The sequence below is a fragment of the Pelophylax lessonae genome, assembly GCF_965119305.1.
Source record: "Pelophylax lessonae genome assembly, chromosome: 4".
Classification (NCBI taxonomy): domain Eukaryota; kingdom Metazoa; phylum Chordata; class Amphibia; order Anura; family Ranidae; genus Pelophylax; species Pelophylax lessonae.
The window spans coordinates 100738802-100997499 of NC_138771.1; the positions used below are offsets into that span (position 1 = coordinate 100738802).

The window sequence follows — 258698 nt, forward strand, 5'->3', positions numbered from 1 at the left end:
AGAAAGATGGACTGAGAATAGGTATCCTGGTGTAGATATCTCTAGCATGGATTACTATGGTCACCCTAATGTAGAAGCCTTTTTACTCTTATGATGAGTAATGATTACACCCAGATCTTGAACAACTGAGAGTAGACGTTAAGGCCTCAAATAACAGAATCTAAAACATTAGCCAATTTTGGGATCTAGGCAAAACTTATGCAAGTTCAACTTGGTGTTTAGAGAGAGTATACTTTTGTGATCAGAATCCATGAATTAAAAAACAAGTCAAAAATACAAAAACATAAAAATTGCAATGTTCACAGTACACTTAATACAAGTTGCTAAATTTGGTTGACCAATTCTATATCCTTTATTATAGAGTTCAGTATAGATGATGGATGAAATATATATATATATATATATACACAGAGAAAGCACTGCACTTTAGGAGAAGCAGCTAACACCTGAAACCGTAGTACAAGCTCTAGATCAGGGGTGTCAAACTAAATTTAATCGAGGGCCGCACCAGCAACAGGATTGCCTTCAAAAGGGTCGGTTGTATCTGTAAGACTAGATGTCCAGAGCATCCCCTACCCTTACATAACTTCTGATGGTGGGGAGGCTCCTGATCTCTTGAGTCCCCCACCTTCCCTTACATTACAGTGCACCACCCTTACCTTGTGTTGCTGCTGGGAAGAAGCTAGAGGCAGTGCTGGAAAGCAGAAAGCACAAGGCCTGGAGGAGGGCTGGAGCTCTCGCAGCTGCAGGAAAGGTGCGAGGGCCACATGAAATGGCCTAGAGGGCCGGAGCGGCCTATACTTAAGGCGCCGGGGATCCCTGGAGCGTGCCACTCATCTCCAGACCTTGGAGAGGAAGCACCTCCTGGAGGACGGCGGACTACCTTCTTTCCTTGATAGGACTCCCCCTGCTGGACACAAAAAGGTACTGCACACATTACTTTGGACTCCAACACAGCCCTGCACGATATAGGATTTGTTTCCCTTATCTGTTTGCTACAAATGGTGTGCTTTTCACAGAAAGACCATCTTGCAACAGAGCGACTATCCTGCAACCGGAAAGTGTCTTGTAGTCCCCAAAATAAATCCTTCCTGCAGCACCGCAAGGTAAACATCCACAATGACCTCACACCATTTTTGACACACGGATAATTTTTTCCTCTTTGTCATAATGGTGTATGTCCTTTTCAACAGAAAGACCACCTGGCAACCAAGAGGCCCATAGGTGTTCTTTCTAATTGAGAGACCACCTGACCACTTGTAGTCTATAACCAAAAACATCTGGACATATGTAGTTAATAAAAATACTTATATATTTCCAGGGACAGCCATTACAATTAAGGGCACTCACGATTGGAAAACAAGTATAACTTGGACCCTGTGAGTATAACCTTGAAACCTTTTTTGGCAACACACCTACACATATTATCGAAATGTCAATTCATCACTTTTGGTCTTTCAGAAAAAAACGTTACCGCCACCCCCTCCCCCCTTTCTTAGGGATCTTGTGGTTGCCTTGGAGAAAAGAGGGGCACCTCCGTACATACCGATCCAGTAACTGTACAAAAAAACTCAATGTAAGCTAATAATTCAGACTATACAAGTAAAATTGCTTTAAATTTTCGTTTGACACTAATAAAGACTAATATCTTTATAGATATGGTGAACATCCTTGAAAAAGACATAGCCACTTAGGCAGCCGAAACGCGTCGGAGGGAGACGCCTCCTGCAACATCCAACACCCATGGATGGCAGGACTTTGCGTCTCTAAAAAAGTCACCAATACTCACAAGTGTCACACTCCTTTTTCTTAGTGCACTATCACGGATGGGCCTCTTACCCATCCAGCACCTAACATTTCATGTTATGTACATGTTGTAAAAAATATTGTTTTATGATAAACGCAAAACGCATTTTGCTTTTGTTTCTCACTTTATTGCCTCAAAGTCCCACATACTGGTACAAGGAACCAAATCTATTACTTTATGAATCCACCAGATAATGTGTGAGGGATGGCTCCTTACCAGAACAACATTGCCACTTAATTATAGGTGGCTAAACGCTGAAAATGAGAGAGATGTCTTCCAATGCAGTAGAAATGGCCCGGCAAGAGCATAAGTCACACACTTCAAGGACAAATGGTCTTAACTCACGATAGATCCCAGTGTATATGAACATGTGAATGAAAAAGGGGAGACACTCCCATAGGGCATTACCAAACGTTTACTTTTAATGAATAAAAAAAGGAGATGCACTCACATTTTAAAATCGTATGTCAGCAGAATAGAACCAGCCGTGCAGCAGCAGTGTTCATGCAGAGCATTCCTCCTCAGATTGTGGGTCGCCCGGCGGTTAGACAGACTGGTGTAGTGTAATAGGAAACAGACGCCAATCTTCAATCTACCAGGGACCGATACGAAATCTTGCGCCGTCAGGATAACCACGCCCCTACATGTTTCGTGATACTTCACGTCCTCTGGGGGTTGGTCCTTTTACTCATCGCAGGGGTAGGATAGGAGAACTTCATCACAATTCTCTTCATCTAAAGTCAGAACTGTTCAGCTTAAAGTGGAACTTTAGCCAGAAGATTGAGTCCTGCTAGATCACTTCCGGTTGGCCCCTTTTACAGCTATAGCAATGTAAAACATTAAAAATATCTGCCTATACTGTTTAAAAGCCAGTTTTACCTTGCTCTGCACATGCTCAGTTGCTCTCTATTTTTTTGGCACTGCACTGAAAATGTTAGAGGCCGATTCACTGACCACCTAAAGATTTACTGCTGCTTAGGGAATGTGGGCATCAACAAAATTGCAGCCTTGGGCAAGCAGAAACAGAAACTACATCGAAGGCAATTTGCAGCACCTCATTTTGGTAGCATGATTAATAATGTGGAATGTATGTTCCCTAAAGAACATTATTTGTTAACAAGTTGTTATGCATCCTAAAGTTTCGCTTTAGCATGCATAGGACGATGTAAAGGTCAATAGAGAGGGTTGTAATTGGACATTGAATGTGGTAACATTTTAAATTGACTGATTTCAGGAGTTTTTCTGCTGCTGAGTATTTCAACATAAAGGATATGTTATAGTGCCCATGGCTTGCAGCCAACTGCTGAGTGTCAGGTGACTGAGAGAATTCAGTAAGAGTTTAGTAAGGGTTCTATTAAAATGGAAGTGCTCAGAGAAATACAAAGTTTGGGAATAATACATTATAACCAACTCAGAACAAGGGTATCTTTGGGAAATAGTTTGTAAGAGGACATGTAATATATTGAACTGGCAAGCCACTCATATGAGTTAGGGCCCTTTCACACGGGCACTCCGTATGTCCGCAAATCATCCTATTTTTATGATTTACGGACATAATGTAAGTCAATGGCATTGCGGATGTCAGCGGAATACCATCCGCTGACATCCGATTTTCTTCCTTTCAGTTCTGTTCCGTTTTTTGGAACAGAACAGAACCCTATTTTTCCTCCGTTCAAAAAACGTAAAGGAAGGAAAATCGGATGTCAGCGGTGTCATCCGCTGACATCCGCAATGCCCATAGACTTACATTATGTCCGTATATCATCCGCAAATGGATGGGATGATATGCGGACATACAGAGTGGATGACACAAATGTCATCTGCTCCGTGAAAAAAAAAAAAAGTGCCGGAGCGGATCGCAATGCGGTCCGCTCCGTGTGAAAGACCCCTTATGCAACAATAGGTATTGTGAGTGACTACATTTCCCACAATTAAATGTATAGGTCAATTAAGATGTCAAAGTAACAATAGAAACTGGTGAAAGTGTCAAGCCTCTCACTCTTTGTTAGCTTTCAGAGAGTTCTTTATTTTTTAAATATGAGGTAGAATTTGTCAGCCAAAAAAGAATGCATCCGAAGTTACGAATTATCCGAAGTAACAAATGCAGCATCTAAATGAATGGAATGAATAAGAATTCATCCAAAGTTACAAATTACCTGAAATAACGAATGCCACATCTAAATGAATGGAACGGAACAAATACAAATGCATCCAAAGTTACAGATTATCCAAAGTAACGAACCCCCATCATAACGAATGACCGATAAATTTAAAAAAAAAACCCAAATGAAACGAGAATGAAACAAAACAAATTTTTCAGTAGTGCACATGTCTACCAGGGATTGAAGGTGTGTTTCCTGCAGCAAGGCTATTTCAGCACGCAGACATTTAAGGTTTTGGAGAACTTTTATGCATTTTATGGGGTGAGCGAAGGCCTTTTACCTGCCATGTAACTACACGCATAATCTATATGAGAGAGGGGAGGCTATGTGTATGAAGGAATCAAGGAGGTAGGACGGGCTGTGAGATTGGTTAGAAAGTCTTCCGAATGAACTCCAGGCACTTATAATAAAAATAAATGTCAGCAGCTACAAAAAGTGTAGCTGCTGACTTTTGAAAAACAGCCACTCACCTGTCCCGCGGTCCAGCGGTGAGCTCACCGCAGCTGTCTTCTTCCTCCATCCTCCCTCAGCTATGCCAACATCTTAACTATGGGCACCCAGCTGTGACAGCTTGCGGCTTCACAGCCGGGCACCCACTGTGCATGTGAGAGTCATGCGGCTTATCCTGTATTGGTGGATGCAGTCTTCTGGGACATGTCAGTGTCCCAGAAAACTGCAGGGGAGAGGGAGGAAGAAGAACTTCCATTCCCAGCTCTGCGGTGCTGGGAACAGAAGTGGGAGCAAGTACCTGTCAAAATAGGGTACCCCCCGCTCCTCAAAATTGTGAAGAGGAGCAGGGAGCGAGTCCTTAAAGCAGAACTTCCCCTTTTGGGTGAAGTTCCGCTTTAGTGTGCCAGTGAATATTTGTTACGTTCTATTCCTTTAGATACGGCATTCGTTACTTCAGGCTCGGACTCTTCGTTCATTTGGACACTGGTGGTTGTATTTGTAATCAACAAATCCAACACAACAGTGCAAGCGGCCCACAACACCCTGTCTGGACTCTGGATTTTGCACATGTCTAATCCCCAGATTTTGCTTGCATGAAAAAGCTTTGGGTGGGCAGCATTGTCGGGTTTGACGCCATTGGTCGGAAGGCAGTCGTCCTTATCGTAATTCATAAACACCTCCCATGCCAGAATAAATCTTTAAATCGTGATGAACAGGGGCGTTTTGTCTCACTCCATCTTCTAGTAACTTCTCGAGAAATGAGGATAGCTAACATACATGCATCCATCTCCCCTACTAAAAAGTTGTATAGATGTTTACCTACACAATTACTGCGCCCGCTTTAATCCCACATCTGATCGGTGGTGATTTCAATGCGTTTATGCATTGCACCAAGAATGGATCACACCCTAAGCAAACTCTACCACAGTTAACCGATACCCAACCGACCTTATTTGCCTCCATAATTGACTCCCTCAACCTAACTGATGTCTGGTATGTCTCCTATACCTGATGGATAGGGAATTCACCCCCCCCCCCACTTACTGTAACAGATTCACAACTGGACTATGTCTGCTGCACAAGCACTGTTCTGCCTTTGGTACGAGAAGCCACAATCCATGAAATATCAATATCTGATCACAGTCCAGTCTCAGTCATGCTCGAGGACTCAGGTAACCAGGGCACACCCCATTTGTGGAGATTCCCCTATTTTTTTGCCAAGAATGAGGATCTCCGTTGCACTATAATCGAGGCATGGGAGGAATATAAAACTAATAATGCCTCATTTTAAAGAAGATCTTAATCTATCTTAATCCATTCTGGGAGGCTGGTAAAGACTTTCTCAGGGGCCGCATTATCATTAATGTGGCTTCCTTTAATCCCCTGGCGCTGGCCACACGCAAATATGTGGCCTCTCGGTGCCTGGTCCTTGGTGTCGAGGGGCCACATATTTGCGTGAATTGCTGTCCATACAGCTGTGCCAAGGGCCCGCACCAGACACAGTTACCGGCACCTAACCGAAAGCTCATGATGGCTACTTGTGATCGGGAGTTTTCAGGTCATGTGCTCTTAAGCCCCATCCCGCCTCCCGGCGTCATAAACCTCCTAAAGGGCTGGGAGGGACCAGTGTGAAGAGGTGAAAAAACATTCTATAGCAAGTTATAGGGAGGTGAGTACACGCCTCAGAGTTGCTTAACATACCCTTTTATCTCACAACACCCCTGAGCAGAGGACAAGATGGCATGGGGCCAAACGACAATTCGATCACTGGGCAGAGCAGCTAGAATTGATCAAATGTTCCTATCACAATCTACTCCTACAGAAATCTGGAAATAAGGCTGCTAAACTCCTATCAAGATTATGTAAAGGCCCCTATCAACCCACGTATATATTGCCTTCCTTCGAGACCACAGGGGGTCTATACACACTACACCTAAAGAAATAAATAAAATTATGAAGTGTTTCTATGCCATGGTCTATGTATATGATCCAATTGACCTACCGCGTGCCCAGATCTTTTTGGATAGATTCAGGCTCCCTACCATAGCGCCCTCCTAACTAGCGCTCCAAAATATGCCCATCTCCTCTGACGAAATAATGAAAGTTATACAACATTTACCAAACAATAAAGCCTCTGGCCCTGATGGATTCACTGGGGAATTCTTTAAATTGTTTAAAAACATTCTTTATCCAACCTTGGTAGACATGTATAATAGGACTTGGTCAGCCGGCACCTATTTGCCAACTGGCAACCAGGCGTACGTATATTAAACTATTAGCTAAAAAAGGATCCCAAAGAGCCTGGGCCCTATCAACCTATCGCTTTATTAAAGTGGTATTAAACCACTTTAAAAAAGAAGGGCTGACATCTTCTCCCGTCCTTTCTTCCAGGATCGCGGGCTCCAAGCTCTGTGAGCGGCCGGAGCTGCGATGACGTCACTCTTGTGCATGCGCGCAGGAGCCCTCAGTTTTGCCAAGAAGCTCTGAAGTTCTAGAACAGTATGCTGGACCTTCAGAATGCATGGGCAGCTGACGTCAGCGGCTGCATGCAGAGTAAATATCTCCTAAACCGTGCAGGTTTAGGAGATATTCATTTTACCTACACTTAAGCCTTATTATAGGCTTACCTGTAGGTAGAAATAACAAAGTGTGGTTTACAACCGCCTAAAACCTAGATGTGAAAATATGTTCTAAGATTGTGGCCATCCGCTTGGCTGATATTTTACCAACTTTGATTCAGGTTTTATCAAAGGCCGGACAGTCTTGATCAATATATGTCAGGTCCTCACAGTCCTGGAATGCTCCAAATCTCATCCTTTGCAGGATTATGCAATCATCACTCTAGACCCGGAGAAAGCTTTCGATAATGTCAGTCTGGGATGGCTCTCCCTTGTCCTAGATAAAATTAACTTTTCTGGTCCCTTCTTACATTTCATTCATAGTATGTATGTGTAACAATCCTAAAGGCTCACCTGAGTCAGAGGACAGCTGGCTGGAGGTAGGGGTGGAGCCCAGTGGCAAGGACCGCAGGCAGGTAGTAGGTGCAGGAAGTCTGGCAGAGGCGTGGTCAGACAATCCGGGTTGGCTACGGTGGTAGCAGTGCTGGATACCGGATGGACACCAGGTAGTACTCTGACGAGGACACGGGTTCACCTGAGGTGCGGAAACTAAGTGCTAGCTGGTTTTCACTAGAGCCCCTGATGGTGGGGATAGACTGCGCTGCAAGCTAACACCAGGTCGCGGTCCCCAGGATCACCCAGCCAGGCAGAGTGCAGGTTAGGTCCGGAGGCGGAGGAGCAGACAAGGGATAACCAGAGAGAAGTCAGACGAGCCAAAGGTCGGGGCGGGCAGCAGTAAGCATAGTCAGACAATCCGGATCGGCAACGGAGGTAGCAGTTCAGTAGGTAGGGATAAAGCAGAAGACTAGTCGGTAGTCAATTCCTGGTCAGCAGTGGACTTGTGGTAGTAGGCAAGAGCAGCAGGTGAGGAGAAGCTTGATCAAGGCTCAGGAGCTCAATAATCAGCAAGCTGGATTTAAAGGGGCTGGACTTATATAGGGAAGTACCAGGTATGGGGAATCAAGGGTGATAAGCAAGGCTTGGCAAAACTAAGGTTGAATAATAGGCTCCAGGGAGGAATGTCCAGAGAGGACAGTAGCCTAGTAAGCAGGGCTACCACTTGGGATGTGGCTGGTCACGGGTTTGAATCTCGACAGTATGCTTCTCCAGGGGCTAGAGTGGTAGTGGTGGGCCTGATCTCCAATGATATTAAATTATTTAAAGGAACTAGAGAAGGTTGTCCCTCATCACCCCTCTTGTTTAACTTAGTGAGGGAACCCTTCTCCAGATACTTGTCGAAGGTGGCTTCTTTGCATGTGGTCTCCCTTGGTAGGGTGAAGGTACGTACAGCTCTTTATGCTGACGATGTCCTCATTTTTACCTCAAATCTGTCCGTTGACATGGTCACCAAAAAACGGAAAATTTATATCAAATACTTACCGTAATTTTCCTTTCCTGATGGACTCCATGGCAGCATACGTATCGGGTTTGGCCCCGCCTCCAAACCTACCCATAGGACCTCACTCCCATAAATCTTTGCTCCTGTTCAGCACACGTGTTCTGTAACTATCCTCCACAGAAATCCGGGAGGGAACTCCTGCTGCCATGGAGTCCATCAGGAAAGGAAAATTACGGTAAGTATTTGATATAAATTTTCCGTTTTCCTGACAGACTCCATGGCAGCATACGTATCGGGAAATAACTCGCCGTACACACAGGGTGGGCAGGTGCTGAACAGAAAAGTTTAATGCATTTTGTCAAACAGACAGGACTTGCAAACCGAAATTCACAGAAGAAAGAGCCGCTGGCTCAACACAGTAATGGGATAAAAAAGTGTTAATAGAGGACCACGATGCTGCTCTGCAGATGACTTCAGGAGCCACATGTCTGGATACTGCCCAGGAGGTAGAGATGCTCCGCGTCGAATGAGCTGTAACTACTGCTGGAGGGGTCAAGCCCTTAGCCCTATAAGCCCACTGGATGGTCTGGATGATCCAAGAAGAAATGGATCTCGTCGAGGCTCTTGAACCTTTGTTTTTTCCATAGAAAGTAACAAAAAGATGTTCTGATTTTCTGAAAGAGGAAGTGGCATCTAAATATTTCTTAATACACTCTCCAACATCCAGCGGATGAACCGAAGATTCTTCCTCTTCCTGTCTAAAGGTTGGTAATACTGTTTCTATGTTTTCATGGAAGACAGAGGTCCTTTTTGGTCTCGCATCCAGCATGGGAATGAGCACCACTCTGTCAGGAAAAAAAGTTAAGAAAGGCTCTTGTGTCCCAAAGGACCCAATTTCCGACACTCTTTTTGCTGAGGTTATAGCTACCAGAAACACTGTTATCAGTGTAAGCTCTCTTATGGTCAAAGAATCAGATGTGTCTTGAATCTGACCCGCCAGGAAATCCAGAACTAGTGGCAGATCCCACTTGGGAAACCTGGGTTTTCTCTGAGGTCTGATTCTCACTGCCCCTTGGAAGAACTGACGAATTAGGGCATGAGTGGCCCAGGAGATCCCTGTAAAAGCGGAAATAGCCGAGACCTGGACTCTGAGCGAACTTACTGATAGAGGCAAGTCCAGTCCTGATTGGAGAAAACTCAACACATCCTGGATCTTAATTGAAGATTGAGGATCAGGCCTTGTAGTCAGCTGTGCAGAAAATTTTTCCCAGATTCTCTGATAAACCCTATTCGTTGAGCTTCTTCTAGCACTAAGCAATGTCAAGATTGCCGTATCTGGACAGCCTAAAGCCTGTAATCTCCTCCTTTCAACATCCAGACCCTGAGATGTAGACGGTCTGGGCACGGATGGAGTACAGACCCCTGGGACAACAGATCCGGTCTGAAGGGTAGCGGGATTGGGTCTCGGACACTGAGTAGCGTCAGAAGGGGAAACCATGGCCTGTTCGGCCAGAAGGGAATCACCGCCACTACCTCCACTGGCTCCGACCTGAGTCTCCGAAGAAACTGTAACACAATCGGAATCGGTGGGAAGGCGTATGCCCTGTGGAATCTCCACTGATCCGAGAGTGCATCTATCCCTGATGCTTGTGGATCTCTGAATCTTGAATAGTACCTCGGCAGTTTGTGATTGCAGGGGGAGGCGAAGAGGTCTACCTCTGGAGAGAGCCCCAATGTTAGGATCCAGTCGAACGTTTCCTTGTGAAGGGACCATTCGTTGTTGTCCAGATCCACTCTGGACAAGAAGTCTGCTTTGACATTCTGGACTCCTGGAACATAAACCGCTGAAAGATTCGAGAGATTTCTCTGTGCCCAGGACATAATCGGCTCCACTTCCCTCAATAGGGACCAGCTGCGTGTTCCCCCTTGTTTCCTGATGTATGCCACTGCTGAGGTGTTGTCCAGACGCAGCATGACAGGTTGGTCTTTTGTCAGGTGAGAAAAAGCCCGAAGAGCTTGGAATGCTGCTCGGAGCTCTAGTATGTTGGATACTAATCCTCGAGTGGAAAACTCCCACCTGCCCTGTGCCACCTCCGACAGACAGTGGGCACCCCAGCCTACGTTGCTGGCGTCCGAGGTAACCACTACCCACGGAGCTGGCTTCAGAGAGTGGCAGTTCAGCAGGTGGCCTCTGCATAACCACCAGGGGAGACTCGCTCTCATTGAAGGGGTTAAGAAGATGCGTTGATCCAGATGCCACGTATCCCATTGCTGAAGGAATCCCTTCTGGAAGGGTCTCATCCTCCACAGGGCCCACTTCACCATGGGGACTACAGCGACCATAGTCCCGATCACCTTCAGGCATTGACGTGCCTGAAGATGAGAGGATGAGAGGGCAAAGCGAATCCTGTCTCGAAGTGTCCCTATCTTTTCCTCTGGAAGAGAGATAGTCGCCTTCTCTGTGTCGAACAGAGCGCCCAAGTAGATCAGGGACTGAGTTGGAGTCAGGTGACTCTTCTCCTTGTTGAGTAACCAACCAAACTTCTGGAGAGTGGACACGACCTGCTCCAGATGAACTAATAGTTGGTCTCTGTCTTGGGACAACAGGAGGAGATCGTCCAAATAGTGGTGAAGACGGATACCTTCCAATCTCAGTAGGGCTACCACGGCCAATAAGATTTTTGAAAAGGTCCGTGGAGATGTTGAGAGCCCGAATGGGAGACAGATAAACTGAAGATGTAATCCTCCCACTTCGAACCGGAGAAACCTTTGAAAATCTTCGTCCACAGGGACATGAAAGTAGGCGTCTTTCAAGTCGATGGACACCATCCAATCTGCCGGCTGGACTGACTGCTGTATGGACAACAGGGTCTCCATTTTGAACCTTTCTTTTTTTATGAATTTGTTCAAGAAGGTCAAATCTATTACTGGTCTCCATGATCCGTTCTTCTTTTGGACCAGAAAGAGCGGAGAATATATTCCTTGGCCTCGCTCGGACTCTGGAACGGAGATGACAGCCCCTTGAGCCATGAGAGCTTTGACGTAAGAAAACAAAATCTGACGCCTTTCTTCTAGGGATGGAATGGCAGTAGGCAGAAACCTTGAGCCTGGCATCTCCTTGAAGACCCACTTGTGGCCTGAGGACACCGTCCTGACGGCCCAGGGGTCCTGAATCGAAGCCGCCCAGACATGTCGGAAGGAGCGTAGACGCGCACCCACCCGACATGTCTGAGCGGGCCCACCTTCAAAAGGACTTAGTGGGCTCACGGTCCCCCGAGGAGACATTCTTTGTCGTTTTCCTGGAAGACTGTCTGGATCTCCAGTTCCGGTTGAACTCCCGACCAGGTCTATAAGAACGAGCTTCCCTGGCCCGGTCAGGCACAAATTTTCTGGTAGGCTGTCCTTTCTTGACGTTGAACTGGCGCCGATCCTGGGGAAGAAACCCAGACTTACCGCCTGTAGCCCGGGTTATGGCCTCGTCAAGTTTATTCCCGAAAAGGGAGGACCCCTCAAAGGGAATACGGCACCAAACTTGCTTTGATGCCGGATCCGCAACCCAAGGGCGGAGCCAAAGAGCTCTCTTAGCTGTGACCGAGGACAGCATAACTCTTGCCAATAGACGGATCAGGTCTATGGAAGCCTCCCCAAGGAACGACGCGCCCAGCCTAAGCTCCTGGATTGGAGCGCTTCTGGCCACCTCCTCCGAAACCGATCTGACCGATTCGTCTACCACATCAGCCCAAGACTCCATGGCTTTGGATAGAGCGGCTAAAGCCAGGACTGGCTTACAGGCCATACCTGCTGTAAGGTAGATTCTTTTCAAATCAGAGTCCATCCTTCGGTCCAACGGGTCTTTAAATGAGACCGTATCCTCTAAGGGAAGGGTCACATGCTTGACCAGTCTCATCACTGCTGCGTCAACTAGGGGAGGAGACTCAAGATGTTTCACATCATCCTCTTTGAAGGGGTAAAGTTTAGCCATCTTGGATACTAAGGAATTCTTTCGTTCCACCTTTCTCCACTCCTCCAAGATGATTTCACCCAACTCTCCCAGGAAGGGAAAATTAACACGCTCCTTATTGAGCTGTTTGAAGTACTTCTTCTGCTTGGGAGGGGAAACAGCTGACTCTTCCCAATTTAAGGTCTCTCTGACCGCTTTAACCAGGGAAGGCACCAAGGTATATTCAAAACCCAAGCAGGGATCTTCATCTTCAGAGTCGCTACCCGACAAGAGCATCGACTGATGGCTTGTGTGGGCCGACTCGAAATCTTCCTGTACCTGTAGTGCTACAGGGGAAGGGCTTGGGGAAGCCGTTGCAGTGTCTTGAGAACGACTGACACCCAACTCTGCCAAAGAGTCCTTTACCACTCTCTTGACCAAGGCCTCAATGCGTTGATCGGAAGTATCCCTCTCTCCCGCAGCCTGGGAGAAACATCTATCACAGAAGAGCTTCTTCTCCGGGACACTAGCGCCACAGCCTCTGCAACCTGCTTTGTCAGGTCTCCGTGCGTGGCTGGCTGAAGTAGACGATTTTCGATGATGTGAGCCCGAACGGGACTTTCCTGTAGAGTGCCGGTGGCGAGAGCTCGAGCGCCTTTCACTTCTTTGAGAAGAGTGCCTAGTCTCTGAACGAGGAGGGCTGTGAACAAGAGAAAAAACAGAAAAAACAGACAGGAAGCTAGGAACACTTGAGTTCCTACCCCCACCCCCTATGACCCACAACCCCACCAGGAAGCCCCAAATACCTGTTAGGGGCGGGCTGAAAACCGGAGGGCAAAGTAGCTTCCATTCTGATGCTGACCTACAAGAATGAGCCGGACAGCAATGTCAGAAAACCAGCAAAAGAGGAGGGGGGGGGGGGCGCTCCCAAACTGGGGCCAGTACTCACCAAGAACCAGAGGTTAGCAGGTAGAGCGGCAGCGAACAGCAGGCGTCCAAAAACCGATCGGATGCGGAGTATATAACACCCAGTATCAGCAGTGTGTATAAACACAACACTGCTGACAGTTCTGGGGTTTAAATATGGCGCCTGGTGACGTCATCAGCGATCGCCACCGACGCCGACTCACTGCGCATGCGCCGAGCTCCTACTGCGCACGCGCGAGAGCCAAGCCTCGTTCTCGAGGCGCCGCACATGCGCAGTAGCGTACCGCACCGGCGGCCGGTCAGGAAGTGAACCGCTGACCGGCCCCGGACCACTAGCCACCAGGGAAGGCAGGAAAGACCAGGTAAGAGACAAATACAAAATCCAGGACAATACAAGCATATAAAATAGCTGCCATGGAGTGTACTCACGAACCGCAGACCACCAGGGATGGATGCACACCGGACTTATCTCTTCAAGGGTACCGGCCACCCGCAGCAGCTGGGCTTTTTGGCCAAGGCTGCTACATCTTCGCCCCTCCTCCATACCCCGCAGCAGCTGGGGCTTATTGGAGAGCTCCATACCCGACTGGTAGAGCCATCCATCACCCGGTATCCATCTTCAGGTAGGATATCAGGTAATCCTTTGGAGGACAAAAAAAGAACACGTGTGCTGAACAGGAGCAAAGATTTATGGGAGTGAGGTCCTATGGGTAGGTTTGGAGGCGGGGCCAAACCCGATACGTATGCTGCCATGGAGTCTGTCAGGAAAAGTATTTTTGATTAATTCTGCTTATGTTCTGGTCTTTGAATTAACTACGATAAAAGCAAGATTCTCTCCCTAGGGATGCTCTCCTCCCGCCCTTGATATCAAACATCTCCCTTTGCCATAGCGAAGAGCCATATCACATATTTAGGTATAAAGACAGGGAGACTGCCTGCCTCTATTTACTCTTTGAATTTTCCACCCCTGATTCAGAAGATAGTTTCAGAATTCAAGACCTCTATTTACCCATTTCACTCCTAGGGAGATGCTATTTAATCAAAATGATGAGTTTTGCCGCTTACCTTATCCACCTAAAACTATTCCCCTTTTATTAAAACATATTCATTGAATAGGGCCCTATCTATCCTCGTTCCTGTGGCAGTATAAAAAAAACCTCCCTTTCTATTCCTGGTGTACAAGGGATACCAGTTGTGGTTTTCAAATATTGTTTCATTCTCTGTATCCGCTATCTGCTATGTATCAGGAGCTGCAACCTTCTATCTGTTGAGGTGTCCTGTCTTTTGTAATTTGCAAATTTCAATAAAACTTATCAAAAAAAAAAAAAAGTTTCCCTGACACCAAGAGAAAAATAGTAACATAGAGGAATTCCTCACACAGCCTGTGATGTGTGCTGTGTGAAAAGGGGGTGTGTCCCTTCCATCCAATTAGCTCTCAGAACTCTCCTCACTTAACTCTGCAGTTTGTAATTTTAGCTCTCCACCCCCTGTGTTCTGACATCTCAGACAAGCTTTATAAATTCTGGTTTTTGATCTGAGATAAAAAGGACACGACTGCTGATTACCAGGTACAACGTATGTAGAAGGATTTGTTTAATCTCTGTGTATCACCTGAGGCCAGTCACTTCACTGGGTATATGTAATGGTTTACTTTAATGTAATCTACCATGTGTACCAAGTTTTTTTTTTTTTTTACAAGGTTGGGCTGTTATTAGGGGTAACATTAAGCATTAGAAAGTTGTATATTGAGGTGCATTCATTTTATTGCAGCATACACATCCAGCATATACATTTTTGAGAAGGACTTCTTCAGACTGGAAATGTATATTGAAGGGCTCGCTGCAATAAACATGCTGCTTCACTTTAAAATAACTTACATTTTTATTTATATTGAGTTGGAAGTCTTTTACTCACTTGATGTCCATGTATCAACATAGCATACAAAATAATATCTTCTTTGAATAAGCAGGACGAATTTCAAAATTTTGGAGCTGCCTTGTCCTTCCAACCAACATTCTAGACAGGCAGTTGAGGAACATGAGAACTAAAGCTCAGAGCTGCAAACTTTTTACATCAATCAAAAGAGCAGATTTTTCTGAACAAGTTGGGCCATACTGTATAACCTAAAAGAGAAAAATGGAGCTGCCATTCAGCCCCTGTTCACACTGAATGCGGCTTTGAAATCGCACTATTTTAGCGCGATTTCATAGCCGGTAGTCAGTGAAATTTTTTTGTGCAGCTTGCCGACATCTGCGTGATATCATGCACAGATGCCAATGCAAGTCACACATGAAATCGCCAAAAATAGTGCAGGAACCTTTTTAAATCAGTGCAAGTCTGAGTCAGACCGACTTGAACAGTTCCATAGGCACAAATAGGGTGCGACTTGTCATGCAATTTTGAACTGTCAAATTGCATAAAAAAAGTCGCATGGGTGTGAACGGGGCTCAATTTCTATTTTCCAAAACAGAATAAATAAATAATAACTAAATAGGCGTATTGGGACATTTACAATGTGTTGGCTATTAGGCAACTTTTTGAGCGTCTTGAGAAACAAAATACCTTCCCAGGTCATGTGATTTTTCCTACATGGCAGTTGTAGCCATTCCCTTCTGTTTCTGCAACAATGAATGCATTCAGCACTTCCAGGACGGTGCTATATATATCTTCCATGCGGCCCTTCCTCCAGCATGTTCTCAGGAAGTCGCATATTGGACCTAAAGGAAATATAAGTGTCACAGCTACAAGGTTAAAATGTAAATGCACTAACAGAAAGGTGTTTAGAATATGGGTCCAATAATTAAATTTTAGGATTTACACTGTATATGTACTTAATCTAATTTTATACACAATGCCACACTTCACAAGGCCTATAATATGCTGAGATTGTCGCTCTATCCTGTGTATTCCCTGAATGCTGCTCCGGTATGTTGTTGTTCCTGCTTGTTTTGATCTATACTTCCTGACACTTTCCACATAACAAATCCTTTATCAGCACTAGGCTTTCTATTCTCTAAGGCTTCCCAGCAGCATGCCTACTGAGCAAAGCACACCCAGCTCTGATCCTCTATGGACGGGGGAACCTTGTGATAAGGTCCATGCAATCAGCCTGCTCATGGTCACTAACCACACAAATGCGTCATTGGCTTAGGGAATCATCAGTGTATGCCAGGTTATCAGCTCATTTTTGTGTGAATCACTTTTAAGCAAATTACTTTTAGGAATTTTATTAATTTACATTGAATAAATACAGGTTGTAAAAAGACACAAATCCGTCCAGTTCAACCAATAGAAAAAAGAAATGTAATACCTCCATATACAGAAACCTATACCCACAGTTGATTCAGAGGAAGGCAAATGAACCCTATATAAAGCATAGCTCCCAACCGTCACTGATTTTGAGGAACTGTCCCTGATTTTGAGGAACTGTCCCTGATTTTGAGGAACTGTCCCTAATTTGGAACAAAGTCCCTCTGTCCCTCTTTCCTCCTCATTTGTCCCTCATTTTGGCCTGATCTATATAGTTGTATATAAAATTAACTATTTATCTATGAAAAAGTTTTTCTCAGTGCTAAACCTTTTATCCAATTTCTAAATTGCTGCACTTGTAAATTACAAAAGCCAACATAAAGGAATAATAGTGGTAAAAAAAACACTTGTTGTTTTAACCAATCTTTTTTTGTACAATTCTCCTATAACCACTTAAGCCCCGGAAGATTTTACCCCCTTCCTGACCAGGGGGTATTTTGTGATTCTGCACTGCGTGACTTTAACGGACAATTGCGCGGTCGTGCGACGCTGTACCTAAACGAATTTGACGTCCTTTTTTTCCCCACAAACAGAGCTTTATTTTGGTGGTATTTGATCACCTGTGCGATTTTTGATCATGCGCTATAAACAAAAAAAGAGCGTCAATTTTGCAAAAATAACAATATTTTTCACATTATTTTATATGAAATTCCCCCAAAAAAATGTAAAAATCAAAATATTTTTAAATTTTCGGCCAATTTGTTTTATGCTACATATGTTTGCAAAAAATTGCAAAAAGCGTATTTTGATTGGTTTGCGCAAAAGTTATCGCGTTTACTAACAAAGGGAAAGATTTTTGTCATTTTTGTTGTTTTTTTTTTTTACGCGTAATGGCGGCGATCTGCGATTTTTTTTGCCGGACTGCGACATTTGGGCGGACAGATCGGACCTTTGACTGACATTTTTGACACTTTTGGGGTTACCAGTGACATTTCTACAGTAATCAGTGCTATACATATGCACTGTTACTGTAAAATTACACTGGCAGTGAAGGGGTTAACTTTTTTGAGAGGGAGGGGCTGTATGTGTCCCTAGGGGCGTGATTCTAACTGTGATTGGCTGTGGCTTGGGCTGTAGAAACAATGATCAACGGTCCTACATAGTAGAACCGTGTGATCATTGTTTCTACACAGGGGAGAATGACAGGCGGCTTGTTTACACTAGCCGCCTGATTTTCTCCCTCTGCAGCGGTGATCGCAGAGTGACCGGCGGACATCGGGTCACACGCGCGGGGGGGTCTGTGACCACGCGGGAGCGCAACTCCGGGGGCACGCGCTCGCTCCCTAGACCCTCACAGGCTAGCGATGTAGATCTATGTCACTTTGCCTGTGAGGGGCTGACTGCCGACGTAAATCGTCGTTAGGCAGTCGGCAAGTGGTTAAGGGGATGTGGCAGGGTGCCCTATGCCTACATACTTTTGTGTCCCTCATTCCCATCTCAGAAAGTTGGGAGGTATGTATAATGCATGGTCCAATTTCCTCCAGCGGGGGATTTCCCAGAAGGCAATTGGATATTCCTTAAATCGACAATCTGTGGTGTTATTATCTGTAAATGTTAATATCCAGTTATATTTTGTGCATTTAGGAATGCTTCCAGCCCTTTTTTAAAATAAACCAATGAGCTGGCCAGAATTAGTTCCTTAAGTGTTACTAAACCCAGGAACCTGCATTCACAATATCTGATCACCCACAGTACACAGAACTTGGAAATGCAATTATTTCAGTAAATATAAACTGGTAAATACCTTTTCTCATCAGCAGTATGTAGCAATCTTGTGACTTCTATCAGTGTCTGGTTAAAGCTTGTAGGTGGAGTTTTCATTCTCCTCTGACTATTCTGTGAGGTTGCAGGACCCCTGACCCTCTGTATGGACAGTGCTGATTGGCCCTGTACTAATCATATGCAACCTCCAAAAAAAAGCAAAACACACCTAACTGAGCATGTGCAGAGTGATTGCTTACTTTATTTACTTAAATTGCTTACTTTGATTTCACTGCACACCGTGAGCTTTTCACAGTGTTCAGTATTAGGGGTGAGCCTGTGTTTGTCCAAACCAGGTTAGTGTTTAAACCCCAAAGTCAGTTGTCATTTCTGGGCCAATGTGTTTCGGGTGGGGGATTCCCTCTACATAATTTGAGGGGAGCATGCTCATGACATCATTGACTTAATTTAGCCACGTGACCATATTAGGTCAATGTCATTGACCTAATGTGGCCATGTTAGATCAATGGTGTCATGAGCATCCCAAATCCTTTGTTTACTTCACCTGTGGGCTCCTCCTTTTCATTTCAATGGGCTGTCCTATGTGCAACAAAAGCAACAAAGTAGCTCATGTACCTTTTTGGGCATTGAGCTTTGTGCGTTTTTTTAACAGCACATTTTGACGTGCGTTTTAAAGTGCGTGAAAACACGTGTCTGCTTGCCGCATTTCGGGTGTTATGATCAGTGCAGGGTGCTGCAAGCAAGACACGTGATTGCTGCGTGCATAGTGAACGTTGTCAAAAATGCACACTTTTGTGCACGTTCACAAAACTTTCAGAAGTGAATGTAGCCTTTAAAGCGGAGTTCTGGCCTCAAAATCGAAAAAATCGATTTTGGGCCATCCGCTTGCTGGTTGCAACCTCAAAAAGAAATGGATACTGCCGATTTTTTTTTGTTTACTTACCTTATTATAGAAGAAAATATACTCAACTTCCTTTCACTTCCTCCCTCTGCGGCCGCGGGCCACGCCGTCACTTACGGTTTGCGATGACTCCTGGGAGATGAACGTCATCGCTCCCAGGAATCAATGCACCTGCACCGGCCCCGCTCATCACTTCTGGTGCATGCGCGGCATTCACTGCTAAACAGCTTCTGGGCATGCCCAGAAGCTGTGCAGGGATGCTGCGCCTGCCCCGGAAGTGACGAGCGGGGCCGGTGCAGTGCATTGTGGGACTCCGACGTCACGGAAGAGGACACAAAGAGGGACGCTGCGGCTTCAGCTGCCCACACCTGGAATGGCAGCGCTGGAGAAGAACTTTTCAAGGTAAGTATTTCTTCTTACAGGTAAGTGCGACCCGGGACAGTTCAGAGGCTATCCATTATGGAATGTACTAGCCCTGACTGTCCCGGGGGTAGCTAAAATTGACCCCCGAGGCCGGAACTCCGCTTTAAATAAGTTGAAAAATTGCTGGATCGCAAGGTGAAAACAAAAGAAAAAGGAAAAAAAAAATAGGGCTAATGCAGACACCACATCTAAGAACTGGTAAGCCGCACTTTAATACATTTTTGGTTTTCCATTTAAAACTGCTTTAATATTTTTTTGTACCCATGTTAGTGTCTGCTGTTCCAATCAGCACATTCTGTTGCTGGGACCACCTCAAAGCCTGATTCAGGAATCTTGTCAATTTCCTCTTGATTATGCCAAGGGAAGAATTATCATGATCCATTATTATCTAGCTAACAACTATTTATTTTCTAGCTTTAAGGGATTAGTTTCAGTTCACATCAAGTCCTGGGGGTTTGCATGGCCAGCAATTTTATTAAGTGTTTTTTTTTATTTTGTGCAGTGTGGTGGACTCCATATTTTTATGTGAACCCCCAGCCACTTCCCTCTGCAGTTTTTTGTTGTTGCTGTTTTTTTGTTCTTTTATTTTACATTCATCCATAATGTTTTTTTTTTGTGCTAGAACAATTGTGTTGGCTTTTAGTGTTCCTTGTTTTATTTATTTATTGTTTTTTTTTTTTTTTTTTTTTTTTTTTTTTTGGGAGTTGTTGGTATATTTTATCTTATTTTCACTAGTATGGCTTTTTTATTTTTTTGGGGTGCATTTGTTGCTTACACAAGCACAACTCCCCTTGCAGGACCTCATTGTACACTTGTGTAGTAAAGTGTACTAAAGCACCACATATTTACACCCCCCAATCATTGCTGCCATTAAATATAGGCAATGCTGTTTATTAAAAAAGAAAAATGCATTCAGCTGTAAAGTGAAAGGCAGAAGTTGTGCATGAAGAGGTAGTAGTGGGTGGGTAGGCTCTGCAGGACAAAGTGCAAAGTGGTGGTCAGGCTGCACAATCTTCTCAGACTTCTATGAAACATTAGGGTTCCTCCAGAGGTTGCTGGGGTTTATTTTGAGCAATTAATAGTTTCTGCCTCTTAAATAGGTAACTGCTGACACCAATTACCTTTTAGAAATCTACTGACCGCCAATGTGAAGAAACACTACCATTTTTTTCTCTCTCTCTTCCTCTCCCCCCTACTTCTCCTTCTTCCCTCCTTCTTACATGGCTCTTCATGATCTTTTTCCTTATTTGCTATACACGTCTTCTCCAAAAAATCTCTCCCATTCCCTTAAGGCATACATATCATTGCTGCTTTTTGATGTCTTAAAAGCCAAAATTAAGCAGCGCTAGCATTGGTGACAATATTCATGTGAAACAAATAATAAATATTCAATTCATCAAAACATCTAAAGTACAAATGTAAAATTCTATAGGTGATCAAATTAAAGTGCTCAGGTGCTGAGGAGTAATAAAAAGTCCATCAGAAAACACTAAAAAGTGAATAAAAAGGAAAAACAGTCCTTATTCGTGATCCAAAGTAAGGTGCTCAGGTGCTGGAATATATATAAGGTGCTTCAAAGTGATAGGTGCCCCTCTCGGTTCCCCACTCACCAAATCGCCAAAATTTGGAAGCCTTGAAATTATATTGCACATTAGCCCTTTAATGCCAGGATCTTAAGGATAGTTCTCCATGAGTCTTTCGATATAGGTAGGTTTAAGGATCCGCTTCCGCATCAACCATTAAGATAAGAAAAGGCCATACATGGTGAAGTAAGTTTTAGACTGGTTTAATCGCTACATAAGCCAAAAACATACTTACAAACGAAAGAATATTAAAAGCTCATAACAAAGTAACTTGTGTGTACAGCTCTCGGCGTGCGTTCCACGAGCAGGAAGTTCCTGACCGGAAGTGATGTTCCGTCCTGTCCATAACCGGAAATACGTCAACGCGTTTCGCCGTCCTCCACGGCGTTTTCAAAGACATCACTTCCTGTTTACGGACTCTATTTATATCATTATCACATCAATCGTCATATCCGGATTTAATAATTAAACTCTAAATAATGTTCAAAATCTTTCAAATTGACTACTTGGATTTCTAGATTGACATTGTAATCCAATTTACAGGAAAGGTTTATTCTAAAATTAATTTGGTAATCATTTGACGGTTAATACGTCCGGGCATTACTTCCTGTTTACAATCAGTCAGAACTTTATTGCACACACCAAAGCACAAAAATAATTCATATCTCATTTCTATATATAACAAAATATAATTATAACGTTACCATCATGATAGCGGTGTGTGTACCACCAATAAAACAAAATCATATAAAATTAGATATAAAATTAATTAATTTAAAATAAATTAATTTAAAAGATAGATATTACGATCACAGGATATTAAATGGATACTTAATATAAATTAAATAATTAAGTTATTAATGAATTAATTATATATATATTGGTAAAAATTAATAAATAATTATTTATATGATGGGGATATCTTATAAAAAAGAGAGAATATTTTTGATGTCTGTTGGGGTGGCCGACCTCATGGGATGCCCTCCTCACTCCTGTATACCGGCCATGTGACAGATGCCGGTGGGGGTGTGGTTCTCCCTTGGGACCGGGTATTCTGCAGATACTTACTAATAAACTATGTATTATCCTTTATTGCATACTATTATGTCCACATGGTTCCTGCCTTCTGCTCCGATGTTTCCTTGATGTTCGGATGTATTTCAATTTATTGCTCTTGTTGATTGTGTATGCTTTCTTCCCCTTAATAAACATTGAATTTGTAAAAAGAAATACTACAATTTTCACTGTCTATATTTTTTTCTGACTTTTATTATCATTTGTTTAATTTCATTATTATTATTACTGAATATAAATTTGTCATATAAAACAGCCCTAGGTGTCAAATATGCAAAGTATGCCACTTTTATTAATTCTTATATATAAACTTACTGTCCACAATAATCTACCATGAGCATTTCCTGAAGGTTGCAAGATCCCTTTTGATAGCCAATGTACTTTTGATCCACTAAGCCATGAAAGGAGGAGCACCGGTAGTGGAGGCTGCCCCAGCACCACTTTTCAGAGTTTTTTTAAACTATAGCAGTCAGGCCTGACTGCAAGTAGCAATCACAGTCAGTGGCTGATGCAAATGCTCTCACAAGTGAGAAACCCATGGACTATTGGGTGTCCAGGCTAGGCCACTGGCTACAGCTTGCACAGTATGTGCAGGAGCTTCTTGCTTGCCCTGCAGGCAGTGTGCTGTTTGAGAGGGCCATCAGAGCAGCAGGAGGCCTTGCTTTAAAGAGGTGAATCCATCTGTCCCCCTAACAGTGCGGACTGGCTTACTTTCATTAAAATGAACCAATCTTGGATTGGCAATTGCTAAAAAAAAAACGCTTGCTGCTGATGCTACATACTAAACTTTAAAGTTTAATTTGGTCCAAAGTTACTGCACCTCTCCTGGCCTATTCTAACCCTGACACCCATAAATATTTGATGGCTATTCCCTAAGCAATCTGCTTAGATACTGTCCAGCCACTGTACAATATGTGTGGCTATTACCTCTTAGATAATTAATTGTAATTGCCATTTAAAAATAAAAAAAAAAACTGACTCATATCTCCCTTTTGTATTGAGGCATAACAAAGCTGATTACACACTGTCAAGCCACTGTTAAATATGTGTACTATTGTCTCTCAAATAATACTCTCATTTCTATTTCAAGATAAAACCTGCCTCATCTCTCCCTCATATACTGTCGCAAAACCAAGCTGCATGCATAATTTTCAGCCACAGTACAATGTTTTGTGGCTATTGTCTCTCAAAAAATGAACACTAATTTATATGTCAAGAAAAAACCCACCTTGTCTCTCCCTCCTATATTGTGGCCTAACCAAGCTGCTTAACTGCTGTCCAGCTATTGTATAATTTGTGTGTCTGTCAGATTACATGATCTAATTTATGTACAAGATAAAACTGGCTCATCTACACCTCTTAAACTGCAGCCTATACAAGTTGCTTACATACTGTCCAGCCACCATAAAATAGTTTTCACTACTGTCCTATAGCTAATGCACTCTAATTTCCATTTCAAGATAATGCCTTCCTATTCTCTGTCTCTTATATTGCTGCTTAACCAAGCTGTATACATAATGTCTAGCCGCTATACATTTTTGTGGCTATTGTCTCTCAGATAATATACTATAATTTGTATTGGAAGACAAAACCTTCATTGTGTTTTTTTGCACTCAGCTTTGACACTTTTAAACGTTTAAGAAAATGCAGAATGAAAGGAAAAGAGAGAATCACACAAACAATACTATTACACTGTTTTGCCTCTGGAAATTTTGAAAAAGTTGAGGGCTTTACCTTAATTTGTAGGGTGCAAACTTGTCTGTAGCTTTTAAATCTGTTGTGGTTTCTACATTCTCTGGTAGCTTTAGGCCTATTACTGTTTGATATAAAAATCAAGGGGTATTTTTATCAAAAGTTTCTTAAGAAATGACCAGAGTGAATATTTATCCAAATGATTCCCCCAATAATTTAAAAGGATTCGCCATTCATTTTATGCAAATATTCAATCTATTTAATATGAAGTTAGCTAAATGGAGAATCTAGCATAAGAGAATCTTGGCAAGTCAAATGTTGAAACTATAGAAGACATATTTCAGTTATTTTGTCATGTTTGACATCACCTGGTATTGAATCTATTTACCTTCTGTCCGATCCAACTTCCTATTTCCTGCCTCATTGCTGCTTTGAACTGGGAAAATTGGCAACAAAATGTGCTGGTGCTGCGGACGTTTTTTTTTTTTTTAGCTTCTCCTCCTCTGGCTGCAATTGATGTTTAAAAGCCAGATTATACAGCATGGCACAGAACAAGACTTGAGAAGGTTGAAGTGTTGATTTATGACAGATATTGTCTTCTGACTTACCCAGTTCTAGTGTTCCTTTGTTGTAGTGGAATGAATTGCTGTCATCTGCCATACTGTATGTACATAACAGACTCTGCTTATATACATAACATTTTAAAAGGTTAATATTCGAATCTAAGAACAGAATAGAAGTTGTCAAAAATACAATGTATCAACAATCCTAAATCAGAAGTCAAGCTTCATTCTCACTTTCTTAATTATTATTATTATACAGGATTTATATTATATATATTTTTATAATGGGTTTATTTCTTTAATTTATGAAGAACATGACGTCCTACAATGTTGGAATGGCTTTTCCTGGTGTCCTGTAAGCAAATATGGAACATTTTCCCTGCCCTTGGAAAGTCCCCAATAGCTAAACAAATTTTTCCTCTGAATGTATTGACATCCTGGATCTGATTCTTGGATACGTGCTCCCCTTCCAGCCAGACTTCAGCCTCTTGTCTTGAATGACGGCTCTGACGTCACTCTAATTCTCATCATGGGCAATGACTGTTTTATTATCCTTATTGTGCTCTGGTGCTTTAGGCTTTTATCCTAATTTTTTCTCAGTTAGTAGAAATAACAATCTTATATTTTACAGTTAACAGGGTATTTGGTTTTTATTGCATTCTATATGCCATTGACAGTCACATAATAGTAGCAGAGCTTATATGATGTGCTTATATATTTTTGTGTGTGTGTGTGTGTATGAGTATGTTTGACAGTTTAACCAATGGTCTCTGTGCAGAGTAGTTAATAAATATAAATAACTAGCAATTAGGTTCAAAGTCAGATCTGCAGTCAGATAACCCCTGTCTTCCTTTAACCCCTCCTTACCCCAATGGACAGTTTATAACGTCACCACAGCACATAGGCAGTCTGTGTTGGGCTCTAAATTTCTGCTGGGGAATACAACATCATTCATTTGTCCCCCAGAGCTCCAGACCCCTGTCCAGGTATTCAAGTATGATTGTATCAATCTTTAGTAGGTCATGTGGGGGATATACATACATCAAGTAATAATAATTACTAGGGGGTCATCATCCCACAAAATACAAATTAGTCACACTGAAAGGAGAAAAATAAAGGGAAATTCTGGATGACCGCCAGGTATGTACACCAAATGAAATATAGTATAAAACAAATGTTTATAAAAAAAATCTGAATAAAACCATTGCAGAGAATATAAAACATCTAAAACGATCTATTGCCACTTCTGTCCTAGTAAGTCTACACGTTTTGTGGGTGATTCACTTCTTCAGAACTGTATTTCAGGACAGACATTTGTTATCCAACAGTGTTCATCTATAATGAAAGTACAAATACTTTACAAAATACAAAACCACAAGTCAAAAGATATTGTGCACAATAGCATATGTTCACTTAGTCACACATGATAGATAAGGCTGTCCGCCAAAGAAAGAATAGAAAAAAAAAAAAAACACCACATTTACATACCCATATAAATGTACTTGAAAAAACAGACCGGATGGACCAACTAAGTCACCCCAGACTGTGGTGAGGCAATAGGGAACCCAACCTTCTTCCTTCGTCCCTTGAGTTTCCTATTGCCTCCCCACAGTCTGGGATGACTTAGTTGGTCCGTCCTGTCTGTCTAAGGCTCCTTGTTATGCCAATAAAGTCTAAAGCTGGCCATAGATGAATCATTTATTTATTCACAATTTGATTTTATTTACTGATAAAAAAATGGATTTCCCCATCTACACATTTGAAGTTAATGTGGGAATCCTCCCTGCTGCGCTTTATTCTGACAGCGGGACTTCTCTGCTAATTGAGCACAAGTTTTCCAACAGTCCCATTCGATAAAATGAGATCACTAGGTCGGCTCCTCATGAACTGGTGTGGCGGTGATCAGGGACACTGACTGGTGACAGTATGTAAATTGTTGGTTGTAAATTTTTTTTACCATATTAAATTCTATGCATTAAGGTAAAAAACCTTCAGTGCCTGGGATCCCCCAGCCCCCAGCCCCCCTTATACTTACCTGAGCCCATCGCAATCCAGCGCTGTGCAAAAAAAGGGAGCTATTTGCTTCTGCTGCTGTCAATCAAACTCTGTGATGAAGGAGCTGTGGGGGGGGGGCATGCCCAGCTGTCTTCTGTGTCTTTTGAGGCAGGTAGTGGGGCTCAAGACAGAGCCTACACGAGTGCCCCCATAGGAAACAGATTCCTATGGGGCACTGGAGTGCTGGTGGGGGACCTGGTAAGAGGAGGATAGGGGCTACCCTGGGCAAAACCATTGGACAAAGCAAGTACCGTAAGTATGACATGTTTGTTATTTTAGTAAAAATAAAGTGAAGCTTTACAAACACTTTAAGCACCCCTTGCTGCAATAATGTGAACAGGCACAATAGAGAATAATCTAATTTCCTGATTTGGCTATGGGACAGGAAGTGAAGGGTAATCTTCTTATTGGGAATTTGGGACACAGATTGCAAAAAACAGAATACTTACAGGAGTTATATCCTTGATCATCTTGACTGCACGGGTCTTCCTGGACAGCGCCGCATCCTGTCTTTTTAGTCCACTAGCTGCCACAAACACATATGTGTTAGATTATTGGATAGTTGGCTGCACTCAGCGGGCAGCATTGCCAGGAGACCGAGCATCTATATCCATATTTTGTATATAGTCACCTTGCAATATATGGGTCCATTGTGCAAAGGCGTATCTTAACCTGAGAGATCCCATACAGACTGGACCCCACACACTCAAGGGGGGAGCAAGGTTTTTAGTGGGATGGGGAGGATCATAAGGGAAGGGGTGGGTATTGGGCATTAGGAGTGGGATTCCCGGGGGTGCATGGAGGAGGAGGAGGGGGGTTTGGGGCAGCCGAGGCAGTGGGGGAGCACCCCAAGTGGGATTGGGGGGCCTATGCCACATTGTCTTCCTATATGTCCAATAATCCTAACTTTGAATTGGTAGCCTTAGTAGGTACTGTTTCCTTTGTGGTGTTTTGGTATGTAGATGTATTTGGAAGCATCTTCCTTTTGATTTTAGGTATAGTGAGAGTTTTTGTTTTTGTGAGAGTTTTTGTTAGGAGTTATAACCCTCCCTAAACTATCCAAAAAAAGTTTTGCCTTTAGTTCTACTTTGAAGTGCAACTATGGGCAAATAACAAACCACAGTCTTTTTGTTAGCATTGGCAGTTTTTGTATTGTCCTATAAAAAATAGTATTATTACCTGTTGTTCCTGCTAGTAGATTGGTAATGTTACCACTTCCTGAAAAAGGGTGACAACGCTTCTAGTTATGCCGGGTAAAAGCTCACCCTGCATAGAGAAAGGCTTTTATTGAACTTATTGCGTTGTCACCTTATTACAAGAAGTAAATGTAGCACTACCCTGTAGGGGTTGCATATGACAGGGTTCCCCACTGCTGCACAGCCAGGCACACAACAGCTTCAGCTTTCATCTGAACACAGTTTATAAGGGGGTATTAACTTGTATGTGGATAGGAATTATGGGATGCCCAACCTGATAGTGACATAACCAGGGACAACTTCCTCCCTATATACAGCTCCAATTGATCCTGTGTACAACTCCAATTGATTCCTGTGTAGTAGCTAACAGTTTCTGTTAGATCAGCAACAGCCCCTTACAGGCTAGGAACTCTCAGTCCCTTAGAAAGTGTTGTGAACTGCATCCTGGTGCCCCTTCAACTCCCTTGCAGACACTGGTCCCAGCTCCACCACTGCAAGAAATGCTAGACCACTTGGCTGCCTCTCCACCAGCCCACTGGATGCTTTTCTTCTCCAGTCTAGCTGACTGACTCTCTGGAGATCTCCTAGGGCAAGGTATGGAAAATATGAGCACACCACTATCTTACAGGGAGACCTGCTACATGTGGCAGTCTCTACCCTTGTAAGTCCCTGCACCGTTCTGTAGTACTCACACTGTCCTTCCTTACTCCCGCTGCCTCTCAGGAAAGCCTCCTTCCAACTTCTCCTGTGGTAGGATCCCTCCAGGCCAGCACCCCTCCCCCGCAGGGGTTCCCTCGAGGGCCACCTACAGTTCCCTCAGCACTGCATCTTCATCTTCTACCCGACACTCCTGCCAGCATAACTTATCAAATACTTAAGTGCTAGCCCAACCACCTTGCCAGGCAGGCTCACCGCCTGGGGATCGGTCAAGCACCTCTAAGTATGCAGATCAATCTTCCTGCCCCCCCCCCCTATTAGCATATAGAACAGTAATGGCGAACCCATGGCACGCATACCACAGCTGGCACACAGAGCGTTCTCTGTGGGCACGTGAGATATATTCTTCTGAGCAGCTCCAGGCACACAAAAGCTCCACACAATTCACTAAGAGGACAAAGCACCCTAGTTAAAGCATTTCCCCCACAGTGAGTAAGCACAACCTAGACATACAGTTAATCCTTTAATCACCCCTGATGTTAACCCCTCTCCTGCCAGTATCATTAGTACAGTGACAATGCATATGTTTTAGCACTGATCACTTTATTAGTGTCACTGGTTCCCAAAAAGTGTCAGTTAGTTGTCCGATTTGTCTGCCACAATATCGCAGTCCCCCTATAAGTCGCTGATCGCCGCCATGACTATTAAAAAAAAAAAATCCTATAGTTTGTTGACACTATAACTTGTGTGCAAACCGATCAATATATGCTTATTGGAATTTTTTTTTTTTTTTTACCAAAAATATGTAGCAGAATACAGATTGTCCTAAATTCATGAAGAAATTTGATTTTTAAAATTTTTTTTATTGGGTGTGTTTTATAGCAGAAAGTAAAAATGATTGTTTTTATTCTTCAAAATTGTCGATATTTTTTTGTTTATAGCACAAAAAATGAAAACCGCAGAGGTGATCAAATACCACCAAAAGAAATCTCTATTTGTTGGGAAAAGAGGACAAAATTCGTATTTGGGTACAGCGTTGCACGACCGTGCAATTGTCAGTTAGAGTAACGTAGTGGCATATTGCAAAAATATGCCTGGTCATGAAGGGGTGGGGGGTAACACCTTCCAGAGCTTAAGTGGTTAACTGAATTGTCAGCAATTATATGGCAGTGTTATCTTATGAAAAGCACTTCCATGTTAGTTTATGGTTGTTTTGTGTGTTATTCAGCTACCTGCTGTAGGTATTGCAATACAAAGGTCACCATAATACATGGGTAATCCTCATACTAGCAGCCAGTTTAGCTGGCTCAGTTGTGGGTGGAAATGTACACAGTGTTTTATCTTCAGTGCTACCACTCCTTGCTGCAAAATAAACCGCTAACAGGCAAAAAATTTACATCTAAAACAGCTCCAATGAGACACAGGAAGAGGTAGTATTAGTTACCTACAATTTGCCACAGGCAATTTAATACGAAGAGCAAATAATCAGATTTCTGTTCACTGTGGTTAGATGTGTTAATGCTAAAAGAGAGGTATGACAGGCATGAACAGGCAGCTGATTTATAACCAGTGTTGCCAACTGTCAGTATTTTTACTGGTAGCCAGTATAAAATGGGCACTTTCTCCTGCCAGTAAATAGTGATCGACCGATATTGTTTTTTTATTTTCGATACCGATGGTCATCGCATATCGTTATCGGCCGATATTGGCTGATATTTTTGTACATTAAAATTTTTTTTTATTTTTTTTTTGACAAGTACTCTTGTGGAGGGATCTGGGGGTCTAAAAGACCCCAAACCCCGCCTCTGCATTTAAAAGCATTCAAAACACTAAGTTTGGCTGTTTTGAATGCTGTAATTGTTTTGAATTTGGCGCTGAGTACCCGGAAGTGATGTCATGACATCACTTCCGGGTTTTTACATGGAGCCCCGATCAGAGCCAAATGCAGCTTTGATCGGGTCTTCTCTTCGGTGGCCATGCAGGCTGGTTTCCCGGGGTCTCCCGGGGAAAGCGGCGGGAGTGGGGAGATGTCCCCTCCCGCTCCTTGTAATGACAGCTGAGCGGCTTCTCAGCCACATCGGTTGTCATTACAAGACAGCCGACCGCCGGCTATGGATGCTGGTACCGGGGTGATGCCTCTAGCTGCAGGCATCAGTCTGGTACAAGCACTTTCCCGAAATATCGGCAATATCGGTAACCTCAGGGGCTGATTCCGATATAACAGGGAAAGTGCAGATCGGCCCTCGATATATCAGCTTTGCCGATAATCGGGCAATCCCTACCAGTAAATGCCAGTGACAGGGAAAGGACGTCAACGTTATGACATAACATGTAAAGCTGATGGACACGCTACCACTGACACTCTAACCTGGAGTGACACACACGCCGATTTCACCTGCTTCCTGGTTACCGGACTGTGACTGTGTTACAGGAGAGAGAACATCAGACACACGGTAGTGTATATAGCGAACAGTGTGCGGATTATATAGTTAGAAGTCGTTGATGGTTTTTATCTGGTATAATTTTAACCACTTGCCGACCGCCGCAAGTACATATACTGCGGCGGTCAGCCCCTCCTGGGCAAAGCTACGTATCGGTACGTCACTCGCCCGCAAACCAATAGGGGGCGAGCGCGCGCCGCCGGAGGCGCGCTCCCTCCCCTGCTCTTTCACTGGGATTCCCGTGCGAGTGACCGGCGGCTCCGATGTCCGCCGGTCACTTGCGATCTCCCGCTGGAGAGGGAGAAAGGCAGGTGGCTAATGTACACAAAGCCGCCTGTCATTCTCCCTGGTGTAACTGCAGAGATCATACAATCCTGCTATGTAGGATCGTATGTCTCTGTGGTTACATCAAAAGCCACGCCCCTTGACAGTTAGAAGCACGCCCCTAGGGACACACTTAACCCCTTGATCACTAATAAAGTTAACCCCTTCCCTGCCAGTGTCATTTTTACAGTAACAGTGCATATGTATAGCACTAATCACTGTAGTAATGTCACTGGTACACCCAAAAGTGTCAAAAATGTTAGTCAGGGGTCCGATCTGTCCGCCACAATGTCGCAGTCCCGCAAAAAAAATCGCAGATCCCCGCCATTACTAGTTAAAAAAAAAACAATAAAAATGACGTAAATCTTTCCCTTAGTTAATAAACGCAATAACTTTTGCGCAAACCAATCAAAATAGGCTTATTACGATTTTTTTACCAAAAATATGTAGAAGAAAACAAATTGGCCTAAAATGTTAAAAATTTTTGATTTTTAAATTTTTTTGGGGAATTTCATATAAAAAATGTGAAAAATATTGTTATTTTTTCAAAATTGACGCTCTTTTTTTGTTTATAGCGCAAAGAAAATAAAAATCGCACAGGTGATCAAATACCACCAAAAGAAAGCCCTGTTTGTGGGAAAAAAGGACGTCAATTGTCCGTTAAAGTAACGCAGTCCCGAATCGCAAAATAGGCCCTGGTCTTTGAGCAGCCAAATCCTCCGGGGCTTAAGTGGTTAATAAAAGTTGTGAACGAATTACACTATGTGGAGTCCCATGTCTTTGCCCTAAGCTCTGTAGGAGACGCTGATGCAAAGGATGCTGTTTGCAGAGGACCCTAAGTCCTGGAGTCTTCATTTATGCAGCTGCTGGCTTGTTGCAATAAGGCTCAAGTGAATTACCTATTTGGTAAGCCCCCACCTTCTCCACGAGGTGTCTTTTGGTGATAAGAGGTTCCCACCACTAATATTCTTCTGCATGCCTGGGAATGTATATGGACTGGTGTAAGCAGGGCCACTGATAAGCCAGTACAGCCAGCCCTCCTGTTGGGGGCCCGAGCTCTGTTACTTCAGAAGAGGGGCTCGGGCACGTGCAGGAGAGGAGAGCAGGCTGTACTGCTTTGTGACTTCTGTGGATCTAAGGCATAGCACAAGAAAAAGGACTGATTTGCTATTTGCACAGAGCACTGGAGCACTTGATTTATGGTTTATAATTATATGCACCTTATAAAGTGATTTTGTTTATACACATATGCACTTTAGATATTTAACAATTGAAGATCATTATTCACTACTGCTGATAAGTGGTATTTTTGCACTTTAGATATTGATATTGTTTAGACATATTATGCACTTGGTTTAATTATCTAAACACAATTTATTATTGCCGTAAGGTGATCAACACATAATAGGATTACGGCGCTGCTGTTTTTTTTGGTATTACAGGGAAAGGGTGCCAGTTACAAAATATGGCTGTGAGCCAGCTAGGATAATCTGAGTGTATATTCAGGCGGCTCGCGGGTCTGGTGGAGGCGGTGCCTGAGCATGTCCTGTGATGTCATGGTGTAAGGGAGCCGAGTGGAGCGGCTGGGGCCTCGTGTGCAGGTCTGCGGGATGGGAGCAAGGCAAAACAGACTGTTAGTGCTGTTTAGACTGGAATGAACTGAAAGGGCCACCTGGCGTGAAGAGAGACGTTCACTTTGACTCAGGAGGGGAGGTGTCGTGTCTATTAGGTGTCATCATATGTGCTGCTTCACACTGCTGTTAGTGTCCCTCCCTACCTATTCTAATTTCTTGTCCTCCTGAGTCCTGTCCCTGAACTACTTACTTATACTACTATATCTAAAATAAAATCTGATATATGTTTTTCGCCCTAATATCTACCTTAAATCACATTGCTATTTGCATATTGTACTTGTTTGTAGCCTAAATACTGAAATTTGCACCTAAAACCGTTATTTTGTAACTTTTGGAAATGCCAATAAAAACTTGGCTGTGCCAGTAAATGTTGGGTGTCATGTCAGTAAATTTCAGTCTGGTAGGTTGGCAACACTGTCTGTAACCCTTTATTGACTTACCATGCCTTGTACCCTGCTATGTCTATGTGTGAAGGCAGCTATCTTGATGAAGGCACAGAGCTTTGCTTACTCATTTCAGAGCTTCCAGCAAGGAGAACAGTGAGCATCACAGTAGTGAAATCACTACTGAATCTCACTCCAAATCAGCTGAGATCAGCAGTCAGAAGCAGAAGTGTATAAAGCTAGATATACACTGTATGAATTTTGACCCTTTCCAACTGAAATTTTCCTAGTGGGTGGCCCTGTCTGCCACCTCCTGCTCAACATTGTAACGCTCCTGCGTTTTACGTATGATGTGGATTTTCAGCTGCAGAAATATTCCACTTCAGTAGTCATGTAGAGAAACGCTGAGACACCATTCCCAACTCTCAATGACTCATCATGTGTGGATGATCTCAATTCAGCAAGTAAATACACACACTCAATAAGATGTTTCCTAGAGTGACTTATGTATATAGTAACACAGTGATGATAGGCTGAAGAGACAGGTTAGGTAGAGATGGTAGATGACAGACACTTGAAAGGAAATGTTCTTGAAAGTAAGATAGTAGCAGATGGGATGCAGATAGGTTTAGCAATCATGTATGGTAGCAGATGACAGAGTAGCAGGTGGACATACAAGAGAGATCAACCCAGTGCAAGAACAGGTGGTAGTAGGCTCAAGAGCTAGCAATCTTAGATAATGCAGATGTAGTAATAGTCCTTAGTATGCAGAGCTAGATAGTGTAAGCTTTAGTATAAAGGTTATAGAGGTTTCCCCTGTGGGGTACTTATCACTAATAGCAATGTAGCAGAGGAGAGGTTCGGCAAGAGCGGATGATCCGGTAGCGGGATACAGGGATCAGCGCAGCGTGGTTCCGACAGCGAGGTATGCTTGCAAGCATGAGAGCTTCAAGACAGGTTAGCATCAAGGCACAAAGCAGTTTGAACGAACACATGTGAGTGAGAGCCGGCGATCTAAATAGCCATCCAATCCGGCGCTCAGTGATGACAGCATCAGTCTTAAAGGTGTATGCGCACCTTACCAAAAGAGAATGGTGGGGCGCATACACTTATGAAAGAGTAATTAGGGTACCCAAAGGTACCAGAACATTACAGTACCCCCCCCTTAAGGCCGGCTCCTGAAGGCCTCTGGAGCTGGTTTGTCTGGGTACTTCGTATGAAAATTGCAGATTAATCTAGAGGCATGTATGTCAGAGGTGTTTAGCCAGGTGTCGTCTTGGGGCCCATAGTTCTTCCATCGAACCAAGTACTGAAGTCTTCCTCTGTGGATACGAAAATCCAGAATCTCTTTTATCTCATATAATATTCTTCTCCACCTTCAACTTGTACAGGAGGAGGAGGTGGGATAGTAGGCCTTATTCCTTGGTCAGGAACATGGGGCTTCAGTAGCGACACATGGAAAATGGGATGTATTTTGAGGTCTATTGGCAATGTAAGCTGTACTGCAGCTTTTCCAATAAGTTTCTTGATTGGGAAAGGTCCCAAGAACAGAGGTCCAAGCTTTTTGCTAGGGATTTTCAGTCTTAAATTTTTTGTTGAGAGCCAAACGAGGTCCCCGATAGCGTACTGAGGAGAAGGTCTTCTGCGAAGATCATAGTACTTCTTTTGTTGACTATGAGCGTGTGCAATGGTAGTATTAACCACTTTACCACCGGAGGATTTTCCTGCTAAAAGACCAGGGGTTATTTTGCGATTTTTTACTGCGTGACTTTAACGGACAATCGCGCGGTCGTGCGACGCTGTACCTAAACGAATTTCACGTCCTTTTTTTCCCACAAACAGAGCTTTCTTTTGGTGGTATTTGATCACCTGTGCGATTTTTTGATCACGCGCTATAAACAAAAAAAGAGCGTAATTTTTGCAAAAACAACAATATTTTTCACTTTTTTTTATATGAAATTCCCCCCAAAAAAAATGTAAAAATCAAAATTTTTTAAAATTTTCGGCCAATTTGTTTTACGCTACCTATGTTTGGTAAAAAAAATCGCAAAAAGCGTATTTTGATTGGTTTGCGCAAAAGTTATCGCGTTTACTAACAAAGGGAAAGATTTTTGTCATTTTTGGTGTTTTTTTTTTTAACGAGTAATGGCGGCGATCTGCGATTTTTTTTGCGGTACTGCGACATTGCGGCGGACAGATCGGACCCTTGACTGACATTTTTGACACTTTTGGGGGTACCAGTGACATTACTGCAGTAATCAGTGCTATATATATGCACTGTTACTGCAAAAATGACACTGGCAGGGAAGGGGTTAACAGTATTGGACAGGGAGGGGTTAAGTGTGTCCTAGGGGCGTGATTCTAACTGTGCAGGGACAGGTCTACTAGTGTAAAAACAAAGATCAACAGTTCTACATAGTAGAACTGTTTGATCTTCACTTTTACACAGGGAGAACTGACAGGTGGCTTGTTTACACAAGCCGCTCTGTCTTTCTCCCGCTGTAGCGGCGATCGTAGTGTGACCGGCGGACATCGGGTCCGCCAGTCACACTCCCGCACTCCTCCGTGAACGAGCCTCGGCGGGCGCGCGCCTCGGCGGGCGCGCGCCCGCCCGCTATTGGCTCTGGAAGGAGTGACAGGCGAGCGACGTAGACCTACGTCACTCTGTGCGCAGTCGGCAAGCGGTTAAGCAAACCCAGAGAGTCCTTTATTTGGGTAAGATAGTCTGAGGCTACTGGGTTATTTGAAGGAAGGATGCGTGGTGGAAGAATAGAGGGATGAAACCCATAGTTCAAGTAGAACGGACTCTGCTTGGTCGTACTGTGGGTTGCGTTGTTGTAGGCAAATTCTGCCAGAGGGAGAAGATCCACCCAATCATCCTGTTGGTAAGAAGTGTAACAACGTAAATATTGCTCGATGCATTGGTTGACTCTTTCAGTCTGTCCGTTGGTCTGCGGATGGTAAGGAGAAGTGAGCTTCCGCTCGATCCGTAGTATGTGACATAGTTCTTGCCAGAACTTGGAAATAAATTGTGATCCACGGTCAGACAGAAGAGTTTTTGGGATACCATGTAACTTAAAGACATGTTTCATCAGGAGTTCTGCCGTTTGTTTGGACGAAGGTAGTCTGCGAATAGCAATGAAATGTGCCATTTTTGTCAGATGGTCCACTGACACTAAGATGGTATTAAATCCTTTGGAAGGAGGCAATTCCACTATAAAGTCCAAGGACACAACTTCCCATGGAGTTTGGGGTATTGGTAGACTGCATAGTAGACCGGATGGTATCGTAGTGTCAATTTTGGACCTGGCACAGACATTGCATGAGGAGACGAATTTTTGTATAGATGTTTTCATGTCAGGCCACCAGAATTGCCTGGTAATCAGATTAAGAGTCTTTGTCATACCCATATGTCCTGCCATAGGCACATCATGCGATAATTCCAAGATCTTGGTGCGTATGGTAGGTGGTATGTAAAGTTTGTCGTTGTAGTAGAGGAAGCCTTCTGCATCAGTATTTAGTTGTGGTGGGGGTGAATCCAAACTTATACCATGCAAAACCTCTTCCTTCAAGGAACGGACAACTCCAATAATGCGTTTGTGAGGTATTATAGGAACGGAAGGGATTTCGAAGTAGTTTTCTTCAGTTAGTCGTGATAGTGCATCCGCCTTTTTGTTCTTATCTGCAGGTGTGTAGGTCACTAGGAAGTTAAACCTTAGAAAGAATAGTGACCATCGTACCTGTCGGTGAGAGAGAGTTTTGTTAGTCTGAAGATATTGGAGATTTTTATGGTCCGTGTATATAAGTATTGGTAATTGGGTGCCTTCGAGTAGATGTCGCCAATTCTCCAGAGCCAATTTTATAGCAAGCAGTTCCTTTTCACCCACGGGGTAATTTATCTCTGGACTGCTTAGGGATTTAGAAAAAAAGGCGACTGGATGAAGTGGTGAAGTGTGAGTTGGTCGTTGGGAGAGTATTGCTCCTACTGCCATGTTTGACGCATCTACTTCCAGAATGTATTGGAGGGATGGGTCTGGATGGCGTAATATGGGAGCAGAAGTAAACCTTGTCTTTAACAGGTGAAAAGCTTTATTTGCTTCCTCTGACCATTTGAATGGTTTTTTAATGCTAGTGAGCTGTGTGAGGGGTCTCACAATGGCAGAGAAGTTTCTGATGAACTTCCTGTAGAAATTCAAAAATCCAAGGAATCGCTGTAGCGCCTTGCGTGTGGTTGGTGTAGGCCAATCCTGAATGCAGGATATCTTACTCATGTCCATCTCGATTCCTGTTTTGGATATGATGTAGCCTAGAAACAGTACCTCTTCTTTATGAAACAAGCATTTTTTCAGTTTCACATAAAGGTTGTGTGCAAGCAATCTCGATAATACTAGTCTTACATGTCTTATGTGTTCAGACAGGGATCGTGAATATATAAGTATATCGTCCAGATATACCACAACACAGACACCTAGTAAGTCTCTGAAAATATCGTTTATAAATCGTTGAAAAACTGCAGGGGCGTTGCATAGCCCGAATGGCATTACAAGATATTCGAACAATCCGTATCTGGTTCTGAATGCAGTCTTCCACTCGTGTCCATCACGGATTCGAATGAGATTGTATGCTCCTTTCAGGTCCAATTTTGAAAAATAGGTAGCTCCACGCACCTGCTCAATGAGCTCAGGGATAAGCGGTAGAGGATAGCGATCTTTTATTGTAATAGCATTCAATTGCCTATAGTCGATGATAGGCCTGAGACTTGAGTCCTTATTGCGGACAAAAAAGAGTCCTGCTGCTGTGGAAGAAGTGGAAGGTCTAATAAAACCTTTCTTCAAATTCTCATCCAAATAGTCTTTGAGATGGGAAAGTTCATCCTGTGAAAGAGGATAAACATGACCGAACGGCAATTTGCTATTTGGGAGTAGATCAATGCTACAATCATAGTCTCGATGGGGAGGTAGTGCTTGAGCATTTTTTTCAAGAAAAACCTCAGAGAGATCCTGATAACATAGTGGTGCAATCTCATCTGTCACCACAGACAGGATCTTCCCGAAAGACGGGAGGTTACACGTACCCTCGCAATAGCAAGAGAGGAAGGCCAGGGTCCGTTCCTTCCAATCTATGGTTGGTTGATGTGTGTGCAACCAGGGAAGTCCCAACACAATGGGAAAGTGGGGTGAAGGTATTAGATCGAAGGTAGTGGTCTCCATATGAGACCCGTTAGTAGTGACTAGGAGTGCCTGTGTCTGATCAGTGATTGGACCAGAGGATAAAGGAACACCGTTAATAAGACTTACTGAGACAGGTTTAAGTTTAGAAATAATAGGAACTTTATTTAAAGCAGCAAAACGTATGTCAATATAATTTCCACAAGATCCTGTGTCAATCATGGCCTTAGTAGTAATCCTGTTCTGGTCCCACTGTAATGTTAAGCAAACAGAAAGGTAAGGGTTAGTGATTGAAGTTGTCAATCCCCCTAGGAGGACATGTGAACACTCACCCTTCTTTTTGTAGACTAGGGGACAGACGTTTATCTTGTGATCCGGGGATGCACAGTACAAGCAGAGATTACCAGATCGTCTTTTGGCTCTTTCCATAGTTGATAGAGGTGGGCGTATGGTTCCTACCTCCATAGGAACGGGGTCAACGGCCGAAATCCGAGAAGAACTGGATAATGGCATTCCCATTTTCTCAGCCTTTCTTTCTCGTAGTCTTCTATCTATGGTGATACTGAGTTGTATCAATGCATCCAGGGTTTTTGGCAGATCCGCTCGGGCGAGCTCGTCTTTAACGGCCTCTGATAGGCCAAGCCTAAATTGGGTTTTCAGAGATGCATCATTCCATTCTGAATCAAGGGTCCATCTCTTGAATTCTGCGACAAAGTCTTCTACAGGTCTCCCACCTTGTTTCAAGGATCTTAATTGAAGATCGGCAGTACTCTGCCTATTGGGATCATCATATAGGCTAGTGAGTTCTGCTAGGAACAAGGCATAGGAGTTGAGAAGCTGGTCGTTTTTCTCAAAAAGAGAGTCTGCCCAGGCCCGAGGATCGCCTGTTAGGTAAGAAATAATAGTACAAACCTTAATGTTATCAGTAAGGTAGGTACGGGGTTTTAGCAAGAAAAGTAACTCACATGCGTTTTTAAATTCGCGAAATTTTTTGCGATCGCCTGTAAATACCAAAGGAGGATTTATTTTGGGTTCAGGGGACTGAGCAGTGGTAAGTTGTGTCAGACTAATTACCTGCTGCGACAGAGCCTGATTGTCTTCTTTTAATTCAGCAAGTGCGTGTATTAACGCAGTTACTTGCTGTTTTAATTGTGTCATCTGAGTGGTTATTTCTGCTGAATCCATTTGGGGTTCGTTCAATCTGTAACGCTCCTGCGTTTTACGTATGATGTGGATTTTCAGCTGCAGAAATATTCCACTTCAGTAGTCATGTAGAGAAACGCTGAGACACCATTCCCAACTCTCAATGACTCATCATGTGTGGATGATCTCAATTCAGCAAGTAAATACACACACTCAATAAGATGTTTCCTAGAGTGACTTATGTATATAGTAACACAGTGATGATAGGCTGAAGAGACAGGTTGGGTAGAGATGGTAGATGACAGACACTTGAAAGGAAATGTTCTTGAAAGTAAGATAGTAGCAGATGGGATGCAGATAGGTTTAGCAATCATGTATGGTAGCAGATGACAGAGTAGCAGGTGGACATACAAGAGAGATCAACCCAGTGCAAGAACAGGTGGTAGTAGGCTCAAGAGCTAGCAATCTTAGATAATGCAGATGTAGTAATAGTCCTTAGTATGCAGAGCTAGATAGTGTAAGCTTTAGTATAAAGGTTATAGAGGTTTCCCCTGTGGGGTACTTATCACTAATAGCAATGTAGCAGAGGAGAGGTTCGGCAAGAGCGGATGATCCGGTAGCGGGATACAGGGATCAGCGCAGCGTGGTTCCGACAGCGAGGTATGCTTGCAAGCATGAGAGCTTCAAGACAGGTTAGCATCAAGGCACAAAGCAGTTTGAACGAACACATGTGAGTGAGAGCCGGCGATCTAAATAGCCATCCAGTCCGGCGCTCAGTGATGACAGCATCAGTCTTAAAGGTGTATGCGCACCTTACCAAAAGAGAATGGTGGGGCGCATACACTTATGAAAGAGTAATTAAGGTACCCAAAGGTACCAGAACATTACAAACATCTCTCAACTGAAACAGCAAAGGAGCCAAGTGGAAAATTGTCCCCCAAAATCAGATGCAGTCGTTGTTCGAGTATTTGTCAGCTAGTGGGGCCTGCTGTCAAAATACAATAAAACAACAAGAGAAGGGTGCACCGACCTTGTGCATTACCACTTAAAAGTTTATTGAAATCAAAGAAGGGTAGCGTACAATATACTCACAAACGTAGCATATGAACAAGCATATAGGAAATGGGCACCGCTCACTTCCAGGACACTTCTCTACTGCTGGATAGTGTGATGGCGTCCTCAAAACCTGATGTGGCTTACGCATTTCGAGGAAGGACCCTCTTCCTCAGAGCCAAAATCGCCACTGTGGAAGTCCTCCCTTGAAACACGTAAGCCACATCAGGTTTTGAGGACGCCATCACGCTATCCAGCAGTAGAGAAGTGTCCTGGAAGTGAGCGGTGCCCATTTCCTATATGCTTGTTCATATGCTACGTTTGTGAGTATATTGTACGCTACCCTTCTTTGATATTAATAAACTTTTAAGTGGTAATGCAAAAGGTTGGTGCGCCCTTCTCTTGTTCTTTTCTTGTAGTGCCTTTTGGATACCCTTGGTCCTGAGGGGGGGCAGCAAGATCACTTCATTTGTGTCATAAAACCGCCTAGAAGATTCACCTTCCCGCATACCACTCGAGCGCAGGAGAGATATTGTTGTCAAAATACAATAACCAGAGCGGGACATTCATTCATTCAGGCTGTATTGGGTTAATGTAGGAATCTGTTAGTGTATGGCCAGCATATGAGGTTGTAGGCATAGAAGTGCCTAGACACCCTCACAATCCAAGAAGTGCACTGCTGGTTTGAGGAGGAATTCAGCGGAAAAGGTAATTTTTTTTAGGTTGCAGCTTAGTGTCACTTACCTGATTGTGGAACCCAAGATGAAGAGGGTGGCCTCTTGCACAATTTCCCTCCAACCACCCCTGGTAGTAGGAACAGCGACTAGTGGAGGGGAACGTGTGCCAAAGAAGCTGGAGCAGTGAACTTGAGATTGGAAGCACAAGGATCTACTGGGTAAATGTATAACAGGCAAGGGAAATCCAAAGAGATGCAGCCGGGTCAGTAACAAGACCAGCAGTTTTTCAGGAATACAGGACAGAGGGATCAGAGCTGAAGACAATCCAGCAATGAAGCCAGGCAGACCTCAGGTTTAAATAGGCTACCAGGTGTCAGGATCTGTGGGTGCGCCTATGCATGCACAAGTGCCGTCACATGTGACCATGTTAAAGGGCCCAAGATTGGGCAGATGTTGGCTCCAAATTATGTAAGTCCTTGTCCTGCTTCTTTTTGGATAAGACAACCACTCTCCTGTTGTTGTTGGAACCCCCCACCATGTTGAGTCACACTCCTGGCCTACTCTCATCATCCTCAGCCTGAGGGCCTAATTTTTGGGAATAAAGGAACGTCCACACATAAAATGCATTTTCTGCACTTTACTGTAATTTTAAAAAGATTTCCATGACATCTGTCATTACTCTTTGACATACTATCAGAATTCTTCAGCATGGAACGCCACACACAGGAGTAGACATTCTGTAGTTGTCATTTTTGCGCAGAACAGAATCGCATATCTTTTAGCCCATCTTCCCTCCATACCTCCATTCTTCTTCTTGGGAGCGCCTCAGAGTTGGTACCACTTCCCCATGTATTCTAAGTCCACAGCATTTAGCTTCCATCACCAAGTAGGATCAAGGTGCCCTCATCAGTATACTGTAGTATATACTTAGTATATACCTTGTATAGCTCAGCTCAGCTGGGCATGCCTCCAGATGGTACACTCATTCTGGGGCTTCCACCATTACTCACATCAGAGGACTCTGTGCAGGCCTCTCGGCCCTTAAACATCTCGCTGCAGGACCCAAAGAAGATGGTCAGAGGAGACAGGGCAACTACAGCTATTCCTCCCATGTTATGTACCACCTAGCCTGGGACCTCAGCCCTGGCATAGGGCCCTTTATTTCAGTTTTGCTAGAGACTACATTTTAGCAGCTCTGGAGCATCTTGCTCCCATGACTACTGAACCATCCCAGAGCTGGCCTTTATATGGGCACTCACCACACTACTGACATCACTTTAGGAGGGACTTCTCTAAAAAGGAGCCATAACCTGCTTAAAAACATTACCCTTCCTTTACATATTGGCAACAGAGCCATCTAGTGGAAGGCGAGCTAACTGCACCTGCCAACACATGCTCATGGGCAAATGCACTCTTTTTCTTGCACATCTTGTTAAAGCGTAACTCCACTTTTGCTCAAGAAATCATTGTTTGTTCCTCTGTACCTCTGTGCTGAGTAGGTATAATGGGAGTAGTTTCATAATTATCTATCAGCTGTGGCGGTTGCAGGGCTCTAAGGAGGAAAGCTGCTGGGCCTGCATCCCTTTAGATGTGTTCCTATTGGGAGTATCTCACCAAAAATGACATTTTTGTTGCAGGGGATGCCAGAACTCTGACTTGTATCTTAGTGCAGACTTCTGGGAAAATTGGTGAGCCAATCACACAAGCAGGAAATTATGTTCGTGGGGTGTGGTCAGTACACATTCTGTGTACAGAACACCTCCAGGTAGCCATATTGCATTGCATTTTCAGAAAACTACAACAGCTGCAGATTGAAAAGTAAAGGTAATTTTTAATAACATTCAATCACAATATGATTTGTGTTGCAATTGTATATGCTATAGTGTTTTTTCTTTATTTGCTATTTTTTTCCCCATGAAACTGGAGTTACCCTTTATGCTCCTATACTCAGGTACCTGCACATTTTCACGAACATGAGCACTTGCTACACGGGAATAAGCATCTGCTGAATTAGGTTCCTGACACTTAGGCACAATTAACATTTCTACATGTTCCCTATAACGTAGCAGATCTTTCTGAGTTCTGTTCCACTCTAGACTGCAAGTATACTCTTAGAAGTCAGACTTCTGTAATGACTGGCAGAGGCAATGGTGGAACTACCAGGGTTTCATTCCGCCACTATGGGGGGGGGGGGGGCAGGATGGCAGGAAGAGGGCCCGCTGCAGAACATGGGCTCAGTTCCCACTGTTGTGACCTTTAAGTCGAGCAACTTGCTTGTGATTTCCCTGTGAATTGCTTGTGATTTCCTTGCCACTTCTGTGATTTATCATTGCAGTCGATGGTACTCAAATTGCACCAAAGTCCCAAAAAAGTAAAGAGCCCCACGATAGGAGTAAAGGGCCTTGGGATCAGTGGGAAGGGCCCCGTGCTCAGAGGGAAGAGCTCTGGGACCAATGGAAAGGGGACCCTTCATGGTTTCTTACACTGGGGCCCTGAAGGTTCTAGTTATGCTTCTGGGCAGAGACTTTTGTTGATAGCTTCTGAAGATGTAACTAATGGTTGTTATATCCTGGCAGATATTTTTTAACCATATAGTGGATTGTCTGATTCCTGGTACCACCTATATGCAGTGGTGTATTTAGGTTTTGTGCTGCCCTAGGCCTGACTAAATTTAAATATGACCCACCCCTTCCTTTAAAGGCCACACCCCTTCCTGTTTATGACCCACCCTGTCATCTGTAAACCACAGACCCCAACCACAGTCTATCAGTGCCCATCATGGGAGCCTCATCAGTTCCCATAAGTTCAGCCTCATCAGTGCAGCCTTATTAGTGCCACCTCATTACTGTCCATTAGTGCAGCATATCAGTGTGGCCCAATCAGTGGCCACAGTGCAGCCTATCTGTGCATCATATCAGGCATTCACATAGAACAAATGTGAATATAGTTTCTCAGCAAAAATAGCTCTGTGGTTTTTATTTTCCTTTTTTTTTTTTTTTTGTAATACCCCTCTTAGTCCAAATCAGCCTAATACATTTCAAATGCATATCAGGCCCTTGCAGAGAGACCACTGCTTCTACACACATAGCAAGGGTCCTTCTGTGTAGTTTCGCTGGCAGGGGCCAGGCTTTCCTGCTCAGGCTTTATAAAGAAAACATGCTGTTGGACTTTCTCTATCTTTTATTTTAATGCACCTAGAATGTATGAGGGTAATAAATTCAAAAGTTCAGTTAGACTTTAACAGCAGCTCAGCTTTAACTCAGCAAGGAAGGCTATATTGCTTAGAGATCAGAAAATACGGACTCCAGAAGTACCTCTGGGGGTATTGGAATTGAAATTGACACACAGGTTGTGGATCCCCATGCTGTAGTGTAGACAATGTTGCTCATGTGTCAACAACACAATTAATAATTGAGCGAGTCACTATTATGTCTTGTACGTAATTTGTCATGCATATGGTTTAGCTTGCAGTTGACCATAATTAATGCAAGCCGTCCTGAAACTCAATCATATAAAAATAAATATTTTGTGTTCTAATAGTTACGCCATGTCAGCAGTGACTGTACACATACACATCATTTCACGTAATCTAGGGGAATGTTCTTATGTGTTCGAGTTTGAGAAAATTTGAATTACTGAAAGTGTCTTTCCTATGCTCTGCATAAGGAGGCACAAAGAATGATTAACGTGAAACGATCATCATGGAAGTCAAATAAATAGTAATTCTAAGCAAAATTGTCAGATTGAACTACAAACTACTACAGGAAATATGAGGATTGTTGATCACCAGTCACCAAGAACAAGTATACAAATCAGAGGAAAGTCGATCTACTGATTGACTTCTGTCCAACCGCCCTGTCGATATTATTTCTCTTGATCAGCGCTGCAAGGCTATAGCCTACCATGCAGATCTGTATATTCTGATGGCGGGGAAGTCTCCCCTCTTGCAGAATACAAAGACACAGTGGGAAGGATTTCCCCATCCAAAGATGCAGAAGGAGGAATTCGATTAGTTTTTTTTTTTATCAACCCTCTGGTTGAACATGTAGCATCCTCCAAGATAGTTGCTAGGATTAGGTAAATTTAGTTCTGGCTCATTGTATCCAGTGGAGAGGCATTTCCTTGTTAGTGTCCATTCACACTGGTACGACTTGTCAGGCGACTTGGTCAGCCTGACAAGTCGTGCACCGTCGCTTCCATAGTGTAGTACGGGAACAGTTCTAATAGGAGCGACACAAGTCACTCCGACTTAGAAAAAGGGTCCTGTACTACTTTGGGGCGACCTGGAGGCGACTTGCATTGACTTCCATTATGTGAAGTCCATGCAAGTTGTGCCGAAGTCGCGCTGCACGCGACTTCACAGGCCGCCCCCTAAGTCGGTGCGACCTAATGTGAACAGAGCCTTAGACTAGTTTAGTTTTGGCTATTTGTAAACAGTGTGGCTGTGTCAATTGTTCTGGCCTGTTCTCTGTTTCAGTGAGTGCAGAATTGATTACTTCCCCCTGGCTGGTCCCAAAATGTTCTGGAAGTTAATGGGCAGGAAGTGTCCAATCAGCAGCTAAATATTCATACAGCCCTGGCCAATCTCTGAGGACTGGGAGGCAGCCCCCCTCGGCCATTCTTTCATGTGCCTTTGGGGTGTCGAGGCCTTAGGTAGGCCTCCTGGAGAGGATATTGGAAGGAGGCAACCAATTATCCAAGGACATTTGTGGGTGCAGACTGGTGAGGGAGATTCTGGAGACTGTGTGCTAGAGTCAGGGGGTTTAAAGGGGACATTGTGTCATGTGTCCTGAAGAACTCAGTCTATTAAATTCTTAGTGAACAGACTTTGCTCAGGCTGTCAAGAGAGGAAGACTAATCTCCTCAAGTTGCTACTACAAATCCCAGTCCACTCTTTACTTGTACAAGGGTTTGGGCCACAGTTCTACAAGAGAATGTTCAGCATTCCCAGATCTTTGCTAGGGGTTACTGGAGAATCCTACCATTGTCCACTACCTATCCAGGTTTTAATAAGGCATCAGAAAAAAACATGCCCCTAGACTGATTAATGAGCCTAAGAGTGATTGGAACTGTGTTTTTCTGAAAGGAAACTACTGGGGAAAGGGTTTGGGCAATCTACTTATTGGCTCCTATGGGGGTAGCATTACAAACTAAAGAGAAAAAGAATTGACTCAAGTATGGCCAGACTTAGAGAACCTGGGAAATATGGGTCACTATTGGAGCTGGGAGCCACTGAGGGAGGTTAGTGCTAGCTCAGAGAGGCCACAGCCTGGTGGTTGAAAACCACTTTCATCGGCCTAAGGCCCCTTTCACACAATCGGACCGATAAGGTCCGCCTGTGTGTTTTTCAGGAGGACCCAATAGGGCCACCCATTGACCTCTATGGGGAGTCTGATGTCAAGGGACATGTGTCCGCTGACACCCGTCTGGCATCAGATCCGACTAAACCCGCTGAAAACAGACGTATGGCGATAATACGTTTGTCATCTGTCCAGGGGGTCGGATCAGCTGTCTGTTTTCATCTGATCTTCCTATAGAGGAGAGAGGGGCTCTGACAGGTCCGTCTCTGCACAGTGAGTGGAGACGGACCTGTCATCTGCCTGCTCAGCAGGGATCGGAGTGGGGCGGATCGATCCCCGCTGAGAAAGCGGAGTCCGCCAAAATGGATCTGCCCCGTGTGAAAGGGGCCTAATGCACTAGATAAGTCTTCTTCACATGACTGTTTAGCTGTTTTTATAGTCAGATTTCATTCTGGCAAGCAAACAAGGCCTGCTGATTCATACTCCAGTACCCCACCATATTACTACACAGAGGCGCTGCAAACTAGTAAGCAATTTCCCAATTTACATACAGATATAAATCTATTTTTAGATATGGTAACATTAAAAAGATTATCATTTTCTAAATATATAGCTACTAACTTAATAAATAGGTGTGTTCTTTTACTACGTGAACCTAGAAACAATATACTGTATGTTCCAAGTATTTCCTATACTGATAATAAAATTAAATTCTTCTAAATCTAAACCCCATCATTTCACAACAGATTGTTTTTATGCCCATATAGTGTCACAATTATTATTATTCAGTTTTTCTGGTTGTTTTTATGCTCATATAATAACACGATAGAATACATTAAATCCTATCACCTATTGTCATAATTAAAGAATTGTGGAATGAATAGAATGACAGCTTTCTCTATTTTCCATCATGAATCATCCTTTTTTACATACAGTTGATAATTGTGCCAGGAATTCGGCTATGCAATTGCTCCTGGCATATAAAGGGTTTGGCCAATGTGTCAGCTGTATGAATGCTCCTCCTTGTATGAAAGGGAAGAGTTCAGTAACAGGAGCTGGCTGCACTATCAGCTGTCACTGTGTATTGTGTGTGTTTGCTCTTTAGTGCAGCATGCACGCTCAGGATCCCATGTCAATAACTTTAATAAGGGCGTGTATGTTTAAAGTGGCGGTGATGCTTCAAAAGCTCAATTTGTCACGATGAAATGTTGATCATTCCTATTAATATACATTAATCACCTGTAAAACATAAAATTAATAATGTAACGGCATTCAAATATTTTTGGAAGCACCGTCTACGTAATGTAATAAAAACACACCGTTTTTATAAACAATAATTCAAAGAATGTTAATGTTCTCTGTACAGTAAAATACAGTCAGTGCTTTAATAATAGTGTTCAATTCTGTTATGCTGGAATGTAAGGTACATGCAGTCTGCAATAATCTGGGTGCTGCGTGTAGTTTGTGATGCCTCAGGTCAGGTTGGGGATTTTAAGGGCAGGAGTAAGAGATATAAATGATAATAGGTAACATAAATAGTTTATTTAAACAATATAATATTTACAAAACTTCAGGGTGAATGGGTAAAGGCCCATTTGGGTGCTGGTGAATGAGAAAGATATAAAGAGTGTGTTTACACGTGAGAAATAAGTGACTTTGATTTTTAAGGACAATCCTGCTATGTTGTTCCTTGTGTCCAAAGACAGGGACTGGTTCAGAGAGGTGTCCGACCGGTGATCCAACGCGTTTCGGCCAATTGTGGCCTTTGTCAAGGATATATCACTGATTATGTTCAATATCCACATATGGAGCAAACCGAGGGGAGGAGAGGTGCCTGGAGTTCCTATGCTGCCGGATCGATGTAACACTTTTAACAACAAACACAACTATGGTTCCAACCTCTGTGGAAACGTTGACATTTATATGAACCACATCGGACCCCTGGACTAAAACACTAAGTCCAGAAACATACAGTTCCTGTAGCAGAAAGTGGATATTGAACATAATCGGTGATATATCCTTGACAAAGGCCACAATTGGCCGAAACGCGTCGGATCACCGGTCGGACACCTCTCTGAACCAGTCCCTGTCTTTTGACACAAGGAACAACAGAGCAGGATTGTCCTTAAAAATCAAAGTCACTTATTTCTCACGTGTAAACACACTCTTTATATCTTTCTCGTTCACCAGCACCCAAATGGGCCTTTACCCATTCACCCTGAAGTTTTGTAAATATTATATTGTTTAAATAAACTATTTATGTTACCTATTATCATTTATATCTTGTACTCCTGCCCTTAAAATCCCCAACCTGACCTGAGGCATCACAAACTACACACGACTCTTAGGGATGGTGGCAGAAACTACTATTACCTTCCAACATAAGATCCAACAACCTAACTCTTTCAAATAATCTGGGTGCTGCATCTGCCAAGTATCAACAGTTCCTGTAAAATAGGATAAACGGTGCAAAATTTAGGAAAATATATAAAAAGTCTTATTGCTATTTAGGGAATTTTATCTTATAGGTCAATTGCACCATCATCCTTAATGATGTGAATTACACAACAATGAAAATAAAGACTGGGGATTTTAAAGATGCCAAATAATATATAACATACACAAAGAAAAAGAGAAAGCATATATGTCTAACAATATTTCCCATAAACAAAATAGTATTTATGTCTAAATATTAATATATTTTTTTATATTGATGGGAAATACTGTTGAATTTGTAGTTTTATTTTATTTTTTTATGTTGATATATGTATTAACTATTTGACCTCTGGAAGATTTACCCCCCTTCATGACCAGGCCATTTTTTGCAATACTGCACTGCGTTACTTTAACTGACAATTGCGCGGTCGTGCAACACTGTACCCAAATAAAATATACGTCCTTTTTCCCACAAATAGAGCTTTTTGGTGGTATTTTATTACCTCTGCGTTTTTTTAATTTTTTCCGCTCTAAACAAAAAAAGACAAATGTTGGAAAAAAAAAAACAAAAAACTTTTTTTTTACTGTCTGCTATAACACATATCTAATAAAAAAAAATCGAATTCCTTCATCAATTTAGGCCAATATGTATTGTGCTAAATATTTTTGGTAAAAAGAAATCCCAATTGGCGACTTATAGTGGAACTGCGATATTGCGGCTGCCATTCTGACACTAACTGACACTTTTTGGGAACCAGTGACACTAATACAGTGATCAGTGCTAGAAATATGAACTGTCACTTTACTAATGACACTGGCAGGGGAGGGGTTACCATCAGGGGCAGTAAAAGGGTTAACTGTGTGCTTAGCCAGTGTTTTACTAAACTGTGGGAGGTGCTTTTACTAGATGAGAAAATGGATCCCAGTCCCTGCTTTGCAGGAACACAGGATCCATGCCTTCCCTCCTGTCAGAACAGCAATTTTCCTTGTTTGCATAGGCAGATTGCAGTTCTGTCTCTCTGGCTGATGATCGGCGGATGCTGGTGGACATTGAGTTAGCAGTACTCACCAATCGGCTCCTGCTGTGTGTAATCATAGCGGGAGCGAGCTGCTGACAGCGCGCAATCTTGACCCCTACCCGGAAGTGCAGGATCACATGTATATATATATACATGATCATGCGCACAGCTGCCACCCCTGTAGCAGTAAGCCCCCTTCACACAGGTGGACCGTTCAGATCCACCTGTCAGTTTTTTTTAGCAGATCTGAACGGTCCCCCCATGCATCTCTATGGGGCATCAGATGTCAGTGGAGACATGTCCGCTGACATCCGATCCGTCAAATCTGGACGGATGGAAACCCTATTTTCCATCCGTCCAGCACATCGGATCGGATGAGAACGGACAGACGGTCCATTCCCATCCGATTCCCCCATAGAGAGGCATGGGGTCCTGACAGCTGTGTCTCCGCACACAGCGTGGAGACACAGCTGTCATCCTCCTGCTCAGCGGGGGATCGGCGGATCGATCCCCCGCTGAGAAAAACGGAGTACGTCTGACGGACTCCGTGTGTGAAAGGGCCCTTAAACTGCTATAGGGCGGTCGCTAAGTGGGTAATTGACACCTTAAGGCTAGGTTAAGACATGTGGCCCATGCTGCTCCAATGAAATTAAGCAATATGCACTGGATAATTTTTAAGAGTCATTTGACAGGTGGTAAGGAGTTGATATATTTCCTCCTCAATTTCTGTTTAAATTCTGTAAATCACAAATACAAGAGACAGCTCCACTTAAAAGCCTCCAGCTTGTCTTTTTATTGGTTCTCCCCCCACTGTAGGTGCGGGCCCCTACAGGAGCCTGTTTTATACCAACAGCAAACTTAGGGGAACGTTCAACTATAAAAAGCTGCATCCACTGGTAAACACAGAAAGACTTTTAGCTACAGTCCCTGTATCTTGGTCACACTCTTAAACCCTACGATTAAGCCCAATCATGGTGAAACATGTCAGAGGGACATGGCCAGGATGCAGGGACTGTAGCTGCCTCTATGTGTTTACCAATGGATGTGGCTGATATTAGTGGAGTGTGCTTCTATATTTGCTGTTTGGATTGTCAATCCTGTAAATGTTGCACCACCACACCGCAACTGTGTGCACTGCATTGCATGTAGTTTAAGGACGATTGCAGTGTGGCCCCCATTCACCTAAATGGGTGACGTTTGGTGGTGGTAGTGTCTATGGAATGTGACAGGGCGGCACTAAAAATGCAACACAGCCATTTATTTTTAACACTCTCGGATTGAAAATGTAAATAAACTCTTAAAATTCCCAGTCTTCATTTTCCTGCTTTTAAATTTGCAAAACTTATCAGGCTTTACCAATATAGTAAGTTTTCTCATTTTTGTTCTGAGAACTTGTGCATAGGTGCGGTATAAGCAGGCTTGCCTATGTGCGGTATAAGCATCCTTACCTTTTTTCCCGCAGCAGATTGCATTTTGTGTGTAATGAACCCTCACCAAAAATGCAAGTGTTGCGTTTTCTTATGCATCTTTACATGAGTTTTTTGCGTTTTGCTTTTTTTTTTCTGCATAATAAACTGTTTATAGCTGGTTGTTAAGGAGCGGGCCAGAAAGAAAGCCGCTGCGTCCTTAACAACCAATGAGTTATCAGCTGTCAGCAGGGTTCCCCGCTGACAACTAGATGTGAAAACAAGAATTGCCAGAAATAAAAAAATTGGGGAAAAAAATGACTTGGGGGCCCCCCCCCCCAAAATCCATACCAGAACTCTATCCGAGCATGCAGCCTGGCAGGGTCAGGAAAGGGAGGGGATGAACGAGTGCTTCCCCCCTCCTGAACCATACCAGGCCACATGCCCTCAACATGGGGGGGGTGCCTTGGGGCAAGGGGGGCTCTGCCCCCCAAAGCACCTTGTCCCAATGTTGATGGGGTGAAGGGCCTATTCTTCACAACCCTGGCTGGTGGTTGTGGGGGTCTGCGGGTAGGGAGCTTATTGGAATCTGAAAGCCCACTTTAACAAGGGGGGGCCCTGGATCCCAGCCTCCCCCCCATGTGAATGAGTATGGGGTACATTGTACCCCTACCCATTGACCAAAAAAAGTAAAAACAAGTGAGTAAAGATACAACATAATGCGTAAGTGGCTGTGTGCTCCCCTGGTAGCACTGCTGCCCTAAGCCATGGCCTATTGGCTGTGTAGTGCAACCTTCAGTGTAAAGTAGATGTTCAACCTACTGGAATAACTTTTGTTGGCTTAATCGCTGTATATAAAACAACTATAATTGGTCAACAAAAAATTTTTGCTTTAATTTTTTTATCCCTGGTTCTCAGTCTGATTCCCTGCTGCCTCTTTGCAGCCACTTCAGGTCTACATGCACTATTGGCTGCATGCCATTTCTTAGGCTGGGTTTCCTGACGGTTACAACAGTGCACCATACCTGTGTATTAGGTGTTGAAATATCCACTTGTTGTCTCCATTATAAGCCTGTGGGACAGGGTGACAAGCAGTAGACAGAGCATTGTTTAAATGTTTTTCAAGTGTACAATTATCTAAGACAAGCAGAAGTGAGGAGAAAATATACATGTAACTGTCAGCATGGGCCATTGTTATTATAAGATTACATAGAGGCATATCATTCAGACATCAGTCTTGCAGTACCATAGAGACACCAGTAAACAATATGACGGTAATACCATTAAAGTGGTTGCAAACCCCATTTATGAAATTTGAACTAAGCACATATATCTGTAGTGTTTACTTGTCTCTCTCCAAAGCTCTAAGTGTTGTTTCTCTCTGGTGCTTCGTTCCTCTGTTATCAGCATGGGTCACTTCTGACAAGTTCTCCCACACATGAGATAAACACGGGTTGCAGGAAAAACATTTCTCGATTCCCCCATCCACAATGACAGTGCTGACAGGGGAATCCTTCCCGCAGAGCAGAGCTGGAACGAGGCCACCTAGAGCCCAGGACGAACTTGGTAAATTGTGCCCCCCCCCAAAAAAAAATAATGAATGAGCAGTATATGTCAACAAAAACACCCCTCCCCCCCCCCCTCAAAAAAAAAAATTGATCACTAATCTAAATGCTCACCACCTAAGCATACATTTCCCCTCCTCCCAGTTCAAATCTGCCCCCTGCTGAAATCCCCCCTCCCAGCACAAATCTTTGTCCCCCCCATCCCTGCCAGCTCAAATCCTCTCCCCATATGCTCCCAGCACAAATTCCCCCCTCCAAAAAAAAAACAATTTTCCCCTCCAAGCGGAAATCCTCTCCCCCACTCCAAGTCCCCTCCCCCAATCCCCCATTCTAGCACAACTCCCCCTACCAAATATACCCCACTAAAATAATATTTCCCCTCTATTGTTTCAATTTTATAGCACAAACCACCCAAATTCCCCCTCCTAACACAAATCCCCCCAAATCACCACTCCTAGCACACACCCCTTAATTTGCCCTCCTAGAACAATTCATACCCCCTGTCGCTCCCCCAAATTCCCCTTCTCAACATGAATCCCCCCCCCAATATCCTTGTGGTGCCCCCAACCTCACATGATACCACAGTGCTCAGGGCAGCCGTCCCTCCTGCCCACCCCTTGTCCCAGCCCTGCCGCAGAGCTATTGTGTTCTTCGGTCGGGAGAACACAGATTATTGCTAGGAGCTATAACAGCCACTTGCAATAATTGCATGTAAAATCCGACAGGATGGTTGTACCCAAGTGAATCGATCGATCAGCTTGGGTACATTCAGTCTGGTTTGAATCTTGGCCAGATCAGCAGGAGACTCAAACATCTATGGTTGGCTTTACAGTATCTTGTCATTATTTGAATTCATCATCCCATCATTTGTTCCCAGGAAACTGTGTGTGGTGATGACATCACTGCACTTGAAGTCCATTGATATTTCCTCCAGCTCTGTAAGGCCCCTTTCACATGGGCGGTGCGCCCGACTGACTCAGTTTTGCTCAGCGGGGATCGATCAGCCGATTCCTGCTGAGTAGGCGGATGACAGCTCTATCTCCACTTACTTTGCAGGTACAGAGCTCTCAGAGCCCCACTCTCCTTTATGGCAGATGGGATGAAAACGGACCACCTGTTTGTTTTCATTGGATCCCAACCGTTCCTCCAGACAGATGGAAAATATTGTTTCTATCCGTTCGGATTTCACGGACCACATCGGACTGGATAGCAGCGGGTGTCAGAGGAGATGTCTCTGCTGACATCTGCTGCTCCATAGGGCTGCATGGAGCATCCGATCAGATCCACCTGAAAAACTGACAGGCGGACTGGATCGCAAAGCCCTTGTGAAAGGGGCCTAATGCCTCGTACACACGTGCAGATCGTCGGCCGAACGATCGGCTGTCTTTTGTCCAGGGCTGTCGGTGTCTGTTGAAAAGCGCAAAAGACTGCACAAGAATTTTGTCCGCCGACTACAGCCGACTGCAGAAGTGATGTCATGTGATGGTTAATTTTCCCTGTGTTTTTTCTTTTCTGAGCATGCCCAGTCTTGCAAATCTGCTGTCTGTCGGCCGAATTCTGTATTGACTGGCGAACAATCGGCCTCTCTGGTGTTGGCATACAAAAATTTTAATGCTTGCACGACAGATTCTTTTCGGCCGAAAGTGCGCTGTCGGCTGTCGGAAGCATCATACTAACAAGCCTACAATCGGCCGATCGGTCGTCGGCCGAATCTTTTCGGCCGACAATCTGCACGTGTGTACGGGGCATTAGGCTGGATACTCACTATACAACTTTTGTTGTTAGATTTCCTTTAGATTTACCTTCAACAATGGAGTGCAGGGGCCTGCCTGATTGCATACAAATTGAAAGTGTTTAGGTTTGATCTCATATTAAATGGTTTTGGTAAATCTAAATGAAAAAATCTAAAGACAGTTGTATAGTGTGTATGGCCAATAACTGAAGGTCCAGGAGTTGGAGGAATCGTCTTCAGGAGCCAGAGTATTGCATCCACAATCCACTGATTGTGGTTGGACTGCTTTGCAGGCTCCAATGCAAACAAAAAGCTTAATTAATAAATGCAATTTTTTTTTTTTAATAAATCAATTTATTATTTTTTATTTCTTTATTTTTTAATTTATTATAATGTATTTGTTTTTTAATATTTACAATACATTTTTATTTATTATTTATTCATTTAATGTTTTGCATTTTTTTTCTTTGGCATTTATTACTTTTGTATGGTATTTATTTAGCTTTCTTGTGCAATTATTATTATTATTATTTTTTTTTTTGCAAATGTCTGACTTATCCACCATTAAACGTAAATGAAAATATACTAACTACTACTAATTAAACTTTAAAAACCCACATGCACAAACTTGCATTCCTGGTTTGCCACCGAGCTCCAACATGTGGAGAGTGACAGGTTAACCTGGGCCAGGTCTCTGCTGTCACATTGAAGAATGACAGACACCACCCTCCTAGCTGTGACGGGGAGGGAGGGAGTTTCCTGATGTGCTTTCATGCTTCTGTCCAGGTAAGCAGCACAAATATCTGCCATGAATGCTGCCTGACAAGTCTAGTAGGAAGCTACAGGTGAGATGAGCCAGAGAACAAGCTGCACCTGAGTGTTTCCTTGTGTTGGGTTAGTGCAGGTGATCAGTAGGGAGCTGTCATCAAGAGAGGAAATCAGAGGGGAGCTGTCATCCAGAGAGCAGAGTAAAGGGGAGCTGTCATCCAGAGAGCAGAGTAAAGGGGAGCTGTCATCCAGAGAGCAGAGTAAAGGGGAGCTGTCATCAAGAGAGGAAATCAGAGGGGAGCTGTCATCCAGAGAGCAGAGTAAAGGGGAGCTGTCATCCAGAGAGCAGAGCAGAGCAGAAGGGAGGGAGCTGTCATCCAGCCCTCCTGACACTTGTGGATAGAGGAGGATTACTCCACCAGGACATCTCCAGCTTCAGGAAAAGGGAGGAGAGATTTAACTGCACTTCCACTGTCAAATCTTTAGAGCTTAAACCCCTTCTTAGTCTGTCTCAGGGACATGTGTGCGAATGAGTAATCTTACTACATGGAGCAAGCCAACTGACTGAGTTCAACAAGAGGAGACTGGAGGAGCATTTATTTCTGTAATCCACAGACAGATCTCTGTTGAATGACAAGATGATGAGATACAAAACTGGGTCCACCGTCACAACAACATCAGAGCCAGGCGCTGCCCCGAAATCTGTGAGTACAAAGTCAACTTCCATAAAGTTTTTCACTATTTCTATTTTTAGTTCAGGAAATCACCTATCATTTCCCAGAGCTGCGACCGTTCCCGAGCCTTTGTATTATATTAGCAGGCTGCGCTTTGGCTGTTTTTATTTTAATTATATATGTGTGTATGTGTATATATACATACATACATACACACGTATGTGTGTATGTATGTATGTGTGTATATATATATATATATATATATATATATATATATATATATATATATATATATATATATATATATATATATATGTATATGTATATATATGTGTGTGTGTGTAATTTGTTTTATTAAGGATAAGAAGTTAAGTTGCATGAGTTACCTTCCAGTTAAAGTAACAAAACAAAGAATACAGCTGTATGTTCTATAGCTTTTTAACATGTACTGTAAACTTGTTGTGTCTAGTCCATAATGGGTTAAGAGAGATGTAGGTTAACCCTAAATATTCTGTTCATTATAAATTTTTTTTTTTTTTTAATCTATACATTTTTTTTTCGTCTGATTGGAAAAGACAAGAATTTTGGTTATGGTTTTATGCACTTTAAATCCTTAAGAACGATCATATTGAACCGGGTATCTTAATACGTAGTAAATTATTGATTAGTAATTTGTCATAAAAGCAGACTTCCTGTTTCTTCCTCAATGTTGGTCATTAGGGATGAGCTGAACATACCTGACTTCAATTCGGGGTGGGTTAAATATTACTAAAGTTTTATTGCAGAACCCTACTGAAGTTAAAGTGAGCCAAGTGTTTAAAAAAAAAAAAAAACGTAATGGTCCAATGCAGGCCATGGTGAAAGGAAAGAAAATTCCTTGATTCCCCCATTAACACAGTCAGCGCTATTGTGTTCTGCTGGCGGGGAGCACAGGAGCCTTCCTTGCCGGCAGCATACAATAATCACTGCTGGCAGCTATACCCGCCGGGCAGGGAACGGGGAAAAAAAACAAAACGGACAGGCTGGTTTTACCGAAGTCAATCAATGAATCAGTACAAACAGCCTGCCCATAGACGAATCTAAATTTGTCTGGTTCCTGCCAAACCAGCTGAATTTCAATCTGCCAGTCGCCAGCTTAAAGCGAAGCTCCAGGCTCCTTCAGAAAAAATATAATTGTCAGCAGCTACAAATACTGTAGCTGCTGACTTTTAATATTGGGATACTTACCAGTCCAGGAATAAAGCGGTGTCCTCACCTCAATCGGCTCTTGGGTGCTGCCGCTGCCATCTCAGCTAAGGGAAATGGGCAGTGAGGCCTTGCGGCTTCACAGCCATTTCTCTGCTGCACATACGCGAAGCACGCTGCGCTTTGTGAATGGCCCGGTGGTGGGGGAAGGAGGAGGGGGACTGAACTTCCAGCTGAGTACGCCATGGCGAAGTGGGAGCTGTACCTGCCAAAACCAGATACTCGCTCTCCCAACCCCCCCCCCCCCCAAAGGTGCCAATTGTGGCAGTGGAGGGGGGGAGGAGGTACAAGTGGAGCATGGGGGGTGGGTACTACCCTGGGAAACATGTATCAAAAGCACAAAAAAAATGTTAAAAAATTCTGTTTGGTGGAAAGCCATAATTTTACTACTTGGTTAATACTTAAAGGTCAGCTAACTGAAGCTGGGTGGGAACTGACTAACTGACACTGACATCACCACTGACACTAATACAGTGATCAGTAATAATACTATACACTGTCTCTGTACTAATGACACTGGCTGGGAAGGGGTTAACATCTTGGGGGAATTAAGGGGTTAAGTGTGTGCCTAACAAGTGTCAGTTCCGGTTCACATTAGTGCGATCACAGAGATTGCATGTAATTCAGAGCGCACTGCTCCTAAATTACATGCGATCTCTGTGCGGGGGAAATTTCAGCCATACACTTTGTATGGCTGAATTCGCACCACATCCGCACTAAACCTGCACATGACCCTTTTTTTATCCGCAGCAGAATCGGATCGCATGGTGGTTCACACTAGTGCGATCCGATTCTGTGCTAACTTGCAGATCGCACTGCGATATGCGATCTCAACTGGGGGTGCCGTTAACTTTTAATCGACACCCCCTGCATATCGCATATGGCAGTGTGAGCTGTCAGAGGTGCGGATGCGATGCGGGAACACGCTGCATATTCGCAACATTCCCGCATCGCAGAAGTGTGAACAGGGACTTAATGTGTGTATTATGTACTTCTTTCTTTTTTTACTAAAACTCTGTTTGTTCTTTCTCCCTGCAAAGAGATTGTTACCTCTGTACAGAGCCCTGTGTTGTTTGTCAACACAGGGCTCTGGGCTGTGATTGGACACAGCCAATCAGCACGTCTCAGCCTTGAATCATTGCTGACAGAATCCTGCTATGTCAAATTACAGCGGGAGTTGGCGGGAGGGGGGGGGGCAGGAAGTGACGCATAGGTACGCCGCTTTGCCTGTAGGAGCCGCCTGTCCACAGTACAATGCGGGAGGGCAGTTCTGAAGTGCTTAAATTGCCAGCAAATGACAGTTACCGGCAGCTTTGTTCTATTTGTAAATAAAGTGGCTGGAAATTCCTTTTATTTATACCAGCCCCATATTCTACTTGAGGGTCTGGCATGGCTTTTAGGGGGAACCCCATAAAAAAAAATCCAAGGAAACAAAGAGTAGTATTCCCCTCAAAATGCCATATTGATTGTAACATGGCAGGCCAGGAAAGAGTGCCCCCCCCCCACCCCCACCCTTCCTGAACCGCATCAGGCCACATACCCTCAACACTGAGGGGTTGGGTGGCATCTTGCAAGGGGGGACCCCCCGGCAAAGCACTATGTTGATGAGGACGTGGGGCCTCTTCCCTACAACCCTAGTCCAGTGGTTGTGGGGGTCTGCAGATGGGGGGGCTATTTAGAATCTGGGGCACCCAGATATCCCCCCCCCCATATGAATGAATACGGGTTAAGTATTTTAATTTTTAAAAAAATCTCCCATGTCAATAGGTGATGTCTCTTGTTGCTAAGAAAACCATTGACAGCAGAAGAAGGAAAGTGTTCTATATAGCAGTGGGAGAAGAACTCGCTACTATATACTGTATATACCGTCTAGACTTGTTTTTTGGCTGAACTGCGAGCTCAACCCTATTAGTGATATCTAGCAGTTTAAACAAAAAAAACATTTGGGTGGCATTATCCTAGAACCAAAGTCTCCACACTGCGGCCCACGGGCTGAATGTGGCCCTTTGCTTGCCTTTATCCAGCCCTCTGGGCACTTTTTCTCCCACTGACACCATCAATAGAGTAATATTCCTCCCACTGATACCAGAGATGGGGAACTCATTTTCCCACTAACACCAGTGATGGGGCGTTATTCCTCACACTGACATCAATGATGTCATTTCTTTACCCCCCACTGACCACCAAGCCTATGGCATTGTTTCCTCCCACTGATGCCAGGCCATTTTCTACTTCCATTGGCCACAGTCCGGCCCTCCTAAAGTTTGGAGGGCAGTAAACCGGCCCTTTATTTTGAAAGTTTGAAGACCCCCTGTCCTAGGAGATTGTCACTTAAGGGTGTAAACATTGCCTTGGTGCATTTTATTTGCATGCTATATACATTATAGGCCTGTACGTGACTTGTGGCTTCCATACCTTATGACAGGTACGTCATCTTAAAGGGAAACCATCATGATAAAATAATGATTGTCTTTCCTGACCTCTGTATTTAGGAATGCTCGATCCAGCCATGATGATGCTGCCTAAATAAAGACATAAGGAATACAGAGACTCATTTAGAGCTTGCATATATGTGACATTTACAAGACGTCTCACTCATCCTGTTGAATTTTTTATGTTAAATGCAACAGTATCAGGGTGGCTCTTTCTGCTACAGCAGGAGGAGTGTAAATGCAGGAAGATCTTGGTATTCAAAGCCATGAGAGATGCTCTATGGGCCCAGTAAAATCTTCTAAAACCTTCCATACCCCAATAATAAAAAAGTTAATTCTCATACAGCATAAGTATAGAAATGCAAACATTTTATTTATTCAGTCAAAATTCTAATTACTGTAATCTAAATAGACAAAATTCCAGAAATTGGGTAATTAAAGTGTTATATTAATTTTTTCTCCTCTCTTTCACTCCCCTTCACCCTCCCTGGCTCTCTCATTTTCTCTTTATTTGTCTCTCTCCTTTCTCTCTATGTATTTATTTATTTTTATTTTTTTATCTATCTATCTATCTATCTATCTATCTATCTATCTATCTATCTATCTATCTATCTATCTATCTATCTATCTATCTATCTATCTATCTATCTATCTATCTATCTATCTATCTATCTATCTATCTATCTATCTATCTATCTATCTATCTATCTATCTATCTATCTATCTATCTATCTATCTATCTATCTATCTATCTATCTATCTATCTATCTATCTATCTATCTATCTATCTATCTATCTATCTATCTATCTATCTATCTATCTATCTATCTATCTATCTATCTATCTATCTATCTATCTATCTATCTATCTATCTATCTATCTATCCAGGGATTGAGGACAGAGAGTCCCCAGTCCCTTTCTCTGACCCCTCAGCTGCACTGGACAGTGAATAAATCGGAAGTGCTCTGTGCTGAAGAGCTTCCTGTTCATTCACAAACTGAAGCATAGTAAACAGTTTATTATGCTCCAGTTATGTATGAACACAGTGAGTGATCAGTACCGATCACTCATTGTGTTCATTCAGAAAAGGAAGGGGCCGGTAAATAACACATTTATTGGCCCCTCCCCCTCTTTCCATCCTGAAACGGGGGGTGGGGGGGTGGTTGGCAAGGCAGCAAGGGGAATCTGTGTCACACATAGGCATTAGGATGTGCTTTATCTATCTTATCTATCTGTCTATCTACAGTATCTCAAAAAGTGAGTACACCCCTCACATGTTTGTTAAATATTTTATTATATCTTTTCATGTGACAGCATTGAAGAAATGACACTTTGCTACAATGTAAAGCAGTGAGTGTAAAGCTTGTATAACAGTGTAATTTTGCTGTCCCCTCAAAATAAGTCAACACACAGCCATTAATGTCTAAACCAATGGCAACAAAAGTGAGTACACCCCTACGTGAAAATGTCCAAATTTAGCCCAAAGTGTCAATATTTTGTGTGGCCACCATTATTTTCCAGCACTGCCTTAACCCTCTTGGGCATGGAGTTCACCAGAGCTTCGCAGGTTGCCACTGGAGTACTCTACCACTCCTCCATGATGACATCACAGAGCTGGTGGATGTTAGAGACCTTTGCGCTCCTCCACCTTCTGTTTGAGGATGCCCCACAGATGCTCAATAGGGTTTAGGTCTGGAGACATTCTTGGCCAGTCCATCACCTTTACCCTCAGTTTCTTCAGCAAGGTAGTGGTCCTCTTGGAGGTGTGTTTGGGGTCGTTATCATGTTGGAATACTGCTCTGCGGCCCGGTCTCTGAAGGGAGGGGATCATGCTCTGCTTCAGTATGTCACAGTACATGTTGGCATTCATGGTTCCCTCCCTAGTGCTGGCAGCACTCATGCAGCTCCATACCATGCAACTCCAGTCACCTTGCTTGACTGTAGGCAAGACACACTTGTCTTTGTACTCCTCACCCGGTTGCCGCCACACACGCTTGACACCATCTGAACCAAATAAGTTTATCTTGGCCTCATCAGACCACAGGACATGGTTCCAGTAATTTATGTCCTTAGTCTGCTTGTCTTCAGCAAACTGCTTGCGGGCTTTCTTGTACATAATCTTTAGAAGTGGCTTCTTTCTGGGACGACAGCCATGCAGAGCAATTTGATGCAGTGTGTGCGGCTGACCCCCCCACCCTTTCAACCTCTTCAGCAATGCTGCCAACACTTATACGTCTATTTCCCAAAGACAACTTCTGGATATGATGCTGAGCACATGCACTCAACTTCTTTGGTCGACCATGGCGAGGCCTGTTCTGAGTGAAACCTGTCCTGTTAAAATGCTGTATGGTCTTGTCCACCATGCTGCAGCTCAGTTTCAGGGTCTTGGCAATCTTCTTATAGCCTAGGCCATCTTTATGTAGAACAACAATTCTTTTTTCAGATCCTCAGCAAGTTCTTTGCCATGAGGTGCCATGTTGAACCTCCAGTGACCAGTGTGAGAGAGTGAGAGCGATAACACCAAATTTAACACACCTGTCCCCCATTCACACCTGAGACCTTGTAACACTAACTAGTCACATGACGCCGGGGGGGGGGGGGATGGCTAATTAGGCCCAATTTGGACATTTTCACTTAGGGGTGTACTTACTGTTGTTGCCAGCGGTTTAGACATTAATGGCTGTGTGAGTTATTTTGAGGTGACCGCAAATTGACACTGTTATACAAGCTGTACACTCACTACTTTACATTAAAGGCAAAATGTAATCTCTTCAGTGTTGTCACATGAAATGATATAATACAATATTTACAAAAATGTGAGGGGTGTACTCACTTTTGTGAGATACTGTATTTATCGTATTTATCGCATCTGTCCTATCTCCTCTGACCTTTTTTCTTTATCTCTCCCTCTCAGCCTCATTTCTCACTCTATAATAAATTATATGTAAATTAAACTAAAAAATAAAATTTAAATTACATAATTGCACTTAGTTAAATAGTATAGTCCCACTTATTACATTTTTCGGTTGGTAAACAATGCTAAATATTAAATAAATAATACTTTATTTCAAAGAAATCTTTGGGTACATTAATGTTGTTTTTAGAAACAAGTTGAACATCCTCTTCATCTTCATTTTGTCACATTTGCGGTCCTGCATTCCCACTTACATTAATGAACTAAACAGCTGCAGTCCCGTAGTACACTGAGTGTAAAGTGCAACCCCAAAGTGTCACTAATCAGATTCCCTGCAGCTGCAGCCAATCAGGAAGATCCAATACTGTCATGTGACAGTGTCAGAACTTTGCTGATTAGCTGCTGCTTCATTGTGTCTGGTTGCAGGTTGTGCTTATACATTACACTCAGTGAAGTGCGGGACTGCAGCTGTTTCAATCATACTACAGGGTCAGCAGCCACATTTGTTTCCTAGCCCAGACTGTCACTGAAGCCATAGCCTGGCAGGCGGGAGAACACGGCCTATCAGCAGGTCATGCCCAGGGGTTGAGAACCACTGCTCTATAGGAAACCAATAAGGTAATCAGCATCCACTTAGGCCCCTTTCACACATACGGGAACGTTTGTCCGTTTTTCATCCATTCGTTGACAGATAAAAAGCGGACATCAATGCGTTCTTATGAAAAAAGAAAATGGATGATCGTCCATTTACATCCGTCTTCATCCGCTTCCATCAACATCCGTTTTTTTAAATGGATGAAAACCCTATTTTTCCTCCATTAAAAAAAAGGATTGGATGAAAAACGGATGTAAACAGATAAACAGTCCGTTTTTGCATGCCCCGGGACTCAAGTGGTTAAGGACTTTAGCTGGTAGATGTAAAAAAGCTGATGACAAACGGATGAAAAACTGATGTAAACTTCATCTGTTTTTTCTTTGGAAAAAAGTGAGTGAACTGATCAAACGAATTGTCCCACATGTGTGAAAGGGGTCTTACAAATAACCTCAGTTTGGGGTGGACTGACCAGGAAATTGTACAACCATGGGTTTTATAAGGGTTTGGAACACATAGAACACTGCAATAAAAGGGCACCATGGGATTACAAGTGTGAGCTGTAGCTATATAAACATTGTTTGCTGTAAGGCTATTCCAGTTATAACCAACAGAAATGTTTACAAGTTCTGTGAAGACATATTCTGTTCTTCTTGGTGCTAACACAAGAAAGTACACCTTAAAATGTCCAACAAGTATGAGTGCAATGTATGATGTATTGGAGTTCTCCACTGCAACACCACGTCTTAATATAGCCATGTATATGTATTCCTAATGGAATGTTCATCTCAAGGAATACATCTGTTTAGATTATATTGCTATATGTGATTCCTACCAGTGCAGACCTTTCTTGCTAAATGTAAGCAAATAATTTGAAGCCTATTCAGAGACAGCTAAGGAACAGGAAGGAAGCCCTGTGTAACATACAGTATGTGTACCAGTAATTACCTGAACTCTGATGTCTCTCCATTTGGTGTACTGCTAAAGTAATCTTCTGTTTAAAGTCTTCTACATCTGCCATCCTAGTGGCATGCCCAAATTTTTACAGGATTCTTGTAAAACCAAAGATAAAGAAGATATCTCACTTCCAATTTTTATTAATGTATTCTGCTTCTATGTGTTGCCCAAGGCTAGTTGTGAGTTCGGACAGGGCATTCCTTTTCCCTCCACAGCTGTCCGATAATGCAACTGGCAGGGAGATAGCTGCTTGGATAAATGGCACTTTACTCCATCTCCAAGCACTTGCCCACTTTCCTGGAACCTATATACAATTTTGCCACTATGTTAGGCTTTGTTCACACTAGTGCAATTTCAGATGTTACTTAAGTCATACAGAATCGAATGGCAATGGAAAGAAATCCCATTGTTTTATTGGTACCCATTCACTTAATTGCAACTCAGCACAGCGTGGTTTTGGAAAAGATTCCTGTACTACTTTGGTGTGATTCCAGCGGGATTTTGGCCCCATAGAATATGCACACAACATCCAAGTTGCATTTAAATTGTGTCTAAGTTGCGCTACAAAAAAAGCACTGAAAATTGGATCAATATTGGATCACAGCAGTGTGAAACTAGACTTCTACAATTTCCAGTTTGTATTGTATACATTTATTATCTGTAATTATGATTTTCAATCTATAATGTACATTTTGCACCCATCACTTGAATTTATTTTTTAAAGAAGTGGCAGCTAAAGCTTTGAAATATTGATAAGGATGATCAAAATGAACTTTTTTCCTGATTCTTACTTTTTTATGTACAAAAAGTGTTAAGCTCACTGCAATTTGATATATCTCATACAGGGGATAAATATGCCAGGTTATTATGAGATGAGGTGGAAACTCCAGCCCAGGCAAAAGAGGTTCCATTCTGTTGGGACCTGAAAGATACATGTTAATTTTAAGATCTTGATTATGACTATATAATATATATATATATATATATATATATATATATATATATATATATATATATATATATATATATATATATATATATATATGCGCTGTCATCGTTTAGCCAGATTCACCATCCAGACCATTTGGCCAATAAAATATGATATCAAATCCTCACATTGGTGTCTTCTGGAAAGAAATGTGTTGCATATTATTGTAGCATGTGGCATTACATTACAATGCATCGCAGCATGGTCCCGTGATAGGCAGACTGACTTCATGGACATGTGCCATCACACGTGTTTTCAGCACATCGAAGAATGCACTGGGGAGTGAACCTTAAAAGCTGACCCCAGGAGTATTATATTTGGACAATACCAATCTTTGCTTGTCATTTTAAACCATATACGTAGGGCATGCAGTAGGGCTGAACGATAGTCGATGTGATATCGACTATCGTTCTGCGGACGTGGGCGATATTCATATCGCCGAAGACATGATATTTACCATTAGGCAGGGAGGCAGGGAGAAGTCAGGACTCGGGGGGGAGGATGACTCACAGTGCTGGCAGCCGTCCCACATGTTCAGCGGTGAGCAGCGCGCAGTGAGCAGCTGCACAGCTAACCAATCACGCGTGCCTGCACACCTAATTGGTTCCCTGTGCCGCTACTCACGTGATTGGTTCGCTGTGCCGCGCTCACCACTCGGTCAAGAGAACTAGCTCCAGGGCGGCAGAGGGAACGTGTGGGACAGATGTCATGTCGGGCTGTGTTCTTCTACCTCCTACCACAACTGTGAGTCCCGACTCTGCCTAATCCGTCTTCTGCATTCCACCCAGAGAAATATCGCAATATATATAGTTGAAAACGAAATATCGCAATGTTCTTTTTTCCCCAATATCATGCAGCCCTAGCATGCAGTCACAGGCTACCACAGACACAGTGCACAGTGTTTAAGTCAGGAACCAGTTTATGGAGGTTAGGGTTATTATGTGTATGATGGTGACTATGCTAGGTTCTAATGGGATCACAAATCTGTGCCCTAGGCATTAAACTGTGAGAGACAACCCCCTATAAAAAAAGGTCTAATATCTCTGCCATAGACCACCCTTCCACTAATCTATTTGTTAGGGGTAAGGGGAACAGCCAGTGGAAAGTCACCCTTACCCAGTTAGGCTATGACATACAATGTAAAGGCTTTTGTTTCTTTGGCCTTTAATCCGAGAACAGAGATACTACATAACATTGTAGCAAAAACTGCACTAAACTTGTAGCCGATGCTCTAAATACAAAGCCAGTAACACACATCCTGTTTTGAATGGAGGGAAAAAGATAATCAGGTGGGAAAATTATTTTCTACTTTTACTCCAGCTACAGAGAGCCTAGTTTATCATAATATTTTTTTTATAGGACCTGTTTGTGTTGTCTTAAAGCAACCAGTCGTATTCAACATTCTTCCTCATAAGGGTTGATTTACTAAAAGAGTAGAGCTTATACACAAGGGAATTTTCACTAAGCTCAGTAAATGTAATGAAACTATACTTTGCAACCAATGAGGTACAAGAAATGTGAAAAAAACAAAAAACAAGAATCTTGCTCGCACGTGATTGGATGATTGACATCAACACAGCTTCACCACATTTACTAAGCTAAGTGAAAAAATCACTTTGTAAAGTGAATTCTGCTCTTTTAGCAAATTAACATTGGCAATAACAGCATCAAAGCTCTATAACATACATCAGTGGAGGATGAGCAAGTTCACTACAAAGGTGCTAGAATAAACAATAGCCATGGTAGAAAGCAGGAGTTTACAAAACAACAATAAAAGCATTAATATGGAGAGAGAAGGGAGGATAGGGAGAAAATGGGAGTCCTGAGGGTATGCTCAAGCAGTTCAGAAGGATGGCAATTGGGAATCAAGACAATGTTTCATAAAATGATGGTTCCATAAGTGATGAGTCAAAGTCCGGAGGGGTAAAATGGGTGATACAAGGACACTATACTATGGTATATTTGCGTACCCTATCTTGTAGTGTGGCTTTGATTTTTGCCATGGATCACAGCTTGTGTGATCCTCTTTTTGGTCTCTATAAGGTAAAACCTAGTGGTCTTCCAGGCCTTGGACAAGGTTTGTTTGGCAGCAGTTGTTACTTGAGGATGCAACTTAAATTGTTTCAAAGTGAGTTGTTGGGGTTGCCTGTTAAGGAGAGCTACAGTAGGGTCAGGGATAAAAAGGCTTATCAAACATAATTGAAAGGATGTGGAGAAATTCCGACCAGAATTTACTAACCATAGGGCAGGACCACCATATATGATGGTTACCTGCATATTTGGAGCCCTGAAAGCAGACCAGTGAGTAAGTAGGTACACACTTATTGATCCTATCAGGAACTAAATACTATTGCATTAAGACCTTTTAAAGGTCATTTTCAGTGCCACTGAACTCTGAGAGCAAGATTTGGTTGTCATCCAGATGCCAGACCAATCATCTGGCTCAAAAGTGAGACAGTCAAGTCGTTTTTTCAGTTTCTGTTAATTCTTGGTAATGTTACTCATTGGATATGGTACTCCTTACCAATAGCCCATTTTCCACTTAACTTGCCAATGACAATATCAGAATGCACAAATGGCAAAAATAACAAATTATTCTAGGTTCCTAAATTTGGATATTAGCTGATGTACATTTAAGTAGATCTGGCTGATTTACATTTAGGTAGATCTCCCAGAGTTAAAAACGAAGACAAAATTATAATAGACTGGTAGATGGAGTTCTAAACAACTTTTCTATTAGAAACTATAGAAGAGTTATAATTACACCACCTATAATCTACAAGCAACGTCTTAAGTGTTATCAATAAACAAAACAAATTCCAAAGCTAAAAACCATTTGTAGAAACTAGCATACTAACTAGAATACATAATGCTGTTGAGACAAATGGTAGCACCTCTGTAAAGCCTAGTATACTCGCAACGATTATCGGCCGACCGGTCGTCCGTCTTTTGTCCAGAGTGGTGTTTTGTTGGTTGGAATGTGCCTAGACTGCACACAAATTTTCTCACCTGACAAAATGCTACTTCAGAAGTGATGTCATGTGTTGGATTGCTTTCTTTGTGTTCTTTCTTCTCTGAGCATGCCCAGTCTTGCTCATAAGATTTTTCCCTGTCGAAATCTGTACTGACTGCACGAAAATCGGCCGTGTTTTGGCGGCTGACAAAAATTTTAAGCCTGCACACGAGATTTTTTCGGCCGAAAAGTCGGAGTCGGTTGTCGGAAGCATCATACTAACAAGCCGAAAATCGGCAGATCGGTCGTCGGACGAAAATTCCCTGCCGATTTTCGATGCGTGTGTACGAGGCTTAAGACGGGAAGTATACAGCAACTTTCTAGTAGTGGGTATGATTGGAGGTACAAAGGGTCAGGGATTCAGAGGTCAATGAGAACATTAATGGTTTATGGAATTACTCTTTCAAACTCAAGGAAGTACAGAGGCTGATATGGAAGAAATTGTCTTAAATGCTCCTATATTTAAAGCTTATGAATCATTCAGATAAAATAAATTATAAGCACTGTAAAAGAAGATGAATACTGAGAGTATAGTAGACTTTGATACCTGTAATCGGTAATAAAAAAGCTTAGGACTGAGCACATGGGTGATTTTGATCAGCTGGCACTGAGCAGGGTATGCACCTGCTGTTAGTCATCTCCTTTTGCATTGTTTTGTAGATAAGGCGATTGGAAAGAAGTACTTCAGTTACTCAGTGGCATGAATTTAAAATTGCTAGGCCTATAGAATATCATGATTCCCCCTGTTTTCTTTACTCCTACCCTTATTTATTTTATCCATGTGGGTCTTAGTTGCTGCTATGCCTTATTCTTCTATTTCTCCTATAGACTCGTCCTTTCTTTCTCTTTCTTCTTCTCTATTCCAATAAACTATGGCCAGGTAAGGTGACACAGCAGGTCAACCTGCCACTACATTGGTAGATGAGTCAAGATAAATGGTTGCACACATATGATCTTTAGGCCCCTTTCACACAGGCGATCCGATCCGATCTGCCTGTCAGTTTTTCAGGCCGACCTGATCGCATGCTCCATGCAGCCCTATAGGGCAGCGGGTGTCAGCGGAGACATCTCTGCTGACACCTGCTGCTATCCGATTCCGATCCTGTCCATGAAATCCGAACGGATGGAAACCCTATTTTCCATCCGTCTGGAGGATCGGATTGGATGGGATCAGATGAGAACGGACAGGCGGTCCGTTCTCACCCGATCTCCCCATAGCGGACAGCAGGGATCTGGCAGCTCCTTCTCTGCACACAGAGCGGAGACGGAGCTGTCATCCGCCTGCTCAGCGGGGATCAGCAGATCAATCCCCCGCTGAGCAGAACAGACTCTGTCAGACGGTGCGCCCGTGTGATAGTGGTTTTGTATTAACACAGGATTTGAGGTACTAAAATCTGGTGCAGCTGTGCTTGGTAGCCAATCAGCTTCTAATTTCAGCTTGTTCAATTAAGCTTTGACTCCAAAAAAAAAAAACCTAGAAGCTGATTGGTTTCTTGGCAGAGCTGCACCAGATTTTGCACTTTCCAGTTTTAGTAAATCAACCCCACATTGAATATAACCAAGGATATATTTCATAAGTACGTGTATATCTGTTTTTTTTTACCTTTATTATTGACTATTTAACCATAACCATTCCAGATTTGCTGTCCAACAATGCCTTAAGCCCCGTACACACGATCAGATTATCGAACGATCTGTTGTCCGTTTTTTGTGGCACGCTAGTCTGATGTGGAAACTGAAGAGGTTATTTTCATACGAATTTTCCCGTACGACAGAATTCTACTTCAGAAGTGATGTCATGTGTTGGATTGCTTTGTATGTGTTCTTTCATCTCTGAGCATGCATAGTCTTGCTCTTAAGATTTTTTTCCGTCAAAAACTGTACTAATGAGATGAAAATCGGACGTTTTGTTGACAGACGATAAAAATTTTATAGCCTGCACATCAGGATTTTTTTCGGCCGAAAAGTCGGAGTCGGCTATCGAAAACCATACTAACAATCCGAAAATCGGCAGATCGGTCGTCGGACGAAATTTCCCTTCAGATTTTCTTATCGTGTGTACGGGCGTTTAGCCTCTTTGTTCTTTGTATGCTTTTGATTTTTTATTTTTTTTTTGTAGTTTGAAAAACACCTTTAATAAACATTGATTACATGTAAAATTGTGCATGTAGTTTAATTGTTAACATGTCTGGAACAAAAGACCCACTGTGATTCTGCTGCCAGGTACAGCTAGTGATTAACAGGATTACCAGAGTCCCACCACTTGTCATCTCTATTGATTGTCTTTACAGGCAGGGCGGGGGATCACCAGTCCTCCTGTAGGGGCCTAGACACATAGGGGGGGCCCCCAACAGCTCGGGGAATCTGTGCGGTCGGGCAGGGGGGGCACTCTCTGCAGCAGCTGAAAGCCAGTTTCTCCCCCTCCTGACAGCTTTCAGCTGCTGCGGGGAGAGATACAGACACAGGGCATTGTTCCTGTAATTGCCCCCCACACAGCGCTTCAGGCTTCCCTTTCCTGTAAAAAAAAATAACAAATTGTAAAAAAAAAAAAAAAAAAAAAAAAAAAAGAAAGATAATAATAATTTTAAATATTGTAATAAAATATTTTTAAAAAAATTGTAAAATAAAATAACTTTAGCCCTTTTTATGTTTTTTTTTTAATTAAATAATTTACACGTGTTCTCTGTTAGTTTTGTGTCTGCTAATAATATTGTACCCCGTGATTAATAACAGCAGCTCTGTTTAGAGGAGCTGCACATTTTTACAGTAGGAAAATGACTACTTGTGAAGACATTACTGATCATTTTTGCTCTACATTTGCACAAAGAAAACGGTTGATTTCTGTTTCCTGAGTTAGCTGAATGACCACATGCCAAACACAAGTGCTATGCTCTCTGACCTTTCAGTAAATTTATGTTGGCAAAAACCATTTGAGAATGAATGTGACTTTAACACCTGTTTTCAAGTAGTTCTGCATGCAGAGGTCTGGCAGAGGACTCCACTGAGAAGCAGAAGTTGGGTGTTAGCTCAGCATTGCCTATTGTGTTTTGTATTTTCATAGTATATTATCCTGGATTAGTTGCAGTTTAACGTGGATGATGAAATTGAAGTGTTAGGAGTGGGAAACATTGTAGCAGCATAGGTATTTTACATAGTGAGTTGTTTGTTGTGCACTACGCCAGTTATGCCTGAGGCAATGCATGATGAATGCAGACTTATAAGCTTGTACAAAGCAGGTATTTTAGAATTATTCAATATAAGTGACTTGTGTTTAACTTAGAATACAGAGAATTTACCTTTTTTTTGAAGTTCAGATATAATATCGTGGCAAACATTAGCTTAAGTTACTGTATATACAGTATGGTAGGCCACTATACACACCAAGGCCTTTCAACTTTCTGAGATGGGAAAGAGGAACACAATATAGTATAAAGTATGTGTAGGGAAAGGATACACCTCTGACAAGCCTCCTTTACACAGACCATGACAAAAATCGCCCTAGAAACTAGAAATCACTGTAGTAGATTCTACTACTTTGCTGTAGTGATTCTACTACTTTCTAGGCCCCATGCTGAGCAGCTTCCCTGTTGCATTCTAAACAGGAGATTGCTCGCTCAGCCGGAGCACCGTTGGAGGAACGCTCTGCACCTTCTCAGTGGATGCAAAGGGTTCCCTGATTTGTTAAAGCGGAGTTCCGGCCTCAAATACCATTTTTAACTAAAAATACCCCTATAATACTAATCCATCGCCCTTTACAGAACCGCTATTCTCATACTTACAAGGTGTACAGTATTGGATTTTAGTCAAAATCTTTGTTCTAAAAACGCTGTCTGGGCACAGCCATCTTGGATGTGGGCATCTGAAGCCACAGTGTAATCTGCTGTGTCCTTCTTCCTGATTCCAGGGAGTGTTCTGGGAGTTCTTCCTGATTCCAGCCTCCTGGGAGTGATGACAAACAGCTCCCAGGATGCAATGCAAAGGCGGAAGTGATGTCGGTGGCCACGGCCACAGAGGGGGGAGAAGGAGGAAGTACAATCAAAAATGCCCTGAAAATAAGGTAAGGGACCCCCAAAAAAAAATTGAAAATGCCCAATTGTTGATCAGCATAGCGAGCACTCCAGGAATCAATAAAGTTGCAAAATAGGCTGGAACTCCAATTTAAGGTGGAGATTGTGACATCTTCGCCCAACCTCTCCACCTCGTCCAACCAGGGAACACTTTGCATTCAATGAGAAAATGCACGGGAGTTCTCTAAATCAGTGTTTCTCAACTCTGGTCCTCAGGGCACACTAACAGGCCAGGTTTGCAAGAAAACGGAAGTACATCACAGGTGATATAATTTGCTGCTCAATGATTGCAGTATTCCAGTCTGCATCACCCCAAGGTAATACTTAAAATCTGGCCTGTTAGTGTGCCCTGAGGACTGGAGTTGAGAAACACTGCTCTAAATCAATGTTTCTCAACTCCAGTCCAAAAGTACCCTTAACAGGTCATGTTTTCAGGATTTCCCTCAGATGAAACGGCTGTGGTAATTACTAAGGCAGTGAAACTGATCAAATCACCTGTGCAAAATAATAGCCTGAAAACATGACCTGTTGGGGGTACTTGAGGACTGGAGTTGAGAAACTTTGCTCTAAATGGCCCACCTGTGTTCCCAATGCAGTAGGGCAGCCGCTAAGTATGAGACCTGGAAGCAGGTGGAGATCACTGGAGTAACAGTGCCTACTACAATGATTTCCAGCTTCCAGGGGCTTCAGCCAGGTATGGTATATTCATAGTTACATTGGTCTAAGCTAGACCAATGTAACTATATAAAAAATCTCTACCTGGAATTCTTCTTAATTATTAATAATTCATGTGTATGTAAAGCTGAAACTTTGTTTTTTTTTAGTTTATGCTGGAGTGGGGAAGAGTCGGATCTTCTGCCAAGTTTTTATTGCTTTCTGTGTCCCAGCTGGAGAGATTCACCAGACTATTTGTCCTGGTGATCATTGTCGCTTAGACAGAAAGTGAATGGAAATTCTGGTTTGGATCTAAGTAGAAAATCCCCCAGCGCCAGTGGGAGTAATTAATGCCCCATCATTGGTTCTATTGGAAGTAGAAATAGAACCTCGCCATTGGGAGGAATAATGCCCCACCGCTGATGTCAATGGCAGGAATAGTGCCCTATCATTAGTGTCAGTTGTGAATGGAACAGTGCACCAAGAGCCAGATAGAGGCAAGCAAAGGGCCACATCTGTCTCCAGAACCACTGGTCTAGAGCAAAGGAAGAGAGCCTCTGTCTTTGTGGCAGCTGCCCTGGCAAGAATCCGCAGGTGTCTTTGGGTCCAGTACTGTTAGGGTTTGTAGTGATGCAGATCTGCTTGAGACCAGGAAAAAGAGGGGGGTGTGGTGGTGGACGGGGGGAAAGCCTCACTCCTCCATACAGTAAGCACTGCTACTGCAATCTCCTGGGGGGGAGGGGGGCATGCTGCCATCATGGCGCCAGCCTGTGCATCTGAATGTCTTGGAGAAAGAGGTCCTTAATGGAATTCGGGGGGGGGGGGGGTAGTTTTAAAAAACAAAAAAAAACCTGAAAAAAGGGGTCTTGGGCTCCTTGGGCTTCCTGGTGTTCACAGGAGCTCAGAAAAGCTATTCTTCTTCTGAGGCCATCTTACCGTTTCCCTGGGAAATGCTTTAGTATTGTCACGAGAGCAAGAGGTGAAGGTAAATCCTTTAATGGGGTCAAATGTTCTGAGATTACCCATCATTTTATTGAGATTGCCTCTCACTCCCTGTTGCATTTTCAAGCAATGAAGAGAAGTCTCCTATTCAGGACATGGACAGCAAAAAAAAAGTCTGGTAGGGATTTTAACCCTTTCTTACTCTACTAAAACATTTACAACAGGGCTTAAAATCTCAAGTCCTGAGCCACTCGTTAGGCTTTAAAAGTTACTTGCCACCAGTTGCCCCAAACCAACCCCTACCCTGCTCCATCCCTAGGTCTGCCTCTAAAAACAACTTTGTAAATTTTCTAATGAAATTACACTGTTAAATGTTTTATGCAGAATTAAGTTCCAAAAATAAATATTAACAAGTGCTTTAACAATATTAACATAAAGCATGTCAGTACCCATCAGTGCAGCCTCATTGGTGCCCATTAGTGCAGCCTCACTGGTGCCCATCAGTGTAGCTTTATCAGTGCCCATCATTGCCGCCTCATCAGTGGCCATCAGCCTATTGGTGCTCATCAGTGCAGCCTATTGGTGCCCATTAGTGCAGCCCCATCAGTGCAGCTTATCATTTCCACCTCATCAGTGACCATTAGTGCAGCCTTATCAGTGCCCATCAGAGCAGCCTTATCAGTGGCAATCAGTGTAGCCTAAATAGTTCTTATCAGTGCCCATAAATGCAGCCTATCAGTGCAACCTATCATTGCTCATCAGTGCCCATCAATCCGGCAGGGAGGAATCGGGAGGGTATGGCGTCCAGATCACACAGAGCAGGAATCTCCTGCTGAGACACCGCTTGTATATGAATAGCTGGCCACTGTCAAACAAAGTCCCACCTCCTGGGCTGGCATTGGACCAGTGTGCTGTTCATCATAGTAGCCAGTCCAGGAGGCAGGACTTTGTTTGACAGCGGCCAGGTATTCATTTACAAACTGTCCCTCAGTGGTAGAGACCCTCCTCTGGGCCATTTTGATGGCTGCACTGCTTCTGCCACCAGGAAACTGTCAGCCAAGTCCACCCCTGCTCCACACTCGCCCTCAACTAATTTCCACTCACCAAAGGCGAGCAGACGAGTTGAAATTTTGAGGGCTGAATTACAATATACAATGACATGTATGAAATCACAAAGAGGAACAAGTGAGGAAGAAAGAGGGACAAAGGGATTTGGTTCCAAAACCAGGATAATGCCTCAAAATGAGGGACAATTGGGAGGTATGCACACATTGGTTATTGTACGTTGGCTTCCACCTTTCACCGCATGCAACACTATAGTGCTTAAGCGTAAGCAAAGTTTTTAATGTAATACAATTTAATTTTCTGTAGCACCCTTCTAGTTAAGTAGGTGCTAGGTAAAAGCATCTGTTGCTCCTGCTGCTTATCAGGGGAGCCTGATCTATTAGTTTGCCTGTCACGTTTCCAGATGTGATTCACTGGGTCTGAGGGGGTGCCCCCACTGTATCCAATGAGGAAGCTTTTTGGACAGTGGAGGAAACCCAGCCAGTGGCACATCGTGTTTGATGGCAGTCCCAGTGGGAGGGCATTCCCGCAATGCATCCTGGGATTGACCATAAATGCGGGGGGACATGTGACAGGGCATCTTTGGCGGGAAGCAGAGCCCCAGAAGGAGGCAGACGGCTGTCTCTCCTCCTGCTGGTGTGAGGAAGGTGGTTCAGGCAGTCGGCCTAGTGAACCGGGAGTGGAGCTGAGCTGCAGAGGATCCAGAGTGCTGACAGTAGAGTTGGTGGCAGAGTCTCTCAGGAAAAACTGTGTCGTGAGTACTCAGGGATTTGCCACAGGGTCTGCCTAGGAAAGGGGACCACTCCAGAGAAGTCAGGGGATCCAGAAGCTAGCTCACACAGGAAGTTTAACAGTAAAGGGGGTGCCGTGTAGTTGACCCTGAAGAATAGGAACAAAGGGGGTGCCAGGAAGGGCCCTGAAGATTGTTCTGCAGTACAGTACAGTTTACCTCAGAAAGTTCTCTCAATTCTACTTCACTGCTTATGACAAGGTGAAGCAGCGGCCTAGCCATGACTAGCGTTATACAGTGCTACTCAGCATTAAAGAGGAAGTAAACCCTCCTCTGCAAGTTGTACCAATAGGTAAGCCTATGGTAAGGCTTACCTATAGGTACTGTAAATATCTCCTAAACATGCTGTTTAGGAGATATTTAACTTGCATGCCAACAGTGACGTCACTGGCGCATGCGCTCTGAAGGAACGGCCGCTGGTGCCATTCCTTCAGAGCCCCGTGCCGTGACCGTCGGCTCCCGCGCGCATGCGCGGGAGTGACGTAATCGCGGGTCCGGCCAATCAGATGGCCGAATGCCACGATCCCGGAAGACGGGCGACTGAACATGTCGCCCGTCATACAGGTAAGCGGGCGGCACGCCGGGGGCTCGTTCTAAGGTAAGTATTTCATAATGAGCTAGTATGCGATTCATACTAGCTCATTATGTGTTTCTCTTTCTGGTTGTAAAAAAAAAAAAAAAAAATGTTAAATGAGTTTACAACCTCTTTAACCAGTCGGCCCAGCTAATTGTGCATAGTTATACAAGTTGGAGTATCCCACTCATTCCCTTCTCCCATCCAAATTCTCAATAAAAACACAAAAACCAAAGCTACTGGACTGTTTCCTGACTGAGCCAAAATCACTCTGAAAATATTGAACTGTCATGTCGTTGCTAATGGTAACCCAGGGGAACCCGTAACCAGCAGCTCCCAGGGGAGTAGTGCTACATTTTAATAAAAAATGTAATTTAATTCTATGCAGAGTTGCACCAGATTTTACATCTGCAGTTTTAGTAAATCAACCCCAACGTGTGTGTGTGTTTGTATATACCAACTTGTGTGTGTGTTTGTATATACCAACTTGTGTGTGTGTATGTATGTATGTATATGTGTGTGTATGTGTATATATATATATATATATATATATATATATATATATATATATATATATATATATATATATATATATATATATATACAGTATAATATAAAAACATGGGAACATCATGAGGCTGAGGCTTGGAGCAAAGGTTCCATGTAAAAATGAACATCTACATCACAGCTAAAGTTTACAGAATCATAGAAAGAATTTCCAGTAATGCTCACGGAAACATGTTAAGGGACAAAATGAAAAACACTTCCAGTTAATACAGTTCTCTAGGCATTTAAAACACAACAGTGATCCTTTGTTTTGTAGCATTAGTTAGAGTTGCAAGGACAAGGTCACATGCTTTGTAAAGTTAGATGGTCATGTTAGGATTTTAGCTACATAAATTACATTGAATGATAGTTCAATCCAAATCTGTTAGTAATTGCAGAAATCCAGACATTTAAAAAGCCCCATTTCAGTTATGAACTGCATATTCATTAAATATATTATACAGTATGTATTCTTGAATGCAGATATATCCTAGGTTCTTAAATTTGTTTTGATAATGGATTCTTCTAGGCCCAAGCACACACAGGTCTCCTGAATAGGGAAGGCTGGCAATAGCTGTACTGCAATGAAAATGAGGTGAGACATGCGGTGAGAACATTCTAACAGAAGGAGAGAGCAGAATGATGACTGGGGAGTTCCTGACCTAGCTTTGTTGCTGTATTGGAGGCCATGGTGCTGTCTCTGCTCTTTTGCAAGTGTAGCACCCTCCTAGGTAGGTGCTAGTGAGAGAGTATAGTTTTTGGCTCTGTCTGCCTATGAGAGGAGCAGCAGGGAAATCTATATTGCTTTCTGACTACCAGAGAGCAAGATCTGTGAGTTAGGTCTGCTCTGTGTGCTCAGTGTGTGATTCATCTGGTCTAGGGCGTGTTTCACACTGGTCCAATAGGGAGGCATATCGGACAGTGGAGGAAATCTGACCAATGGGTACATAGGCTTTGATACAGCCCCAGTGATTGGCACAGACTGATTGTCTGGGTGCATTGTGGTGTGTGGTATTAAAGCCAGAAGCACATGTGCTGAGGGGTCTTTGGCTGGTTAGCAGAGTCCCGGAGGGAGGGTGGCGGCTGCTTCCTCCTCTGTAGCAGTGGCATGCGGTCACAGGCAGTCGGCCTGGGGACCAGGAAGTAAGGAGCTGAACCCAGAGGTCCATGAGAGCTGACCGAGGGAGTAGAGACACTGGAGACCCTCGAAAAACAGTATCGGGAGTACAGGGGATCGTGTCTAGGGGCCTGACCTGAGGGGGGCCACCCCGGTGTAGGATAGTCAGAGGACAGGTGTCAGCAGTTGGAGTGAAAGGGGATACTAGGAGTGTATCCCGAAGATAATTCATGCTAACAAGTCATCTGCAAAGAGACTTAACCTTAAATTTATCTAAGTGGCAAGGGGAATCAGCAGTCTGGCTGCATCTTCAGACAGGAGTCCTCATCTATTTTGAATAGTTCAAGTGGTAGTATCCCACTCTTTCCTTCTCCCATCCCTAGTTTAAATAAAACCACAAAAACAACTACATCCACTAGATTGTTCATTGACTGAGCCAGAGAGAAAAGAGTTAAATTGTGCATGCTGCAGTTGCTAACAGTAACCCAGGGGGATCCAAAGGCATACAATCCAGCAATCTTCAAGGGGGCAGTGCTACACAAACATGCATGGATCATGTGACTTATGAAAAACTGTTTGTGTGGGGTTCTTGGCCCAGATGTGTATAAGAACTCCACCTTTTAGAGGTTGCCCAGGGTGCTCCTGGAGGTTCCTGGAGCAGTCTTAAGCTGAAGATGATCTATATAAAAGGATGAGAGTGCCACAACTCAAAGGTAAGTTCAGTAAACATTTTTTTTATCCACAACAAGGGTTTGGTACCATTTTTAGGGGGCTCACAAATCCCCCTTTAACAGAGCTTGTATGCTGCCAATGATCAACAATACTATTGGTCAGGTAATTAACTACATTAGCCCCGGAGGATTTGGCTGCTCAAAGACCAGGCCCGATTCGGCACTACGTGACTTTAACGGACAATTGCATTTTTTTTCCCACAAATAGAGCTTTCTTTAGGTGGAATTTGATCACCTGTGTGTTTTTTTTTTTTTTTTTTTAAATAACAATATTTTTCATATTTTTTTATATGAAATTCTAAATAATTTTTTTTTTAAAAATCTAAATTTTTTAACATTTTAGGCCAATTTGTTTTCTGCTACATATTTTTGGTAAAAAAAAAATAGCAAAAAGCGTATTTTGATTGGTTTGCGCAAGTTAATGCATTTACTATCTACGGGAAAGATTTATGTCACTTTTTATTGTTTTTTTATTGTTTTTCAGGACTGCGACATTGCGGCAGACAGATCAGACCCCTAACTGACATTTTTGACACTTTTGGGGGTACCAGTGACATTACTACAGTAATCAGTGCTAAAAATATGCACTGTTACTGTAATAATAACACTGGCAGGGAAGGGGTTAACTTTATTGGTGATCAAGGGGTTAAGTGTGTCCCTAGGGTTGTGATTCTCACTATCAGGGGGCGTGGCTTGTGAAGTAATCACAGAGACATGCGATCCTATACAGCAGGATCACATAGCCTCTGTCATTACTTTAGTGAGAATGACAGATGGCTGTGTTTACATCAGCCGTCTGTCCTTCTCTCACTGCTGCAGGAGATCGCGAGTGGCCGGCGGCCATCGGAGCCGCGGGCGGTCGGCAAGCAGCTAAAGAAGCAGAAAATGATGTTGTGATTACTGAAAGCATAGCTCCCCTTTGTTAAGAAAAAAAACATTCCCCTCTGGGTGATCTATGTACATTACAAGGATTTTAATAAACTTTGTTGAAGATTGCAACATTTTGTTATTCTAAAGAAATTCCTGTGTGTTTGTCTGTGTCCATGTGGGAAAGTGACTCTAATAGGAGTGGTTTCATAATTATCAATCAGCTGTGCACCTGCAAAGATCTAATGAGTAAAATTGCAGGGCTTTTTTGTTGCAGAGATGACTGAAATCTGACTTGTATCTTAGTGTAGACTTCTGGGAAAATTGGTGAGCCAATCACACAAGAAAGTAAAACTGTTTCTTGGGGGTGCCAGGTTGCCATATTGCATTGCATTGCATTTTACAGAAAATTACAGAGCTGCAGATTGAAAAGGAAAGGAAAGGTAATTTTAATAACATTCAATTACAATATGACTTGTGTCGCAATTGTATATGCTATATAATTTTTTCTTTATTTGCTATTTTTCCCCCCACAAAAGTGGAGTTACCCTTTAATCTCCATTTCCCATAATTACCTGTCCAGTATTATCATCAACCATTGGCAGCATACAAGCCCTTATGAAGGAGGATTTGTGAGCCCCTGAAATGCACTGGCTATACTTTCTGGCCTCTGGCCCTGGAACTATGCAGGCACCAACAACTTAAAGTAGTTTTTTTGGTCTCTCACCCAATTGGTGGTCTTTCGCAGGGAGGAGGGGCTGCAAAGGTGCTTTCAAGAACTTTTCACATCTTCCCAGCATCCGGTAAAACACGTGGGGGAAGATTGTTCCCACCCACCCCTAAAATTGGATTTGTTCATCAGTAAGTGGTCTTCACAATTTATCGGTTGGGGTCTTTGGAGGCGTTTATAAAAACCTTCCGTGCTTATCAGTTTAGGGACCAAGTTAATGGTGGTTTAACTGGTAGGTTAAAAATTGTGAGGTATCTGCAGAATGTTGAGGTCGTTTCCGAGCCGCTGTGGTGCGGCTGGGGACCGTGTAAGTAGTTACGCAGATACAAAGTGGATAATTGATACTTGGTGCCTCCAAAGATTGGCAACCTTATGTTTCTTGTTATTGTATTATTATTTTGGTTCCGGTTTTAAGGAACGTTTGTTATATTTTGTTTATGGTTTAATAAATGGCTGTTAAGGCCAATTTTACTCCAACAGTTGTGTTTTGGGATTTTTTCTGCAGGTAGTTGGGGTTAAAGGGGTTGGGTTGGTTAGAGGTTATGATGAGGTTGAGGATTACATCTGGCATCCCTTAGTCATGTAACTACGTTTGGTGACAGGCCAACACTTTTGTTACAGCGTGATTACGTCCAATTCCTGCATATTTCAAGGATTTCATATAGCTTGATTTGGTTCAAGGGCATCCATTAATTCTATGATTCCTAAATCCTATTCCTATGTTTACGTGTTATATAGGAAGATCTTGCATGGATGCAAAGGTTAGGAAATTTAGCATGCAGTGTTGGTTCAGATTGTTTGATAGTTTTTGACTTTCATACACATCCTTGGGCTCCCAGCGGTGTACAAATTGTGATAATCCATGGCAAGGAATGAGCTTTGTTGGTCACCTTTTACATGAATAAAGGTAAACTAATCACTTTTACTTGGTCCAGCTGCACTAAACTGAGATGAATCTGCTTGCTTTGGATTAACGAATGTTATCCTTGTTGACTTTGACTTAAAGCGGAACTTTAGCCATAACAACTTGATAAAAATAAATGTTCTTCTTTAGCAAGGAACAAACATTCCACATTATGCTACCAACATTAGTGTATTTTGTAAATTGCCTCCAGCATTGCTCGTGTTTCTTTTTGCCAGAAGCTTCCATTTTGATTAAGCCCAGAGACTCTGAGCAGAACCAAATCGTAAAGCGGAACTAAAACCACCAATTTAATGTTTTCAAACAACAGTTACAAACCCGATTCCAAAAATGTTGGGACACTGTACAAATTGTGAATAAAAACAGAATGCAATGATGTGGAAGTTTCAAATTTCAATATTTTATTCAGAATACAACATAGATGACATATCCAATGTTTAAACTGAGAAAATATATCATTTTAAGGGAAAAATAAGTTGATTTTAAATTTCATGGCATCAACACATCTCAAAAAAGTTGGGACAAGGCCATGTTTACCACTGTGTGGCATCCTCTCTTCTTTTTATAACTGCAAACATCTGGGAACTGAGGAGACAAGTTGCTCAAGTTTAGGAATAGGAATGTTGTCCCATTCTTGTCTAATACAGGCTTCTAGTTGCTCAACTGTCTTAGGACTTCTTTGTCACAGCTTCCTCTTTATGATGCGCCAAATGTTTTCTATGGGTGAAAGATCTGGACTGCAGGCTGGCCATTTAAGTACCCGGATCCTTCTTCTACGCAGCCATGATGTTGTAATTGATGCAGTATGTGGTCTGGCATTGTCTTGTTGGAAAATGCAAGGTCTTCCCTTAAAGAGACGACGTCTGGGTGGGAGCATATGTTGTTCTAGAAACTTGGATATACCTTTCAGCATTGATGGTGCCTTTCCAGATGTGTAAGCTGCCCATGCCACATGCACTCATGCAACCCCATGCCATCAGAGATGCAGGCTTCTGAAATGAGCGCTGATAAAAACTTGGGTTGTCCTTGTCCTCTTTAGTCCGGATGACATGGCGTCCCAGTTTTCCACAAAGAACTTCAAATTTTGATTCGTCTGACCACAGAACAGTTTTCCACTTTGCCACAGTCCATTTTAAATGAGCCTTGACCCAGAGAAAATGCCTGCGCTTCTGGATCATGTTTAGGTATGGCTTCTTTTTTGGCCTATCGCATTTTAGATGGCAACGGCGAATAGCATGGTGGATTGTGTTCACCGACAATGTTTTCTGGAAGTATTCCTGAGCACATGTTGTGATTTCCATTACAGTAGCATTCCTGTATGTGATGCAGTACCATCTAAGGGCCCGAAGATCCCGGGCATCCAGTATGGTTTTCCGGCCTTGACCCTTACGCACAGAGATTGTTCCAGATTATCTGAATCTTTGGATGATATTATGCACTGTAGATGATGATAACTCCAAACTCTTTGCAATTTTTCTCTGAGAAACTCCTTTCTGATATTGCTCCACTATTTTTTGCCGCGGCATTGGGGGAATTGGTGATCCTCTGCCCATCTTGACTTCTAAGAGACACTGCCTCTCTTTTTATACCCAATCATGTTGCCAATTGACCTAATAAGTTGCAAATTGGTCCACCAGCTGTTCCTTATATGTACATTTAACTTTTCCAGCCTCTTATTGCTACCTGTCCCAACTTTTTTGGAATGTGTAGCTCTCATGAAATCCAAAATGAGCCAATATTTGACATGACATTTCAAAATATCTCACGTTCAACATTTGATATGTTATCTATATTATATTGTGAATAAAATATAAGATTATGAGATTTGTAAATTAGTCCATTCCATTTAGTCCTTTTTTACTTACAATTTGTGCAGGGTCCCAACTTTTTTGGATTTGGGTTTGTACATTCCTGGAATGCCGGGATTGCTAACTGTCACATTTGTTTGTGTTCTCAACCAAACTGTCAAACCATCAAATGGCTGGTGTCATAACTGATCACATGTGCAGCACCATGGCAGTTGCAGATCAAACATAAGTAACTTCCTTGGCTATAAAGGATAGGAGGGTTTAATTCTGCTTTAAGCCTGTCAGCGGATCAGCCTCTACAAACTCGGCAGTGCCTAAAAATGGATAGGAACTGAGCCTGTGCAGAGCAGGGTGAGACAGTGTAATACTGGATTTTATACAGTATAGACACTTATTTTTAATGTTTAACATAGCTATACCCACAAAAGGGGCCAGCCTGAACAGATGTAGCAGGGCTTAATTTTCTGACTAAAGTCTGTTGCAAAGTACTGTATAATCTGGTACATCCTCAGCTGTAGTTACAACTGGTAGGATAGTTTTGATATTACAAATTCAGGGGAATTCATGAACGCTCTTTAGAATTCTAACGTGTCTCCATGTGACACATGTTGGTGTTGTAGATAGGCATCTGGAGCATGCACCAAGTGTGGAGATGCTCTGCCTCTGCTAACTGTGCCCCCCCATTGCTGTACCTGTTATATAGTACAGTGGTGGAATTTTTGTATCGGGGGATGGGGGGGGGGGACATGATGGGGATTCACAGACATTAGTTCCCCATCAGATCCACCCCCCTAGTGATTAACAGCAGGCAGTGGGTGGATCCTTAGCCAATAGGCAATAGACAGCCTATAGAATCCGCCCACTGTTTGCTGTCAATAACAAGGTGAGAGTGGACCTGATGGGGAACAAGCATCTCGGTTACCCCATTCGGCTCCGCCCACTGCAGCATCACTGGTTGCTAGGGGGCTGCTGGCTATGAATCCTTAACAACCAGTGACAGGGAGAGGGTAGCGGCCACAAATCTGCCATTCTGCTACACTGCGTACAGAGACAGGTAATTCAGACCTACTCTTAGGCTAGGTTCACACTATCGCGTTATCTAGTGCGTCTTGCGTTTTGCAGAAACGCAGTGCAAACCATTTAACTTGATTTCCTATAGGAAATGTTCACATCTATGCAGTTCCTGTGGGTGCAAATTTTAGAAAGGGTCTGGGACCTCTTTCCCTGCAGTGTTTTGCGTTTTTGGTTCAATAGACTTCAATGGGCCCGCATACAAAACGCAAGTGCTGCGTGTGTCCTGCATTTTGCCCCCGTTTCTGCTGCGTTTTGTGGCCTGGGTTTTTGACCATGCTTCACTGCAAACGCCTCCTGCGTAAAACAGACTTCCCATACTGCCCTGCAAAACAGGAAGAAGTCAGATCCCACCAGCAAGATGGTGAGAATAGAGGTTCTGATACGTCTGGTGAGGCCCTGTGTATATCTTTATGATCCAGCCAACCCAGACCACAAGAACAAGGCAAAGCAGAACCAGGGATGGCAGGAAATATGCAAAGAAATGTATCCAAAATGGGATTCCTTCACCAACAGACAGAGATAACAAACGTGAGTACTATGAATTTGTCTGTGACAAAACTTTATGTATTCTGATGGTGCTGAATAGATATATTTGTTAGAAATCCACACTCATCTCTAGTGGACACATGCAGCATTTTGCTTGCTGTTCTGACCTATCACAAAAACGTATGAAACATGCAGGTACCAAAACGCAACATGCACTGCAAAACGCATATGGAAAACGGACCAGCTGCAAACTACATAGGTGTGAACCTAGCCTAACTTGGCGTACAGAGACCGCCAAAGGAACTATTTTTGAATTCGGTGCAATAATAGCGCCATTTAGTAAAAGTGGCTCTATTAAAGAGGAAGTAATGCGCTGCCTTTTTTTTTTTTCTGACCTACAAAGTAAAGGCATAATGTGCTAGAATGCATTGCATACTAGCACATTTTGTGAAACTTACCTGAAAATGAAGCCCTCCACCAATGTGTTGTCACCGCTGGAGGTCGCATCCATCTTTACCCGTCTTCCTTTTGGGTCTGTGGTCTCCGGCTATATGACCGGCCAGAGCCGTGTAACATCACTCCAGAGCATGCGTGCGGTAGCCACCGGTTACGGCACAGGGCTCTGAAGAAATGGCACGGGTGGCTGTTCCTTCAGAGCGCAAGTGCCAATGACATCATCGGCTGCATGTGCACTAAATATCTCCTAAATGATGCTGGGTTGCCAGACTTCGGCTATGTGACTGGCCAGAGGCGCGTAACGTCACTCCAGACCATGCGCGCGGGATCCGCCAGTCACTACACAGGGCTCTTAGGAAATGGCACGAGTGTCCATACCTTCAGAGCGCATGCGCCGATGACGTCATCTGATGCATGAGCACTAAATATCTATTAAATGGGGCACCTTTTGGGAGATATTTACAGTACCTATAGGTAAGCCTTATTATAGGCTTACCTATAGATACAATTATTTAATGGAAGTTTACAGCCACTTTAAGAACTAGCTGAATCTGCCGCACTTGTAAGTAAACCTACTAAAAACAGATGGGATTTTGTAACCTGGTGCAGGCCATTTTAAAAGATCAAAGCACCAGAAAGCTGTCAATAATGTTTTATTGAATATTCTTCCCAGTCCTAGTGTGATAACTTTCAATAATGTCTTTCCTAACAAGTAACATCAAAAGACGTCAGTCACAGATAACCAGATCTTTATTCCATCAATTTCCTCCAATTAGCTTTAGACGTAAAACTTGTTACAGTTTGTAGACTTTCTAAACTGTGCAAATATAACTACTGAGGAAACAGAAGGAAACTTGTGATTGTTAATCTAGTAATGTGCAAGTCAGCTGCTGTGATCATCTGCTCTGAGTTGCTGCTGTTTACGTGATAGATCTCCTATCTAGACAGAGAGAGCCTCAGTGAGTAATTGGATGAGAAACCCAATTGTCCACTATGTATTTTGGCATTCTAGGGTAATGTGATTTCTGTCACAAGCCAGAATAATCCATGTATTTTGCTGTTACATTAAAAATGCAATTAAATATTAAGGTCAGCGGGCTTTATTTAAAGCTGGACTTTATTCTGCTTATATTTTGCCTTCTACAATTCCTCCTTTTGGTTCTCATTAACATGGTAATATTTTTTTTTTTTTTTTTTTTCAAACAAAACCTTTCAATACAAAGGGTAACTTCACTTTCGTGGGGAAAAAAATAGCAAATAAAGAAAAAAACAAAATAGTATATACAATTGTGACACAAATCATATTGTAATTGAATGTTATTTAAAGTTACATTTCCTTTTCAATCTGCAGCTGTTATTTTCTGAAAGTGCAATGCAATATGGATACCTGGAGCGGTTCTGTACACAGAATGTATACTGACCACACCCCAGAATCCTCATTTCCTGCTTGTGTGATTGGCTCACTGATTTTCCCAGAAATCTGCACTAACATACAAGTCAGATATCTGGCATCCCCTGGAACAAAAATGTCATTTTTTTGGTGAGATGCTCCTAATAGAAACACGTCTAAAGGGATGCAGATCCAGCAGCTTCCCTCATTAGTGCTCTGCAGCTGCCACAGCTGACAGATAATTATAAAACCACTCCCATTAGACCCGCTCCGCACAGAGGAACAAACAATGATTTCTTCAGAATAACAAAAGGTAGGAATCTGCAACAAAGTTTGTTAAAATCCTTGTAATGTACATTGATCACCCAGAGGGGAATGTTTTTTTCTCAAGAAAAGTGGCGTTACGCTTTAAATGAAATACCTTATTTTAGACCCAGAAATGTCATCACTGGATCTCTGTGCTTCTCTATGTACTGCTAGAAGCATAGGCAGGGTGCTGCACATAGCTTCCTCAAAATATCAGTACTCTGCCCAAGAGGCCTCAGGCCTGATGTAAGCAGTGAGCTAGGGCTTAGGAGTTATGCACAAATTAAAATGTCTTGCTTGGTGGATGTCAGCCTAGACCAGCCTAGGGTTATAACCCCTGTCAGATTTTTTTTTTCACCATCTGTTTCCCATTGTGGAGATTTCCCTTTACTTCCTGTCTCATAGCCAAACAGGAAGTGAGAGTAAATCCCTGAACATTAAGGGAATTCCTTGGGGACCCCCAGCTCATCAGAACAGGTATCCCCATTGGAAGATTTCCCCTCCCTTCTTGTATGAGTGAGAAGTGTAACATTTTGGCTTTCCCAACACTTTCTGCACCAATGTTAATGGCTACCTGTATGACTAGAGGAGGGAACACTACACATCTATAAATCTGCACCAAATTCTTTACAGGAAAATGAGACAAAGATATGAATAAGTTATAGTTACAGATTCCAACTTCCCAATGTCTGCTTTTCAGTGAGATCTGAGTTCTTTAAATGTTGTCAGACACGTGGCCAACATATTTCCTATTTACTTGTACTCATGGACTTGTACAAGGGAAGTAGTCTCTGTTATTTCCTACGTGTAAACAGTACCAAGGATCAAAGAGAATGAGATGTGGTAAGATGACGGAGGAACGGCAATTCCACCCTAGTCGGCATGTGTTTGCCTAAATAATATTATTTATATTACTGTTTTTAAACCTAAACAATAAAATTATATTTTATCCAATATTAATATATATATATATATATATATATATATATATATATATATATATATATATATAATCGTAAAAACTTGAAATTGGGTCTAACAGTGTTGGAACGAACTGTACTATAAAAGAGCTGAACTCCAGGTATGATCTTTATTGCATATTGCATTGGTTCAGCTTGGCACAATGTATTTAAATATATCAATGCAATGCTGACACATTGATAACCATAATCTTCCTGGAGCAGTGCCAATCCACTTCCCCTCTGCACACTCACCACAAGGGGTCACTCGCTTGGCAGTTCTGCCATTTATAGAGCACCTTCTTGTGTTTTTTCAATGCTTACAAGAAATTGTTGGATTGGATGAGGTGGAGAATGTGATGCCACTACTCTTCCATCAGAAAATGCTTTGTTTTAATTGAAAAAAATACAAGGCATTCTGTGAATGGTGGTGGTGCTGATCAAGTGCCCTCCTTGTGGTCAGCACAAACAAACAAACATTTCCTAGCACACTTACTAGCTAGCCTGCAAACAAGCCAAACTAGCCCTGTCTAACAATTCACTGTAAAAACCGAAAGTTACATTGCACGCTTTTGCAAATATATGTGGAAGCCGCAGTGCCCACATCAAGGCTCCTCTGTGTTCTGCGGTCCTAACTCTATAGTTTTAAGATATGGAATATGTATGAGGTATGCATACGTACATTGTGCCAAGCAAGACTAATGTATTTATGCAATAAAGACCATTCTTGGAGTTCATCTTTGAGTTTCTGACAGTGTTAGAACATTTCTCTGTATCATTTTACAAGATTCTGCACCAGGATTAATGTGCAATAGCATTATGGTTACAATAGAAGGCAGAGTTGAGGAATTTTGATGGGGGTGATCCTACTGGGGTGATAAGGACTTGTAGAGCTGGCCATAGATTAATTGAGTTGTAAAGCTGGCCATACATGACTTGAGTTGTAAAGCTGACCATATATGACTTGAGTTGCAGAGCTGGCCATACATGACTTGAGTTGTAAAGCTGACCATATATGACTGAGTTGTAGAGCTGGCCGTGCATGACTTGAGTTGTAGAGCTGGCCATGCATGACTTGAGTTGTAGAGCTGACCATACATGACTTGAGTTGTAGAGCTGACCATACATGACTTGAGTTGTAGAACTGGCCATACATGACTTGAGTTGTAGAGCTGCTCATACATGACTTGAGTTGTAGAGCTGACCATACATGACTTGAGTTGTAGAGCTGACCATACATGACTTGAGTTGTAGGGCTGACCATACATGACTTGAGTTGTAGAGCTGACCATACATGACTTGAGTTGTAGGGCTGACCATACATGACTTGAGTTGTAGAGCTGGCCATACATGACTTGAGTTGTAGAGCTGGCCATACATGACTTGAGTTGTAGAGCTGGCCATACATGACTTAAATGTTGGCCGATTCCTGAAGAATTGGCCAAAATTCAAGCTGCAGGTGGCCTTGTTGGCACCACCTGACTCTACAAAGTCAATTTACAAATCGGCTAGAAAATGTCAGCCCAACATTGACTGCATCCTACCAGATCATTTTACTCTGCCGGCAAGGAAGGCTCCCCACCAGCAGAACACAATAGCACTACGGGAGAGATTCCCCCATCAGTACTGACTGTGTTGATAAGGGAATCAAGCAATTTTCTCTCTTTCCACCCATAGAGGAAGGAAAGAAGATTGTATAATCTATGGCTTGCTTTAGAATAGCTTCTGTTTACCTGACTAACATCATTCATTTTGTGTAAATCAGGATGTGAAAATGCACAGAGATGAACAGAAGACCTAAAGAAAATATATCAGATACTGGCCAGGTAGATTTGTGCCATGGTCCATCTATGGGATCATTTGTGCTGCCATATTCTAAAATGGTACTAAAGGCAAAATTAAAATTGACATATATGATACAGTCTGTCAGTAGCATTAACACGGCAGTCTTTTCTCTGCTGCCCCTAACATAGTTTTTCACCTGTTGATCCTGTTGTTTATTTTTCAACTTAATGTAACAGACCAAGCTGTCCAGCAAAAGTGAAAGTTAGAGGACTAAAACAAACCATTTATCACTGACAGAGGTGCTTACAATGGTCAGCTTTTATTCATTTAGTTAAAATCTTTGTCCCAAAAGGAAAAAAAAAAAAAATATTGCTTCTGTAAAAGTGTTAGCTGGAGTTAAAGACTGTAAAGTCTTGTTTTTTTTAAAATAACAAACATGTTATACTTACTGCTCTGTGAAGTGGTTTTGCACAGAGCAGCCCAGATCCTCCTCTTCTAGGGCCCCTCATCGGCTCTCCAGGCCCCTCCCTTCTGTTGACTGCAGCTTGCTATGGGGGCACCTGAGCTAAGCTACTGCTCTGTGTGTACATTGAGACACAGAGCCACAGTTCGGCCCTGCCCCCTCTCTCTCCTGATTGGCTAACTGATTTTGATTGACAGCAGTGGGAGCTAATGGCGCCAATACTGTGTCTCAGCCAACCAGTGGGGAGAGTCCCGGAAGGCCAAGGCATTCGTGCAACATCGCTGGAGAAAGATTGGGCTCAGGTAAGTATGAGGGGGGCTGCTACATACAGAAGGCTTTTTATCTTAATGCATTAAGATAAAAAAAACCTTCTGCCTTTTGCAATCACTTTAAGCTTTCATTTGTTAGTTACTTATGTAAAGTCCATCTAACACTACCCTCTCCAGACAATGCTGCTGTCCAAGGGTTAGATAGAGGAGCTACCCTAAGACAGGAGCCTGACCACCAGGTTAAATAAAAGAAAAAAAACTAAAAGCAGAAAACTAATGCATCTACGGATTGGTAAGCTGCAATATATTCCTTTTTTTTGTTTTAGGATTTACACACACTTTACTCTCATGTTGTGTTTGTAAACTCGTATATGGTTCCTGCACCCAGATTTCTGGTTCCCAGGGGTTATGTACACCATTGTTCTATGCCGTTTAGTGAACCCAGGATAGGGGTTATTAAAGTCGTGTTACTGGGTCCTCGACTGTTGTGTAAAACATTTTATTTTGTTCTATATAACTGTGCTGTAGATTGTGTAGTAAAGCAAAATTGGGTTTACATACTATCTGATTTTTGAATGTAGCACTGCCCCTTGGGGGGTTGCTTGCAGTTGTATGTTCTTCTGTGCCGCTTTGACCCTGTGAACTGTCCAGCCCTCCTGCTACTCTAGGTTCCGATATGTTGTGTTTACCTTTAAATGACACACTGACACAATGCAGATAGGTTTTAACTCTTTAGATTTACTTTCTCAAAATGAAAGCTTAAAGGAGGTATTAATCAACTAAGCCTTGGGTAAACCGCCAGGACTCAGTTGAAATAAGATTAAGAGGACAGTTAAATAACCAGTTATAATAACAAGCAAAGAACACCAATATACACAGTATCTGACAGTAAGTGAATTAATCTCCTAAGAAAGCTATGAATTGCAATATGAAATACTCCTACTAAACGGGAACCCCAGGCTGGCTTATAGTACCTGTATCCTAATGAGAGATGAGGTCATCTAGATACCAGTAGCATGTCCCCTTTAAAAGCATTAAAATATCAATGTTCAGAATGCAAGGCCTTGCTATTATCTTCACCGGCAGTTGGAGCTCAAAGAACAAATGATTCCCAATTGTAGCACAGTGTGAGACAAGCAATGTAAGATAGCTGGTTCTGATTAATGATGATCCACTAACTGATCCAAGTGTAGGGTTTCTGTGGTCAGTGTTCAAGAAATGTAGTAGCAGTTGATAACTGGACTTTGAGCAGGTGCTCTTTCACCAATCCTGATGACCCTCTTATAACTCCAGGAAGACCAAGAAAAGTCAACTCTCTATGCTGTGAGACACTGAGATGTGCTCTGCTGATTCAGTGAGTCCCACGACTAAAATACGATCAGCGATGCAGGGATGTCCGCGACGCAGCGATGGTCATCCGTCCCGCCTGGGCTGAGTCTGCAGACAGCTGAGTGGCATGCAGTAGGCCGCAGTTCTCTCTCTCTGAAGTAGACCCATGCACACACAATGGATCCCGGGAAGCAACAGAGCATGGGCCTGGTCAGCAGATCCCTTTATAGTCTCCACAATTCTCTCCTGGAGCAAATGGCCTGCTGGGAGGTGTAGTCCATAAGCAGTTCAGCGTTGCAGTAATATCTTTTCAATAGACTTCAGTTCCCACCATGCTCTCGTCCAGTCCCAGGATTATGATGCATGAAATCTGAGACCAACACTAGGGGAGCACAGAGATAGTCTGGGAGAGTAGAGAGTAAGTCTGCGATGTCAGATAATTGTAGTCCACTCCAGCCTACATGAAGATACAGTATGTTACTTAGTGCATCCCCATAGTGATGATAATATTCTTCTAGTGACAATAATATGCGTCATTAGAACTATGCTCTCTAGGCCAGCAAATTCCTAAACACAAGAAAAACCTCTAAGTAGGTTACACAGCAATATACTTAAAAGAATGCAAAGCATATTTAAGATTTCTCTCTCCCTGTAGTAGCTATTACTTTAAAAGAAACCTATATTTATAGAAATAGGTAAGCTGCTATTCCTGACTTGTGTTTTTTTTTTTTTTTTTTTAAAGCTTTCATTTAATTTGTTGTTGACCGCCCTGGGCTTCAATAATTCCAGATCTATTGACAAAGGTAGCAAGTATGGGGATCAGATGTTTTAGGTCCCTTTCACACAGGGAGTTCGTTCAGATCCGCCTGTCAGTTTTTTTGGCGGATCTGAACGGACGCCCCATGCATCTCTATGGGGCATCGGATGTCAGCGGAAACATGTCCGCTGACATCTGATCTGATCCAATCCGTCAAAACCGGACGCATGGAAACCCTATTTTTCATCCGTCTGGCGGATCGGATCAGATGAGAACAGACAGACCGTACGTTCCCATCCGATTCCCCCCATAGAGATGCATAGGGACCTGACAGCTCTGTCTCTGCACCAATTTCCAAAAGTAGTTCCTGTACTACTTTTGCCATGAACCCACACAGATGTCATTCAAATCGCCCCCGAACTCGCACTGAAATGTGGGTTTGAAATTGTGCGAATTCAGATAGACTCACACAATTTCAAACCTGCGTTCAGTGTGAATGAGGGCTTAGGACTCATCACAAGTGCAGTCACAAGTCCTCTGAAAAGCAATCCAAGTGTGTGTTTCACAAGTGGTAAGGAGGTGGTATGTTGCCTCCTCACCACCAGATTTAAACCCATGATTGCCGTGCAGTGCATGCAATTGCGACACGGTAGTACGGCAATTAAATGTTAAAAACAGATGTGAGCAGATGGCACTGGGCATCGCGATCTTTGACTTCTTCCATGTTATTCAGGTAGATCTCCACCTCTTCAAGGTTGCTTTCTCTTGGTCTAGGGTACTTTACTTTAAAAGAAGTTTAACTTGCCTTATCCCTCGCTCCCCCCATACCCCATGGAGCTGCTTCTCTTTAGTGTTCCAACGGTCACAGGCACTCTGATGTCCTCACTTTGATGTCTTCTCACCTTGCATTCCTACATTGCTGCATTGCAAATGAGTGGTCCACCTATAACCTGGAGCGTAAAAGGAAAGAGGTGAAAACTGGCTGTTGGGGGAGCGAGGGATAAGGAAAGTAAAGCTGCTTTGTAATGGTACCCTAGACAAAACCAAGCATTCAACCCTTGCCATGCAGGGGGAACCCCACTTCCACTGCTCTACTGCCAGGGTACTTTTGGATTTTATCAGTGGTTCAGCTTTAATAGATGATTTGTTTCCTGACATATTTCAATGTGAAAAGGACACTATAACCAGTGGCGGCCCGTCCATATGGGGCGCAGGGGCGCCGCCCCCCCCAATCCATGTGCCCGGCCCCTAATCTACATATCTACATGCAGGGCGCCAGACGCATGGATTCCAATGTATTTTTTTTCTTTTTAGAAGCACATGATTAGATCCAGAGGCTCTAATTGGCTTCAAAAAGGGTGGGCTCGGGGCGCAGAGAACTGCGCCCAAAGCCCACCCAGTTGTATGACATTAGCAAATTTATTATTAATGTATTATTAACTAATGTCTTCCTGTTTCTCCTCATGGCCAATCAGGAAGCGGGTCCTGAGTCCTGATTGGCCAGGAGTCCTAAGACACGATTGGCCGCGAGTCTTAACTCCCAATTGGCCAGGCGTAGAATCGACCACTAGGACTCTGGAGGAGATGCAGGGAGAGAAGCTGCCACCTGTATATGGTAAGTGCAGGGGCTGGCATGGGACCGGATGGGCAATCGTGTGATGGGGAGGGGGTGGGGGGGAGGTGTTTTGGCTGGCTGGGGCTTGCACCCCTCCAAGAAAATTGAGCACCAGCCGCCACTGGATCCCTATTCGGCCAGTTTAGCAGGAACCAGACAAATTTCAATCTGTTTGAAGCTGTTCCCGTTCAACAGCAATTAATTAAGCCTCATACACAGGATCAGATTATCGGACGATTGTTTGACCGTTTTTTGTTGCATGCTAGTCTCATATCCAAAGTGAAGAGGTTATTTTCATACAAAAATTCTCTTACGATAGAATTCAACTTTATAAGTGATGTATTGTGCTGAATTGTTTTGTACGTATTCTTGCTCTTAAGATTTTTTTTGGACGAAAACTGTACTAATTAAATGAAAATCGAATGTTGTGTTCATGTATGATAAAAAAATGTTATATATAAAAATAGTGAAAAACACACCAAATTAAGTAAAAAACCACCAGCAGTGCAAAAATAAATAGTGAATACATGATTAATTAATGATTAATTAATAAAATGCCATGGCTGCCAAAAGGAGGGCAACTTACTACTAGAGAAAAGGGCAGGAGAGGATTGATTAAGCTTATCTAGAGGATTCCACTAACGTTCTGTTTATCAGCGTTTGCGCTCAACCATGTGAATGGGGGGCATACATAGATGGTGAGTTTCCATCTGATGGGAGTGGAAGTGAATGGTTAGCTGTGGTGGTTTGCGGTGACTTAAGTTATCCTTCATTCACAGGAATTATATCTATTTTTGGACGCACTAAATCAACAATACTGTTTTGTTATATTTTTTTTGGACTGTGCGCTGATAACGATTTATGTTCCGATTTATATATACTTTTTGGATTATGTTATAGTACTCCTATTTTAGGAGTACCCTCTTCACATTTTATTATTAATCAATCATTAATCATGAATTCACTATTTATTTTTGCGCTGCTGGTGGTTTTCACTAAATTTTCACTATTTTTATATTTTTTGATTAATTGAAAGCAGAATCATTTATTTGTGTTTTTTAAGTTTTAGCGTGAGAGATTTTATATTATAAAAGTTTTATAGTCTGTACAACCAGTTTTTGTCGCACGAAAATTTGTAATCGCCTATCGAAAGCACCATACTAACAATCCGAAAATCGGCAGATCGTACGTTGGACAAAAGTTTACTTCCAATTTTCTTATGGTATGTACGGGCCTTTAGGCTCCTTTCACACACTCCGTCCGTTGGACGGATTCCGTTTTTCTCAGCGGGGGATCGAGCCGCCGATCCCCCGCTGAGCAGCAGGAGGACAGCTGTGTCTCCGCGCTGTGTGCGGAGACACAGCTGACAGTTCCCCATGCATCTCTATGGGGGAAATCGGATGTCAACGGACCGTCAGTCCGTTCTCCCCCGATCCCATCCGATCCGATCCGCTGGACGGATGAAAAATAGGGTTTCCATCCGTCCAGATTTGACGGATCGGATCGGGTCGGATGTCAGTGGACATGTCTCCGCTGACATCCGATGCCCCATAGGAATTCATGGGGGGACCGTTCAGATCCGCCAAAAAAACGGACAGGCGGATCTGAACGGTCCGCCTGTGTGAAAGGGGCCTTAGACTGACTTCTGTGTAAGGGTCCTTTTTCATACAGGTGGTCTGCTTGGCGGACTCCGCTTTGCTCAGCGGGGGATCGCTTTTCAGATCCCCGCTGAGCAGGCAGTTGACAAGTCCATCTCTGCTCACTGTGCAGAGCAAAGACGGACAGAGTCGTGCTCTCTCCTATAGAGAAATCAGGTGAAAATGGACCTCGTGTCTGTTTTCCCCCGATCTTATTCAATCCGATCCTCCAGATGGATGGAACAAAGGGTCACCATCTGTCTGGATTTGGAGGACATGATCGGATAGCGTCAGGTGTCAGCAGACATGTCACCTCTGACATCTGCCACCCCATCGGGGTGAATGGAGGGCCCTATCCGGTCTACCTGAAAAACTGACAGACGGACCTGATGGGACCACCACTGTGAAAGGACCCTAACAGACCAGCTGAAAAACATTTATGGATCAGTGCTTGAAGCTGCTGCTCAGTCAATTCTGACAGCTAAAGCTGGATACACACTATCCAACTTTTGTTGGTAGATTTCCTTCAGATTTACCTTTTCTATGTAGTGCAAGGGCCTGCCAGATTGCATACAAATTGAAAGTGTTTAGGTTTGACCTCATATTATATGGTTTTGGTAAGTCTAAAGGAAAAAGTCTTCAGAAAATCTTATAGTGTGTATGGCCCATAAGAGTCCCGCTGCCAGAATACAATGTTCCAGAGAGGGAGGCTCTTCCAGCCACCTTGCTTCCATGGATGGAGGAATCTGCTCTTTTTTTTTCATTCAGCCTACTGGCTGAACATAAAAAATAAAAAACTAACCATGCATGACCAGCTTTATGCCTCGTACACATGCAACGAATATCGGCCCGACCGATCGGCCGTCTTTTGTCCAGTGTTGTTGTGTTGGGTGGAATGTGCCTAGACTGCACACGAATTTTCTCAGCCAACAAAAACCTACTTCAGAAGTGATGTCATGTGTTGGTTAACTTTCCGTGTGCTTTTTCTTCTCTGAGCATGCCCAGTCTTGCTCATATGAATTTTGTCTGCCGAAATCTGTACTGACTGACGGAAAATCGGCCGTTCTGTTAACGGCCAACAAAAATTTTATAGCATGCGCACCAGATTTTGTTCGGCCGAAAAGTCGGAGTAGGTTGTCGGAAGCATCATACTAACAAGTCGAAAATCGGCCGATCGGACGTTGCCCGAAAATTCACGGCCAACAATCGTTGCGTGTGTACGAGGCTTAAGTCTACCAAGGTGCTGGTTTGAGTTGAAGAGATGGAGGAAGTTTCAATGGTCTCCAGCTGCTGTGATCAATGCACTTGTATTCTATTAAGAACTACAAGTCCATCTGCCATGGTGGGAGATCCCTGTGAATGAATGGTGTGGCTCTGAGGGTGGAGCCCCCACACAGCAGCACCAATTGTAAAAGTAACAGCTGCAGTGGGGGTAAGGGAACTCCCATACGCTGTCAAGGTGGGGGGGGGGGGGGATGGGAAGGGGTCTGTTTGGCACCATGTTTAAAGGTACTCTCTAAATACTGGTGTAACATGATGTAACAGATGGTGTTCGTCTTTAAAGTGGTTGTAAAGGGAGACGTTTTTCATCTTAATGCATTAAGATAAAAAGCCTTCAGTGTGCAGCAGCCCCCCTCAGCTCCCCCTAATACTTACCTGAACATGAGTGCCTTAACCACCTGGTTGGCTGAGACAGAGCAGCAGCACCATTGGCTCCCGCTGCTGTTAATCAAAGTCAGTTAGCCAATGAGGAGAGAGAGGGAGCGGAGCTAAACCACAGCTCTGTGTCTGAATAACTCCTGCTGCGGCCTGCGGCTCAGGTGCCCCCCTAGCAAGTTACTTGCTGTTGGGGAACTCAACAGGAGGGAGGGGCCAGGAGCACCAAAGAGGGACCTGAGAAGAAGAGGAATGGGACCACTCTGTGCAAAACCAACTGCACAGAGTAGGTAAGTATAACATGTATGTTATTTAAAAAAAAAAAAAACTAGACTTTACAATCACTTTATTTTCCATGTCAGCATTCTCCTTTTTACAAAGAAAAGCTCCGCTCTATTTATAATGTATATTGTTCGCTATATTTCAACATGTCTGGAAACAGCTTCCTCTTTGTGTACTGATTAGAGTAGAGGTGAAATCCTGGCTGTGGAATGGAAACACTACAGAAAGCCTAGCAAGCAGCAAGTAAGGAATGAACAGAACTGATGGAAAATGAAACCAATTATTATTATTATTATTATTATTTTTAAATCATGACAATAAATTACTTTTCTTGCACCACACAGTATTAAAACCCAACTATAGCCCAAGCATTTTTGTTGTTTTTGCATACAGTGAGGAAGGGTTTGAACTTCTGCCAGGTTTTTAAATGTTATCTGTGTCCCCTCTGTAGAGGTTTCCCCTCACTTCCTGTTCCCAATCCCAAGTTAGAACATGGAGTTGTTTGAAGACTCAGATTGGCTGAAACCTGTGGGCAAAATACAAATAAATAATATCATTATAATAGTATAAACCAGCAATAAATATGTAAGGACTGAAATTGCCCTAAGGCTGGCCATACCCAAATAGACCTTTTTCTTTAACCACTTTAAGACCGGAAGATTTTACCCCCTTCCTGACCAGGCCATATTTTGCGATTCGGCACTGCCTTACTTTAACGGACAATTTCGCAGTCGTGCGACGCTGTATCCAAACAAAATTTACGTCCTTTTTTCCCACAAATAGAGCTTTGTTTTGGTTATATTTGATTTTTTATTTTTGCGCTATAAACAAAAAAAAAAAAAAAAAACTATTTTGAAAAAAAAAAAAAAACAATATTTTTCACATCCTGCTATATAACATTCCCCAAATAATGAAAAATCTAAATTTTTTAACATTTTAGGTCAATTTGTTTTCTGCTACATATTTTTGGTAAAAAAATCTTGCAATAAGCGTATTTTGATTGGTTTGCGCAAAAGTTATCGCGTTTACTAACTACCGGAAAGATTTATGTCATTTTTATTGTTTTTTTTTTTACTATTAATTGCGGCAATCTGCGATTTTTTTTTTTTTTTTTTTTTTTTTTTTTTTTTGCGGGACTGCGACATTGCGGCGGACAGATCGGACCCCTAACATTGGCTCCCGCTGCTGTCAATCAAGTCCTTCAGCCAATGAGAAGACTGCAGGCTTTCAAAATTAAACAAACAGTCTCAAGGGTTTCAAAATACTGTATATAAGCATATATGCTCGCTTTATTACTATAATGAGTCTGAAATTCAAGACTTGGCTGGGTGTAACAAGATGTCAGCTGCCACCTTCTGACTGCAGGTGTTCTGCCAAATTAGCAAACCTGGTAGCGGTGGAACGCATGCGCGGTAAGTATTTTTGGTAAGTCAGCTGACGGAACGTCCGTTCCATTAGCTGTTCTGACAGAACAGGAGGAAGGAGCCAGGGGCTCTAGCCAGGGACCCCAGAAGAGGAGGATCGAGGCTGCTCTGTGCAAAACAACTGCACAGAGGAGGTCAGTATAACATGTTTGTTATTTTTATAGAAATACAATCACTTTAAGCCTGCAAGCTGAATGAATGGATATAGCCGACACCTACTGTAGCTCTTGCAATACTTTGTTTACTTGAGGGAATAAAACATTCAGTCCTCCAGGCTCACGCCTTTCGATCCTCAGTGGGTCCTACTCATAGCCAATTGGAGCCTGCGGGCTGACCCCCAAAAAATCTAAGCAATTCCTCCAGTCACAGTATACAGTGTAGGAATCTCCCACTGTGGCTGTCAGCTGTCAGAACCCCCGAACAGTACTGCAGTTGAATGGATGCAGCTGCTGTTTGACCGATAATTTTTTGCCTTACTTCCTCACTTTTTCAACTGAAGGATGTCAGGCAGGAAGGTGCTGACGGGGTCACCCACAAAGCAAACTTCGTCCCATTCATCACTAACCAGATAAAATGATGTCAGTGAATGGCCTGCATAAGTGGCAACAAGTCTTTAGGAAAGCACCAACATTAGGTGAATGATATTGATCGGAGCAATGTGATGAGGGATGCTCATGGTTTATAGCTTCATAACTTGATGACCAGCAGACCTGGGTTGGGGAAGGGCTACTTCATTTATAATTTATACTGATATTTATATAGCACCAACAACCTATACAGGACTTTACATATTGGGCATTCCCACCAGTCCCTACCCCCAAGGAGCATACAATCTAAAGCCCCTACTTCACAAAGATACACAAGATATATAAAACAACAGGAGACTTTACCGGGGTACATTCCACCCTGTACGGCGACGCAGCTTATAAGTACATTACATTACAATTCAGTTCCAATCACACAATGAATACATTCACTCTGCGGTATGATGCCTAATTTGTTGTGTAGAGCAAAGTTCCTTGAATTATCATGTCATGCATTGCCCAGAAAACAGTGTGGTCCCTAAGTAGTAAGTACCACCGAAATACCTAGCTGCGCAATATCAGACGTGTATTGCCTGACTTAGACCCCACACATCCTACAAGACATGGCAACTAAAACAAACCATGCAACATTTCAAAAACAATTAATTAAGAAACATGTGTGACGGGGGATAGGGAAGAGGGATAGGGGAGGGGGAAAGAGTCCACAGACCCCAGGCTTTATTGAAAGGACAAAGACACACAAGAGAGAATGGGGAAGTCTATAGAGACCTCCTCTTCCTCCTTAAAGCCCATAAGATTATAGTCTCTGAGCAGACTGTTGACCAGTCTGCAACACTATTCAGTGAATATCCTCTTCCTCTGATGGATGAGGTACTTTCTGGTGCACCACAAAGCCACCTTAAAGTGGGAGTAAACTCCCATGAACGATTTTTACCTATAAGTAGGCCTATAATAAGGCTTACCTATAGGTACAGTAAATATCTCCTAAATATGCACCATTTAGGAGATATTTACTTTTGAAGCCGCTGTTGACATCACTGGTGCAGGCTCTCTGAAGTAACGGCATACTGTGCTGGTCCTTCAGAGCCCTGTACCACGAACAGCGGCTTCCATGCGCATGCGCAGGAGTGACGTCATTGCGGCTCGTTCATTTAAAGGACCGGAGGCCGCCAACCCGGAAGAAAGATCGGGTGAAGATGAAAGCCCTGTCAAGGGTGATAGCAGCGGCACAGCCAAAACATCACCCGCCAGGCGCCATCAATGTCCTCCTGTGTAAATGTCCCCCAGAATAGTCCATTCAGCACTCTGAAGTGTGCAATGGCTGCCTGTGGTAATAATCACACATACTGTACATACACGTAGTAGGGCCAATTTAGACAGTAGACAATTGACCTGCCTGCATGAATTAGGAAGGAAACTGGAGAACCCAGAGGAACCCCATGCAAACATAGGAAGAGCAACTCTAATGCATGGTTGGGATTCAAACCAAAGACCCTAGTGCTGCAAGACATAAGTGCTAACCACTAAGCTGGGATAAATCAGAGCTCAGCCATGGACTTGGTGAGACGTGCAGAGACAATGTCTATCTGCATAGATTTAGCAGTCTCTGGCAACTGATCACAGATTTTTTTGCACTTGATATACAATACGGAGAAAATGACAGCTAAAGTCTGATTTGTTTCTTACAGGCTATCTATAAATGGGACATTTTGGAAAAAAGATAACCAGTTAGCTCTTTGTGTCTTCTATCTGCAGTGGTACGCCCATGGCTCAGTAATTCAGACCTTTTGCACTTGCTCAACGTATATCAGTTCTCTAAAACTTTCAAGTGAGATCTGGATTAGAGGAATGTTCTGAGATCTGGATTAGAGGAATGTCCTGTAATGATTCAACAGACTAGATAAACACAAAATCTCCAGTCATCCGAAAACGTGAACCATACCAAGTTTCACTCTAAAGCCAAGGGCACCTTTCTATGTTCACTTCTCATACAATATAAGCCATTCATTCCCCAGAGCTGGGACTGGAAATCTCCCCGTAGCAGTCAGTGTGGGTAGGAAGGAAGCCTTCTATATAGAAGGAAAAAAATGTGATAACAATACAAGACCTCCTATTACAAAAAATGGCACCCACTATGCTTTACAGTGAGATAACATACATGATCATGTGCAATTTGTACACCTCTGCTGTGGAACAGATACATTTTGCAATGCAGAAAATAAAGATTGCAACATTCCACTTTCCTGATACAAATTACAATTGCATTTTAATGGGAGAGAAATAGAAAAAATGATGGGGTGTAGGTATATATGCTATTTGCATGTACATTTATTTTGTGTGAATGGTGGCAAATTAGAATGTTACTAGGCTATTTTCTCTTCAGAGAATACTCTCCATAGAGAATACTAATAAGTATTTATTAACCACTTTACCACCGGAGGATTTTGCTGTCTTACGTCTGGGTCACTTTTTGCGATTCGGCACTGTTCCAATTTAACTGACAATTGCGCGGTCATGCAACGCCGTACCCAAACGAAATTGACGTCCTTTTTTTCCCACAAACAGAGCTTTCTTTTGGTAGTATTTGATCACCTATGTGATTTTAACTTTTTGCGCTATAAACAAAAAAAAGAGCGACAATTTTGAAAAAATAACAATATTTTTCACATTTTTTTTATATGAAATTCCCCCCCAAAAAAATTTAAAAATCAAAATTTTTTATCATTTTAGGCCAATTTGTTTTCTGCTACATATTTTTGGTAAAAAAAAATCGCAATAAGCGTATTTTGATTGGTTTGCGCAAAAGTTATTGCGTTTACTAACTAAGGGAAAGATTTCTGTCGTTGTTTTTTTTTTTTTTTTTTTAAAGAGTAATGGCGGCGATCTGCGTTTTTTTTTTTTTTTTTTTTTTGCGGGACTGCGACATTGCGGCGGACAGATCGGACCCTTGACTGACATATTTGACACCTTTGGGGGTACCAGTGACATTACTACAGTAATCAGTGCTATAAATATGCACTGTTATTGTAAAAATGACACTGGCAGGGAAGGGGTTAATTTTTATTGGTGATCAAGAGGTTAATGTATGCTTGGTGCTTATTAACGTGTGTGGGGGGAGGGGACTATGTGACACAGGGACAGATCGCAGGTTCAGCTATGCTGAACCCGCAATCTGACCCTGCCTGTCACTTAGGAGATCCGCCCGCTTGTGTTTACACAAGCAGGCGGATCTCCACACTCAATTCCCTGATGATCGGGGAAGAGCAGCGGTGATCGCCGCCGCTCCTCCCCTGGCCCGACTCCCGCTGTGACTGAATACAGCGGGAGCGAGCCTCCGGCGGCGTGCGCGAGCCTCCGGCGGCGTGCGCGCGCCGCCGAGAGAAGGGAATGTCTGGCGACGTAGGTCTACGTCGCCAGACGTTATCGAGCCACTTTGCCGCAGTAGAGCTCTAGTGAGCAGCAGTAAAGTGGTTAAAGTGGTTCTAAAGCCTGAATATTTTTACCTTAATGGCTTGCGGACAGCCCCATGTAGCTGTACTGCGGCACGCCAGCCCCTCTGTGCCAGATCGCATACATGTACAGTAATGTATAGGATTAGCACTGATCACTGCGGGGGGATCAGGAAGGATTTTTTCCCCCCTGCTGTAGCAAATTGGATCATGCTTTGCTGGGGGTTTTCATCTTCCTCTGGATCAACTGTGGATATAGGATTGTGTATATGGGGTTGTATGATTTTTTATTTTATTTTTCTCTTTTATTGGTTGAACTAGATGGACTTGTGTCTTTTTTCAACCTGATTAACTATGGAACTATGTAACAGCATTAGTGTCACTGGTGATGTCAGTGTAAGTTAGTCAGTTTCCAGCCATATGACTAGCAAAATATGCCCTGGTCATAAAGGGGGTAAAACCATTCCCAGCATTAAGGTAAAAAATGTTTAGGTAATAATATTGCCTCTCCTTATACTTACCTGAGCCCTCACTCGATCAAGCATTATGCCCATCTACAGCGGCTCTCCCTGCTCTCACAGGCTTGGCTCTCGCTGCTGTCAATCAATTCCTGCCGAAGGAGCGGAGGGCAGGGCCGAGCTGTACTGCCTGTGTCTATGGACGTAGGAAGCGTGGCTCTGGGTCCAGCCGGCAAGTGCCACAATAGGAAGCAGCATCCTCTGATGCTATAATGGCACACCAGGAAAAGGAGGAACCAAGAGCACTAGCGGGGGACCACAGAAGGATTGGCGCCATTTGTGCCATGTACAGCTGCGGATACACGTTAATGGCTGCACATGGCCGTAAGTAAGTAAAAGCTGATAGTACTAGTATTATAGTAGCCGTCACGAGTCTGGTCTGAAGTTTCCCAAAGAGGTACATGTTGGTCTTCTGGCATATTCCAAAACCAGGGTCTGTAAAGCACAACAGGGTAAGAAGTAACACTTCTATGAAAGGCTAACTCGGCAAGACAAGAAGAGGAGTGTAGTTGCTATGGGTAACCAAGTAAGGGAACAAGCTGCAAGCAACCAGTTGTTAAAGCGGAGTTCCACCCAAAAGTGGAACTTCCGCTTTAGAGAGTCCTGACCCCCCGACATGCCACATTTGGCATGTCATTTTTTGGGGGGGGGAGCGGGTACCTAGTTTTGACAGGTACCTGCTCCCACTTCCGCTCGGAGCGCCGCGGCGCCCTGAGCGGAAGTTCTCCTCTCCCCCTCCCTCCCTGCAATCTTGCCGGCCAATCACGGCGCGCAGCGCGACTCGCGCATGCGCAGTGGGTACCCGGCTGTGAAGCCGCAAACTGTAACAGCCGGGTGCCCACAGCAGTGATGCCGGCGCCGAGGGAGAGGATCGAGGCTTCCGGCGGCCGCATCGCTGGACCGTTGGACAGGTGAGTAAATGGCTGGAACTCCGCTTTAAGCATGGTACCTGGTACAGGTGACAGGGGGTTGATTTTCTGGCTCCCTCCTTAGCATTCGGTATCCAATAGCAACCAGATCCAAACCCCCATTACCGAGATCTATGGCCTGGTCACGAGGTACGAGAAAGGAAGCGTTATTATGTTACTAAAACCACAACAGTAAAAACAGTTTGGATATTCAGTAAAGCATGCTTGTTCTACTCCCTGTGGAACCTAGGGGTTAATCCTCCGCATTGTGTAAAAAGGCTGTTTGATCCTGTCTTCTCTGACCCTCCCCTTTTTCCACTGCCCCCAATCTATCTTCTGACAGCACAGAGCTTTTGGAGTCACTCTGCACATGCTCAGTTTGGTGTCTATTGCTAGAGAGTTTTTTTGGGAGGTTGGGAGGGTGCATGTGATCATCACAGGGCCAATCCGCACTGTCCATACAGAGGGTCAGGGGTTCTTCAGATTTATTGGACAGTCAGAGGAGAATGAAAACTCCTCCTACAAGCTTTAATCAAACACTGATACAAGTCCCAAGACTGCTCTATACTGCTGATGAGAAAAGGTATTTAGCAGTTTATATTTGCTAAAATAAATGCATTTCCATGTTCTGTGTAATGTGGGAGACCAGATATAGTGAATGCAGGCTCCTGAGTTTAGTAACACTTTAAGTAAAATGCACACATGATGAGGGCCGCGTAATTTGCACAGGGGGACCTTATTCTGTTACTGGGAGTGAGGTAACCGAGGTACACTAGACTGGTGGGAGTGGGTGCAGGCTCTGCACTCCCTCCTAATGCAAACATACAAGTTACAGTGCATCCGAAAAGTATTCACAGCGCTTCACTTTTTCCACATTTTTTTATGTAACAGCCTTATTCCAAAATGGATTAAATTTATTATTTTCCTCAAAATTCTGCAAACAAAACCCCATAATGACAACATGAAAAAAGTTTGTTTGAAATCTATGCAAATTATTAAAAAAAAAAAAAATCACATGTACACAAGTATGATCAGTGTAAACAGGATGCACCTGTGCTCAATTTTGAGTGTCATGGCAAAGGCAAAGGATACACACGTGCATCCTGTTTACACTGATCGTCCTTGAGATGTTTCTACAACTTGATTGGAGTCCACCCGTGGTAAATTCAGTTGCTTGGACATTATTTGGAAAGGCACACACCTGTCTATATAAGGCCCCACAGTTAACAGTGCATGTCAGAGCACAAACCAAGCCATGGAGTCCAAAGAATTGTCTGTAGACCCTTGAGACAGGATTGTGTCGAGGCACAGATCTGGAGAAGGGAACAGAAAAATTTCTGCAGCATTGAAGGTCTCAATAAGAACAGTGGCCTCCATTATCCATAAATGGAAGAAATTTGGAACCCCCAGGACTTATCCTTGAGCGGGCCTCCGGCCAAACTGACCAATCAGGGGAGAAGGGCCTTAGTCATGGAGGTGTCTAAGAACCCAATAGTCACTCTGACAGCGCTGCAGCTTTTCTCAGTGGATAGAGGAGAATCTTTTTGAAGAACAACTATCTCTACAGCATGTCACCAATTAGGCCTGTATGGTAGAGTGACCAGACGGAAGCCACTCCTGAGTAAAAGGCACATGACAGCCCATCTGGAGTTTGCCAAAAGGCATCTGAAGAACACTGACCATAAGAAACAAAATTCTCTGGTCTAATGAAACAAAGATGATCTGTTTGGCCTGAATGGCAAGCGTATTGTCTAGAGGAAACCAGGCACCGCTCATCACCTGACCAATACCATCCCTACAGTGAAGCATGGTGGTGGCAGCATCATGCTGTGGGGATGCTTTTCAGCAGCAGGAACTGGGAGACTAGTCAGGATTGATGGAAAGATGAATGCAGCAATGTACAGAGACATACTAGATGAAAACCTGCTCCAGAGTGCTCTGGACCTGAGACTGTGGTGAAGGTTTATCTTCCAACAGGACAATGACCATAAGCACACAGCCAAGATAACAAAGGAGTGGCTATGGGACAACTCTGTGAATGTCCTTGAGTGGTCTAGCCAGAGCCCAGACTTGAACATGATTGAAAATCTCTGGAGAGATCTAAAAATGGCTGTGCACCAATGCAAAATAGAATGGGAGAAACTGCCCAAAAAAAGGTGCGCCAAGCTTGTAGCATCATACTCAAAAAGACTTGAGGCTGTAATTGGTGCCAAAGGTGATTCAACAAAGTATTGAGCAAAGGCTGGGAATACTTATGTATGTGGGATTTTTTATTTATTTATTTATTTTTTTTGGAAATTTGCAAAGATTTCAAACAAACTTTTTTTCATGTTGTCATTATGGGGTATTGTTTGTAGAACTTTGAGGAAAATAATAAATTAAATCCTTTTTGGAATAAGGCTGTATCATAACAAAATGTGGAAAAAGTGAAGAACTGTGAATACTTTCCGGATGCACTGTACAGTGTGTATTGACATGGGACAAGTCGCTTTTCAGAGGAACTCTGTACATTTATTACTGCACTCAGTGAAGGCTTATCTCTAAGTTGGGAAACTGCCTTAAAGCGGTAGTATACTAATTTTTTTTTACTTTTACCTACAGGTAAACCTATAATAAGGCTTACTTGTAGGTACAATTAGTATCTCCTAAACCTACACGGTTTAGGAGATGTATGCCCTGCATGTAGCCGCTGATGCTAGCAGCACATGCGCTCTGAAGGTCCGGCGGACCTTCAGACTTCCTTGACGGCTACATGCCTGAAAGGGACTCCCGCGCGCATGCTCGGGAGTGACGTCATCGCGGCTCCAGCAACTTACAGCGTCAGAGCCGCCTAACCCGTAAGAGAGGGAGCATGACAGCTCCGACAGTGGTGTCGGGCGTCCGTTTAGGGGGTTCGTTTTTTAAGGTAAGTATTTCATAATGAGCTAGTATGCAATGCATACTAGCTCATTATAGGCATAAATACAAGAAAAAAGGGCGCACCAGCCTAGCACATTATCCTCAGTAGGCTTTTATTAATAAATCATTAAAATGTCTACTCACAAACAAGCGATGTAAACCAGCATGTCAACTCCGACGAACAATGTCCATAATGTTGGAGTCCAATATCCTGTCAAGGGCTGACACGTTTCGAGGCAATGCCTCTTCCTCAGCTATACTAGCTCATTATGCCTTTGTCTTGCAGGGTTTGTTTTTCTTTGTTTTGTTTTTTCCGGCAGTATAAAGGCTTTAATGTAAGATTATTCACATAACCGCAGTCTCTGCCTAGTTCGAGCATTGATGAGCACGCTCTGCGTGATTGATAACCCCACGTGCATGGGCACAGTTAAACCCTGCCCACACTCTTGTTGGCGTATGCCAACCAACACATAAAAGTTGATGCAGAAGCCACTGGCATTTACCCGAGCACAGCCGTTAACTTGTGTCAGCAGTTGTCTGTGCCATGTGAGGCTCCCTCAGTGCCGGAGATTTCACACCTAAGCACACAGGAGCTCCTAAGTATCCGTGTGCATGACGCCTAACTACTGTGTCCAAATTAACTGGTCCTCTATCAATTTAGCTGTTGTAAAAATTAGAAAAGTGTTACCTTGTGTTATAACGTACAATTATAATTATACAAGATCGCCATGAGAAGCATAATGTTCATTTGTAATTTTATTCCTGGATTATATTTGCTTGTTGCCACCTTTATTATATCACCACCTTATTTTGATGTATGCGGTTTTTATTTTTGAACGTACCTGTCATAATCTGTATTAGTTATGTGTGGTATGCGGCTCTTGGAACCAAGTTCACACCCTGGAATGTCCTGCTTACATAATTGTTCTTGTGGCAGACTTCACATGTCTTCCTCCTATAAAGCTGGCACTCCTGAATTCTTGGTTGTGCCCGATCTGATTTCAGTGGCTTCATTTTCTTTCAGTCCCCATTGACATTTACTTGAGGATTATATTCTTAGAAATTAAGCTGGTTTGAGAGGCTAATAATTTTCCCCCATATTGACAATTTCTAAGGTTGTAGCTTTTGTTAAACGCTGAAAGAGAAAACACAATACATGCACCTTGAGAATGTCTCCTTCCCAGCGTGTGATTATTGATTCTGAATACATTGTGTTATTCCTGCAGAGGACCCTTCCACATTCCTACATGCTACTGGTTGTTAAAGCTGAACACCAGACAAACCACTAAGTACACAGTTAAAATACATATACAGTATGTGAATGAGCATGTAGGCAGGTGCCTAAATATCGCTGGTGTTTTCCACTAAGGGTTAAAGTGTGGTTATTTGGGGGTTAACTGTGTGCTGTGGTGTAACTTCCCCTTGCATGGGGGAGGTGGTGGAAGGTGACAGGTTTTTGTAAATGGGGGTGGCTTGAACTTGGTGCACCCCAGCAAGCGGCTGGCTCTTTATCTTAGGGCCCGCTGCAGAAATAAACCCTTCTAGGGACTGGGCCTGCAAGTCCTTACAAAGAAATTAAGGGTCTATAATTTTTATCAAAGGTGTCTTTTAAATGATAAAGTCAGAATATATCAACCAAAAAAATCCAGAAAAAACATAATTGAAATGTTGTAAATTAAGTTGCAGTTCAGTGAGTAAAATAAGTATTTGATCCCCAAGCAAAACATGACTTGGTAGAGAAACCCGTGTTGGCAAGCACAAGTAAGACGTTTCTTGTAGTTGATGACCAGGTTTGCACACATCTCAGGAAGGATTTTGGTCCACTTTTCTTTACAAATCTTTCCTAAATCCTTAAGGTTTCTTAGCTGTTGCTTGGCAACTCGAGGTTTCAGCTCCCTCCACGAATTTCCTATAGGATTAAGGTCTGGAGACTGACTAGGCGACTCCATGACCTTAATGTGCTTCTTTTTGAGCTACTCCTTTGTTGCCTTGGTGGTATGTTTTGGGTCATTGTCATGCTGAAAGACCCATCTGTGACCCATCTTCAGTGTTCTGGCAGAGGGAGAAAAGCTCTCATTCAAGATTTTACAGTACGTTGTCCCATCTATTGGCCCCTCAATACGGCAAAGTCTGTCTGTACCTTTAGGAGAGAAACAGCCCCAAAGCATGTTAACACCTCCATGCTTGATTGCAGGGATGGTGTTCTTCTGGTCATAGTCAGCATTTTTCTTCCTCCAAACACGGCGAGTCCCTCTTCTCAAGAAGGCACATGTACAGTCATGCCAATGAACATCTAAATGATTTAGAGAAGACTGAGAGAAAGAGCTGTGGTCAGATGAGACCAAAGTTGAGCTCTTTGGCATTAACCTGACTCGCCATGTTTGGAGGAAGAAAAATGCTGACTATGACCCTAAGAGCACCATCCCTACAGTCAAGCACAGAGGTGGAAACATGATGCTTTGGGGCTTTCTCTGCTAAAGGTACAGGCTGACTTTGCCACATTGAGGGGCCAATGGATGGGGCCATATTTGTAAAGTCTTGGATGAGAACCTTCTTCCCTTAGCCAAAACACTGAAGATGGGTTGTGGATGGGTCTTCCAGCATGACAATGACCCAAAACATACCACCAAGGAAACAAAGGAGTGTCTCAAGAAGAAGCACATTAAGGTCATAGAGTGACCTAGTTAGTCTCCAGACCTTAATCCTATAGACAATTTATAGACAGAGCTGAAACTTATAGCTGCTAAGAGACAGCTAGGAAACCTTAAGGATTTCGAGAATATCTGTAAAGAAGAATGGACCAAAATCCCTCGTGAGATATGTACAAACCTTGTCACCAACTACAAGAAATGTCTCTGTGCTTGCCAACTAGGGTTCTTCACCAAGTACTAAGTCATGTTTTGCTTGGGGATCAAATACTTATTTTACTCACTGAACTGCAACTCAATTTAGAACATTTGTATCATGTGTTTTTTTTTGGGATTTTGGTTGATATTCTGTCTCTATTATTTAAAATACACCTATGATAAAAACTATAGATCCTTAATTTCTTGTAAGTGGGCAAACTTAAAAAAATCTGCAAGGGATCAAATAATTATTTTCTCCACTGTAAGTGCGATGGCTCTACTCTTTTCTCTTGGACTGGGCACAAAGAAGTGTACACCGTTAGAAGTGCTGGTGGAGGAAAAACAACGCTTAATGCTATTTTCCTCAAAGTATCTATGTAGTCGGTGTTGGGACAGGTGTCGCTGACAAGTGTAAAGGATGGTATTCTTCTTTATGTGGGTTCCGGGTAAAGTAATTTGGTCTCTGACCATGAGATGGCGCTAACCCACATGTGAAACAATATACATCTATCAGCATACAGTTCACCTATACAGTGCCTTGCGAAAGTATTCGGCCCCCTTAAACTTGGCGACCTTTTGCCACATTTCAGGCTTCAAACATAAAGATATAAAACTGTAATTTTTTGTGAAGAATCAACAACAAGTGGGACACAATCATGAAGTGGAACGAAATTTATTGGATATTTCAAACTTTGTTAACAAATAAAAAACTGAAAAATTGGGCGTGCAAAATTGTTCAGCCCCTTTACTTTCAGTGCAGAAAACTCTCTCCAGAAGTTCAGTGAGGATCTCTGAATGATCCAATGTTGACCTACATGACTAATGATGATAAATAGAATCCACCTGTGTGTAATCAAGTCTCCGTATAAATGCACCTGCATTGTGATAGTCTCAGAGGTCCGTTTAAAGCGCAGAGAGCATCATGAAGAACAAGGAACACACCAGGCAGGTCCGAGATACTGTTGTGGAGAAGTTTAAAGCCGGATTTGGATACAAAAAGATTTCCCAAGCTTTAAACATCCCAAGGAGCACTGTGCAAGCGATAATATTGAAATGGAAGGAGTATCAGACCACTGCAAATCTACGAAGACCTGGCTGTCCCTCTAAACTTTCAGCTCATACAAGGAGAAGACTGATCAGAGATGCAGCCAAGAGGCCCATGATCACTCTGGATGAACTGCAGAGATCTACAGCTGAGGTGGGAGACTCTGTCCATAGGACAACAATCAGTCGTATACTGCACAAATCTGGCCTTTATGGAAAAGTGGCAAGAAGAAAGCCATTTCTTAAAGGTATCCATAAAAAGCGTCGTTTAAAGTCTACCACAAGCCACCTGGGAGACACACCAAACATGTGGAAGAAGGTGCTCTGGTCAGATGAAACCAAAATCAAACTTTTTGGCAACAATGCAAAATGTTATGTTTGGTGTAAAAGCAACACCGCTCATCACCCTGAACACACCATCCCCACTGTCAAACATGGTGGTGGCAGCATCATGGTTTGGGCCTGCTTTTCTTCAGCAGGGAAAGGGAAGATGGTTAAAATTGATGGGAAGATGGATGGAGCCAAATACAGGACCATTCTGGAAGAAAACCTGATGGTGTCTGCAAAAGACCTGAGACTGGGACGGAGATTTGTCTTCCAACAAGACAATGATCCAAAACATAAAGCAAAATCTAAAATGGAATGGTTCACAAATAAACATATCCAGGTGTTAGACTGGCCAAGTCAAAGTCCAGACCTGAATCCAATCGAGAATCTGTGGAAAGAACTGAAAACTGCTGTTTACAAAACGCTCTCCATCCAACCTCACTGAGCTCTAGCTGTTTTGCAAGGAGGAATGGCCAAAAATTTCAGTCTCTCGATGTGCAAAACTGATAGAGACATACCCCAAGCGACTTACAGCTTTAATTGCAGCAAAAGGTGGTGCTACAAAGTATTAACTTAAGGGGGCTGAATTGTAATTCTGTTCAACCAGTCTTGTGATCCAGAGCTCTCTTTTTTTTTTTTTTCTTTACCTGAACATCTAAAGCCTAGTACACTCTAGAGGTTCTTTTAGCTCAACCCAGCCGGCAGAAGAGAGATCACCACACTAACAGAAGTGATGTTAATGCAGGCCATCTCCCCTGCTGTGCCCCCCTGCTGTGCCTTTGTGTTCTGAGATTTAGAACACACTGACTGCCTGTGCCCCCCTGCTTTGCCTTTGTGTTCTGACAGTCAGAACACACTGATCAGAGCTCGCAGCCATTGTCACATGGGCCGAATGTTGGCCGGTCTCAGCCGATACAAGGCTTTAGAAGCAGAATTATTTCTGCTATATGTGTAGATTACTGGAGAGAGCAGTTCACAAATAAACAGGTGTAGTCGGCTATCTAAACTACAGAGAGACTTGTGACACCTCTTGGCACAGCATGCAACCCCTCTGAAGGCCTGAAGATCTATTGATGATAAAGACTTATTCAGGTTGACTTATTTTATTTATTTTTTATACATTTTTTGGTATAAGGTGCAGCTGTGCTTACGTTACACACCCAATCGTGTACTAGCAAAAATCGTTACATCTTGATTGGGTATTGAAAGTGAACACAGCTACACCTACTTACATCCACTTTGCAAAGTGAACATGCACTTCCCTGAGTAAGCATTACCAGCACTAGAATGCACAAGTACATGGGCAGAGGTAAAGTTTTACACTGGATTACTGTACAGATCTGGAATAAATACAAAAAGCACACCAAGATTCAAGGAAGAATACACAGACCTTTGTATTTAGACAATATTTGCTTATCACGTATATCAGCTTTGATGAAAAATGGCTGTTCATAAAATTGCTGTTGGCTGGGAAACATTTTGAGATTCACTGTCACGTTTGTTTGGAGATATAATTACAGTGTAAATAAACCACGTTTGTTTAAATGGGCTGAGTGGAATGTTGGTGTACAGGTAGATGAAGAGGGTACAATGGCTCCAAGCTATGAAAATGACATAAAATTGTAGTCCGAGAGTCTGTCGGAGTGTTCTCTCCTATTCTTACTCTTAGCGCTATTTCCTGACTGTCCTTGTGATTATGACTAGTACGTCTTCAAATATGTCAACAGGGTTGTACTGACTACTGTTTTACAAATGTTGACCTGTACAACGCTTCTAGGAATCAAAGTCCTGTATGTGTTAGAACATCTAGGGATCATGCTAAATATTTGTAGCTTGTCAGTGAACCATGAGACCTAAGTACACACAGCAGATTCTTGAAGGACCTTTTCATGCTCTTCAACGTATTTCAACTTCAAGACCACTTAATGGTCTCTTATACCTCTGGTGAGATCACTCTGCTAGAATTCCTGGCTCTGTAACCGCTACCACTGCCATCATTCGAGATCCCACAGTCCTTGTTGGATTTTTCCTTTTTTTTTAAAAAGGAAAATAAAAAAAGGGACAGTAGGAACACCCTACGGCGGACTGGAACAGTCAAAACTTTAAAGTGAATAAGAAGAGACCCATCTGTTGGGTGAGTTAGCAACTGTAATTTAAAGTTTCTTATGGGTGGACATTTAAATAAGAGTAAGTTATATGTCTAGGTGAATGCAGGTCTCGAGTACACCTATGGTTGGGGGGCATTAAAAATACACTGATTTGACATTTTTGTAGCGCACCCCTCAACTTCTCCACATTAAGCCACAAAGGCAGAGGATGTGGGTCTACACATGACGTCGCTGTGATGCTTTGGATTGCGACACTGCAAAAATGATTCCCTCCATTGCATTTCAGTAGATAGTACTGAATGGGGCCATGCCAACATAATGCCTCCTCAACACTTTTCAAACGTTCTCTGAGCTATGGAAATACTGATATTAATGTTTGAATCAATTTTAGAAAGTGTGTTTGATAACTTACCAAAATATATTTTTTATTTTTACAATACTAACCAGATAAAATATTGTTAATGCACAGTATAACACTAATATCTACCTCCACTAATTTATAATAGATTCAACTATTTTGGGCATTTATGGTGGTTAGGTCTTTTAGGTTTTTATTGTCTTCTCTGTCCCCACTGGGGAGATTCGCCCTATCAGTCTTGGTGACCATTGTCTGAACAGTAGGGGGGGGGGGGGATATTCCAATAGTGACACTTTTCCCAGTGAATACTAAGAGCAGATTTTGCCTTCTTCTGGATATATTTCCTATTATTCCTGTAGTGTCTCTTGGACTAGAAGTGAAGGAAAATCTCCCTTCAGCAAAATACTGAGAATTTTTAAAGTGGAATAAAACTGTCTCAATCAACATGAATTATTTTTAATTATTATGCTACTAGCATTAGTAAATAGATAGGAAGATATATTATATCTACTTGTTTTAAACTTTTCTTTTTTAAATTTCTTCAGTTGGTTCCTGGCCTATGCCAAAATTATGTTATGCATCCCAGGAGTCTTCATGGGCAATTTTTTTCTTTCATCTAGAGAAGGGGCTTTCTCAGCTAAGCACACCCTCCTGGTTGCATGCATGAGCTAAGGGGAGATGGATTCCAGGAAGTAAATACTACAAGAATCATCTGCCCTTACGTTTTTTCTTAACGTATTAAAGCATGGAGACATGGATGGAATGTTACATTTTCTGTGAATATTTAAAATAAAATAAATAGTGTTTTCAGTTTGTGGTCAGATACAGTTTAGTTTTGCTTTAACTATTCCAAAGCTTTAACCCCTAAAAAAATCTTCCTAACAATGAAATTCCTAACTAGCTATGTAAAGTGTTTTGTAACTAACAATAATTTAACAGCAAGCTGGTGTAAACTATTGCTTTCTTTTGCCTAACATATAATCCACTAACATAGTCATTTTATTTTCTCTCTAGGGGAGCATTTGTCGACTGAGACTCACTTTGCCCGCCGATGGGAATGTACGATCAGAGCAGAAAGAAACCAAGAATGAAAATCAAATACATGTAAGTGGAAGACCAAAATGGTTTTCTGAAACTATACTTATGTCCTAATTTCTAGTATAGTCATTGTTTGCTGTTATAATTAACCAGTAATATGCATGGCCTACCACTAACACAGAATGACGTACACAAAGTGGGGTTGATTTACTGTGCATGGTAGCCAATCAGCTTATAACTTCAGCTTGTTCAATTAGGCTTTGACATTAAAACCTGGAAGCTGCACCGGATTTTGTACTTTCCAGTTTTAGTAAATCAACCCCAGTATGACCTATTTACATAGCAGCCACATATAGCACATGCCAAGGAAAAAAAACATATTTAGTACAACATGTACATTTTTCCATGTTTTATCCATTTAAACATGCAGCAAGCACAGAAAAATAACTGTTGATGTGCTAGAAGTATAGTGTGCTGCTACCGTCCTCTTTAACATGACAACACAGCTCTGAATTCCTAAGCATGTGGTGTCAGCCCTGCCTACATCATTCCAGATGCATTATAAAGAACACCGCTCTCTCCCCATGTTCCTCTCACCTCTTTATCTCCAAATCCTCTCTCTATCCTATTTTTTATGCTGGTGAGCACAGAGCAGCATTAAGATTGCTGGATGTAGGTGTCTATAGGGGGCCACAGATATGTATACTGCTGCATACAAAACTAGATACTGTATATGTCATTTCCAACACCCATGTCCCTAAAACGCCTATAAAAGTGGAGGGTTCACATAACTGCGCTGTCACAAACGCATCCCCATAACACTTTTATAGCTTGGTTGCATAAGTGTTTTTATTTCCTGTATTTATTTGTGTTTTTATTTGAGCTAAAATAGATTTAATTGTCACGTAGTATCAGTTGGCGTCTTCATCAGGACCTGTGTTCCCGAACCTTGATTCTATTTTTATAGACTGCTTTAGTAACATTTCACACCCACCAGTGTTTTCAGACACAATATTGATGCATGTGCAGAGTGAGAAATAACACATAAATACAACAACCCATAAAAAGGCATTCCACAGTCATGCGGAACCATTCCACAGCACGTGGTGCCTACTGTATTGTGGTGCACCAGTCATTGTTCTATTATTATTATTCATATTTTACAATGATTTATTGATATATTTTACATCAGAGTGGAAAAGAACAATGCCTCTTTCTACAGAACCTAAAAAAAAAAAAGCAGATACACTCGTACATATAGCTTTTGGACACTTTTGTGGGTTCCATAGATTATGGAGTTGAAGGACAGGTCCCTGCCATGGTCCTGCTTACATGGACTACAAAGATCTAATATGCAGAAAATAATTGGCTTTTTGACCTCCTGTTTTTCCTTTTTTATATAATATTTTAGATTTATATTTTATTATCTTTCATATTTTATATACTTTATATATTTTTTTACCTTTAATTTTCCTTTATATTGACTTTTCAAAATAACAATTGCAGTAATATAGAGGTTAGATATAAGGTTTAGTGTAATATAACACTTTTGATAGTGAAATAGTATATTTGGTATAGCAATGTAAACGTCAGATCATAAAGAGGGATAACTGAGGCTGCATTAGGGACAGAGAGATTTGGTCCCAAAAGAGGGACTGTTCTTCCAAATGAGGGAAAGTTGGGAGCTTTTCCATAGCGGCAGAAGTATAGCACTTTGTGCTGGATCCGGCACCAGAGAGCTATGATTTTTTCAGTAACTAGCAGTCAATCTGAACATTTTGAAACAAAAAACGTTTTGTAAACAGGTCATTTTTTTCCTTCACTGATGTATACAGATGAGGCTGCACTGATGGGCGCTAATAGGCAGAACTGATAGGCAGCACTGATAGGTTGCACTGATTGACACTGATAAGGTGGCACACGTGGGCACTGTTGAGGTAATGATATGCGGCACTGATGGGCAGTGATAGGTGGCACTGATTGGCACTAATGGGCAGTGATAAGTGGCACTGATGGGCACTCATAGGCATTCTGGGAACTAATAGGTGGCACTGATGTGCAGCACTGATGGGCAATGATAGATGACACTGTTTGGAAGCACTGATTGGCAGAACTTGTGGGCACTGACTGGCACGGATTTGCAGCGCTGATTGACATCACTGATGGGCACTGATAGGCAGTACTGATGGGCACTGTTGGGGCTTCACTGCTGATCAGGACACTGATGATCAGTGCCCTGATTATCAGTGCAGATGTCCCTTTCTCACAATTAGGTTACCAGCTCGCTCCTTTCCTAACGCTGTGACGGTGAGGAAGGAATGCCAATAAAAGGCAAGTGTTTTTACATCATGATTAGCTGTGATTGGACACAGCTGATCACATGGTAAAGAGCTGCTGTGATTGGCTCTTTAGCCCGATCTAGGATCAGCTGGGTTCAGAGGACGCAGGAATCACAGAGCACGCTGCCCGCGCACCTCAGCAGCCATGATCATTGGAGGACATCATATGGTGCCCTCCCAGAACTGGCTGACTGCGCTGTAGTCGCCGTTTTGCTATAGTCAGTCGGCAAGTGGTTAAAAAAATAATATTGTGGAATTCAGCTTTTCGGTCCTGTTTACAATAACAGTTAGGAGGGCAGATAAACCCCACAGTTGAGTCACAGTTTTTATCCTCCCCTAACTGAACTGCTCCCCTGTATACTACAAATGCAGCAGCTGGGGATAAACACATTGTGTCAGCGATGCTTTGCAAAAATTATACCGATTGTCGTATTCAGAGACTGCCTGCTGAACACAACCCATTCTATTGAATAGGAGTGCCCCAAAAATGATCCCCACATTTGTGTTCAACAGTCAGTACCACCCATGGAACACAACCCATTCTTTTGAATGGAAGCGCCCCGAAAACTATTCCTACCATCTCGTTCAGCAGGCAGTACTGCCCGCTGATTGTGGCCTACTCCTATTGAATGGGATCGGCCTACAAGAGATTGTGGTGTTCTAGTGTGGGGTTCAAGGGGTTAAAGCAGGCATAAGGAGGCAATACAAGACCTCCTCACTGCCTGTCAAATGCCCTCTAAAGAGCGATCTGAATGCATTGCTTGTCCTATTGGGGAGATTTCCCTTCCCTTCCTGCCCCACAGCCAAAACAGGAAATTCCTTGTTGTCACTATAAATGGTGCCCCCAGTGGAAGATTTCCTCACTTTTCCTGTTCTGTTTACAAGCCAAAATGTTAGAATTTTTTTCCACTTTCACTCTTTGTAATAATGGTATAGAGGGCAAATAGAGAAGGAAAATCTCCCTAACGGGGACACAGATAGCAATAAAAAACCTGACAGGTGTTCCAATCACTGCTGTCTAAACCTAAAAATAAGATTTGCCTTTAATTATACTTTAATTGATGGAATGATGATGTTTGGGGAAGTGGCTGTGTGTCCATTTTTGTGATGAAATAGTATGTTTAGGAGGACCAATCGGCTTGTTGAGCAGAGAACTATACGCTGTACTAAGGTGCTTCCAAACATGACCAGAGATTTCTTCTAGAATTTCAAGCTGCTGTGTGGATATGTTTTCATGTGAGTGTCATCACAATGTGTGCGCTGTAAGCTAAAGTTTCACAATGAAATTCTAACATGCAAGCACTTTTAACTGATAGTTAAAGCAGCTAAACTGCAAGGTGAAGCTTAACTAAAAAACAACGTCCCAAACCAAGAACAAAGCCTGCATTTAACCCTGCTGTAATTATAAAACTCCTCAACGTGTCTCACGGTCAGCATACAGTGGGTACGGAAAGTATTCAGACCCCCTTAAATTTTTCACTCTTTCTTATATTGCAGCCATTTGCTAAAATCATTTAAGTTCATTCTTCTTCCTCATGAATGTACACATAGCACCCCATACTGACAGAAAAACACAGAATTGTTGACATTGTTGCAGATTTATTAAAAAAGAAAAACTGAAATATCACATGGTCCTAAGTATTCAGACCCTTTGCTCAGTATTTAGTAGAAGCCCCCTTTTGATCTAATACAGCCAGGAGTCTTTTTGGGAAAGATGCAACAAGTCTTTCACACCTGGATTTGGGGATCCTCTGCCATTCCTCCTTGCAGATCCTCTCCAGTTCTGTCAGGTTGGATGGTAAACGTTGGTGGACAGCCATTTTTAGGTCTCTCCAGAGATGCTCAATTGGGTTTAAGTCAGGGCTCTGGCTGGGCCATTCAAGAACAGTCGCGGAGTTGTTGTGAAGCCACTCCTTCGTTATTTTAGCTGTGTGCTTAGGGTCATTGTCTTGTTGGAAGGTAAACCTTCGGCCCAGTCTGAGGTCCAGAGCACTCTGGAGAAGGTTTTTGTCCAGGATATCCCTGTACTTGGCCGCATTCATCTTTCCCTCGATTGCAACCAATCGTCCTGTCCCTGCAGCTGAAAAACACCCCCACAACATGATGCTGCCACCACCATGCTTCACTGTTGGGACTGTATTGGACAGGTGATGAGCAGTGCCTGGTTTTCTCCACACATACCGCTTAGAATTAAGGCCAAAAGTTCTATTTTGGTCTCATCAGACCAGAGAATCTTATTTCTCACCATCTTGGAGTCCTTCAGGTGTTTTTTAGCAAACTCCATGCGGGCTTTCATGTGTCTTACACTGAGGAGAGGCTTCTGTCGGGCCACTCTGCCATAAAGCCCCGACTGGTGGAGGGCTGCAGTGATGGTTGACTTTCTGCAACTTTCTCCCATCTCCTGACTGCATCTCTGGAGCTCAGCCACAGTGATCTTTGGGTTCTTCTTTACCTCTCTCACCAAGGCTCTTCTCCCCCGATAGCTCAGTTTGGCCAGACGGCCAGCTCTAGGAAGGGTTCTGGTTGTCCCAAACGTCTTCCATTTGAGGATTATGGAGGCCACTGTGCTCTTAGGAACCTTAAGTGCAGCAGAAATCTTTTTGTAACCTTGGCCAGATCTGTGCCTTGCCACAATTCTGTCTCTGAGCTCTTCAGGCAGTTCCTTTGACCTCATGATTCTCATTTGCTCTGACATGCATTGTGATCTGGAAGGTCTTATATAGACAGGTGTGTGGCTTTCCTAATCAAGTCCAATCAGTATAATCAAACACAGCTGGACTCAAATGAAGGTGTAGAACCATCTCAAGGATGATCAGAAGAAATGGAAAGCACCTGAGTTAAATTATATGAGTGTCACAGCAAAGGGTCTGAATACTTAGGACCATGTGATATTTCAGTTTTTCTTTTTTAATAAATCTGCAACAATGTCAACAATTCTGTGTTTTTCTGTCAGTATGGGGTGCTATGTGTACATTCATGAGGAAGAAGAATGAACTTAAATGATTTTAGCAAATGGCTGCAATATAAGAAAGAGTGAAAAAATTTAAGGGGGTCTGAATACTTTCCGTACCCACTGTATAAAACCTTTACAAGCTAATAACACATTTACCAGGTATTCTGCCAGCAGTTTTCTAGAAATATTCAGCTTCTGGTCAATGCAAAGAGGTTTGATAACTTGTATTCTATTGTTGGTACAGCAGTGAATAAAGCCAACCACCTCAATACCGGGCCAATTCTGACACTTCTCACATACAGAAAACAAAAATCTAGAGATAAAGTAGGGGTTTCAAGGCTAATTGGGAGAAGGAATGACCAGAAAACCAACACCTTAAAATTAATTCATTTATTGATATATCTTAAAAGAAGGTTTGTATGCAATAAGGGATGTGCAAAGAAACACATAAGACATCCCTCATATATTAACCAACATGTTAAAAATAACAGCACAGAAATATGTCTCTGTTAAGGGAACAATACATGCTTCAAGCTGATGTTGATGCAAGAAGTCTTTGATGATATTCGGTTTGTGGGTCCCAATGAGCCAACGTGTTTTGCATCAGGCTTCGTCAGGGCCAGAGAGACCGAGCAATACCGATATTTCTTGCCACATATGGAGGTTTAGATGACAGGTAGGGAGAATCACAGTCCCTATAATCAGGTGTACAGATATAGGTGTAGAGCTTTATCTACAGTGCTCTCTCAGATGGATAACATGGAGTCCCCGTCTTGTGGTGACAAACGTTCAGGTCTGCCCCTCTGTAGGGATTTGTCCCCTCTTCCTGGTTCACAAGGCCAGGGGGAACATGATAACCGGGCTCTTTATGTTAAAGTTTGTTTTGCTGCCCTAAGACGCATTCGTCCAACTCGTAAGTGGAGTCCACCTTACTAAGGAATAGAGAGCATGCCAAACGGTGCCGGAATATATGCTTCCAAATAGTCCACACAAATATATGGAGGCAGGCTATAGAATGGTTAGAGTTACACCCCATTCAGAGTCATGATATCCATTCATGACCCTCTAGGTAGCCTTAGTCCCAGTGATTCTTCGTATGTGCCTGCCTTCTCACATACATGTCAAAATCTACTTTTTTTTTTTGCTAGGAAATTACTTCGAACCGCCAAATATTATATATTTTTTAAAGCAAAGGCTCTAAAACAGGGTTTCTCAACCAGGGTTCTGTGGATTCCTAGGGTTCCTCCTGAGGATGCTAGGGGTTCCTTGAGCAATGGGCAATTTCTGCCTCTCCGATATGTTCCCAATGACACCATTGTTCCTTTAAGCTATCTGTAAGGGGGTAATTCTTCTCAATGAAGACAAGAGTAAGGAGCATTCTTCCCACTGACTGTCACACTAATGTGTCATGAGTTGTAGATTTAAAATTTTTAGCAGGGGTTCCCCGAGACCACAAATTTATTTCAAGGGTTGCTCAGTGTTGAAAAGGTTGAGAAAGGCTCCCCTAGAGAATAACATGGTGGGTGTTGCAATTTTTTATGTCACACGGTGTTCACACAGTGGTTTTTCAAATGCATTTTTTTTTTTTTTAAATTAACATTATTGAATTTTAGTGAACACAAACACAATATAATACCACTTTTTAGGTAAAATATGAAAGATGATGTTACACAGAGTAAATGGATACCAAAATGTCACTCTTTAAAATTTGCACGCTCATGGAATGGCAACAAACTATAGTACTTTAAATTATCCATAGGTGACGCTTTAAAAGTCTTTGCAGGTTACCAGTTTAGATTTACACAGGAGCTCTGGTGCTAGAAATATTGCTCTCGACGTTCGCGGTAATACCTCACATGTGTGGTACGATCACTGTTTACATATGCGTGTGGGACCGACATGTGCGTTCGCCACTGCGTGTGAGCATGGGTTGATGGCGCTATATATTTTTTTTATTATTTATTTATTTTATTTTTTTTTACAGTGTTTTTTTTTATACATTTTTTGATCACTTTTATTGCTGTGAAAGGGAATGTAAACATCCCATTTGACAGCAATAGCAATGACAGGTACTCTTTATAGAGAGATGGGGGTCTTGTAGATCCCCCATCTCTCCTTTGGGCTCCAATGCATCTGATCAGACACAGATTGGTTTGATCGGCTGCTATGCGGTCAGTAAACAGAGAGCCGGAACCTGGAAGTGACATAGTCATCGCTTCCAGGTTCTGACGTCACACGGTGGGAGGAACAGCTTCAGTTCCTCCTGTCCTTCCACCACCTGTAAAAGTATTCCAGTGGCTGCCCAATCACTCAGAGTACTTTCACACTGAAAGAAAATCACTGGGGCTAGAAAATGACACTGGGATCATGGTTGTAGCCATGGTTGTAGCCTTCTCAACCATGATCCTGGTATAATGAATCACTTACCTACCGCGATGTGTCTATGTACAGTGGCCAGTAGGGAAGCGGTTTTAATGGATAAGTTCACCTTCTGTAAAACGTTACATGTTATATCTGTATTCAGGATGTAACCTGTTACTATGCAGCAGTCGACCTTTCCCCCTGAGCCCTCACAGTGACAGTGGGAGAGGGTTCTCTTCCCGCAGCTGCTGTCACATTTTTAAAAGCAGCACAACTGTGTGAGGCTTCAACCACACAACTGTGCCATTCATTCACTGAGATCTGTGAATAAATGAACTACAAGTCCCGTTCATTTATAGACTCTTCCTGCAGTTCAATAACTGTCTGGCCATACGGAGGTAGGTGCAGGAACCAGTACTGGGTGTCTGCAGGAGCCTGACTTTGCATCCGTGATCAACTGATGGCAGCAATGCAAGCTGCAGTGTAAAAGAATAATAAATACAAATCGTTTTACCTGCAAAATTGTGTGCATTTATTATTATTATTATTATTATTGTTGTTTTTTTTTTTTTAAAGGCATAAGCCACCATTTTAAAAAATCAAATAAATCCATCAACACTGAATTTGTTTAAAAAGTGCATTTATAACATGTTGGCATTGGAGCATGCAGAGAATTAAAATGCACTGTTTGCTCCCAGCCCTAGGTCTGTACTGGGGTAGGGACCTTCTGTTATGGGGCTGGAGGAAAAAAACAATGGTCAAACCCCTGCAGTGTTAGGGGATTACCCCAGCACTGCATAGTTTTACAGGTTAAGTTTACTTTTGGGAACATGTTACATATTACACCTGTTTTTAGGGTGGAACATGTAACATGTTCCCAATGCTGCAGCCACTGCACCCACCCTTTACCTGCAAAAATGTGCATTTAGTATTATTTTTTTTTTTAAGTGATCTTATTCTTTAAAGTGAAGCAGGTTTACAGGGTTGTAGAACAATTTGGAACAGTGTGGGTATTTCCTTTACTTAATTCATGCACTTATTGCTGCCTTCAATGTAAATCTACAAACGCTGTCACAGAATGCTCCTCTGAATGTAGACATTATAAATTATTATTCAAAATGGTAGGCTTTCCACTGTCCGAACTTAATGGCACAACGGGAGGATTCGCCCATCCACAATCGAATATATGGATGGGGGATCCGATCGTTCTTTTTTGTTCAGCCCGCTGAGCTGCCTTAAAGAGAACCCTGGATAGCAATAAAAACCAGACAGGAGTTCCTTCTTCATTCAATGAATTTAAAAAAAGTTATTGGCTGGACGTACACTTTCATTTACATATCTATAGAGGGACTGCAGGTTGTTGTGTGCTGACTTAATTGTTTACTGCTTTTATAGGGTTGCATGTGGGTTATAGGCTAGTCTTTATTATGTAAAACACATGGCCTACACAGAAGCCTTTGTTTCATTTTGATTGCCGTGTTTGCTTTTCTACACAGTTTTCTTCCTGTGAACTATTTGCCTGTCCTTGCTGCATTGTTTGTTATTGTTGGCGTCGATTGTATTTGATAAATTACTACGAAGAGAGGAGGATACATCCATTTTCTTAGGTAACATGGATATCTGTAGGCTTTATACAGTATACAAATAAACTTTATATATTTTAGTGTAGCGTTGGAGCTTTCCAAATCTATAGATGCAAATAATAAACCACTTCTTTACTCCTGAATATACATTAGCTGATATATACATTTCAATCTATCTCCCATAGGTATGGGCAGGGGTATGCCAGCTGTGCCTGGGCACACCCTAATAATCCTGTGCTGTGCAGATTCCCCCAACAGGGCTTCTAAATTAAAATAAAATAATAATAATAAAAAAAATAATAAAAATAAAAAAACTACTGACACCATTCCCCCTGCCTATCTGAAATGAACAAAATAACGCACCATTGTGGGTGTTGTTGTTTCCAGAGATGTATGGCCGTTTTAACAGAGGGTCCTGTTTTGGTGATTGTTCCCTATCCATCTTCTTTGTTTACTTGGGGGTGTTTAAAGCATAACTAAGGCCCCTTTCACACATGCTGTCCGTTTGTCCGTTTTTCATCCACCCGTTGACGGATGAAAAACGGACATCAATGTATCTCTATGTAAAAATGGATGACAACGAATGATCATCAGTTAACATCCATTTTCATCCACTTCCGTCAATGTCCGTTTTTTTTAAACGGATGAATGCCCTATTTTTCATCCGTCAAAAAAACGGATCGGATGAAAAACGGATGACAACGGATGAAAAACGGATGACAACGGATGAAAACGGATGACAACAGATGAAAAACAGATAATAACTGACGAAAAAAGGGATGAAAAAAGGGATGAAAAACGGATGGAAAACTGATACATTTTGACGTGACTGAACTGATTAACTGAAGGGACCGTATGTGTGAAAGGGGCCTAAAGGCCAAACTTTTTTTTTTTTTTTTTTTTTTTTTTTTTTTTTTAGTTTTGGATAGAGTGAAAAGAGATTATAACTCCTCGTTTTTATTGCTGTCAGTGTCCACATTAGGAAGATTCAGCCTCTTTATTTGTCCTGTTCACCATTTTCATTAATTGTGAAAGAAAAGAAAATCCCAAATTTTGGGCTGTTTCTAGAACAGTAATGGAAGGGAAATCGTTCAATGGGGACACTAGTTCTGGTGACTCTGACAACAACAAGGCATTCCCTCACTTCCTATTTTGGCTATGGGACAAGAAATTAAGGTAAATCTCCCCAATTGGACAAAGATGGCAAAAACCTGACAGGGTTTATAATTATAACCCTTCCTTACTGTATCTAAAATGGAAAAAAAAAGCTTTGTTTTTACTTCTACTTTAAAGTTGTTGGGAGAATTCTGGGTTGGTTAGTCAACAGTTTGGAGCCCTAAGAGGAGGACTCCAACTGAGGGCAAGATATTTACCTTCTTACATCTTATCGTGTGAGAAGGATGGGGGCTGGGGCTCCCCCTTTTGAGGGAGGAAAATTGTGGAGCTAAATGCTTTGGATCTGAGATTGATTTATTTCTACTTTAACGTTGTTTGGAGAATTCTGGGTTGGTTAGTCGACAGTTTGGAGCCCTAAGAGGAGGACTCAACTGAGGGCAAGATATTTACCTTCTTACATATTATCATGTGAGAAGGATGGGGGCTGGGGCTCCCCCTTTTGAGGGAGCAAAATTGTGGAGCTAAAATGCTTTGGATCGGAGACTGATTTAGTCTTACTTTACTCTACAGTAACTTTAGTTCAGGCTTTAGTGTTTTCCTTGGAGGAGAAGAAGACTCTTTAAAATGGAGAAAAGACGGTTACAATTATTGAAGTTATCCTGTTGATTGGACAGAGCAGTTTATTTCAGGTTGGAGTTAATGGTTTCAAAACCAATCCAGTATGGAAATCCCCTTCTTTCTAAGAAATATGTGAGCGTGCTGATTACTAGACTGAAGTGAGAAGAGAGAGTTGGGCTCCGGAAGAAATTAAAGCTAGTTGACCTGGTACTGTATGTCCACTGTAGTTTTGTGGCGTGTATGGCTATCCCATCCCCTGTCAGGGGACCTTAGTCCTCAGACACGATAATCATTTTGGGAGTTCAGAGCTCTGTCCTGGGAACTACCTGAATGTGGGTGGCCTTTCATTGGAAGGTGTTCTTCCTTGGGACAGTGAGTGAACAAGAACCATCACGGCAGGATCAGTATGTATTCTATATTGGAAGAACCAGGTATAAAATAAACAAAAAATTACTTTCATTGGACATTAACATGCTTCTTCTTCTATGAGATTATAGCGGCTGGGTTTTGATCTTGTATTGGGTTGATTGGGTTGATATAGACTGATTCCCATCAAGAACACTATATTATTTTGCTCTCATCCAAGTTGGGCCTACTTTGTATGTATGTGTGTATACTGTGGTATGGCCTTTTGCCAGAATGTTCATATTCACTAAATATTTTCCAGCTATGGTGAATCACATAAAAGTGCTGAAAAAAATCACATTGCTTAGTGAAAATGACCCTCTCAAAATCCTGTTAGATAAAAATACAAACTCTACAGGTGATCTATGTGTACAGTGCCCCTATCAATACATATGTAGGATCTTCCCAACCCCCAGCTCTTGCCTATGAGCTTCATCTGTAATTCCCTGATGCCCATTCAACCTGCTAATTTCCATGCTGTAGCTAAATTTATGTGAATAATTCAATGCCACGCAAATTTAAACTTTGGCACTGGCTCCAAATAAGGTCACAGTCAGTGAAATGAAGGAGTATTCATTACACATTCAAAATCCGTAATACAAAGTTAGCTCTTGTGATCACGCCTATCTGTTAAGATTTAAGAGGGATGGTAAATAAGCCATTACCATTTTCCAAGTAAAAGTGTGATAACTAGAAGAAGTCTGTTACAGAGAGCTTCAAATATGGAGAACTCCTTATCTATTTTTTTTTAAAGGTCAAGTAATAATGCATTGCCAACGTTCCCATATACTTGAGAAAAAGCATGCCACAAAGTAGAGACTAGAGGAAAAAAAAAAAACCTACTTGTGCTCAAACTCACCAAAAAACCCAAATGAGCCACCTCCCACATATGATTCCCTGCTGATATAAACAGATTTTTAGCCCACATACCAAAAGCACTTTTAAGTAACATTATCACAACATAAAAACCTTTACTAAAGGCAACCAGCCTGCACTTCACCTAACATTCCAAGCATTGCTTGTAACTTCTCACCTACATAACACTGAGCTACTTGAATATCGTCCGTAAACTGTCTATGGAATTATACAGAGTTTTACTTTGTCTACATGTTTTTATTAGAAGAAGATGTGGCTATAGTGCAAGTATACTGTATGGTAAAATATAATGTAGTGGTGTGGGGGCAGAAGATAAAATATTTTAACTAGGAGAGCAGTCACCATCACAAGGGACAAGTCTCACTTGTGCTAATTAAAAAAAAAAAAAATACGAAACTTTGCATTGCCTTGTGGTGCATTGGAAAATAATTAGGTTTATAGGATGGCTGTAGATGTGTCAGCATGTGCAAGTGTAAATGGGCCCTCACTGTTTCACTGAATGTTTAACATAACTTCAGCTGCAGATCTACCCAGGCTGGATGAATTATCTACTAGTTTTTTATATCTTATAAAGCCCTGGTGCCCAACCTGCAGCCCAGAGGCCTCATATGGCCCTTTGGCTTTATAGTGCTACCCCCGAATGAGCCACTTGGTAATTTGGGCTCTCTGTTCTGTGCCTCAACTCCAAGAACAGCCTCAGCCTCTCTGACACACTTGGTTGAATGAAAGTCAAGCGTTTACACAAACACAAGTATAGATACTTTAACTTGGCTGTGAATTAGTACCAGGAAATAGATACAACACTGTTGAGTGGTAAATGAACTCAATGTATTGGTACGTGGTTAGAATAAATTATGGTTTGAGCATAAATTAATGCATATAAGGTAGATTCAGACACAGTCCACTAGACAGTATAATTGCTAGGCCAAGTTAACTTGGAATAGAGTTTTGTACCACTACACTGCGATTTAATTAATGATGTCAGCAATAAACAGTGCATATAAGGATTACCTGCAATGTGAATAATAATATTTTAATTAGCTCTTGGAGAATGGCTAGGATATGGTACAATGTCCCCTGAGAGGCACCTTTTAGCATAAGCAATATGTAAAGGTCTCTGTGCAGCAGCTGTAAAAAAGCAGTCTTTAGTCCTAAGGCTTCAGCTGGCTAGCGTTGGGCCCAGTTGTACCATTAGTGCACATAAGAATAGTCCCAGTCAAGCCTGCAGGCAGAAATAAAGGTACACGATGGCTAAATGGTTAGTTCTTAAAGATCTCTCTCTCTCTAGTAGCAGATAGTAAATCCCCACAGCAGCAGCTCACCAATCCCAGTGATTGCAGCTCACTATCTGGTCATATACAGCCATTAGTCCACTTTCTGCTCTGCACCCAGGTGATTCTGGCTGTCGGCACTCCCGAACTCAGCTCTCCAGATATGCAGCAGTGATTGTGCACCCTGGACAAAGATGTGCACTCTCTGGTCTCCCCCATGGTAAGAGGAAGCTATGTCCTGTACAGCCTGAGAAAATACAGCTCTTTCCCCTCCTTCCGGCAATTTCCTCTCTGGGAAATGTTGTTCAAATGCTCTTGATTACGCAGTAGAGTCTTTCCTCAGGACTGCAGTTCCCACAGTGCATTGTTGCCTCTGCCAGACAAACCGCTTTTGCCATTAAACCTTACTGGTGGAGTTCCTCAAAACCCCATAGGCAGTCAGTGCATTGACACCCACACATAACTGTCATATCAAGTTTGAAATCAATGTTCCCTGCAAGAGAAGAGATAATATATCAGCCACTCCTTGGCCCATGCTACTATATCTTCACTCATCTTCAGCCTCCACTAGACTCTTTGGGAAGCTGTCCCCGTGGGGTTAAGACAGTGAATAATCGCAAGTGAATCTGGCAGGCGGGTTGTACCCAAGTTGATAGATCGATCTACCTGGTACATTCAGCCTGCCCATTAACGGTTCAAATCTCGGCCAGTTCCTGCTGAACCAGCTGAGATTAGAACCGTGTATGGCCAGCCTTAGTGTTGGTACACAAAAGTAGGTCTTCTTGTCATCCCTTTTGGATTTGCATTTTCCACTTCATTCACCAATTTATACATTTCATAATGCTGCCTAATATAGTTGTTTTCCAGCTTCATTATTCATGAACTCAAAGCAACTTGAAAAAAGGCAGAGACCAGAATATGCAATGGAGGGAAACACCCAACCACATGATATTTTTCATCATTTTTTTTCAGTTCAGCCTTTTACTCTCTAGTTTAGGAATACATAAATGACTTGGATCACTTCCAAAAATAATAATGCTTCTCTGTTTTCCATGGCCGGAATATCAGCACAGGTTTGAGGAAGTGACAAGCACTGGATTAATATCACTACTGTGTTTTGCTTTCAAACCGCTCCATGACCATGAGCATATCTATGTTCCCACAATGGAAATTCAGATCTGATAAAGAGTGTGTAAGTGCTACTTGTTTCTTCCCAGAAGTTCGATATCAAGACTTAAACACGTTGATGGTGGTATGGTCTACGCTACAGCACACATTTATCATGCTTTCCTGGGAAAATGACTGCAGCACTTAAACAAAAATTGGGTTGGGGGGGGGGGAGTACTTTTTTGTTTGTGTGCTAATTACTTGACAGCAATGCCCGGTTTGTGCCAGCTGTATTTTAACAGCATATGAATGAAAAGCTATGCAAAAAAAAAAAAAAATATTTGTCCACTCACTATTATTATTGAAATATCCCAATGGAAGGTTAGCCAGGAAAAACATGGAAATATATCGACTACAAGATCTGCCAATTTTTGAAATATTCAGGATATCAGGAGGACACAACAACCTTTTGACTTGATGTTACTTGCGCTATTATCTATAGTAGGGGTATCCATACTTTTTAAACAAATGTGCCCTTCAGACTTTATGGAGGGAGGGGGAAACTATGATCAGTGGTAGAAGAAAATGCCCTGACATTTGTGGGATTAAATAAGGTCTCGGGCTTGGTGGTTTGAGGCAGTTTGAAAAAAAAAAAATGACATAGCGTCTGTGGTCAGTAGGAGAGGAAGAATGCCCCATAACTGGTATAAATGGGTAGACACTGACCCCATCGATAGGGCAATAATTCACAGAAGCAGTGCAATGCAGTTGGCATTGAGAGCCTGCAGTTCATAATCATAAGGCTGTTAAAGTAAAGTGGTTGTAAAGGCAGAAGGTTTTTTACCTTACTGTATTCTATAAAGTAAGGTAAAAAGCCTTCTGCATGCAGCTCCCCTTCACAGCCCCCCTAAATACATACCTGAGCCCGATCTCAATCCAGCGATGTGCACGAGAGCCGAGGCTCTCTTGCCCTCCTCATTGGCTCAGGTACAGCAGCGGGAGCCGAACCATGCTCTTGTGTGTCTTATAGAGTGCTTCCATAGCAAGTGACTTTCTATAGGGGCAATCGGTGGGGGGAAGGGGGCCAGGAGCGCCGGTGAGGGACCCGAGAAGAGGAAGATTGGGGCTGCTCTATGCAAAATCAACTGCACAGAGCAGGTAAGTATAACATGTGTTTTATTTAAAAAAAAAAAAAAAATTAATGTGTTTACAATCACTTTAACCACTTAAGCCCCGGAAGGTTTCCACCCTTTCATGACCAGACCATTTTTTGCAATACGGCACTGCGTTACTTTAACTGACAATTGCACAGTCGTGCGACACTGTACCCAAATAAAATTGATGTCCTTTTTTTACTAGAAATGGAGCTTTATTTTGGTGGTATTTTATCACCTCTGTGGTTTTTATTTTTTGCGCATAAACAAAAAAAGAGCAACAATTTTGAAAACAAAAAAAAAAACTATATATTTTAATTTATACTATAAAACGCATCCAATAAAAAATGAAAAAAATCAAATGTATCCATCAATTTAGGCCAAAATGTATTCTGCTACCTATTTTTGAAAAAAAATAATCCCAAAAAGCATATATTGATTGGTTTGCACAAACGTTATGACATCTACAAACTATGAAATATTTTTATGGAATTTTTTTTACTAGTAATGGCAGCAATCATCCTTTTAGTGGAACTTTGGCATTGTGGCAGACAAATCTGACACTAAGTGACACTTTTTGGGGACCAGTGACATTAATACAGTGATCAGGGCTAAAAAAATGCACTGTCACTGTACTAATCACACAGGCAGGGAAGGGGTTATAATCAGGGGCCATCAAAGGGTTGAGTGTGTTCCTAGGAAGTGCTTTCTAACTGTGTGGGGGTGGCCTAACTGGAGCAAGATAGAGATTCATGTTAAGAGAAACACAAGATCTCCATCTTCCTCTCTGTACATGTACGTGATTTTGCGCAGTAGGGCCGTCCCGCCGCAGAATTCTGCGAGGGGCGGTCCTCAAGTAGGTAAATGAGGTTGATTTACTCAAAGCAAATAGGCTGTTCACTGTGCAAGCAAATTTTTCCTCAGAGCTTGGGGAATAAGGTAAAGCTCTACTGACTTCCGCCACCTAAGCACGTGGAAGCAAAAATGCTTTTTTTTATTTTTTTTCTTTATTAGGCATTCCTTGCAAAGCAAAATTTCACCACATTTACTAAACTCTGGGGAAAATTCATGTGCAAAGTGCAATGTTCCTTGCACAGTGAGCAGCCTATTTAGTAAATCGACCCCTCTGTGAGGAGTAATAGAAACCATAGGAACATTTTTGAATGGCTTTGCATTGCAGAGGGACAGCATTTTTAATGATTAAAGGCAGAGCATTTTTGACAAATGATACTGTTGCTGTACATACCAGCTGTAATTGTCAGGAATTTATTCATACACTAGTAAAGTTACTTTACTGTCATATTCTCATTCCGTAAATTGTACATAATCATAAAACTAATAGCTGTCTTCTAAAAATATGTTAGGCTGTACCTCCAGGTTGAATATACTCCGAAAGCTTGTTAACAACATTGTCAAGTTATTATTCATGAATCTTTGAATTACACGTATTACATAAAACACCTTATAGGCGCCAAGCCTTCTTGTACTATTCCTGTGCAGCTCACTGACTATGGAGAGTTTGGAAATAGATTTCATGAACGATGAATATGAAGGATCATACTTCCCTTCTTTCTATTGTCAATTTTCTCAAGCCACTGTCATTAAAGTGGTTGTAAAGACAGAAGGTTTTTTACCTTAATGCATTCCCTACATTAAGGTAAAAAAAAGCTCTTCTGCATGCGGCTCCCCCCCAGGCCCTCCTAAATACTTACCCAAACCCAATCTCGATCCAGTGATGTGCATGAGAGCAGTGGCTCGCTTGGTTCTCTCTCCTCATTGGACAGGGAAGCAACAGCAGTCAATCACAGCCAGTGAGGAGAGAGTGGGGGCCAGAGCCAAGCCATGCTCTGTGTAGTTTATGGCTCGGGAGCGAGCACATGCAAGTGTCCTCATAGGAAGCAGCTCCATGCTAGGGGTGAAAAGGCCAAAAGCGCAGTAGGTAACATGACATGTTTGTTGGTTTTAAAAAATAAAAATGTTACATTTATAATCACTTTAAGCAGTCAATCACTTCATGCTATACATTTGAAGAAACACTAAAGTTGTCATGGGCTTCCCTGACTCTTTGGGGTTGATTCCGTAAAGACAAAGCGGCTTTTCAATTTGCAAGGGAAGTTGCAATTTCTTTACTTTTTTACAGATTAAAGTGAATGTGGTTAAGTGCAAAAAATACCCAATCATGTGCAAGGAAAAAAAACATCATTTTGCTTGCAGATAATTAGATGATGGAAATCAGCATAACTGTACCTCACTCACTAAGCTCTGGTGCCTATTCGACTGCAAAGTGCAAATTCCCATGCAAAGTGAACAGCAAATTTGTCTTTAGTAAATCGACCTATGAAAAAAAAAAACAAACAAAAAAAATCCCAAACAAACAAAAAAATAAAACGGGCAGACTCCGTAGATTACATCTCTTTTCTATGTTTCTAACTTTTGTGAACCTGGCCAGAGGGATCTAGGATAACAAACGTGAAACACATGGCCTATTTACTAAAAGCAAATAGGATGTTCACTTTATGACGGAAATTGCCCCAGAGCTTAGTGAATGTGGTGAGAATACACTTTGCAAAGAATACCCAATCAGGTGCAAGGAAAAAAAACTACATTTTTTCTTGCACAAGATGGGATGATGGAAGTCGTCATAGCTTCACTTCATTCACTCAACTCTGTGGAGAATTCCTATGCAAAGTGCAAAATCCCTCTTACGTAGGTGATGGATAACTTTTCTCTTTCACAATATTTTCAATGAATAAAGACAAACTCCTAAAGCAGTAAATTGATATTATCAGTGACCCACCAGAGAGGAACAAAGCCTGTTTGATCTTTTGAAACCAGGCGATGTGAAATTCTGTTCAAGCAACTAGCGAGCACCTTGGTAAGAAGTTTCACGTCAATATTAATAAGGGACATCAGTCAAAAGTTCACCCATGACTGCGTTTCTTTCTCAGGTTTCGGAAGCATCACTATTGAGACCCGTAGCATATCCGTGGAGAAATTATCATCATTCTTCAGACTATTAAACATAGTTGTAAGATGAGGGACCACTATATCTGGCAATTTTTAAAAAAATAAGGCCGTAAAGCCATTCGGCCCAGGGCGCTTATGCACTTGAAGTGCTTTAATTGCAAGACGCACTTCATCTTCAGTGATATCAGCCCCAACATACTACTATGGGATTCTTGTAGAGAAGGTAAAGCTGATTTTTGTAAAAAGGCTCGGATCTAATCGGTAAAAGCAGTAGCCCCTGACGAGTAAAACTTCGCTAGATGAAAACAAAATTCATCCAAGATCTTAACTAGATTAGATGTTCGGACTTGAAACCTCGTTTTTGGTGACAAAGATGGTTTCTGAAAATCAAAGGGTTTAAGTTTATTAGCAAATAACGAACCCATCTTGTTAGCATTGGCATAAAACTTTTGTTTAGTCCAGCGCAGAAGGCGTTCTGCCCTATCCGTCAAGCAAAAATCAAGGTCATGGTGTAATTTGTCAACCAGACCTCTATTAGGGATCGAGGGGCAACGTTTCAGCTCAGTTGTAGCAGAAGCCAGTTTAGTTTCTAGGTGGCTAATCTCAACCTGCCGCTCTTTCTTCCTTCGGGAGGCATGTTGAATAAAGTGACCATGGATCACTGCTTTATACGCTGCCCAAAGGGGTAACCGGAGAGGAAACTGAAGAAACATTAAGTCAAAAGCATTCCTCAGAACAGGAATGGAAGTCATTGACAAGCATATCATGAGACAGGAGGGAATCATTCAGACACCAGCTAAATAGTGGGGGTTTAAGTGAGAGTGAATCACAAACTACCAAGATCGGATCATGATCTGACCAGGGCCCCGTTAATATAGAAGGCGAGCAGCCTCGAGAAATAAGCTGACAAGAGACGTACGCATGGTCCATATGAGAGTAGCGAGCATGGGGTGAGAATAATAGGTATAATCTCTTGTCAAAGGATGAATTCTCTCCAAATGTCCACTCACTAAGCCCATAGTTGGTATCTAAGAGGTCCCTGTAGAATCTGGAGGGAGAATCCACACTCCCTGTATCAGGAACTGAACGATCCAGACTGGGGTTTAGCACCAAATTAAAATCTCCACAGAACAACAAAGTGCCCTTTGAATAGTTGTGTACCAGGATAAATAGATGAGAGAAGAAAGGGAGCTGACAGTCGTTGGGAGCATAATAGGAACAGATTGTCACCTCCAGATCTATCGGGGTACCCTGAAGTAGCAGATACTGGCCCTGTAGGTCTGCAATGGATTTCTCCCATGTGAAAGGAACTCGATTGTGATACGCAATCAGAATTCTGCATTGTTTGGTAGAGGCAGTGGCGTTATACACTTGGCGTTAACGGGTGTTGAATTATCGCGGAGTCAAGGAAGATGCTAAGTGTGTTTCCTGTAAACAAGCTATATCAATTCTATGGGAACAGAGGTGATTAAAGACTTTGGTACATTTTTGGGGCGAATTTAGTCCCTGAACATTCAGGGAAAGCCAATTAAGGGACATAGGAAAATCCTAAAGGATTATGGACAGGACATTTACTGAAATGGCCAAAAGACCCCCGGGGCAAGAGAGAAAAGAGAAGAAAAGAACGAAGGTTAGTAAAAAAACAGACGGTTATGACATGATGTAAGCACGCTATGCCGCAGCCATTACTGTTTACAGATAGATACACCTTTATCCTTCTATATACATGTGAGTGGACATCTTTGTTTTTTCTAAATAAATAATTTAGAACTACTACACCATGTCAATATTTTCACATTTCTGAGGTATGTCTGTTAACCTCCAGGTTGTTAGTCTAACACGGATTTGGAGAGAGCTGTTGCTTCAACTCAGTGGATATCTGGTCCAGCTAAAGATCAATTACATTGGTTTTTTTATGTACTTGTGTTGACATCTCTATAATTTGAGGGTCAACACAATCTGGTAAGCAGGACCCCCTCCCCCCTGACAGTGGGGACGTGTGCTTCTAGGATTCACGGCATTTGGTGTAGGGACTCTTCCAGATACAACTATTTTTTACATATGGACAGTCCTTTTTTTGGACTAATTGTTATTAGTGGCGCTGCACCCTGCTGTTGATTTATTGTTGTGGGTGTACAATCTTGAAACAAAATAACTTCCCCCGTCAGAGATATGCAATTATTACATTGATCCAGAGAAGTCCAGATAAGTTTGTGACAGGGAAGAAAAAAAAAGGAAAATAATTAACACTCAACTGTTGCGGTGGCCTCAAGGGTAACCAGTTCCAGAAACCCAATGCACTCCGTAATTCGAGTAAGTACATTACCCAACCAAAAACTGCCTCTGTCAGTGACAGAAAAACTGGATCCAAAGTAAGCATCAGGGAGGATCAACCGTTACCCACGGTTTGGAATACCTGGGAGTGAAGGACCTGCAAGGCTTGTGATTTTTGATGCACAGATCCCACTGAAGTAGATCTTGTTGTGCGTTGGCTCTGCGAGGATTCAGCTTGTTGAGAGTGAAGATCAGCTGTCACTTCAAATCCAATCGATTGCAGGTGAGTGCGAAGTTCCGAGAATGTCATGGCATTGTAATGAGAGTCCTGATAGTTGAAGGAAATTTTAAAGGGGAAACCCCAACGATATTGTATATCTTGAGTTTGCAGGAGCTGTAGGAGGGGTTTTAGTGCTCGACATTTCAGTATAGTTGATTGGGATAGATCAGAAAATACTTGGTATGGATGGTCTTGGAAAGTAAGTGAATGGCAATCTCTGGAAGCCCACATCACCGCCTCCTTAGTACGGTAATAGTGAAATTTCAGGATAACATCCCGTGGTGGACCCCTCTTTTTTGAGTCAAAGCCCTATGCACTCTGACCATTTCTAATCTTTCTGCTGGGATGGAAGGAACTAATTCCTGCAATAGGGCCAGCATGGAGCCTTGCAAATCCGTGATAGTTTCCAGGAGCCCCTGAACTCTAATATTACTCTGGTGGGCTCTGTTCTCGGCATCCTCAAGCTGAGCACGCAGAGAGGCAAGCTCACCCTGCAACTCCTCCAGGTTTGTATCATGAGCATCTAGAACTGTAGTGGCTCAGCTGCATCCAGCCTGGCTTCAGAGAGGGATGAGCGTTGTCCTAATTCCTTCAGCTCCTTCTTAATATTTGAAGTGAGCCTCTTATTTTGTCCAGCTAGGATACCCCAGTATCTTCCTCCTGTGACTGAAAAGCAGTGGGGAACTGACCGAGGCTATCAGAGGGATCCCTCTGAAGCTGCAGGGTTCTCCTTCGGCGTCTGCGCCATCTTGGGCGGCTGTCGCCATTGCGGCTTTGGGTCCTTCACCGCCTTAGATTTACCGTTTTCTGGAGAATCATATGGTATCCCCAAGATCATCAAGGGGTCAGCTTCCACAGGTGCCTGTGAGAAGGGGGAATCCGCTGCTAGCAGTGAGCGGGAGGCCCGTTAATGTGCCCTAGATGTGCGGAGCAGATCTACACAGCAGCTATTCGGGTCCGTTCCACGCATGAGACCAATGGATACCTTTTTATTACAGTGGCTAGATTTATTTCTGTGACACTTCCCCAAAATTGCTTGCAATCACAGGTGCAGTGATTTTCTTAAATGATTAAACTGAAAGTATTTGTGGTATGTAAGAAATCTGCCTTCGTGTGGTTGCTGGCTAGCAATCATTTATAGTAAAGATGTTGGTGACTGAGTAATTTCTTGGATATGAAGAGGTAAGCTAGGGACCAGAATGGGAGGACTGTAGCCCCTAACATACGGACATGATTGAAGTGTTGCAGTATGTTTCCTTCATGTTGGAATATAAATGTATACAATATGGTCCTCTTCATTAACAACTACCATGATGGAGGGATGCAACTCTGCAAACACAAAATGTGGGGGACAGGGGTGTTGGATGCTGGCGTCCCTTGCTATGATCTCTGGTTTCCTCTTTTGGTCTCCATTTCACTATAGGACACAGTAGTGATGTAGAAGCGAGGGAAGGAATGACGAACAATGGATACTATGGAACTATACATAACACATAGACAGGCATCCTAAACACTATATGCAGTGCCGATTCCCCCTACTGCCCTAAGTTCACCCATGTTTGCCCCCTGGCTTCCCTCATCTCCCCCCCCCCCAGTTTGAATTTCCACAAGAGACAGGCAGGACCACCTCCAAATGTGAACCATTCAATACTGGTGCGGTATTTCAATAAACCCCCCCCCCCTTTTTGTTGAAAAAAAAAATGGACATTCGGGAGGTGGCAGTATTACAGTATTACCTTCTGAATGCCTGGCAGCCCCTGCTCTACCACCCTCTGAAAAGTTATCCACTGTGAAACGCTTTCCATAGGGGTGGTAGTAAGAGCTGCTTCTATAAACTTGTGAACAAAGGCAAGAATGGCATAGTCAGTAGGATTTTTATAATTGTTTTATCTATGAGCTAGCATCTCACACCCTGTAGATGCTGATCCTGAATGATGATTGAACAAAGATGGTGCCGTCTTTCTAAGATGGAAACCATTGTCAGGGGAAGTTCTGTAATCTTGATAAGAGGTATAAAATCTTCAAAATACTTCAAAAAGGGGGAAAAGAGGAAAAGGAGGGTGTTGTCTCCAGGAAGTGAATAGGGGGGAAAGTCGGACTTTAACGGTACCTTCATTCAACAATGGTCACATATTCATTTGTATTGATGTCAATAAATTGTTGTTGGATGACTAGTCCAAATTTTAAATTGTAATATGTTGTATTAAATAAATTTGTACATTTTTAATCATATGTGATCATTGTTGAATCAAGGTACTGTTACAGTCCGACTTTCCCCCTATTCCCTTCCTGGAGACTGTTTTGGAGACAACACTCTTCTTTTCATATTTTCCCCCCTTTTTGAAGTAGACTTTTACTTATAATGGCGATCAGTGACTTATAGCGGGACTGCGATATTGTGGCAGACAAATCGAACATTAACTGACACTTTTGATACTTTTTTGTGAACCAGTGACAGTAATGCAGTGACCAGTGCAAGAAATATGCACTGTCACTGTACTAATGACACTGGGTGGGAAGGGGTAAATATCAGGGGCGATCAAAGGGTTAACTATGTTCTTGTACAGTTTGGGAAGTGCTTTTACAAGTGTAAGGCATGGATCCATGTTCCTGCTTTGCAGAGACACAGGATCCACGCTTTCTGTACTGACAGAACAGCAATCTGCCTTGTTTACATAGGGAGACTGCCATTCTGCCTGTATAACGAACGACCGCTGGGTGCCGGTGGACATCGACTGATCAGCTCCTGCTGTGCATAATCACTGCAGTAGCAAGCTGCCGCCGGTGCACATTCTTGTCCGCTACCCGGAAGTGCGGGATCCCGTATATATGATCCTGTGCCCTGTAGCAGTAAAACTAGTATAGGGTGGTCGGCAAGTGGTTAATCTAGGGCAGTGATGGGGAACCTTGGCACCCCAGATGTTTTGGAACTACATTTACCATTATGCTCATGCACTCTGCAGTGTAGCTGAGCATCATGGGAAATGTAGTTCCAAAACATCTGGGGTGCCAAGGTTCACCATCACTGATCTAGGGGATGTAAAAGAGGTTTAGGACAGTCTAACACTCTAAGTAGTTACATTGAGGTGCATTTAGAAAACATTTGCAATATTCATCCAGAATGCAATATCCATCCAAACTGCATGTACATTTATTCTGTGTGAATGGAGGGAAAATCCAATGTTGTTAGACTATTTTTATTCGGGATCAAATGTGATTTTTATTTCTAAAGAGTAGATGGAATCCTGAAAATGCAGCTTTATGGCCAGTAGATGGTGCTGGCAATCATATAAATAAATACTTGTTTGCTGTGTCCTCCAGCTCCATCTAATGTCCAGAATGCAGTATTTTCTTGATTCACTCTATTCTGTATGAATGAATAACACTTGACCTGGAGAAAAAATAATTCAGGAAGGCTCCTTTCATACGGGCTGTGTGCCCGACAGGGTCTGTTTTGCTCAGCGGGGATCGATCTGCCGATCTCCGCTGAGCAGGCGGATGACAGCTCCGTCTCCGCTCACTGTGCAGAGACGGAGCTGTCGGAGCCCCACTCTCCTCTATGGGAGATCGGATGATAACGGACCGCCTGTCCGCCTTCATCCGATCTTATCTTATCTGATCCGATCCTCCAGACGGATGAAAAATAGGATTTCCATATAGGGTTTCCATCCATCCGGACAGGATCGGATAGGATCGGATAGCAGTGGGTGTCAGCAGAGATGTCTCTGCTGATATCCGCGGCTCCATAGGGGTGCATGGAGCATCCGATCAGGTCCGCCTGGAAAGGCGAGCCGAACCGGAAGGCCCATATGAAAGGAACCTATTATTCAGTTTTGTTGTCATTTGCACAGAATGAACATACATGCAGTTTTGCAGGATAAACAGCTCTTTTTTTTTTTTTTTTTTTTTAAATACACCCCTAATAATTTAAAAGCAAGTCTAAATAGTGAATAATGGGTTAATAGGTACCAGCATCCATGTTGAAATTGAAAACGAAATAGGAAAGAAATGGAGACTGTGTTCCCCAAGATACAGTCTCCAAAAGTTAGAGAGGAAAGAGGCTACAAATGATTTGGACTTTCTCGGTACCTCAGATATAATTGTCGTATACAACAAGTAAGTATTATAAAAGTACAAAAATGTATTTAATACATAACAAAGAATATAGTTTCAAAAACATTAATTCTCAACGAAAACAGAATTCATATCAAACAAGGTTGAATTTGACCAAACACCAGTCAGTACTTATTGCACTTGAGACAGAATGTGATGAATCCATTTAGGATATCTGTTCCTCAACATGTTTCACGGTTGTGGTCCACTTCCTCAGGAGGATTATAATATATACACATTCTAGGGGTATAATAATATAGTATAAGCTCCATGCAATACAAAATATGTACAGTTTGAACAATAAAGAAAAAAAGAATAAAAAGTGTATATAAGAAAAAAAAGAAAAGGGGGGGGGGGGGAGAAGGGAAATATTTCAGCTCACCAAAAAAGACGTGCCAAACGCCCTGACCAGATAGCGACTCAGCTATAATACCGCCCCCCCCCCCCCCCCCCCGGCGAACATGGGGGACTGTAAGTAAGAAAAATAAATAATAAAAATAAAAATATAATAACAGATAATAGACTAATAAAGAAAATAGAAAAAAATAAAAAAGGGGGGAGAGAAAAAAACAGGAAAGAAATAGGAAAAGGGAAAAGGGGGGGGGGACAAAGGAGAGAAAAGGAGGGAAAAGAGGGGAAAAAGGAAGAGAAGGGGAAGGGAGAAAAGGGGGGAGGGAGAGAAAAGAAATACACCCCTATAGTGTATTTTTTCACAGAGGTCTATACCTCAGACCCAAAAAAAGGAAATTTAGGGAGTAACAAGGTACAGAGGGATTCATCTCCAATATAGGGTCAGTTGAGAGGTATGGGAGGGGGTATGCCCCGTTGTCTCTCGGTGGTGCTACTGACTTGCTTGACTTTGAGAACACCCAGTTTCCATCCCCCTATAAAAAGATTGGTGCTATAGTGTTATGTTAGCTAGAAAGAAAGAAATCCACAAAGAACAATAGTTTTCTGGGAAAATGAGAATAAAATCAAAGCGCAGAGTTTTGTTTTGACACGGTGCTAATCTCCTATATTAAAAACTGACAAATAGCTGTATATGGGTTTTCAGTGCGGGTTCAGAGAAGATACACTTGTGTTTGCCAATGGCTGGTATGTCTTTTCATATCTTATCATTGTGCAAACATAGTGAGTTCTCTTTTTATACAGCAATACAGAAAAGGAATGAATCCGCCCTGATCTTGGCCAGGCATTCGCATGAGAGTCAGTGTGATTTAAAGGAGTAACATAAAAAGAAAAACAATAGACATAAAGGGTGCTGCCCATTCAGTTTAAATGCCTACTGGATGTGCATGTGTCACTAAAAGTGACACTAAACCATATCCTTACTCTCCAAAAATAATCCATACACATCCGCCCTGTAATGTATTTTTCATTAAAGTGTTTCTTACTGTGTTTTTATGCCCTTTTGTAATATCCTTTGTGAGCTCCCAAATCTCTTCTTTTCCTCCTCACTTCCATTTTTTTGGAACAGGCAGTTTGTGTTAGTTATGGTCACTGCTCTATGCACACTAAGTCCCATAGTGAATTCGGGGGGCTGAGAACAAAAGAAGGTGTTTATTTTAGTTAAGAATACACACTTGAATAAAATTGTATTTCTTAAACCAGAGTTTAGGCTCGGTTTCCACTATTGCGACTTGCTGTGCGATTTGACACGTCAAGTCGCACAGCAAGTCAAAAGCCATTCATTTCTATTTGGCCCGTTTTCACTGCCGCGACTTGAGTTGCGGCGACTTGAAAAGTAGTTTGTGCACTACTTTTGGGCCGACTTCAATGCGACTTCCCTCTATAATGAGGGACAAGTCTCACTGAAAGCCGCGAACAAGTGACTACAGAGTCGCGCTAGAAGTAGCACGACTCTGTAGCCGGAGCAGTGGAAACTGAGCCTTAGTTTCACTTTAGTGTCAACTTTTAGTTTTCATTTTTTTGGATAGTGTGGGGAGAAATAGTGTCCCATCGTTAGTGTCAGTAGGAGGAATAGTACGTCATCGTTGGTATCAGTGGGAGGAATAGTACGTCATCGTTGGTGACATTGGGAGCAATAGTGTGCCATCGTTGGTGACATTGGGAGGAATAGTGTTCCATCGTTGGTATCAGTGGGAGGAATAATTCCCCATCATTGGTATCAGTGGGAGGAATAGTGCGCCATCGTTGGTGTCAGTGAGAGGAATAATCCGCCATCCTTGGTATCAGTGGGAGGAATAGTGCACCATCTTTAGTATCAGTGGGAGGAATAGTGCTCCATTGTTGGTGTCAGTGGGAGGAATAGTGCCCTGTTGTTGATGTCAGTAACAGGAATTATGTCCCATTGTTTGTGTCAGTGGGAGGAATAGTGCGACATCCTTGGTATCAGTGGGAGGAATAGTGCACCATCTTTAGTATCAGTGGGAGGAATAGTGTGACATCATTGTTACAAGTGGGAGGAATAGTGCCCCATTGTTGGTGTCAGTGGGAGGAATAGTGCGACATCGTTGGTATCAGTGGGAGGAATAGTGCCCCGTTGTTGATGTCAGTAACAGGAATTATGTCCCATTGTTGATGTCGGTGGGAGAAAAAGTGCCCCAAGGGACGCATAAAGGCAAGCAAAGGGCTGCAGTTTGGAGATCTGTTTTAGAGTGAAAGTGAAAGAAAATTCTATATTGCTTTCTGCCTAACAGGGAGCAGGATCTGTGAGTTGGGTCTGCTCAATGTGCTCAGTATGTGATTCATCTGGTCTGGGGAGTGTCCCCACTGGTCCAATAGGGAGGCTTGTTGGACAGTGGAGGAAACCTGACCAATGGGCACACAGGCTTTGATACAGCCCTAGTGATTGGCACAGACTGATTTTCTCGGTGCATTGTGGGGTGTGGTATAAAAGCCAGGAGCACTTGTGCTTGGGGTCTTTGGCTGGTGAGCAGAGTCTCGAAAGGAAGGTGATGGCTGCCTCCTCTTCTGCAGCAGTTGGTGTATGATCACAGGCGGTTGGCCTGGTGAGCCAGAAGGAAGGAACTGAACCCAGAGGTCCAGGAGAGCTGACTAGACCGGTTGAGGCACTGGAGAACCTGGAAAAACAGTATCATGAGTACAGGGGATTGTGTCTAAGGGCCTGACCGGGAAGGGGGCCACCCCAGAGTAGTCAGAGGATGGGTGTCAGCTGGTGGAGTGAAAGGGGTGCTAGACGAGTACCCTGAAGATAGTGTGCATCTAAGTATCTACAATTCATCTAGTGGCAAGGGGAAATCAGCAGCCTGGCCGCATCTGCAGATAGAAGTCCTCAGAATTGTGAATAGTTCAAGTTCCGGAGTATCTCACTCTTCCTTTCTCCCATCCCTATTTATAATAAAACAACAAAAACAACCAAAACTCCTAGACTGATCATTGACTGAGCCGGAAAGTAAAGTGTTAAGTTCTGCATGCAGTTGCTAACGGTAACCCAGAGGGACCCGAAAAGGTGAACAATCCACCAGTCCTCTAGGGGGCAGTGCTACATACACATTAGTGACAGGTATTGTTTATAGAAAAACTCCAGGAAATAATTTTAGTTTTTTTTATAAATTCTTATTTAGTTTCCATAGAAAATTACAAGAAATAAATACCAAACAGCATAGTATGGCCCACTTTTGCTAAAACAGCCCTGGCCCCGGAATGGCAGGACCCAAGGTTTCCCAGCAGAACATTGCCCAAAGCATCACACTTCCTCATCCTGGCGCCATCTCTTCCCCAGGTAAGTGACGCACATGCAGCCGGCCATCCACATGTTGTAAAAGAAAACGTGATTCATCAGACCAGTCCACCTTCTTCCATTGCTCCGTGGTCTAGTTCCGATGTTCATGTGACCATTGTAGAAGCTTTTGGCTGTGGATACGGGTCACCATGGGCTTCACATCCCCATACACCTCAAACTGACCATTTTTTATTCTGCTTTCACCACATCAACTTAAAGAGCAACATGTTCAGCTTGCATCCTAATATATCCCACCAATTTTCAGATGCTTTTGCAACTAGATATTCCCTTTACCTGTCAGTGGTCATCATGTTATGGCTGATCGGTGTACAACATCATAGTGCATCACTACCTGAAGACAATGCAGCTCCTATTAAAATGATAATGGCATCATCATACAAAGAAACAACAAGGCATTACATGAGTGAGCATAAATTTAACCCAGTAATGGCGCTTTTCCACTGCATGGAACCGAACGGTTCGGCACGCTTTTGTGCTTTTCCACTGCTGGTACCGCATGGTATAGTATAGGAACGGTACGGTACGGTACGGGGGCGCTTTTCCACTGCATGGAACCGAACGGTACGGCACGGTACGGCTCTGAAAAAACAGTACCACCTCGATTGTGGTTCCAACAGGTACCAAACTGGTACCATATCCCACAATCCTTTGCATGCAGTCACTACTAGCCACTGATTGGTCAGAGAATCCCACCCATCCCGTTGTTATCCCACCCACTTAACTTTAGTACTACTTTAGTGGAAAAGCAAACCGTACCGTACCGAACCGTTCCAACACCGTACCATGCGGTACCAGCAGTGGAAAAGCAAACCAGGCCAAGCAGGGCCGAGTAGAGCCAAGCCGGTACTTGCAGTGGAAAAGTGCCTTATGTCTTCCTCCGGGGTGCAATGTACAACCTTCAATCCATTGACCACAACAAATATTATTCATTCAGTCATTCCCAGTAAAGATAAATTCAATCAGAATGGTCAATCTGGTACAGTAGATTTGTCATTTATCCAGCCTCCCCACACCTTCTCAAATTTGGCTGGTACACCTCTACTTTTGTATGTCGCCTTATACAATGGAAGCACTTTTTTCAGTAGAGCCTTCCCATAATGTAGTAGGGGTTTTTTGTGCATAAAAAAACTCTGATGGCCGTGCAATGCCAGAAAATATGTATAATGTCCGCCCCAGGGGTGGCACATCTCCAGCAATTAGAGGATATCTAAATACACATTTGACATACGTATGTGTGTCTCTTTATTGTTTACCATTAGGATTATATGTACCTAAATGATTTTAACGTGGCTTTGTAAAACAAATGCTCACCAAGAAGACATGGCTGGTGCCTGCTTTGTCTTATTTTTGGAATATTTTATATATACTATATATTTTATATAGTATTTAATGGTTATTTTACTTCAGCCCCGGAAGGTTTTACCCCCTTCATGACCAGGCCATTTTTTGTGATACGGCACTGCGTTGCTTTAACTGACAATTGCGCAGTCATGCGACGTTGTACCCAAATAAAATTGATGTCCTTTTCTTCCCGCAAATAGAGATTTCTTTTGGTGGTACTTGATCACCTGTGAAATTTTTTTTTTGCGCTATAAACAAAAAAGAACGACAATTTTGAAAAAAAACAATATTTTTTACTTTCTGCTATAAAACACATCAAATAAAAAGATGTAAAAAAATCTAATTTCTTCATAATTTGTATTCTGCAACATGTATTTGGAAAAAAAAATCCAAAAAAGCGTATATTGATTGGTCTGCGCAACAGTTGTCGCGTCCACAAAATATGGTATAGATTAATTGGCTTTTAATTTTTTTTTATGGTTTTTATTAGTAATGGCGGCGATCAGCGATTTTTATTGGAACTACGACATGGCGACGGACAATTCTGTCACCAAGTGACACTCTTCGGGGACCAGTGACACTAATACAGTGATAAGTGCTATAAAAAAAATTGTGCTGTCACTGTAGAAATGACACTGGCAGGGAAGGGGTTTATATTAGGGATGATCAAAGGGTTAAGTGTGCTTCTAGGGAGTGCTATCTAACTGTGTGGGGGATGGACAGAGTGCAGGAAGAGAGAGATCTGTGTTCCTGATTAGTAGGAACACAAGATCTCTCTCTTCCTGTCTGACAGAACAATGGTCTGCCTTGTTTAGATAGGCAGATCGCCGTTCTGTCATTCCTCCGAACGATCACAGGTGGCTGGCGCCCATCTGATTGGCTCCTGCTGTGTCCAATTACAGCGGGAGCGTGGCTCCAGCGGCGCGCGTTCGCCCTCTAGAGCAAATGGAAACAATCAGATATAGGTACGTGATTTTGCGCTTAAGGGCCACCCTGCCGCAGTAAATGTACTTTGGGCGATCCTTAAGCAATTAATATTTATTTAGTAGTCCATTAAGAGTGGCTTCTGCTTGTGGTGTTGTTTCAACTTTTACCTATACCCCGTTAGCCTAGGATTACACTTTCACTAGCATCTGTCATTTTATGTGAAAGTGAACTGTGTAAGGTAATTGTAATGTTACTGAGTGTGAACATTTTTTAAAAATAAATTTTTTAAATTTACTGTGTGTTAAATATAAACACGCAGTAAATAATGCGGCTGAAGTCGGCATAATTTACCAAATTACTTACCTAATTATTGCTTTCAATTTATATGTAGTCAGGTGGACTCTACATAGTTATTAGCAAGTGTTACATGCAACATACAGTACTGTATGTTGCATATGAAGGTTTTTAATACCATTCAGATATTTATGCAGCAGCTTTGTTTGAGGGGGTTTAGGTTGAGCACAGAAATTTCTATATTTGCTGATTAGTTGATCTAACCGATCACATCTAATGAAGAATCTAACCGGTGTGGAGCTAGCTTTACACTGGCCATAAACTATACTATCTGATTGTACAATCTCCTTTAGATATTTCAGGGCTTTTTTTTTTTTTTTAGCGCAAACGCAAGGGAAGGCAATTCTTCTTGCACTGAATGTATATATTGGTAAGGAGTGATGGGGTGTGATAAAGGGTCTTTTGATGCTGGCTGCTGGGGATCTGTTGTGGCTGTTGGAGATCTATTTTTGCATGAGGGTTTATTGTTTCTGGGGATGTCTATTGTTGCTGGGGTGGCACTTCTAGCACTAAATGTATTTATTGGTAAGGGGGTGTGATAAAGGGTCTTTTGATGCTGGTTGCTGGGGATCTATTGTGGCTGTAGGGGATCAATTTTTGTGTGAGGGTTTATTGTTGCTGGGGTGGATCTACTGTTGAGCTAGGGTCAATTGTTGCGACTGATGAGAGATTTGTTGTTGCTGCTGGGGTCTATTATTGCTAGGGTGGTATTTTGTTGCAGGGTGGTATATATTGTGTGGGGGATCTATTGTTGCTGGGTGGTCTATTGTTGCTTACTGCAGGGTATCTGTTTTACTGCTTTTCTTATTATTAAGGGGTGACTCGGAAGGTGAGAGTTTCTGCACCTAATATCTGCGGTAAAAAAGGCCTGAGATCTTCCAACAACTATGTAATGCATAGTATGTCGTCAGTGTTAGAGTGATTGCCCAATATTTGGCCTTTTTCCACATACTTACCTGTAAAATCCATTTCTTGGAGTACATCATGGGGCACAGAGCAGGTTCTAATCATAACTATGTAGGTTATGCACCACCTACAGTTGTGCTCATAAGTTTACATACCCTGGCAGAATTTATGATTTCTTGGCCATTTTTCAGAGAGTATGATTGATAACTCAAAAACTTTTCTTTCACTCATGGTTAGCGTTTGGCTGAAGCCATTTATTATAAATCAACTGTGTTTACTCTTTTTAAATCATAATGACAACAAAAACTACACAAATGACCCTGATCAAAAGTTTACATACCCCAGTTCTTAATACTGTGTATTGCCCCCTTTAACATCAATGACAGCTTGAAGTCTTTTGTGGTATTTGTGGATGAGGCTCTTTCTCTTCTCAGATGGTAAAGCTGCCCATTCTTCCTGGCAAAACGCCTCCAGTTCCTGTAAATTCTTGGGCTGTCTTGCATGAACGGCACGTTTGAGATCTCCCCAGATTGGCTCAAAGATATTGAGGTCAGGAGACTGAGATGGCCACTCCAGAACCTTCATTTTATTCTGCTGTAGCCAATGACAGATCGACTTGGCCTTGTGTTTAGGATTATTGTCATGTTGGAATGTCCAAGTACGTCCCATGCGCAGCTTCCGGGCTGATGAATGCAAATTTTCCTCCAGTATTTTTTGATAACATACTGCATTCATCTTACCTTCAATTCTGACCAAATTTCCTGTGCCTTTTGTGGCTCACACATCCCCAAAACATCAGCGATCCACCTCCGTGTTTCACAGTAGGAATGGTGTACCTTTCATCATATGCCTTGTTGACTCCTCTCTAAATGTAGCGTTTATGGTTGTGGCCAAAAAGCTAAATTTTGGTCTCATCACTCCAAATGACTGTGCCAGAAGGTTTGAGGCTTGTCTCTGTGCTGTTTGGCGTATTGTAAGCAGGATACTTTGTGGCATTTGCATAGTAATGGCTTTCTTCTGGCGACTCGACCATGCAGCCCATCTTTCTTCAAGTGCCTCCTTATTGTACATCTTGAAACAGCCACGCCACATGTTTTCAGAGAGTCCTGTATTTCACCTGAAGTTATTTGTGGGTTTTTCTTTGCATCCCAAACAATTTTCCTGGCAGTTGTGGCTGAAATTTTCATTAGTCTACCTGACTGTGATTTGGTTTCAACAGAACCCCTCATTTTCCACTTCTTCATTGGAGTTTGAACACTGCTGATTGGCATTCTCAATTCCTTGGATATCTTTTTATATCCCTTTCCTGTTTTATACAGTTCAACTACCTTTTCCCACAGATTCTTTGACAATTCTTTTGCTTTCCCCATGACTCAGAATCCAGAAACGTCAGTGCAGCACTAGATGAAAGATGCAAGGGTCTGTCCGGAGTCCAGAAATTCATTGACCTTTTATACACACACACTAATTACAAGCAAACAGATCACAGGTGAGGATGGTGTCAACTTGTGTGCATGTTGTCAGGCCAAAATCACCAGGGTATGTAAACTTTTGATCAGGGTCATTTGGGTAGTTTATGTTGTCATTATTATTTAATTATTTAAAAAGAGTAAATACAGTTGATTGATAATAAAAGGCTTCAGCCAAACACTAACCATGGGTGAAAAAAGTTTTTGTGTTCTCATTCATATTCTCGGAAAAATGGCCAAGAAATCATAAATTCTGCCAGGGCATGTAAACTTGAGCACAACTGTATGTCTGTGAGGTGATGGTCACTGATGTGCTGCATGTGCTCTTGGGGCATACTTGGAGCTCTGGAACAGTTCTGCCTAGAATCATGAACCTCAGTCGGATTCATTCGAAAAGCTGTAAGCCAAAATGGACGGTACCCGAGCCTTGCTGGACAAAGAGAATAATCCTAGAGGTGTGTCTGCAATGCAGCCTTATGGCGCCGAACCCTGCGTATTGAAACCCTGTACAGTGTTTGTTCTGACCAAGGTGCTTTCCAGCATGGTTCTATACAGGTCCAGGGGAGTGGACCCCAGATGTAAGGGGGATTGAGTGCTTGAAGGTCTTTTTTGACAAAGCCTGCTGTGATGGGTGAAGGTTGGACTCCTGTTATGATTCAAAGTCCTGCAGCAGGAAGGGCAAGTTTACAGTTGCAGTATTTCTTAAAAAAAAAAGAAAAAGAGAGAGATCTGACTGTCCGTTCACTCTCCCGGTGGCCAATGGGGGCTAAGGCATGCTCTGTGTGTTTCTCCGGAGTATTGGGCTGTAGTTTTCTCCTCCAGCCACTGTAGGGTATGGGATCGCTCGGTATAGCCTACTCTTGTGCAGTGGAGGCAGGAAGTAGGACGGCCAATATGGTGGTTGATTGAATTGACATACAGATTGGTGCACATGTTATAAATTTGTATATGGCATATCTTTAAACCAATGCTATATTTGTTAAACCTTGATGTATTTTTTAATACAGCAAATAATAAAAAGGCACAAAATACATACATACATACAAGTTAATATTCTGGACATAATACATGTATCAAAATTGTTCTGAAGAACTTCATAGACTGGTAGGACAAGTTGTGCAATTATAGAAAAATTGCTGTAATTTAACCGCTTAAATAAGTAGACTATGAATTCATCATCTATAAATGTTCTAATACTGCCATCATTTTCTCATGAGTAATACAAGAAAGACATACGGGACCTAAGTAAGTGAGTTGCCTGCACTTCTTTTTAAAAAAATATATACAGTATATCCACTATATTTTGATGAATGAGTTGAAGTCCCTTTTTGTGCCCCCATTGTAGGAGTCATTACCAGGAAGGAAGTGAAGGACTGAGTTGGAGCAGGTTGGGGGTTAGAGGATATTCTGGGAGCAGGGTGAGGTGTAAAGGACACCACGGCTGGGCCCCTCAGCCTCCACAAACCAATCCTTTATTACACCTGAATTTGCGGGACGCTCAGGGGGATGTTCGCCTGCCGAGTGCCCCACAATGCCTGCCGAGTGCCCCACAACCAATGAGTCTGAAAGCTGAATGAAAAATAAAACATTGCTGGCAATAGAAGAATGTTAAAAAAAAATATGTGGGGGTTCCCGCAAATCCATACCAGGCCCAATAGGTCTGGTATGGATTTTAAAGGCAACCCCCATGTCAAGATTAAAAAAAAAAATTGCGTGGGGCCCCCTAAAATCCATACCAGACCCTTATCCGAGCATGCAGCCTGGCAGGCCACGAAAGGCCCCCACCCCAAAGCACCTTGTCCCCATGTTGATGAGGACAAAGCCCTCTTCTCCACAAACCTGGGCTCTGGTTGTGGGGGTCTGTGGTCAAGGGGTCTTACCAGAATCTGGAAACCCAGGTCCTTCAGATCCTGCCCCCCTCCTATAAGAATGAGTATGGGGTACATTGTACCCCTACTCATTCACCAAAAAAAGTGTCAAAAAAATAAAAACACCAATGTAGATCCATCATCAATCATGACACCCGCCACCCCTGCCGGACCTGCCAACTACTTGCTCCACCGTTGACAGTTCTTTTGTAGGTAAGGGGCGTAATAGGTAATACAGTACATCACCAGGTGACCCTGCTCCTTGCCTATATAAGAACCGTCAAATAGCGGAGCAGGTAGTCGGTGTTTAGCCTTCGATGCGGGTTTTTTCCTTTTTATGGGTCCGGCGGTGGCTGTATGTGTCGTGATTGACAATAAATCTCCATCAGGGGACATTGTTTGTTTTTTTTGTTTTTTGTTTTTTTTTTAAATAAAGGAATTGCCAAAAACGGTGTGTGTTTTTATTTATTTTTGACACTTTTTTTGGTGAATGAGTAAGGGGAATATGTACCTCGTACTCATTGGCATGGGGAGGGCTAGGATCTGGGGGATGGCTTCCAGATACCGAGAAGCCCCCTGCCCGCAGACCCCCGCAACCACAGCCCAGGGTTGTCAGGAAGAGGCCCTTGTTCCCATGAGGTTATTGAGGATGTTGAGGGCATGTGGCCTGGTATGGTACGGGAAGGGGGGCTCCCTCATCGCCCCCCCCCTCCCTTTCCTGACCTGTCGGATAAGAGTCTGGTATGGATTTTGGGAGGGGACCACGTGCTCTTTTTTTTATTTTTTATTTTTTATTTTGGTATTTCCGGCAATTTAAATGTCAGTTTTGCTACAACAGGTTTTATACACAGTACAGATGAGCTACTTTACAGGAAGACTAAGGGGACCCCCCAGGCACTATATTTAAAGGAATTTTTCATTTTTATTGTTTCACTTTAAGCATCAATAAAATCACTGCTCCTGTAAAAACAATCTTTTTAAAAAGAAATAAATAAATAAATAGCATTGATACATATCCCCCAGGGCAGCACCCATACCCTTTTTAAAGCCAAATACTTGCATATAAGCCTTCAAAATTGGGACTTTTGATTTTTCAAGTTCGGGTCCCATAGACTTTAATAGAGTTTTTACATGTTCAGGAGTACTGGTGCGAACTCAATGAGTGAAGCATGGAGAAACAGATTGAATGATGCTGCTTATGTAACAATAAAATCGGTTGTGCCATAAGTAATTCATAAATAGCAATATGTATAAGAATAATACTTTAATTTAGTACTGATACATAGAATATAATAATAATAGATGTATAAGCAAGGCATGCACTGGGCTTGTACTTCATGCTTCGTTTAATTAGGAGGAGAGTCTGGTATTATGTCTATAAATAGTATGTTGATGGCTATGTTATGGGTATTATGTAATATTTGCATGAGCAATATGTGGAATATTTGTCATCCTGGAGGTTGCACTGTGTTTTTTGTACGCATGGCTCAGTACTATATTCCACGTACATGTTGAAACATTATTTATGGACTATAATTGTTAATGTAAATTATAGTGCATCGTCATCATCTTTGTTATTGATGGTATTGTTATTAGTGTGCTCCAATATTTCTGCTTGTAAAAAAATAAAGTATCCATCTAGTAAACTATTTTATTAAATTACTTTACAAAGTAAATCTTGAAATTAAGGCAGAACAATATCATAAACATAAAGATTTAAACTGGTGATTTGTACTGCTTAATCTGTGAATAGTACAATGCGTGCTACAATAAAAGTTACTGTACACAGTAATAATATGTTACATTCCTTACATGCCAGGTGATGTGGTAAAAATAAACAATATGCCTCAATATCTTCATAGTGCCAACATCCTAGCTAGCTTATATTCAGCTAACCAACTCCCAAAGTCCACTATTGGCTATCAGCTTTCCACCTTGAATGCAGGCCCATCTCTCATCACAGTCCACCAAAGATAAAAGAGCAAATGTCACACACCAAGTTCAGTTAAAACATCTTTATTCCACTTGAAATATCACACCACCTCAGATCCTCAGTCTTGTTTTGCCCAGCAAGGCCCTCATGCATCAGCCAGTAGGGGTTTTAGGTGTGACGATCATCCTACAATTAAGCCCTTGTTGGGTAAAATGTGTAGGAGTGAGGAACCTAGGTGGGGTAATCATCAGACTCTTCCATGTGGAATAAAGACATGTTAACAGAACATGCTCCATAATGTTTGGTTGTCTGCATTCACGCATGTAGGCCGATGTCTAATTAAAATCATACCCAGAAAATGAGTAATTAGGTACCATATCCCCTTCAGGGATAGGCATGGACCAAGACTGTGGCAGACATTTTCCAAAGTACAGACCTTAGTAAAAGACCCCAAGGTACATTTCAAATTAAAACCATCAAAAAGCACTACTCTCTACTGGGGGTAAAGGCCCTTCTCTAAAGAGCAATCTATGGGGACCCTTCTCTAAAGGGGGGTTAATGGGGACCCTGCTCTAAAGGGGGATCTATAGGGACCCTGGCCTCCTCTAAAGGGGACCTATGGGGACCCTGCTCTAAAGGGGGATCTATAGGGACCTTGGCCTGCTCTAAAGGGGGATCTATGGGGATACTGCTCTAAAAGGGAATCTATAGCATAGATCCCCCTTTAGAGCAGGGTCCCCATAGATCCCCTTTTAGAGCAGGGTCCCCATAGATCCCCATAGATTCCCCTTTACTAAAGCAGGTCCCCTCATAGATCCCCTTTTAGAGCAGGCCAGCCAGGTTCCCCCATAGATCCATCTTTAGAGCAGGCCAGGCAGGGTCCCCCATAGATCTACCTTTAGAGCAGGCCAGGCAGGGCCCCCCCTAGATCCCCTTTAGAGCAGGCCAGGCAGGATCCCCATAGATCCCCCTTTAGAGCAGGCCAGACAGGGTCCCCCATAGATCTCCTTTAGAGATAATGATCTGATTTCAAATTCTGGGCTGGAGTTTATGAGGACACACAGTGCAGACTCTTGAGAAGCTGGGGGGGGGGGGGGCACAGTTCCTTCCATTCTCCTTCCTTCTCCGAGTCCTCTGCTCTGTCTGAAGGTCAGGGCCTGGAGGCGGGGCAACCAACTTGCAACTTGAGCAGTGAGCAGCAGTGCACCTGATAGGTTAGGACGCTGGCGCGGTCCTACCAACCAGCAGGCAGCAGCGAGGGAGGTGGAAGTGCTGTGACTGACGGATTGTGCCGCTGCGGACCCTGCAAGAACCACAGCACCAGTGTCTGTGTATGGACACCTTGCTGATCCCTAATCCCCTTCCTTGTCCACAACAATTCTTTTTTTTTGGAAAGAAATGATTGCAAGCCCCCTATGTGTCACTAAATACGTTACTGAAAAAACAGAATAAAACAAAGTGCAACAAAAAGTCATGAACTTCATCCCTCGCTATTCTTCGAAATAACGATTGTATCGCACGGCTTGGGTAGCGCAGGAAAGCGCGTTCCTATAGCCTAGTAAAGTAGTGTAGTTACCAATATTAGTATTGTAACTAGTTACGTTACTTCGTTACCAAAAAAAGTAATGTAGTTACTGTAATCAGTTACTTTGTAACTAGTTACCCCCAACACTGCCCAGGATGCACTGGGGAACCAACAAGCGAACCGGACAGACGTCATCAGCAGTAACCTCCGGTTCATGTGTATATATTCTGGAAGTGTCTGCAGCTAAATGGTAATTTAACCACTTACCGACCACCTACCGCAGATGTACGTCACTACTTTGACGCTAAATACCGTGGTTATGGCAGCAGATCTCTGCCATAACCCCGGTATTTTTAAAAATGGCGGACAAACAGCTTTCAGGTAAGGGTGGTCCCAGTGGTGGATTCGTGGCGGGATCACCCTTATGGGGCTGCTGAATAGGTGCCCCCCCCCTCCCGCCCCGTCCCAGTCCTTTTCCCTGCTTACCGGACCCGCCGGCAGCGGGGAAAACAATCCGGTCCCGGATCCTCCTAGACAGGAAGTCGAGTGAGGGCAAGATGGTCCTCACTCAAATCTATGGTCTTGGAGGAACGGAGCGATGTCAAACGTCGTTGCCTAGCAACCGGCTTAAAGAGCCGATTTTTTTTTTTTTTTTTTTTAAACCATTTTTTTGTCTTTTTTTAGTGTACTTGTGAGGACTTTTTGACCCCAGATCTCACAATAAAGAGGTCCTGTCATGGCTATTTCTATTACAAGGAATGTTTACATTCCTTGTAACAGGAATAAAAATGATTACGTTTTTTTTTTTTTTTTTTTAAACTGTGTAAAAATCAAAAATTAATAAATAAAATAAATAGGAAAAAAATATGGAAGCCCCTCCCACATATGTATGTAAATGGTGTTCAAACCACACATGTGAGGTATCGCCGCTATTGTTAGAGCGAGAGCAATAATTTGAGTCCCAGACCTTCTCTGTAACTCTAAACTGGTAACCTGTAGAATCTTTTAAAGTGTCGCCTATGGGATTTTTAAGTACCAAAGTTTGTCGCCATTCCGCAAGCGTGCGCAATTTTGAAGCATGACATGTTGGGTATCTATTTACTCAGGGTAACATTATCTTTCACATTATGGAAAAAAATTGGGCTAACTTTACAGTTTTCTTATTTTTTAGTTAAAAAAAGTGAATTTTTTTTAAAAAAAATTGCGTTTGGAAGACCGCTGCGCAAATACGGTGTGATAAAAAATATTGCAACGATCTCCATTTTATTCTCTAGGGTCTCTGCTAAAAATATATATATATATATATATATATATATATATATATATATATATATATATATATATATATATGTTTGGGGGTTATAAGTAGTTTTCTAGCAAAAAAAAAATGATTTTAGCTTGTAAGCACCAAGTGTCAAAAATAGGCCCGGTCTTAAAGTGGTTAACCGCTTACGGACCGCCCAACACATATATACTGCGGCAGGGCAGCCCTTTAGCTTAAAAACACGTACCTGTACGTCTTTTTTTTTTTTTTGGGTCTGGGGCGTGATTCTGCACTTCTGAGTCCGTGGTGCGCACGTGCTTCACCGGCGACCCGCTTCCGCTGTGATTGGAAACAGCGGGAGCCAATCAATGGGTCCGGTGGACCCGATGTTCGCCGGCGCCCAGCAATCGTTTCTGAGAGAGGCAGAACAGTGGTCTGCCTATGTAAACAAGGCAGACCGCCGTTCTGTCAGAGGGGAAGATGGAGATCCTGTGTTTCTGCTAAGCAGGATCATGGATCTCTGTCTTCCCCCAGTACAAGTTACCAGTTACCCTTTGATCGCCCATGACCCCTTCCCTGCCAGTGTCATTAGTACAGCAACAGTGCATTTATTTTAGCACTGATCACTGTATTGGTGTCACTGGTCCCCAAAAAGTGTCACTTAGTGTCAGATTTGTCCGCCACAATGTCAGAGTCCCACTTAAAATCGCTGGTTGCCGCCATTACTAGTAAAAATAATTGAAATTCCATAAATCTATCCCATAGTTTATAGACACTATAACTTTTTCGCAAACCAATCAATATACGTTTACTGGGATTTTTTGGGGATTTTTTTTTACCAAAACATGTAGCAGAATACTTATTGGCCTAAACTGATGAGGAGTTTGATTTTTTTTTATTTTATTTTTTTTTTTACATTTTTTTTATTGGGTATGTTTAAAAAAAAAATTGTTAGATAACCTGTTAACGACCACCCGCCGCAGTTTTACTGTGTCATGCAGCCCCTCCTGCGCCAACCGACTCCAATGCACAACACAGCGACCGTTCTTCTCTCTGGAATGATCACAGAGCCCCTGTGATCTTTCTATATAAGATCACAGGTCTCTGTGATCATTTTAAAAGCCCCACCCCCATACAGTTATAAACACTGTCCTAGGCTTACATTTAACCCCTTGATCACCCACCGTGTTAACTCCTTCCCTGTCAGTGTCATTATTACAGTAGCAGAACATATTTTTAGCACTGATTACTGTAGTAATGTCACTGGTCTTCACAAAAGTGTCAAAAATGTCAGGGGTCCGATCTGTCGCCCGTAATGTCGCAGTCCCGCTAAAAATCGCAGATCACCGCCATTACTGGTAAAAAAGAAATTAAAAAAACAATAAAAATGACAAATTCTTCCCGTAGTTAGTAGACGCAATAACTTTTGCGCAAACCAATCAAAATACGCTTATTGCAATATTTATTTTATTTTTTTTACCAGAAATATGTAGCAGAAAACGAATTGGCCTTAAATGGTAAAAAAATTAGATTTTTAAATGTATTTATTTTTTTCGGAATGTTATATAGCAGAATGCGAAAAATATATTTTTTTTTTCAGAATTGTCGCTCTTTTTTTGTTTATAGTGCAAAAAATAAAAATCGCACAGGTGATCAAATACCACCAAAGAAATCTCTATTTGTGGGGGGAAAAAAAAGGACATCGATTTTATTTAGGTACAGAGTCGCACGACCTCGCAAATGTCCGTTAAAGTAATGCAGTGCCGAATCACAAAAAATGGCCTGGTCATTAAGAGGGCAAATCCTTCCAGTCCAGAAGAGGTTAAAAATGTTATTTTTTTCAAAATTGTCGGTCTTTTTTTAATTATAGTGAGAAGAAAAAAAAACGCAGAGGTGATAAAATACCACCAAAAGAAAGCTCTATTTGTGGAAAAAAAAGAACATACATTTTATTTGAGTACAGCATCACACAACCCCGCATTGTCAGTTAAAGTGGCGCAGTGCCATATCGCAAAAAATGGCCTGGTCATGAAGGGGGTAAACCTTCCGCTGAAAGCTCTGAAAATGCTTTGTTAAAGCTTGCTGTTCACACTGCTCTTATACAAGATGATGCCCATGTGAAACAGGCCTGTCACTTTCATGAGGCATCGATGCTTGTCAACCGCTTCCAAACATTTCAATGGTAATGCTCTGTAACGGCACATTAACACCGCCTAGAGCATTTATGGTGTGTTAGTGAAGCATTTATGAAGTGTTAGCTGGGCATTGGAGGAGAGACAGTGGAGGCTACGGTATCCCAGAATGCACTGGGAAAAAATAGAGAACTAGGAAGAGAAATTCTATTTGGATGCTGCCTATAAACGAAAGCTATATAAGAGCTCTGTTTAACCACTTAAGCCCCAGAAGATTTTACCCCCTTCCTGACCAGGCCCTATTTTGCGATTCGGCACTGTGTGATTTTAATGGACAATTGCGCGGTCGTGCGACACTGTACCTAAATTAAATTGACGTCTTTTTTTCCCCACAAACAGAGCTTTCTTTTGGTGGTATTTGATCACCTGTGCGATTTTTACTTTTTGCGCTATAAACAAAAAAAGAGCGACAATTTTGAAAAAATAACAATATTTTTCACATTTTTTTATATGAAATTCCCAGAAAAAAAATGTAAAATCAAAATGTTTTAACATTTTAGGCCAATTTGTTTTCTGCTACATATGTTTGGAAAAAAATAGCCGGTCCAAAACATGCCTACAGAAGAAACTTCTGGCCTCCAACCTCTCCTCATAGCTGGTCCAACCCACACCTGCAGCAAAGACTACTGACTTCCAACCTACCCTCATAGCCGGTCCAATGCACGCCTGCAGAAGAAACTACTAGCCTCTAACTTCCCCTCATAGCTAGTCCAACGCACGCCTGCAGCAAAGACTACTGGCCTCCAACCTCCCCTCACAGCCGTTCCAACATACACTTTCAGAAAAGATTACCACCCTCTAACCTCTCCTCACAGCTGGTCCAACTGCAAAAAAGACTACTGCCCTTCAACCTCCCCTCACACCTGGTCCAAAACCCACCTGCACAATAGACTACCAACCTCCAACCACCACTCACAGCTAGTCTCACATACACCTGCAAAAAAGACTACCGACCTCTAATTTCAATTAGAGCCCAACAAATAAAGAACCCAGTAGTGATCAAATGCCACCAAAAGAAATTCTATTTGTGTGCCGAATGCTCTGGTCATGAAGGGGGTAAATTCTTACAGAGGTCAAGTGGTTAAACCGGTATTGAACCCAAAACCAAACATTTATTATATTGCAGCCTACCAATGCTTAAGTGTGATGGCTGCATTGGTTCTCTTTTTCAAGCCTTCTTTATTCTATTGTCATCTGGTGATCCAGTTATTAAGTCTGTTGTTTTTCCAAAAAACAAACTCTCTTGCAGATGTATGAATTACAGGAATAAGTAAAACCATTTAGTGGCAGGGGAGTTTACAATGATCAGGGAAAAAAAACAGTTTGCTGTAACTGCTTATAAAGTATTAGCTGAGGTTTGGCTTCAATTTGGTAGTGTATTTAAAGCTGATAGTACATTGAACAAGCCCCTTCCCCCAGACTGGCAATGCCGCTGTCCAAGGGGCCCCCAGAGTGGGGGCACTCTAATATAGGAGGTGTGTTATTGGCCAGATCACCAGGTGAAAACAAGAAAGGGAAAAGCCTGAAAAAATAAAACTACTGCAGCCACCACATTTAATAAATTTGTAAGCTACAAAATATTACCTTTTTTGTTTTGAGTTTAATGCCCCTTAAAGTGTTAGGGTGCTTAAGCGAATAAGGTAATTAAGTACTTGTTGCCTACTATATGAGTCTAAACCTAGGAATACGAAAGAACGAGTCTTAGAATTATCCATAGCTTTGAATTGTCCTACTTTCCAGGGTATATCTTATAACACAGGTCATCTGGTTCATCCAATGCTTATGTTGGATTCATTACATGACATCCTGAAGATAACTAACTGATGTTATAATCATGTCAGATGACATCTATGCTACCACACAAATATAATATACAAAATAGTTTTCACTCATTTGCATTTTTAAAGTGACTATTGGCAGCTAGCAGGAAGAATTACAGTGGGGTTTCCATATCCATTCTGACATTTATATATAACTGACCTGTATGCTTCACATAAGGTGTCTGTAGACAAAGAATAAATAGCGTCATTTACAGACTGTTTGTTAATCAAATGATCATTTATTCATAAGCAGACATGATCTTCCGTAGCATTGCTATACACAACTCACATTGTAGCCAAACTCCAGGCAAACAGCTAAGCACACAAGTAAAGTGGTTATAAAGCTTTGTTTTTTTTTTTTTTATAAAAATAACAAACATGCCTATACTTACCTGCTCTGTGCAGTGGCTTTGCAAAGAGAAGCCCCGATCCTCTTCTTCTAGGGTCCATTGCTAGCCCTCCAGGCCCCTCCTTTTCATCTTATGCCCCCAAGGGAAGACGCTTTCCCCGGGGGGGCACCTGTGCGTGCTTGCTCCCAGGTCCCGCTGCTGCATCCATTGACAAAAACAGCGGGACTCTACACCACCCCCCGCTCCCGTGTCACCGGAATGGGAATGACAGCAGCGTCAATCTGTCGAATAAGGAGAGAGGCAGCGGTGGGAGCCACTGCACTCATTCACATTGCTGGATTGAATGGGCTCAGATAAGGAAAGTGGAGGGAGGGGAGGGGGGGGGGTTGTCTGGAGGGGAGCTGCAGCACAGAAGGTTTTTCACCTTAATGCATAGAATGCATTAAGGTGAAAAACCTTACAGTGGTTGGTTGTAAAGGCACAAGTTTTTTTTTTTTTTTTTTACCATGTATTTATATGCATGAAGGTAAAAAAAACTTCTGTGTGCTGCACATCATTCTAATACTTACCTGAGCCCCCTCTCAATCCAGAAATGTCCATAAGAGCCTTTCCTGTCCGGGGACTCGCACTTCTGATTGGCTTTTGGCAGCAGCGGGAACCATTGGCTCCCGCTGCTGTCAATCACTGTCAGCGAGCCAATCAAAAGATGGAGGGGGTTTGCAGAGCCGCAGCTCCATGTGTGAATAGACACACAGAGCCGTGGTTCGTGAGTGCGCCTGCTTGGGTGTCCCCACAGCAAGCTGCTTGCTGTGGGGGCACCCGGCTGGAGGGAGGAACCAGGAGTGCCGACGAGGGACCCGAAAAGAGGAGGATCTGGGCTGCTCTGTGCAAAACCATTACACAGAGCAGATAAGTATAATGTTTGTTATTTAAAAAAAAAAAAAGGCTTTAATATCGCTTTAAGGCTTTAGAACCACTTTAAAGTAGAAGTAAATGCAAAACTTTTTTTCATTTTGGATAGTGTGGGGGGGGGGGGGTTATAACTCCCCATTGGGGAAGTTTCCCTTGACTTCATGTCCCATAGCCATAACCGGGTATATGAGAAGAAATCCCTGGTTATCATCAGAGTCACCAGAACTAGCGTCCCTAATGGAAGATTTCCCCTCTATTCCAGTTCTAGTGACAACCCAAAATATGGATTTTTTTTGCTTTCAGTCTTTGTAACAACAGTATACAGGACAAAAGTTGGATCTCCTTAATGGGGACACGAACAGCAATAAGTGACCTAATCCCTCTACAGTCACTCTGTCCAAAAAAGTTTTTTTCAGTTTCACTTTAAAATACATAAGGGAGAACTAGTTTGTGTGCTAAAGGATTAGTAATTCTGTTTAGCAGGTCTTATGGATCAATGAATCTTGCTAGACCGCACAGCCAAATTCTTGACTTTCACTGTAGCAGCAGCATGGCTTGGTCAAGGATGCCTCTCCAACCTGCTTAATGATCAATGAAAGAGGAACAGTACATTGATGAGTTGTCACTCTGCTCTACACTGCTGTCAGCATGTTCCACGTCAGCACATGTGTATGTAGCAGAATCTTGCTGTCTGCTGGTGCTGATCTCTCTCTCTCACTGCAACCATTGAAGTGTGCAGCTTGCAGTGTTATACCTCAAATAGTCCTCACAGAGACTATTTACGTGTATTTATGACACATACATGGGAAATACTTCTGACAAAGGGGGTTTCCATAATCCCCAGTATCAGGACAGAGTTGTCCAGTGCCCAGGGCAAGGATCCAGAATTGCTCCCTCACTGTTAATACATGCCTTATAATGGGTGTACCACCATGCATCTGTTCTTTGACCCCTTGCTCATCTGCGCCCGGGGCAGCTGACCCTACTGCCCACCCCTGATAATCCCTGAAATGCACTGACCACTAACATTTAATAAATATGATTGTTTTAACTGGACCGACTCACTTCATTATAGCTGTTAAACTTCACCCAAGGTCACTACACTGGAAGAGGAGAACTTTTTTTTTTTGCTTTCTTGTCATGTCAACAAATCGCTGTTTCACCCACCATCAAAAAATGTAAACTGACTTCAGATCTAAACCTACTCCCAACCAGCCCATCCTAAGCAATAAAATCCTGACAGTAGTTTTACAAAAATGTGTTATTGCAGCCTGTGTCCTTGTAGAGAGGACTTCCCTTCCCTTCCTGTTCTGACATCTGAGAGATTTTTTCCTTTCACTTTCTGTTCTCTCTGACACCAGTCAAGGAAACAGACCAAGTTGAGGTTGAATTTACGGGTGCCCGAGGTCCCGTATATATTCGTGATCCTGTGTAGCATGGCCATCCTGTATCAGTAAAACTGCCATAGGGTGGTCGGCAAGTGGATATTTTATTTATTTCTTTTTCTATTGGTTGAATGAAATACACCATGTGTCTTTTTTTTTTTTTCCAACCTGACTTACTTTAGAATATGTACAGTATGCATTTGTTGAACATTTGTATCATATAGTGTGAAGACAAATAGATAATATTTTTTTTTTAGTTACTTTTTACTTTTTTTAAAGAATTGTATTGATGCGAAAATACTGGTTTTAATGCACCCAAAATGCAGTACACGGGAACTTTTTTTCCAAACATACAACATAGGTCCTATTGAAAACAATGGCTTTTCTCTTGTCCATGCATTTTGCTTTCCCTTGAAAGTGTAGCACAATGCTTGACAATACATCCATTGTGAATAAGCCCTTTATCTTTTTTTTTTTGCATTCAATACATTTTTATTGTTGTTAATATCCACGTGACAATCACGTGACAATGTGAAGCCACACCAACAGTCCTGTGAATGGGGGGGAGGGGCAGCAGCGCTATCCCATGGTACATAGTCTACAATGTAACTCAGGCAGGCTTGATGGAAAACCTTTAAAAGTTTATTTAAAGCAGTGTAGACGTGCTGCCGAGCCGCCAACCAGAGGTATCCACAGCGGAGGGCGCTACTCGGAATCGGCGTCACCTTTGACAAAGCACAGCAGTGCGAAACATGTCATCACGGCAACCCTGATGCTTTCCAGGACGGGTCCCGACGCTTGCTGACGCTGATTCCGAGTAGCGGCCTCCGCTGTGGATACCTCTGGTTGGTGGCTCCGCGGCACGTCTACACTGCTTCAGTACGAGCAGCCACACTATCGGGTGGGAGGATGCCACGCCACCTTACCAGCTGGTCCGGTCTGCTTTTGGCACATAAGATCCTTCTCCCTTATGCCTGGTTCCCTGTTGTGATCATCTACACAGTTCCGGCTCACCCAGCGGCTCGGTCATCCTGTGACCCCCAGCAATGCCACAGATCTGGTTTGGAATACATTCTATTATGTTTTAATCATCACTATATATATATTTTTTTATAAATAAACTTTTCAAGGTTTTCCATCAAGCCTGCCTAAGTTACATTGTAGACTATGTATCATGAGATAGCGCTGCTGCCCCTCCCCCCCATTCACTGACTTATGCTGAATCAGCATTAATTAGCAGCAGCACCACATGGTAATTTATTCATTCCTGAGAGTGAGAGATATCACAGTTAGTGCTGGAAGTCCCTTTGTTGTTCGATCTACACCGACAATCCTGGGAGTGTTAGAGGTGCAATAGATCCGCCACCAACAGAGGTATCCAAAAACCCTTACCAGATCAACCGATCAGAGAGGCCATATACAGCAGATGATATAAATCTGTGAAGCATCGAACTAAAACACCAAACTTTTCCACATCCTGTCTTCCATCCCAAGCCACTGGACTGCTTTAGTAATATTGTTGAGTGGCAGCAGCGTGCATGTGCGGTAAGTTCACTAGCGTGGTTCCGTTTCTAACCAAGAAAATGGCCGCCGTCTTCCTCAACTGCGCATGCGTCCGGACATCCACCAATGAGGGTCCACCCAACGCGTTTTTTCACACGTATTGACGTAGTCAGGGGCGTGGCCTCATAGCGGAGGGACGTGGCTTTATACCGGAGCTGATTGGTTAACAAGGTAAACCGGAAGAAGGAACTACAATTTAATGCATTCCAAAGACCGGAAAAACAAATAGCTATTAATAATCGGCCGCATAATACCCATTAAATCTAATCGGTATGCAATGATATTCTGACCAGACTTGGGTAACGGCCAAAACTATAACTAAAAAATGTACTGGACATTGTAACATGCCATATTTCTACATATATTGTACTATTAGTACGGACGTGCGGAGCCTAATGACAGCGCCATCTTGTGGTGAAGAAACAAAACCACATTGTCACGTGGATATTAACGATTTATATGGATTTTGTTAATTTTAATGAGTAGCGCTACATCCCTTAATTTACATGCATTTAGATTATTTCAGAATCGTTTTTGTGTAGCTGCTTTTTCAACTATTTACTAAGATCTACTTGTGGTGCATAGCGCAGCTATTCTTATATCATCAATACATTTTTATTAAATTTCAAGTACAAAAACAAAGTATCACAAACAGAGTGTAATACTAAACAAACAAACCGTTTCCAGTGTCATGTCGGATAATGTAAATGTAAACAAGTACAATAGTCAGTTATAAGTGAAATCTAATAAAGGCAGATTTGAAACTTGGTATCTTAGTAGCTCCACGAATCAGAATGGAGAAGAGCAGACGCTATCCTCCCTCGGCCCGGAACCCCAGGGGGATCAATGTCACCATCCCAGGGAGGGCAGCGCCAACTCCCCAACCTAGTGGTAAATACAGAGTAAATCTGAATTAGGACATTCTATTGTCAAGAGTAAGGCCATGCAGAGAAAGATTTTTGAAACTTTTGGTATGTTAAGGCATTAACAGACAGAGCTTTTTCTAGTAAATAATTGTCATTGACTAAAGCTATGGCTTCAGATAGGTTAGGTATAAGCGTGGATTTCCAGCCCTTTATCTTTCATTGTAGAGCGGTTTATAAATTGATCTTGTTATTGTGCAATGTTCACAGACAGCACTTCTAAAAGGACGTACAACACATTCAAATTTGATATTCTTTTTTTTTTCATTCATTATATTCTGTTACAAATGTTCACATATCATAAAAATACCAACAATTCAAATAATGGTTCAGAGTTGTCATTTTCTAGGTAACTAAATGTTTAACTTCATTCTCCCTTTTAGGGCTACATGCACACTAATGTTTTCATACATAAAATATGTCTAGTGTTTGACGTATTTAATATTTCCAATGCCCGGGGAACGGCAGGTGGAGTGTACAGCCAGCCATAGCAGTCAAAGGCTGTATTCTGTGCTTGCATGAATGCCGATGCTTCTTGGCACTGACTTTTACCAGCTCCTGCACAATTGGGAGGATATGTTGGATACGCATGTGCCCAAAAAAGCAATGCACATTCTATTTCAGCCTTTCTCAACCTTTTCAACACAGAGGAACCCTTGAAATAAATTTCTGGTCTTGGGGAACCCCTGCTTAAAATGAAAAATCTACAACTCATGACACATTAGTGTGACAGTCACTGGGAAGAATGCTTCTTACTCTTGTCTTCATTGGGAAGAATTACCCCCTTACAGATAGCTGATAGGAACAATGGTGTCATTGGGAACTTATCTGAGAGGCAGAAATTGCCCATTGCTCAAGGAACCCCTAGCAACCTCAGGAGGAACCCTAGGGTTCCACGGAATCCTGGTGGAGAAACCCTGTTCTATTTTGGTAACATTTTAAATATTTGTCTAATCATATATGGGAAGTGAAAAAGCGCAAACTTTACAGAGTGACAGAATTGGCAGGCAGAAAATAATACTTCTGCTGGCAGCAGTGGCGTATTTAGGATTTGTGCTGCCCTAGGCCTGACTAAACTTGTGCACCACCTAATTTAAATATTACCCACCCCTTCCTGTAAAGGTCACACCCCTTCCTGTTTATGACCCGTCCTGTCATCTGTAAACCATAGACCACAACCAGTCTATCAGTGCAGCCTCATCAGTTCCCATAAGTTCAGCCTCATCAGTGCCCATCAGTGCAGCATATCAGTGCTGCCTTATCAGTGCAGCCTCATTAGTGCCCATCAGTACAATTTATCAGTACCCACTATTGCCAACTCATCAGTGGCCATCATAGCAGCATATTAGTGCCCATCAGTACAGCCTATTAGCGCCCATTAGTGCAGCATATGAGTGCCCATCAGTGCCTGGGGGCAGAAGAGAGTAGGCGGAGCATTTGGCTGCAGTGCCACACTTATTAGCATTGGCGGCCGTCGGGCCAGTTGTATTAAGTGTGGTCGGCGGCCTGCGGTCTGTCCGAATGTCCTGACCGGCCGGTATTTTCATACTAGTAGGTAGCAGTGTGACCGCTTTATGTGGGTACCAGACTGATTTGCCTCCTGGACCCTGCCCTCTGGCCCAATTCACCACATAAGACTGGCACTATACAAAAAGTGTAGCGCAAGCCGGCGGGGACTCTTTTCGTGCCAGGAGGAGGCTGTTTTTTTTTTTTTTTTTTGTGCAGGGTGCAGCTTTTTGCTGCCCCCCCTGCAAAGTGCTGCCCTAGGCCTGGGCCTTGTTGGCCTAGGCCAAGATACAGCACTGGCTGGTAGATCAATACTGGATTAAGCCAATGTTTTATCTTTAAACACAATGTAGTATTGTTTGTAATTGGTTAAAGACGAATTTCAGGCATGGATATGTTTAACATAGTTATACTGATCCAGCTTGGAACAATGTAGCAATGCATATATCCTACCTGTGGGGTCCTTGTGGAAGCTGGAAAGTACTGTAGTTGGCACCACTACTCTAGTGATCTCTACCTGCTTTCAGGTTCCGTTGCTCTGCTGCATTGTGAGCCCAGGAGGTTGACTGCTTGGCACAGATACCATTCAGAGAATGCATTTCATTTTCTCATGGAATGCAAAGCATTCTCTGATTGGACAAGGTGGAAACTGTGACATCACAGGCATGCCTCTTCACCTTACTGAGAAGATGCAAAGCATTCTCTGAATGGTGATTATGCAGAGCAGGCTACTTTCTGTGGTCACAATGCAGCAGTGCAGCCGCTTGTCACGGAACCTGGAAACTAGTGGAGATGAATGGAGTAGAGGTGCCAACTACAGTGATTTCCAGCCTCCACAGGGGTCCCACAGGTATAGTTATATATATATATATATATATATATATATATATATAGTTACTGTGGTCCAAGCTGGGCCCAAGTTATTATGTAAAAATAACCATACCTGGAATTCATCTTTAAAGACTAGACACCGATACTCCCCTAATTTTGACATTAGCCTATGTCCTTTTCACCGTTCTCCTTATTTTATTTCAGTTTGTTTGCGGGTTTAGCTGTATTTTCAATCTGCATACAGCACTCTGTGTTCTAGAAAACAGTACATTGTAAAGAATAGAATGGTGTGCATGTCTATTATTGTCAATGTTCTGCAGGATGCCAGACAAAAGATGAACTGGATGATCAAGCCGCCTTCAGTCTAGAACGTAGGCCTCCACACACCCACGCCTTGTGAGGAACTGGGCTGACAAGGTGGACAGAACATAATGTACTATTATATGTATTTGATTATTCCTCCATCTGTCATGGCCAGGCCCCAGTCCATCTGAATCCATTGTTCCTCATATGTAAAAACCATCTGCATTGTTCATTTAGCAGTTATAGTGCTGGTGGAATGTGTTATTTTCTGTAACTGACTACAAATACAGTAATTCATAGTGACCACTTATGTGTCTTTATTGTCAGCATTGTTTCAATCAAATGTAATGCTGCATTGTATAATATAATTCTCCTTTTTTCTTTTTAAGGTTGATATTAAAAACACAGCTGACAGGAGGAGAAAAAGAAATGGCTATGTATCTGAAAGGACCCCATCTGAACCACCAACCCTTGTAAGACAAATGCTGTGTATTGATGTAGTAGACTAATAATCTGATCTGTAAATAGATGTCATGTTGACCTAGGCAGATCTGAATGATGAGACCCCTTGTACAAGCTTTTCCAATGGTGTGTTGTAATTATTTTTAAGCAAAATCTTCTAGTATGTACTGATGGTGGCAGAAGGCAATCTGCTTTATATGCAGAGTTTTTTTTTGCTTTGCAAATTACCAAACAAGACAAAGTAAAGGTGGTTTTAAACTTCCTGAACAATATTGGCTGCACCTACTGCCTCCTTCCTCTATAGTTCCTATTTATTCATCAGAAAAGTTCTGACCTGTACAAAGGATATAAATAAAATAAGGACAATGGTATCACAACCTGTAGGGCTTGGGGTCCTGCCCATTACCCTGTAGTGACCCTAGGGTTCCATCATAGTAAAAACAGCATGCAATGCAATTTTCCATATTATACAGACCAGCTCCAGGAAACTTGAAAATTCTCCCTTATGTAGGGGGGCATAGAAAAGGAGAATTACTTACCTGATCCTCCACTCCTCTATGCTGCTAGACCAGTCCTCGTGGCATCTTCCCCCCTATTCTCTGGCGGTCTTACGTCTTGATGTCATCAAGACCAATGCATTGTTTAGCCCTGCATTGAATGTGAGGACGCCAAAGGGACAGATCATTGCCAGAGCATGGGGAAATGCCATCTGCCAGAAGAGTGAAGCATTGAGCAATTAAAAATACTTTCCTCCCTCCCAAGACTAAACTAGCAGTTAATACTTGCGGTGTGGGCAAGAAAAAATTTTCAGATTCCCCATAGTTGGACTTGAAGGGTGCATGTACACCTGCGAATGCACCCTGCCTCCGATCAGATGCGAGAACTCCAGCAGGGATTCCCATAATTAGCTGCAATGGGCAGCCCCATTGAAAGCAAAGGGAGTCTGCCGACTCCCGCAGCTAATCACAGCCACTTGCATGTACTTTCTCATGCAGTGATCACATGTAAATGATTGGCCCTGAATGCAGGCAGTCTTCCTAATGGGCCAATCAGTGATCAGGGTGATGCTTTCAATGGGGCTGCCTCCCACAACTAATTGTTAGAAACCCCCATTTGGATTCTTATATCTAAATGCTGCTGGACCAATTTGCAGGTCTGGATCCGGCCTAAGGGGGACCAAGCTTATTTCCATACTGCCATTATGCACAGCTGGGCTTCTCCTGTACAAGCAGGGTTGCAGGGTGTCGCAGAGGGTTCAGCCCAAACCACATATTGTATGTGCATATAAGTGGGTCCTAGACTTCCACTCCCCGTCCTCCAGGTCCCTTTACCTTCCCACTTATAATACTCATATACATAGGCCTATGTTTGACACTTGGTCCAGGCAGAAGCTCTAGAATGCCAGCTGACAACCTAAAGCCCATGAGACACGGGGCCAGTGCCACCTGATGTGTGCTGCATGAGAAGATTCTCTCTCACTGTCAGGCAGGGGGCTCCTTTTCCTCCATCATCACCCACTCCAGCGCTGAATGTACAACTTTATTAGATCATCACAACTCTTGGTTGGAATGAAAATTCTTTACTTGCATTAAATAGCAAAACAGTACAGTCCACATAATGGTTTCAGAAGTTTCCATATCATGGCCCTCATCAAATCAGCATCCACTAGATGAGTTGGCATACAGGAGCATTGCAGTACTAGGATCCACACAGTCCATTTTTCTCTATACTCCTTTCAGGTATATTTCAGCAACGTGTTAACTACCCATTCCCTAAAGGGGAGAGCAAAGGAAAACACCTCAGCATACCACGTGTTCTTGCAGGTCACCACCTCTAGCCTCAAAGCTCCAGCTCCCACCTTATATAGTGGCATCCATGTAAATACTGCTCCGGTAAGAGGAGCAATCCTTAAAGGGGACCTCTACTTAAATACATACATCTATTGGTCATCTACTTTTCTAGTGAACAAGGCCAACATCTAGTGTTGACAGAAGACCTAAACAACAAAGTACAAAAATTAGATATTGGTATTTCTGAATAGATGGAAAATTAGGTAAAATAGTATTCGGGAAAATATTATACAAGAACTAAAAAAAAATGGTCAAGAAGAAAAGAATAGTAAAGGGATATGAATATATAAAGAATACTGTGTTTATTTCTTTTTACTTTTCAGCACCTTTACACTGTGCCTAGAAACACTCCATCTTCAGGAACGCCTTCTCATGGTGTAGTTTATGGAGTCGTGCAAAGGTCTGAAAACAATCATCAGAATGAGGTGGTTGTGTATGAATGGTCATCCCATCAGCTCAAAGAAGAGATGAACTACATTAAAGATGTAAGTTAACATTTTTTCAGCATTTTGTGCTTAACACCATGTTTTCAAACGTTTGGTCAGTACTATATGCTATAAGCTTACAGTGTTCAAATACATTTGTCATCCCGCATTTCACAGGTTATTGGGATACCTTTGAGCTATGACGTGTAGACAGCTGTCATAGCTGTCTGCTGTACCTACTGAGGATGCTAATTTCAGCTATGCAATCCTTGGTTGTCATAAATTTTGTTGGAAATCCCTTTCTTAGTCCTTTTGCGGCTCTGGATTGTATACTTTGCAATGGACCTATAGGGATTGATTTACTGAAGTTAAATACAGTACTCTTTGCAAGGGAAGATGCACTCTGCAAGGAGATTTTCCCCAGAACTTAGTGAATGTGGTGAAATCTCATTTTTCGAAGGACACCCAATCACGTGCAAGGAAAATAAAAAAACAGCATTTTTGTTTGCACATTATTGGATGATGGACGTCAGCAGCGCTTCACCTCATTTATTAAGTTCTGATGGAAATTCCCTTGCAGGGTAGAACTGCAAGGGGACTGCAAAGGGAACTGTCATTATACCTTTAGTAAATCAACCCGCAGCCTCCCATCCTGACCTTCCCACGCCAGTATATTATAAATGGTTAAATATTTATCGCTAAGGTGATTAAATGCTGAGGCACTGGTCACCTAATCTCAACGAAATGGGCTTAGGCCACTGATCTTCAGCCAGAACCAGCAATTCAGTGTCTGTGCCTGAAGAGCGTTCCTTCCCTTTGACTATTGTCCTGTGACCAGTGCCACTAGGGTCCCAGAGCCATTGAATAATTAGGATAAGTAAGTATTTATTCTGCTACACTGTGACAGGAAGTTGAGGATGGAGGCAGGGGACTTCCTAGGCTATGGGGTTGATTTACTAAAGTCAAATTTACTGCTCATTTTACTAGGGAAGTGGCACTTTGCAGAGCAACTATGCCCAGAACTATGCTCAGAGAATGAAGTATAGCTCCTATCATCATGACTACCATAATTTAATCGATTGCAGATGAAAATGCTATTTTTTTTTTATATTTTTCTTGCATGCAATTTTTTTTTTTTTTTTTTGCTAAGTGAAATTTCACCACATTCACTGAGCTCTGGTGAAAACAGTTAGTTCAATTTGGCTTTGCCTATAGTAAATTATGGCTATATTCATTGTGGAGCCCCACTGGATAGTAGGATGACAGGAGATGTGTGCAATCTGTGAAGTGGATACAATTTGAGGCCTACATCAGCAGAGCTTTAGGATGATCAAGTACACCCGGGACCACAACAGAGGAGGATTTTAGAATGGGATATGGGTATTTAAGATGCCATTGCCATGCATTTACAATGTGTTTTCGATGTATTCAGATGAAGGAATAAAATCAGTACAGAAATTGGTCTTAGACTGACTCTAACTGTTATCAGGGGCCCGTGTACACTAACCTTTAAAGCAAAGCAGCTTTTGGTGTCCTCTGATTGCTGGACTGTTCCAGTTGGGCAAAGCTTCAGTACTTCCCTAGTAATGCAAACCAAATTAGCAATGGGTCAATAGGAATATGTGTGGGAAAAGGCAGATGGGGGGGGGGGGGCAGAGATTAACAGAAAAACAAATTGTGGGAGCTTTGTCTGATCAGGACAGCCTTGCATTTGGGCAAACCAAAGTATACTGAAAGCACGCCTCAATGTCTGGTCTTTGTACATGTTATCAGCTTTAAGTGTTTTTTACAGTGACAGAATCTGTTTAAATACATACAGTATATTTATTATTTGTTTTGTTTTTTACTAATGTTTCCCCCTAAATTCAGCTCCTGTTTCCAGGAAAAAATGGCCTACTGACTGCAGTATTGAATGCAGCTGATTGCCTGCATGTAATTCAGCATGTGCCAATTTGGCATTCCCATCATCCATGTGGGTTTGCTGCCTTTTATAGGTTCATTTATAAAATGGGAAAAAAAAAAAAAACGGATGAAAACTGATGTGAACTTCTTCCGTTTTTTCTTTGAAAAAACGTGACTGAAACAAGCGGCCTAATTCTGTCCAGATTTTAAGAGAATCCTAACCAGAGCAGATACTGGTCTTATTGCTTGAAAGATTGCCCAGGAACACCCCTGATCCCTTTAGACAACTAAAATTATTCTGCAAGATTTTTCCGTTACCCTTTGTTACATCTAATGAAACTATTTCTTACTTTCGGCTTTATTAAATATTCAAGTTACATCAAAAGACAGTGAAGGGAACCACTCCCAGAGAGAAAAAAAACAAAACAAAAAAAAAAAAAAAGAAAAAAAAAAAAACAATCAAGGCAAAATTTACAACCAATAACATAGGTACAGCTCTGCAATTATTGGCTTAGCAGGGTGCTTGAACTACCATTGAGAGGGGGGGGGGGGTTGCATAACGGCCCTATGATAAGATATGATTATGTAAAATACATAAGGGGTCTATATAGTGAACTTGGTGTTGAGTTGTTCACTTTAAGGTCAACACAGAGGACAAAGGGGCACTCTTTACGTATAGAGGAAAACAGATTTTGTCTCCAAATAAGGAAAGGTTTCTTCACCGCAAGAGCTGTGAAAATGTGGAATAGACTCCCTCCAGAGGTGGTTCTGGCCGGCTCACTAGATTGCTTTACAAAAGGCCTGGATTCTTTCCTGGGTGTACTTAATATAAGTGGGTACTAATATTTATAGGTAAAGTTGATCCAGGGAATATCCGATTGCCTCTCGAGGGATCAGGAAGGAATTTTTTCCCCTGCTGTAGCAAATTGGATGATGCTTTGCTGGGGTTTTTTCGCCTTCCTCTGGATCAACTGCGGGTATAGGATTGTGTATATGGGATTGTATGGTTGGGTTTTCATTACTGTTTTTTTTTTTTGTTTTGTTTTGTTTTTTATTGGTTGAGCCAGATGGACTTGTGTCTTTTTTCAACCTGACTAACTATGTAACTATGAGACATTAATGCATTTAACATCATAGGACAGGGAGGATAGCGACAGATCTTTGAAGTGGAGTTCCACCCATTTTTTAAACATTATAAAAATGGATTATATTCCCCAAATGATAACAGCAGTTGCTAAATGTGATGTTGTTCCTATCTCCTAACAGTATATAATGTTTTAAAAAAATTGCATTCCCTATACACTAACCTTTATTTCACATCAGTAGCGGGCTCCCATCTTAATTGTGGGTACGTGAAGACCACATGTCGCTACTTCCTCCAAGCGGTGCTGCTGGTTACCCAGCATGCACCTCTTAATCCCGCGCATGCGCAATGGACCAACGGCGAGGCGCACAATAGAGTTCATGGTTGCCATCTCACTTTAAGCTTCGACAACAATAGAGGCTGAAAATCGGGTAAATAAATGAGGGGCACTGTCAATCTAAGAGAGACACGGTTAAGAAATAGGAACCTCAGAGGCTATACCAAAGTGGGCTTGGGGCACAAGTAAAAGGACCTTGGGAGTATGGTCACACTCATGGTTCTGTAATAGTTTCAGGGTGCTCCAACCACAAATTTGTCAAATTTAGTTGGGAAACCTCTAGTGTCGTAAGAAGCCTTATACAGGGGAAGAGCTGAATTACCAGTGATTTCCACTACTGCAGGTAAGGCGGATTAGATGATTTCCATTGCAAAACTATACGTTTTCTAGCATAATATAACAACATACACAAACGCACTCTCGTGACCCTGAAATATGAAAGCGTTAAAAACTGTGTCAGGTTTTTATTGCTGTCTGTGGAGATATACCATCTCTATCTGTCATGATTGATGACCACTGTCTCTACAATAAATGAAAGTGAGGGGAATTCTTCCTGTCAGGACACAAACAGGAAAAAAGAAACATAACCATTCACTATTATCTCCAAAAGAAATGTTTGGGCTATACGCACACTTTAAATGAGTGATGGTGTTTATCAGTTACTGGTTGACAACAAAGAAAAAAATCCCATATGATCAGAGAATAGCAGAAACCCCAACAAGCATGGTCCAGTACACAACTAAGCATTACCAACATCAATATATTCCAATTTTATTACAGGTGAGAGTAACCCTGGAAAAAATAAGAGAGAAAATGTTTGGAGAATATGATGAAATGAAAGAGAAAATGAAACGTCTCACACAAGAAATGAAAGTAAGTATTTGTGTTATTTTCATGTGCATTGGGAAGGAAAAGGGGTCAACTAGAACATTTACACTGTATTATGTAACGTTTTGGAGAGCAGAAAAGCAAAAATGTGAAAATAACATATAGTCAAAAACCATTAACTTTAAGAACACTAAGTAAAAATCAGTGGGATTTTGGCTTAGTGCTCTTAGAGTTAATGAACTTTGGATATTATGGTAGGAGATAAAAATATTTTCTTTTTTGGGGGTCCGTGAGCAATTTTATATGGAAAAACCACTTAATCTCACAGATCTACTTGTTGGGAACTTGTTAGAAGACAAATATAGGAGCCACCAACATGTTGAATGTGCATGTTTAGGGGCTGTTATACCGACCCTATCTGTAGTACTTAATCTAAAATGTTGAGTTTACCATTTTGCTCAATTTTTCTTTGTTCTAGTTTTTGTAAATCAGAAAGAGGCAGCTTCTCCATGCTTGTCTGGACCATTTTTCCTAAAAGTTCATGAGTCCAGAGAACATTCAATGTGGATTTATCTAAAGAGTCATCAGTACAAATCGTTGCATGTATATCGTTTTCTAGATTATTTCTTTTAATTGCAGGTCTCAACAGCAAAGCAAGAGTTGTTGGAGCACCATTCCCAGACTCAAGCATCTGCCATGGACAGTCTTGATTCCATTAATAGCTCTTTAAATGCTTCCTCCTTGGATGTGCAGGTATGTGAGAGTCACAAAAGCAGATTACTTTAAATGAAAGATTTCACACTAAGCATCAGTTCTATGTGCAAAAATGACAGTTGGTGTCGTATGTTATGACTACAGTGTAAGCCTAAGCCAGTGTTGAATTGTTATTCGCTTTGCTCTTTTAGACTTTCTTTATTCTTTGCAAACGTTGAGCTTTTGAAACCATTGCTTTTTCAACATGGACAGATGTCCTTCTTTATACTTTTCAATATATACGGTCACTGTGTTTGTTTTAGAGAGTATGTATGAGGATGGTGTTTGACTGATGATGTATGTTTTTTTGTTTTTTTCTTCTCTTGTATAAACTCATTTGCTAAATCATGTGTAGGAGGGTTTTATTCTTTTACACGCATGGGTTAAAGTGGTTATATCATTTAAATTTGCATGAAGATTTGTGTCTTTTGAGTTAGGGCATTTAATACATGCCATCGCTCCTTTTTTTCATATTGGATTCTACTATTGGTTTAGCGTGTTTGTCATGGTTAACTCTATGAACTCTAATGTTTGTACACGAACTGAGAAGATGTTTTTGGTCTATGTAAATATGTATATTGCTAAAATTCTTTGCACAAGGAATACATTAGATGCCGAATGAGTTTCCTTTTGTCTTTTACCCTCTCCTTTTTTTCTAGTTTTGTATTACATTGTTATAGTCATTTCAATAAAATACACATTGAGTAAAAAAGAAAGTCACTGTGGAATCTGCACATCATGGTGGAGTGAAGAAGTAGTAGTGTTGAAGTAAAATATTGCTAAATCTACCCTACCACCTAAGCTAAATTCCCCCTAAACTGTTTGCTTATTTCTGTTGCAGACTCCTCCAGGGTTTCCAGCCTGTCAGACGAAAATCTCTTTAGCACTGGTGTTCCCATTGACTTAAATAGGGCTGTATACAGAGGGTTTCTAGTTTAGGTATATCTTATGAATCCATTAAAGTCATAGGGGATGCAGTGTGTAGACATGGCCAGAGGCAGCAGAGTGGGATTTTCACCCAGCTGGTTGGAAAAAACCATGGCTCTGCACCAAAGATATGTAAACAGATTATGGGGTGGATGGAGGATATCTCAATTTAGCTAGGGGAGGGTGTATTTAGCAATAGTTAAAGTGGTTCTAAAGGCAGCCCCCCTAATACATACTGAGCCCATCTCGATCCAGCGATGTTGCCCAAGAGGCTTGGCTGTTGTAAGAAGAGGCTTGCTGTTCAAAGTTTTGTTTCTGTTAAATCCCGCAGGGACTTGGCTAATGCGCATGCGCGAATGCGCGAACGCAACATGACAGATGCTGGCGCCAAATGGGCTATTTAAACCCAGCCTTTGCTCAGCTCCAGTGCTGCTTTGTCTTCAGCCTTGTTGACCTGAACCTGCTAACCTGTATCCTGCTTACCAGTACCAGACCCGGCTTGTCCTGACTATCCTCTGCTCTCTGCCTGCACCAACCCCGGCTTGTCCCTTGACCTCCGCTTCAGTCTGCTCCTTTTGGTTCCTGTATTACCATTTGGCTTCTGATCCGGCTTGTCTCACTATGCTCCTGCCACCAGAACTAGTTGCCTGCATACCTGCTTATCCACTGGACCTACCTGGCTATCCCTGTCTGTGGACATCAGCCTGCTTCCAGCTTACATCAGGCACTCGTGCTACTCTACACTCCGGCGCCTCCGGTCTGCACTATCAGGGGCCCAGAGTCAGAGGCGTAAGAGAGGCCTTCCTCTCCTTCCTCATTGGCGTAGACAGCTGCGGGGGGGGGGGGGCTTTGGCTCCCGTTGCTGTCAATCAAAGTCAGTGAGCCAATGAGGAGAGATGGGTAGGGCCAGGCCGCGGCTCCATGTTTGAATGGACACAGAGCAGCGGCTTGGCTCGGGTACCCCCCAAGCCAGCTGCTTGCTTCTTTGACCCAAGAAGAGGAGGATCCAGGCTGCTCTGTGAAAACCATTGCACAGAGCAGGTAAGTATAACATGTTTTATATTTTTATACTAAAAAAACCTAAGACTTTAGTATAACTTTAAACTAAAAAACCGCTGTTCTTTATGTGCTGATGTATGAGATTTCTTTTTATCTCCATAACTCAACTCCCACCTTCGCACTTTAAACATATTAAAATTGAGCACAACATAGATTTGAACTTCTATAGACAAACAAAGAAATGTAGGAATAAATCCAAACAAAAAACGTCCCTTTCCAAAAATTCTAATCCTTACTGTATTATTCAGCATGTCTTTGTCTCTGTTTCAGAAACAACTAGTGGATATGACCCTGGAAAACTGCAGCATTAGAGATGAGGTGAAGAGCCTAAAATATTCCTATGATAAGTCCTTAGATAAATTAAAGGAAAAACAGAAGCTGCTGGATGCTGCACAATCAGAAAATCAGCAATTAAAAATCAAGGTAAATGCATACAGTAAATCGAAGTTGTACTATGCAGACCAGCCATTTCTCAACATTTTTAACATGAAGAAACCCGTAAAAATAATTTATCAGTCTGAAGCAAACCCCTAATTTTATATGTAATGGAGAGAGTTCCTGTAATCCTGAGCTCCATCTAGTAGCCATAATGCAGTTTTTTTTTTTGGAAATACTGTACCTCAATCAGAAAAAATACCAAATTAGGCTAGGTTCACACATATGCGTATTTTTAGGGCGTTTTACAGTTTGCTGTTTTCGCATTAAAAACGCTCCTAAAATGCACCGCCTAATTTATTTTTTATAAATAAACCCCATAATGTTACTCCTTAAAGATTATCCCACTCAGTTTCCCGCTCACTTTTTCGTTTTAGAGTCAACAATGCTCTATCATTGAAGGAATGATCTACACATAATAGCACAGTTTTATAAAATACAAGAATAAAAATTATAAAGAATCTTTAAGTGGTATTAATCCACAAACCAAAATAATTGCAGCTTCCAATTCCTAGATGTATTATTTATTACAGCCACCTATTAAGCACTGTCGATTTACACCAGAGGTGCCCAATTTTTTGAAGAACAAGGCCCAATTAAGTAACTTGGTAACTGGTCGCGGGCCACAATGAGAGAAGCAGGCAGGTGGATGACAGGCCCATGTCCACTCTGCATATGCAGAGCGGACACGGACACAGCCCGCTCTACTCTATGGGCCCTCCGATCTGATCCGCCCAGATGGAGGGGGGTGGATCCCCTTACATTTTTTTAGCAGATCAGATTGAAGTTAGGTGGGTGTAAACAGACACGAGTCCGTTTACATCTGCGGCTCCTTAGAGGTGAATAGAGGGTCTGATTGGGTCCACCTGAAAAAGGGACTGGCGGACCCAATCAGATCGATCATGTGAAAGGGGCCTAAGGCTGCTTTTACACTAATGCGCTGCGGTATACCCACTCTGCGGGTGAAGCACAATGCACCTGTGGCTTTCCTGCAGGTTAGTTGCACTTTGCCATAGACTTCTATTATATCCTGCAGGTGTGGTGTACTTTCTGAAAGTGCCCCAAACCTGCAGAAAATAACAGAAGTCTATAGATCAGTGCAGGTAACCTGCAGGTGCACTGCTTTGCAACTGAGGATCAGTTTCAAAGCATCCCAGTAACCACTGCAGAACAGATATGCCCATATATCCACTGTAATTTTAGGAATACACTGACCTTTAATAACAGTCCTCCATTCAGGTATTGCTGACTGTTGCTGTCCCAGGCAGAGTGCATTTGGTATCACTCTGCCTGTGACAGGAGTCGGCACTTTACAGGAAGCATCGGCTTATGCGTCTCTGCTACACAGCTGCTTGCCTACTCTACTGTCAGCTCCATTCACAACACTGATGCTCTGGGATGGTGGGTCAGCAACCTGCCACCTGGGCTTGCCGACCCATCATCCCAGAGCAAGAGGTCATGGGCCACATCGGTTGGGCACCCCTGATTTACACAGTGCTGTAGATAAACATTTATTGTACATTCACATCAGTCCCTGCTCTAAGGGAGCTTACAATCTAAGGTTTCATACATACACATAATAAGGCCAATTTAGACAGGATCCAATTAACCTACCAGCACCAGTGTGGGAGGAAATCCACTCACGTACAGGGAGAACATGCAAACTCCAGGCAGGTAGTGTTGTAGTTGGGATTTGAACTGACAATCCTAGTGCTGCTAGTCAGAAGTGCTAGCCACTTAGCAACTGTGCTGCTCAAAGATGTAGTAGCTGTCCAGATCACCAGGTAAAAAAAAATAATGCTATTTTTTTTTTTCACCTGGTGATTTGGCCAGTAAAGCCTCGTACACACGCACCGATTGTTGGCGGACCGATCAGCCAACTTTTGTCCAGTGTTGTTGTGTTGGTTGAAATGTGCTCTAGACTGCACACACATTTTTTCGGCCAACAACAACCAACTTCAGAAGTGATGTCATGTGCTGGTTTACTTTCTGTGTGCTTTTTCTTCTCTGAGCATGCCTAGTCTTGCTCATCTGATTTTTGTCTGCCGAAATCTGTACTGTTCTGTTGACGGCCAACAAAAATTTTATAGCATGCACACCAAATTTTGTTCGGCCGAAAAGTCGCAGTCGGTTGTCGGAAGCATCATACGAACAAGCCGACAATCAGCCGATCGGACGTTGGCCTAAAATTCACGGCAAACAATCGTTGCGTGTGTACGAGGCTTAAGTCTGTTAATTTTCTTCCTTTAACAGACCAAGCTGTCCAGAAAAAATGGTAGTTAGAGGGTTGAAACAAACCATTTACCACTGACGGGGGTCCTTACAATGGTCAGTTTTATTCATTTATGTAAAACCTTTCTTCCAAAAGGTTAAAAAAAGGGAAGAAACCGCGCTTATAAAGTGTTGGAGTTCAGCTTTAATTTGTTAGCCAAATTCATCTAAATCTGCTAGCTTAACATTTTCCCCCCTCCCCAGATTTACTGTCTACTGGTGTCTCTGTTCTTCCAGTGGAGACACCTTTTAGACAGCGCTCTACCGGCCAAAATTCCAGGTGAAAATAATGGCCTAAAAACGAATGGCGCCACCACATTAAAGGACTAGTAAGCTGCAGTATATACATTTTTTGTTTTTGGGTTTACTGTGTAATCTCAAGGGCTGTGGACCTCAAAACGCATAAAAGTCGGACCAAAGTAGGGCAGGAACTACTTTGAAGTCGCACAGATATGAACGGTACTCATGTTACTTATTGGAAATCATGGAGTACGACTTTGCAGTCCCAAGTCGCAGGACAAGTCGCACAAGTGTGAAAGGGGCCTTAATGTCACTTTAAATATCTCAAACAAGAAGTTTATGTCTTTATTCCCACAAATTTTTAAATATTTTTTTTCTTTTTTTTTTATTATTTCAACAGATTGAATCTTCTCATGAAGCCAATGCTAACGTCTTAAGAGAGATGACAAGAAAATTGTACAATCAATATGAACAAAAGCTCCAAGAAGAGGAACTTAAATATAATGCAGATAAAGAAGCTCTTATTGTAGGTTCTTATACAGCAATGGCTAAATTGCATTTTCAGTTGATTTTATCGCCACGCACTATACAGAACCGCATGGCATTGTTCAGCAGTGCCTTGCTTCAAGCTGCTGTACAGGAACATCATCCATGAAGTGTACTTTTTTTTATACTTCAAATTAAGTTTGTACAAGGAAAAAAAAAAAAATGGGGGAGCCGTGTTATGCGCTGAATTGCGCAACACCCTGCCCCCTACCGCAGGGGGAACAGACATCTGCCAGAGAGGTAAAACGTTTCAGGAGCCGCCTGTTCTAGTGTGAATTCACCCTTACAGTGATTTTGCAGGTTCCACAGCGATCTTTCAGGTATCAGATTTACATATGCACAACAAGATGCACTTTTACAAATAATAAATCATCAATCAATACTCCACAGTAGCGCACCCAAAAACCACAAATCAGAAATCTCACAAAAAAAGATCAGTAAGTGAAAAAAAAGTCCATCCAAAATAAAAAAATAAAGTCCATAAAGGTGTGATAAAATAGTGTTCCACTTCTTCTGGCTTTGAAATCGTACAACACATATCCACCACCACAGTGTTTGTGCAGGTTCCTCTCCTGTAAGAACAACACTCACCAGATGGTATTGTAATTCATTCACATGGCTGGCAAATAACGCTTATATGTTGATATGGGAAACGCTTAGGAGTTCCAATCACCATCCAGATCTCATATTGATAGCCACATTTGGAGGAAATAGAAAATACGCCTCTAATAGTGTAAAACCTCAGGGGACCCACTTTTATTTCAAAAGAATTTCACTTACATTTAGAGTTAAAATAAAAACCCATACTAAAATTACTGTCAGGCATTACAGTTCAGCCGTCTCTCCATTCCTCATGGATTGAAGGAGCCGCTATCACTTCCTGACTTAACGTCCTGATGTCACATCCTGTTCCCGCGTAGCCACGCCCTAGGGGGGGGAGTAACCTGCGGTGATGGATATGTGGTGTACTATTTCAAACTCAGAAGAAGAGAAACACTATTTTATCACACCGTTATGGACTTTATTTTTTTATTTTGGATGGACTTTTTTTTTCCCTAACTGATCTTTCCTTCTGAGAAGATTTCTGAATTGTATTTTTTGGAGTATTATTTGACTACTACTTGTAATATTTAATCTTGTTTTGCATTTTATATAATTATTAAGTAGCGGCACATAGTGGTAGAGGTATCGATTGATGGTTTAGTTTAATGATATGCATGTAGTGCACCTATTTAAAAAAATATGCATACACATATAAAAAAAAAATCATATTTAGAATTCAGTTCTAGGGATTAATTAAAACTTTCATATATGCTCACTGACCTGTTCTATTATTATATGTGTATATAATGGGTACACCAATTTTTTTTTTTTTATTGTGGTGATGGGTTGTAGGAAGAAGATGGTGATTTTAGATGTATATTACTATAGGAGACAAATGCATAACAATTGGTTTACGGAATATACTTTATTTATAATTGTCACCACATTGCTTATCTCAGGAAGTATGAGTATACACCCCAACATAATTGGTGCTTTTTGGAATTTAGTGACCACACAGTTATTTTTTAATAATTATTTATATACAAGTTGCATAAATAGGAGGCAGAGCTATTAAGTAATTTTACTACATCAGCAATAAATAAATATACATTTACAATAATTAAAATAATATATATATATATATATATATATATATATATATATATATATATATATATATATATATATATATATATATATATATATATATATATAATTTTATGATATATAATAATTATTCATTTATTGCTGATGTAGTAAAGTTAATATATATATATATATATATATATATATATATATATATATATATTTATATATAAAATTATTATTGTAATTGTATAATATATAATAATTATTCATTTATTGCTGATGTAGTAAAGTTAATATAGCTATATATATATATATATATATATATATATATATATATATATATATATATATATATATATATATAAAATTATTATTCCTTTTAAATATTATAACTACTGTATATAATAATGTATTTACTTTATACTATATTATAAGCATTATATATTTTAATAATTTATATATTAATTACTAAAACATATAAATACATAATTATTATACATTATAATAAATCAATACATAAATATAGCAAAAAAACATTTTTTACTAGAAAAGCAGTTAAGAATATGCAAAACATGATGGGTCTGCTCTATCAGTTCTAAGTGCCGATTCACACATACAGTGCCTTGCGAAAGTATTCAGCCCCCCTTGAACTTTGCAACCTTTTGCCACATTTCAGGCTTCAAACATAAAGCTATAAAACTGTAATTTTTTTGTGAAGAATCAACAACAACAAGTGGGACACAATCATGAAGTGGAACGAAATTTATTGGATATTTCAAACTTTTTTAACAAATAAAAAACTGAAAAATTGGGCGTGAAAAATTATTCAGCCCCCTTAAGTTAATACTTTGTAGCTCCACCTTTTGCTGCGATTACAGCTGTAAGTCGCTTGGGGTATGTCTCTATCAGTTTTGCACATCGTGAGACTGAAATTTTTGCCCATTCCTCCTTGCAAAACAGCTCGAGCTCAGTGAGGTTGGATGGAGAGCGTTTGTGAACAGCAGTTTCCCCAGTCGTCTTCCAGGACAGCCCTTGAGAGATGGAGCTCCTCCTACCAGACCGGAAACACATTGCCATCAGCTCTTAAAAGGCGGTCCCTCAGGCACCTGGTCAGTTTTTTGTGTTTCCTCACTCCGAGGAGACATGTTGCCAGGAGGAACCACCTTAGAGGGCTGGATGAGCTCCATTACTCAGGACTGTCCGGGAAGACACCGCAACAGCCTGGGACCCTCACCTTACAGCAGGAGCAGCCATGGCCTCGGGTTCCCTCCACAGACGATGGAGTTCCCCGCCCCCCACTCTCTCCAGGGCCCGGCGAGGGAGAGGGCAGTGATGACCGCACACCAAGCGGTATATGCGGCAGGGCCGCTCTGCGGCCTCGCTGGATGTACCGTGAACCGGAAGACGCGGTGCGTCACTTCCGGCGGCGGTGACGTCATCGCTGTACGCCGGAGGTCACGGTTCCGGCCTCCAGGCGCAGAGAGGAAGGGGAGGGCCGGAGCCGGTGTAAAAGGAAGAGGAAGCCTACACAGCATGCCGGATGCAGTGCGGATCCCACGAACAAGGCGATGGAGGTTCCACACACCGCAGGGGAGACGAACACCGGCTCAGCACAGGTAGGCTGGCACTTGCCAGTATCCTTCTCCTGTGAACAGTATGCAGCATAGTGGTGGTGGAAGGGGTGAAGCACTGAAGAGTCCTTATAGGACTTGTCAGTGTAACAGGGAGGCACAGAGAGGGTTTTTTTGTTTTCCAAAAATATTTTTTTTTTTTTTTTTTCCTCTCTCTTTGTGTGGTCACAAGTAAAGATATTTGCCTATGTACCCCTTTCTTAGAAGGAACCCTCTAAAGGAACTTCTAAGACTGAAAAGAAAAAATGCCCCTCCTGTGCCACCAGGCTTTCCTCCAACTACTCAAAGACCCTATGCCCAGCATGCATCTCGGCCATATTGAAAGCCGAGGAGGATTCACCTTTCTCAAAATTTCTCTCCTCCTTTAAGGACGAGGTACATTCTACCTTTGCGTCCTTCAGGAAATTAATCGCAGAGGTGCAAGTACCCACCACTACTCCACCAGGCCCCTCCTCCCCGCCTACTCCCGTAGCCTCAGGTTCAGGGGAACCAGTACTGAGCAGGGAAGACCCCTCGAGGGTCATGGACCCAAACTCCTCCCAGTCAGATTCTGGACAGGAAGAAGGACAAGGGGAGGCCGTCAAACCCACCGGATACAAACTCTCCATAGAGGAGGTCCAGGATCTTCTGGGGGCCATTTATGAGACCCTGGAAATAAAGGAAGAGGAGGCCCCCTTATCTAGACACGATAAGATGTATCAAGCCCTGAACAAAAAGAAGGCTAGAGTATTCCCGGTACATAAACTTATGACGGATTTGGTACTCAAAGAGTGGTCAGAACCTGAAAAGAGACCATTCTTTTCAGGTTCCTTAAAAAGAAGATTCCCTTTTGATGACAATGAGGAATCAGTGTGGAACCAGGCGCCAAAGTTAGACGCCCCCCTGGCTAAAGTGTCCAAACATTCGGACTTGGCCTTTGAAGACATGGGACACCTAGGGGACCCCATGGACAAACGGAACGATATCATCTTAAAACGTTCATGGGATACGGCTATGGCCAATTTAAGGCCCGCGTTAGCTACAACTTGTGTAGCAAGGAACTTTGAGTTCTGGCTCAAGCAACTACAGGAACACCTGACGGCAGGTACCCCAAGAGAAGAGGTACTAAAGTCCTTCCCTATGCTCTTTAAGGCAGTAGGCTTTATTTCGGATGCCTCAACAGCATGCATCCTAACAACAGATGCCAGCAGCTGGGGATGGGGAGCCCATCTAGGGAATCAATGGACACAGGGAGCCTGGTCCTTTTCAGAAGGACACAGTTCATCCAATTGCAGGGAACTGAAGGCCATAGAGAAGGGAATTGCAGCCTTCCAGGAGCAACTCAGGGGCCAACACGTACAAGTGAGGTCAGACAACATAACATCCGTGGCATACCTAAACAAGCAGGGAGGAACCAGAAGTCCCACCTTAATGAGGGTAGCACAGGGAATCCTTCGCTGGGCAGAGCAGAATTTGAAGTCCCTCTCAGCAGTGCACCTCAAGGGTACTCAGAACAACCTTGCAGACTTTCTGAGCAGACAACTGATCTCACAAGAGGAGTGGTCCTTAGACCCTGGAGTCTTCTCACAGATAACATCCAGATGGGGTTATCCGGAGATAGACTTATTCGCCAACAAAGCGAACACCAAACTGCCAGATTTTTGCTCGCTCAATCCTCGAGATCAGCCGATGGCAGTAGATGCGTTTCAGACCGCATGGACTTTCAGACTATGCTATGCCTTCCCCCCTCTTTTTCTAATCCCAAGGGTCCTAGCAAAATTCAGGAGAGAACACACTACGTTAATCCTGATTGCGCCATTCTGGCCGAAGAGGGCTTGGTTTTCACTGCTACTATCCCTGACGGATCAACAACCATGGATGTTACCCGTCAACCAGAACCTGCTGTCGCAGGGACCAGTACTTCATCCCAGGCCAGCCATGCTAAACTTGGCAGCCTGGTATCTGAATCAGACATCTTAAGATTAAAAGGGCTCTCGGACAAGGTGATCAAGACCTTGCTACAGAGCCGAAAGCCAGTCACAAGAGCTATTTACCAGAAAGTCTGGAAGAGGTTTAACTTGTGGTTGGCACAATCCAAAAAAGGAGAGTCTGACTCGCCTACAATTCTGGAATTTCTACAGGAAGGTATCGACAAGGGCCTGTCCTTAAGCACTATTAAGGTACAGATTGCTGCCCTATCAGTTTATTTACAAACTTCCTTACAACAGGATCCCCTCATTAGCAGATTCTGCAAAGCAATTGCTAGACTTGGACCAGTACCTTGTCGTAAATTTCCGACTTGGGACTTATCTATCGTATTAAGGGCGCTGATTAAGGAACCCTTTGAGCCATTATCAGAGGCTTCCTTAAGAGCGATTACCCTGAAGACAGTTTTTCTTATCGCTATAACCTCCGCTCGCAGAGTTAGCGAACTACAGGCCCTTTCTGTTAGAGAACCCTTCATACAGATTTTGGAGGATAGGGTCATACTCAGGACCGACCAAACGTTTATACCCAAGGTCGCCTCTACCTTTCACAGAAGCCAGGACATAACACTACCCTCCTTCTGCAATAGGCCATCCAATGACAAGGAAGAACAACTGCACCATTTGGATGTCAGAAGGTGCCTTATTGCCTACTTAGAAGCCACAAAGGGCTTCAGAACATCTGAGTCCCTGTTTATCCTGTTCTCAGGAAAACGCAAGGGGAAGCAGGCTTCAAAGGGGACCATAGCCAGATGGATCAAGATAGCTATCTCAGAGGGATACAAAATCTTGCACCTAGACCCGCCAGAGGGACTCAAGGCACACTCCACAAGGGCATTAGCCACATCTTGGGCAGAAAGAGCCGGTGCTACCCCTGAGCAGATTTGCAAGGCCGCAACGTGGTCAAGCATGTCAACATTCGTCCGACACTACCGTCTGGATGTTTTGGGTAGTCAGGATCAGGTGTTTGGAAGGAAAGTCCTCCAAGCAGTGGTCCCCCCCTAAAAAAGGAACTGGGTGAGTACTTGTTAATCCTCTCAAGGGCTGTCCTGGAAGACGACTGGGGAAAAACCAGAGTTAGAACTTACCGGTAACTCTGTTTCCAGGAGTCTTCCAGGACAGCAGGTTCCCACCCTCTCTTATACATTGATAAAAGAAATTAATGTAATGTTCCATATTATGCTTTAACTGTTTTTCAGCTCTGTCCTTCGGTTCTTGGATAAAACTGACCAGGTGCCTGAGGGACCGCCTTTTAAGAGCTGATGGCAATGTGTTTCCGGTCTGGTAGGAGGAGCTCCATCTCTCAAGGGCTGTCCTGGAAGACTCCTGGAAACAGAGTTACCGGTAAGTTCTAACTCTGGTTTTTTCAGTTCTTTCCACAGATTCTCGATTGGATTCAGGTCTGGACTTTGACTTGGCCATTCTAACACCTGGATATGTTTATTTGTGAACCATTCCATTGTAGATTTTGCTTTATGTTTTGGATCATTGTCTTGTTGGAAGACAAATCTCCGTCCCAGTCTCAGGTCTTTTGCAGACTCCATCAGGTTTTCTTCCAGAATGGTCCTGTATTTGGCTCCATCCATCTTCCCATCAATTTTAACCATCTTCCCTGTCCCTGCTGAAGAAAAGCAGGCCCAAACCATGATGCTGCCACCACCATGTTTGACAGTGGGGATGGTGTGTTCAGGGTGATGAGCTGTGTTGCTTTTACGCCAAACATAACGTTTTGCATTGTTGCCAAAAAGTTTGATTTTGGTTTCATCTGACCAGAGCACCTTCTCCCACATGTTTGGTGTGTCTCCCAGGTGGCTTGTGGCAAACGTTAAACGACACTTTTTATGGACATCTTTAAGAAATGGCTTTCTTCTTGCCACTCTTCCATAAAGGCCAGATTTGTGCAGTATACGACTGAGTGTTGTCCTATGGACAGAGTCTCCCACCTCAGCTGTAGATCTCTGCATCCAGAGTGATCATGGGCCTCTTGGCTGCATCTCTGATCAGTCTTCTCCTTGTATGAGCTAAAAGTTTAGAGGGACGGCCAGGTCTTCGTCGATTTGCAGTGGTCTGATACTCCTTCCATTTCAATATTATCGCTTGCACAGTGCTCCTTGGGATGTTTAAAGCTTGGGAAATCTTTTTGTATCCAAATTCGGCTTTAAACTTCTCCAAAACAGTATCTCGGACCTGCCTGGTTTGTTCCTTGTTCTTCATGATGCTCTCTGCGCTTTAAACGGACCTCTGAGACTATCACAGTGCAGGTGCATTTATACGGAGACTTGATTACACACAGGTGGATTCTATTTATCATCATTAGTCATTTAGGTCAACATTGGATCATTCAGAGATCCTCACTGAACTTCTGGAGAGAGTTTGCTGCACTGAAAGTAAAGGGGCTGAATAATTTTGCACGCCCAATTTTTCAGTTTTTTATTTGTTAACAAAGTTTGAAATATCCAATAAATTTCGTTCCACTTTATGATTGTGTCCCACTTGTTGTTGATTCTTCACAAAAAATTACAGTTTTATATCTTTATGTTTGAAGCCTGAAATGTGGCAAAAAGTCGCAAAGTTCAAGGGGGCCGAATACTTTTGCAAGGCACTGTATGCGATGTGGGAACCATGCGAATCTACTGCGGGCTCCCTCATCGCACTGGACTCGCAGGCAGTTCACACTACCATATGTGAATCGCTGGGGGTGTCAATACAAAGTTAATGACACCCTCAGACCCCCATACAATCTGTATGGCTGAATTTGCAATGCACAGACATTGCATGTGATTTTCAGAGCAGTGTGCTGCGAATCACATGCAATGTCTGACATTGCATATGTGTGAACCGGCACTTACCCCATTTTTAAGTTCTTTGCACTCAATCTCTATATATCAGATTCTGGAGCCAGCAGAAAGGCCAAAAACATGTTTACATTTATTCAAAGGCTCAGACAAAACAGTACATAAGGGCGGTTGAAGATGCCTCTGTGAAGGTCCAAGTAGCGGAATCCAAGATAGAAGAACGTGATGCAAAAATTGCCGAACTCGACAGCTTAGTCCAGCGAATGCAGCAGGTACCAGAATGATTCTTTTCTAGTCATCCATACTTTTTATTGGTAGTATGTGTTTAATTCATTTTTAACACATTATATTTATATAAGTGATATCATATTGTACAAAACATGTTGATTTTAAAATGTGATAAAATGTACCCATTCACAGGAAAGGGAACAGCTACAAGTGCAATTAACAAGCCATGAAGAGCGAATACAGAGGCTCGATGCTAAAATGGAGATCACAACATCAGAGAGAGCAAGGTACATATATGTGTCAGAGATTCTTATAGACCTTGGCACCCCAGAGGTTTTGGAACTACATTTCCTATGATGCTCATGCACTCTGAAGTGTAGTTGAGTATCATGGGAAATGTAGTTCCAAAACATCTGGGGTGCCAAGGTTCACCATCACTGTTATAGACAGCTGGAAAAAGTAGTTAATTTAGCTTGCCCATATTTTACTTATTTTTGTAGTCCAAACATAGATCTATGTTGGTCCAGGGAGCACTTCAGTTCATTTACTAATGAATTTCATGCTACAGATGCTAAAACTTAATTTTACAGCTTTTAGTAATCGGCCCTTTTTAATAGAGATCAGCTCAAATTTGAAAATATTGGCAGAGCTGATGCTTTCGACATAAAGGGAATGTGCAGTCAGGATAGGTAATAAGGTGCTATTGGTATGACATAGCGGGCACTTGCAGGTGTCTATACCTCAGTCTGGCACATCTTTTAGATCCCCTTTATACCGGGCCTCCCTAGAATGTGAATTTCATCATGGCCCTGTCTCCTATGCCTATTTTTACCCATTATGAGATTGGTTGTGTAACAGGCAAATATTAAAATTCCAGGATGCAGGAGATAAGGAGGCCAGACTCAAATATAAAATCGAATGGAAATTTACATTCAGCCTTATAAAAAAAAAAAAAGGTCAATATAACAAATAAGTCCCCAGTAAGTTTGTTTGTTTTATTTTATTTTACTTTTATATTGGACTTACAGTTAATTTTTATGTTATACATTGGTGTATATGTATTATGAGATTACTGATTGCATTCACAGTTATTCACTAGCAGCGCAGTCTCCTTACACACTTGGTTGATCAATGTGTATGTTTAGCACATTTTAGAGACTGCAGCAGCTTCACTCACCTTTAGAAATAGAGGTTTGCACATTGATTTACTGATTTTTTTGTTTTCCTTTTCGCAGAGTACAGTCATATATATTTATAGAAAAGGTGTCTATGTCACATACCATGGGCATTTTATTACAATTTACCAATTTCAGTTTCATTAGATAATTTATTCTATTTCCATTTTTTTGTTAATGTTATTTAGTACTTTGGAAATTTGCTGCTTCTTATAAAGTTGCCAAAAATTATTTGATCAATAAATCCCCCTTTATTATTGATGTTGTTTACTAGTTTTACTGGTTATTTAGATAGTGCTAACAATATGCATACTGCATGTTCATATCAGTCCTTGTACTCAAAACAGCTTGTCTGAAGTCCCTATCTCACATGCATGTACACATACTAAGGCTGGATACACACTATACAATTTTCTTTGGATTTTTTTTTCCTTTAGATTTACCAAAACCATATAATATGAGGTCAAATCTAAACACTTTTAGTTTGTATGCAATCTGGCAGGCCCTTGCACTACATAGTTGAAGATAAATCTAAAGGAAATCTAACAAAAGTTGTATAGTGTGTATTTGGCTTTAGACTAATTTAGACAGGAGACAGGTAACCTACCTGCTTAAGCTGGTGTAGAAGAAAACTGGAGTACCTGAGGAAACCCATGCAACCACAGGGAGGACATGAGAACTTTATGCGAATAGCATCCTAACCCGGATTCAAACTGGGGACCCCAGTGCTGCATGGCAGATTTGCATTATTATATATTGTTCCTGCAACATTTTTCAGTGTGGTTCATCAAACTATAGCTTGATACATACCATCATAATTGTAGAGCCCCTGTGTGTTATCTTTAATGTACTGTAAAATAAAATTCCTGGCTTTGTTCTTCCAGGACACAGAATTTAGAAGAGGCTGCAACAGGTTTACGAGAGAGAATCAAGCACCTAGATGACATGGTTCACTGCCAACAGAAGAAAGTAAAACATATGATTGAAGAGGTGAGGTTAGCTAATCTTTTAATAGGAGAGCTCATTTAAATACATTTTCTCTCTTTTTGGACATAGCACGTTACAGATCCATGGAACAGAACTTACTAAACAGAGCAGATTTGAATCAATAAGAATTGCAATCAGATAAAGGAAGGATTCCCCGGTGTCTGAATAAGGTGCTGATATCCATGCATATGGTGACTCCTATAGTGCTCCTATGATCCCATCACCAAAGCATTCTCTGCCTCTCACCTCCAAATTCAGACCCTGCAGGGTCAGACAGCATATATGTAATCAATTATCTCCAATCTTCATTCACTCTAAGTAGCTATTCTGGACCTTTTCCACGATATGTATGTGTAAGGGAAGGAAGGCAAACATCTAATGCTCTCTGTAAATGTACGTTTTTATTAAAAGTCAAAAGCAGTTGCACTTACATTTAGAAGATAAAACTCAAAGCAAACAGCAAACAGGGTGTACAGCTGCAATGCTGGTGTACCAAGATGGCTGCAGGTCACGAGGGGGCGGGATCGGGGTGGGGCTAATGTGTCTGAATAAACACAGGGAGCTGTGACCTGGCTCGGGTGCCCCCATAGCAAGCTGCTTGCTGTGGAGGCACTGAACAGGAGGGAGGGGCCAGGATCACAGAAGAGGGAACCGAGAAGAGGAGGATCTGGGCCGTTCTGTACAAAACCAACTGCAACAGAGGAGGTAAGTATAACATATTTGTTATTTTTATAGGAAAAAAACAAGATTTTACAATCCCTTTAATCCTAGTACACACGGGCTGAATGTTGGGCATCAGGCGGTTCAATAGAAATGTGTACTGCAGCTGGCCAGACAGAAGCCAGCTATTCTTCACTGACCGGAGTGTTCTGGTGGGGGTCGTCCCCCTGTCAGAACACAATAGCACAGCAGGGGAGATCGCTGTACTAACATTGCATGGTTAGTATAGTTGCTCCGACCTGAGCTGTCGGTTTTTTTTCTTTGAATGAAAAAAAACACTTCTAGTGTGTACTAGGCTTTACATGCCAGTGGAGCTGCTCTGATATGCTCTGATAAAGCAATGAATAAAATAAAATACAGAATTTATTGTGAAAAATTATTTTCTATTTAATGCAGATTGAGCTTCTAAGGAAAAAGGTCCACTACAAAGACTTGCTTATTCAACAGCTGCTGGAAAGGATAGCACTTTTGGAAGGAGAGGTATGACGTAAAATCTGTTTTACAGTTTTACTAATGATTAGCTGGTGAAGTGGCCACAATGAGGAACCTCTGGTCTATTTGAAGATGACTTCACTTGCAGGCCAATAGCAGTCATTTGTAACTTCTTAGTGTGTCATATCAATAGGCTTTATTATAGTCCATTGGCTCTGGATAGGGTTAGGCTTCATAGTGTTTTTCTGGTCATTACTACTACAGTTTTGGGTCTATTATCTCAAATTAGCAGCAGTGTTGTAATGCGTGACAAGTATAAGCTGGTGTACAGTGCTGCCTTTGTTTGTCTGAATAACTCTACTCCTCCCTTTATTGAAGTGCAGCAACAGAAGCCTATTATCGGGGCTGTTATGGCTGTTTTAGTATATACTGCTAATGATCATATTTTTGTAATGACTCGTGTTATAAAGTATTGTCTGGTTTTGGTTTTAACCTCTATGTTTAGTATTCATCACACTACACTAGTGCAGTTTCAAACAAAAGAAAAGATAATGTATGCAGCAAGGCATGTTTGACATTTTTTGTATGGATAAAATAAAACATTGAATAGAGGCTTAAAACTGTTCTGATGTGAGCAATTTTATGATCTTGTTTAGAATAATGAATTACAAGACAAGATGGAATACTTAATGGCAAACCAGTCAAAGGAAACACCGGAGACCAAAGATGCGGAGACATCCTGTGATCTCCAACAGAGGTAAACTATAATAATTTATTTTCGGTAGTGGTAGAGAATATTTGTTAAGAAATCGGTCCTAGAGTCCTAGAGTTCAAAACCAAAGCGGTGGCCATAATTAACAAACCCATTATGCAAGGTAAGAGGCATCCCAGGTTGGTGACCAGGACTAGATGGATCATTTTCTTTTCATTCAACCAGCGGGTTGAACGAAAAAATATAAACTGATTCTTCCATCCACAAAATTGAGGTGGACAGAGGAATTACCACTGACACATTGTATTCTGACAGCAGAGGCTCACTGCTGTCAGAATACATGGATACATAGATGGATTGTTTTCTTTTCATTCAGGCAGTGGGCTGAATGAAAAAAGGTGAATGGATTCTTCCATCCACACAACTGAGGTGGATAGGAGAATTCCCACTGACACATTGATTTCTGACAGCGGGGACTCTCTACTGTCAGAATACATGGATACATAGATGGATCATTTTCTTTTCATTCAGCCAGTGGGTTGAACGAATAAAGATGAATGGATTCTTCCATCCACACAATTGAGGCGGATAGGGGAATTCCCACTGACACATTGTATTCTGACAGGCTGGACTCTCTGCTGTCAGAATACAGTGATCAGCAGCTGCAGCCCTTTGGGCAACCCCTATTTTTCTCCTGCCAGGAAGTGATGTCATCAGGGATCAGAAGTCGGCAGCTGGAGCCCTGTTGTGCATGCTGCGCTGCGGCCAGTGACAACTAGCAGCCCCACAGCGGCTCGGCTATACCTCTGGAACCTCACCACCTTCTCCTATGACCACTATCCTGGAAGAGGAAGATGGATGACCCTAACAGTCTTTGTGTACCGGTCTCACCCAACCTCGGACAGTGAGTCACCAATTTTAACAGTGTTAAATAAACTTGTACTATACTAAGCTGGCGCCGCTCTCTCCTTTCTTGCACCTTTGGCTGCAATCGCTGACTGGGAAAATATTTCTAACAAGCCCATTGGACAATTTTAATATAATGGTTTCTTTCAAGCAGGAGCAGCCACATGCAGTTCAGCAGGTACTGACTGAATTTTGATCCATCTATGTCCAGCTTAGAGAATGTTTCTACAACGGGGCAAGGGTCAACCCTACCTGTCCCTTTAAAGCAGATCCTGCTGGTGGAAAGCAGCAGGAAGCAATGAAGGTTGAAGCAGCAAGTCCAGTCTAGGGGCCAAGTTGGTGGGAATGTGCACAGTGTGTTATCCCAAATCCAATTGTTTCATTATTTGAGAACCCGAGCAACCTTGTGATCAGAGTATGTGGGGCAGTGTTCCTCAGAGAGCTCTGAAAGGGTTTAAATGAATGCATGAATTGTAATCTTTACTAACAAAGAAATGAAAAATAAAATACAGACTTTTAACCCCTGTGACAGTGGACCCCAGGATATAGTGGAGGAGATGTACTAAAGCTGGTGCACACAGAATATGGTGCAGCTGTGCATAGTAACCAACAAGCGTCTAGGTTTTAGCTGCTTTGAAATTGTGTGACTTCACCTGATTTTGCATGATTTCAAAGCCGCATTTCACTCCGACTTCGGGGGTGACTTGAAAGATATCTGTGCGGGTTCATGCATAGATGTCTATTAAAGTCACCCCTGAGGTCGCTAAAACTACTTTTGAAAATCAGTAAAGTGTTGCACCGATTGGGACGCTCCTATTGCTGTCAATAGGCTGTGATTTGACATGCGATCGACCTGTCAAATTGCGCCAATGTGAATGGGGGCTTATTATCAAAGCTTAATTACATAAGCTAAAGTTAGAAGCTGATTGGCTACTGTGCATAGCTGCACCAGATTCTGTGTGCACCGGTTTTGGTAAATCTCCTCCACTATGTCCTTGGATCCATTGTCACAGGGCTAAAAATCTGGATTTCTTTTTTTATTTCTTTGTCTTTGGCAGTAAAGATTACCATTCACACATTCATTTAAACTCTTTTATAGCTCTCTGAGGAACACTACCCTAACTTTCCCTAACAGATAGAAAAAGACAGTAATAAACACCTAAAAACCCTCACCACTTTCCACAACTAAAAAAATGTTTTAGCTTTGGATACACTTCAAGTGTTGTTTTTTTCCCTTGCGGCTCTTACTGTTACATGGTTGCAAATTCATTCAGTTTCCATCAAATAATCTTTAAGTATTACTTAAACTACATACCATCTAATGCTTAAGCTGGATACACACTATACAATTTTCTTTAGATTTTTTTCCTTTAGATTTCCAAAAGCATATAATATGAGGTCAAATCTAAACACTTTCAATTTGTATGCAAACAGGCAGGCCCTTGTACTACATAGTTGAAGGTAAATCTAAAGGAAATCTAACACAAAAGTTGTATAGTGTGTATCCAGCTTTAGTTACCAGGAGAATACCGGAAATTCTTGCTTGCCAGTAAAAATCCATCCATCTATGTGTTTTTATCTTTAGGTGTCACATGGACAGTCACATTATTTGTTCTCGTAGGCAGGACTGCGGGTAGCCAATGATGACATAGATGATTAACCTGAAAAACATGTAGACTATTCCGTGTATATCATGCTGACATGAAGCCTCATATTTTGAAACAAAACTGGACTTACCAGCTTTTAAGATCTACCAAAACATGTTTTCTTTTGAATTGCATTCCTTTCTACATACTGATATGTGTTGGTTATTACAAACCTCTCATCTGCCTATATAAATAGGTTTGAAATACCAGCCATTGTTTTATCAATTTGTTTATGGGCAGTGATGCATTTGTGTAGAACACAGTAAGAGGCGAGAACATTTTGAAATGTGAAAAAGAACTATAGAGCTAAAAAAAAAAAAAAATGTAAAATAGACTTTGTGCATAAAACTAAATTGAAAAGGTTTTTATAACCTTCTATGTCCGTTTTTTGGATCCTACAACCCATGTTAGAGACTCCTTTAGACTGAATGTTTGAATATTCTTGTTTTATTCTTAATTGTATTTATATTAGTTTTGTAAAGAGAGTAACATTACAAGGACATAATACTAACATGGTAGTACAGTGAAGCATATATATAAAAAGAAAACAAATAAAAAAAACACTGTGAGTGTAGCATGACAATAAAACAAAGGTGAAATCGCATAACAACATTCCATCTAGGCCAGGGGTGCTCAACCTGTGGCCCTTCAAGCTCTCTGATCTGGCCCTCGATCTACAACCAGGGAAGCGCATGCTCAGGGCCGGCAACCCATTAATCGCGATGTGGGCTTGCCGACCCACCATCCCAGATCATCTGAATGTATTGAGCCGGCAGCCGAGGAAGGAGGCAGCCGTCGAGTTACCAGGAGCCACCTAAGCCATTTGTTTCCTCCGTAGAGCTGGCTCCTGTGCCAGGTGGAGTGATACCAAGTGCACTTTGCCTAGGCCCTTTCTAGCAGCCTAGAGAATAAAGCTGGAAGAGAAAAAAAAAAGGTCAACGTATTAAACAACACATATGCTGCGCTCTTGCAATGGGCATATTAGCACCTATAAAAGAGTTAACTTTAAGGCTGCTTTCACACTGATCTGCATGTGCAGTGCAGGGCACCTGCGGGTTAGCTGCATTGAGCCATAGACTTCCATTATATCCTGTGAGTCTGGTGCGCTTTCTGAAAGGGCACCAAAACTCCAAAATGTAGAAGTTTTGGTGCGCTTTCGGAAAGTGCATCGCACCTGCAAGAAATAATAGAAGTCTATAGTAAAGCGCAGCTAACCTGCAGGAAAGCTGCATTGCGCTGTACCTATGGTGAGGGTAAACGGCAGCACATCAGTCTGAAAGCAGCCTTATTAGGGTTTAGGACATTAAGGGCTCATTTACATTTGCGGTTTGGGGGGCAGTAAAACCCCATGGTTGAGAATGTGACTGCTGTAGTGTCAGGCAAACCATGACGACCCTGCCCCATGCTCCAGGTAGCCCATGCAGCCTCATTGTCACATTCTGTTTTATACTTGGACAGGAGAGGCAGCGGGGGTGGCATGTATAGGAACCAATCCTCTTAATTTTTCTCCTACAACCGCTGATGGATGGCTTTCCCCCACTCTCCATCCCACCGGCATTCAGCGACTGCAGAAGGAAAATGTTCATTATTCTATTTAAAATAAAAAAAATATAAATTCTGAACCATTTCATTTAACTGTGGCTCGTGACCGGTTACCAAATCACTTAGGTGGCCCTTGCTCTTCAAAAGGTTGAACAATCCAGATCTATCATACAATATACATTTGTCATCATAAGAAAAAGTAATAAAATAACTATAGAAAAAATTATCCAATAATAAAGGCTAGGTTTGGATATCCTGTCCAAACCTTCTGAGGAACAGGATGCAATTCTGGTATTACAGCACAAAGAAGTCACACTGGGATAACACATACTGTATAAGAAAAGGTTTATATTCATCAGCTTAGACAGGGTAAGGTCAGAAAGATGTCACATTAGTGGGTAAGAGACCATAAAGAGAGCTATCCTAGTTATCACGTGTCGGATGAAAACATTTCATGGTATCCATTATTTCAGCTGTTAGGTGTTCCATCGATCTTATTTCCACTATGGAGTCTAGGAGCTGCATCTGAGAAGGGGCATTAGGAGAACTCCAATGTACAGAGATGAGCCTCCTAGCAGCAGTCAGGATATGATTCATCAAACATTTAGAGTGTTTTGAGATACCTAAGTAAAGTCTGAATATTTGAATATTCTATTGGAAAAGGAGACACTTTGTTCTGAGCCTTGAGCCTTCTAAACAATTCAGCTTATTTAGCCAACAAGGTAAGTACATATGAGAGCGGTCAGAGGGTGATTCAGTTAACCAAACATAATCCATGGTGTTTGGCCTATGGACGGGCTATGACCACCTATTTGGTAAATGGTTCCAGAATGCACAACATGTGGGTGAACCACAACTCCACAACAGTATGGCCACAAGATTCTCTTTTGCCGTTCAGCATCTCTGTAAGTCCAACCTTAAATAGTTAGTTCACCTTTACCAAAAACAGCCTGTTCAAGTGATCGGTGCCTGTAGATAAAAATAAACTGTGCAGCTTTGACTAAAGTTTGGTAATGCTCCTTGCTATAGGTGCAGGCCACTTATGCACTTCCCAAAAAACTCCCAGACGTGGCATTATCCAGAGATGTATAGTAACTAAGTAGAACTACTTCACTACTGTACTTAAGTACCGAAAGGCGGTATCTGTACTTTCCTAGAGTAGAATTTTTTTCTCCTACTTCCACTTTTACTTCACTACATTTTTTCAATGATTTCAATACTTCTACTCTTATATATTTTTTTTGTGCTGCATAGTTACTCGTTACTATTATAAAAATTACCACTGCCAGAACAGTAGATGGCAGGTTTCATGAAGCTCAAAACATGTGTATTATCAGCGCATACGAAAATAAATGCTACTGTATGTATAAATAAAAGCTGCATTTGAAATAATAAAAAACAATATGATGTTCAAACTTTTGACTTCTTTCTTTAATAACTACATAACACAGTACTTGTACTTTTACTTTCAGTACTTGAGTAGCAATTTTTTTTTCAAAACTACTGGTACTTTTACTTTCAGTACTTGAGTAGCAAAATTTAAAAAAAAAACTACTTGCAATACTTAAGTACAAAAAATGTTGAATACTTTAGTACTTCTACTCAAGTCACTTTTTGATTGAGCACTTCCACTTCTACTCAAGTCACTTTTTGATCGAGCACTTGTACTTTTACTCAAGTATGGGTTTCGAGTACTTTATACAACTCTGGCATTACCTCATCCTGTCTTATTTCAAGGAGGTTTTTAACCACTTGCCGACTGCCTAACGGCGATCTACATCGGCAGTCAGCCCCTCACAGGCAAAGCGACGAAGGTCTACGTCGCTAGCCTGTGAGGGTCTAGGGAGCGAGTGCGCGCCACCAGAGGCGCGCTCCCGCTCCTGCGTGGTCACGAACCCCCCCTGCGCGTGTGACTGGCGGACCCGATGTCCTGCGGGGGAGAGGGAGAAAGTCAGGCGGCTTGTGTAAACAAGCTGCCTGTCATTCTCCCCTGTGTATGAAGGATGATCATACGGTTCTACTATGTAGAACCGTTGATCACTGTTCATACATCTGAAGCCACAGCCAATCACAGTAGAAAGCACGCCCCTAGGGACACACATAGCCCCTCCCTTTCAAAAAAAGTTAACCCCTTCACTGCCAGTGTATTTTTACAGTAACGGTGCATATGTATAGCACTGATTACTGTAGAAATGTCACTGGTAACCCCAAAAGTGTCAAAAATGTCAGTCAAGGGTCCGATCTGTCCGCCGCAATGTCGCAGTACCGCAAAAAAAATCGCAGATCGCCGACATTACTCGTTAAAAAAAAAAAACAACAAAAATGACAAAAATCTTTCCCTTTGTTAGTAAACGCGATAACTTTTGCGCAAACCAATCAAAATACGCTTTTTGCGATTTTTTTTTTTTTACCAAACATAGGTAGCATAAAACAAATTGGCCGAAAATGTTAAAAAATTTTGATTTTTACATTTTTTTGGGGGGAATTTCATATAAAAAAAATGTGAAAAATATTGCTATTTTTGCAAAATTTACGCTCTTTTTTTGTTTATAGCGCATGATCAAAAAATCGCACAGGTGATCAAATACCACCAAAAGAAATCTCTGTTTGTGGGAAAAAAAGGACGCCAAATTCGTTTAGATACAGCGTCACACGACCGCGCAATTGTCCGTTAAAGTCACGCAGTGCCGAATCGCAAAATACCCCCTGGTCAGGAAGGGGGTAAAATCTTCCGGGGCTTAAGTGGTTAAGACACTCCCTGCTCACCCTCACCATCACAACGGTGAGCTCTCAAACCCCCACACGTTTGGTTCACTATTTCAGCTGCAGCATCGCTGAGCTCAGAGCTACTGTGCAAAAGGAGAGAGAGCCCAGATGAGGGGGTTTGAACTAAAACTTTACGCTGCCCATATACATAGTACAGTTTCATTCGAAATGTGTTAGTTTTAAAGTATAACTATGGGCAACATTTTCTTTTTCATCCTGGATAGAGTAAGGGGGGTTATAACCCCTGTCAGATTTTATTACTCCATCTGTGTCCCATTGCAGAGATTTCCCTTCACTTCCGGTCCCAAAGCCAAACAGGAAGTGAGAGGAAATCCCTGCAGTTTAAGGGAATTCCTTGGGGACCCCCAGGTCACTAGAACTAGTGTCCCCATTGGAAGATTTCCCCTCTATTACTTTTCTTTGGACAATCCAAAATGTGGGATTTTCTTTTACTTTCACTTTCAATAATAATGGTAAACAGGACAAATAGAGAGGGTGGATCACCCTAAACCGGGGCATAGACAGCAAAAAAAACTGAAATTTTTTCTAATTCCTCTCCACTCCATCCAAAACTACGAAAACATTTATTTAGTTATACTTTAGGAACATTTTTTTTTCTTGTTTTAATTGTATTGTAGTTAAATCGGCGTTCGTTTTCGAAGCAAGGATGAGAAAATTTGAGCAGGATGGAATTTTTTTTTTTTTTTTAGAATAAATGAATTTCTAACAGTGAATGTGGTTTTCGTTCAGGAAAGTCCAATGGCTTTAAAACTGAATATTAAAAGCTTACGAAATTTTGAATTATTGTCAAATGAAATTGAAATGTTTGTTCAAAATTTTATTAGTGTATGGCCAGCTTTAGCCAAACTTCTAGACTGTGTGCGGTACAAAAGGATCAGTTGTATGATATGCAGATGTGATTATACAGCCAGACTTCCACCATGCCGGTCAATTGGCAAAAAAAATTTAGTTCTTATTTCTTTCCTATAGACGTTTATTAAGGCAATGTTTATGTGGATACAGGTGCAAAGTCTGGTGAACTACGTTTATTTTTTATATGTGTTAACACTACATTCAGTCATTTCTCTCTTTTCAACAGTTCTATTACCTTAACCTTTTTAACCACTTTACCACTAGAGCATTTTGCTGTCTTACGTCCAGGCCACTTTTTGCGATTCGGCGCTGTGCGACTTTAACTGACAATTGCGCGGTCGTACAACGCTATACCCAAACGAAATTTACGTCCTTTTTTTCCCACAAACAGAGCTTTCTTTTGGTGGTATTTGATCACCTGTGCGATTTTTACTTTTTGCGCTATAAACAAAAATATTTTGAAAAAACAACAATATTTTTCACATTTTTTTATATGAAATTCCCCCCAAAAAAAATGTAAAAATCAAAATTTTTTTAAATTTTTGGCCAATTTGTTTTTTTTTGCTACCTATGTTTGGTAAAAAAATTCACAATAAGCGTATTTTGATTGGTTTGCGCAAAAGTTATTGCGTTTACTAACAAAGGGAAAGATTTCTGTCATTTTTGGTGTTTTTTTTTTTTAACGCGTAATGGCGGCGAGCTGCCATTTTTTTTTTTTGCGGGACTGCGACATTGCGGTGGACAGATCGGAACCCTTGACTGACATTTTTGACACTTTTGGGGGTACCAGTGACATTACTGCAGTAATCAGTGCTATATATATGCACTGTTACTTTAAAAATGACACTGGCAGGGAAGGGGTTAATTTTATTGGAGAGGGAGGGGTTAATGTATGCCTGGTGCTTACTGACGTGTGGGGGGGGGGGAGGTGACTGTGTGAGCCAGGGACAGATCGGAGTGTTCAGCTATGCTGAACACTCCGATCTGTCACTTGGGAGATCCGCCCGCTTGTGTTTACACAGGCGGGCGGATCTCCACACTAGATCCCCGACGATCGGGGCAGAGCAGCGTCGATCGCCGCTGCTCCTCCCCTGGCCCGACTCCCGCTGTGACTGAAAACAGCGGGAGCGAGCCTCCGGCGGCGCGCGGCGCCGCCCACAAGGGGGAGTGTCTGACGACGTAGGTCTACGCCGTCAGACGATAACGAGCCACTTTGCCGCAGTAGTACTACGGTACTCAGTGGCAAAGTGGTTAAAATTTCAGCTGTATTTAAAGAGGAACTAAAGGGGTTAATACGCAGATTTTCAATGGTCCCTCATCTGTGCCACCATCTTCCCCTGTATGCTGGTCATTTAGCCATCTTCATTGGCTGACACAGTACAACATTACTTCTGCGCATGTACAGGAGGCCGTCATTCTGATATACAGAAACAGGCCCAGCGCTTTAGGCTGAGCTGCACAGGCATTGCTTAGGTTACAAATCCAGAGAGGACAGCGAGCGGGCGGGTAGGAGCATTTTATTGCAGAAGATACATTGCAATAAGTTTATCTTGGTCTCATCAGACCACAGGAGGTGGTTCCAGAAATCCATGTCCTTAGTCTGCTTGTGTTCAGTAAACTGATTGCGGGCTTTCTTTTTCATCATCTTTAGAAGAGGCTTCCTTCTGGGACGACATCCATGCAGACCAATTGAATGCAGTTTGCTGCATATGGTCTGAGCACTGACAGGCTGATCCCCGACCCCTTCAACCAATGCTGGCAGAACTCATACATCTATTTCTCAAAGACAAATGGGCAGGTGGAGCCTGCAGTTGTGGGAGGGGAGGGGCCGGCCTATTTAACGTCAGGCCGCCCTCCTCACTGGGCTGACGTTTTGGGTACCGGACCACGCCCATCCGACGCAGCCATTGATCGTCATACCGCCGTCAGCTACCCACAGGAGCCCTCAGGAAGCCGTGAGTATGCGGGGAATGTCCTGTGCCAGCACGCTAATGGTCGGCACCACGCGGACACCCCCGCCTTCACCCCGCTCTCCCCCGTCTCCACTGGCACCCTACACCGCCTCCTTCGGGGGGGGGGGAGCGGCGCCGCGCCCCCCCCCCCCCAGCCCCCACTGTCACTAGGCTCCATCCGCTCGCAGCCTCACTAACGCACTGAACCTCGTCCCTCCTCCATGGTCCCTCCTCCTCCGGCCGGAGGAGGGGAATGGGAAAAAAAAAAAAAAACAGTGTATGTTCTTGCAGCAGCGCCGATCTCTAGGGGTGGGGGGGGGGCGTGTTCCGCACCTGGGACATGCAGGCAGCCGCCCCCTCCTACCATCGCTGCTCACCTGCCTGGGGGGGGGGGTCCAAGAGAGGGGTTTACTTGTTCATTCAAATCCTCAGTCATGAGCTTCGGGGGGGGGGGCAGTTGTCACACTGCACAGTTGTCACACTGCCACAGTTGTCACACTGCCACCCAGGCCAGACTGGTGCTGCGCCCTGCTGGCCTCTAAAACCAGCCTTCAGGCAGGGGAGCTGACACTCAATTAGATACCCATGCCTGTTCCATGGGGGGGGGGGGATCGGTTTCACACGCATCAAACCGCAGGTGGATAGGGAGGGGGGGGTTGGGGGTCGTCCAACCACAGGTAAGAAGGGGGGGGGTCGCACAGGACTCACGCTCCCGCAAGCCTTGCCGTCCCCCATCCTTTTCCGGTCTCCACGCCACGGGTCTTCGACCTCTGAGACCCACCTTCTTACGCATCCATGGTCACTCGTCCATCACTGCACGGACGCACAACTGGCTCACACCGCTGCCAGGTCACGACATCTCCTGGTTCATACCTCAGTCTGGTCACCCCCCTTAGTGGTAGGTCCGGGGGGGGGCACCTACGCAGGCCACCCCCCCCCCTCGCACACTAGGGTTGGCGCTCGTAGGGCATTACTTCGGTTAAGTCAGTTCTCATGTCATCTCACATCCATGGCGTCAACCACGGTTTTGCTTACCCACAGGTAGTCTGCTTGAACATTACCAGACGTTCAACCAAGTAAGACACCTCAAGAGTCATCTAAGGTATGCTGTTCCGTTACCAAGAGTTTCCCCTCTTCGTTAACTGGCGCAAGGGGGGGGCAGGGGTGGGGGGTCAGGAGCTTAGGCAGGTCACTTTGTAGTTATCGCGAGACCAACACCCATCCTCACACGGAGGTACTTTCGCCCATCGGCCCAAATCATAGCTAGCGTCTCGCTATTTGGTCAGGGTAGTCAGGGCTTCACCTTCCCAGAGGCCTACACCCCGCCATCATTCATGGCACAGCTTAGGTCCAAATCATAGTTAGTGCCTCCACCAGCCCCTGGGGTTAGCAGGGCCTCACGTCCCCCGTTTCCAAAAAAAAAAAAAAGCGCCAGTTAACGCCCTGTCGTATGAGTTTTTCATCTCTTCTTTTCCCTTTCATGTCATCCCAGCATGTCTCGCGCGTCAGACCTAGGAGACGACCTCTCCCTGCCTAGCACGCCAGCCAGGCCACCCACTCCGGTTTCCGTTCCCGTTGCAGGAGGTAGCCTGGTTCCGTCAAGTCCTGGTTCCATGAGGACATGGACCATTCCTAAGATTGCCGCCGAGTTAAGACGGAGGGGGATACCATTTCCGGCCACAGCCAGGAAGGCGGAGCTGTACAGGATCTTGGTATCCAATACCGGCAACCCACTACCAGGGACTGACGCACGGGACAGTTTCAAGGACGCTTTAGCCGAAATCCGGGCCACCATGGCGTCTGTTCTGGCTTCCGTTAGTAGCCTAAGCCAGAGGTTGGAAAAATTAGAAACCCCTGTACCAGCCTCCGCAGCTTCCCCAGGTTCCCTGCCCTCTCAGGTCTTTGGCTTGCCAGCCCCTCAGGGCACCTTTGCAGGTATGCCAACTCCTTCAGGCCCCATTCCTCACATCATTACACCAGCACACATGGTCCCGCCCAACATTAGGAAAGACATTCTGGAGGGGAAGGATGTGAATCTCATGTCGCTATTAATTGCCTCTCAAGACATTGTCGAGAGCAAGACTTACAATTACGGGGACCTGTCTGTGGTTCTGAAGGCCAAGGACCCCAGACTAAACAGGAAGTTGTCCATTCCCGAGTTTGTCTTGGCCTTCGGTCTGTTCCGGGACGTGGTCTGCTTTAACTTCCCTCATCGCAGAGAAGAGCTGGATTTGTAGCTACACAAGTTGGTCGACCTGGGGCACAAGTATGGCGGCACCACCTTCTACGATTATCACCGCTCATTCTCAGCCACCTTTGCCCAGTTTAACATCAGGATAGATTGGGGCCTGCTGGACACCGAGTTGTTCTGTCGCCACTTTGCCGGGCTTGTGCCACCTGCATGCGCCACTTGTGCTTCAAACTCCCACTCCACCAACTTGTGTACCGTCGAGCCCAGTTCTTCTGCCACCAGCGAGGTCACCCCGGGCCCCAGCAGGTCTGATCAGAAGTCCGCCAAAGACAAACTGGGGAGACCGATAGTGTTCTTGGGCAAGGCACAGGTATGCAACAACTTCAACGCGGGGGGCTGCAGCTTCAGTGCCTGTAGGTTGTTGCATATCTGCTCCACCTGCTTCCGGGCCCACGCCAAGTCCATGTGCCCCAGTCGCCTTTTTCCCAAGAGCTGACTGACCGAGGTACAGGTCGATTCCCTGGCCTTCTTTTTGAAATCCCATCCCTCTCCAGACCTAGTCGACTTTTTAGTTTCAGGGTTTACGACAGGGTTCCACACTGGTCTGGTGGCACTCCCGTCAGGCACAATCGAGTGCAAAAACCTACAGTCTGCCTTGGCTGACCCGGCTGTAGTCGACACTCTTTTGAAAACAGAGGTAGACAAGGGTTTCATGTTAGGTCCTTTCTGTACCCCTCCTTTTTCCTGCTGTCGAACCAACCCATTGGGGGTAGCCACGGGGAAATACAATAATAAAAAACGATTGATCATAGACCTCTCGGCTCCTCATTCCATCGCCACGCCAAGCCTCAATTCTCTTATTCCCTCCGAAGAGTTTTCACTACAGTACACTACAGTGGATCACGCCATTCAGGCTATCCTGAAAGCCGGGAAAGCAGCTTGGCTTGGGAAGACGGACATTTCCAATGCTTTCAAGCTGCTGCCCATACACCCATCACTGTGGCATCTGCATGGTGCGAAATGGAGGGGGTTTTACTATTTTGCCATCCGCCTGACCTTCGGGGCCAAAAGCAGCCCCAAGATTTTTGATTTATTTGCTGAGGCTCTGTGCTGGCTCCTATTAAATGTCGGTTGCTGTCCAGTCATCATCCATTACTTAGATGATTTCCTGACAGTGGAGAGTCCCACAGCCACTCCGCTCAGCCTGGTAAAAACGGTGGCACTCTTTTCGGCCCTAGGGGTTCCGGTAGCCGAAAAGAAAACAATAGGTCCCTCCACCAAACTGACCTTCCTAGGCATTTGCCTAGATTCGGTCGCCATGCAGGCAAGCCTGCCCCCGGACAAAGTTCAGAGGATCAGGGCAGAGATCGAGGGGTTCCTTGCCAAAGGTTCTGCATCCCGGAAAGACCTACTGTCCCTTCTAGGTTCCTTGAACTACGCCATGAGGATTATTCCCCAAGGCCGAGCTTTTGTCTCCAGGCTTCTCTGTCTGCTCCCTGGCCTCCCGCACGACGGGAGTACTGTCTCGTTGGACGGGCAGGCCAAGGCGGACTTGACCATGTGGAGGCAGTTTCTGGCACATTGGAACGGGGTGAATATGTTCATCCCGCCTTTTACCGACCACTCCCCAGTCTTATGGACCGACGCGGCAGCACATTCAGGATTTGCAGCCATTTGCGGGGACAATTGGTTCAGAGACTTTTGGCCACCCGAGTCTGCCAGTCTACCGTCTTTTAACCGCACTTCCGCCCTTTTTGAAATTTATCCCATAGTGGCAGCAGCCCGGGTGTGGGGACACCGGTGGGGAGGTCAGACAGTAAAATGTTTCACGGACAACATGGCAGCCTGCGACATAATCAACAAGGGCCGTTCCTCATCCCTCACCATCATGAGCCTAGTTAGGAGACTAACTTGGCTCGCTGCCACCCTACAGTTCCACTTAATTTGCGAGCATGTGCCAGGTTCTCACAACTCAGCAGCTGACGCCCTTTCTCGTTGCAAATTGCAGGTCTTTTTCCAGTTGCACCCCACAGCCGCGAGTATCCCAGACACGCCACCTCGGTTTCAAGATCTCATCCTGGACTAGCCAAACTCATGGCCCATGGGAGCACGCTGGCTCAATCAGCACTCTCCGTCAACACTAGGCGCTCGTACGATCGGGCTCTGACCATTTTCTCCAGATTCATCACGGAGTACAGCATCTCGGATCCTTTTTCCTTAGACACCATGGTGGCGTTCACCTCCTTTTGCCACTTAAATATGAAACTCGCCCACAGCACGGTCAAGCTTTATCTATCAGGGGTGCAGTTTCATGTGATCAACACACACCCCAGTCACAGTACTTTCATGTCTTCCAGGCCAATTAAAAACATCTTAAAAGGCATCCTTCGCTTGGAGGGCTGCAAGCCCGCGAGACGTCAACCGATCAACAGCTGCAGGTTTAGGGCCTTGTCTGACGTGTTGGACACACGGCCGTTTGAGGCAGGAACAAATCGTGTTATCAATTTTGCCATATACCTGGCCTTCTATGGATTCTTGCGCCCCAGCGAGTTCACCGCGGGTAGGTTAGACGGGGCCTCCAACCCGCTGAAGGTGGCAGATTTGACCAAAGTAGGGGATCATTTCCTCCTGACACTACGTCACTCCAAAACCAACCAGGTGGGGCCGCCGGTTGACGTTCCCCTGTACCCTACAGGAAATCAATGGTGCCCGGTCCGGTTATTGGATCGTCTTCTCCCATCCGTGACGGGTCGTGGCCCAGATGCCCCCCTTCTGAGTCTCCACGGCTTGCCACTCACCACCTCGAAGTTCATGCAATACGTGAGAACCCTGCTCTCAAAAATAGGTTGTGACCCTGCAGCTTTCTCGGGTCATTCCTTCCGTATAGGGGCAGCTTCGGCAGCATCTAGCCACAACATACCAGTGCATATTATCAAAAGTATGGGCCGATGGAAGTCCTCTGCTTACAGCCGATACATTCCCCAGCCGGAGAATGAACTCAGACTGGCTTTTAGAGATCTGGCCACATAGCACTACAGGTCTTGCTTTCCGTTTTGGGATATGTGTGTATTAAAGGTCGTTTTGGTTAAGTTATTCCTTTTTTTGCCCTCTTTATTTACAGGCCTGCCCGAACCACGGTTTCGGCACGCCTCAACCGTACTTCTTTAAATGGTATTTCACTCAGTTATTCCCTGACCACAACCTCTGAATATGATGCTGAGCGTGTGCACTCAACTTCTTTGGTCCACCATGGCAAGGCCTGTTCTGAGTGGAACCTGTCATGTTAAACCACTGTATGATCTTGGCTACCATGCTGCAGCTCAGTTTCAGGGTCTTGGCAATCTTCTTATAGCCTAGGTCATCTTTACGTAGAGCAACAATTCTTTTTTTCAGATCCCCAGAGAGTTCTTTGCCATGAGGTACCATGTTGAACTTCCAGTGACTGGTATGAGAGAGTGAAAATGATTTAACACTTGAGATCTTGTAACAATAACGAGTCACATGACACCTGGGAGGGAAAATGGCTAATTTGGCCCAATTTGGACATTTTCATTTAGGGGTGTACTCACTTTTATTACCAGTGGTTTCGATATTAATGGCTGTGTGTTGAGTTATTTTGAGGGGACAGCAAACTTACACTGTTATACAAGCTGTACACTCACTACTTTACATTGTAGCAAAGTGTGATTTCTTCAGTGTTGTCACATGAAAAGAGATTATAAAATATTTACAAAAATGTGAGGGGTGTACTCACTTTTGTGAGATACTGAACATTTTTCCTGCATATGCTTTTGTACTAATGTTTAAAAATGTGCTCAAATGCATCTGGTGTAAACAAGCTTGGTTTTGTTTTTGTATTGCATTTACATGCGGTTGTGGTGCGTTTATGTGATACATGTTTGCAAAGCGTTCCAGGTGGAAAAATGCAGCCTGCTGTACTTTTTTTAAATGGACATAAAAGCACTGCAGTGATATAAACTAGACTCATTAAAATACATTTTTTTGTGCATTTCTACTGCGTTTATACTGTGATTTCACCACTTGACCTCTAGAAGGCTTTAGCCCTTTCTGACCAGGTAATTATTTTGCGATATGGCACTGCGTTATTTTAACTGACAATTGCACGTGCGACACTGTACCTAAATAAAATTGTTGTCCTTTTTTCCCCACAAATAGAGCTTTCTTTTTGGTGGTATTTTTTCTTTTGCGCTATAAACAAAAAAAACCCGACAATTTGGAAAAAAAAACAATATTTTTTACTTTCTGCTATAAAACACATCCAATAAAAAAATCTAATTTCTTCATCAGTTTAGGCAAATATCTATTCTACTACATATTTTTGGTAACAAAAATCCCAATAAGCGTATATTGATTGGTTTGCACAAAAGTTATAGCATATACAAACTATGGGATATTTTTATTCATTTATTTTTAATTATTTTATTTTTTTACCAGTAATGGTGGCGATCAGCGACTTATAGGGGAACTGCCCTATTGCGTCAGACAAATCAGACACTAACTGACACTTTTTGGGTACCAGTGGCATTAATACAGTGATCAGTTCTAAAAAAATATGTCACTATACGAATGACACTGGCTGGGAAGGGGTTAAACAGGGTGATCAAAGGGTTTAATGTATGCCTAGCTAGTGATTTACTGTAGTGGAGGTGGTGCTTTTACTAGGGGAAGGCAAACATCCATGTTTCGGTTTTGCAGAAACACAGTATCAATACCTTCCCTTCTGACAGAAGGACAATCTGCCTTGTTTACATAGACAGATTGTCGTTCTGCCTGTGTCCTGTGTAATTGGCAGTCGCCAGCAGACATCGGCAGACATCGAGTCCGGGGTACCCGCTGCTTAGCTCCCACTGTGTGAGATCACAGCGGGAGCGGGTCGCCCCATACTTGGAAGTCTGCTGCAAAATATGTACGGTGGGTGGTCTGCAAGTGGTTAATTGCACTCAAAATTATTTGGTGTAAACAAAATATAATTACAGCAGTATTCTGTATGCGTAAAAGTTTCATGTAAAGCCAATCACTTATACCACTACTTTTTTCTCTTTTAGTTTACCTTTGAATATACCAAAAACTCCGACAACGCCAATCCCTTCAGAGTAAGTTTATTTATTTTTATAAATAAGAAAATAGCAATTTTCCTTTCACTGCCCCGCCTCTTGATCTCGTCCAATCAAATAAAGGTATGCATTCATTGAAAAGATGCATTGTATTCTCTGAATGGGCCTGTGCCTAGCAGCCAACCTCCTGTGGTCACAATGCAGCCACCAGCCAGGCAGTTGCTCGGTTCACGGCCTGAAAGCTGGTGGAGATCACTGGAGTAACGGGGTCCACATCAGTGATTTACAGCTTCCAGCTGGAGCAATGTAACTATGTACAAATATCCACACCTGGATGACTAGCTGAATATTTTAGGTGCCATGACCTAGGGTTTTATTTTTTCTCTACACGCTTTAATCTTCCATGTCTGCCAGAAACAACACATTGCAAATATGTATCAGTCCAAAATGCATATTTGTATTAAATAATCTCACAGTGACCGTAGAATACTAAACAATATATTGTTCCCTATTGCCAATGCTTAGCATTGGACAGGGAATGTGATTAGGTGGTTCATTGGGCTTGATTTACACCCCATTGACACTTGCGGGACTTGTCATGCGACTTTGGACATCAAAGTCGCATGACAAGTCGTACCCTATGTTTTCCAATGATAACCATTCATATATGTGCAATTTTAATGCAGCAGCAATTCGAAAGTAGTTCATGCACTTCTTTGGTGCAACTTTAATGCGTCTTAAGGGCCATCAACTTCAATTTTAACCCTCAAAAGTTGCATGAAAGTCATACCTGAATGTTTTACATGTAACAGTTGATCAACAGTGGACAAGACATTGCAGAGGGACAAGAAGTCACATCCAATCCCCACCAAAATTGCACTCCAAAGTTGTGGCAACTTTGAAGTCGTACAAGTGCTAATGGAGGCTTACAAAAACAGGAGAGTGCAAAATCTGGTGCAGCAGTGCATGGCAGGTAATCAGATTCCAGTTTTTTTGTCAAAGCTTAAGACTGGGTTCACAAATGTCCGGTTGCGGTTTGCAGTCCGGAGTCCGGTGCAGTTTTGTTCACCGGTTCAGGTGCGATTCAGGTGAAAATTTTTCTTTGAAGCACCTAAACCGGACCCAAAATCGCACAGGACCCTTTTCAGAAACAGACCACGGACACCCCGGACATGTGTGAAGCGGCTCCCATGAAAGCCGGTCCGATTCACACATGTCCGATGTTATTCAAATCAGATGCGGTTAAAAATTCATCCAATTTGCATATATGTGAACCTAGCCTAATTGAACAAGCTGAAGTTAAAAGCTGATTGGCTACCCTGCACAGCTGCACCAGAATTTGCACTCTCCAGTTTTAGTAAATCAAAATTGTGTTTTTATTATATGGCTATTTTGAAAACTTAATAACACAGTTGTTTAGAAAAACATGATTCTGATTGTTAATTATGCTTCCTTCCCATGCAGTGTATCTATGAACACACCAGCAAGTCCAAGCAATTCAGAGTAAGTTTATTTTTAAAACATTTAAAAAATAAAAATTGTCTGTAGTTTTCAGATTGATGCTTATATATTTGGTTTAACAGGAGAGTATAATGTGTTTTCAGTAAGCACACATTTTACATTTTTATTGTTAGCTTTTTACCTTAAATTTTGATGGGAATTTTTTTTTTTTTTTCATAATTACAAGTTTGTTTTTCCATATTTTGTTATTGTTACATTGTTACATAGTTTGGTTGAAAAAGGACACAAGTCCATCTAGTTCAACCAATAAAAATGCACTGAATAAATAGAACAGCCTCTAGGCTGCACTCAGTGGTGCAGTACAGTTACTTGGTTTCTTCCACTTGCCTGTTGAGATGAGATATTGACCACTTAAGCAGTGTACACATGGGCCGAATATCGGGCGGTATAGACTGGTTCAATAGAATCCGGCCGACATTCAGCCCGTGTGCATGGCAGCCGGCTGAGTGTTCGGCTTTTGTAGAAGTGGCATGACCGAAAAAGGTCTGCTTATCAGCATCTGATCATCTCAGCCAATGGCTGAGAGTACTGAGAGTGCTGCAGAACACAATAGCTCAGTAGGGGAGATCGCTGTACTAACACCAGATTGTTAGTACAGGGCTCTTCCCGCTGGGTTGAAAAAAAAAATTCTAGTGTGTACCAGGCTTAAGGAAGTGAACTGTTTTTAGTGAGTAAGATGACACTCAGGGTTGATTTACTAAAGGCACACTCTGCTTTGTAAAGAATCTAAAGCTTCGCTTTGCAAAGAATGCCCAATCCTATGCAAGGACAATAAAAAAAAAAAATCAGCATTTTTGTGTGTATGTGATTGAATGATAGAAGTCAGCAGAGCTTCCCCTCATTAACTAAGCTCTGGAGCAACTACACTTGCAAAGTGCACAGTCTATACTAGTGACCGATATTGTTTTTTTAGTACCAATACCGATATTTTGGTCATCGGATATCGGTATCGGCCGATATTGGCCGATATTTTCAGACATTTAATACATTTTTTATTTTTTACTTTTCACAGGTACAGTTGTGGAGGGATTCTGGGGTCTAAAAGACCCCAAACTCCTCCTCTGCACTTAAAAGCATTCAAAACAGCCAAGTTTGTCTGTTTTGAATGCTGTCATTTATTTGAATTTGGCACCGAATACCGGGAAGTGAGTCATGACATCACTTCTGGGTTTTTACATGGAGACCCAATCAGAGCCGAATGCGGCTTTGGTCGAGTCTTCTCTTCGGCGGCCGTGGAGGTAGGATGCCCGGGTCTCCTGGTGGGAGGTCCCCTCCCGCAGCTTCTCAGCCGCATCGGTTGTCATTACAAGACAGCCGACCGTCGGCTATGGACGCCGGTACCGGGGTGATGCTTCTAGCTGCAAGGATCACCCCGGTACATGCACTTTCCCGCAATATCGGTAACCTCAGGGGCCGATTCCAATATATCGGGGGAAGTGCATATCGGCCCCTGATATATCGGCATTGCCAATAATCGCTCGATCCCTAGTCTATACACCATTAGTAAATCAACCCCTGTGAGAATGAGAGGTAAAGCTCAACCACAGTGTATCCCTGAAATGTAATGAGCAAATATGGCTTTCCCTATGTGTATATATAACTTCAAACGTCACGTAATTTACAGGGGAATTTTGTGGAAAATAGAAAAATAACATGTGCTACAGTTTTTTTTTTTTTTTTACTAACATTACAACAGCAGTTTTAATTTTCGCAGGTAGCCCTGTAAACACCCGCTGCTCTCCGATTCGATCCTGTCCGTGAAATCCGGACGGATGAAAACCCTATTTTCCATCCGTCTGGAGGATTGGATCGGATGGGATCGGATGAGAACGGACAGGCGGTCCCTTCTCATCCGATCTCCCCATAGAGGACAGCAAGGATCTGACACCTCCCTCTCTGCACACAGAGCGGAGACGGAGCTGTCATCCACCTGCTCAGCAGGGATTGGCGGATCGATCCTCCGCTAAACAGAACAGACTACGTGCCCTGTGAAAGGACCCTAAGAGATAACAGACAAATGAAAGTTCAACTTCAGCTATAAGGCCGGCCATTTGCGGTTCGAATCATTAATGGGCAGGCTAAATATACCAAGTGGATCGATCAATTAACTTGAGTACAACCAGCCTGCCGGATTCTCTTGCATTTATGCAGCAGACAATGGCTCGGCAGGGGGGATTCCCCCATCAGCACTGCCTGTGTTGGTGGGGGAATCATGCAAATTTCTTTCCTAAAACCCGTGGTTGCAGGAAAGAAATTTGCATCGTGTACGGCCAGCCTTAAGCAGTTAAAACAACAGTTTTTTTGTTTAAATAGAGTAAACCTATATGAATAAAACTGACTAATATACAGGCTTATAGTATTGTTATATGTCCCAACCCCTGTAACTGGTACGTTTAAATGAAGTAGAAAAATAACGGATCTACAAACTGGATGAACAAGTAAAAACTTTGTTATAGAGGGACTAGAAAAAAACAAATCTGTTGTGTTATTGGTATTGACAGACTGTTTCATATTTGTCATTTTTGCATTTTGCCCTTCTTTCCACTTTAACCCAGAAGTCAGTGGTGAATCTTGATTAAATGCAGAGATTATTAAATCTCTACCTTTGTCTTATTGAAGGACTCTATCTTATGCTGGCCATACTCTATACGAAAAATCGTTTAAACTTATTTTCGAAAAACGAACACTCAGCTGTAAGAGCAGACGATCGTTCCATCATGTAATGACCGAGTTTTGATCGATAAATCATTCAATGGACATAAATGAATCCTTTTTTCATTCATTTTGTCACATATACCAAACAGTTCGGGCGAGAAACACATTAACCTTTAATTTATCGTTGTTCGGCAGAATTTTCCAAACTGTTCCTTCAATTTTTCAGCTCTGAAAAGTTAAAACCGATTTTCTATTGGTGCCCATTAACTGGACGAACAACGAACGAACGGACCAAATGACAGAACGATTTTTCAGCTAGTGTATGGCCAGCATAAGTGTACTGACTTCTGATTTATTTTATCTGTTGTGTGTATCTGTATTTATTTGGTTGTCGTTTATGTTCAAAGCAACCCTGCCACAACTGCGTATATAAAGAACATGCATAGGCAGAGACCAATTTCAGTGAACATTGTAATAATAAAAGGATCAATGTGCTTGGAGAAACAGGCAGCAGAAGATATGTGCAGACCTCAGCTTTTCCTGTAAAAACATAACCGCAGTATCCCATGCTTCATTTTTCTGCTTATCCTTTGAATCAGGCTTTAAAATATAAGCAGGTAACCTTTTTGCCCCAGAAGAACCCTTAAAATATTTTTTGGGTGTCGGGGAACCCCTGTTAAAACCAATTCATCAGAGATCATTTGCCAAAATGCTTCATATGTTTGGCTGTGTGCAGAATAGAACCCTTACAATGTTGATCAGCATACCTCACTTATAGGTAGATAAAACATCTCATTGGGGCCATGCCTCTGGCTTTGCCAAGTGGCATTGGTCTGCCCTTGAACCATGCATGCAGCGGTAAATCAGGCACAGCTTAAGAAATCCTTGGACACCTCTGAAGGAAATCTAGGGTTCCACAAAACCTTAGTTGAGAACGACTGCTTTAAAGTGTATGTCACTCCTAACAATGATATTTCCTATTGTTCTCCCCTTTGTTCTGTTAAACATATAATTGAAAGTGTTTTTTACATTTTTTGATAAGTGCAGAAATTCAGAGCCGTACTGAGTCCTGTGCACGCTTCCTGTATTATCTTTGGAAGCCTGATCAGCCCACCCAGTTCTTCTCTTGGACTAGAAACATAGAAACATAGAATGTGTCGGCAGATAAGAACCATTTGGCCCATCTAGTCTGCCCAATATATCTGAATCCTATGAATAGTCCCTGGCCCTATCTTATATGAAGGATAGCCTTATGCCTATCCCATGCATGCTTAAACTCCTTCACTGTATTTGCAGCTACCACTTCTGCAGGAAGGTTATTCCATGCATCCACTACTCTCTCAGTAAAGTAATACTTCCTCATATTACTTTTAAACCTTTGCCCCTCTAATTTAAAACTGTGTCCTCTTGTGGTAGTTTTTCTTCTTTTAAATATGCTCTCCTCCTTTACCGAGTTGATTCCCTTTATGTATTTAAAAGTTTCTATCATATCCCCTCTGTCTCTTCTTTCTTCCAAGCTATACATGTTAATGTCCTTTAACCTTTCCTGGTAAGTTTTTTCCTGCAATCCATGTACTAGTTTAGTAGCTCTTCTCTGAACTCTCTCTAGAGTATCTATATCCTTCTGGAGATATGGCCTCCAGTACTGCGCACAATACTCCAAGTGAGGTCTCACCAGTGTTCTGTACAGCGGCATAAGCACTTCTCTCTTTCTACTGCTTATACCTCTCCCTATACATCCAAGCATTCTGCTGGCATTTCGTGCTGCTCTATTACATTGTCTTCCCACCTTTAAGTCTTCTGAGGTCAGGACTGTGTCAAATATTCTATATTCTGCCCTTGGGTTTTTACGCCCCAGGTGCATTATCTTGCACTTATCCACATTAAATTTCAGTTGCCAGAGTTCTGACCATTCTTATAGTTTTCCTAAATCCTTCTCCATTTGGCGTTTCCCTCCAGGAAAATCAACCCTGTTACATATCTTTGTGTCATCAGCAAAAAAACAAACCTTACCATCGAGGCCTTTTGCAATATCACTTATGAAGATATTAAACAAAATTGGTCCCAGTACAGATCCCTGAGGTACCCCACTGGTAACATGACCTTGTTCTGAATGTTCTCCATTGACTACAACCCTCTGTTGTCTGTCACTCAGCCACTGCCTAATCCACTCAACAATATGGGAGTCCATGCTCAATGACTGCAGTTTATTGATAAGTCTTCTATGTGGGACAGTGTCAAAAGCCTTACTAAAATCGAGATATGCAATGTCTACTGCACCTCCACCGTCTATTATTTTAGTCACCCAGTCAAAAAAATCTATAAGATTTGTTTGACATGATCTCCCTGAAGTAAACCCATGTTGTTTTTCATCTTGCAATCCATGGGATTTAAGATGTTCCACAATCCTATCCTTTAATAGGGTTTCCATTAATTTGCCTACTATTGATGTCAGACTCACTGGTCTATAGTTGCTCGATTCCTCCCTACTACCTTTCTTGTGAATGGGCACGACATTTGCCAATTTCCAATCTTCCGGGACGACTCCTGTTACTAATGATTGGTTAAATAAATCTGTTAATGGTTTGCCAGCTCACCACTAAGCTCTTTTAATAATTTTGGGTGTATCTCATCAGGACCCTGTGACTTATTTGTCTTCACTTTAGACAGCAATCTTAGAACGTCTTCCTCTGTAAAGACACATGCATCAAACAATTCATTAGTCATGATTCATTAGACACATGCATCAAACGATTCATTAGTCAGACTACAGAATAAAAAGCAAAGTTGAAGAGTTAGGAACTAAGTGCATTTTTGGTAGAGCAATGGCTATTTCTCTATCGCTCATTGACAGACGTAGTCTTCTTGATTCTCAAGAGCTGGGTTATGTTGTCTCCGCAGGAGTAGGACTAGGCAGAATGACAAAAACGTTCTGGCTCCACCTTAGGGGCAGTCCCTGAGGGTATATCCTCCCTCTCTCTGCTACAGGGAATCAGTTTTTTTCTGTCTAGTCAGGAGTAAGGACCTAAGTTCCTTGCTGGGATCTTTTGGTCCTGGCAAGACTTTTTTTCTTTAAGAAAAAGACATTTTTTAGGTAGTTTTCTCCAGTGTTTTTTTTTCCTGTGAGATCTTCAAGCAAAAATGCCGGACTGGGCGACACTTGTGGTCACCCCAGCCGGCCTACGAGCGCGCGCAGACCATGGCATTGCGCTTGGTCGGCCGCGACATATTCAAGTAAGTATGCGGGGCCGGGCGACGGGCTGGATGTTGAGATCCAGTGGTCACCCCGGTTTCTGCCTACGAGCGCGTGCAGACCAGTGCGCTGGGTCGGCCGCGACGGAGTCCCAGTAAAGGGACTGACTTTGCGAGTTAAAAGTCTCGCTTGGACGCCAGGTACCAGAGAGTCGAGGCGTCCACAAACCCCCACCCCGGTGGAGAGGGTATTGTGAAGAGAGGGTGCCTGTCGGTTCGGTATGGTGAGTAAACGTTCCCTTTTTTCCTCATTATGAGGCAGTATATATTATGGGCCCCTCCATATATGGTCAGTATATATCTGATACTTACAAGTCCCCCTTGTAATACAGCATGTGTTTGTGGGAAGTGGACTTGGTTCAAGAGCTAACACTCTACCCAGCAGACTGTAACATTACAGCAGACATAGGAGGTATAATCCTACCTTATGTGCAGTGTATCTCTGTAGATCCATATGTCACCTCTTAGCAGAGTGCAGGTGGATGTGCTGGGAAGACGATATCGGCGGTCCGCCGCCATTTTGCCGTAGACCGAATGCATGTATGTCCTCAGGTCACGCCGGCCGCCATGTTTTTGGAGTCTTATGTCTCTTCTATGGGGGCGGCCATGTTTTGTGAGCCCAGCTACCTCGTGGAGGGCTGGGAACGCCGGAAGGCGTACACAGGGGGCGGAGCCACGCCTTCTGCCCGGGAAAAAGCAAACAGCTCCTTCCAGTCTGTGTAAGACAGACGCTGACTGCAGTTTGTTGGAAACTGCACTGCATCGGTTGGTGAGCCTTGGGGGTCCCTCTCTCTCTCTCTGGGATCGAGAAGCAGGTACTCTGAGGGGCGCTATTGCGCTAGGGGGAGACACACAAAAAAAAAAAAAAAAAAGAAAAAGTTTTTTTGTTTTGCTGGCAAAGGTGTCCTGTATTAACATGGACCCTGCCACTCATGTATCTCCTCCGGATCCCCTCGAGGGGTCTGCGGGATCCTCCAGCACCCCATTGACAATTGAATCTTTGTCAGCTATTATGGAAACTTTTGTGTCCCGGGTGGAAGTGGCTTGTCAGGGACAGGGCGCAAGAAAGCGACCCCCGCCTAACCCCTTATTATCTGAAACCTCGGATTCAGACTCTGAGCCTATTTCTGCAGTTGCAGGTACTTCATCTGGTATTGGTGTCTCGGGTCCTGTCTCTTCAGACAGTGAGGAGGATGTTTCGGCATCCGCCATAGCCCGAGAGGAAGCGTTGGTAAACGCACTCATTGTATCTGTTCAAGAGACTTTAAGGTTACAGGGTATTCCATCAGAAATAGCTGAAACTGAGATCCCTTTTGGGACTAAAAAGCGCATCAAAGTGGCGAAGGTTTTTCCATTGCCCAAATGTTTTGGCAATCCAATCGAAGAAGAATGGCGTCTGCCAAAACGCACTTTTAATATTTCTAAACGCATTGACAGGCGTTATCCGTTTGAGGAAACCCTTATTAAGAAATGGACAGAACCACCTGTGGTGGATTCACCTATTGCTAGATTGAATAAAGCCACGGTTATTCCTTTAGAAGACGCTCCGTCTTTTAAAGATCCAGTGGATCGCAAGATAGAAGCTATGTCTCGCACCATGTTTTCCTTGATTGGATCAGCTTTCAGACCAATAATTGCTATTGGTCTGGTTTCGCAGGCTGTAACTGAATGGACCAAGTGGTTACGCCGGGACTTAGAAGAAGTCCCTCAGGCGGTATCAGATTTGTTGGAACAAATGATACAGGGGTTACAGTTTGTATGTGATGCGGCGTTAGACGCCACTCCATTAATGGCGCGAGCATCAGTCTCAGCAGTGGTTCTCAGGCGTACACTGTGGCTAAAAGGTTGGTTAGCCGACCAAGGTTCCAAAAAAGCATTGGCTAATATCCCCTTTTCAGGAGAGCGTCTATTTGGAGCCAACTTAGATGAGATCATTAAGGATCTCACCGGTGGAAAGAGCACCTTTTTACCGCAAAATTTTAAAGGTAGAGGAACTCGTCAAAGACGAGGGCCTTCTTTTTCTGCTCACAAAAGGTTTTTTCGTCCAGCGGGTGAAAAAACTAAGTCCTCCAAAGCTCCTGCAGGAGGCGTCAGGGGTCGTTGGTCGGGCAAGCAAAAGCCCGCCCCCTCCAGACCTGAAGATAAACCATCCAAAGCCTGAAGGTGCGCCCCCACCCATAACTGGGGTGGGGGGACGTCTTCGCCGGTTCCCGGATCCATGGCTTTCCAGAATCCCGGACAAATGGGTTTGCGAAGTCATAAGGTCAGGGTACAAGATCGAGTTTCGATCTCTCCCACCGGCGCGATTCTTCCCTTCCAATATCCGACTATCCTCAGATCGTTTAGAAGATCTGCGGAGAGCAGTCACAGATTTACTACAACAAGGAGTGGTAGTCCACGTTCCTTGGACAGAACGGTTTCAAGGGTTTTATTCAAACCTGTTTACAATACCCAGGAAAGAGGGCAAAGTGCGTCCAATTCTGGACTTAAGAGCACTCAATTCTTTCGTCAACATAAGAAGATTCAGAATGGAGTCCATTCGCACGGTAGCAGCCTTCCTGCATCCAGGGGATGTCCTAGCGTCCATAGACATCAAGGACGCCTATCTTCACATTCCCATTTTCGCAGGACATCAGCGTTTTCTACGCTTTTCCGTAGAGGAGAACCACTATCAGTTTGTGGCGTTACCTTTCGCTCTCGCCACGGCTCCGCGGGTCTTCACAAAGGTGTTGGCCCCAATGTTGGCACTTCTGCGCCAAAGAGGTATATCGATTCTAGGTTACCTAGACGATCTTCTGCTTCATGCAGAGTCTCCTCAGACCTTGCTACAAAACATAGAAATTACTATGATTTCTTTACAGGAATTCGGGTGGCTGGTGAACCAGCAAAAATCATTTCTGGTTCCCACCCAGAGGCTCGAATATCTGGGTCTAATTCTAGACACAGTCAGGACAAGAGTTTTTCTTCCGGTAGGGAAACTCCGAAAGATTCAATCAGCAGTCCAGTTGTTACTGTCCAACAGCTGGTCTTCCCTTCGGACTTGCATGAGGGTTCTGGGGTTGATGGTGGCTTCGTTCGAAGCAGTCCCATTTGCCCAGTCCCATACCCGAATTCTTCAGCAAGAGATTCTTCTCAGATGGAATCGGAATCCGGAATCCCTGGACAATCAGATCCGATTGAGCAAACAGACCAGAGAGTCTCTGGTATGGTGGCTTCGGTCTCCGATGCTCAGCCAGGGAAAGTCATTTCTGCCAATATATTGGACGACAGTGACCACGGATGCCAGTCTATCCGGATGGGGAGGAATTCTCGGTCAGTTATCTGTCCAGGGACTTTGGTCCCCGGAAGAATCCAGGTTACCGATAAATGTATTGGAACTGAGAGCGATCAGACTTTGTCTGATTCACTGGACCGAGCAGCTCCAGGGCAGCTCGGTTCGGATCCAGTCGGACAATGCCACGGCCGTGGCTTATGTCAATCACCAGGGGGGCACCAAGAGTGCCCGAGCGGCCAAAGAAGTGGCTTGCATTCTTCGCTGGGCGGAACGATTTGTTCCAGCAATCTCTGCGGTGTTCATTCCGGGGGTGGAGAATTGGCAGGCAGATTATCTCAGCCGTCAGACCCTGGATCAGGGGGAATGGTCCCTCCATCCAGACGTTTTCCACCAGTTGTGCCTACGGTGGGGCACCCCGGATGTGGATCTGTTGGCATCACGATTCAACAGGAAAGTTCAGAGATTCGTGGCTCGCTCCCGCGATCCTCTAGCAGAAACCGCAGACGCACTGATCGCCCCGTGGGGGCAATACCAGCTAATATATGCCTTCCCTCCTCTCGCGTTACTGCCAAGACTTCTTCGCAGAATAGAGGAGGAAGGAATCCCAGTAATCCTGGTAGCTCCGGACTGGCCTCGTCGAGCTTGGTACGCCGACATGGTCAGACTGGTGGCGGACGTCCCGTGGAGACTTCCTCTCAGGGAGGATCTACTGTCTCAGGGACCGATCTTCCATCCTGCTTTACGATCGCTGGCTTTAACGGCCTGGCTATTGAGACCCAGGTGCTGAAGGACAAAGGTTTGTCAGCTTCAGTTATTCCTACTCTAGTTGAAGCAAGGAAAGCGACTTCCAGGAAGATTTATCATCGCACATGGAAGTCCTACATTGCATGGTGTGAACCTTTGGGGTTCCGTCCTCGGTCTTATTCGATTAGTCGAATATTGGCTTTTCTGCAACAAGGGGTTGAGCAGAAACTGGCCTTGAGTACTATCAAGGGTCAGGTCTCAGCATTAGCCATCTTCTTTCAGAAGCCTTTGGCTACTCATTCCTTGGTGCGGAATTTCATCCAGGGGGTGCGACATCTGGCTCCGCCAGTGCACGCGCCGTTACCCCCCTGGGATCTTAATTTAGTGTTGTCGGTTCTTCAGAAACCTCCCTTTGAAGATATTAGGGAGATTCCTCTACCCACGTTGTCCCAGAAGGTGGCCTTCTTGGTGGCTATTACTTCTGCACGCAGGGTGTCAGAACTGGCCGCATTATCTTGTCGTTCACCATATCTGGTGGTTCATAGAGATAAGGTGGTTCTTCGTCCGAATCCATCCTTCCTACCAAAAGTGGTTTCAGAATTTCATCTGAATGAAGAAATTGTATTACCTTCCCTGTGTCCTAAGCCCAGTCATCCTCGGGAGTTTGCGTTACACTCCTTGGATGTGGTCCGGGCGATCAGGGTATACTTGAAAACGACAGACTCGTTTCGCAAGACGGATTCACTTTTTGTGATCCCAGATGGACCCAAAAAGGGGTTGCCTGCATCTGCCGCGACCATTTCCAGATGGATCAGACAGACGGTAGTACAGGCTTATTCTATTAAGGGTCGGGAGCCCCCGTTCCCTGTTAAGGCGCACTCCACTCGGGCACTTAGTGCGTCATGGGCCTTTCGCCATCAGGCGTCAGTGGTCCAGGTGTGCAAGGCGGCTACCTGGTCGTCGGTGCATACCTTTACTAAACATTATAAAGTTGATGTAATGGCATCATCTGATGCCTCGTTTGGCCGCAAGGTTTTGCAGGCCGCAATTTGAGGAGACCAGTGGTCTACCTCGAGGGTTTTTTCCGTTGGAAAATTTTTCTTTAGTCTCATTCTTTGTTTATAATGAGCCTTTAAAACTTCTAGTTTGGCACCGGTTGGGCCTTCTACATTGGATTTGATTTTGTCAATCCCACCCCTCATTTGTGGCACTGCTTCTGGATGTCCCAGCTCTTGAGAATCAAGAAGACTACGTCTGTCAATGAGCGATAGAGAAAAATTGATTTTTGTAAGAACTTACCGTAAAATCCTTTTCTCTTAAGCTCATTGACAGACGTAGTACCCGCCCCTCTATCATTGAGTTGGGTTAAATTCTCTGTACTGCTTTAAACAGAACTGATTCCCTGTAGCAGAGAGAGGGAGGATATACCCTCAGGGACTGCCCCTAAGGTGGAGCCAGAACGTTTTTGTCATTCTGCCTAGTCCTACTCCTGCGGAGACAACATAACCCAGCTCTTGAGAATCAAGAAGACTACGTCTGTCAATGAGCTTAAGAGAAAAGGATTTTACGGTAAGTTCTTACAAAAATCCATTTTTTTCTGAACTTGCAGGGAGTTTATATATTTATTTGGCCTTACTTACACACATTAAAGTGTAACTAAAGCCCAAACTTGCTTTTTCTTTTCTAGTTTTGGATATTGGAGAGAGGAATTAGAATCCCATTCAGGTCTTTATTGCTGTCTGTACCCCCCCCCCCCCCCCCGTTAAGCCTCATAAACACTACTAGTTTTTTGGGGTTCAACAAAAAAAAACTGACTTCTCAGATCGGAGCCACTGTACTAACAATCTGATGTTAGTACAGCAATCTCCCCTATTGTGTTCTGACAGGGGGACGTGCCCCCCCCCCACCAGAGCACTCCGGTCATTGCCTGGGAGTGCTGATCGGGAGCCAGTTGGAAGACCTTTTTTCGGTCATGGCCTTTTGATAGAAGCCGGCCAAGCTGTGGACTTCTGTCAGACCAGCTGCCATACACTCAGGCCGAATGTTGGCCGGCTTTTATTGAACCAGCCAATGCTGTCTGACATTCGACTTGTGTGTACTAGGCTTTAGGGAGATTCAATAAAGAAAAAAGTGTACATATATATATATTTATTAGGGATCGACCGATTATCGGCAATGCCGATATATATCGGGGGCCAATATGCACTTTCCCCGATATATCGGAATCGGCCCCTGAGGCTACCGATATTGCCAATATTTCAGGAAAGTGCTAGAGGCATCACCCCGGTACCGGCATCCATAGCCGACGGTCAGCTGTCTTGTAATGACAACCGATGTGGCTGAGAAGCCGCTCGGCTGTTATTACAAGGAGCGGGAGTAATCATATATATTCCCACGCTTATGATGTAAGGAAAAATATATAATACATTTACTAATGTGGGTTGATGCTCTAGAAGGTGCTGTGCCTTAAAATAGTGATAAAGTATATATAAAAAAGCACTACCTATATGGGTTCTTTCTATTATCTCGTGTTTAACGATAAGCAAAAGAAATATTTATCAACCATGAAGGATTGATACAAATAAATCAAATTCAATGCATCATAATTTACATAAAGTCCATTATCTCAAATCTTGATAATAGTGAAGTAAAGTTCCATCGTGCTAAAGTGCCAAGTTCTGTAAACTCAAATGCAGTGCAAATCGTGTTCCCCTCCTGTGTGCCCACTCACTCCCCAGCTGCTATGGGCTCCCAGTGACAGAAATCATATGCGCATGTGCAAATATCCTGGGGTGATGAAGGAGGACTACAAAGCTCTGCAGACCCAGGATATTTGCACAAGCACATATGACTCCTATCATTGGGAGTCCATAGCAGCTGGTGAGTGAGTGGGCAAACAGAAAGGGAGCACGATTTGCACCACATTTGAGTTTAACAGCACTTGGAAGTTTACTTCACTATTATGAAGATTTGAGATAATTGACTTTATGTGAATTATGATGCATTGAATGTGATTTATTTGTATTAATCATTCATGGTTGATAGATATTTATTTTGCTTATATTTAAACACGAGATAACAGAAAGAACCCGTATTATAGGGTAACGCTCTATATACAATGGATAAAAAAGTCTACACACCCCTGTTAAAATGTCAGGTTTCTGTGATGTAAAAAAATGAGACAAAGATAAATAATTTCAGAACTTTTTTTTTTTACCTTTTAATGTGATCTATAAACTGTACAACTCAAAATCTTTTAAGGTGGGGGGGGGGGGGGGGGAGTAAACATAAATAACTAAAATAATGTAGTTGCACACCCTCTTATAACTGGGGTTGCAGCTTTGTTTAGAATTAAGCGATCACATTCAAACTCATGTTAAATAGGAGTCATTACGCACCTACCATCATTTAAAGTGCCTCTGATTAATCCCAAATAAAGTTCAGCTGTTCTAGTAGGTCTTTCCTGACATTTTCTTAGTTGCATTCTACAGCAAAAGCCATGGTCCACAAAGAGCTTCCAAAGCATTAGAGGGATCCCATTGTTAAAATGTATCAGTCAAGAGAAGGTTACAAAATAATTTCCAAGGCATTAGATATACCATGGAACGCAGTGAAGACAGTAATCATCAAGTGGAGAAATTATGGCACAACAGTGACATTATCAAGAACTGGACGTCCCTCCAAAGGTGATGAGAAGAAAACTGGTCAGGGAGGCTGCCAAGAAGCCTACAACAACATTGAAACAGCTGCAGGAATATCTGTCAAGTACTGGCTGTTTGGTACATGTGACAACAATCTCCCATATTCTTCATATGTCTCGGCTATGGGGTAGAGTGGCAAGACGGAAGCCTTTTCTTATGAAGAAAAACATCCAAGCCTGGATAAATTTTGCAAAAACACATCTGAAGTCTCCCAAAAGCATGTGGGAAAATGTGTTATGGTCTGATGAAACCAAGGTTGAACTTTTTGGCCATAATTCCAAAAGATATGTTTGGCTCAAAAACAACGCTGCACATCACCAAAAGAACACCATACCCACAGTGAAGCATGTTGGTGGCAGCATCATGCTTTGGGGCTGTTTTTCTTCAGCTAGAGCAGGGGCCTTAGTCAAGGTAGAGGTAATTATGAACAGTTCCAAATACCAGTAAATATTGGCACAAAACCTTCAGGCTTCTGCTAGAAAGCTGAACATGAAGAGGAACGGCCCAAAGCATACATTCAAATCAACAAAGGAATGGCTTCACCAGAAGAAGATTAAAGTTTTGGAATGGCCCGGCCAGAGCCCAGACCTGAATCTGTGGTATGATCTGTGAAGAGGGCTGTGCACAGGAGATGCCCTCACAATCTGACATATTTGGAGTGTTTTTGCAAAGAAGAGTGGGCAAATATTGCCAAGTCAAGATGCTGATAGACTCATACCCAAAAAGACTGCGTGCTGTCATAAAATCAAAAGATGCTTCAACAAAGTATTCGTTTAAGGGTGTGCACACTTATGCAACCATATTATTTTAGTTTTTTGTTTTTACTTCCCTCCACCTAAAAGATTACAGTTTGTGTTCAACTGAGTTGTACAGTTTATACGTCACATTAGAGGTGGAAAAAGTTCTGAAATTATTTATCTTTGTCTCATTTTTTAACACCACAGAAACCTGACATTTTAAGAGGGGTCAACCCACTGGTTGAACAAAAAAATAAATAAACTTTGCATGTATATTCAGTTTAACCACTTCCCGCCCGTCACATAGTAAAATGACTGTCGCAAAGTGGTTGTCCCATCCTGACTGAGCGTCATATGACATCCAGCAGGATAGGTCGCTCTGTGCACCCCCAGGGGGGCATGCAGAGCGGCGATCAGTGCTGCGGCGTGTCACTCTGACACACTGCATCTCTGATCCCGGTAAAGAGCCTATGATGTAGGCTCTTTACCATGTGATCAGCTGTGTCCAATCACAGCTGGTCACATAGTAAATAGGAAGTGCCGTTGATTGGCTTTCTTCAGTTCGCGCCTAAGAGGCGCGAGTAGAGGAGAGCCGATCGGCGGCTCTCCTGACAGGGGGGGTCTGTGCTGGTAATCAGAGCATTGATTACCAGTACAGACCCTTGGGGGATTGCCCATCCATGGCCACCAGGGATGCACACCCATGCCATCAGGGATGCCAATCAGTGCTCAGGGAGCCTCTCAGTGCCCTCCTCATCAGTGCTGCATATTAGTGCCTCATCATCAGTGCCATCCCATCAGTGCCTCCTCTTCAGTGCCTGCCAGTGCAGCCTCATCAGTGCTCTTCAGTGCAGGAAAAAACGTATTTATGTACAAAATTTTATAACATAAACAAAAAAACTTTTTTATTTATTTAGCAAAAAAGAAAAACCTTGCGGTGATCAAATACCACCAAAAGAAAGCTCTATTTGTGGGAAAAATATTTGGTTTAGGTACAGTGTTGCATGACCGTGCAATTGCCATTCAAAATGCAACAGCACTAAAAGCTGAAAATTGGCCTGGGCAGGAAGGGGGTGAAAGTGCCCTATATTGAAGTGGTTAACAATGGAGCACCATTTCTTCAACTGATACCAACAATGGGGCACTATTTCGTCCACTGATACCAACAATGGGGCCCTATTTCTCCCACTACAACTAGAGATGGGACACTATTCCTCCTCCTACAGACCACAGATGTTTTTTTTATTCCCACTGACCACCAAGCCAAAGCATTTCCTACTTCCACAGTCCTGTCCCCCAAAGGTAGGAAAGTGAAGTAGCCCTTTGTTTAGAAAGCGTGGAGACGCATGCCCTAGATCTACTGATTTGTTTAATTGGTTTTACATAAAGTTCCCTCTGCTTATGCATTTTTTCATGGAATTTACTATTTTGTGACTGGTTTGCTTTGAAGAATTTAATTATATTTTCCACTACTTATTTGAAGGGATCTATGCTTATATTTTTATTTTTTCCCTTGTATTTTGTTTTAATATTAGAAGACGTGTATGAACATTTTCTCTGACTTTTCATCATTCCTACAAAAATGCTAGCATGGCTGCTATTGGAGTTCATAGTTGCATGTAACTTCATTGGTTCATTGCCTTTTTTAACCTTTTTCTGTTCTGGGATGCACCTTTGCAGGTTAACTTCTAAATACTTTATCTTTTTTTTCAGCTTCCAAGTACCATAATGCTCTTCTTTAGTGCTTTGCTGCCTGTCCTTCTAAGGGGTGGTGATCCTCATAATGCAGTATTCAGGGGAAGTAGTCAGCTGGTGGCAGATAATAAACAGCTTCGGGCTTAGTCTGGAGGCCGGGCTCTGGTGTAGGTGGAGTGAGTAGAGGGATCCACAAGTCCTGAATTTGTGCATACACTATACAGAGGGTTAATAAAAAAATATAAGTAGTATATATCTAATATTTAGATGTAAACTTGATATTTTTATATTGATCATTGTTAAAAGTAATTTTGAGAGTTAACATTTTTACAATTTTTATTATAAATGATTTATTAATTTAAATAAGCTAAGATAAAACTTATATTTATATTCTCATACTTATAGTAGCAAAAACATTTAGAATAAAATTAGAGTACATAGGGTCTAAGTCCATTTTGACCTTCAGCCATCTAGAGGTTTGTTTATATCTATTTATTTTATTTTTGTTCAGCAAAGGAAACCTCATTTGGCTTTGTAAAATACAGGAATGCACAAGACGGACCAATTATGGCCTAGAAAATCTAAGTCCGATGAACTATGTAAGAGGAGGATTCACCAAGGTTGGTGGGTAATCAATTTCTAGTCATAGGGATCTGACAGTCTATTTATTTTTAATAGGATTAATGGTTGCCGAGAAAATGGCATAGAAGTTGATGGAAAAGCACCTTATCAGAGGGCATGCACCCCTTACATGAGGGTCTTGCAACTGAGTATGAGGAACAAGGTGTCCTAAATTGAAGATATCCGAAGAGGAAACACAACTTTGCTTCTGCTAATTACTCAACTTATACACTCAAAGACTGCTATGATGAGAGATCCAAAGAGTTGTTTTTATAAGACCAAAGGACTTTCAAGTGTATGGCCGGTGCAGATATGTCAGGGAAGAAGATGCTTTGAATTTAAAGGATAAGTGCAGCTTTAGGTCACATGCCAAGCTGAAATAATTAAACATGCATAGCAAAATATCAAACGCAGTGCAGTATATTTCTGTTGCACATACCAATTTACACTGCTAGGCTTGCACAGGGCTATCACATGAAAGTGTTTCCATCAGCTCTGTATACCATTTATTGGGGAGGGAGTCTACAGGGTAAAAATGCTGGGTGAATTCTGTTTTTAGCTGGCCATTATTCACTATGAATCAGCCTTTTCACAGTGGCTGCCCACCACTAGTGACATAGGGATGAGCTTAAGATTTGGTCTGAACCTGGCAGAAAGCTGTCAGTGCCAGCCTATTCAGCTGGAGCCGGGGTATTCTGTATGGTCATGTGGCCATATTAGATAAATTATTAATTTAATGACCTTAAACTAATATGGCCATGTGGTCATACTAGGTCAATGATGTTATGAGCTTCCCCACCCCTTTGCTTATGTGCAGCTGCAGGGCAGGAAATGCCCAGCCTTAGCTGATTGGGCTGGCACTGACATCATCTTGCCGGGTTCGATCTGAACATGGATTTGGCCTGAAGCCAGGCTCTTCCTTACTATGACAGGATTCAGAGCCAAAGCAAAGCCTGAATCAACCTTGTGCACACCTAGCAGTGATTAATAATAGTGCTGTGAATTTGCCATGTAACACTTATCATTTGGCCTGGCATTGTACTTACTAAATGCTGTCATTTTTGTATCTGGTGCCAAGCTCACAAGAAATAAGCCAAAAAATGTGTTACAAACTGCCCAGCTTTATGTATCTGCTGCTTTAGCAAGGGCTACCAGCTTTGTAGCCTTCTTTTTTATGTCACTATTAGTGTTGCCCTTAGTGCCATTTTTACCAACCAGGCATTATTATCAACCATAAGGCAACCCTAGCTTCAGCTATGGCTTGTTGACATTCACACTTTGATTTGCTGCACTCTATATGTGTGTCTATAAGATACATCTCTGTCAACAGTTCAGCAGTTCCTCCATTGTAAATAAAATGCACTTCATTGTATTATAACCATGAACAAAATGTATTATTGTACTTTATGCAATTTTATTTTGCCAAACAAGGTTTCAAGAGTCCAATTTGGTCAAATATAGGCTCACCGCTCTTAATACAATCATGAGTACCAATACTCTTTTTTCCCCTTCTTAAATAAGTACATTTGTGCTAAAGATGTAGGAATAGAAACAAGCATAAATATTTCTGTTACATCTGTTAAAATACGTTAAGAATGGTAAAAGAGGATTTCATACAAATAACACCTTCTTACAGACCTGCAAATATGAACGTAGTACTACTCCTACCCAGTGAAAAATAAGAGGTTTAAGTATAGAAGCCACGTACTAGGTGATGCTTCCAATGACCACTATGGTTTTTACAGATGATGGGACATCCTCATCAGAAAAGTCATTATTTAAAATGTTCATTGCATGGATTAAAAAACAGTGGTTGGTTACCAATTATAAACAAGAATCGTTGGTGGAGCAAGATAATGGTCCATGTTTGCTACTGACCAGGCAGCAGGGCCCTGTACAAAGCCACCAGACACTATGATCTGCACAGTCAGTGCTGGTATTGGCTTGGAAGGAAGGACTTTTTATTAGAAACAACCTGTCTATTGTTGGACTATTGGAAACACACCTTATTATGTGTGCTTCATCTGTGTTCTCCACAATCAGCAACGTAAACATTGCTCTACAGCAGTGGTCCTCAACTCCGGTCCTCAGGGCCCACTAACAGGCCAGATTTTAGGTATTACCTTGGGGAGATGCAGACTAGAGTACTGCAATCACTGAGCAGCAAATGATATCACCTGGGATGTATTTCAGTTATCTTGCAAACCTGGCCTGTTAGTGGGCCCTGAGGACCAGGGTTGAGGACCACTGCTCTACAGTATATATAGGAAAGGAAAAAAATATATCTTTGTGCAACTAATTATTTTTTGTTCATTTGTTTGCATCAGAACTGATTTTTCCCATACATGTCAATGGAAATGCAGAAGGGTCATGAACCATCTTGATATAGCTTAGAAGTAGGTCACAAGCAGGTCAAAAGAAGGTCAGAAGCAGGTCAAGTGAAAGTCGCAGAGAGATCATTCTCTTCTAAGGAACATGTCTGATGGAGCTCAGAAGGATCGCTGGAACTTGATAAATTGATCTCAAATGAAAACTGAATGTAATCGAAAGTTTGCTGCATTTTCCCATCTACACAAGCCCTAACAGGGAGCTTGCTAACCCTCTTTACAGTTTCACTTTTCTACGTAGAATCCTAGCACAGTTCACGCAAACGAATATGCCAAACCAGCCTGTGGCCGGGATAAGCTTTGCCCACTAAATTCATATACACCACTAAATGTCCTAAAGCAGCCTTTCCCTTTCTTTTCATCTGTTCTTGTCTCACAGAATAGTGATAGGAAAAAAGTGCGCTGGAAATTCAGAATAGCTGCAGCCTTAGAAAATAAATGTGTGATGAAAAAGGTGTATCAGGTGCGCTAAACTGTGTGTCAAATGATATGATATAAATATAATGACAAATCAACATAAAATGGTGGACAAAAAATAACAAAAGGTGAACAAAAGGGGAGCGCCGCAACGTCCCGACCCATCGCCACGGACCACACTGCAGGCGGCCGCGGCTTCTCTACTGTCATCTCCGGTATTACACCGCTGTTTCGCTGTATCCCAGCTATTTACATGTAAGTGCAAGACTTTTAATAAATCCATCAGTTGAAAGGTTTTATTAGCGGTTTTTATTTTCATGCCGGGGAGACTTGTATAAGAACCAGATCATCATAGATCCCTGAGACCCGGAAGTAATAGAAGAGGGATTCTCACACAGGCGGAGTTTTGTAGTTACAGATCATCCAGCATTCTGGTAAGAGGCTTACCTACTCCCCTTCACAGTGGGAGAAGTTTGTGTGGACCTTTTTCTTTCCTTTGGGCTATAACATCAGTGGATTGGATAGTACATAGGCCCGTGTATTATCACATCTGGTAAGGGGCTTATTCACTCATGGTGGAGGTCTTCGCTGCACTCATCCATTATGTTTTGAAGTTTTGCACCTTGGAGACATATCACATGCATGTTGGATTCGACAGGACTTTATTTTCTTTAAGGACTTTATTCTGCGATTCACCACTGATATTGTTATTTGGTTCACTGTGTTGAGCACATATAATCATCTAATTTTGTATTTGGTTTGATTTAGAGGACTTTTGTCCCCTTCTGATTGGACTCACTCATTGAACAATATTTTTTGTCCACCATTTTATGTTGATTTGTCATTATATTTATATCATATAATTTGACACACAGTTTAGCACACCTGATACACCTTTTTCATCATTTGTCTCACAGAACCCCAGCTTAAAATAATTTTACCTAAAGTTTGTGGTACATTAGACTTATTAAATTGTATCATTTAGAAAATATCAGAATAAAAAATATTTCATATTTAGCACATTTGACAGCGAGGGCAGATAGTTTTTTACATCCTCCATCCGTGCTCTGTACAACTTTTTTTTTATAGCAATAATCTGGAAATCAAAAGAATAGTAATATTAGGAAAGGAAAACAGACAATACAATTTGTGGTGTCCCCCAACATTGCCAGTGTAGAAGTACCCTCTTGCATTGGTGATCACTGGTTGAGAAGTATGAGATCAATTTACCATTGCTAAAGGAACCCCTAATATCCTCAGAATTAGGGGTTCTGTAAACACAAGTTACATGTTTCATGAGTGCAAAAACTTGTTTTGTCCTGCTCTACTATATGCACTGCCCCACATTCGGTTATCTTTGAACAGTTTTGTATTTATTTTCATTAAAGTTGTCTTCTAATTAAAAAAAGATTTATTAATGGTGTTACCAGTATAGTTTTTGGTGAAATCACTTACTTCTGATGTGCAAAATAGAAGAAAAAATCAGGTGTGCAGAATTTTGATGGCACCACAAACTACACACAATAGAATGGATAGAATTTACATAACTTTATTATTAACAGCATAGAAACATCCCAATACAAAATTTAGGCTGTCAAGATTATGTATTTCTCATCCAAATCACTGCATTAGCCTAAACATGGGTAGATGTGAAAACATGTTTGTCTATATCAATAAAAATAACATAAGTCCAAGCTTCCAATGCATTTTGAGTCTTGCTCTTCCTCAGGAAAAATGTTTTGAAAAACAGTAACCAGGAAATTTAATCAGATTGCAGATATCTACTGAGAGCCAGCTCATGTGTGCATTCCCTTGATGACCTTGACCATGGCCTGGTGCATGCAGAGATCCTCAGGATGCGTCACACCTGAAGCAGAAACAGACCATCCCGCGGACCAGCCAACCACATTACACCACACAGGGAGGACAGCCATAGCACCAGCATCTCTGCAGGCTGAATATCTTAAATTTTCTCATCACTGTTGACCAACCCATTTCTCCTGAGGAAGAGCAAGACTCGAAACGTGCTGGGAATTTGGGCTTATGTTATGTTATATTTATTGATATATGAACAAACATGTTTTAACATCTACTTATGTCTGGGCTAATACAGTATTTTGGATGAGAAGTAAATATCATTTTTTCAGCCTGAATTTTTTTTTATGGGATGTTTTTCTGCTGTTATACTGTAAAGTTATGTCAATTTAATACATTTTGTTGTGTGTAATTTGTGGTGCCATCAAAATCCCACACACCCATGTTCTCTTCTATTTTGAGTATATATTTTGGGATGTTGGCACCACGCATGGTAGCACTCACAACATGAAGGGATACTTTTAAGCAAACATATTGGATTATATAAAAGACAGTACAGTACTAATACTAAAAATAGACAGAGTCGGACTAAAGGTGAACGAGAAGTGCAAAACAATAAAATTGATCAGGTAAGTCCATAAAGTCTCTAAACGGATGGTAAATGACGTTCAAAAAGATGTATGACTTAGAGACCTTCACCCTCAAACCACATGGACAGCCTCTTGCCTATTAAATTTTACCTTGTGGTCAAAAAGCACAGTCAAACATCTCCTTCAGAAATGTAACATCTCTCAACTTCTGCCTTGGGCAAACAAATTCAGTGATTGTACTTACCTTAATAACTGTCAGAGCTCCTAATGGGTATTAATCAAAAAGAAATGCAGAGGTAACTCATAATGCAATAAGTTTGCGAAAAATTACCATTTATTTCAAAGTAAAATAATGCACTCACATTTAAAAACATAGAAATCTGCATTAGAATAGGAAAGTTTTAAACCTACAAGATGGCCGCTGCCTCCGTTGCATGATCCTGTCACCCATCGTGACTCTGCCCTACGCATTTCATCATAAGGGGTGTCATTATTGGATTGTCAAAAATCACTATTACTAGTATTGCTATTGCAATGCTGATGTTCTAAAATGAAAGTGTATGCTGTGACTATAGAGATCCTTTAAAGCCCAATACACTGGGAAATTAGAAATGATCTCATGCAGTGGGGCTGTGTCCACACTGCAAGGTTCAATAGCTTGTTTTGTTTAGGGAAGAGGAGAAACAGTTTTTCTTACCTGGTCATCCGATCTCCTGGCAGGTGGTGCTCCCCCACAATCTGGCAGTGGACTGTCCATTGGCATCCTCACGTCCAGAGCAGGTCTTTGGACCCTAAGTCTTGATGTCATCAGGATCCTAGACTGGAGGAGCATGGGGGTGCAGACACCACAGTAACCAGTTTAACTGCAGGGAGGAGAGGAGGACCGGGTAATTAAATCTTTTTTTTTTTTTTTCCCCAAGACATAAACGATCAGTTAACCCTTGCAGTGCAGGTACAGCCACACTGCAAGGGATAATTTTTTTATTAATAAGCAACTTAGGTTTTTTTCTTTATTATCAACTGTTAATCCTGTAAATAACACACTTTGGGGTCGATTTGCTAAAGGCAAAAAGACACTTTGTGCACTTTGCAAAGCTCCAGGGCTTAGTAAATGAACAGAAGCTCTGCTGAATTCCATCATCCAACCATGTGCAAGCAAAAATGTTGTTGTTTTTTCATTTTTAATTTTCCTTACACTTGATTGGGTTCTCTTTGCAAAGTGAAGCTTTACCTCATTTAGTAAGCTCTGGAGTAACTGCACTTGCAGAGGGAAAAGTGCACAGTCAATTTGACTTTAGTAAATCAAACCCTTTCTGTCGCTACTGTTATTTTTCCATTGTATTTATGGAAAGAGCTGTGGTTGTCACACAGACTGGACTTCAAACATATCTGCCTTTGTAAATCTCCATTACATGGTAGTTGATGGGATAAATAATTTACATAAGGGGGTTGATTTACCAAACCTGGAAAGTGCAAAATCTGGTTCACTTCTTCACAGAAACCAATCAGCTTCCAGGTTTTTTTCCAGGTTAAAAGCTGATTGGCTACCATGAACAGCTGCATCAGACTCTGAGTACACCAGTTTTAGTAAATCTCCCCCAAGGACAGGGACCCTTCATTTCTGATTAACAGGTATTTTCTGTGCCTGCTAAAAATGTTTTTAGCCTAAAAAAAAAAAAAAAAGAATACAGCCATCACATCTCATAATTGGTACGCTGCAATACATTGCATTTAGATACACTTTAATTGCTAGTACACATGAGTTATTTTGTTTTGTTTTTCACAAGTGCGTGTCCAACATTTTTGAAAGATCTGGAATGCATTATATGAATGTTGCACTTGATTGTATGGAGCAGGGTTCACTTTTTATTGTTGCTTTTGTCATGCATTGTTTATATTCCATGTTAAATGCATTTCGGATGCATCTCAAACATGTCTGAAAGGGTAATTCCACTTTCATGGGGGAAAAAAACAGCAAATAGAAAAATAATACAATTGCGACACAAATCGTATTGTAATTGAATGTTAATAAAAATGACCTTTCCTTTTCAATCTGCAGCTGTTGTCATTTTCTGAAAGTGCAATGCAATATGGCTACCTGGAGCTGTTCTGTACACAGAATGTGTACTGACCACTCCACAGAAACATCATTTCCTGCTTGTTTGATTGGCTCACTGATTTTCCCAGAAGTCTGCCTAAGATACAAGCCAGATTTCTGGCATCCCCTGCAATAAAAATGTCATTTTCTGTGAAATACTCCCAATAGGAACATGTCTAAAGGGATGCAGCCCCAGCAGATTTCCTCATTAGTGCTCTGCAGCTGCACAGCTGATTGATAATTATGATACCACTCCCATTAGACCCACTCGGCACAGAGGAACAAACATGGATTTCTTCAGAATAACAAAAGGTAGGAATCTGCAACAAAGGCTGTTATAATCCTTGTAATGTACAGAGATCACCCAGAGGGGAATGTTTTTTTTCTCAACAAAAGTGGAATTACACTTTTAAATATAAGCCATTTTTCTGTTAAATATTACTGTATTCAACTTGCTTCTAAGTCTGCTACTCCCGTACATTACAAAACATGGCCAGAACATGAAAGAAAATGTCTAACTGGCTTCGACTGCTCAGTTTAAATGAAAACCTTTGTATACTTCTTGTAAATAAATCTTAATATGCTTATTTAAAGAATATCCTTTAATTTTCTATAACATTACATTTTATTATGTTTATGATGTAAAGTTTTTTAGAAAAAAAAATTCTATTACTTTTATAGTGTTACATGAAAGTTATATTACTTTTATATGTATATTACTTTTATGTGTGTTTTAATGGGGCTTCATGTGTGTGGTGCTGCCTACAATTTCTAAAAAGGTCTTTGGTGAATGAAATGTACTTTTCTGAAAAGCTTTACCTTTAATATATGTAGTCACAGAGGATGTCTGTTTATATTCTTAAAAACTTGATAAACTATTGTAAGTTCATGTACATAAAAAAAAAAAAAAAAAAATTGTAAGTTTCTATGAAAAGCAAAACCTAAAATACAAGTTTGCTTATGTAAAAGAACTTGATAGATCAATAAAAACAGATTTAATAATAATTTTAATTTTAAAATTATATTATTCAATTAAAATTAGAACACAAGCTTTGCTCTACAAGATGTGTAGTTTTAAATGGAGCCTTCCTCCCCGGTATGCGGACTTATTTTATATGTATTGACCTTTAACGCAGAACTTCAGGGTCAACCTTGCCATGCTCCCAAATCTTCCTCTCCTCACGTTCAATACATACCCTTTATTTTTATTTAAAAATTATTTTTTCTACTGAAAACAAAACAGATTTTAATTACCAGTAATGTTACTATAAGTCTCGGTTCACACTTGTGCGATGCGGGAAGGCTGCGAATTTGCAGCCTGTTCCCGCATCGCAAACGCATATCTGGCAGTTCACACTGCCATATGCGATACGCAGGGGGTGTCAATTAAATGTTAACGACACCCCCAGTTTGATCGCATATCGCAGTGCGATCTGACAGTTTGCACAGGATCGGATCGCACAAGTGTGAACCACTGTGCGATCCGATCCTGATGCGACTGGAAAAAAGGGTCCTGTGCGTCTTTTGTGCGGGTGCAGTGCGAATTTCAGCCATACAAAGTATGGCTGAATTTGCATCCGCACATCCGATCGCATGTAATGAAGGAGCAGTGCGCTCAGATATTACATGCGATTGCCGCACTCGCAAGAGTGTGAACCGGCCCTAAGTTGCTGAAATGCTTGCTGTGGCCAGGCACAGAGAGGAGGTTCCAGTGTGGCATTGTGTGGCACTTTTGATGATCACCACACTTTACCGGTTCCTGGTTGTTAGTAGCAGATCATAAGCTTTGGTGACAGCTTTGTCAAAGATCTGGGGTGCCAGTGGAGTGTGCCCCAAAAACAAGACAACTCATATGTGGCTGCTTAGCTATAAGGCCCACTTACTGTCAATGCTACCCTTAGCATTGGTGGCCAGGCACTAAAGCTGTGTCACGAGGGAAAGTCCTGGACAGCTGAGTCTCTTGTGCAACATCGCTTGATTGAGAGGGGGCTCAGGTAAATATTAGGGAGGCTGCTGCACAATGAGGGTTTTTTTTATCTTAATGCATTCAAACCTTCTATGTGCAGCAGCCCTCCTAATACCTGAGCCCCATCTCAATCCAGTGATGTTGCACAAGAACCTCGGCTGCCCAGGACTCTCCCTCTGGATTGGCTGACACACAGCAATGGGCACCATTGGCTCTAACTGCTGTCAATCAAAGTTAGTTAGCCAATGAGGAGAGAGAGAGGGGGCAGGGCAAAATCTGTGCTCAAAAGGCAGGCAGAGTACAGAGAATAATCTAAAGTTTAATCCAAAGTCGATAACCGGGAAATCCAAACCAGCTGGCTTAAGCCTAAGGGATTGGTAGGCTTAAAAACGGTTCGGTCTCCACCTACAGGCTGTGTCTACATCAGTCACCCTGCAGGTGGACAGTCAGACAGGGAAAGTGCAGCCCAACCAAAACCAGGATGTTGGAATGGGACCAGCAAGAAGCTGCTATGGAACAGGAGTATTAACACGCTCCTGACACCTACCCTGTTGCCACTGTTGCATATGCATATTGCTATAGTGAAGGGGTTAATCAACCAGCCTGTTTCCTTTGAGGAGGAACATTGTATCATATGCAGACAGCATTATTCCTTTGGTCATCAGCTCTATCTAGTGGCCATAATGCAGTATTTTCCTGATTCACTCTTTTCTGTAGGAATTAATAACCTTGTCCTGGAGAAGAAATAGCCTAATAACATTCAATTTTGCCCCTGATCACACAAAATGAATGCACATGCAATTTCACAGGATGAAAAGCTGTGCACCTATTGTTTTTTTTTTTTGCTGTGTCTCCCTGTTAGGGAGACTCACCCCCTCTATTTGTCCTGTTTACGATTATCATTGAAAGTGTAAGTAAAAGAAAAGTAATAGAAGGAAAATCTTCCAATGGGGACAGTAGTTCTGGTGACCTGGGGGACCCCAAGAGATTCCCTTACAGTGGCTGTAAACCCTTACATACTGTATACCCAGTGAAGTGACTGGCCTCAGGTGATGCACACAGATGAAACAAATCCTACTACATACGTTGTATCTGTCTATCTGCAGTCTTCTAGTCTTCTCCTCGCTACAGCCATTCAAAGTGCTGAATTTACATATAAACATCTTTTTTCTCTTGGTGTCAGGAAAACTAAAGCAGATAGCAGAGGAACAAAGGAGCAGTCAGAAATCACATTTAGGCTCCGTTCACAAACGCGGCTCGATTTTGCTTCTTTTGAGCGACAAGCGTTCGGCGATTGTTTGTGCAATTTTACTGCGATTCGGCATGTGGTGCCTATATTTAAAAAGGGATCAAAGTCTTTGCCAAGTAACTATAGACCTGTTAGTTTAACTTCTATAGTCGGGAAGATATTGGAGAATTTAATAAAAGACCACATCGATGAGTTTAAGCTACAGACAGCATGGAATCATGAAAGACAGAAGTTGTCAAACAAACCTGATTTCTTTTTATGAGGAGGTAAGTAAAACCTTGGACAGAGGGGTGGCTGTGGACATGGTATACTTGGATTTTGCAAAAGCGTTTGACACAGTTCCCCACACGGCTAATGTGTAAGGTAAAGTCTACAGGCTTGGAAAGATCGGTTTGTAATTGGATAGAAAATTGGCTTAAAGATAGAATTCAGAGAGTAGTGGTTAATGATTCTTACTCTGAATGGTCTAAGTTATCAGTAGTGTAACTCAAGGTTCAGTGTTGGGACCCTTACTTTTTAATATCTTTATAAACGATATAGGGTGTGGGATTAAAAGTAGCATTTCAGTCTTTGCAGATGACACCAAGCTTTGCAGTGGAATAACTTCTTTACAGGATGTCTCCAATTTACAAGCTGACCTCAATGCACTGTTTCATTGGGCAACTATGTGGCAAATGAGGTTTAATGTTGATAAATATAAAGTTAGGCACTTGGGGGCTAAGAATATGCATGCATCATACATAATAGGTGGAGTAGAACTGGGGGAATCCATAGCGGAGAAGGATCTGGGTGTTCTGGTAGATCATAAGCTTAATAATAGCATGCAATGCCAAGCTGCTGTTTCCAAAGCAAGTCCTTTCTTGTATTAACAGAGGCATGGACTCCAGAGAGAGAGATAGAATTTTGCCCCTGTACAAATCATTAGTAAGACTTCATCTGGAATATGCAGTTCAGTTTTGGGCACCGGTTCTTAAAAAGGATATCGGGGAACTGGAGAAAGTGCAGAGAAGGGCAACCAAACTGATAAGAGGCATGGAGGACCTCAGCTATGAGAAAAGATTAGAGGAACTGAATTTATTCTCTCTTGAGAAGAGGAGATTAAGGGGGGAATATGATCAACATGTATAAATACATAAGGGGTCCATATAGTGAACTTGGTGTTGAGTTGCTCACTTTAAGGTCAACACAGAGGACAAGGGGGCACTCTTTACGTCTAGAGGAAAACAGATTTAGTCTCCAAATACGGAAAGGTTTCTTCACCGTAAGAGCTGTGAAAATGTGGAATAGACTCCCTCCAGAGGTGGTTCTGGCTAGCTCACTAGATTGCTTTAAAAAAGGCCTGGATTCTTTCCTAGGTGTACATAATATAAATGGGTACTAAAATTTGTAGTTGATCCAGGGAATATCCGATTGCCTCTTGGGGGATCAGGAAGGAATTTTTTTCCCCTGCTGTAGCAAATTGGATCATGATTTGCTGGGGTTTATTTTCACCTTCCTCTGGTTCAACAGCGGGTATAGGATTGTGTATATGGGATTGTATGGTTGGGTTTTCAATACTGTTTTTTTTTTTTTTTTGGTTGAACCGGATGGTCTTTTTTCAAGCTGACTAACTATGTAACGTACCCCAACAGACTAAAGTCTGTAATTAAAGCAAAAGGTGGTTTAACAAAACACTGACATAAGGGTTCTTTTTCCAACTCAGCGATTCTATTTTTACATTTTTTTTTTTATTTTTTTCTGATATATTAGTGATATCTTTCAATTGGATGTTATAAGTTGCACTAGTAAATACAGCTGGATAAAACCAAAACTGTGTCTGCCTTAATTTCAGGCTGAAAGCAACAAAATGTAATTATTTTTAAGGGGGTGATTATTTTCTATACCCACTGTATCTGTATCTATCTGTATTCTATTTTTATACGAATTTTGACAACAGTAGAATTTTTTTATCTTCATCCAATTATCCAGATTTTCTCTACTCGCGGTCTGTTTTTTTTGTGAACTTATACAAATCTTGATATCTCTTACCCAACGCACCCATCACCCCACATCCTCTGGCAGCAGTCGCAATCTATGCAATTTAGTCTCCATTCCTCTTCTTCCCCTTCCCCTGTGCCCACTGGAATGCCCGCTCACTCACCGCTGTTCACAACCCCTTTGTCACTAAGGACCCTTTCACACTTGTGCGACTTGGGACCGCAAATTCTAATAGCAAGTCGTGATTTCCATTCACATCTGTGCAACTTCAAGTTGCAGCAACTTCAACGTAGTCCCTACACTACTTTGGTCTGACTTTGATGAGACTTGAGGTCCATAGACCTCAAGATTACACAGGCATTGCTTTTAGTCGCACGACTCTCAGGTCGTACAAGTGTGAAAGGGGCCTAACTCCTTTAATCTACTTGCTGTTACTGAAACCTGGCTTTGTTAATCCAACATTCCTTTTGCTTTCCTCTCCTACAGTGCCTTTTTCTGGACTCACCCAACTAGACCTAGTGGAGCAAGGGAGGTGGATTGGGAATCCTCCTATCCCCATGGAGCACCTTTCAAGTTCTTCACTCTCCTCCCCAGGCCCGTTTGAAGGAATTTGGAGGCCCCAAGCAAAATGGACATGGAGGCCCCCCCCCCGCACACACGCAAAGCCTACAGGATTTATCTACCCCTAGCGAGCCGGCGCCGCGTGACGTCATGCTGCTCCTCCGCTGTGCGCCCGCTCCCGCCGGCCTGTCACAGGCCGCCTGTGTGTGAGGCCGGCGCGCGGCCGCGGCGTTTGTGTTTTGGGTTTTTGGGATGTCAGTCTGTGTCTTGGGTCTTGGGGCCCCAGGCCAGCTTGGGGCCCCAAGCAATTGCTTGTTTTGCCTGCCTTGACGCGACGGGCCTGCTCCTCCCTCTCTGTCTCTCTCATCATTTGAAGCTCACTGTATACATCTATTTTCTCCAATTTCCTTAAAAATCACTGTGATCTACTGGTCTTTGGACCATTATCAACTTTCCTTGATGACTTCTCTGCCTGGCTAACCTATTTTCTCTCTACTCCCACAATCCTTCTCGGTGACTTTAACATCCCTGTTAATCCTAACACTTCTGCTACTTTTAAACTTCTCAGACTAACCTCCTCATTTGACTTGAAGCAATGGGTACAGGCTTCTACTCTCTCTGATAGCATCACCCTGGACCTTGTATACTCCTACCTATGCACTCAATGCAACCTCTCCAACAACCCTTTTCCTCTCTCTGATCACCACCTTATTAGTTTCACTCTCTCTGTCTTTCACCACCTCTCCCTCCAATCGCCTAACAAATACTGTAGAAACCTTTGCCACTTTAACCCTTCTCTATTTTGCTACTGACCACCTCTAAGACAAAATCTCACCGCTGTCCTGCCCCAATCTAGCCACTTTTGTCTACAAGAGATCCCTGCCCTCCACCCTGAATTAGTTGGCTCCCTTCACTACACACACAATCAGGCCTCGACTTGGCAAACAGATGACATCAGGAGTCTCAAAAAACATAGCTGCGCTCTTGAGCATCTGTGGCGTATGTCTAAGTCTCTCAAAGACTTCAACCAATATAAATCTGCCCTCCAAAAATACAATCCTTGCCTCCACACTGCCAAGCAGACCTATTTTATGACTCATCATTAACACCTTCTCATCCAGTCCCTGTCAACTCTTCTGTACCTTTAACTCTCTATTCCGTCCTCCACTGCCTCCACCCACTCCTCCTCCACCACTAACACATTGCCAATCACTTCAAAAAAATCGATAGATTTTTTACATTATCACAGGGTGGTACTGTGGATGGATAAAAACTCATAGAGAAGTGTCACGTCCTCTCAAATCCAGACTTTATATAGTAAAAAAAAACATGGACTTTTTAGGCACCAAGACATACAAAGGTTTGTATAAGAATTAACAACTTTATTTCATATCTGTTAAAAGAACAAATAATAATACATAGATGGATCAAAAATACTCAAAATGTGCTACTGTTAAGGCCCCTTTCACACTAGTGCGACTTACCGCAACTTTTGCAGCGATTTTGACTGGGCTTGAATGTCTTTGGCCTCAAAATCGTGCCAAAGTAGTGCAGGGACTACTTTGAATTCGGTGCGACTTCAAGTCGTGCTGATATGAATGGGGCTCATTGAAAATAATGTAAATCGACTTGTCATGCGATTTTGCGGTCCAAAATCACGGGACAAGTCGCACTAGTGTGAAATGGGCCTTAGGGTCAAAATGTATTTTTAGCTATTATGTTTTTTTTTTTTTTTTTAACATAAGATATGAAATAAAATTGTTATTTTTATACTAACCTTTGCATGTCTTGATGTCTAAAAAGTCTATGGTTGTTCTACTATATAAAGTCTATACTTCAAAAATAAAATTAATTAAATTTGTGATGAAATTCCACTCTACAGGTATCTTCCCCATTGAACACCTCATGTCAACAGGTACAATCAACACTCCCCTTATTCAACCCCGCTACTATAGACAGGATTGCTAAACTTATTTACAATGCCCACCTAACCACCTGTCCCCTCGCAAATACTACAGTCACCTTCTGACTCTATCCTCTCTAACTCACATCTTCAATCTCTCCCTTTCTTCATGCATCTTCCCCAACTCTCTAAAACATACACTAGTCATCCCCATACTTAAAAATCCTTCCTTGGACCCTACCAATCTTAAAGTGTTACTAAAACCACAACACTAAAATCTGTATGTAGATGCAGAATAGCATGCTTGTTATACTCACTGTGTAACTTAAGTGATTAGTCCTCTGCATTGTGTAAAAAGGCTGTGTGATCCTGTATGCACAGATTCTCCCCTGCTGCATGTTCACTCTTGACAAGTCCATATAAGACACAGTAAGTGAAGTTCAGCTGCACATGCTCAGTTTGGTCTCTATTGCTGGATAGAACACTTCTTGGTTTGAGCTGAGCTTTTCAGGTCACATGGTATTACCATCACACATGTGGGCGTGTATACAGATCCTAAATGACAGCCCAGTCCCTCCCTCCTCCTCCATGCCCTGTAACTAAAAAAGAACACAGTGGGTGGGAGGTCACATCTTGATTGATGGATGATCCTCCTCCCATACAAGCATGAGGACACAGGCTATAGTGGATTTCAGGAGGCCATGATTCCATAAAGGAGATAACATCCCTGTACTGTACATGTTTTGCAGTGTTCTATTTTGCCCTCTCAACAGCATCAGTTACAGCCTGCAGACATATACATTGAGGTCATAGATATTTCTAAACTTTTAAAAATACATTCCCAATGTCTAAATTCATAAATACTACAGATCATGCCAAAAATGTTTTTTTTTTTTTTAATATGTGTGATCCTTCTGGACTCTGAACTCTCCTTTCGGCTCCACATCCAATCACTTTCCAAAGCTTGCTGCCTCAACCTCCGCAACATCTTCAAAATACGTCCCTTCCTAACCAATGTAAAAATATATAACATATTATATTTATTGATACATCTTAAAATTCCATTATCCGTAATACATTTTTAAAAAATTATTGCAGAATACACAGCTGTAGTTTACATATCAAGTAGAGTATATGAAACAACGCTTTTTCCACTCCCACCCAACGTGTTTCAGGAAATGATCCTTTCTTCAGGGGTATTCTTGGAGGAGGTTCATGTGTTTTGAATTTCTACAAGGAAAATGTAACATTCATCATTAAATTTGTATAAACATATATGAACATTCTGTTTGCTCACTGTGCATAGATCACCTACCATATAAGATGATCGAACTGTCATACAGCCGTGTGTAATTAAAATGAAACCCATTATAGTTTCACCAGCTGGAAAGATAGGTGCCATAACTTGCCTGGAGGCCCCAGTGTTCCCACAAAGGTCCCTTGACCTGTGCCTCCACAGATGTGATTCGGAGGTGGTGTGAAATCTAGGAGCATAATAATCAGTTAACAATGGCTCTATAATGTATGTCTCCTTACAATAAACGGTTAATAGTGATATCATGTGTCTCCCCTTTGGGCAGGAAAGGCTAGGTCTTTATGGACCTTGCTTTGCACAGACATGTTAGAATACAAAGGGGGCCATCCCCAAACTGTTCCCACATAGTTGGGAGAATTAAATTGTCCAAAATGTCTTGGTATGCTAACGCCTTAAGAGTTCCCTTCACTGGAACTAAGGGGCCAATTCCAACCCTGAAAAACAACCTCACATCATAATCCCCCCTCCACCAAATTATTTGGACCAGTGCAAAAAGCAAGGTCCATAAAGACCTGGATGAGTGAGTTTGGGGTGGAGGAACATGACTGGCCTACACACAGTCCAGACACCAACTCGGTAGAACACCTTTGGGATGAATGAGCGGAGACTGCGAGCCGGGCCTTCTCATCCAGCATCAGTGCCTGACCTCACAAATGCACTTCTGGAAGAATGGTCAAACATTCCCATAGACACACTCCTAAACACACTCCTGGACAGCCTTCACAGAAGAGTTACTTCTCAATCAATATTACTTCTTTCTAATCCGTATCAATATTGAATCCTATGGACTAAGACTGGGAAGCCAATAAAGTTCACGTGTGTGTAAAAGCAAGTGTCCCATTACTTTTGACAATATATTGTATGAATGAAATAAATGTGATTTTAAAATAAAGGCATGTGTTCTTTCCTTTAACTATAACATAGGGCAAGCATGATGCCCATATACTAGATGAAAAATAGTTAAAAAATTTGTCATTTGTTCATTTTACGACCAGTTAATGAGCACAAATTGGAAATATGTTGTGACTTTTTGACCCAAAAAAATCAAAGGAAACATTTGGAAAATGTCTTCCAAACGAACAATAGATTGAAAGGTTATTGCGTTTCTCTCCCGTTAAAAATTTAAAAACTGTTGGTACGGCACATATGTTACCCAGAAGCAAAAAACAAACGAGAAACAGAATAATTTATGTCCATTAAATGATTTATCGTTCGAAATCTGGTCGATACACGATGGCAATATTGTTTGCTCTCACGACCCTGTGTTCATTTTTTGAAAGTGTGCCCCGATTTTTCCACTTGTGTATGACTAGCTTTAAGCAGAAGTCCAGGAGGATATGGGAATGACCAGTTAATATTATGGTAAAGTGTGACAAGATCTATATTGTCTTGTCCGTTGTCCATATTTTGTTCTTAAAGCCCAACTCTGGGCAAGAAAAAAACTTTTACCTTGCAGTGGGTCTGTGCCTGCACTGCAAGGGTGTAAGTGGTTCTAAAGCCTTAAGGTTTTTCCCTTTAATGCATTCTATGCATTAAAGGGAAAAACCTGTGCTGTAGCTGCCCCACATCCCCCCCCCCCTTTTCCTTACCTGAAGCCATTTGATCCAGCAATGTGCATGAGCGCAGCCACTCCCGCTGCTATATCTCTCTTCATTGGACAGATTAATAGCAGCGGGAGTGATTGGCTCCCAGTGCTGTCATTTAAAATCCGGTGACATGGGAATTGTGGGGGGGGGGGGGGGAACCAAGTACTGAACTGTGCCGTGTCAATGGACGCAGCAGCAGGACTCGTGAGGGGGCAAGCACAGATGCCCCCAGGGAAACCGGCTTTTCCTGGGGGCACCCGATGATGAAGAGGAGCCTAGATTGCCAGCGGGGGACCTCAGAAGAAGAGGATCAGGGCTGCTCTGTGCAAAACTCTTGTGTAGGGGATTGGAAAATGGAGATATACTTACCTAATCTTCCAATCCTTCCTTCATTATACTCCCTGTGGCTCCTGCCCCCAGTGGTCTAACACGGTGAACTGTTCCTTACGCCATTAAACCCAAAGATCTGCTCTGGATGAGGAAGTCAGAAACAGTTCAACGATTGTGGGGGAGCGCTGTTCGAAGGTGAAACCGAGGATCTGATAAGTATACAGCTTTCTACTGTAGACAAAATGAGCAATTAACCCTTTGATGTCATCCCAACCAGCAGGAGCCCAGGATGGAATAGATGTGTATACATTCACAAATTATTATTTATTTTGGAATAAGTCACAATATTGATTACACTGTATAAGTTTTAAGGGTGGTATCAACAATAGAAAGTGCAGTAGGTAGCCTTGATATGTTATTACTGATATTTCTCCATTTCCATTCTATAGCTGCTGCTTTTCAGTTGAATATTAAACAATTATATTATCACCCCCACATACCATTAGGTGCGGGGAATATACCCTCTGGCATATTTTTTAAACACATATATATGATTAACCTTTTGGGGGAGTGAGGAAGTTAAACAATTTCCACTATCTAGTAATGCAAGGTGTAATATTCACTGCCACTGGCCACTAATACAGCAATCACCAGTGGCAGTGTTAATTAACCCCTTGCATTACTGGCTATGTTAACTAATCCTATCACTCCCCTCAAGGGGTTAATCATGTCTTTCTATTGGGCCAATATAAACCAACTGTACAACTTTATAAATTTCAAAAAATTGTAGTATATCAGTGATGGTGAAAACCGCTATTGTAAGTGGAGTTGTTTTATTTCTTGAGGGGTTGTCACCATCACTAATATTCTGCAATTTTATATTTTGAAATTGTTATTTGTTTGAAAGATATAACGTTGTAGATATGGTTTACAGGGCAGCACATATACAATATATGGTATTCAGAGGGAGGATTCCACCATCACTTAAAGCAGGACTCCACCCAAAAGGAAAAGTTCCGCTTTAAGGACTTGTCCCCCGCTTCTCTTGCACAATTGGCACTTTTGAGGAGTGGGGGGAAGGAAGGTACCCGATTTTGACAGGTACCCGCTCCCATCTCCGTTCAGAGCACAGTGGCGCTCAGCATTGGAAGTTCTCCTTTCTCCCTCCCCCTGCAGTCTTCTGGGACACTGACAGGTTCCAGAAGACTGCATCCACCGTTCACAATGTGCAGCGCAACTCGAGCATGTGCAGTGGGCACCCGGCAGTGAAGCCCCCAGCTGTCACAGCCGGATGCCCATAGGGAAGATGCCGGCGCCGCCGAGGAAGGACAGAGAATGAAGGTGGTTGGGGTGAGCTCACCGCTGGTCATGGGACAGATGAGTGGCTGTTTTTTAAAAGTCGGCAGCTACACTTTTTGTAGCCACTGACTTCTATTTATTTTGACAGGTGGCTGGAACTCCGCTTTAAAATATGCAATTACATTTAAATTGAGTTAATGTGGTCAAGAAGGGAGCACAGCATTGTATATTTTATTGTAATATTTACATTGTATTTATATTGGTTATGGCAAGAGGGGAAAAAGAGAGGGGGGGTGGAAGGGATGGGGAAAGCGAGAGAGAACTGGAGGGGGGGTGGGGAGAGAAAAAGGGGAAAAAGAGAAAAGGAGAGGGGGAAGAGACAGGGGGGAAAGAGGGGGGAGGGAGAGGGAGAGGGGGGAAAGAGGGGGGGTGGGAGAGAGAGAAGGAGAGAGAGAGAGAGGGGAAGAGGGGAGAGATGGGGGAAAGAGGGAGGGAGAGACAGAAGGAGAGAGAGAGAGAGACAGGGGAAAGAGGGGGGAGGGAGAGAAAGAGAGAGGGAGAGGGGAGAGACGGGGGAGGGAGGGAGAGAGAGAGAGGGAGAGGGGAGAGACGGGGGAAAGAGGAGGGATGGAGGGAGGGAGAGGGAGAGGGGAGAGACGGGGAAAGAGGGGGGAGGGAGAGAAGGAGAGAGAGAGGAAGAGGGAGAGGGGAAGAGGGGGGAGGGAGGGAGAGAGAGAGGGGAGAGACGGGGAAACAAGAGAGAGAACTGGAGGGGGGGAGAGAAAAAGGGGAAAAAAGAGAAAAGGAGAGGGGGAAGAGACAGGGGGGGAAGAGGGGGGAGGGAGAGAGAGAGAAGGAGAGAGAGGGAGAGGGGAGAGACTGGGGAAAGGAGAGAGGGAAGGAGAGGGAGAGGGGAGAGATGGGGGAAAGAGGGAGGGAGGGAGAGAGAGAAGGAGAGAGGGAGAGGGGAGAGACAGGGGAAAGAGGGGGGAGGGAGAGAGAGAGGGAGAGGGGAGGGAGAGAGAGAGAGAGAGGGAGAGGGGAGAGAGAGAGAGATGGGGAAAGAGGGGGGAGGGAGGGAGAGAGAGAGGGGAGAGACGGGGAAAGAGAGAGAGAGAGAGGAAGAGGGGAGAGATGGGGGAAAGAGGGGGGAGGGAGAGAGAGAGAGAGGGGAGAGACGGGGAAACAGTGGGGAGGGAGGGAGAGAGAGAGGAGAGTGAGAGAGGAAGAGGGAGAGGGGAGAGACGGGGGAAAGAGGAGGGAGGGAGAGGGGAGAGATGGGGGAAAGAGGGGGAGGGAGAGAGAGAGAAGGAGAGAGAGAGGGAGAGGGGAGAGACGGGGGAAAGAGGAGGGAGAGGAGAGCGGGAGAGGTGGGGCAACGGGGGAAAGAGGGGGGAGGGAGAAAGAGATCGAGGGAGAGGGGAGAGACGAGGGAAAGAGGGGGGAGGGAGGGAGAGAGAGGAAGAGGGAGAGGGGAGAGACGGGGGAAAAGAGGGGGGAGGGAGGGAGAGAGAGAAGGAGAGAGAGATGGAGAGGCGAGAGATGGGGGAAAAAGGGGGGAGGGAGGGAGAAAGAAGGATCCGTACACTCGCAAACATCCTCAGTGTCCAGGAGCTGCAGGCAGCTGCCTGGGGGAGGGGCGCTGATATCATCCTAAGCAGGGCCGGTGCTTCCACTAGGCAAACTAGGCAGCCACCTAGGGCGCATTGCAACCTAGGGGCGCAGCCATGAGTCGGCACTCTCTGTCCAACATGAATGATCCTTGTGAGCTGAGGGGAGGGGGCCGCAGTGGGGGAGGAAAAATGGACAGAGGAAGATGCCAGGTGTCTGGGGCAGCCCAAGAGGCAGGAAGGGAGCCCACAGGAGTGCTGCCTGCATGATGATCCTCTTCGGCTGGAGCGGAGGGGTGTAAACCCTGGGCAGGAAGTGACTTTCTGCACTGAGCTGGTGGGCAGCCGTTCATTTCCCTGGGTCGGTATTAAGCAGGGAGCAGAGGAGAGCTGAACCTGACCCCAAGCTTGGCACTGGAGGGCGGCACCTTTGCTGGAGCAGAAACGACAAGGCACCGGAATGGTCTGAGGAGGTTGGCTATTAGAGACATGCGAAGCTATCTGACTGCTGCTTCTCCCTTCACCAGGAGCCGGTTGGAGCTGTGTTGAGCACTGTGGTGCTGGAGAGGAGCATCCTAGGAGAAGGAATCAGCAGGATCACGGTGAAGGAGGGCAGAGTGTGGGCCACTCTCTTCATACCGCCCAGTGAGTGTCCCCAGAAAAGGGGATCAGGGTCACTGGGTGTGACATGGAGGTTCCCTGGTGTGAAAGGGAATCAGGGTCACCAGGTGTACCATGGGGGTTAGGGGTCAACGGGTGTAACAGGGTTTTGGGGTCACCAGGTGTGCCATGAGGAATTGGGGTCCCTGGGTGTGCTATGGGGGATTGAGGTCCCCAGTTGTGACATGGAGGAACATCAGGGTCCCCAAGTGTGACATGGAAAAACATCAGGGTCTCTGGGTATGACATGGAGGAACATCAGGTGCCCCTGGTGTGACATGGAGGATCATCGGGGTCCCTTAGTGTGGCATAGAGGGACATTAGGGTCCCAAGGTGTGACATGGAGGAATATGGGGGTCACTGGGTATGACAGCATAACAGAGGAACCATCAGATCAGGGTGACTGGGTATGACATAGAGGAGTTTTTAACCCCTTCCCTTTTTACTTTATTTTTTTGGGGGTGGGGGCGCGAGTAGCTGGTCTTGCCTAGGGCGTAAAATAGTCTAGCACCGGCCCTGATCCTAAGCTATAGAAGTCCAGGAGGAAGGAAATATTCCAGCTCATTCTTCTTTGCAATATTTCTGCTCATTCTTCTTTGCAAAAAAGCTCAAGCTCTTTCAGATTGGATGGAGAGCATCTGTGAACAGCGAATCCAAGTCTTGCCACAGATTCTCAATTGGATTTAGGTCTGGACTTTGACTGGGCCATTCTAACACATGAATATGCTTTGATCGAAACATTCCATTTTAGCTCTGGCTGTATGTTTAGAGTCGTTGTCCTGATGGAAGGTGAACCTCTGCCCCAGTCTCAAGTGTTTTTCAGACTCTGACAGGTTTTCTTCTAAGATTCTAAGATGACTAGCTTTCCTGTCCCTGCTGAAGACCATCCCCACAACATGATGCTGCCACCACCATGTTTCACGGTGGGGATGGTGTGTTCAGGGTGATATGCAGTTTTAGTTTTCCACCATACCTAGCACTTTAAAGCCAAAAAGTTCAATTTTGGTCTCGTCTGACCAGAGAACAGTCTTCCACATGATTGCTGTGTCCCCCACATTGCTTATCCCAAACTGCAAACGGGACTTCTTATTTCAACAATGGCTTTCTTCTTGCCACTCTTCCATAAAGGCCAGATTTGTGGAGTGCATGACTAATAGTTGTCCTGTGGACAGATTCTCCCACCTGAGCTGTGGATCTCAGCAGCTCCTCCAGAGTTACCATGGGCCTCTTGACTGCTTCTCTGATTAATGCTCTCCTTGTCCAGCTTGTCAGTTTAGGTGGTCGGCCATGTCTTGGTAGGTTTGTAGTTGTGCCATACTCTTTCCATTTTCAGATGATGGATTGAACAGGGCGCTGTGAGTTGTTCAAAGCTTGGGATTTTTTTTATGCCCTAACCCTGCTTTAAACATCTCCACAACTTTATCATGACCTGTCTGATGTGTTCCTTGGCCTTCATGATGCTGTTTGTTAACTAGGGCTTCACAGAACAGCTGTATTTTTACTGAAACTAAATGACACACTGGTGGTCTCTATTTACTAACTAGGTGACTTCTGAAGGCAATTGGTTTCACTAGATTTTAATTAGGGGTATCTGAGCAAAGGGGGCTGAATACAAATGCACGTCACACTTTTCAGATATTTATTTGTAAAAAATTTTGAAAACCATTTATCATTTTCCTTCGACTTCACAATTATGTGCCACTTTGTGTTGGTCTATTGTATAAAATCCCAATAAAATACATTTATGATTTTGGTTGTAACATGACAAAATGTGGAAAATTTTAAGAAGTATGAATACTTTTTCAAGGCACTGTAGTTACATTGCTCCAGCTTGGACCAATGTACCTATGTGTATACCATTTCTGGCTGATGTCCCTGGAATCTTGAAACCAATGAAGTACACATCGGTACTTCAGTGATCTCCACTTGCTTTCAGGTCCTGCACCTTATGGACCCTGATATGCAGCACTGATGGGCACTGATAGGTGGTATGTATAGGCGGCACTGATGGGTGACACTGATGGGCAGGCACTGAATAGCAGCGGGTTCCATTGAGAGTTGGTCACACTCTACTGTCATGCAAATTGGATGCGAGGAAACCCTCATCCAGTTCTCATATGTGTGAATCCAGCCTCAGTTGAGAAATGTACAGTGTTATTTTCTTATGAGTGCCGGTAATACAATACAAAAAAAAAAAAAAATCTTTAAAAAAGAATTATGACAGCAGTAGAATATTTTTATCTGCATCCAATTATCCTGATCTTCTCTAATCACAGTCCTGTTTTATGGGAATTTCTACAAATCTTGATAATTTTCAATTTACAGTTCTACCTGGAAAATGTAAATGATACATAAGAGCGACACTTTATACATTCACACACGCGGGGAAGTAAAGCTACAAGCAGTGTTTGTTCCTCCTGCAGCTTCTCTCTGAGGTGCAGTTATTGGTGAAGTGTGTTACACCACATGGGAGGTAGTCATCTAGAAAGGACCATTGATTGTGCTATGAAGCTTGTCTTCTGTGTATGTGAAGCCCCTTTAGGGGTATTCTAACTCGTGGTGCTCACAGTATTCCCAAGACAGAAAATTACATTTTACAGCATCCATAAAACTGGCAAACTGCCTCTTAGTTCTTCAGCCTTAAGCCAGATTATGTGATTCCCCGAACAGCAATGCAGAAAACAACGGTGACCCAGCATTAGCTGCCATCCACTTGAATGAGTGCTAACAACATACATAACTAGCTTACTTAACACTTCTATCAGCGGCTCCTGGGAGAACGAACTGTGAGGATTACCATCAACGTGCTTGTTACTTCATGAGCACCGAGCAGATACATTTATACTGTATGTATGAAATAAATAACATAGGGCAAGCATGAATCTAATGGCGCCCATACACTAGACGAAAAATCATTCAAAAATCTGTCATTTGTTCATTTTTCGTTCAGTTATTCAAAAATCGGCTGTGCCGAGAAATCGAAGGAAAAGTTTGGAAAATGTCTGCTGAACGGACGATTAATTTAAAGTAGGGATCGACCGATTATCAGCAAGGCCTGTATATCGAGGGCCGATATTGACTTTTGCCGATATATCTGTACCGGCCCCGGAACTGGCCGATATTGCCAATATTCCAAATATTGCCCATATAAGGGTAAAATGATGTCACATAGCATAATTCCGTTTACAAATGTTATTGAATATGCCACTCACATATGTACAAATTAAAGATATAAGCAATTCCACATTAGCAGATCTGCTGGCAGATCGGTATCTCTCCCCCACTTGCCGTAAGTGACACCCGGGTGATACCGCTCCGTTCAGCATCCACTCAATACTGCTTTGTCTCTCACTCGCTCCATCTCCCACCCACCTGATACCGATCCGTCTCTCACCCACTTTCCGTAAGCAGATCCGTAAGATAGGCATACAATGACGATCTCAGAGGTCACGTGGTAACGCCGGGCATGACCACGCACGTGACCTCCGAGATCGTTTGCTGGATGGAGCGGCATCACCCGGGTGGACTTATGGCAAGTGGGTGAGAGACAGATTGGTATCGGGTGGGTGGGAGATGGAGCGGGTGAGAGACAAAGCAGTATTGAGTGGATGCCGAACGGAGCGGTATCACCCGGGTATCACTTACGGCAAGTGGGTGAGAGATACCGATCTGCCAGTAGATCTGCTAATGTGGAATTGCTTATATCTTTAATTTGTACATATGTGAGTGGCATATTCAAAAACATTTGTAAACGGAATTATGCTCTGTGACATCATTTTACCCTTACATGAGCATCACCACCTAATGGTTGGAGGAGTAGAAGACTAGTCCCGGACCCTGACATAGGATGTACAAAATATCGGCCTATATCGGCCGCTACCGATATGCTATGGCTAAAATATCGGTATCGGCAACAAAAAAACGATGTTGGTCGATCCCTAATTTAAAGGTTAATGTGTTTCTTACCCGTCAAAAATTGAACTGCTGGTACTGCAAATATGTGACCCAGAAACAAAAAACAAACGAGAATCAAATTCATTTATGGCCATTGAATGATTTATCGCTTGAAATTTGGTCATTATATGATGGCAATATAGTTTGCTCTCACGAACGTGTTCGTTTTCTGAAAGCGCTTTCAAAGGATTTTTCGACTGCTGTATGGATAGCATTAAGCCGAACTTCAGGACATAGGAATGACCAGTTATTATGATGCTAAAGTGTGACAAGTGTGACAAGATCTATACCAGGGATCCTCAAACTACCTCCCTCCAGCTGATGTGGAACTCCACATCCCATGAGGCATTGTAAAACTCTGACATTCATATACATGACTAGGCATAATGAGAATTGTAGTTCCTAAACAGCTGGAGGGCCATAGTTTTAAGACCCCTGATCTATACTGTCATGTAGGTGTAACACTGCCCCCTAGAGGATTGCTGAGAATTACTCTTTTTGGATTTCCCTGGGTTACCCTTCAGCAGCTGATAGCAGACAAACAGCATTGAAAGTCCTTGGCTCAGTAAATAATCAATCCAGGGGATGTTGGTTTTTTGTGTTTTTATTAAGAACTGGGATATGAGAAGGGATGAGTGGGATACTCCAACTATGAACTATGCACAATCTTGAGAACAACTAGCTGTAGTGTGCAGCAAGGCCGTTGCTTCACCTTGCCACTGAAGTGAAGATAGTTTTAAAGGTCCCTGTTTTAGTTATTCTCTTCAGGGTTCTGTAACTGGAACCCCCTTTCCTCTCAGCACCGGTGTGCTAACACCTGTCCGCTGACCCTAGCTTCTGGAGTGGTCCCCTTCCTGGCAGACCCCCGGGCATGTTCCTCTGTACTCACGGACACTGTTTTTCCATAGTCACAGTTGCCTCCATTCTCCACTTGTCAGCATCCACTGGACCTCTGCGTTCAGCAACACCTTCAGGGTCACCAGGCTGACTGCCTGTGACCACCTTTCCCAGCTGCAGAAGGAGAAACAGCTGTGCCCTCCTTCTGGGAGTTGGCTTCCTGCCCAAAGACCCCCTGCCACATGTGCCCTTGGCTTTTATAGTCTATCCCAGGATGCACCACTGCTTGTGCCAACCCACTGAGACAGCCACAAAAACCTGTGTGTCACTGGCTGGGTTTCCTACACTGTCCAACAGGCCTCCCTATTGGATATAGTGGGGACACTCCCTCAGCCCAGATGAATCACACCCTGGACACATGTAACAGGCCTGACTAGAAATCCTGCTCCCTGATAAGCAGAAAGAGTCACTAGGTTTTACCTGTCACTCTCCTGATAAGCAGGCAGAGCAAATATAAACTACCTACCTAGCACCTATCTAGGAGGGTGCTACATAGGGATCAACCGATATAGTTTTTTCAGGGCCGATACCGATTTTCCGGCCACCCTTCAGGCCAATATTAGGTGCCGATATTCTGCGCATTTAATGTTTTTATTTGCACACTGTCCTTTTAAAAAACATTTTTTTTTTATCACATTTATTGCTATCACAAGGAATGTAAACATCCCTTGTGACTTTAATAGGCAGTGACAGGTACTCTTTATGAAGGGATTTGGGGTCTAAAAGACCCCAAACCCTGATGCGACTTCCATTAAAATCAATGGCCTGAAAGCCGTATCAATGACTGCTCCTAGGCAACCATTGATTTTGAATGGAGGCAGAAAGAACGCTGCTAAAAGCCGATGTTGCCAAACGTGCAATAATGCCAATGGAAAAAGCTACTGAAAGCATGTTTTTACAGCTGCTTTTTCCTGGCGTTAGAAGTGGCTCTGCAGCTCCTTTTTTCTGACGCCCTGTGTGCATGGGGCCTAACAGTGAGGAGATTAACCTGAGAAACGGCTATATGGCCTTAGGGCCCTTTGACACGGGCGCTCCGTATGTCCGCAAATCATCCTATTTTTTGCCGATGATTTGCGGACATAATGTAAGTCATCCGCAATGCCCATATACTTACATTATGTCCGTATATCATCCGCAAACAGATGGGATGATATGCGGACATACGGAGCAGATGACACAAATGTCATCCGCTCCGTGAAAAAAAAAAAAAAAAAAGTCCCGCAGCAGAGCAAAACACCGGAGCGGCCGTGTGAAAGAGGCATTAGTGCAAAAAAAAAAAAATGAAAGAGTAGCAAACTAGTGATTTCCTCTAATACAGTGTAACCATGTTCTTCAAAGCTGCTGTTTAATGTCTGTTCATTTGATTGTATGGGGTAATACTGCCCCCTTGTGATTAGGAATAAGAACTGCATGAAAACAAAAATGAAAGAATTATTGGAATCCAAAAAACAAAGCCCCATACTCACCTTCATGCTTCAGCGTCGATGTGATGCTGCAGCTGTCCCCTGCCGGCTATAAGACCGAGACCTGAGCGATCACATGACCACTGATTGCTCAGTTCTTGGTCAGCTGTGAGCAGAGAGTGGTGACTGTCAGTCTCTGCTCTGCCCCTTCAGCGCCAGGTTTGGGAAAGGACAGGAGCGGCTGGCTCAGGCTCGCAGTGGTGTGCTGAGAGGCTGAATTACCTGCCTATCAAGCAATCTGGGTGGATCCCGACAATATGACTGGGAACCTTCCAGAACATGGAGTGGCTCTGTGAAGTCAGCTGACAGCAGACTTTAACTTGCTGTTGGCTGCTTCTGGGTCACAGGAGTGAAAAACGAAGTGCACCCATGTGCCCCATAAGAGAAGTACGGTCAATAAAGCTTTGGCCATACTTCCCTTTTAACCACTTCTGGACCGGAAGGATTTTGCCCCTTAATGACCAGGCCATTTTTTTGTGATTCGGCACTGCCTTACTTTAACAAACAATTGCGCAGTCGTGTGACAATGTACCTAAATAAAACTGATGCCCTTTTTTTTCCCACAAATAGAGCTTTCTTTTGGTGGTATTTGATCACCTGTGCGATTTTTATTTTTTGCGCTATAAACAATAAAAGAGCGTCAATTCTGAAAAAAAAAAACAATATTTTTCACATTCTGCTATATATCATGTTCTGCTATATAACATATATATAACATTCCCAATAAAAAAATGTAAAAATCAAATGTTTTCACCCTATTAGGCCAATTTGTATTCAGCTACATATTTTTGGTAAAAAAAATCCCAATAAGAGTATTTTGATTGGTTTGCGTCAAAGTTATTGCGTCTACAAACTAGGGGAAAGATTTATGTCATTTTTATTAATTTATTTACTAGTAATGGCGGCAATCAGCGATTTTTAGCGGGACTGCGACATTGCGGCGGACAGATCGGACCCTTAACTGACATTTTTGACACTTAAAAATCAAAAATACCAATCAAATCATTCTCTATGTTCCTTCCAAGACCTCCTGCCCTCTAGCCGCCTTGTCACCTCCTCCCATGCTCACCTCCAGGACTTCTCCAAAGCCTCTCCCATCCTCTGGAACTCTCTACCCCAATCTGTCTGACTATCTCCTACTCAGTCCACTTTTAGATGATCCCTGAAAACCCTTATTTTCAGAGAGGACTACCCTGCCCCAACCTAACAACTGTACTTTTATTTTTCTTCATCCGTTCATTCCCCACAGTTATTACCTTTTGTATCTCTTGACCCTCCCTCTTAGATTGTAAGCACTAATCAGCAGGGCCTCTGATTCCTCCTTTTAAATAATATTGTAATTGTTCTGCCTGCCATTATATTGTAAAGAGCTGTGTAAACTGTGGGCACTATAAGACCCCGTTCACACTGGGGCGATCCGACTTCCTGGATCTGGATCCTGGACCTCGGAGCGGCCGGCACGGACTTCATAACATTGAAGTCAATGCAGGTCTCTCCAGGTCGCCCCAAAGAAGCTCCGGACCCTTTCTCTAAGTCGGAGCGACTTGTGTCGCTCCTATTAGAACGGGTCCACAGCTTCTCTATGGCAGGCGACCTACGGCGACCTGTCAGGCGACCAAGTCGCCTGACAGGTCGCCCCAGTGTGAACGGGGTCTAAAAATCCTGTATAATAATAATAATAAATAAACATCCTTGTCCATAAAAAGGGTTTTTACTGGTGAAGACCACCAACTCACAACTCAGAAATAATTATGGCGAAAATAATTGAAAAGGAAAAATCCTTAAAAGTCAAGGTTTGATCCACGGGAACCAACAAAAACCCAGGATGAGATCCCAGAGTCAATGGGAAAAGACAGAAAGAGCAATGTGAGCAAAGTCCTGTATGATGGCCCTCACAAAAGAAGAAAGGGGCGAATGGCTGAAATTAGATCAGAGATGGTCCTCGAGGCTCATCAATGATCCAAACCAGGCTGGAAAAAAAACAGGATTTGTCCCTAGAGAACACCTGGGATCCTCCCCCCCCCCGCACCCAACTGAGAAACTAAACAAAAAATGCAATTAAGGGTGAAGGTAGACTTCGGAAAAAAAATGGCACCCAAGCTAAGTCCTCCTAAGAGTAAGTCAAGAAAAGTGAACCCACTGACGTGCCAGATCCTCCACAGCAAAAGTCAGAAGATCCCTGGGGCTCAAGTCCAGCAATTTGTGGCAAAATCAGGCATCCTGTGCCCAGGACAGAGGTCCTAATACCTCATAGTAATTACCATTCTCTGGAAACCAAATGCTGACTACAGAGAAAGTCTGCCTATCAATCTACGACATCTAACATGTGCACAGCAGGCAGGGTAGGACAGGACAGAGACTCCTGCCCCGAAGAGAAGCAGATTTACTGCCCTGTTCGTACCAGATATGAGAATTCTCCCAGATGGTCGATGTAAGCCAATGGCCTGGCATTGATCCAGTATGGGGCAAACGCCACCCTGACCATGGTACCAGAGAAGAGAAAATGCCTCTGAACAGTGAAAGGGCAGTGGTGGCTG

The 258698-nt window shown here is 42.7% G+C and overlaps 1 protein-coding gene across 3 annotated transcripts; it reads left to right on the forward strand.

Annotated features, from left to right (window-relative positions):
* Nucleotides 1-55861: 55861 nt before the first annotated feature.
* On the forward strand, nucleotides 55862-229028 carry LOC309554943 (myocardial zonula adherens protein-like). 3 transcript variants are annotated; one of them, XM_082256693.1, is made up of 17 exons: nucleotides 55862-56171; nucleotides 114999-115088; nucleotides 167928-168011; nucleotides 170174-170335; nucleotides 174379-174471; nucleotides 175066-175179; nucleotides 177436-177588; nucleotides 180512-180637; nucleotides 188823-188951; nucleotides 189100-189194; nucleotides 190967-191072; nucleotides 192186-192269; nucleotides 192878-192978; nucleotides 209876-209923; nucleotides 211349-211387; nucleotides 227975-228062; nucleotides 228142-229028. In XM_082256693.1, the coding sequence occupies exons 1-17, from the start codon at nucleotides 56106-56108 to the stop codon at nucleotides 228145-228147; spliced, it is 1584 nt and encodes a 527-aa protein (XP_082112819.1). In that variant the 5' UTR covers nucleotides 55862-56105; the 3' UTR covers nucleotides 228148-229028. The 3 variants fall into 3 exon arrangements, with proteins under 3 accessions (XP_082112819.1, XP_082112818.1, XP_082112820.1); XM_082256692.1 differs by lacking the exon at nucleotides 227975-228062; XM_082256694.1 differs by lacking the exons at nucleotides 114999-115088; nucleotides 227975-228062.
* The last annotated feature ends 29670 nt before the right edge of the window (nucleotides 229029-258698 follow it).

Coding starts and splice junctions, on each gene's coding strand:
- LOC309554943 (XM_082256692.1), top strand. CDS start 56,106: ATGATGAGATACAAAACTGGGTCCACCGTCACAACAACATCAGAGCCA. Junction 174,472..175,065: donor GTCTCACACAAGAAATGAAA/GTAAGTATTTGT, acceptor TTTTAATTGCAG/GTCTCAACAGCAAAGCAAGA. Junction 192,979..209,875: donor TCCTGTGATCTCCAACAGAG/GTAAACTATAAT, acceptor TTTCTCTTTTAG/TTTACCTTTGAATATACCAA.